Source organism: Scleropages formosus, chromosome 5, assembly GCF_900964775.1.
Source record: "Scleropages formosus chromosome 5, fSclFor1.1, whole genome shotgun sequence".
Lineage (NCBI taxonomy): Eukaryota > Metazoa > Chordata > Actinopteri > Osteoglossiformes > Osteoglossidae > Scleropages > Scleropages formosus.
Genome location: NC_041810.1, coordinates 6,233,614 through 6,477,313, shown reverse-complemented (window position 1 = coordinate 6,477,313; position 243,700 = coordinate 6,233,614). Strand labels below are relative to the sequence as shown.

General features: G+C 41.4%; 17 protein-coding genes and 1 non-coding gene across 24 annotated transcripts; 15 read left to right on the top strand and 3 right to left on the bottom strand.

The window, feature by feature from the left end:
* The first annotated feature begins 23,451 nt into the window (after window positions 1–23,451).
* LOC108930782 (brain-enriched guanylate kinase-associated protein-like) lies at window positions 23,452–61,213 on the top strand. 6 transcript variants are annotated; one of them, XM_029252561.1, is made up of 8 exons: window positions 23,822–23,903; window positions 24,011–24,039; window positions 43,846–44,066; window positions 48,532–48,693; window positions 51,037–51,103; window positions 57,637–57,744; window positions 59,064–59,147; window positions 59,864–61,213. In XM_029252561.1, exons 3-8 carry the CDS (start codon window positions 43,996–43,998, stop codon window positions 61,211–61,213), a joined length of 1,842 nt encoding a protein of 613 aa, XP_029108394.1. In that variant the 5' UTR covers window positions 23,822–23,903; window positions 24,011–24,039; window positions 43,846–43,995. The 6 variants fall into 6 exon arrangements, with proteins under 6 accessions (XP_029108389.1, XP_029108394.1, XP_029108392.1 ...); XM_029252559.1 differs by having other exon boundaries at window positions 23,870–23,907; XM_029252560.1 differs by lacking the exon at window positions 23,822–23,903 and having other exon boundaries at window positions 23,992–24,039.
* Window positions 61,214–71,419: 10,206 nt separating this feature from the next.
* LOC108930751 (mitochondrial basic amino acids transporter-like) lies at window positions 71,420–81,258 on the top strand. The gene is made up of 4 exons (XM_018746156.1): window positions 71,420–71,642; window positions 74,410–74,453; window positions 77,512–77,595; window positions 80,243–81,258. The coding sequence occupies exons 1-4, from the start codon at window positions 71,615–71,617 to the stop codon at window positions 80,996–80,998; spliced, it is 912 nt and encodes a 303-aa protein (XP_018601672.1). The 5' UTR covers window positions 71,420–71,614; the 3' UTR covers window positions 80,999–81,258.
* A 2,788-nt stretch (window positions 81,259–84,046) lies between these two features.
* LOC114910613 (U6atac minor spliceosomal RNA) lies at window positions 84,047–84,169 on the top strand. The gene has a single exon (XR_003797729.1). It is a non-coding gene; the product is annotated as a U6atac minor spliceosomal RNA (small nuclear RNA).
* Window positions 84,170–85,062: 893 nt separating this feature from the next.
* On the top strand, window positions 85,063–88,873 carry fkbp3 (FKBP prolyl isomerase 3). The gene is made up of 7 exons (XM_018746296.1): window positions 85,063–85,219; window positions 85,610–85,711; window positions 85,829–85,930; window positions 86,647–86,782; window positions 87,535–87,602; window positions 87,758–87,855; window positions 88,635–88,873. Exons 1-7 carry the CDS (start codon window positions 85,115–85,117, stop codon window positions 88,687–88,689), a joined length of 666 nt encoding a protein of 221 aa, XP_018601812.1. The 5' UTR covers window positions 85,063–85,114; the 3' UTR covers window positions 88,690–88,873.
* A 128-nt stretch (window positions 88,874–89,001) lies between these two features.
* On the bottom strand, window positions 89,002–93,561 carry LOC108930839 (ubiquitin-like protein FUBI). Its single transcript, XM_018746298.1, has 5 exons — window positions 93,442–93,561; window positions 92,253–92,333; window positions 91,901–92,045; window positions 89,725–89,780; window positions 89,002–89,341 (listed from the first exon to the last, which is right to left on the bottom strand). Exons 2-5 carry the CDS (start codon window positions 92,325–92,327, stop codon window positions 89,216–89,218), a joined length of 402 nt encoding a protein of 133 aa, XP_018601814.1. The 5' UTR covers window positions 92,328–92,333; window positions 93,442–93,561; the 3' UTR covers window positions 89,002–89,215.
* Window positions 93,562–94,822: 1,261 nt separating this feature from the next.
* Window positions 94,823–97,279, top strand: arf6a (ADP-ribosylation factor 6a). The gene is made up of 2 exons (XM_018746297.2): window positions 94,823–95,026; window positions 95,185–97,279. Exon 2 carries the CDS (start codon window positions 96,043–96,045, stop codon window positions 96,568–96,570), a length of 528 nt encoding a protein of 175 aa, XP_018601813.1. The 5' UTR covers window positions 94,823–95,026; window positions 95,185–96,042; the 3' UTR covers window positions 96,571–97,279.
* A 3,927-nt stretch (window positions 97,280–101,206) lies between these two features.
* LOC108930802 (N-alpha-acetyltransferase 30-like) lies at window positions 101,207–108,310 on the top strand. 2 transcript variants are annotated; one of them, XM_029252274.1, is made up of 5 exons: window positions 101,207–101,267; window positions 101,404–102,211; window positions 106,368–106,491; window positions 106,588–106,643; window positions 106,926–108,310. In XM_029252274.1, exons 2-5 carry the CDS (start codon window positions 101,426–101,428, stop codon window positions 107,061–107,063), a joined length of 1,104 nt encoding a protein of 367 aa, XP_029108107.1. In that variant the 5' UTR covers window positions 101,207–101,267; window positions 101,404–101,425; the 3' UTR covers window positions 107,064–108,310. The 2 variants fall into 2 exon arrangements, with proteins under 2 accessions (XP_029108107.1, XP_018601732.2); XM_018746216.2 differs by lacking the exon at window positions 101,207–101,267 and having other exon boundaries at window positions 101,281–102,211.
* Window positions 108,311–111,766: 3,456 nt separating this feature from the next.
* Window positions 111,767–112,114, top strand: LOC108930791 (histone H4). Its single transcript, XM_018746199.1, has one exon. The coding sequence runs from the start codon at window positions 111,770–111,772 to the stop codon at window positions 112,079–112,081; it is 312 nt and encodes a 103-aa protein (XP_018601715.1). The 5' UTR covers window positions 111,767–111,769; the 3' UTR covers window positions 112,082–112,114.
* A 742-nt stretch (window positions 112,115–112,856) lies between these two features.
* LOC108930803 (histone H2B-like) lies at window positions 112,857–113,497 on the top strand. The gene has a single exon (XM_018746217.1). The coding sequence runs from the start codon at window positions 112,892–112,894 to the stop codon at window positions 113,264–113,266; it is 375 nt and encodes a 124-aa protein (XP_018601733.1). The 5' UTR covers window positions 112,857–112,891; the 3' UTR covers window positions 113,267–113,497.
* A 3,839-nt stretch (window positions 113,498–117,336) lies between these two features.
* On the top strand, window positions 117,337–126,101 carry LOC108930781 (CLOCK-interacting pacemaker-like). The gene is made up of 4 exons (XM_029252302.1): window positions 117,337–117,614; window positions 119,471–119,621; window positions 122,556–122,710; window positions 124,349–126,101. Exons 2-4 carry the CDS (start codon window positions 119,504–119,506, stop codon window positions 125,171–125,173), a joined length of 1,098 nt encoding a protein of 365 aa, XP_029108135.1. The 5' UTR covers window positions 117,337–117,614; window positions 119,471–119,503; the 3' UTR covers window positions 125,174–126,101.
* Window positions 126,102–130,193: 4,092 nt separating this feature from the next.
* On the bottom strand, window positions 130,194–146,636 carry LOC108930744 (ectonucleoside triphosphate diphosphohydrolase 5-like). Its single transcript, XM_018746148.2, has 16 exons — window positions 146,615–146,636; window positions 145,441–145,515; window positions 144,020–144,327; window positions 143,591–143,670; window positions 143,127–143,270; window positions 142,810–142,885; window positions 142,029–142,064; window positions 140,341–140,429; window positions 140,132–140,211; window positions 138,971–139,032; window positions 136,851–136,952; window positions 135,398–135,541; window positions 134,990–135,046; window positions 132,610–132,725; window positions 132,230–132,337; window positions 130,194–131,230 (listed from the first exon to the last, which is right to left on the bottom strand). Exons 3-15 carry the CDS (start codon window positions 144,264–144,266, stop codon window positions 132,254–132,256), a joined length of 1,317 nt encoding a protein of 438 aa, XP_018601664.2. The 5' UTR covers window positions 144,267–144,327; window positions 145,441–145,515; window positions 146,615–146,636; the 3' UTR covers window positions 130,194–131,230; window positions 132,230–132,253.
* A 3,588-nt stretch (window positions 146,637–150,224) lies between these two features.
* On the top strand, window positions 150,225–151,694 carry LOC108930742 (40S ribosomal protein S29). Its single transcript, XM_018746146.1, has 3 exons — window positions 150,225–150,323; window positions 151,170–151,269; window positions 151,590–151,694. The coding sequence occupies exons 1-3, from the start codon at window positions 150,262–150,264 to the stop codon at window positions 151,596–151,598; spliced, it is 171 nt and encodes a 56-aa protein (XP_018601662.1). The 5' UTR covers window positions 150,225–150,261; the 3' UTR covers window positions 151,599–151,694.
* A 1,435-nt stretch (window positions 151,695–153,129) lies between these two features.
* wdr21 (WD repeat domain 21) lies at window positions 153,130–160,308 on the top strand. Its single transcript, XM_018746145.2, has 14 exons — window positions 153,130–153,170; window positions 153,479–153,592; window positions 154,911–155,005; window positions 155,127–155,284; window positions 155,475–155,557; window positions 156,000–156,102; window positions 156,244–156,387; window positions 156,647–156,696; window positions 156,855–156,934; window positions 157,293–157,385; window positions 157,471–157,568; window positions 159,224–159,400; window positions 159,648–159,762; window positions 159,888–160,308. The coding sequence occupies exons 2-14, from the start codon at window positions 153,492–153,494 to the stop codon at window positions 160,118–160,120; spliced, it is 1,530 nt and encodes a 509-aa protein (XP_018601661.2). The 5' UTR covers window positions 153,130–153,170; window positions 153,479–153,491; the 3' UTR covers window positions 160,121–160,308.
* Window positions 160,309–161,693: 1,385 nt separating this feature from the next.
* pigh (phosphatidylinositol glycan anchor biosynthesis, class H) lies at window positions 161,694–165,650 on the top strand. Its single transcript, XM_018746218.2, has 4 exons — window positions 161,694–162,060; window positions 162,169–162,378; window positions 163,581–163,664; window positions 164,517–165,650. Exons 1-4 carry the CDS (start codon window positions 161,884–161,886, stop codon window positions 164,586–164,588), a joined length of 543 nt encoding a protein of 180 aa, XP_018601734.2. The 5' UTR covers window positions 161,694–161,883; the 3' UTR covers window positions 164,589–165,650.
* Window positions 165,651–167,190: 1,540 nt separating this feature from the next.
* On the top strand, window positions 167,191–194,470 carry ino80 (INO80 complex ATPase subunit). The gene is made up of 36 exons (XM_018746334.2): window positions 167,191–167,349; window positions 170,306–170,489; window positions 170,661–170,818; window positions 170,937–171,004; window positions 172,415–172,555; window positions 172,906–173,026; window positions 173,118–173,320; window positions 173,429–173,482; window positions 173,883–174,086; window positions 174,622–174,817; window positions 176,089–176,156; window positions 176,375–176,584; window positions 177,826–177,906; window positions 178,163–178,258; window positions 180,257–180,316; window positions 180,396–180,538; window positions 180,690–180,774; window positions 180,976–181,093; window positions 181,223–181,308; window positions 182,409–182,576; window positions 183,743–183,876; window positions 184,352–184,419; window positions 184,527–184,620; window positions 184,714–184,897; window positions 185,037–185,177; window positions 185,744–185,969; window positions 186,994–187,121; window positions 187,550–187,644; window positions 187,991–188,063; window positions 188,332–188,490; window positions 188,893–188,995; window positions 189,123–189,211; window positions 189,309–189,470; window positions 190,335–190,494; window positions 191,601–191,816; window positions 191,982–194,470. Exons 2-36 carry the CDS (start codon window positions 170,347–170,349, stop codon window positions 192,110–192,112), a joined length of 4,566 nt encoding a protein of 1,521 aa, XP_018601850.2. The 5' UTR covers window positions 167,191–167,349; window positions 170,306–170,346; the 3' UTR covers window positions 192,113–194,470.
* A 254-nt stretch (window positions 194,471–194,724) lies between these two features.
* On the bottom strand, window positions 194,725–196,416 carry LOC108930795 (glutathione-specific gamma-glutamylcyclotransferase 1-like). The gene is made up of 3 exons (XM_018746205.2): window positions 195,829–196,416; window positions 195,646–195,681; window positions 194,725–195,412 (listed from the first exon to the last, which is right to left on the bottom strand). Exons 1-3 carry the CDS (start codon window positions 195,997–195,999, stop codon window positions 194,993–194,995), a joined length of 627 nt encoding a protein of 208 aa, XP_018601721.1. The 5' UTR covers window positions 196,000–196,416; the 3' UTR covers window positions 194,725–194,992.
* Window positions 196,417–221,199: 24,783 nt separating this feature from the next.
* LOC108930780 (lecithin retinol acyltransferase-like) lies at window positions 221,200–223,496 on the top strand. The gene is made up of 2 exons (XM_029251855.1): window positions 221,200–221,730; window positions 223,344–223,496. Exons 1-2 carry the CDS (start codon window positions 221,203–221,205, stop codon window positions 223,494–223,496), a joined length of 681 nt encoding a protein of 226 aa, XP_029107688.1. The 5' UTR covers window positions 221,200–221,202.
* Window positions 223,497–230,844: 7,348 nt separating this feature from the next.
* rbm46 (RNA binding motif protein 46) lies at window positions 230,845–236,390 on the top strand. The gene is made up of 5 exons (XM_018746170.2): window positions 230,845–230,995; window positions 231,459–231,615; window positions 232,647–233,114; window positions 233,414–234,172; window positions 235,329–236,390. The coding sequence occupies exons 2-5, from the start codon at window positions 231,471–231,473 to the stop codon at window positions 235,502–235,504; spliced, it is 1,548 nt and encodes a 515-aa protein (XP_018601686.2). The 5' UTR covers window positions 230,845–230,995; window positions 231,459–231,470; the 3' UTR covers window positions 235,505–236,390.
* The last annotated feature ends 7,310 nt before the right edge of the window (window positions 236,391–243,700 follow it).

The following is a 243,700-nucleotide window of genomic DNA, read 5'->3' as shown; positions in this document are numbered from 1 at the left end:
AATTCTATGCCAGGTGGTGTCAAGCTATTCTTTTGAGATTCAAAAAAATCTCCAAGTTACATGATTGCATCTGCACTCATGATTGGAAAATGGAGAAGCTCAGCTTACTTTAAGCAGCAGAATGGCATCCTGTCCAGGGTGTGCGCTGTCTCTCCCCTCTGCTTCTGGGATTGGCTCCTGACTCCTGCAACCCCATCTGGGACAAACAGGTCCTGGATGGATGGATGGATGGATGGACATTTTTCATTCCCCTTTTTCATCCTGTATTATTAAGGAGTCTCTGGCTTCAAGCCCATAGAGTTGGAAATGTTTCTCTAAAATAATGAAGCATTATAGAGTGCCTTTTTATGGACTGAAACAGTACAGGAAACGGTAAAAACGATTGCAAAAATATTCATTTTCCAAAACAAACAGGATTTTCCCAACCTTTACAATATGCGGGAGACTTTTTAGCAACGGTAGTCGTAAATATTTGCCTCTGTCCGAGACATTAGGTCGCCCCCATGCTTCATTCCTGCTTCGTATGTGCCGTGAAAAAAATGTGTAAACTCAGTAGAGCATACTGAACTACCTACAACACACTTCCTGTAAAACTTGAAAACTTGTTCAGTGTTTCCTGAGTCCAACTGTGGACTCTTGACTTGTCTGCCTATGTCTGTCTTCTTGTTGCTCATAGAGATTTCATACCTGGCGATGCCCTGAATGTTGAGAAAGGGTGCTGTAGGTGGCCTTTTTTCACCATTGTTTGAACCTCCATCACTGTGCCGTTTAGCCTGTGGGGCTTCGCTTAGAGTACTGCGTGTGATGCTGTTTTGTGTAAGGAGGCTTCACCTCCACCCCCATCCTCTATGTGACGTCTGGGTCCGGTCAAGCGTGTCATTGTACGGTATCCTGCATCCAAACATGGTCATCTTTCAAGCAGTTATTCCCCTGCAATGAATTTGTGCTTATTAATGCTGAACGTCGCAATTCCGTACTGGACAACATTCCCGCTTTTTGTATATTGCTGTTGTGGCACAAAAATGGAATTTGTAAATGAAAAGACAGCAGGAAGGTGCTCCGAGTGTGTTTCCACATGGCTTGGATTCACGCGAACACGCCCGCGCCATGTTCTTTGACATGTGCACTCAACTCTTCAGTAACATGACAAGTGTCCTTTAGTATCTAACATTAACTAAACAAATGTCATCTGATACCGTATATATTATATACTTTGTTTCATCTTGTGTTATATCTATTAAACGTTAAATTTCATATTTTGTACAAAATGGTCCCATATGTACAGAATAAAATGTTAATGGAAAAATCTAACTGGGAAAATTAAACCTTTTTTTTTTTTTTTTTTTTCCCCTCTACAGGGTGAACTCCAGACATTCATTAGTTTTTTTTTTTTTTTTGCTTTTGTCAAATTATGTGCAGTATATCAAGCAAATGAAACATCAGCCTGATAACTTCATCCCAACACATTTAAGGGTTTAGCTGACTTAGTCATGAAAACTGTTATGACTCATATGGTTTATAAGAGCTATTGGTAGGTTTCCTTGAGATTCACATGTCTGCAACTATGTCTCTTTCTCTTAATGTAATGAGCACATTGTATTTTTGCTGAGATGCACGTCGCTTTGGAGAAAAGCGTCTGCTAAATGAATACATGTAAATGTAGGGTAAGTACCTTGTTCAAGGGTACTACAGCCAGAGGTGGAGATGAAACCTGTGATTTTTGGATCCACAGGCAGTAGTTCTAACCGCTACGCTTCCAACAGTCCCAGCTGTATAGTTGTGATTTCTCACTAAACACTTTAACCAGTAATTGGTTTATGAAATTCCACCAGTCTGCCTAATGGTCTGTATATGCTGTATATGCTTAACTCTGCTATATTGGCTGGAAATGACACCCAGGGCTGGAGACTTTTAAGACTTCTCCACATGACGGCAGTTCTCTTTAGGAAGAATGTATTGAAATACACCCAGGTGTAAAGTACATATTTTAGATGGACATTTACAGGTGAGCATTACACAGCCATTCCCTAGAATTCACAGTATTTAATACTTAAAATCAGTACACCCCATGTAATCCCCTATATGTTTGGTTAAAAGCCTTAATGGAATGAATGTAAAATCAGATTAAATAAAATTAGGGGGATTGGAAAAACTGCCTTAAAACATGTAGCAAAAAACATGTTCTAATAATCTTTAAAAGGCTCTGCTGAAGGTTTAGATTTTACTTTCAATTTTGTGCTTTGTCAGATCATTTAAAAGACATATCATAGACAGGATTATTGAACCAATACTACCTGCTACCATAAATGAAACTGTATTATTCATTTGCTATTTAGCTGACACCTTTAACCAGTGATATACAACTGTTTACCATTTTATACAACAGGATGTTTATACTGGAGGACTTCAGAATAACACAGTGAAGAGGAGAGGGATTTGAACAGACAACCTTTAGGATACAATTCAACATCTGTAACTGTTACACCACTGAATGTCACATAATACGAAAACACAGGTACAAAGTAACACTGGTCAAATAACAATTGAAAAAGGCCAGTCACCTGAGATCATCCAAAGCCAAAGACAGTCAACTGCTACCAAACTTGGCCAATGAAATCAGCAGAAGTCACCTGAAAATACATTTTCAGTCACTCACCATAAATGTGACTGTGACTGACAGCTGACTGCAGCTGGTGAAATTCGCAGAAGATGTTATACTTCACAGTAATACTGACTTGATCAGACCAAAGATGATAGAAATTAAACCGATGAGACTGAGTACTTTAGTAACTGCCTGGCTGCATAAGCCATGGTTTTCGTGTCTAACTGCACCGGCTTCGTGAATTGGAAGAGCATCTTTTGCAACTTTTCTTGAATGTTGAGAGAGGGACTCAGCAGACTGGGTTTTCTTCTACCTCTGCCTGCTTGGTGGTCCCACACACAAGAGGTCCAAAATCAAAAGCAATGAAGGTTTTCGCTTCTGCCTCCAATGTGGTGAAATGCCCCCCCACTCAGGACTGCTGAATGAGGCCAGATGTTTAAAAAGAGTCTCAACTCACCTCTTTTGGACTCACTTCTCCTCCCGCTACTAAAAGTAGTCGAAAAAAAACGTGTACATGTGTTTTAGGATCCCAACACCTTCTATCCCCTTGGCCTGTGGAACGCGGTGAAGTGGCAACAGTGGACGAGTGGTACAGAAGGAGTGAGACCACGTGACCATCAGCGAATGTACATCTGCTAAGAGCAGCACCACTCATAAGGGTCAGATAAGAGCAGCTTTGGCTGTCCTTCACGACATCAAATCAAATCCACCCAACTGAGCCCTCAGATTCAATCTGGTCACGGACTGAGTTAGTCTGACATTCCATGCGTGTCTGTTTCTTTTCTTTTCTCCAAAGCAACGCACCTCTCAGAAAACAACACAGAAGTGCATCGTACCAACATTCTCCTTTGCATGGAAATGCTGGAAGGTTAATGACAAAGAATTACAGGTACTGTATGGATCCCAGATGATGGTCCCATGGATACAAGAACTGCCACAAGATGGTAGCAAAGGCTGTTGAATGGAAATCAGAGCAACTAGGGGAAGTGTAGCTGAAAAAGAAATACTGTAAAAGCTCCCATGATTTTCTTACGTGATGGAATCAGACTGCGGAAGTGAAAAAGTTGCAACACCGAGACATGATGACTTGGGCGCATGTTGAACCTGTGCTGACCTGGTGGGAAGGTTATGACATACAGCCATAACAAACTGGAGGTACAGCATGTTGCCACGATGAGAGTCCTAGACATCGACATGCAGCAATCCAAGAATATAGAGATGACCAATAGGAGGACCTTTACCACGCTAAATACTAGGTTTCCAGTTATTACAATGTTTTAAACATTAGGACTTCAGTGACACAACCTGCTTCTGTTCCTGCTGTTACGGTAGTGTAGTAATTCAGCGTAATATACACATGTATGCAGGACACAGTGATGAATAATAATTCATCTATCTTTCCTTTCCAAAGACACAGGATAGAGCTTACTTCGAAATCTGGCGTTCATTCTACAGTGTGAACTTATGTTCCATACTCTAAGAACCTAAAATAAACTGGTTTGGCTACAAATTCTTCTTTTTCTTATGCATTTATTTTCCTTTTTTTTTTTTTTTGTCATGCTGTCTACTGGCAGTCCTTTCAGAAAAACGTATTAAACAGTGAAAATGTAATTAAATGTATGATTTTGTTCTAGCTGTAGTTAGATTTATTCATTCAGCTGACACTTTTCTTCAAAGTGACTTAAATGTTAAGGTTACAATTTTTTATTCATTTATACAGCTGGGTAATTTTTACTGGAGCAATTTAGCGAAAATTTCTCGGTTCTGGCTCCGTTGTGGCGGAACGACCTCCCCCTCTCACTCAGAACTGCTGAAACGCTGTCTATATTCAAGAAAGGTCTCGAAACTCACCTTTTCTGGACTCACTTCGCCCAGGATCTCTCCGGCTCATATAAGGAATAAATGTTCATGGACCGTAACTTCATGATCATCAAAGATAAGCCTTTACACAGCTGATACTCCAGCATTGTATGTAAATGGTTGCGTACCTTAAAAAAAAAAAAATGAAGTAAGGTTATCAGGATTAGTCTATCCTGCGTTTTATGCACCTACTCGAGCGATGAACATCGATGCATCAAGTGGAAGGTAACAAACTAGGTTTACTTGAGATTCGCATGTCTACAGCCATGTCTCTTTCTCTTAATGTAATGAGCACATTGTATTTTTGCTGAGATGCACGTCGCTTTGGAGAAAAGCGTCTGCTAAATGAATACATGTAAATGTAGGGTAAGTACCTTGTTCAAGGGTACTACAGCCAGAGGTGGAGATGAAACCTGTGATTTTTGGATCCACAGGCAGTAGTTCTAACCGCTACGCTACCAACAGTCCCAACTGTATAGTTGTGATTTCTCACTAAAGAAATAAAACCTCTGTATTATCATTCTGTACTACATGGGGTGTGAGTTGGTGGGCAGGGAAAAGGGGTTAGCTGGATGGACAGCTCCCAGTGGATTGCCCCAACCCTACTGGAATAAAGATGAGCAGGTGCTATTAACGGAGAACGATGTTGTTCAGCAACAGGACGTCAGGGACTCGACTGTTCTGGGCAGTGTTTTGATGGGAGAAGAGGGGCTCCCTGGACCTGGATTGGTATTGTGTTTTTTATTTTTTTTTTTTTAAATTTTGGATTTATCTGCTTTTAGATTTGTGCTTGTGTCACTGAAGGGGCCGTGCCCCTATTTTAGTTTTTGTTCCATAAAATGATCACTTGTTTGGCGGGAAATCTAACTGTCCAGTGCCTTGATTATGGACATGTGGCTGCCTCTGCCTCACAACGGGCCACAGGGATCAGTCCTGGGGTAAAAGCTACACTGGGAGCCCTTTTCTTTCTTGGATTCCAAACAGGGATGAGACAGTAGCCTGGAACCCATTAAGATAAAAATAATAGCAGAGCTAAGAACAAAGCTATTGTTATATACATTCAAATGCTAATAGGTAAGAATTAACAGTTAAGGAGTAAGTTGTTGGACACTGTCTATAGTTGTGTTACCTTTTGGGTGAATTTCATGAGACCATTCAGCAGAAAATCCCACAGACGCTAAGGTTTCGAGATCAAATCAGAATTATTGCAAAACAGGTCAGGACTTGATATGGAAAGATGTTGCTTGTTGATCTTGAATTGCTTTATGCCAACAGCTTTAAAAAGTGCCAAATATCTTAGTATAAAATATTTGTATTTCTGTTAAAATTCATACATCATTTATATAATTTTAAAATGTTATACACTCAGAGTTTACTATTTCTGTTCCTATTTATTAATTTTTTTCTTTTTTTTTTTTGCAGCTGGATCAAGCAGATTTCATGACTCACGAGATTTGTATGTCTGTGGTAAAAAAAAACTGGTCACTTCATGCTCAAGATACAACTTTTTCTTAGAGCGCCAGGATAACTGTCATAGGTCTTTTTGAAAACCATCCCAAAATAGCGATATGAATGGTTCAAATGTGGCATTTAAGAAGGCGCATAAGTTTTGTGCACGAACCCCTTCAATACGTTTTATTATAAGACCAGCATCTGGATAAAAGAAATACTGTCTAATACAGTAGCCTTGTTGATTTCTAACTGGCCTTCATTAATCTGATATTTTGTCAAAATGACATGTATTCTACACATTTGAGGTACATTCTACTGAAATCATGACTTTTGGCAGGGAGGCTGAGTGCTTTCTCACTCGAGCTATTCTACTGGGCACCGAGAGCTGTCCCTCCGTGAGCGAGGAACATCCGCTAGTTGCCATGGAGACCCAACACTAGGGAGTTGAAGAGGCACCATTTTAAAAGACATAATTAATAACAAAACATTAGAAAACAAAACAACCTGTTGTTCACTTGCGAACCCTCGATACTTATTCCACCCAACAAGGGGTTTGCAGAAGCACACAAACCCACCAACTGTACCGTGTTATATTTTCATTGTCCTTCATCCGTTCGCTTTGTGTGTGTGTGTGTGTCTGATGGTCTGTGTCTTTGTGAGTGTGCTGGGGATGTGGGAGGAGCACTTGTTAATGTGTATGACTTGTGATTTAAGAAGATTGGAAGAGGGTTAAACCTATTTACTTGGATCATAATTAAGACGCACGGACATTCTGATGCTTTCATCTGTTTCTCTCCTACTGACAGTAACAATCTGTATAATGTGTATTCAGGTCAGAGCATCCTATTGCGGGCTAAAATGATTTCCCCCAAACAGGACATAATTTAGGCTGGCATATGCATGTATCTGCAACTCCGAATAAAGCCCTGCTATGGGGTTCCGCACAACTTTATGCTGGAACGACCAACTTGAGGAGAGGATGGGATGGCTCCTGTGCAGTCACACATAACCAAGGCCCGACCCTCTGACCTTTGTTCTCCAGGTCGTTTTTTTACATCGGACCGAAATGAGTGATTTAGTGGAAAAAAAAAAGATATCCTCCATGTCTGCGAGCATTGACAAGCTAGAAGCCATTAAGTGAATTGATTGCCAATTTCATGGCACATTGTTGCAGCCTCTTCTCCCATTTGTCACAATGGATTTATCACAGTACAGATGCTCTGTGAGGAAGGACTTTTCATCCTTTTGTTAGTGTTATTATGGAATTCCCCAAGAGGATGCTTTCATAACTGCCCCTGTTGTCAGAGCAAAGCAGCCTGATTTGAACCTTTGCAGATCCTCTGGGTGCTCTGGTTTCCTCCCACAGTCCAAAGACATGCTCTTCAGGTTCACCCCTAGTGTGTGAGTGACAGAGAGAGCGTGTGTGTGTTCCACTGACGTATGAATGAGTGACCCATTGTAAGTAGTGTATCTAGCACTGCAAATCACCACGGTGAATAAGGCGTGTGGGCTGATAACACTACTGAGAGTTCACTGGAAGTCGCTTCGGACAAAAGTGTCTGCTAACTAAATAAACGTAAATGTAGAGGATTAACAAGCTCTCTGTGCAGAAGCCTACAGAGAAGTGATTGGAGTACACGAGGCTCGTGCAGAGACCACCACCCATTATCAACATGCAATTTGTCGAGGGAGATCTCTTCCATTTTCATATAGTTTTTAGGTTTGCAGGTCCTTTCTTCTAAATGGTTGATGGGGGAATGCGGGCGCAGTGGCGTAGCGGCGCAGCGGGTTTGGCTGGGTCCTGCTCTCTGATGGGTCTGGGGTTTGCGTCCTGCTTGGGGTGCCTTCTGACGGAGTGGCGTCCCGTCCTGGGTGGGTCCCCTCCTGCTCCAGCCTTGCCCCCCTGTGCTGGAGGGTTAGGCTCTGGTTTGCTGTGACCCTGCTCAGGACAAGTGATTTCAGCCAACATGTTTGTCATTTGTCGTTATTATCATTCGCTGCGGAGTTGTGAAACACTTCGCTTTTCTTACGGGAAGCCACCAATGGAAAGGCCGTGAATGCAGAAGTTCTGTACGTATTTAATGTCACTATTTACATAAAATTACTGGCGCTTCATCAGTACCCTATTGAGCCTTACATCTGAACAACTGAGGTGCAGTGCTGCTCACTGTGCTGTTGTCGAGCTCAGGCTTTCTTCAGAAACACATTATTCGTACTGTTTCCACCATATGAACCAATGTTCATCAAACCAGTAGCTGCTTTCTGATCACCTTCCTAATAATTTTTATTGTATTTTTGCAGCTCCATATAAACATTTATAACACCATATTTATAAGAAAACTTACCTGCATCCAAAGCAAAGTTACATGTGTCCAAAGGGTCCAGAATATGTGTGGACATTTGTCTGTTAAATAGTAGATAAAAAACAGACAGAAAAGTATAATTTTCTCAATATGACTAAGTGCAGTACATTTACATTATATTTATTTGTTATAACTGCAGTATGGGCTTCTTTGTTAAAATTCACCTCATCTGGCCTTTTCTCCACAGGTAACATTATATGTTTGAAACAGGGTCTTCATTTTACATTTAAGTGGCCTTTCTGATACTGTTAAGTTTACTTAAGCTGAATTGAAGTTCAAATTCTTTAATTTCAGTTTTTCCTGAATATTTTTTTTTCTCACATTTGACAGATTTTATTCAGTATATTTTCAAAGGTGCTTATGCTTCAGAAACAAATAACTATAACTCAATAATTCTGAGATTTTGCTTTTTGTGCTAACAAGGGCTAACAAAACAGAATTCACATTTGAGCTTGAGGCTGTACAGCAGAATTCCTGTGCCACAAGCGAAGCTGGAGGCATAAATAAATGTTCCCGTCAACCTAGAATAATGTCCAAGAGCTACTCTCAGAGGTGTTTGGCTCAAAGCAGAGCAAAAATGTTCAAATCTTGGACTCCCATGTGTAAGTCCTTTAAATCACATTTAATGACTCATTGAGCTGTCTTTTTTACATTTCTCCAAAGAAAATATGAAAACTGCAGTTTTTTTTTTCTTTTTTTACTGTTGCTCAGTCTTGGACGTTTCACATATCCTTGTGGTATTTTCTAGTGTTCTCTAAGTTCCCAAGCTCAGCTCAGCTCTTAAATGATTAATTGGTTGCGTTTCACAGTCCAAATCACATTTAAGTAATTGTAAAAGTTTAAAACACATTTTCATCACATCTGTTCAAAGTTATTTGTTGTTTATTCACTGCAGAACAATGTCACATCATGGTATTTGGCCCTTTTCTACAGCTCTGATTATTTTATTTGAGCAAATGGAGATACCTTAGCAATTAAGGGGGTGGCTGGGCCTGCAATTTTCAGGTTACAAGTCGGATTTCTTAACCATTACATTCCTGGCTGCCCTGTAACCTGAAACCAGAGGAATGTTGTCTTAGATTCCCACACACAACAAGTGCCATTTATTCCTGCATTGCAAGGTCAAATCCTGTAAAACAAACTCTTAATTCAATATTTATGTTCCCTCTCATCGTTTATCTCATAAAAACGCTGTAATTAAACATTTTTGACACTGAATTTTTTAGGTCTTCAACCAAAATTTAATTACAGATAAAATGGTTCTGAGTGAACTGGTGGGGGTGGGGATGTTGATATCAGTTTGGAAAGTGTTAAAAAGGTGTTTTTAAGGCTCTTGGACATCCACTGAACCACAATGACAGCAGATGGAACAGCTGTGAATCTTCCCAGGGGTGCCTAGCCTACCTATCTCTAATGGCATAGTATAAAATGATACAAAAAGTCTGAGAACTACCAAAAAACATCTAGCGAACCGCAGGCTTCTCTTGCCTCAGCTAAGTTCAGCATTCATGACTCCACAGTCAGAAAGACACCGGGCAAAATGGGCTTCATGTGAGAGTAACAAGGTGGAAGTCAAGCTAACCAAGAACATACATGCTCGTCTCTCATTTACCAAGAAGAACCTGGGTGATCCCCAAGTCTTTTGGGAGAATATTCTGTGATCAGGTGAGTCAAAACAGGGGAAACATGGGTGTAATTATGTTTGTCATGACACAAACACAGCATACAGTAGTCAAAAATGATGGTGGTGGTAGGGTAATGGTGTGGGGATGCTTTGCTGCCTCAGGACTTGGACAACTTGCAATAATTGAAGAAACCATTAATTCTGTTCTGTCAGGAAGCTCTTGCTGAGGATATCTAGTCAATTATCTGTAGGAAAGTGGAAGCAAAGTTAGGTCTTGCAGCAGGACATGATCCAAAACACAAAAGTATGTCCACGTCAGAAGTGCTGAAATGAAGTGACATTCAATTTAACTGGCCTAGTCAATGTCCAGACATAACCTAGTAGAGATACTGTGGTAGACCCTGAAACAAGCTGTTCATGCTCAAAAACCTACCAATGGTCCTGATTTTAAGCATTTCTGCATGGAAGAGTGCGCAGTCATTACAGCTAAAGGTGGCACAACCATTTAAGTATAACGGTAATGACTTTTTAACACATTGCAACTTGGTGTTAGATAACTTTGTTCAATAAATAAATTGAGTAAAAAGGTCTTAGTTGCTCAGTCAAGTGCCCTTTATCCAGTGAAGACCTGAAATTCAGTGTAAATTTTTCAATCACAGAAGAAACCAGAAAGCAAGGCAAAAACTTTCTGTGGCTCTGTATTCATGCTTTTTATTATGTCTTTCTGTTTATTTTGTGTTTTTGGCTACTCTTAAATAAACCAGTGACCGTCAGCCTAACCCCTTCAAAAAAAAAAAAACAAAAGACTGATATCTGCCCTACCGGTGGGAAGCAGCTTTAAATGCACCACGAATTATTGTTACCCATCAGTTAGCACCTACTAAGGCTGTAGAATATTCTGCTGGGGTGTGAACATAACAAACAGCAGAGTAACATGCCTGCTGTGAAAACTAGCATATTGTCTGTATCTGTAGGAACGTGTATTAGTCTACAGTAGTATTTGTTTTTACGTTGGAGGACTGCTATGGACTGAGATACATTTCACCAGAGCTGGTTCTGCACATCACACAGCACTTTATAGAAAGTACAAAGGAATCTTTGTCTCCCAGCAATTCATTTTTAATGTGTTTTTTTCCCCCATTTATGAAGCTGCATGTCCACTGTTTACTTAACTGACAGAGCAGAATGGGAACATCCAGTATGTGCCTACTTATTGACTATTCCTCAGTAGAAATATACATCCATCGCGCACAAGGCTGTTACAGTTACTTTTATATCAAGGGCTTTTTCAGCACTTATCCCTGAAGCACAGTTCCAGTGCTGCCGTAGTACGGTGGGGGGTAGAGGGGCGTGGGCGGGTTGGGGCTGGGGGGGGGGGGGGACTGCCATGTTGCACATGAGCTGAACAGTGCAGGAGAAACCGAGATCTGTGTGGGAGGTTCGCAGTCGTGCAAGCTGCCCCTGTTATTTTCAGGTCTTCCTGCAAACACAAGTTACAAATACCAGAGGATTTATGGGAGGGAAGGGTTTTGATGGTCTATTTTTCTTAATCACTGATAAACCAAAAATACACACACACACACATTTTCAGAACCGTTTGTCCCATACAGGGTAGCAGGGAACCGGAGCCTACCCGGCAACACAGGGCGTAAGGCCGGAGGGGGAGGGGACACACCCAGGACGGGACGCCAGTCCGTCGCAAGGCACCCCAAGCGGGACTCGAACCCCAGACCCACTGGAGAGCAGGACCTGGTCCAACCCACTGCGCCCCCCATGAACCAAAAATATTTAAATAAAAAAAAATTATTTATAGATAAATAATATATCATGATGATATAGAAATATTTAAATAAATAAATAAATACATTTCTTTGAGATGTAAGTGGCTTTGGAGAAAAGCGTCTGCTAAATGAACAAATGTAAATGTAATTTGTAAGTATACAATAAGTGTTATGGTGTCTGTAGAATAAAGCCATGTTTTCCAGAGGTTACCCTCAACTCCCCAAGAATTTAATGGAGGATGTGAGTCACGGCAACGTTCTCAGCATCTCTGCAGCTTTGCAAATCAATTACGTCAGGATCTGCAGGTGGTTTTTGGAGCAAGTCCCAGGAAGCATGAATCAGTCTGAAATCCACAACTGGTTTTTGAGCTCGCAGTAGATATACAGATTAGGGTGGCCCTTGAGAGCTAATGGCCAGTCAAAACTTGGAATGGTTACGTAGTCCAGCCCCATTTGTTCCACTGAATGAAAAACCAACAACACGTTCTGTGTGGGTGGGAGAGTATTGTAGTGCTGACTGCTCCTCAATGCAGTAAATTCACACGTTGTACATACAGTACATGATCTCATTTCCAGTATATTCAACTGGACTAAATGTGTTTTTCAATGACATTGCAGAACAATACTAAACATTTTTTTTTTCTTTAATTGCTTGCTTCCCATACTCATCCTATAGTATAAAAAAATATTGTTTGTTTATCAAGGCTCGTTTTCTGTTTGATAATTTTGTCTTTCATTTTTTTCTTTTTTTTTTTTTTATGAAATACTTACAACGCACACACCAAGAGACTTTCCAGAACATCTCCATCTTGGCTTGGAGTATGATTGTTTGCTTCAGAACAACATCCCCCCCCCCCCCCCCCCAATTCTCTGATCTGCCTACGCAGCATCACATCATCAGTGCTATTATATAACCCAATTCTAGTCAGCGGGTGACAATTTTATTTAATCTGTTAAATTGTCCTAAAGCTTGATCTGAAAAAAACTCATTCCGTGGCGTTAAAGTTCGGCTTCCTACACGTGCCAAGAACTGGCTATCTGAGAATATCCAGTACCCTGTGAGTGCCATTCATTGCAGGATGCAGTTTTGCTATATCGAGTGTTAACGGTGATAAACGTCTTGCATCGTGGGCTATTATATACTTCATTGCTGTAAAGCACTGTAAAAGGGCAGGTACATTAAATACACACCATGCCAGGTTATACGTTTCAGTATCTTGCTAGATAGTACATAACACTGGTGCCTTACAGCGCCTGGGCTGTACGTTCAGACATACGTTAGAATCCGACTAAGTTTGTGTGGAGTTTCCTAGTTCTGTTTGCATTTCTTCCCACAGTCAAATAAAATTCATGGAAGAATGGAAAACCTCCACCATAGTCTCTCCTACCGTGGAAACCATGCAAGTGGTTGCAAGTGATTGCATGCAGTCAAATTGAACTTGATGGCACTAACATTTACATTTACATGTATTCATTTAGCAGACGCTTTTGTCCAAAGCGACGTACATCTCAGTGAAAATACAATTTGTGCATTACATTAGGAGAAAGAGACATAGCTGCAGATGTGTGACTCTTAAGTACAATTAGTTTCCTTCACCATATGAATCAATGTTCATCACACAAGTAGCTGCATAAAACTTCACCAGAATATCAACGATTCCTGATCACCTTCCTCCTTTTTTTTTTTTTTTTTGAGATACATAAAAACATTTACATTACATTGCAGGAGTGGCTCTGTAAAGGAATGATAAGAGCATGATCATGAACACTTATACCTTACCTAAACTTAAGAGACGATGGGCGAAGTGAGTCTGGAAGAGGTGAGTTTTAAGACCCTTTTTAAATGTGGACAGAGATTCAGCAGTTCTGAGTGGGAGGGGGAGGTCGTTCCACTACAATGGTTCCAGACCCGAGAACTTCTCTGCTTTCCCTTTCGTGCGTGGTACCACCAAGTGGGCAGATGTGGAGGAGCGTAGCAGCCTGGAGTATAGTTTAGTAGCACTTACCCTACCATTACCCCATATTACTATACACCAGCAGTAACAACTGGATGATCACAAAATACATCAGCGAGGTGGAAAGGTATGTTTGCATGGAACATTCTGGAGTCAGTATGAAGGAGTGTTATGAATAGTGTAGGACTATTGGATAGCAGAGAGGATTTTTGGTGGTGTCAGACAGTGCGAGACACTGTGGGCTTCCTTGAGTCAGTATAAATTGTGGGATGGTGTGAGGCTTTATGAAGCCTTTTGTGTTAGGGCAACACAATTTCACACCTTGGACAGAGCAGAACAGTCTTGAGTCACTCTGAGTAGTTGTTTGCAGGCACTGTAATAGAGTGCAGAGGACAGAACCATATAGGTATCCTAAGACTCTTCTTGTCCTTGATCTTTTGGGAAATGATCCTTATTACAAAACATCTTCATCCCAGTTTCAAGGTGGAATCTCTGATTAGTTCCCAGAGGAAACAGCGAACGTGTCTGGAAAATGTCCTTCAACACTAGGATGGAGAGGGTGTGGAGTGAGAGGTAGGGCCAGCATGGGCTTTGACATGTGACTCAGAGCGCAGCCTGACCTCTGCCCAGGACAAATCTGTCACATCGGCTCTGATGCGGCAGAGGATTGAAGCCCAGTTGACGTTCTCACTCCCCCTGAATGAGCAGGCCTTTATAGTGGACTGAGACTCTACAGCAGCAAGACATCTGGCCTCACCAAGTCATGAGGAAGACTGGAGAAGAGCAAAGTATTCAAGAGACTGCAAGGAGGGCCTACCTGGAGACAGACATCGACAGCGTGAGGAGGGAGAATGACTTGGAGACTAGATGTCCTCACGAGGGCAAGAGGGAGACTACACTAGAGGAGAAAAGAGATATGATGGTCAGTCCAAAGGCAGCCCATATGTCCCTGAAACAGGCGACCTCCCCAAGCTGTACCCTTGGATGGACTGACCCATACCCCAAGTATCCATACAGATCCATCTCACTGCCCCGGAGTATCAACACGGTAAGTGATCTCTCTCTATTCCTTCCGGCAGCTTCATTTCACATCTCATGTCCATCGCTGTAAAAAATATTTTGCTAAATTCCAGAAGTAAGACCAACTGTAGTACATGTGCTAGTTGTTGCAGCTTGTTAGCAATTACAATTTACTAAATATTTTAAAAACAAACTTAGCGTTTATGGTTCAAAGACTCGCTTTTTATGTGTCCATGTATGCATTATGTTGTTCTCTTGTAAAGGGTCGGCTAAACACCACTTTAAAGGAAAGTGTCTGCTAAATGAATAAATTTAAATATAAAAGTGAATCTATTATTCAGTCACTAACTACTGGTGCATATAAGAATAGTTTGGATGTTATTTTGCGCACATATTTTTCTCTGTTGCATTGGTTTCATCTTGAATCTGTTTACTATTTTGGTCTTCGTGTCATCTTAACCTCCTAGAACCATAGCTACAGCTGGCCAGCCGCAGATGAGATTTGCAATTTTTAGGTAATAAAGATCGCATTACAGTAATGCATTTACTGTGTGTTACTGTACTTATTTATTTAGTGGAGCAAAATTTGCCGCATTTCCACTTGCTGTCGTTAGTTGGAAGAAGAATGTCATGTGGTACTGTCATGGGGGGGGCATCTTTGTGGAGAGGTTTCTCATAACATTTTTCACATTTATTTCTGTATCTTTATCTAAAAAGACTGTATTACTGTACTTCCAGAAAGCCTGGGTGGCATGGTGCCACAGCAAGTAGTGCTGCTGTCTCACGGGATGGAGTGAGAGGGCGTGGGTTCGATCCCTGCTCTGCCTGTGTGGAGTTTGCATGTTCTACCCATGTCTGTCTGGGTTTCCTCTGGGTGCTCTGGTTTCCTCCCACAGTCCAAAGACATGCTGTTCAGGTTCACCCATAGTGTGTGAGTGACAGAGAGAATGTGTGTGTTCCACTGATGTATGGATGAGTGACCCATTGAAAGTAGTATATCTAGCAGTGTAAGTCACCGCGGTGAATAAGGAGTGTGGGCTGATAACACTACATAGAGCTCACTGGAAGTTGCTTTGGAGAAAAGCATCCGACAAATAAAAGTAAAACTCCCCAGTGAATAAGAAGAGCTCTAGGTTATACCTTTTGTTTGCAGATTGATAGTAACCAGAAGCAGAAAAAAAAAAAAAAAAAAGAAAACTATGTGATGAATCACTTGCTTTTGGTCAGTTTTACTGTGTCTTCAGTGGCAAAAAGAGACATGCAGATGGTCTTTAAGGTGAAACACTTTTTAATACTTTCTCAAAATCACTGTTCATTCTCTGCAACATTGTGCCGCTTGATATGCAGGAGAAATGTGACATTGTCTCCCTGTGTAAAGCAGAACAAGACATTAAATAGAAAGTTGTGGTGATGATGTTACATTTTACAGTTATCCATTTAGCAGACATTTTTCTCCAGAGCCACTTCCAGTGAACACTGTGTAGTAGTATCAGCCCACACCTTTTCACCCAAGGTGACTTACACTGCTAGATGCACTATAGTACACTATTTGCAGTGAGTCACTCATTCATACACCAGTGAGGAAGCGGCGAGTCAGAAACAAATGAGCACTGCTCAACATGTGGATACATTTATCTACTGTATTTATTCAGTTATGTGTTTATTGAATTAGTAGACATCTTTCTCTGAAGTACAACTGAGGATAAACTGAGAGCATATTTCACAAGAGACAAACAACTTTAGATTATTAGACACAATTCTCAAGGCGAGGTCTGGTTGTTTGATACCACCATTTTAGCAGACACACATTACAAGAGGAAGTGAAAATAGAAGTTATATAGCTGGTAGTAGTAAAGGGATGGCTGGAAGTGTAGTGCTTAGAGCTGCTGTCTTTGGACCTGAAGGCGTCAGGTTCAAATCCCACCTCCAGCTGTCGTAGCCTTGAGTAAGGTACTTACCTTAAAGTGCTCCAGTAAAATTACCCAGCTGTATAAATGAGTAAATTTCTGTAAGTATCATATTGTGGTTTTGGGGAAAAGTGTCAGTTACATGAATAGATTTTGCAGCCAGTGTGATAGGAAATAGTATTCATAGGACATGGACACAAACCTTAGGGTTAGTACGTGATTAGTTTTAATTGTGTTTCTAGCGTTTTGTCATAAGACGTAAACATTTGTCCACAATTAAAAAACATTCATTCTGAGCCAAAGTTCTGAAAAATAATAGCAATAATAATTATTAATAATTAGCCTGTAAGTGCAATATTAATCTTGGGTCACACTTATTAGTTGCATGTGACAGAGTTTACTGCTATGTCCTAATACTGCAGAATTAACTCTGAAATAACTCAGATGGTTTTCATAGCGTTTCAAAAACTCATATTCTACGTATATACCAGTGTATCCCTGTATGATATTTTGCATTTATGCATTTAAAAGATGCTTTTCTCCAAAACAGTATATATCTGAGAACAATACAGCAGAGCATTACACCAGCAGAAGGAGAGGTTTTCGACTCAAGTCTCATGCTGTATTTTGTGTGTCCATGTGACAAGTACATGTGCATCTAAATATCTCAATAACAGGTCAATAGAGATTAGGGGCCTGGCTGCACATCACCAAGGCAACACTGATGACACAACTTTTTCTTGAAATCCCAAAGGTTGCAGTGCTGACATGGATCACGTATCGGGCTTTATCACACTGAAATCCTTGTGTCTGTTGTAACTCACAAAAGCATTTTTTTGACTATTAGTATGACTGTTAAACTGCTGTATATTACATAGTATTCTTCAATGTTATACAAGAGCAATGCTTATGTAATAAGTGCAGCTCATTACATCCCATTCTAAATGTTACATTTTTATTACCTTTTACAACAATGGTTGAACTTACGACAAATTTGCATCAAAAGACCGAGAGCACAAACGATGAACTCAGTAAAAATGAAAAAAAAACATTGCACTACCACTCCAGGAATATTTCAGTGGGCTGTACAGTAACATATAACTTTAACTCTGTCCATCAATTATTTTTAAATGACAAATAAGACCTCGACAGCAAAAGATGAGATCAATGCTTCTTTAGGTTTACGAAATGTTGTGCATTTGTACAATTAAGCTATTGCTTTGCAGTCTCACCCAGGTTTGAATCACTGCGCCGTCTGTAATACCCTTCAGTAAGGTGTGCCCATCTGTATAAATGCCAGGCAACCCCCCCCACCTGTTTGCTTATCCCTGCTACAAGAATGCTTCAATAAATACATTGCGGTCATTAAAGAATTAGTGCTTTAACCGGACTTGCCATGTATTGAAGAATGTTAGGTCTCATTGTTCTGATTATCTGTTTCATCCGTACAGGACATGGCACTGTATTTCTTCACGTCTCAATCCGATCACACTAAAGAGATGATCTCGGTCTGTGCTTTGTTTCCCTTCCAATAGTTGTGAAAGTGAACAGATGCACAAATGAAAGATCTGTTAAAAAGAGAAGGAACATCCAAAGGCTGTAATTAACAAAGTGTAGGCAAGCCTTGCTGAATTGTGTGTGGTGTGCGTGGGCGGACGTGCGTGGGCAGGAGGGTGGGCGGCGAGAAGAGCGCATGTGTGTGACTGAGACGGTATTTGAGCGCGAACATGTTTATCGGCATGAAAACAAAGCGTTATCCGCAGCACCTCTCGAGAATAAATGTGTATGATTACATGGCAGAACAGCTGTTGACAAAGTGTGACAGGTGGGCTATGTAGCCATTAATAAAAACAAGCACTCAAAGGTACATAATGGGGTTATATAATAGATGTTGCGTAGACTGTTTTTAGGGTAAATATGTCACCAGAGTGCCCCTCGCTCCATAAAGGGCTCCACCAACTATTATAAACACACGACAGAGGACTTTCCTTCTGCAAAGTTTAAGCACCACACAGTATATGATGCAGCAACAGAACCCATCGAGCACCTGGACAAGCTGAACCCAAGAGGTCAATTGAATGACGGCAAATCACTGCAGCGTTGTGAGAGATGAAGGTATGGATGGGCAACCGTCTCACAAAACAAAGCAGGAAATATTCAGGACAGCTGTTAGAATTATTCCTGCCACGTTCGTTAATGTGTCCACATAAAGTGACTTCAGCAAAGTACATGACACTTTGCCTACTTTGCCAGTTCCAAACCCACCTACCACTGCACTATAATTAGATTCAATTAATGACCCCTAAGCTAAGCTAATTGCATACATTTAAGGGTCAGCTGAGAACAATGTGCTGTGTGAAAGCTACCCACAGTCAGAGACTGTAACCCACTGCAATATCTCTCTCCTACTCACATTACACCGAAATGGCATCGAGATCAGATTGCACCGCGATAAGATTCAATAAGAAACCGACTGCCTCTTCAAAGACCGAAAAGAAAAGTGCAGAGTACTTCTTCTAAGCACTACATCTGCAATTCTTGTACTTAGTATGTATGTATTCATTTAGATGACACTTTTCACCAATGCAACTTACAATGTTGAGCTCAGCGCAGTTATTTACCCCTTTATCTATGTCAGCAATTTTATTGGAACAATGTAGGGTGACTACCTTGCTCAAGGGTGTTGTAGTTGTAGTTGGAGGTGGGATTCAAACCTGCAACATTTTGGGTCCAGATCAGCAGTTCTAATCGCTACACTACCAGCTGTCAGTGGTAGATGGTATATAGTAGTATGAAGTATGGGTGCTACTCTGGTAGAATCACACTTAGACTGCTGTCTTGCCACTTGTGTACAAATATGATCTACATATGTTAATAAGCAGGGATAGAATATGTTGTCTGTAATGTCCTGGGACTGGACCCCTCTAACCCTTCCATTAGTACAAATGACCTTCCCATCACTTAGAATGCTGGGGAAATCTGGGGTCATCCACTTTGATTTGTGGTGGAGGATCTGTGGGTCGACAGGTGTCCCAAAGTGCATTGGAGATGGTCAGTTTAATAGGTGAAACATGAAAAGTTACAGAGTTTATTGTAATTATTGTCTTAAACAGACTAATGTACTTTAGACCTAGTTACTTAGAAGTTCACTTTCTGAGGTCATTTTCTATTGCTGTCTCAGCTCTTCTTGCTGCTTCTTTGACTGACCTTGATATTTTCTTGAATTCCCTCCATGTGGAAGACAGTGTACTGGTGGGCGACTTCATCTTACACGTTGATGTCATTCTTGCAAGTAGCTTACTGTCATTGCTACACTGCTTAGACATCTCTGTATCTCAGTGCCCTCTACTCACAAGGCAGACAATCATCTTGACCTTATTTTCCCCAGAAATGGTAGTCTTCCTGTCCTGGCCATGACTCCGCTTCATGTTTTTGACCATTTTTTAAGTCTCCATTCAGCCTTCCATCACCATATCTAACCCACCTTCTGCCTCTACACCCTCTGTCACGTTCTCTTGTAACTTAATATCTCATTCACACTCTTCACTTTCCTCAGATGTACTAACCTCCCTTCCATCCATTGCACATTTCTCAGAGCTGTCCACAGATGACACAGCCAGTGACTTCCTTTAATGCCTATCCTCCTCTTTGGACTCTCTCTGTCTTCTAACTTCCAGACCAGAGAGCCCAAGATCCACCCATGATTATCAGATCTACTCAGTGCCAAGAGAACCAAACTGCTGAACAGCAATGACGGAAATTAGAAAGTCTCACTGACTGAGCAATTTATACGGAGTTCCTTGTATCCCTGCACTCTGCCGTTCCTCAGCAAAAACTATTTTCTTCCAGAACAAACTACAGTCTAAAGACAACAATCCACACAAACTCTTCACAACTTTTTCTTTCCTTCTCTGCCCTTCTTCTTACAGCTCATGATTATGCCATGTTTTTCAAAGTCTATTCCATCTCCATCAAGTTCTCAGCATCCACCTACACCAACCACACTGGATCTCCCAACAAAACCTAATTTTTTTTTGCATTTCTGCTTCTATCAGAAGGTGAACTCTCCAACCTCTTGTTCTCACATTGAGCCAACCACCACCTGCAGGCCATTTCCTTGCTACTAATCTATTTTACCTTTATCTCTCAGACCAGTCTCAGGTGTGTTGGGAGCTTCCTAAGACTCTGGCAAAGGGTCCTCTGGTGAATATTTCTATACAAGACAGAAGAGTGTAATGATGGTACTCCTGGCTCTTGACAAAGTTCTCAGACAGTCCAGGGTGCAGCCTCTAGGGTAAAAAGCATCATGGTCTGGGTGGTCCCTGTGGCCTCTGTGGAAGTCAAGAATCATGGAACTTACTTTGAAATATTTTTTATTAATTTTGAGCTGCACTAAATGAAATTCATCTGAATAAAAAGAAAGACGCTTTGGCTCCAATAACTCCTATTCAGTCCCAGTTGTTGACTGATTCATTCCATAAACGTGCAAGATTCATTACGGCCACCTTGTTATTAATCACCAACACTCAGGAACTTCAGACATGAGCTATAAATATGGTGGAAGAAAATTGGAAGAAGGTTGTCCCACTCTATTTTTCTCTCTTTATTCTGTCTCAGTTAACTCAGCTGCCAGTTTGTAGTTTGGCGTATAAATAGAGCTCACGTTCAGTCTGTAGCAAGCAGGATTCTCAAAACGAGATCTATAGAGGAAAAATTTAACTACAAAATCTTCAAAGTTTTCAAAAATCCATAACTTGACCCTTTGTGACATGTGGAGCAAATATTCTCTGACAAGGAATCCATCTGCTGGGTCCTTATATTTTTCCACCTGAGGATATGACAGTGACAGAGGGGCATCTCAATAGCATTGAGAGTAAAGTTGCTCATTCTGAATTGACGTTGAATCCTATACCTGATTGTGAATCTTGAATCTAAGGTGTATTCATAACATGCTGGAGGGAGGGTTTTAGTTAGTGTATCCTAACTGGGGCGGGGGGGCGCGGTGGCATGGCGGCATGGCGGCATGGCAGGCTTGGCCGGGTCCCATCCTCTGGCGGGTCTGGGGTTTGAGTCCTGCTTGGGGTGCCTTGCGATGGACTGGCGTCCCATCTTGGTTGTGTCCCCTCCCCCTCCAGCCCCGTGCCCTGTGTTGCTGGCTTAGGCTCCGGTTCCAGTTCGCCGTGATCCCACTTGGGACAAGCAGTTTCAGACTGTCTGTGTGTGTGCGTGTGTGTGTGTGTGCATGTATCCTAACTGGCTCTTGGAATCAAATCACCTGGAGACGTGACAGGGCTTCTCGTGGTATCAGCTTCCATTCCTCCAGTCAGCACTGCCTATCCTGAATTCTGCCATGTTACCAGTTATGTGAAACGTAGGGTAAAAAGAAAGCAAATAGGTTGGCATAGAAGGTATAGGAAGATTTCACACCCTGTCTTGGAGGTATCTAATTCTGAAATAAGTCTGGAAGCATTTAAACAGGGTTCTTCACATTAATAGGTGTATGTATGGGTTTGTATTTGCTTTTTAAGCAAAGTAATGACATAATCTAATTGTGTATATTTCAGCATGATCAGTTTCCATGACAACCACACACAATCTTTTAACTTCTTTGCTACGCAGAAGGAGGTAAGCCGGAATACTGTTTGCCTAAACAGTTTCTAGGCATCTGTATGAACAATCAAATCCACAACTAAAATGAATAAAGTCAGTGCAGAACACCAAACAGGTGTTGGAACCCATTACACAAAAAAAATAAAACTTCCTTGTACAAAGCTTGTTTTGTTAAGTATATTATATTCGGATCAGCAATGCTCATCATATTCTTCGTAGCAAAAGTAAAATTGTCTTTACAAGGAAATGACTGATACTTCAGTACTAACTACACTATCTACAGCAGTACTAATTCATATTAACTGTTTGGAATTTTATTCCTATTCCTGTTACAGTACTAATTGCTCTTCTGAACCATTTATGATCAGGTGGTATGGTGGTGCAGCATGTAGAGCTGTGGAGCTGTAGAGCCTCAGAGCACCTGGGCTGTTCAGACGCAGGTCTGAATCCAGCTCGGTCTGTGTGGAGTTGGCGTTTTCTCTCTGTGTATGTGTGAGTTTCCTCTGAGTGCTCTGGTTTCCTCCCAAAGACATGCACCAAATGGTTGTTGACACTCAGTTGTTCAGAGAGAGTGAGGGAGGGTATACATGTGTGAGTATCCTGTGTTGGACGGCTGTCTTGTCCAGGCTGTAGCCCTCCTGTCTAAGTAATTCAGGGATGGGCTCCAGATCATCATAACCTTGACAAGGCCATGCAGTTACTGAAAGCAACTGTTCGTGACCTTTTTTTAATTAGTAGCATGCCATCTAAATGTATTTAGCATTATTCCATTAGGAAAGAAAATAAATCTGACAGAACTATACATTATATTCAGTTGTCGCTTGCATATCTAAGAGTTCAAGAGTTTACGTAAGTTGTAGGAAGAAAGTGATTGGCTGAAGTAGGTAAAAGACTTCACCTTCTGTTTTGCATGGGTAAATTTTACATGAAAACAGGTCGTTTTAGTCACTCATGCAATCATCTGGCATTTCTTGCGATCGTACTGAGGTGATCCTCCTGAGATGAATGTGTGAATTAAGACTCCACGCTGCTCTGGCTGCTCCTGCAGTCATTTACAGCCTTCCTCCTCTCCTGCTACCGCACTTTGCTGAGTGTGAGATATTGCTTGTGTCACAGGGAATGACTTCTTGCTCTTCAGAGGGGAACAAATGAGGCATCTTTGTTTCTGAATCCTCTGCAGCTTCCATGCAATATATTCCGTATCTCAGCAAGGGAGCGAGCATCAGTGGAGTCGTACAGCTACCGGGGGATCTTTCCGTTCCATCCGAAACGCTGGGGCTCTCTTTTGACTCACGACTGCAGCCACCAGATGGTCCTCGCAAAATGATCATTGCATTCAGATCCATCACCGTCTCCGTTTGGCACCACACACTTGATCTGAGTGAACATATGAATTCCTATTGCGTAATCCAAGCTTCGTGCATAATGCATGAGAAGGAGAGGAGTGTGAGGATCCTGTCTCACGTGTCTCTCTCTCTCTCGCTAAAGCAGAGCCCAGCTCAGAGCAGACACTTGCGGTGCCGTCTCCCGAAAGCCAAAACTCAACAGATCAGGTCACCTGTTACTCTCTCCCTCCTCCCCCCCTTCTGTCGCTTGGAGTGGCGGGAGAGCCTGGTCACTCATGGAAACCCATGGGCCCTGGGGTGTCGTGGTCTCCTGCAGCGTGCTGCGGTTTCCTTCTCCCGCTTCATCTGTCAGTTGTGCTCCCTGACTCAGAGCCGATGCAGATGTAGGTGTGTTCGCAGCCGGCGTGTGACGTGCTCCTCGAAGCTGGATCGCCGAGCCTCTGGGGGAAACCTTCTCATCCGTTCATTTTGTTTCCTTTCATTCCTTCAGGCCTGTGACAATGAGACGCACAACATAAGGTAAGCTCTCTCTGCTACTTTTCATTTGTGCTGCACCCCCCCCACCCACCCACCCACCCTCCCCCCCGCCCCCCTGCATCCATCCATTGCTCTCATTCTCTCGTGCCTCCCGCACTGCTGGGTGTTCCGTGCCTTTCCAAGCTGTTTAAGGCAGCCGGGATCGAGGGAAGCCTCTCGCAATGATGAGAGGGACCGAGGAAAAAAAAAAAAAGGAAATCGCTCACAAATTCTGTAACTGGCAGTGGCAAAAATGAGATTTTGGATTCATAAACGGTTAGTTTCGTAACGGTTCAAGAAAACCTCGTTCATGCATGTTTGTGTCTGTGTGTGCATGTTTGCATGTATGTGCGTGGAGTTTCCGTTTGACAAAGATTGCGTGTGCGTGTCTGCAGCATGTGGCTACAGTGAGACATGTATTACGGAAGCCTTTAAACAATGAAGCAACTACATTGTTAGTGATTCAGTGATACTGCAGGTTTTCAGTGCTTAAGCCATAATTAGAGAAAAATACACCGAAGCTGCTATTAATTATGTTTCCGAAAGCAAGCTGTTCAAGTACGAAAAATGTGCGGCCAGTGATGATCAGGAGTTATATAATGTTTTCTCTAAGGTTACTTTTAAGCTTATTTTTGCTTCTACATTAATGCAGCCCTCTTGTATGTTTGCTCCTTGGGTTTCCTATGGAATTTCAGCTGGCTCAAAGAGTGTTTTACATTTTGCTGTTGTTTATTCCATGTGACTGTGAGGGGGGAAAAAAAACAGTTCAGTGAAACAGAGTTCCGAACAGAAGCGCATCTCTGTGAACAGTTTTAAGCTTTTATATTGATCTTACCATATATTAAATAGATTTTGATTTATGTTGAACAAAATATGCGGACGCAAATTATTGCTGATTCGTAATTGTGTTTAATCCAGATGTTATATTCCTGCTGCATGATTTGTGCAGAATATGTTAAACTTCTGAAGATGCTTGAGGATGTGACAAATCACACAGCCTGTAGTGCCGTATTGTATGTGGTGCTGGCGTGCGTATGAATAGGCTCGTGCTGTAGGTATAGTCCATGAATGTGATAAAGTCTGTCAGTCATACACAGCGCATAATTAGGTGGAGCTTGTGACTCTCAAACGCATTCCCATGGTGGAGTCTAAATCTGTACATTTTCATTCTGCAGAAGTAGCTCTGGCTTCTGGGCATCATATTATAACTATTTATGACCTTATTATAAATATTGTAATATGGCATATTTTATATTTAATGTTAATTTGTCAATTATATATTAAGAAACATAAAATTATCTGTGGAACATACTCAGAAACAAAGATTAAAAAAACGTATGCTGTCAACTGTCATTGTTAATGGTGAAATATTGTAATATACAGTTGACAGCGATGATGCATCGCAGTGGTGGTTGATGCATAATCCTTCCCAAACAACTAGTAAGATAAGTAGAATAAATTTGAATACATTTTAAAAAATGGTTCACATTGTTGAAATTTGGTAACTTACCTAGTGATATAGTGGTTACATACAATGTAACCTAACACTTCTAACCGCTGACTTACTGTACATTACAGTGCGTTTACTTTTGCTGCTATACTTCTAATGTAATCAAAAATCGGGACAATCAATAATAAAGAATCACAATAAATAATCATGACTTCCAAAAATATGAGACCTTTCAAACAGGAATAGCAACACATTCCTTCACTCAAAAAGCACAGCAAAAATGCAAAGGACTTCAAAATATGAATGAAAAGATCTTGGATGGTATAGTGTAGTCTAGGGTGAAATATTAAAGATCTGTATGGATCCAGAGACATTTGTCATTGGAAGAACTTAGACATTTACAACAGCATGTTATTATTACACTGCAGGCAGTTTAGTCCAGTTATCTACTTTGTTTTAATTACATACAATTGGAATTAACAGAATTTCTGCATGAATGACTCCTAAAATGTGAACTGATCTTCATCTAACCCTAATAAATACAGTCTTATTTAACAAACACCGCACATGGTGTTTTAAATTGTCGTATCTTTACTGAACCTCAAGGGTAATTGGTGGGTAATATTCCAATCAACGAGTGATGGGTTCCAATCAATACAGGTGTGGGTTTGGCCTTCCCTTGCAAATAAAAAAAAACAGCACAATTTCGATTAACTGCTCTTCACAACAGAATTCTGTTGCAGAGCAAGACAGCGAGACAGATCAAAACAGATTTCGGAGGACTTCCGAAGTCTCGGAATTGTCACAAATGGGCTTTCAAACATTTAGGTCTCCATTGCTCCACAATTAGTAAATAAAGTTTACAAATGGAAAAAATTCCATTTGCCAAAGACTACAGCACGACCGGAATAATGTTGGGTGGACAGATTAGACAGAAGTTGAATTCTTTGGGAAATGTACGCAGTGTTATGTTTTGAGTAAAACTGGGGGTAGAGGGGCATGCGGGGGAAGTTGGGTCATGCAACAGGGCAATGATCCAAAACACAGGGGTAAAGGAGTAAACAACAGTGACTCAGACAGAAAATCTGTATTGCGCCAAGTCAGAATCCTGACCTGGGTCCCATTGAAATGGGACTCCATGGTGTGGTCTGAAAGAAGCCGTTCAAGCAAGATATCCCAAAAATATACATGAACTTAAACAGTTTTGTATGTTAGATGAGTCAAAACTTCTGCTAACTGCTTCACGGGTCTAATGAGCAGCTATAGAAAGTATTGAGGTAATTGGTAATCATGGAAGTTCCACTAGCTACTAAATATTAGGGTCCACATAATTTTTTTCCAGTGACCAAATGACTATATCATTTGCTCAAAGAAGATGTGGCAATGTAAAGTGTGTTTATTTGTTATGCGAGATTGTATTATTAATAAAAATGTATTATTATTATTATCATCATCATCATCATTATTATTATTAGTAGTGGTAGTAGTATTATATATATATATATATATATATATATATATATATATACATTAGTATTATGAGTGTGACTTAAATGAAAGTCTAATGAGATGCAGAGTCATTCATGTAGAAATGTAGATCATTCCAAAGGGCACATAAACTTTTTTCACAACTGTAGATTTCATTTTAGTACTGTCATTGGCTGCAGAGAACGGGGCCAACTGAATGTGATGCCATTGGAGTAAGAATGATGCTGTAATTGTATTTTTAATGGCACTGTAGTTTTTATATTATCTGAATAGCTATTAACAGGTAGAAATCACTTGCTTATACTGCAAGGTTGTTGAAGTGTGTGTGTGTGTGTGTGTGTGTGTGTGTGTGTGTGTGTGTGTGTGTGCGCTCCTGTGTACATGCAAACGGTAGTTACGAAAAAAGATGAACTTGCTTCTATAACAAAGACAGAAATATTTTCCTTTTCATGTAAAACAGATTAGGATTTGGCCCCTAATTAACCTGCTGTTTAAATACGTAAATAAATGGAATTAGTTGAGCACTTTACATTGTATTTCAACAATTTTCCCAGCTAAGTGAATGAATACACGAAGGCCTTGATTTACGGTGGGATTCTGTTCTGACTACGTATTTTGACCTTGTAAATTGACAATCCCGTTACACTATATTAACCATAAGGATATGCTATCAACTACTGATAGGTATGATTACTTTGTTGTGTAGCAGGGCTTTGTTATATTTTTCCCAAATGTAATGCAACATTCATGTTCAAATATTAGAAATACAGTACACTATTATATTGTCAGACTGGCCTATTTTCTTTGGCTTTTTTTTAGCACCACCCACTTTTTTTCTTTGTAGCCATTCTAATAGAAGAAACCTGAAGGGAATTGCGAGTTAAACGTTTTGTGAAGTGTCGTCGCTCTTTAGACTCTCACACATTAACTGAGACACTAAGTATTTATTAAGTGTATAATAATACCAGTTATAAATAGACATTACAACCGAACATCGGGACTTGAACATGATATAATAAATTTAATGACACAGTCATTAAGCCCTTGTGCTTGTAAGTCACATACGTCATAACCACCTGTAATAATGCTGAATCTGGTATTTCAGATGTGATCTACAGTTTATTTACCTTAATCAGAGTTTTAATTGTCTAAGATTTCTGAGAGGAAGTGGTTGCAGCTCATACCACTATGCTACCGGCTGACCGTTAATATTCATTTTAATATTAAACTATAAATTATAAACATCTATTAGGTCAGTTATGTAGATTAACAAAATTAATACTCGTTTAGTCATTCCAACAAGTCCGACTCTTTGTGACCTTATGGATTTTGCATGGTAGCCTTATCTGTCAGTAGTTGCTTGTCTAAATTCTTCCAATCGCAAACCCCTTACTTCTTTTGTCTTTTCTTTGTAGCTCCTTTCGTCCCCTTTTCTTTCTGCTATTTATTTTTCCCAGTTTTTCCAGTGAGTTCTGCATACACATTATATAGCCAAAGTATCTGAGTTTTAGTTTCATTATCAGTCTCTTAAGTCAGCATGTTTTCTTGAGTATTGGCTGACGTGTTCTTCTTGCTGTCCAAAGAACGCGCAACAATTTCCTTAAACACCACCGCTCAAAAATGTCAATTTTCTGGCACTCAGCCTTTCCAGTGGTCCAGCTGCTGCTGCCATTTGTTACCATGGGGAATACCATAGTCTGAACTATACAAACCATCTGATGAATACCTTTACACCTTCATAAGGAAGCCTTAAACTCCCTCATCAAATAAAAATAATTTAACTACATATTATCCATTTGCTTTGCAGAATGAAAGACAGAGGCCCTGATCTTGTGAACTTTATTTCTGCATGTCATAAACATCTGAGAGCTAAATTAAGCAAACGTAAGGGTATATGCTGTCTTGTACCAGTATCTGGTACAGGCTCTGTATCTAGGTGTCCCTGCATTGGATGAGTAGTTATTGATAACTAATAAATAAATAAAAATATAACATGGAACAAGGTACAAATAATAATCTTTTTTTTACAAATTTTAAAAATATATTGCTACTATATCGTATTAATGCGTAGATTTTTTTCATCTGGGAACTGATTTTTTTTCCGTGAGAAATAAGGGTTATTTGAAAATTGTAATTCGTAATTAATCCCTGTTCCACCTATAATACCCTTGAGCAAGGCGCTTACTCTGAACTACTCCAGCAAAAATAGCCCAAATGTATAAAGTAGTAAATAACTGTAAATAGCTTAAAACCGTTGCATTGTAGAAAAAGGGCCAACTAATTGAATTAATAAAAATAATGGTGTTGAATCTGCTACTTCATTTCTGATATTACGTTTATTTCAGTCAATGACTGTGACTGACTGGGATTGTAAGTGTGATAAAAAGTTGGCAGAAATTCCCACATGTAGCTTAATGTACAAGTTTCTGTACATCTTTAACTGGATCTGCGTTCTGTAATGTTTAACCGCTCCAATGAGCGTTCATTGCATGGTAACTTCTTTGTCTTGAGTGACTCCTCTGAACTAATAGGTGGGGACAGGGGTTGTGCTGCTGGAAATCACTTATGCAGGGGTGACAGTGTCATGTGCGACCATAGTGTCTGCTTCATTTTTCTCATGTAACGGGCAAAAAATGAAATTGAAATTAATTATAATATGATGTATGAAAAATGGGTATGTATTTTCAATGGCTATTGGAGAGATTCTTTTGTAATATGGGTACCTGTTATATGTGGGCTGAGTATATATAGTTGGTTTTGTCATTGAAGTATTGAAACTGACTGTGATAAAATCTGCTTGAAGGAATCTCTCCCTCCACTGGATGCCAATATTAAAAGACAATTAAAAGAGTGCAACCACCACCAATTAAATCTTTCTCGTACGCTGGCATTGTTTTCAGGGTGAAATAGGCATTAATTATTTTATGTAGCTAACAGCAAAATTGACAGCACTCAGGTGAAAAAAAGTTGGTAGCACATTGGTTAGAGCTCCTACTTTTGGACCCAAAGGTTGCTGGTGTGAAGCCCACCTCCACCTCTCATATTGTTGAGCAAGGTACTTAACCTTAATTGCTCTAGTAAGATTACCCAGTTGTATACATTGGTAAATAATTGTAAATAACTTAATATTGTGACTTGCTTTGGAGAAAACTGTCAGCTGAATGAATAAATATAAGAATTTCCTGGTGTGAGACACCAAGTTTATGTCTTTCTTAGAAAAAAGTTCTCATACAAACCATTGAAAAAAATAGAAAAATAGGGAAGTAAAATCACTGTGTAATGGACAAAAATGTCACTGGTCTGAAAAATAAGCCTGTTGCATGAAAAAGAATGTGTATTTTTATGACATTGCAGGGATTTTTCATCACTACGTGAGGCTTCAGTGTTGTTACAGTTGTTACATCACAGTGAAAATGTGTAAAGTTGGATTCCAAGTCATATTTACAAGAACGATCTAGCTGATACTCTGAAGTCATTGAAAGACAAGAGGAATTATAATTCCTTAAATACTGTTCATCATCGATCCATCGCTAATCTTAGAACTGCCTTTCACTTGAATATTATTTAATGCCTTTAAAAGTTATACCCCAAAAAAAGTTTTGTTTTTTTTCACATTTCTTCTTTAAGTATCAAAATTTTCACAAATTACATTTTTTGAGAAAAAAAAGTAGTCATACACTTTTGGATGCTGCAGTTACTCCTAGAAATATTAGTGAAAAAGTGTAGTGGTGAGAGTTGCTGCCTTTGGACCCAAAGGTCACAGGTTTGATCCCTGCCTCTGGCTATATGTAGTACCATTGAGCAAGGTACTTACCTTAAGTTTACTCCAGTGAAATTACCCAGCTGTAACCTTAGAGGGGGTATGGTGGTGCAGTGGGTTGGACTGGGTCCTCCTCTCTGGTGGGTTTGGGGTTCAAGTCCTGCTTGGGTCACTTTGTGACGGATGAGTGTCCTGTCCTGGGTGTGTCCCCTCTGCCTCCAGCCTTATGCCCTGTGATGCTGGGTAGGCTCTGGCTCCCTGTGACCCTGTATGGGACAAGTGGTTCTGAAAATGTGTGTGTGTGTGTGTGTGTGAGTGAGAGACACCTTAGAATTGTAAGTTGCTTTGGAGAAAAGCATCAGTTAAATGAATATATGTAAATGTAGTGTTAAGAGCATCAAAGAATAAACTTTCCTGTCCAGAATCCCTAGAGAAAACCACTCCTGAAGACATATCTTCATGGAGTGTCTTCAGCATTCTGATAGGCACCACAAACACAGTGTATTATGGATGCCTGTTGTCCAAAGAGATGTGCTTCCCACATGTTACCTTCAACATGTACTTACTCTTAGTGCACACACACCCTTATCTGGAAATACAGTATGAGATGGTGGAATGTGGACCATCTCATACTGTATATATACTGTACATATTGGATTTATACTGTAAAGCTAAATCTAAAAGATGCAAAAATGTAATCCAAAATCTAATCTCTTTAAGATTTACAGATGCATGAAGCAGTCAGCATAGGGAGAAAGAGCAGCTGTAAGGCAATGGTTGCAGGTTCAAGGCCCAGGACAGCTATTCATGTTCTTCTCTTCAGTAAAACACATCGCCTGAACTCCTTCGGTAGCCTTTGCACAGCAAAAAGCATCCCTGCATGGGCAATAGTTGTGCCTCTGCGTAATGCTTAAAAACAATGCTCACTGTTGCCTTATGCATTGCAGTATCTTTGGTTATGGTGTTCCACAAGATTTATGGCCTCTCTCCCCACTATCCCTGTAATAATGATGTGTAATTTTTAAATCTTTGCACACATTTATTTAGCTGAAACTTTTTCCCAAAGCAATTTACAATTATTCACCCATTTATACAGCTAGGTATTTTTTTACTGGAGCAATATAGGCAAATTTATAGGTTTCATTTTGGGGTGGTGCAATAAACTAGAACATTAAAACAAGGAGTCGTCAGCGAATTGAAGCTGATCTGAATCTTTTAACAACTGACAATGAAGAGCTTCTGCAGTTTAGCTTTTAATGGCCCTAAGGAAAGTCTGAAGCTCTCTTCTTTTGGAAGCGATATTAAAAATGGTGTTAAATGCAAATCATTTTGGGTACTTTTTGACTTTATTCGATAAATAATAAAGCAAACCGAAAGTTTCCAAACGCTGGCAAATGTTGCGGCTCTTGTTTCACATTAATACGAAATAAAAGAAGTCTTGTGATGGACTGGGGCGAAGTGAACGGTGCACCTCACTCATGTTTCTTGGATAGGCTCAGGACCACAGCGACCCTGTTTAAAATGAACAGCTGATGAAAATGGAATGAAGTTGATGGTATGCAGTGGTTGATACAGCTGGTTCCAAGTTTTTAATGAATTCTTTATAGCTTTACCTGAACTTAGCCTGTGAAGGGTTGTCTTTATTATTATTAATGAGTTTTTATTGATAGTGATGTATTAGCTGAATTTAGAAACAAGTTAAAAACAAACTGAGTTGTATTCATCAATTGATACAGTGTACAGATCTGGCTATACTGAGAGGAATAGAGGGCAGCATGGTGGTGCAGTGGGTACTGCTGCTGCCTACAGAACATGGGGTCTAATCCTGCTCAATATTTCGTCAAGATTGCATGTTGTACACATTGGCACATGTTGCTTCCAGGTGCTCCAGTTAGATCCCAGAGTCCAAAGACAGGTCTTTCAGTTAATTGGTGACTCTAATTTACCTTTAGTGTGGGAATGTATATATAGTTACCCTCCAGTAAACTAGTATCATGTATTTGGACCAACACAGTTAATGAAACTGAGTGAGTAAGTGAGAGGAGACGTGAATCCACTTGTAGTCACTTGTCCTCCATGAGAGTGAGAACCCAAGACATATTGTGGAGGAGGAGAGGCTTGTGGTTTCTTTGAATTTAGCCTCAGGATCATCGTAACTGACGTGTGTGCTCATATCAGCTAATTAACATTAACACAACATTCTGGTAAGACTGCACTGTAAAAGGATAGTGGAGCGAAGAAGATATGGAGAATAGCAAAACAATCAGTTTTCAGTTCTTAATTGTGAAAAAAAAAAAGAAATATCTACTTACATGCAATAACACACACACACATTTTCAGAACCGCTTGTCCCGTACGGGGTCACGGGGAACCGGAGCCTACCCGGCAACACAGGGCGTAAGGCCTGAGGGGGAAGGGGACACACCCAGGACGGGACGCCAGTCCGTCGCAAGGTACCCCAAGCGGGACTCGAACCCCAGACCCACCGGACAGCAGGACTGCGGTCCAACCCACTGCGCCACCGCACCCCACTGCCATGCAATAACAAAGTAAGAAAATTTTCAGTAAGCAAGTCCATTATGAATAGCTAACACAGAGAGGAGAGCTGTCCAAAATTACCTGTCCCGGGTAGAACTGCTGCAGGCTGACATCTCACCCCTAGCTAGAGTACCCTCGAGCAAGGTACTTAACCTCAATTGTTCCGGTGACGTTCCCCAGCTGTGTAAAGGTAAATAACTGTAAGTTTGTCAGATGTTCAGGTGTTTTCCAAGCTTGGCATACAGACTGCAAATGTTTCATCACCAGCTGAGGTGACATCATCATGACATCACCTCCACTGGTGATGAAACGAGGTGACATCATCATTCAGACTGAAAATGTTTCATCATCATGACGTCACCTCAACTGGCGATGAAATGTTTACAGTCTGAATGCCAAGCTCAGCAAACACCTGGACATCTGGATCAACAACCCGAGCTACGAGCACCATCAATCTTCTCTACCATTTCTAACTGTAAGTAGCTTAGCATTGGAAGTAACTTTAGAGAAAAGTGTCTGAGTAATGAATGTACCCTTTCCCTGGCTGAATATGGTTTGGTGGTCAAGACAGACTCTGTGTATAGTGTGTGGGAGTGTGAATTCAATTTACTGAACTAGGAAACTTACTGAATAAGAAAAGAAAATCAGTTTAATGTGCAGCAGTGTAACTGTGGTGCTCAAAGAGCCTGAAGAATTCATTACAATGCTTCACTGATGTATGATTTGACAGCAGATTGTTAACTGGTGCACACTGAAGATGTTTGGTACTACAAAAAATTTTTAGTCCTATAAACTGTCAAAAAAAAAGAAACAATGTCTTAACAGTCTCTTGAAAAAATTATATCTAGGGAAAAGCTTCTGAAAATTTCAACCCCCGACTTATTTATAACTGGGAAAATCTGGTATAAGTAGTTTGTTTTTTTTTTAAAGAGAAAGAGTTTTTCTCAAAAATGAGAGGAACATCATACATGTATTTTACCAGAGTAATTAGATCAACATTTGTCAATTTAGTTTGGGAATCTAAAAACACAAGCTGAGTAAAAGGCCAACAACTGCTCCTACTGTCAGTGTATGATGGAAATGAATTTAAGTGAAATTTCAATTTCAGAATCAGAATCAGAACGAGCTTTATTGCCAAGTATGTTCACACATACAAGGAATTTGTCTTGGTGGCAGAAACTTCCACAGCACAGACAGAATGACAGTGACAAGACACAGATGAGAAGATAGAATATGTGAATAAAGGATAAAAAATATAGAAAAATAAAAAGTACGCAATATACAAAAATAGTCATTAGACATTATATGGATGTACAGGTATGTTCTATACAAATGCAAGGGAGTGTGAGTAAGAGATATGATGTGATAAATAGTTATAAATATAAATAGCGTTTCAGGAGGAATATATATATGAAAAATATTTATATTACATTTAGCTGACACTTTTTTCCAAAGCAACTTGCAATGTTAAAGTTACAGTTTTCACAAGCTTACAATTATTTACCCATTTATACAGCTGGGTAATATTTCTTTTTTTTTTTTTTTTTTTTTTTTTTTTACTGGAATAATTTTCAGGTAAGTACCTTGTTCAAGGGTACTACAACCTTTAGATCCAAAGGGAGCAGCTGTAACCATTACACCACCAGCTGTCCTGCAAGCAATGTGACCACACACACACACACATTTTCAGAACCGCTTGTCCCATATGGGGTCACGGGGAACCGGAGCCTACCCGGCAACACAGGGCGTAAGGCCGGAGGGGGAGGGGACACACCCAGGACGGGACGCCAGTCCGCCGCAAGGCACCCCAAGTGGGACTCGAACCCCAGACCTACCAGAGAGCAGGACCCGGTCCAACCCACTGCGCCACCGCGCCCCCCGTGCAATGTGACCAATATCACTAATTCAATCAATAACTGCTGGTCCAGTGCAAGGTCGCCGTGGTCTGGTACGAATCTGAGAAGCAAAGGTTGTCTGGCAGGGTACACTCTGGCTGGGATGCCGATCACAAACTCACTTAAACATTCATACAGTATGGGCAATTTATAGGCAATATTTACCTTAAACATACGTCTTAGGGGGAGGATGTGGGGTGCAGTGGGTTTGACCGGGTCCTTCTCTCCCATGGGTCTGGGGTTCAAGTCCCGCTTGGGGTGCCCTGCGATGTCCTGGGTCTGTCCCTTCCCCCTCCGGCCTTATGCCTTGTGCTGCCGGATTAGGCTCCGGCTCCCTGTGACCCCGCATGGGATGAGTGGTTTTAGATGGTATGGTGTGTGTGTGTGTGTGCGTGTGCGCGCGTGTGCGCAAGTGGTATGTCTTAGGACTGTGAGTGGAAACTGGAGCAACCTGAAGAAACCAATGCTGACAATGGAAGACCATGCAAACTGAGCCATATTCATACCAATGTCCAAACACAGACTATGGGCCACTGTTGTTGCCCCCCTGCAACACTGCACCTCCCGATATGAACAGTATGACTTTTAAAACAACAAAACTGGCTTTTACAGAAGGAAAAATACAAACATGAAAAATGTTCAAAATGTGGACACAAAAAAGTGCACATTTAAAGCAAAGCACGGTGAAACAGGCAATCCTGACTTGAATCATTTACAAAACCGACGAAACGGTAATCTTTTTAATGCTTTTCTTCTTATCCTAGGGTATAATTTTGCAAAAATGTCTCCACTGTTAAAGTTATTTTACATTTATTTATTTAGCGGACGCTTTTCTCCAAAGCGACTTCTAATGAACTCTATGTAGTGTTATCAGCCCACACACCTTATTCACCGTGGTGACTTACACTGCTAGATACACTACTTTAAATGGGTCACTCACCCATACATCAGTGAAATACACACAGTCTCTGTGTCACTCACACACTTATTTTAATATCATTCCATTCCATTCCAATTTAATACTTACATTTTAATATCAGTATTATTTATAAAGAATATTCACAGCCATCATATGACTATATGTATGTTGCTCAACATACATGCATCATCATAGATATATATGTGTTCCGATTTTTGAAGTATTCCTGTTTTTGTATTCTCGATGAGTACAAATGTCTGGGCTTCTTATGACTGGTGTTTCTGGTTATTCATCAACTGTTGGTGTGGACTCTGTCTTGGATAGAGGAGTGGAGTCCCTGCTGTTCTGTTTGGCAAAGGAAAGTGGAACTGAGTTTGCTTTGTCTCCAGGCTGTTGCTTGTTGCAGCCTGAATTTCTTAACAACGGTGATGGTTCTTCCCATTGCTAGACTTTCATATCCCACTTATTACGGTCCCTCCTGACTTCTCTTGGCCATGTGCAGAATCTATTTTAATTGGCAATTTCCAGCCAGTGCTTCGGGCTCCTTGTAATGAGGCTGAGGGACTGGGCCTCAAAGGAACGCCCTGAACACCTCAAAATGTGTGACTTACGTCTAATTCCCTATATCTCAGTAATGAGGACACGTGTGTCATTGTTCTTACAGATACAAAGAAAGTAGGCAAGCTCGTGCTCTTCTAGCGACAACTAAATGCCTTTGTTCTTCCACCGAGTTTGGATAGTTATGTCGTTGCTTTTCTTGATTTTGAATTAGTACCATCTACATTAGGTCTTTTACTGCTGTGCTACTACATTTATATTTACATTGACATGTCTTCATTCATCAGACACTTTTCTCCAAAGCAACATACATCTCACAGAAAATACAATGTGTTTATTACATTAGCGGGAAGAGACACTTAGATGCAGACGTGTGATTCTTAAGTGCAGTTAGTTTGTTTCTTTCCACCATATGAACTGATGTTCATCACACAAGTAGCTGCATAAAACTTTACCCAAATATCCATGATTCCAAATCACCTTCCCGGTAATATCTTCTTTTAGATACATATAATTACATTACAGGAGTAGCTGTGTAAAGGTTTATCTGGGCATCATCTTAAAATTATGACACATGAACATCTACGCTTACATGAACTTAAGAGCTGATGGGTGAAGTGAGTCTGGGAGAGATGAGTTTTAAGACCCTTTTTAAATGTGGACAGAGATTCAGAAGTTCTGAGTGAGAGGGGGAGGTAGTTCCACCACAACGATCCCAGAACTGAGAACCTCCGTGCTTTGTTACATTTACAATTCATTTTACAAAAATGTACAAATTCATTACACTTACAATGAGTAATTTTGCTCTCTAGGTATCTATCAATCCAGTGCTCCAGAATGTCAGTCGAATAAATCTGTAGATTTTCATGAATAAGAAAGAAGGGGGTATTTGCTTTAGACAAATCAGAAACATGCATTTTAAGGTTAGTTCATTTTCATACATTTAATAAATGAGGCGTTAACTGCTTTCTACAATACAAATTTCAAAATTAATAAATGAAATCAATCAATAAAAATTAATGAACCTGTGTGCATTTCAAATGAAACCCAGACAAGCTGCTCTCTAGGATGAAGCTGCCTACACCGCCAACAGGGAAAATCTGTTCAAGGCTTTTAGGTTCAAGTTCAAGTTATTTTTAATCAAGTTCTCAGCATCAACCTGCTTGGTTCACGCTGGACTCCCCTGCGAAGCAATCTTTTCCAAATTCAAGTTGCTCTCCGTGTCAGAAATCTCTCATCTCATGATACTGCACAGAGCCACCACCTGCTCGCTTGACCCGATCCCATTGTCACTTATACAGAACATTTCCCCGCAACTCTCCACCTTCATCTCTAAGATCATCAACTCTTCGCTCCCCTCTGGCTGTTTCCCAGCTGCCCTCAAAACCGCTCTAATTTCACCTCTGTTAAAAAACTCCTCCCTGGACCCCAATCTGGTTGAAAAATACAGATCGGTCTCTCTCCTCTCCTTCCTGTCTAAAACCCTAGAGCGGGCAGCCTGTGATCAACTGTCTGATTTCCAAACCCGGAACCGTCTCCTCGATGGTTATCAGTCTGGTTTCAAAGTTGGTCACTCCACTGAAAAGGCCCTTCTGGCAGTGTCTGATGCTCTCCAAACCGCTAGAGCACCTCCCTCTCCTCGGTCCTCATCCTCCTTGATCTGTCTGCAGCATTCGACAAAGTCAACCACTGGATTCTACTATCCTCTCTTAACCAGCTTGGGATCAAAGGTGTGGCATTAAGATGGTTTGAGTCCTACGTATTTGAAAGATGATATCAAGTGGTCTGGCGGAGCTCTCGTTCTTCTCCTCTGCCTCTCTCAACTGGTGTCCCGCAGGGCTCGGTATTGGGTCCTCTTCTTTTCTCGATCTACACCTCCTCCCTTGGTCCAGTCATAGCCTCCCATGGATTCAAATACCACTGCTATGCTGATGATACCCAGCTCTTCCTCTCCTTTCCACCTGGTGCGTCAGACATCTCTGCATGTATTGCTGCCTGCCTGTCAGACATCTCTTCATGGATGTCTGATCACCACCTCCAACTCAACCTCTCCAAAACAGAGATTCTTTACCTCCCAGCTGGCCCGTCCTCCTGTCACAATCAATTGATCAAACTGGACAACTCACTCACCTTGCCTACCTCCTTGGCTAAGAGTCTGGGAGTAACGATTGACACAAGTCTGTCTTTCTCTCAGCCCATTGAAGCCACAATGAAGCTGCAGATACATCCTGCATAATATTCGTAGGATCCATCCCTACCTCACAATTGAGTCTGCCCAACTACTTGTCCAGGCCATGGTGACTTCCCGTCTGGACTACTACAACTCTCTCTTGTGTGATCTTCCTGCTACTGTCATCAAAGCTCTCCAGCTTCTACAACATGCTGTTGCATGAGTTGTGTTTGATTTGCCAAAGCGTTCCTACGTATCTCCTTTTCTCATTTCTCTGCACTGGCTTCCTATAGCTGTCCGAATCAAATTCAAGACCCTGGTTATTGTCTACAAATGCATCAATATAACTGCTACAGCTATTTACAGGTTTTGATCAACCGTTACACCCCAGCTAGACCCCGTCACTCATCTACTTCTGCTCGCTTGGTGGTGCCACGCACGAAAGGTAAAGCACGGAGGTTCTTGGTTCTGTCTCCATTGTGGTGGAATGACCTTCCCCTCTCACTCAGAACTGCGGAAACTCTGTCTACATTCAAGAAGGGTCTGAAAACTCACCTTTTCCGGACCCGTTTAGCCCAAGATCTCGCCAGCTCATGTACAGTGTAAATGTTCATACACCGTAACTTCATGAGCATCACCAGATAAACCCTTTTATCAGCCACTACTCTGGCATTGTATTTGCTTGCTTGTGTATCTTAATATTATCTAAAAAAAAAAAAAATGGTAGGAGGGTGTCAGGATTTGACTATCCTGTGTTTTACCTCGGTGCAGCAAGTGGTAGGTAACAAACTAGGTTTACCTGAGTCACATGTCTGCAGCTATGTCTCTTTCTTTTAATGTAATGCATAAATTGTACTTTTGCTGAGATGTACGTCGCTTTGGACAAAAGTGTCTGCTAAATGAATAAATGTTAATGTAAATGTAAATTTAATCATCATTCCTCCGTATTGCTTGTATACAGTTGAACAAAATGTCGTTTCTCTGGAGACCATGGTGCAACACACAACAGGAGTACAAGACAATAATACACAGGACAAAAGAAAAAAAGAGCTGTTCCGAAGGCAGGTTCATTTTGCTGTTGATATTGTAACGCTGAAATGCGTTTGTTTGCCAGTATGAGATAAGCAAGAAAGGAAGCAAACTTGTTTTTTTCTTTTCTCCCACAGTCAGTATAAACTGAAACAATAAAATTATTAGTTTTCCTTTGAACACCAACCTTTTGTGTGTGTCAGGTGACATCTGTTTTATTCCCTTAACATATACATTTATGTATTTACCCACACTTTTATTTTACTTTACTTTTAGTGATATTGAATTCTGATGATCAGGTAAATCTTACAATTATTCCATCAAGTTATTATTTTGTATACTGAACTGAAGGCATGAGGAGTCTGAGCCTGAGGCCTATTTCCATGCTAAAATTTTACTCAAAAACACAGCAGGGATTCCTCTGCAGAAGATATGGTTGTTATGATTTTTTCACTGAAGACTTTCTGCTCAGAGGACCCTGCTACAGGATATCGTCATGAGTCACTACTGCCTGGGGTTCTTCTTTGCACCCTGCCTACTGTACAGGGATTTCTCTGAAGTCAAGTAGGTTCTAGTATTTGAGGAGGGAAGATGCTGAAAGATCTAAAGAAAATTTGGGAGGGGGGTGGGGGGCTTGGGAGTGCCATTTTTCTGCATCTGCAATTTTGGACATTTCTGAGTTTCTCATTTGTGCTGGTTAAGTCAAAACTCATCCCATTTGAAAGTGACAAAATGTCATCAGCTAGGGTATATACCTGCTGAAGGGAAACCAGGTGGTAGATCCCAAAAAGTTTTCACCATTTAGAGAGACCATAATTTCTAGTTTTTTTTCCAGCTTAAGGATTCTATTGAGACTGCACAGCCTCAACACTATGGAGTCATCTGATGGTGCTGCCTAAGGGGAAGGAGACAGTGCGTCAGCAAGTAACATGATTGACACACTGTCCCTGGCAGAGATTAACTGTCAGTGTCTGTAGGGATCAGAGCTAAGGTGAGTCACATTTCCTGGCACACGAGTATTTACATTTATCTGACACTTTTCTCCTAAGCAACTTCTAATGTTAATGTACTTAGAACTATTTACACAGCTGGGTAATTTTACTGGAGCAATTTAGGGTAAGTACCTTGCTTAAGGGTACTACAGCTAGAGATGAGGCTTGAACCTGTGACCCTTTGAGTCAAAAGTTCCAGCACTAACCACTACACCACCAGCTATCCTCCCAGCACCAATGTCAAAGTCCTCACTCCTCTTACAGAGGCTCTAGTTAGATCTTAAATATTGTTAGTGTTGTTATGAGTGTGTATTAAAACCTTAGGTTAGTCCTTCTCCCTTGATTTCCCCCAATATTCCTGTACCCTACCAATAGTAACTCCAGTGGAATTCCTTTCTGGGTGTTTATCATCATCATAATCATCATCACCATTGTCATTATCATCATCATGAGTTGGGTAAAGTACCTTGCTTAAGAGTACAGATGATACATTGGTGGCACAAATGTACACTTATCACTCCTCTCCTACCTGGTGATAAAGGTGATGGTCACAAATGATGTAGCAATATTCATTACAATTGCCTTAGTGTTACGATGTAAACTTTGATGAAATATGGAAGTCACGTTTTTCATTGGCTGGTCTTCTATTTTCCATTACACACTGTGTTCATTAGAATGCTCATCTGACTTTCCACGTAAAGTTAGAGCATACAGTGTTGTTCACCTTAATAATCATTGTCAGATGGCAGCAGGGAGACTCAGGGTCAATATTTTTTCCTCATTTCACCTTGACATGGAACGTTATTATTTCACACTACTATCTATATGTGTGTATTAGTATTTTAAACAGATCAGAAGACAATGAGGGCCTTTTAAAGTGCAATGAACAATTATAACCTCTGACCAGTGACATCCTCAGAGTGAGATCTGCCAGAAGTTCAAAACCTCTGTATATCTGTAGAAAGACACAAACCTGTCACTCTTTAAGGACAAGATTGAAATGTATGAAATACAAATTATTGTGACTCTCCAAACGGCGACATTAAGAGCCTTGCTGTGAACACTTGAATTATGAATTTTGTAAGAGCGAAACATTTTTCCTTTTTTAAATTGTATTTTTTTCACTTAATTTTTTTTTTTTTTTCGAAAACTGTTTTTTGTGAACATCACCCGTGTTTGCACAAACAGACATTAGTTGCCTTGAAAAAAGACCAAAATAGAGTACTGGAATGAGACTGGATTAATTCAGCTTGCTTCCAGTGTTTGCCACTAGTGTCCTAAATGAGGATCAATAACAAGAGGACAAACGCTGCACATTTATGGGCAACAGTTGGCATTGGATAGGAGTTTGTCCAGACAATGTATTCTTATTTTCAACTATTTTAAATTACTTTTAATGTAGCTTGAAGTTAATAAAAAAAACCTAGAAGTCTTGCAGTATTTTTATTTATTACAGGTACATCTGAGACTTTTACTGGAACTCAGTGAATAAACTGTGTGCATTATTATTGTATTGTGTATATTATGCAGGGGGGCGTGGTGGCGCAGTGGGTCTGGGGTTCGAGTCCTGCTTGGGGTGCCTTGCGACAGACTGGCGTCCTGTCCTGGGTGGGTGTGGGTCCCCTCCCCCTCCAGCCTTACACCCTGTGTTGCCAGGTTAGGCTCTGGTTCCTTGTGTCCCCGAATGGGACAAGCAGTTCAGACTGTGTGTGTGTGTGTGTGTGTGTGTGTGTGTGTGTGTGTGTGTGTGTGTGTGTGTGTATATTTTATGTTTCTCTTACTTTTTTGTGATCAAAGGGATAAATGAGAGCGACGTATGAGGAATATGGCACCATGTTTAATGTATAAAGGGGAAAACAACACATTGTTAAAGAGATTGTGGAGATTACATATTTTCTATAATTTTAAAGTACAATTAATTTTGATGTTGCTTTGAGATCATAAAAGAGTACAGAAATTCTACATCCCGTCCATGATGCTCCCTACCTCACACACGGTGTTACCAGGACACACTCCGGTAACACTGAGACCCAAAATGAGATGAGCAGCTAATGAGGATAGAATAAATCAATGTCTTACCACTTCCTTTTTTTTGTTTTTATTTTAGATTTTATATTTTGCTTTTTCTGAAGTTTTCACAGATCCTAATAGATATGATGGAGTACAGGTGGTCCCCAACATATGATGGGATTACGTTCCAGTAAACCAATTGTAAATCGAAAATATCGTAAGTTGAAAATGCATTTAATTCACGTGACCTACCGAACATCATAGCCTAGCAGATGTGCGATGGCCATTACAGGCTGCTCAGCATCACAAGAAAGTATTGCATCGCATATCGCTTGCCCGGAAAAAAAAAAAAAAAGGAATTCAAAATTCAAAGTACAATTTCTAGCGAATGTGTATCGCCATCGCACCATCGTAAAGCAGAAAAATCCTAAATCGGACCATTGTCGCTCGGGGACCACCTGTAATCCGAATGGAGTTCAAGAATAGTTCAGACAAGCACACTGTTGTACCCTGGTCATACTGATTGGGCCACAAGAAAATTGACTGGAGGGCACAGTGCAGGCATTATATCATGGTAGATGAGGTCCTTCTTGATGCAAAAATCTCATGACTGTCATGTTTCTCAGTGTTTTCATACCTTCAGCAAAACTATTCATTGTGTAGAAAACACCTTGTGCTGTGGTTAAATTAATGTAAAGCTTCTACAGTCTTTTGCCAATTTATGCATGTTGCTGTTATCTTGCTGTTGCCGCAAAGCGCTTTGTTTCACTCGTACATCTATTAGAGCTCTTACTGATTATATTAGAGTCAAGAAAGCATAAGTGTTGAGGACATTAAGCGCTGGTGGTTGTCGTTTGACGGGCCCGTGAGTTTCTGCATGCTTGCATGCACAGCCAACATCTGGTTTCCAAGGTTCCTGAGATGTTTTGCGTTTCTGAAAGGCAGATACTATGAGTTACTTATTGGAGATGCCAAACATATTTTTCTACTTTGTTGGCAGGACAACCGCAGGTATACGACGGTCAGACACCGTACGGAGAACATAACCCCCTTAGAAAAAGGAACTGGGGTGGGGCATAGAACCCAGATTGGACTTCAGCCCCCTGCAAAGAAAATAATCACACATGAACTTAAGCAATAAAGGAAAAACATGAAAAAGATATATATTGGGAAAACAGCACTAAAAAATTCCAGAAACAGTGGCAAACATCAGAAAAAGAGGTAAGAACGATGTAAGCCATCTGTCTTCAGTATCATTCTGTCTGCCTTGTAACTAACGCGCTCCGCCATTGGAGACACCTCACATGTCATCCAAACAGAGCTCCGAAATCTTGTTCCATGTGTGACAATCAGCCGTTACTGTCTTGCCCTCACTTGTAGCTCTTTCCTATTTTATGTTTCACGTGTGGTGTGTTTTGAAAACTGCAGGCATCGGTTGCTTTTCATCGACACGTTGAGCTATTAAATTGCCAAACTACATACAGTTTGTGCTCTGAAAATGAACTAAAACCTTGAGCTTCACAATGTGTTTTGATCATTCTTTCAGGAGGAACCAAATACACCTTTCTCGAGCGTATAGTACAAATCGGCCGAAGATGTTTCTCGTCCTCCACGAGCGACGTGTTGTGTGGTTTTGCCAGGTTCCGAAAGGGAGACGCTCTTTTTAACCGATTCGTTCGCGATTTGCTGTTTTTAAGGGCCGACGTCACTCCTCCTGCGGCGTCCCTCTTGTGGTCCAATTACCTGCGCCATACTAGTCAAGCTGCCTTACGCAGATCTTTCGCACGCACTTGCAGTCACAGTGACACAAATATGCAGATAGGCGCGCATAATCGGACAGACGCGGAGTCGCGGAAATGCAAAGGCGCACCCACACACGCTCAAAAATAAGTGTGCGAGGGTCAGGCTGCATCGCTCTCTATTTATTTTTACATTATCAACCTTGGTTAACAGACAGTTCTCCATATTATTACATCTGCACTTCACCTTCAAAGGGAGTATTATATATATATATGTATAAATATATATATATATATATATATATATATATAAAATGTATATTTATGTATATTAAATTTACATTAATTACATTATTTGTATCATATTCAAATCATTGTGCGTACCCATATTTGTGTCGGATATCATACTTTACGGTCCCTGCGCTGGGGTCCATGCGATGCCTGAATGTTGAGCTAAGCATGAGGAGATGATGCATTTGTTTCCACACACCTTGTCTTCAAACCACCTGTCTCCGAATGAACGATGTTGGTGTCCGTTCCCAGCAGTCTGTACATATTACTGTTTGTTTGTTCATCTGATGGGACTGGGAACTCAGCAGCTCAGTCAGGTCACATGGTTAGAGTCATTTCGTAGGTATGTCACCAAAGATTTGCAGTTATGAGCTGAGGAGTCCAAATGTGCGCAACAAATTCTTGGTGTCTGTATAAGTGAATGTCGGTACTGTGCATACCATTATTCCTAATGGGAAAATGCGCTGAGGAACTGATGAAGTTGCGCATTAAAATGAATAAATCGCAAATGTAAAGGCATTGCGAACAATAAAATGATCACACCAGCATCCTTTTCATTAATATTTGTGATAATAAATATTGCACCGTACTTCCACTTATTATTCATTGCATTTCAGAGCAGTACATTTAATCACAGCCGTCGCTGCTCCTGCTGAATGGTGTCACACTTGTGTCCGTTAATAAAGTTTTTGTTCCAGAGATTTCTGCCACCGGAACCAACGCATTAGTGTATTGAAAAAAATGTCCATATAGAAGACAAGGGTTTGTTATGTGAGTTAAAAAGTATGTATTTTCAGTTATTGCTGTATCACATTTTTACTGTGTAGGATCTCATTCTGTAGAGATCAGCATAACAGAAAATAAATCTATTTTGATTGTGTCTTTGGGTTTTACCGAAGCACGGCAAACATTTTGGGTCACTGACATAGGCAACAGCTAGCAGTGGAAAACAAAATCTCGCAGATGGAACAGGGGGAGAAAAATAAACTTCTGAGGGTCCAAATACCAGTGGCTGCCCACCTCTCATGGAAATTCGACTCTAGTGACAGCGGAACGGTGTGAATATGTTTAGTATAAACACCGAAATGTCTGTCAAGGTAGAGCTAGAGTCTAAGGATTTTGAAACCAATGCCGACCACAGAACCTGGGGGTCGCTGTTGGCACTCGTTAAATCCAGGCAGAAGGTAAGCCGTTGAGGAGCCGACAGTACGCCGGTGCCACCTCAGGCCGCACCGGGGGGAGTGACGATCCGGGATGCCGAGACACCTCGCGCATGTAAAAATTCGGATCAGGTTTTACATCTAGTTTCAATGGCAGGAGCAGAAGGGGTGCGCCTCCATAATTTCGGGTCTCGCTGGTGAAACATTGATGGAGTCATAATTTTAGTATTATTTACAATGTAGTTACCATTAACACTACATCACTAAGTAACCAGTAAGTAGGGAAAAAAATGTACCTGGGGTCTGGAATGAGGATTCAAACAGACCAGTAATTTGCATTCATCTTTACTGATGACCTTTAAAATCCATTTATTAGATGTTATTACGAAGAACTAAGAAAAGCCCAGACTCTGCTGAGCAATGCAGAGACATTTTTAAATCAGTGTAAAAACCATCTAAAATACCATCGTCTATCTTTTAGTTTTTTACATATTTATGATCAACAGGGGATGCGACTCTGTGGCCTTTGGGCTGTTGCGCAGGGACAGGGTGAGGAGACAGTCTGGAAACAATAATGGCTATTATATTAAAGACAAAAAAGCAGAAAATATTCTAATTCATAAGAATAACAAAAAGACAGAACAGAATACGGGAGGATACTGTAGAGGAACCAGTTTTGCAGAGCTCAGCCATCTAAACATTATCTGCTCCATCCTATTTCTAAATCTATATCAGACAGCTTAATCATTTGTACATTTTAATTTAATTTACCCACAGGTATGAGTTATGCACCTGGTTCTCACCTATGCATACCACATTAGAGGAAACTGCAGGAAGGCTGCCTGCCAAGGCTGATGTGCCACGCTTAATGTTGTCAGTTTTATATGAGGAAGATGAACGTTCACCTGTCGTCTCTGAGCATAATAAAAGCTGTTGAGATGTGAAAGGGAGCATCCAGTGCGGAGCGGTTGGATCGTGCCAATATCAGCTCTCCTGCTGCAATGTCCATCCCTAATTGCCTGTGGATGCAGAATCTCTGGTGTCAATCTATGCCCCCCCCCCCTCCTTTTTTTAATCATCTTAATGTTTATTTGACTTGGGCCCTGAAGGCCATGGGAACAGTAGATGACCCAGGGATGCAAAGGTAGTACATGTTGTCTTTACTCTGGAGAACAATGTTGAAAAAAAGGACATTGTAACCAGTTGGGTTAAGAGTCGCAATCCTGATTCCGAAGATTATAACTGAAATTACATCAATAAAGTAATGCAAATTGTGTGCTGTGTTTTATTACTGTAAGTTCAGAATTTAAACAGCATTATTTAATGAGCTGGGTGGCATAGTAGTTAATGACTTGGCATTGCCTTACAGCTCCAAGGTTGAGAGTATAAATCTGGCCCCATATGAGTTATGAAATATTCAAGTGGAAAATGCAAGCAGTCTTCAAGGCCGATGGAAACACAGTGAGAGCCTAAGGCATAGTAGAGGCTCTCAGCTGCTTTCTGTTCATGCTTTTTCCTTCTTTGGCTTCCCACTTTACTGTACTCTTCAGCGTGAAGGGAAGGGGACACCTATGTATACTGAGCATCCAAGTACTCCTTGTACCCATGTTGGGTTTTTTTTTTTTTTTTTTTTTTTTTTTTTGATGTACTGGCATTTCTTCCCAAGATACTAACAGCGCTCATTCACTTTTGATAACCACTTGTCCGGGTCAGGGTCATAGCAACCCAGAGCCACTGGGTTCAACGGGGGGAAAACCCTAAATGGGATACCAGTCTATTGTAGGGTAGCCACACACACTCATTCATCCATTTACATGTGACGGACAATTTAGTGTCCATGTCATCTAAACTGCATGCTTTTGGAGTGTGGGAGGAAACCAGAGAACCCAGACAAAACCCATCCAAACGGGAGAACGTGCAAATGCTACGGAGATTGATCCAGTTTTGAACCTACATCCTGGAGCTACCTGCTGCACCATTGTGCCACCTGGTACCAAATTCATGATCAGATGAACTGACAGCTCTGAATTGCCCTTATTGTACATCATTGTTAGGAAATATATAATTGAGGTAGTGGTTGTCCTGCAGTGCGGCATGACGGTGGCCCCATAGTAATAATTTGACTTTCCGAAAAATAGCATTAATTAGTCTCCTGCTCTCATCGCCATGAACACATTCTCTCTCCGCGGATATGTTTTTAAAGGAGCATAACAACACACTGCTCCACCATACATAGAAGGATGTAGCTTGAAACCTCAGTTCCCTCTGTTCGGCAAAATCATCCATGCGGCAATTCTCACAAATAACTGGCAAGCTACAAAATATGTTCATAGGATTTTTAATCCCTTTTTTTTCTACAAGTGCTTGTGTGTGGAGACTCAAAATTAGGGCATGAGTTCCATGGCCATCATTCATCACTCTTAAAGCTATGGTGCTTTCGGTGCTTCTGCAACAAGATGACGGACCTGTGTACATCTCTACGTCTGTGGTCTGCAGTTTCCTGCAGGAGCAGAAGGAAGACCTGCGCAAGCGGCTGTCCTACACCACACACAAGCTGGAGCGGCTGGAGACAGAGTTTGATTCTACCAGGCAGTACCTGGAGACTGAGCTGCGGCGAGCTCAGGAGGAGCTGGAGAAGTTCATCGATAAATTACGCCGGTAAGCGCTGAACCTGCTCGTAATTTTTAACATCATCAGGAGGACCAGGAGGAGACTGCCTTAGCAGTGTCAATTGTCTTGGACTTGGCCCTCGGCTTCCTTTGTGCCTCTTACCCAGAAATGAGAGGACCCAGAAGGTCCTGACACAGGGGTTGACAATGTGACCTCTTATGCCATGAATGAGAAATATTAACAGAAATTAACCATATCGCAGAATATCAGTTGAGCGCCGTCATTATAAATGAAAACAGCAATTCTTTTTCTACATTTTACTTAAACGTAAAGGAAGCACCTTCTGATCTAACCACTCCCAGCCGAGCATCATAAAGATCCTTTTAATCTGTACATAATATTTTGACTTCGGTATTTTTTCTTCTTTCTGATCTGTTATGCCTGTCGTTCAAAATGTAAAGTTCTAATTTAAAAAGAAAATGTTGCAATTATTAAAGACACACCTTTTTCAGACTGAATATTTCTAGCGAAAATTAAATGGGAAAACCGCATTCCACCAGCCCTGACGTTACACTGTGTATGGCTCACACTGATTCAGACAGAATTCATGTTCTGCTTACAGAGGCATTGTGACCAAAATATCAGTCATGAAATATTCAGGTGGAAAATTCATGCAGCCTTCAAGGCCACAGAGACGGAAGGGGATCCTAAAGCATGGAGGCAGCTGTCTACTACTTCCCACTCATACTTCTCCTTTTCCTTCCCTTCTTTCACTCCCTTCGCTGAAGACTTCTACCCTTACGTAGAAAGGTCCACACATTCTGGCTACCAGTGTAATTGAAAAGATATTTTTAAGCAGAGGCTGAGCTGTTTTCATGGCAATGCAACTGGGAGCAGCAATGCGCTCATCATTAAAACTGGTCTCTCTCATGCGCAGCTGTGGCTTGCAGACTAGAGGTGGAATTCAGAGAATCAGTAGCCCTTGGGGATGAGTTTTCTTCCTGGCTTCTGTTAGTAAATCCTCTCTCACCGCGGTAACAGCTCCTAGACCTCTCCCAACGACCGAGACTCAGTGACACGCAGCACCAGTTTGTGCACGCAAAGCGGATACAGCATTCAGGATATGTTCGCTTTAGAAGTGCGAGAACGTGAAAGAGACAGTAATCAATAACTAGTAGTCATAATAAAGGCAAAAGGTCAAATTATGAGCCAAACTTTCATAGCCTGCACATATTGATTATCTTGTATTTTCTCAATAAGCATAAAAATATACCACCCTTATGTTACTTGGATGCATTCACGTGCCACATTAATCGTACCGGATGTCAAGTAATTAGCTACTTTTACTTTTGTGATTTATTACTGCTGTTGGTTTGCTTACCTGAAATGCATGTCCAAAGCACTTCCAGTTTTAACTGTTTATATAGGTCAATATATATTTTATTTGCATTCCTTCTGCTGCTGTTGTTCTGAGGAGTGCTACACAATATTTTATTGTACTGCATACAATGACAATAAAATGTCTTATCTTATCTTATCTATATGCAGTACTGTGCAAAAGTCTTAGGCACTTAGATGTTTCACAAAAATATTTGTTTTAGATGGTTATTTAATCTCTTCTGCATTAGTGTCAATGGGAAAGAGCATATTTTAGATTTCCAAGCATTCCTTTTGCAAAAAGTTGCAGTATTACTGTAAGGGTTGTATATGCCGTTAAAGAAAGAAAGTATACACACAGTCTGAAACCGCTTGTCTCAAGCAGGGTCGTGACAAACCAGAGCCTAACCCAGCAACAGGGCGCAAGGCTGGAGGGGGAGGGGACACACCCAGGACGGGACGCCAGTCCGTCGCAAGGCACCCCAAGCAGGACTCGAACCCCAGACCCGCCAGAGAGTGGGACCCGGGCCAAACCCGCTGCGACCCTACTCAGAACAAGTGGTTGTTAACGACTGATGGTTACTAAGCTTTGTAGGAAGTTTATTAAGGAGCATTATTTTTGGAATCATTCTCACTTTACAGCTTTTTTCCCTGACCAAGTGCCTAAAACTTTTACACAATACTGTATAAACTGGATAAATACAAGAATTTGTATCATGTCGGAGGAGGGCGTGGGGGTGCGGCGGGTTTGGCCCATGCCTGCTCTTTGGCGGGTCTGGGGTTCGAGTCCTGCTTGTGGTGCTTTGGGATGGACTGGTGTGCTGTCCTGGGTATGTCCCCTCACCCTCCAGCCTTGCGTCTTCTGTTATTTGTGTGTGTGTCGTGCCGGAACATTAACTAGCAAATCCATCTCCTTAAACACTATGCTACCATATTTCCATGTAGATATTTTTTATTATAAGGTATATATTCCATGTTTATTCTGAGTGACACTTGCCAGACTCTTTCTTCCAGCATACAAAGTAGCTATGCCGCACTGCAGAGGATCAACCAGGACCTGGAAGACAAGATCCAAAGGACGGTATGTACCCCTTTCACCATTTGTAGTAAGCTCTGGAATCCAGACTGGAAACCCACTGCACCTCACTAACAAGTGTTGCCTCTGGTCCCCCAGTCATGGGGAACAGTCATGTTTCACTTTTCAAACACCAGCAACCCAGCTTCAAAGTGCAATCCGTTTTCTTGCATATGACTCAAGCAGTGTGGGACTCCAGCATTACATACCAGTGCACATAGAATAACAGTCATTTCCTTGTGTGTTTGAAAACACAAACTATTTAATTTCATTCTCCTTTAGATATCAGTGTCCAGTGATGAGTCCAATACATCCCCACTTAGTTGCCGGTCCACAGCGACCTGTGCGGTCCGCTTGTATGTCGATGGAAGCGAACGGGTCCCTTCCTTTATAGATGCTCCTGTGTCTTTGCAGAGTAAACTGGCAGAAGACCAAATACCTTGTCTCAGTCTTTTATTCTGCTCTGCTGTGTCCATATTGTCCAGCTTCACAGTATAGTTTCTGTGAAGCATCAAGTATATTTAACAGCTGTACAGTGTTTCACTGTTGTTTTTTTAGGATGTTGAAAACCAGCAAAAATATGAAACCGTTACGTTTATTTGTTATCAAATTTATGTGTTATTGCCTGTCTGTGCTATAAGTCTATCAGCATTTTTTTTTTTATTAAGCTAGTGATGACTAAGGGGGGCGCAGTGGGTTTGACCGGGTCCTGCTCTCCGGTGGGTCTGGGGTTTGAGTCCTGCTTGGGGTGCCTTGCACTGGAGTGGCATCCTGTCCTGGGTGTGTCCCCTCCTCCTCCAGCCAGGCTCCGGCTCCCCGCGACCCCATATGGGACAAGCGGTTTCAGATGATGTGTAGTGATGACTACCACAAGCTTCAAAGCCAACTGAGGTTTCGCAAGTTATAATATCGCTTAATATTATTTCATCGACTTGCTAACAGTTTTATCCGAAATAATTTTTAATTTAGCTTTTCTTAATGGATATTATTGCAGCATTTTGCATTACATATTACGCTGAAGAGTGTCTCAGCCCCGGAACTGGAACCAACAACAGCCACGTAACAAACAGTGGCTCTAAACAAAGTCTGCCACATCCCCACTGAAATACACGAAAGACCTGCTCGGAAATAAACTCCCGAATCATGACTTTTACGCTCTGTAACAGTACTCAAGCCGTAAGGCCCCTCTTTTATGTTCCATGTAATCATAACAAATGCATTTCACTCAGCTGCTGTCTGGTCCTTTGACCAGGGAGATAATCGCAGTGTCACAATGTGCCTTAACCGTACAGCAGTGTGCAGTTGAGGGCACTTTCCAACACTTAAGCCTTGTGTTCTCAGGAGGCAGCGCTCTTATGACTGAGATAGCAGTTAAAAGTGTCTTGTTATCTTTCTGCAGCAACACTGAGGTTGGGTATATTCACAAGCTGTCATTTAAATGAGAAGCCACCAGCCACAGTAGTGGTTCACAGCACCCTGTCACTTTAATTTAATCTGTTGCTAATGGTCGGGTCTTATGATATAAAACACCCACACAGAGACAGCATGCTTCATGTTTCACACCCAGGCAAAAGCACACTTTCTCTAACAAGGTTAAAGAGCCCTGCATTTTTTCATCTCTAATTATAGGTGTTAAAAGGTTTTTTTTTTTTAAATTGACCTTCACATGCATGGAGCATGCTACTATTGGAGAACATATATTTGTTTACTATATTTTTGCAACATTTTTCATCCTTTATCTTTTTCTTTCTTGCATTTATATGTTTTATTCATACAGAACATGGTTTTCTTACACAGTCCGTATGTAGCTGTATAATCTGATTCTTGTAATTCTGCACTGGAAATAACTGCTATGGTTTTTTCATTAGCTTCCTCTGTCCCAACATGACATTACATTATACACACACATTTTCAGAACCGCTTGTCCCATACGGGGTTGCGGGGAACCGGAGCCTACCCGGTAACACAGGGCGTAAGGCCGGAGGGGACGCCAGTCCGTCGCAAGGCACCCCAAGAGGGACTCGAACCCCGGACCCACCGGAGAGCAAGACTGTGGTCCAACCCACTGCGCCACCGCACCCCCCTACATTATACTTCAAACATAATTATTTATGTATTAGCAGGTGGGAGTGTAAAATTTCTAAGAAGGAAAGAGACGGACTATCACTGTGGGGCAATGGAAAACAGTGCTGCCTCACAGGTCCTGGGTTGATCAAGTGCAGGTTCAATCCCAGTTTAATCTGTGTGGATTTTGCATGTCTTTCCTGTGTCTGTGTGGGTTTCCTCCCATAGTTCCAACACATATTCTTCATGCGAATTGATTATACTAAATAACCTGTACTGTGTGTATGGCTGTGGCCACCCTGTGATAGACTGGCATCCTGTCCGGGGTGTACCACTCCCAGTTTGGGCCTAGCTGTTGTGGGATAGCCTCAGGATCCCTATGACCCTGACAAAAATAAACAGTTGATGAATGTGAATTGAGAAGGTCTGTAAGTCTCACCCCCTACAAACAATTATGTGGTTTTAGGCAGATGATAGAGTTACACCTCCTGTTGTCGCTGTAATTATTACTCATTGGGCATGACAAAAACTAGAATTTGTGCTATTTTCCTGCGTAAGATAATATCAATTGTTTTTCCCAGGTAGTGACCCAGGCCCCCAGCAACATCCGAGGGACCTCAAATCAGGCTTATTCTTTTGTGCTCTGCTTGTGTAGATTAGTGCCATTTAATGTGTCATTCTCTCTTTTACTTTTAGAAATGTTATTGACTATTTATTTGACATGTCACATCCCCCGGTCCCCACTACAGCTTTTCTGGGTCTCTCTGCTGTATTGAACTCTTAGGAGCCAGACCTGGGGGTGGCATTTGGTGGCAAGTGCCTAGTGATCAGGCAATATCCTCCTGATACATGACTTATACTGTAGTTAGTTTTATACTGAAGAGACTGGGTTAATAAACTGCTTGATAAAATATCTCTCTCCATGTGTTGCCTATATTAAAAGGAAAGAGTGAAACCTCCACCTTTTGAACCCTTCTTGGGTATTAGTGGTTATTGTTTCCAGGGTAGAGGTTAATACACTAGATTTGGCCAGAAAATAGCAAGAATGACATCACTGAGGGACACACGTGTATCTGTCCCAAAAATATAACATACAAGCATCTAATACAAGTAATTGTACATAGAAAATGCAAGATGTCAAAGTAATAACTACAAAAGTCCAGTTGTACTGAATAATACATATTGATAAATTATACATTCTCATAAACCATTGTCATTTTTCATTGAATGGGATTCTATTACATGAGGGCTTAGCGTGGTAGATGACAGTGGGTCATGGGATAACTGTGTGAGAGACACTGCTATGAAATGTAGATCAGTTTGCTTTCCCAGACTACATTTGAAAGACTTCAGTGCCACTTCAGTTGAAAACATCTCAGTTATTTTGCTTATTTATGACAGTACAAGAGGTTTGCAGTGATGTTCTCTAAAATACTGAACATCAGGCTGCATAGGTCTGATAACTGAAATTACATGAAGTCAGAAAAGCCCAGAGCATATGAATTATGTCAAATCACAGGTTGTGCGCTACCTGCCACAGTTCTTGAAGTAAGCACCAAAAGATTTTTTTCCCCAAAAACAGCTTTGGAGTGGATTCTTTCTATACTGTTGCTCATGATCATTAACCCCTTGTCCAAATCAGGGTCACTGTAGTCCAGAGTCTATTCCAGAAGCACAGGGTAGATGGCTAAACAGGGCACACACTAGACAAGTCCATCAGTGGAGAGGCATACATTTATTCATTTAGCAGATTCTTTTCTCCGAAGCAACTTACAATGGTAGCCTCCCTATAATTACTAACCCATTTAGACAGCTAGATTATTTTTTTGAAGAAATTTAGGGTAAGCATCTTGCTCAAGGGCACTACAACCAGAGGTGGGGAGCAAACCTGCAACCTTTGGGTCCCAAGGCAGTAGCACTAACCACTATGCTACCAGCTGTCCCCACACACATACCCTAAAGGTCACTTTGAGTTACCAAAACATCTGAAACGCATGTCTTTGGACTACGTGAGGAATCCAGAGTACCAAACCCACACAGAAAAAAATGAGAGAACATGCAAACACCACACACAGTGAGCTGGATTTAAACCTATGTTTATTCTGGGAATGTGATGAGATACAAGTTTACTGGGCTGGGGTACATGCAACCATGCAAACACATTAACAAAATATTTGATTTCTTGCCATTTATTTTCTAAATCACAATCCACATTTCTTTTTTGACAAGGCTTTGGTATGTAGGATAGTTATTCTTATATAGCTGGCAAGAAAATGTATTTTAATGTTGTGGTCTACACCAGAAGTTAATTCTATAAATGCAGTATGTGGAGGACCGAAGTGTTAAAATTTGTTCTGTCTGAAAAATTGATATTTGACGTGAATGACAATTTTAAGGAATTACGAAATTTCACCCTTGTGACAGCTATTAGGAAGTGCTACGTGATCCTACCGACTGCCCTTTCGCCAGATATCTATATATAAGGCCATGGTGGCATTCGAAATGAAAAACTGTGGCTTTTGAGAACTGACAATCAAAGCAGATAGTTTCATGTGAAGGAAAAATCTAAATACAACATTCTGTTTAATTTAAGTGGTACTGGTAAGGGCCTTAAACCAGATGCTTGCACCATAATTCCAACTGAGTCTTATAGCCCAACAACTAGGATCAACATAGCAATCATATCATACCAAGAAGTGCAGAAGAGCACCATTGGTATCTGTCTGCTATTTGAAGGCAAAATGTTGGCAGTATTGCTGGCATCGGCGATTATGGGATGGATGGTGTAAATGAGTTAATAGTGTCCTATCTAGCTATTGCCTAAACACAATTCGTAGGGCTTTAAGCAATGTCCCTTACAATTTTTAACCGACTGTCAGCACAATGAACTATTTTCTGCAACACAATAAAAATTACATGACTGTAAAAGGAAACAGCATGAGAAAGAACAGCAAGATAAAGACAATGACGGTATGTGTGCATGTTGGAACCGTGTGCAAGCACACAAGAGCACCCAGCTTAGAGGGAACATTTTAAAGTGCTTAGAAATTGCCAACTAGAACTGTGAGTGATGCTCCAGACTTCTTCATGAACTGTCTCTTATGACTGTGTGTGACGTATGGAATATGAAGAGAAAGCACCTTACTTTAGTGGAGTACTGAGAAGGAGCTCACACTTTGTGCTATAGCCATCAACAGCAGAGTGGGCAGGGTTATGAAAAACTGAATTTTGGTATGGAGGATTGGAGGGGGAAGGATTTCCTCTGTTTTCCCACAGCTCTGCAGTCATCCTCCTTGTTACTCTGTACTTGTTTATATATATTATGGCTACTGTAATGTTGTATATTCACCAATATACACCATCATGTAATTGTCAGATTAATAACATTTGCACACCTTTAATGGATTTGCAGAAAAATTGTGACAAAATCTGAAAAAAGAAGAAAAAAAAGAATCTGAAAATCTGTGAGTTGTCATCCTGTTGCCATGGAGACGAGGAGAGCTGTTTTCCCTGTAATTAGGTTAAATCTGATTGGTTTAGTGGGCTCTTTTGAACTCCCTGCTTTAATCACAATGTGCCTCCACCGGGGTGCCATGAGCAGTGTCAACAAAGCAAACGCCATTATAGGACATAACACATCTTCATTTTTTTCATCTTGTGAAGTTATTGTCATGTGGGTAACTGCATGAATTACATTGGGGACAAAAAGACTTTAAACTATAATGCTCGGAAAGCCACCTGATCATAGCAGACATTATCTGAGTATAAGATAACTTTACCTCAGTATACTCAGAGTTCCTCTATGAATTAAAAGAATAACAATATGTCTCTTTGGCATTAACATTAGTATTGCCATGTATACAGTACCCAGTAGTCTCATAATAACTTGCACTGCAGTTACAACTATTATTCACAAAGCTCCCAGTCAGAAGTAAAGTGTTAGATTCAGGGGAAATAAATCCTTTATATAGCTACGTTTTTCAGTAACTTTTGACCTACCATGGTAACAGAAAGTCATCACCATGGACAGGGGGTGGAGGGGCTTGTAGTACAAGAGACAGCATGAAGAGAAGCGTGCAGTGAGGTTCATGGACAGGGTTCTACTGGCTACTTCTTGATTCGACATGAATTATGGCATTTTACAATGGTGCCCTGCAACCAGTTACAGAATGATAGCAAGTCCATTGTAGATATGCTTCCTTTGCAGGATGCAGATTTGCAACAAAAAGGCCCAATTAACCTGCCAAATCTTTCCAGCGAATACACAATAGCAGGATAATTCACAACGATGATTAAGATGTCGGGACTGCGCTGATTTTTTCTCTTCACCCTGCACATGAAATTGAGGGTTCCTGCTCAGGGTCCATGACCCAAATCGTATTATACATATTGATGTGTCTGTATCTTCTGTGTTAAAGTCTCTGTGGCCTTTGTACACTCATGGATATTGCCCTCTGCCTGTGTCGTCCCCCCAGTCTCAACACCATGATGAGGAGAAAAGAGCCCTCAGCAGAGAAATCATTGTCCTCAACAACCACCTCATAGAAGCCAAAATGACCATCCAAAAACTCCGTGAGGACAATGTAAGTCACATCATATGAAGACGTTCCATGTCCTCTATTTAAGGATTTAAGGTCAAACTGAAGCATTAGGTCAATAAAAGTTACCACGATATGGGTGCACTGCACCCTTTTGCACAAGACACAAAATTGCTCGGAAAGCTGTGCACTTTTTGTCACAAACAAATCTTATTGTCTATTGACTAAAGGCCATGAGTCTCTTCAGTCACTGGTGGCCATAAGTCTCAGGAGAAGTTGGTTCTTCTTGTCATATGTCCCTCATCAGTTCTTCCGCAGTTGATGCTGCTACTGATTTCAGGAAAAGCTCCCATTTCTTTTTTCATACCCTCTTTCCTCATTAGACAATCTGAACTCCCACGTTTACAGCAACTATGTTTTGGAAAAGTGTCTGTCCATTAAGCAAAGTTCAAGAGGAAAGAGCCTCGGCTTTGTTGATGTTTCGCCAGTTTAGTGTTGACACTCGGCTGGTAAGTGGCTGCATATTGTTGGCCAAGCCCTTTGCTCAGATGATGGGACACAGTGAACACACCGGCAGCTTAAGGCATGAGTCATATTCATGGTTCGCTGGTAAGCTGAGCACTTGAACTTTCAGACACAACCACTGGAAATTTTCTCAAGCAGATGAAGTTGTGACACAAACACTTGTTTATGTATTGGATGCATGCTGTAAAGCAATTTGATTTCAGATCAACTTCAAAAAACCTACAAACCTCCCCCTAATACATTCAAGTACAGGTGGTCCCTGATTTACGATGGGCTTACGTTCCGCGAAACCCATCATAAGTCGAAAGCATAGTGAGTCGAAAATACATTTAATACACCTAATACACACCTCTGCGTGACAGACTGGGAGATGCGGATCGCTGCTGCTGCCCAGAATCACGAGAGTATCGCTCCACATATGACTTGCCCAGGAAAAAAAAATCAAAATTCAAAGTACGGTTTCTACTAAATGTCTATTGCCAGCTCGTCATCGTAAAGTCAAAAAAATCGTAAGTCGATCCATCATAAATCGTAAATTGGAGACAACCTGTATTAATAGCCTGCATATCTGTGTGAGAGCACTACTGTGTCTTTTTCTTTTTTCTTTCAAAAAAATCTCAGATTCCTCATAGGTCATTTGTCTGTCATGCAGATTACATTTTCTTAATTAAACTAATTACAGAAAATGTCAGTCATGAAGAACCATTGTGATGAAGAGGATTGTATCTGCTCACTGAAAACATCATTCATGGCACACAGCTGGTCATGATGTAGAAATGGCAATGAGTAATTCTTCATAAGCCGATGGCAGCACCAATATTGACCTATGCTTTCTCTAGGACCTGTACAGGAAGGACTGTAACCTGGCCGCCCAGCTTCTCCAATGTAACAAGTCCCACTACCGAGCCCACGAACTGTCCGAGGTGATCCTCCGATGCTACGTTCATTAGGTTCTGAACACAAATCACAAAATTCTCCTAAATAATGGTAATAGAGAAGTCACTGTCAAAGTGAATTATGCCATTTGCTCTGAATAATTTAGCCGCCAAGCAAGTGGATACTGGAAAAAAATTTGATACCGAGCCACATGCATCTAATCTCCCATTGAGCTGTTACTCATACGAATTTATGTAGTCAGCGTGAAGTATCTATGCTTTTAGCAAGTCTCCCTTTACCATGAAGATGTTGACGGGATCTGGCTCTAACCATAACACAGACATCAAACTAGGACATATTACCCTTGCCCCAAGCGTATGTTTTTTTTTTTTTTTCGTCCCAAGCTACAAGCTGTTTTCTGTTCTTTGTTGAACACTTTCATTACTGAATCCAGGAACTGTTCCAGGAGTTGATCCTATGAAAAGGGAAATTTCACATAGCAACTAGGTGTGAATCATTTTAATCTCATTCAAAGGGTGAGAATTAAGGAACTTGACTTAAAGAGTTGTTACATACATCTCAAAAATATGCTAAAATCTGCAAAAATATTTAATAGTTAACAGATTTGTAACAAGTAACGAGAAACAGACACTAGCAGGAAACTAGTGGAGTTTGGGGTTTGTTAAGATATTTGGTATTGACTATTTAGTTGAGCATGCCTTCAAAGTTCTTTAATTTTTGTCTCCTTTTCACCCATGTCCAGCTACCGCCTGAGTTCCAGGAGCGGGTGAGTTTGCACATGGAGACCACACCTCGCTGCCACACTCCTTTCTCCGACTCTGTACCCACCTCGGTCATTGCCAAAGTGCTCGAGAAGCCAGAACCTGGGAGTAGTCTGGCCTCCCGCTCCGCAAGCCCAATGCCTCGAGACCCCGACTTTCTCCACAGCAGCCCAGGCAGTAGTGAGCACCTCCACTTGCGCATGGCGTACAGGTCAGACATGTACAGCAGCGATACAGCACTCTACTGCCCCGATGAAAGGCACCATGAACGACGCCAGAGTGTGGACTTGCATGGGCAGGAACCTAATCCATTTCAAGCCCAGAACTCCACTGACAGCAATCCTGAGGAGGATGGTCTCCACTCAAGCTTCTCTCAGGAGCAGTTTCTGGAGTTTGCGGGTTCGTTACCACCTTCCAGCTCCTACTCCAGCTTCAGTGGGGCTTCAGATGAGAAGACTCACCCCCCCAGTAGCAACCTGTCCTCGCCCCAACAAGCTCTGTACATGGACTGGCGGGATGGCAACTATGAGCACAAGAGCACTTCTCCTTTTGAAAAGGAAAGCCCTGGGTTCCCCAAGTCTCACAGTTTCCAGCAGATGGCACATGGCTATCAGAATGGCAACTCCCCTGTGCATTCGCAAAGCTCACCTGTGCATATGCGGGCTGCATCCACCTGCTTTGGTGAGCCCTTCCCGCCACGTCGCTTCCCATCCTCTTACAGCGTGGGCTCCTACAAGCTGTATGAGGATGGTGGATCACCGAAGAGGAGCGCAGTGCATGTCCCTATAGACGAATTGAGTGGACGCTGGCGGCAGCTGAGTGTAGAAGACCTCAATGCCTACTCTTACCCTAGCCCTGGACGAGTTTCACCCTACAGCTTCTCAGAGCAGCACTATGCGGTAAGACCTGGGAAGGTCAAGCTGGGCCCCCTCTATAGCAGTTTGCAGGAGAGTGGCAACATCTACAGCAGTGTCCCAGACCCTGACCTGGGGGCCTCCAGTCCAAGCCCTGAACACGACTCTGCTCTCCCACAACAGGAGCATGTGTATCGAGTCAAAGAGGACAACCTCTTCCACTCAGGAAGTACCAAGGACAAGGAGAGCATGGCTGGAAGCATGAAGGAATACGTGGATATCAGTCCCAACAGCTCCACTGAATCGCTAAACCAAAGGTCTCTGGAGGTGGCTGAAATGCAGCACTACCAGATGGAAAGGCAGAGCCCATCTCTTGCGGGCAAGGCTGTGTCACAGTATCAGCAGTTTGGGACCATGGGACTCTCCAGAAAGGACAGCCTGACCAAGGCACAACTCTATGGCACATTGCTAAACTAGAGGACTTGTTTTCTGTGGTGTTATGACTTCAGTCTCTTCCAGTTTGAACTTCAGAGCCAATAGAGTGACGATTGGCATTCTGATGGTTTCGCCACATTAAACTGAGATTCAGAAACAAGATTTTGGATTAAAGACCTTAAATGTACAGTTTAATAAGCACAGTTTGCAAAGCATAGAGTGATGATAATTTCTTAGGTATATTATGGAGTAGTTGAAAGAAAATTTGGCTTTTGCTCCAGAGTGAGTACAGATCTTCCTGTTTCAGGATTATTGCAATGCTAATAGATTTATTGATAGATATTTATTATGCTGGCAAGTTAGTGAGTAATTTAAGTCACCTCTTTGCCTAATCATTAATTTAAATACCATGTTTCTGAACCTTTCAACCGTCCCTTTCGATTATATTTAGTGAAACTGTTTTTTTTTTTGTTTTAATTTCAAGAGCAATAGCTACATATAAATTTTGCCGTGTTAAATATATTCCTAACTTTATTTACAACACCTGAACTAAAGGACATGTGGCTTCAAAAATTATTTGGACAATCAGTGCAGAAAGTTCGAATGATTAGTCGGATCAACTTAAAAGAAATGAAATAACCTTTTCCTGTATTAGTTTTTTTTTTGACTGCACTTCATTTGGACCCAAACAAAAATTGCTTTCATTTGTGAATGAACTTCATAAGACTTTCGTTTGCCTTAAAAGTGAACCGATTACCTATTTAAAGGGGTCATCATTTCTGCGTGTATCACAGGCAGAACTGAAAAAATATTCGTGTCTTGATTTTTCTTACTTTCAAAGGACATTTCAGTTAACATCCCTCTCCTACTCTGTGGGCTACAATTTTGTATTGGCAGTACCACTCCTAAGGAGTCACCTGGTGCTGGCAGGTACTTCACTGTTGCCTAAGTCTTACAAATGTAATCTATCCAAGGATTTTTTCTCAAAATTTCCAAGGTCTGTCTGGGAGTTGTCACACCTTCTGACTCTAAGCTGCCAACCTGAAAAGAACAGAGCTGCAAAAAAGGCACCTGCAAGTTATGTAACTGTTAACCACACATTTGAAATTAAGATTTTATGCTAAGATTTAAAAGTATTTTAACTGTAGGCAGTCAGAGCAAGGGTCTGGTCTCATGAGGGGCCTGGTATGAACAACACAAAATGACACTGGAGATTTCTTTCCGAGGTACATTCTGAAAGTATCTTCTCTTACTGTAAATATATATCGATCATGATATGAACTTAATGCCATGTATTTTTGCAACAGTGTTGATGATCCTTCCTTTCTGATCCCTGAATGTGCTCTTTTTGTCTCATTCTACCTCATATTTACTCACGCTCCTCTGGAACAACAGGGCACGTTAGGCTGACCTTTTATTGCATGTTTCCACATTTATATTGTGTGTTTCTTTACTTAATAAACAATAATAGCACAATTACTGTAACTTACATCTGACATAAGCAGTGTGTCTGTTGGATTTCTAACTTTAATATTATCCCCATCAGACATTGTAATGGCCAATTTGAGATGTTTGAAAGGGGTTTCTGTACTGGTGGTCAAGCTATAGAAAAGTACGGCTTAACTTGTAATCAAAGGCAAGTCTAAATTAAATCTAATTAAAGTAGAGACAACATGCAAAAACAATGTGTATTTAAAATATATTGTCACCACAAATGCATGAAAGCTGTGTCAAATTTGCCAATTTTTAATGTTGTCTAAGTATGCAGTGGTACTTGAAAGTTAGTGAACCCTTAAGCATTTTCTCTTTTTAAATATACATAAACATGATCAGATTTTCACGCAAGTCCTAAAACTAGGTGAAGGGAACCCAATTAAACAAATGAGAGAAAAACATTATACTTGTTCAAGTATTTATTGAGGAAAACGATCCAATGTTACATATCTGTGTGTGGAAAAAAGTGTGTGAACCTTTGCTTTAAAGAACTGGTGTGACCCTCTTGTGCACCAAAAACGTTTCCGGTAACTGTCGATCAGTCCTGCACATCTGCATGGAGGATTTTCAGCCCATTCCTTGTTACAGAACAGCTTCAACTCAGGGATGTTGGTGAGCTTCCATGCATGAACTGCCCGCTTCAGGTCTTTCCACAATATTTCTACAGGATTAAGGTCAGGGCTTTCGCTCGGGCATTCCAAAACATTAACTTTCTTCTGCTTTAACCATTCTTTGGTAGAACGACTTGTGTGTTTGCTGCATAACCCACTTTCTGTTGAGTTTCAGTTCACAGACGGATACCCTGACATTTTCATGTAGAATTTGCTGGTACAATTCAGAATTCATAGTTCCATCAATAAATGTAGCCATCCTGGTCCAGAAGCAGCAAAGCAGACTCAAACCATGATACTGCCACCACCACGTTTCACAGATGGGATAAGATTCTTAGGGTGGAATGCAGTGTTTGCCTTTCACTAAAAATAACGCTCCTTCTTCAAACCAAAACGTTCGGATTTGGTCTCACCCATCCACAGAGCATTCTTCTATTAGCCCCCTGGCTTATCCACATGGCTTTTAGCAAATTGTAAAAATGCACTAATTTTCTTTTCGGAAAGTAGTGGCTTTCTCCTTGCAACCCTGCCATGAACACCATTCTTCTTCAGTGTTCTCCTTTTGGTCGACTCCTGAACATTGACATTGAGCAATGTAAGAGAGGCCTTTAAGTTCTTTAAATGTAACCCTGGGTTTCTTTGTGACCTCCTGGACTATTACATGCCTTGCTCTTGGTGTGATCTTTGCTGGTTGACTACTCCTGGGAAGGATAAAAATTGTGTTTTTTCCATTTGTACACGATCTACCTGACAGTGGATTGTGGGGTCCAGTTTCTTTATAAACGGTTTTGTAACCTTTTCCAGCCTGGTGAGCATCAGCAACTCTTTTTCTGAGGTTCTCAGATATCTCCTTTGCTCAAGCCATGACACAGTTCCACAAACCTATGTTGTGAACAGCAAACTTTGATAGTGAATCCCCCAGTTTCTGTTCTTTAAAAAAGGCAGGGCCTCCCCCACTCACACCTGATTGTCATCCCATTGATTGAAATACCTGACTTTAATTTCCCCTTCAAATGAACTGATAATCGTAGCGGTTCACGTACACTTTTGCTGCACACAGGTATGCAATATTAGATCATTTTCCTCGATAAACACATGCACAAGCATTATTATTTGTCTCATTTGTTTATTTGGGTTCTCTTTATCTAATTTTTGGACTTGCCTAAAAATTTGATCATGTTTTAGGTCATATTTATGCAGAAACATAAAAAATTCTAAAGGGTTCACAAACTTTCAAGGCCACTGTATATGTGGCAGAGTCGATAAGTCCTAAGAATGGCCAAAGTGTGACGGTGCTGTGCTGCATGCACAAATGGCTCGCAACTACAGCAATGCCACATGGCAGTCAGTGTTTGATTGATTGTACCATGTACTGCGTAAAACCATATTGCTGCACAAATCTATTACAGTATGAATGTGACATGGCTGTAATGAGAAACCTCTTTTACTTTGAGTTTAATATGACTATTACTGATGCACATGCAAGTGACTTGAAAACAGAAGCTATAGAAATGGCTGATCATGTCACAAAGAGGTCATTTAAAGACGTCAGCCTGGGGATGAAAAGAAAAGACAAAAATCATCAGGAGGAAAACATTTGTAAAAAAAAAAAAGAAAAGCCTACAATGTTTTTTTTTCCCCCTGTATCTATTTCAAAATTACTTGATGTGTATATATTCCTTTTGTGATACAGACTTCCTTCCTTCAACAAAGGTGTCTTTTACAAGAATTCCTGGCTACAAACAGATGTAATTTGCACCCAAAAATTTACATCACTTAAAAATTACAGTAGTAAGAGAGTAATAGAATCCATCCATCTCTAATAACTGCCCATCAGTCTAAATGGAAAAAAATAAAAAGTGTTCAGATATGTTTTCCTGAAGATCTGCTTGTAAAGTGAATTCTGGAAAACAAAACTCTTCATTGCTATTAATCTGAAAGTGGAAAATACACAATGCATTCCTCAGCTACAAAACTGACAGATGCAGTCGAAGCAACGAATCATGTTGGAGGAAACTTGTCTGGTGTAGCACCACCAAGGTGTGCATTTTCAACTGAAATGTCTGTTTTCACAAGAAATGTCTGGTAAGTGAAGGTTCACAGCTTATTATTTGATTTTTTTAATATAAAGTGCATTTGTTCACAGCTCAGAATTCTCATGAATAGAGCTTTCGTTAAACTAGGAAAACATGTAATTCTTTTCTGAACCACGGAAGGTTCACTCATTTTTTCGGCAAAATGCAAATGTTTCATGCTAAATCCTTCTCTTGTTTTTTAAACATAAAGAAAATCCAATTCCAAACCAATTACTTATATCAGAACTGCACTGGACATCTTTAAATCGAATCAACCCCCTCAAGTTCAAAACTTGTTTGCATGTTCTTTAGGTTTTTAGATAAATTTTACATAAAACTGGTGTTCCAGTTTTTTAATACAGGCAAAGACACATTTCAGGTATTTTGGTTGCTATAAATTGCCCAAAGTGTGTAGCAGTCTTTCTGAAGTGCTTAGGTCTAAGGGTTTATTGTTCCATTATCAAAGGCAATGACAAACCATTACATTTACATTTATTTATTTAGCAGATGCTTTCCTCTAGAGAGACTTCCAGTCAACTCTATGTCAAAAGACAGAGGGGTAAGGAATATGGGCGCAAATAAGTTTCAAGAAGAGACAAAATGACTTACCAGCTATCAACAACGTATTGATCTGCCAAACTACAGCCAGATCAAATCTGGGAATTTATAACGCTATGCTCTTACGCACTGTGTTGCCGGGTAGGCTCCGGTTCCCCGCGACCCCGTATGGGACAAGCGGTTCTGAAAATGTGTGTGTGTGCTCTTCCCTAATTATTCTCATCAGCATTGCATGTAATTAATTTTTTGTGTATTCATCACAATAACATTTTCACAATATAAACTCACACACACCACCTGCTCCACACAGGGTTGCCGGGAGCCAGAGCCTCACCCGGCAACATAAGGCAAAGGGCTGGAGGGGGAGGGGACACACCCAGGATGGGACTCCAGTCTGTCGCAAGGCACCCCAAGCGGGACTCGAACCTCAGACCCCCCCCCCCCGAGAGCAGGACCCGGTCCAACCCACTGCACCATCTTACCACCCCACAATATAAACTGAAAATGGTAAATGGACAATGGTAAATGGCATGGGTTTATTTCCCCATGCAATAAATAAAATGGGCATATATCAACCATCAATAGTCTAAAAAGACTTCATTGTGCGCAAGTATCATTCATTATAACTTTATCTGAGGTTACAGGAACTAACCTATGAGTAAATCGAGGAAGTCTGTATTCAGCTTTCACTTCTGAACAAATTGAGTTACAAACAGACTTCTGGTCCCACTTGTGTTCGTAAGTTGAGGACACGGTGTATAGTATTATTTTAGTAAAAATTGGCTTTACTTATTTATTTTAAAGAGCTTTTTGGATATTAATTAAAGCCGGTGTTTATCTGAAGGCCTCCTTTATTGATGTAATGATTTCCCACATCTTTATAAGTAAAAGTTTATTAGCGCATCCAGACTAAATCCAATCAGACATCAGAGGCATCTTGGACATATCCCACATGAACAGATTTTCCTCCGCATGAAAAACATCTCTTTTTTTTTCAGTTGAACACACTTTCTCCCATGTGAAAAAGCAAAATGACACCAAAATGACCTCTTTGGACAGGGGTGCTGTCACTGTGATCTTGCCCAGGACAATGTGTTACACACACACACATACACATTTTCAGAACCGCTTGTCCCATACGGGGTTACGGAGCCTACTCGGTAACACAGGGCGTAAGGCCGGAGGGGGAGGGGACACACCCAGGATGGGACTCCAGTCTGTCGCAAGGCACCCCAAACGGGACTCGAACCGCAGATCCACTGAAGAGCAGGACCTGGTCCAACCCACTGTGCCACCACACCCCCCGGTGTGTTACATGAAAGGCTATTTCCTGAATGCTATGCCAGTTATGGCTTAAGGTACACCAGAGCTGCTGCTAGGTGGAATTCATTTAAGTTTAATCACTGTACAGAAAGCTGTGACTCACAGATGTTAATAAATTAGGGATAAGTGCCGAGATGTTTGATGTACTCGTGGAGATGCCGCAATGGAGTTCTGCTGGCACAATAAGGGCACCTGAGAGCACCAGACTTTGCTGTCATTCATTAAAGAATTGTGTCAGGAGGCAAGTGACTGCCTGTGCAGAAGACAGACCATAACCAATCATGTCTGTTTGTGCCAAAATCAGTGTGTGATGCAATTCACTGCAACTACACACAGCATTCAGTCTCTGTGTCTCTTGCATCGCAAGCATGAAACCGCAAAGCAGAGGCAGCAACTGGCAGACCAAACGGCTATTGTTCCAACTTAAAAAAAATCAAACACATTAAAAGACGGGTGTTATGCAAATCAGGGCTTTTACACCATCCTGATTCTGAAAGGTGAACTCTGTTTCCATAATCACTGGAAAGATCAAAATATTTACGGCGCAGGTGTGGTCTTTATGACGCACGGCAACATCCTTTCCTCGCACAGAATCAGCAAAAGCAGAAATAAAATGAGGATCATAATTAATTCATTGTTGCAGGAGGAAAGTAACTACCTCAGCTTCTAATCCTAATGATTCAGGTCTTACCAGGGTTACTGTCGCTAATTTTAGTAAATCTAGCAAACACTTCAAAGCGTCGACTTAATAAAGATAATTTACGTATCAGCTGACTAAGGGGTAAATATAGCGCAGTTCTACGAGTTATACTGTATTTTCAGTTACGGAGACTGGGATCTCCCTTACTGCAGGGTTATACTCGTTCACTTTATTTAATCGTTCGTCCTTGTCGGGGTTGTGGTGGTGTACAGTCTATCCCAGAATCACTGGGCAAGAAGCTAGGAGGGGTACATCTTCGACACATCAGCCCATCGCAGGGCAGCCACAAACACACATAGAAGTACTAACACAGACTAGGGAATTTAGAATCACCAGATAAGCTGAAACACATCTCTTTGGACTGTGGGAAGAAACCAGAGCACTGAAAAGAAACCCACGCAGACACCGCGAGAGCATTCAAACTCCACGCAAACTCAGCACAATTCCAACATGTGCCCAAACAGCCCAGCCCGGGTTCTCCTGCTGCGCCACCACGCTGCCTGCAGCGTTACAGTGTATACAGTACAGCTCCTGTATTCAAAACTGGTGAATGTTCTCCCAAGTACCATGAAAAGAGAGGTTATTATATACGTAAACCCAAGGAAACTGGCATTCAAAATGAAACACAAACCTAAGATTATCACAGAAAAAAAAAATGTGCCGCAAACCGGGGACCTGTAAGGCAAAGGAATTAACAGGGAGCAGAAACTGCTGAGCTGCTTATACCTTAGTGATAATGTAAAAGTACACTCCCCAGTGAAGCAGTAAAGGCAACTAATGGCCAGAGCTGTTTTATTTGGCATTTCGTATTGCTCCCACAATGAGTATCAAGGCTACCTCTGAAGTCTGAGACAGTAGCACGAATGAAAACCATGAAGGCTGTTGCTATGGTGACAGATGAAGGATCATGCAGCAGCTGTCTAAGAAAAAAGTTTGAAAAGGTGCCTTGAGAGTGGAGATCCGAAAGTATCATCATTATGCAATAGATGCGCCGGTTAATATGGGAGGTGTGCTTGGTGTTGCATTCACACACATGTTCCTTGTTATATCTGCACATAATAATATGAGCAGAAGTATAGATTAGTTTCCAGTCATTGGAACCATCAGAATTTTTTGCCTGGTTCTACCATTAGGTCAATCATCTATTTGAAAAGAATAGAGAATACACATGGCTGGTGAGCCCATTTATTGAACAGTAGTTAAAGGCCTGTCCACCACAGGTCAATCACATGCAGAAATTTTTACATTTAAATTTATTTAATTAGGAGACACTTTTCTCCAAAGCAACTTCCAGTGAACTCTATGTAGAATTATTAGCCCACACACCTTATTCACCATGATGACTTACACTGCTAGATACACTACTTACAATGGGTCACTCATCCATACATCAGTGGAACACACTCTCTCACTCACACTATGGGGGAACCTGACTTGCATGTCTTTGGAATGTGGAAGGAAACCAGAGCACCTGGAGGAAACCTGTGCCGCCCGAAGGCAATTTAGAGTGAGCAATTCACCTAAAAAATATTTCTGCACTGCGGTAGGAAACCACAGCACCCCCAGGAAATCCCTGTGAATGGGAGGAAACACTGCAAGCTGAGCCAGATTTGAACCTATGGCCAATGTCACATCCCAGGAGCTGTGAGACAACAGTGCACCTTAACCACGTCGTGTCACCCTTTAAATACACTCTCTAAAGTTAATCATATTCATAAAACAAATGCTTTAAAAAGTACAAAGAATGTCAGTTTCCGGCTGTATATTGTATACCATTCCACTTTACAGTAATTGTGATTGATACTAGAGCTGCTGCCCCTCTTTACTTATAGATACCAAAGTACAAATTTTAGGAAATTAAGTATAAAAAAAGGGTCCAGTTGAGGATGACCTCTTTGTTTTAGTTATTCACGGTCACGGTGCAGAGTAAGGTGACATCAGAAGCACCTGGGAATCTGTGAAAGTTTAAGTGACCTTTACAGTCAACATGTTTGACGATTTCTAGCAAAGAACAAATAGACACCAATCAAAGTTAATAATGATCCAATATAAACACGAAAAGACTCTCGTATAAACACTTAGCCCTCATATAATCAGGTCCTGTATAACTGTAGCAATGACTTCTGAAAATGCATGTCACAGAAATTTCATTATTCGGTACAACAGCATTTTTGCCGTTTACCCAGCCAGTTTACTTCCATGAGTGGGAAAAGAATTGATGTAAGAAAACCAGTTCTCTGCTCTTCTGTTATTCCAGCAGGATTTCAAAAGGAGCAATTCACTCCCAGTGAACCGAATCTGTATGCCAGCTATCTTTTTCTAAGAAAATAAACCTTAAATACTTTTTTTTTTTTTTTAAATTTTTAAAGAAAAAACTCATACCAGTAATGAGACCAACTGCTACTAAAATGAAGCAACAATGCAATAAAACAATTTTGGAAATGCATAATTCTTCACATAACTAATATTTTGTATTCTGATGCAAAGAAATGGTAGGAAATTATACATTTAAAAATTATACATATGAAGGTATTAAAAATTTGTCAACTTTGCTGTTATTGTTTATTCTGGAACACAATATTGTCCAGAACATGCTGTCACAACTCTGGTTACAGAGAACAGAGCGGGAAACCCTGATCCGAAGGATCATGTTTAAATTTTATAAACCCCCTGCTCCCGCTGCCCCCGCCGACCGCGCCGCCCCACCGGACACCATGTCCAGTCCTTCATTGCAAAAGAGCACTCAGGTGTTCCTATCAATCCAGCAGCTGCTGAGTCATTTGCCCTTGTTGTTTGCCTGGTATTACGTCCACCTAAATTTTCTTCTATTTACAGATTGTCCAGGTAGTTATACCCCAAGCAAAATGAGGAACAAAATAGTTCTATTTCAGTATTGTACAGCATGTCTTAATAATACAACAAAAACTTACAAAAATATTGAAAAACACAAACAAAAAACATCATGATGTGTTGCATAACCCAATGTGCAACAAAAGTAGTTACCAAAATTATCATTTCTACACAAAAATGAAGCATCGGAGACAACAACATACTTGATTTTACTATTATATAATTAGGTAGATGATGACTTCTAATTGTTTTCTCAAGGAGAAACGTGTGTAGACTGAACACTGGTAGATTTTTTTTAAAGGGTAGAAAACAATCAAAAATGTCCTGCTAATTTTAATTTAAAGTTCAGGGTTCAGTAGCAAAATTATTCCAGTACAGCAGTCCTGAGTTTATAATTGTAAGGCAACAACTGTAGCTCATTTTCTCCGGTACTTTGTACTTTCATTTTTACTGTGTTTTTTTCTTCATGTTGTTTTTGCTTTTGCCATGTGCCTCTGTAAACATCAGAGCAGGGGCGTAAAGGTCCATGGCCAAGCCACAAAAATGTAGGAGTTGTCTCTACGGGAATGAAGCCATTGGATTTTTTAGGCCACACCCCCTCCTAATAAGGGGGGGCCGTGGGGTCGGAGGGGGGGGCCTTAACGGATAATGCGGTACAGGATCCAGGGGCTCTCAAATATGATAAATGTCTGCAAATTAAATTGTTTATTTTTCTGTATTATGGCTGAAGTTGTAAGCCTTTAAAGAAAGTTTAAAATCACTTTTTGAAAAAGATTTAAAGACAAAAAAAGAAGTCTAACAGACAAATAAACAAGGCAGCTTGGAAACATAGATGGACTTTCTTGCAGGATGTATAGGAGGTAAGCAATATTTAACACTACAGAAATGGCTCACGCGTTTGATTTCTTTGCTGTAAGTAAGAACTCATTCATGATTATAAGCATAAATGCAAAGCGCTTTAAGTTAATGAAAAGAATGAGTTTAAATTTATCACTTTAAAATACAAGTGAAGATGTAGCACAAAGAAAGTATTTAAAAGTGTTTAGCAGGAGGACACAAAAATGTCTCAGCGACCTCCATTCTTCTACATTGTCAAAAGTCGACATTTAATAACATAACCTTGTTTCTCATGGTTGATATATCTATATTTTGCAAGAGGTTCTGGCAGCTTTGACCATTTAGTTTTGAACTAATTAGCTTGGCCAGGATTCAATTTGGAATGATTGTACTGATTCAGCTGAGTTGTTTTTAGCTCGGAACTGGCACACATCTACAGAGCTGGAAAGATACCCCCTGCGTAGTTTAAATGTGACTAATTTAAATAAATGGCTTGATAGTTTCCTTTTTGCAGTTAAATTAACATACTGATTCTAGTAATAGGAAGCTTGTCATTTCCATGGAACCTAGATGAAGAGCTGCTGGTCTAATAGTATCTTCAAGGTGCTTCTTTGAAGCTTAATTCAGCATCATGAAATGGTTAAACCACAAATTGTTTCACAGAACTCAAAATAATTTAAAACTGAAACTCTGAGTGTGGGACCCGATTCAGCACAACTGCAGCAAACATAGAGAGCAATCCGAATATGTGACACTGAGTTAATGCATCCTGGGACACAAAAATCAGACTTTGAGAAATCCTCTGTTTCTGATGCTTAATGGTGGATTGATGATTATAGAGTTTGTAATTCTATATAATTCATCCTTTTAGTTTTACTGATTTTGTGTTTCAATGGTATTAACCGCACTTTCATTCACAATTTGAATAATTGCAATATAATCCTGTCTGTATAGAAATAATCCTTGAAGAACTGGAGTGCTGATGGATATAGTGTGTTTAATTGCATTTGTCTGTATGTTCCTGTGAATATTTACCAAATTGAATTATAATCAATTTGCAATGATAACTAATGAAGAGAAATGTTATTTAGGAAAAATGAGTTTATTGCTGCGGTTTATACTTCTTCAAGTGATTCTGTCCAAGCTTAAGCTATTGGAACCAAGAGGCAAATTTTAACTAACTGACCTCATTTGTGTTATTTTTGAGATGTAACTTGTCCTTCTAATGTCAGTTACACAAAATGAAGAAAATGAAGCTTCCTGATAGAGACGGCGAGACATTTAGCAGGATCACTGCTGAAAAAAGCGAAAGAAAAATTCCATTAAGCTGATTCATGACGTGGTAACCCAGGATCCACAAGTGTGCGGTGAACGCTCTCAAAACTGGTATTTATGGTAGGGCTGCTGCCGGGAAGTTATTTATCTATCAATATTCTCAGTCAATATGCGGAAATTTATAACCTGAACTACTGAGTGCAAAATCTGGGCAACTGGACAATGGATGGTCTCTTGAAACATCATTTTACTTTTCCAGCATCCACATGGATCCTATGGATATTGATTTTAAAGTTCATACTTTGTTGACAAGTGCCCACATGCAGCTAATCATAAAGTTTACATCAAACTGAAAAGATTTTATCAAATGCCTTAGCAAATTTATCAATGTGTTGCAGCTCTTTGTAGAAAAGAAAAGTGCTTAAAAGGAATGATAGAATATCACTACTGATGCACATTTACATTTATTAATTTATATTTACATGTATTCATTTAGCAGACATCTTTTTTTGCCAAAACGACGTACATCTCATAGAAAATGCAATGTGTTCATTACATTAGCAAGAAGAGACACTTCGATGCAGACATGTGATTCTTAAGTGCAGTTAGTTTCTTTCCACCACATGATCCAATGTTCATCACACGAGTAGCTGCATAAAACTTTATCCGAATATCAATGATTCCTGATCACCTTCATAGTAATATTTTTTTTTAAGATACATATAAACATTTGCATTACATTACAGGAGTAGCTGCGTAAAGGATTGGTCCGGGCATGAGCTTAAAAACTGATCTGCACATGAGTGACCATGAGGTGCTGCATATGCCTGGCAGCCACTTCTGCCACATTGTAATCTTTGCCAATGAGATTCAGAAGTAATTTTTGGCACACCTAGTGCCAGTCTACAGCAATTTACTATTAGTCCAGTGCAAACCAGTGATGTCACCCCTGTTATTGCAGTGGTGTTGGTGTAGTGGTTACAGTTGCTGCCTTTCACTCAAGGGTTGCAGGTTTGAAGGCTAGCTGTAGGACCTTTGAGCAAGGCATTTACTGTAAAATTCTGCAGCCTTATTAATGGGCAAACACCTGTAAGTACCAAAAAATAATTAATTAAAACCTAAAATTAAAAATAAACTGGAAAATGTTTGTATATTCAAAAATTTGCAACTCAAAGAGGAGTTGCAAGAAGAGCCAGTGTATAACATAACTACTGTAGTGTAAGTGTTAGAAATAATTCTAATTTTAATACTTGTACCAGAGGCAATGCATGAATATATGGTATTTTTCAACAATTTAGTTTGTAAAACAATTATTTAAATATTGGTTACTGTGGACAGACAAACAGAAACAGTCGTATCAATATTTTTTGTGATAAAAACTTTTGAAATATCATTTAAAGTACTTCTGGACAGTAGAGAGACGTGTGAATTGAATTTTTTTCAGCATTAATTGGTTGCTTCTCACTTCCTCACTTTGCTTTTTCTCTGGTCCTTCTTTGTTTTGATTCACATTAGGTGTTGCTGGGGTCTTGGTAGGACACCCATTTGATACCGTAAAGGTAGGTTTCAACTAATTTTAAATATATGCATCTTACATATTTAGCTGGGTTTAAAATGTTTTAAAATTCTGTCACATTTTTATGTAATACACATTTTCTAAAGCAAAGAAGCTCTTACTTTAACCTGCTCATAAATACAAATACAGTGGTTCCTTAACTAAGAAACACAATTTTATCAGAAGTCTGTTTGTAACTTGATTTGTTTGTAACTCCTAAGTAACTTTCAAGCACTCAGTAGTATTCATTAAATGTGGAATAATTCACCTATTCCTCCAATTTTTAATGACTTAGGTTTTGTAAGAACTGAGAAAAAAACTAAAAATAAATTTTGAAAAAGTCTTCCCCCATCTTAGAAAAAACTAGGTTAAAATGACTGAAAATAAAAATTCACCCTCTCCACAAATTTCTAAACTAAAGTTCATTAAATCATTCAGAACTCACTGAGCCTCACCATAAACAAGTGCAGTGCTCTTCATTATGTTTTTGATTACTGGTCACAAACAATAGACCTAAACTTTAAATATTATTGAAGACAGTTGTATGGAGATGGTCTTAGTCTTCTGCTCTATTTGGTTGCTCCTTACCTCCAACTAATTGCAGTAATTTTAGAAAATTGGACCATGAAGAGATTTTTTTAAATATAATTAAAATAGAAATGAAATATAAAAATAAAATCTCTCTCTCACACACACACACACTTTCAGAACCACTTGTCCCATACGGGGTCATGGGGAACCGGAGCCTACCCGGTAACACAGGGCGTAAGGCCAGAGGGGGAGGGGACACACCCAGGACGGGACGCCAGTCCATCGCAAGGCACCCCAAGCAGGACTCAAACCCCAGACCCACCAGAGAGCAGGACCGTGGTCCAACCCACTGCACCACCACACCCCCCATAAAATAACACACACACACACACACACACACACACACACACACACACACACACACACACTTTCAGAACCACTTGTCCCTTGCAGGGTCACAGGGAACCAGAGCCTACCCAGTAACACAGGGCATAAGGCCGGAGGGGGAGGGGACACACCCAGGACAGGACACCAGTCCGCCACAAGGCACCCCAAGCAGGACTTGAACCCCAGACCCACCAGAGAGCAGGACTGCAGCCCAACCCACTGCACCACTGCGCCACCTAAAATAAAACATTCATTTAAAAAATAAATAACAAAATAATGAAATATAATATGTGTGTATTAATACAAAACAATGTATTATGTAATGAATTATTGAAAGTCAATGAATTAGCAAAAAGAGCCAGTGTATAACATAACTACTGTAGGGTTTGTCTTTGCAGTAACATGCAATCTTGGATGGTATCACATTTTAGAGGGCTTTTGGGGGCAGCTGGCAGTGTAATGGTTAGCACTGCTACCTTTAGACCTGAAGGTTGTGGGTTTGAATCTTACCTTTGACTGCAGTAGCCTTGATTGAGATACTTAGTCAAAATTGCCCTATAGTATAAATTGTTTTTTGGGTTTAAAATTGTTTTTTTTTTTTTACAAAGAAAAAAAAGAAACAGCTTAGCATTGTAAATCACTTTGGATAAAAGTGTGAGCTAAATGAACCAAATGACCAGATGTGCTTTGGTGTCCAGTGTGGAAATTGGCAGCTTCCAATGTTGTGTCTGCTCTGAGAGTCCTGGTAAAAGTTCAGGATGTGCCTGAAGAACAAATGTGTTGTGTGATATCACTGCACCTGAACCCATAAAGAATATAAATTATTACCATTTTTTTAATAAGCAAAGTAGGTGTCCCTGAAAATCTGCAAAATCATCCTTCTGTAAGGAGTGAGGGATGTTCTACAGTTTTATTCCCTGTCTATTCTCTTAAATTTTCCAGGACAACCCCCCTGACATTTTCCTAGTTAGTGAGAGTCTACTATGGGCACTTGTCCTGGCACCTAGTTTGATCAGATGAGATGTCTAGCTAGTGTCCTTATGCCAGAGTGGATAAAAAAGATACAAATTCAGAATTTTATGGATGCTTCTGTTGTTTGTGTTCATAAGCCAATGGTGGCATGGTGGTGTAGCAGGTAACCTTGCTCTCTCATAGTATCTGGGTGACGTGAGAGAAGTTGGGTTAGAACCATGCTCAGTCTGTATCAGGTCTGTGTGGGTTTCCTCTCACAGTCTTAAGACATGCAGTTCAGGCAAACTGGAGTCTCTAAGTGAGTGAACGAATGAGTAAGTGAGTGGCTACCATGTGATGGACTGGCTTCCCCTCCAGGGTGTACCCCCATCAGCCTTATGCCCAAGGTTTCTTATATGGGCTTTGGATCACCCCAACCCTGCTCAGGACAAGCAGTTACTGAAATTGGAAGGATGGATAGATGGATGAGTATGAAGCCAATGAAATGGACTATAGTGAGCACGATGTAGCTCATACTTCTTATTGTACTGAACTGTTTTTTTTTTTTAAAACCAGCAGCAATGTTACTTTGTGTGACAGAAAATTAGGACACCTCCCATGTACATTTTTAATACACACACTTTCTGAGCCGCTTGTCCCATACGGGGTCGTGGGGAACCAGAGCCTACCCAGCAATACAGGGCGTAAGGCTGGAGAGGGAGGGGACACACCCAGGACGGGACGCCAGTCCGTCGCAAGGCACCCCAAGCGGGACTCGAACCCCAGACCCACCAGAGAGCAGGACCTGGTACAACCCACTGCACCACCCACATTTTTAATATTTCAAGTTAAAACCACAATTTCACGTCACCTAAACAAATAAATAAAGTTGGACTTCTTTTATGGATATTTCTGTTTTTGGTTTGTTTACCCGGCAAATACAAGTATCTTTGACAATGCAAAATTGTGTCACGTGTTTTTCCGTAGGGTTTCTGAGAAAATTCAGAGCTAAGAATGGTATAGAAACATATTGACTGACTGGGCCCGACTGGACAGTGAAATACTTAAAAGCTCACATTCATTGTAGACATACTCTGCACTGAGTTCCCTTCATTATAAATCACTGCTGCTGCCCAGTTCTGGAATACTCTGATTGTACACTTGAGATGGATCAGCATGTTTCTGTCTTCCAGGTCAGACTTCAGGTGCAAAATGTGGACAAGCCCCTCTATCGTGGCACTTTCCACTGCTTCCAGTCTATTATAAGGCAGGAGTCGGTGAGTGAAGCCTCAGCTCAGCACCAGTACAATGTGGGTAGGCATCCCTGGCAAATGTGCCTTGCATATTGATTGCCTGGGAAATTAATTTTACGAGGGCTGACTATTGAAAGACTAAATGAATAAATATAGAGCAGCACGCTGGTACTGAATGAAGAAAGTGACATCTTTAACATGAGTTATTTTAAAGCAATTTTAAAGAAAAATTAGAAGTATGGATTCAGGAAAACCGAGGAAGCCCATGAAGTCCTGCTTTGGAAAGCCCAGGCTTCATTCTTGGAGCAGACAAAAAAAAAACCTCACACCAACTACTTTTTACGGATATGTCCTCCCATAAGACCAACCTTATTGTCAGTAGGAATACTAATTAAATTTATTATTATTTTTATTATTATTATTATTATTGTTGTTGTTGTTGTTGTTGTTGTATAGTCAAATATATGACAGGGTATAGTCAAACCAGTGATGCAGATGCCAAAGACAGTTTATACATATAATGCAATGAAACATCAGCCCTCATTTTATTCATGTCTGTGTGGTTCTATGACCTGAGTAAGATCAAGGACCTCATTCTGGATTACTGCAGTCTTCTTAGTTTGACAGTCACATCAAGAGGAGTAGCATGGAAGTAGAAGAGGCTGGAAAGGGGGATGCTGTTTGCACTTTCTGAGAGTATGCTTGTGAAGGTGGCAGAAGTTGAGTGGTTCTTGGTCTTGTGTTAGGCAACTACCCATCATAACCTTCATGGACAACTTGACAGTGCCAACATTGTTCATCCTAGGTGGATTTTGCAGGGCCTGGAGAGGCATATGACATGGGCTAGGATAAGTTTTAAGCCAACAAAGACCAGACAGCTAATGCTGAGAAAGTGGAAACCTTCTCATAAGTTCTGCTTTACCTTGGGGAACACATTGATTCTATCCATTTTTGATGAAGATCGTGAAGACCTTATGGAAATGATTCGAGACCGGCTTGAGGGATAGTGGAACGATTCAGGCAACTTTCAAAGAGTTGCATGGCTAGCAGCCACGGATAAATCAGGACTTCCAGATAAATTTAAAGTATGGGTGTATCACTACAGCATTCTTCCATGAGTCCTCTTTCTCCTTCTGGCTTACAAAGTCCAGAAATTGAAAGTTGTGGCATTCAAGAGAAAAATAAGCTTCTACCTCCCCAGGTGGCTTGGTGTACCTTGAAGCTCAAGCAGCATTGACTTGTACGGGCAGAATAACAAGCTAAAGTTACCCTTTAGGGGCCTAGAGGAGAAGTTTAGGATAACACAATTAAGGAAAGTGCTGCTGTATAGGGACTTGGGTAATTCTAAGGTTACTAGAGCAGGCATTGAGGTAAAGACAGGAAAGAAGTGGAACGCACTGGCTGCGGTGGGGCAGGTGGAGTCCCAGCTTCAGCTCAGCATGGTGGTGGACACAGTGTCTTTTGGAAGAGCAGGTTTGGGCAGTGTTCCATCACAGCGATATGACAAGGCCCAGGGGAAGGAGAGGTGCCAGCAGATACAGAAGGAGATGCAGGCAGCAATGGAGGAAGAACAGATGGTTAGGGTGGTCGGGATGCAGCAGCAGGGAGTATGAGAAGGTATGAACAAGCACTTGAACATAAGGCTTCATGGGCAGTGATCTGAAGAGCAGAGCTCCACTGTATTAAGTTTTGATTCAGGAAATTACAAAGTGTTGTCTATTCTATCTAACTTCTCTAATGGGTAAAATTGATTCTACATAATGCCTATTAGATTCCAAAAGAGCATCACTAGCCTGTCATCCGCAGCTGACCAGGAGCATTAAGTAAGGACTGCAATTGCTGGTGTAATGACCACTTGTTTAAGGCCATGGCACACTCATCAGTGTGGGAACAGCACACCGCAGAACCTGCCGACCAGCAAAGCAAGCCATAGTGTTGGTCAGGGAAGTTGAAAGAGCTGAATCACCAACCAGATCCAGTTCAGTGCTCCTGGTGACAATGCAAGACTGGAAACTGATCGGTGACTTCAGAAGGTAGCTGATGCTTCCAGCCACCATCATGGAAATACCTCTGTGGCCAGACATCTTTTCGCTGAAACTTCTTAGCCATCTTATTTGAGCTTATAATTGCTTGGGAAGGATGGATGGAAGAGGCTAATGGAAAAAAAGATGGCACAAATACAAGGAACTGCAAATGTCAGGATGGCATGGTGTGTCCCGGTTGAAACAGGCTTTGCAGGGAAGTCTTGTATTGTGCTTATAGTATAGCGGGTATCATAGGCAGTTAGAGGAGGGAGGCCATGAAAGTTGGTGCTTGGGATGCAGAGAGGGCATCTAGATGGCGGTGGAGATGTGATCCATGTGTTCACTGTAGTGCTACCTGGATGACCCTTACCCAGTTGCTTTATCAACCATGGTTGGATCGCCTGGGTGAGGGTGTGTGATGCTGAAAGACCTGAAACACGCAGTGACCAGTACAAAACAGGTTTGGTTTAAAATGAGGAATGTGATAGAGAAGACATCATGAAGCATAAACTTGACCATTTCTGAACATAAATATAGAGAGAGGACAATCAGCAGGGCAACCTACACATCTGAGTAATTCTAATGCATGAACTGACTTGCAAACTATGTACTTTCCTTCTTCCTACTCCTTTCCTTCTTCTCTGCAGATGTTGGGCTTATACAAGGGTCTCAGTTCACCCATGATGGGCTTGACCTTCATCAATGCCATCGTGTTTGGGGTGCAGGGACATACCTTGCGCCTGCTGGGCCGGGACACCCCCACAAATCAGTTCCTGGCAGGTACAGCGGCTGGCATGGTCCAGTGTGTGGTCTGCTGCCCTATGGAGTTGGTCAAGACTCGCATGCAGATGCAGGGTGCTGGACAGAGAAAAGTACAAACAAAACTGTACAAGAATTCCCTGGACTGCCTGATGTGCATCTATCGGCGGGAAGGGTTGCGTGGAATCAACCGGGGCATGATGATTACCGTGGTTCGTGAGACTCCTGGATTCGGTATCTACTTCCTCACCTATGATCTGTTGACACGGTGGATGGGCTGTGCTCCTAGTGAGTCCTACCTGGTACTTAAGCTTCTCCTGGCTGGTGGCCTGGCTGGCTCAGCATGTTGGATTTCCACTTACCCTGCAGATGTTGTCAAGTCCCGTCTCCAGGCAGACGGAGTGGGAGGGGTCAACAGGTACAGCAGCGTGACAGACTGCGTGCGACAATGCTGGCAAAAGGAGGGCTGGCGGGGCTTCACACGCGGCCTCAACTCCACACTGCTGCGGGCGTTCCCTGTCAACGCCGCCACCTTTGCTACCGTCACGCTCTTCCTAATGTACATGCAGGAAGATGAAGGCAAAAAAGACTGTGATCTTGCCCCAGGGGTTTTGCATCCACAGGCTGAGCCATCAGGCCTGTGACTCTGTCCATGAGTCTTGATCATCTTTCCAACTGACCCTAGCAGATAGCTCAGTTCAACTGGAGCCGGATATTAGGGTACGGTTATGACTAGACATTGGGCTACTGGTCTGGACGACAAACCTGTTTGTTATTACACTACGAGGAATCCTGGGCTGCAAATACCCAACAGTGCTGATTTCCCAGAGGATTCATTCGTGTATAATATATAACAGTTATGTTCATCATTAGACTGTTTTACATTTACTTGGCAGATGCTTTTTTCCCAAAGTACTTCCAATGAGCTCTGTGTAGTGTTACCAGCCCACACACCTTGTTCACCAAGGTGACTTACACTGCTAGATACACTACTTACACTGGCTCACTCATCCATACATCAGTGGAACACACAAACTCTCTCTCTCTCACACACTATGGGTGAACCTGAACATCATTTCTTTGGACTGTGGGAGGAAACCAGAGCACCCAGAGGAAACCCACACAGACACAGGGAGAACATGCAAACTTCACACAGACTGAGCAGGGATCAAGCCCACATCCTCTCACACCACCCAGACGCTGTGAGACAGCAGCGCTGCTCACTGTACCACTGTGTCACCTGAACGAAACCTTAACTTTCCAGTATTCTGTGCCACTTACCCTGCCCTGAGACCAAAGTTAAGAGTACAAGGCTACAAATTTGGGCTTCAAGCACTAGAAACAAGGCTCTTAAAAGGTCTTTTGGCCATCAGAACATTTGAGAAAACATGACTAAGCATTGGCAGCAAACACTTTGGCGTAGTAGTGCACCAAACAGCTATCAAGTCTATTTTATAGTGCATCCCTGATGAAAGCTGATACCGTGGCTGGTGTTTATATCTGGTCTATTTTCAGTATCCACCATGTAAATGGCTCATTAAAAATGTTTACCTCAATATTTATTCATTTATGTATGTTTGTTTCGGCTTGTTTACTTACATGCTTTTAATAAGGGTCTCATTTCTTTTTATTCACTGCAAAGTTACCATGTTGCGGCTTTCAATGCAAGGGTGACCTCTACAGGTAAAATTCTAAATTCTGGGGACAGCTTTATAAGTTTGTATAATACTTTACTCTAAAGTGACTTACAATTATTTACCCATTTATACAGCTGGGCAATTTCAGGTAAGTACCTTGCTCAAGGGTATGACAGCTGAAGGTGGGATTCAAACCTGGGACCTTTGGGTCCAAAGGCAGCAGCACTAATCACTACACCGCCAGCTTTAATGGGGAAACCCACTCGTTTATTTTTTGACCTCTTGTCATATCATATTTGAATGAGCCTATTCCACAAAAGTAGCGTAAGGAAGGAGAGGTTGAGACACCAAACACCTGTATGAGATACCAGATCATTGCAGGTCTCGCACACATAAAGACACACACTTCGAAGGAAGCTTAGGATACACAGAAAAAGCAACATCTTAAAACACACGGCTTTGAAATGTCTACAGCTACCAATAGGTTTCCAGATCAAATCCCAATATGAGGAAGGCAGTGAACCTTTATATGTCTCAGTTTTCCAAAAAGAATTGTGGGTAGGGCACAGTGCCTTACCTGTTGGTTAACACAAGTTAAAGTGCAAGTATATCACAAAACCATAGTAATCCCTGAAGAAACACTCCTTGTGGATCAAAGTGCATTAAAAAGCACCACAGTACAGTTTACTCTACAGGTGCTGTATCAAGAACATTTTTTAACAATTTGGTCAGCAGACAAGCAGTCTATGGGAGATTCAAATTGCTAGAGCTAACTCTTGCATATTTATATTCTCATTTATTTATTTAGCAGACACTTTTTTCCCCAAAGCAACTTCCAATGAACTCTATGTAGTGTTATCACCCCACACTCCTTATTCACTGTGGTGACTTACACTGCTAGATACACTACTTACAATGGGTCACTCATCCATACATCAGTGGAACATACGCTCTCTGTCACTCACACACTATGGGGGAACCTGAACAGCAAGCCTTTGGGGTGTGGGAGAAAACCCACGCAGACACGGGGAGAACATGCAAACTCCACACAGACTGAGCGGGGATCGAACCCATGTCCTTTCACATATCCTGTGTATTAATAATGAACAACTTCTGGAGAAGGTCAGGTTAGTACAGGACATGCCTGTCTTTCCATTCTGCAAAGGAAATAAGTTTTCCCTTTGTTTCTCCTGAATGGTGGCTCTGTTCTCAGTGGGGACACACCACGACAAGATGACACTCATGACGCAGAAGATCTGAAGGCTCAGATGAACTGAAGCAATTTGGGAGCTTGTGATGGGTATGAAAGCAAACCATATTTCTTATTCTTACATAAAGCAGAAATGAAAAGGATAAGAATAAAAGCGGCGTTATTGCTGCCTGCAAGTGACATGACATTTCTGAAAATTTGCTCTCAGCTTAAATTTAAGTCTTTAAACAAGGCTTCCAAACAATCTGTTGTTTGTCTCACTGGTACAGGGCTTTGGTGTTGGGGGGATTGTGCAAACTCTAATTTTATATATATTTATTATTAAAAAAATCTCCTTCGCACCCCCACATGGGGTGGTGTGCGTGTCTTCCTCAAGCCCAGGACCTCTACCAGAGGCCTTGGAGTTTGAGGGTTTTTCTTAGCTGTTCCTAGGACTGCACTCTTCTGAACAGAGACTTCACATGTTGTTTCTGGAAACTGCTGGAGCCACTCTCCCAGTTTGGGGGTCACAGCCCCCAAGTGCTCCTATTACCACTAGGATCACTCTGGACTTCACCTTCCACATCTGTTCCAGTTCTTCCTTTAGCTCTCAGTACTTCTTGGTGGCAGAGTGAGTAGCACTGCTATCTCACAGTACCTGTATGGTGCAAGAGTATGTGGGTTTAATCCCTGCTCAGTCTGTGTAGTGTTTGCATGGTCTGTCTGTGTGGGTTTTCTGCAGGTGCTCTGGTTTCCTCCCACAGTCTAAAGACATGCTGTTCAGGGTCACCTACAGTGGTCTTGTTCACCTATATCTGCTACAGCAGTTATTCTAAATGTAACAAGAGAGGTAAAAATAAAAAGGTGTGTTGTATGAAAGGAGAGAAGGTTAGCACTCCCCTTGACAAGGATGGAAGAGGTCCTAGTGGCCTTCAACACACATATGGTTAAGGCATTGCCACCTATTTTGTGGCATCTCTAACCAAATTCGAAGCCAGAAAAGGGATTGTTATGGGAAAGACTTTGTCTTGACAATGTATTTTATGTAACTGGGGGTGCAGTGGCGCAGTGGGTTGGACAACGGTCCTGCTTTCCGGTGGGTCTGGGGTTCAAGTCCTGCTTAGGGTGCCTTGCGACAGACTGGCGTCCCGTCCTGGGTGTGTCCCCTCCCCCTTGGCCTTACGCCCTGTGTTACCGGGTAGGCTCTGGTTCCCCGTGACCCTGTATGGGACAAGCGGTTCTGAAAATGTGTGTGTGTGTGCGTGTGTGTGTGTGTGTGTGTGTGTGTGTATTATCACGAGAAAGTTAGAGCATTACATGAGCATTTGCAACAGTTTATTTATTTTTCTTTACCCAAAATGAATTACAAAGCAGGTTGTAATAGTGCAAAAGGCTGTTACAAACTGATGTATCAAGTAATATGTTATATAACAAGAGGACTTAAGAACAGACATCCTGCTCCAACTGCGTTCCATTTGATGTTTCATAGTCAAAGCGACTGAAGAAGCGCGCGCTTGTGCTCCGCGGATGAAAGCACGTGTCGCGCGCTCCTCGACTCCGTGCGTCGTCATTCGCTAATAAAAACCCCCTTCGTTAACTGTTTTTCTCAAATCATTTCAACAGCACATAAAGACTATTGAGTAGAGCATAATAATAAGGCCATTGCGACTGGAAATTGATGTAATATTTTTTGGCTGTTGGAGTGTTTTGTAATTTATTTAGTGTTTATTTTTAGACATGATTTATTTTTGCTTCCGCTGGCTAGGTTTGCTTGTTCTGTATCAGAGTTTTTGTATTGTGACTTCTTGAACTGTTTATTAATAGCAACAATAATAATTTTTTTTCAAAAAAAAAAAAACACCCCTCCCTCAGTCAGTCAGTGTGTCGCACAGCGCGGCTCCTGCCGGGTAAAAGGTTGGCGCGTGACGCGCAAGATGGCTGCGGAACCGAGCAGGGAGTGGAGTGAGGAGCAGCTCAGGAGTGACGATCTGCCCAAAAAAGACATTATCAGATTCTTACAGGACAATGCGACTCAGTCGGTAGGGACGAAGCGCGAGCGAATGTTGCGTCGCTTTGCGGACTTTTGGGCGCGCGCGCGCGACACGAAGTGCGCACATCACACATGGCCCATGATGATACATGCCATGGCATGATGATATATGGCAGCGCGCTCTCGTCTCGCGCTGTGTGTGTGTGAGACAACAAATGTCTTCTCGACTATGGTGATGATAGTCTTAGCAATATTTTACTACTCTGGTATTGCGAATCAGCCAGATGATAATTATTCTTTGGCGCCGCTTACCGCATATACTTACAATAAGTACAGTTACATGATTGATAAGTTACATGATTGATACTAAGTTCTTTTTTTGTGAATAAGCCACGTTTTCACACTTTCTTCTTCTGATCTTGTCCCCCCTCCCCCCCAGTTCCTTGCTGAGCATAAACTTATGGGAAATATAAAGAATGTTGCAAAAACTGCGAAAAAGGAGGGCCTTGTTTTAGCCTACAACCAGTTGTTCGAGAGCAAGGTAGGTAGGTAGGTGGACACAGCTGCAGGTGACAAATATAATACTGTATTTATATACATATTTTAATTGGGGGTGGTCATGATTTCGTTTGTATGTCAATTCTTCTGGCCTGAGCAGCGGTTTAAAGGCACAGAGCCGGAGAAGGAGGCGACGGACGAGGTGAAAGAGGTGAAAAGTGACAGCAAACCCAAAGAAAGCAAGGCGGAACCCGTCGATGAGGTAATTCTGCTCCGCGCGTGAGTCCGTGTTCAAGCGCAAACCTTTCCCGTCATGGGTCTTCGGCCTTTGCAAAGGTGGCGGCGTGTCATAGATTAAAAACATTACAACACATGGGAAAGTTCAAAATGTACATTTTATTTAAAAATAAAATCCCAAAGGAAAGCGCAGAAGGAGCCTACATTTACCCTTATATATTTAGCAGACACTTTTCTCCAAGGTGACTTCCAATGAGCTCTATGTAGCGTTATCAGCCCACACACCTTATTCATTGTGGTGACTTACACTGCTAGATACACTACTTACACTGGGTCACTCATCCATACATCAGTGGAACACACACACACTCTCACTCACACACTATGAGTGAACCTAAACAGCATGTCTTTGGAGTGTGGGAGGAAACCAGAGCACCCAGAGGAAACCCACACAGACACAGGGAGAACATGCAAACTCCACACAGACTGAGCGGGGATTGAACCCACGTCCTCTCGCACCACCCAGCCGCTGTGAAATAGCAGTTTTACTCGCTGTGTCACCATACAACTGAGATAAAAGTGATAAGAGACACAAGTAGAAAATTTGGAAGTGGTATGGCTCCTCTGGACGTGTCTCCGCTAAAGAAGCCACTGGAGACAGTGCGCACCAGAGTGCGGTGTAGTGTTCATGTATTCCGCAACTCGTCTGTCTTTGTGGTCTTTGACAACGTCGTCTCACAGGGTCCTCCGAAATATACCAAGTCTGTCCTGAAGAAGGGAGACAAGGTAAACTTCCCCAAGAAAGGTGACACAGTGAGCTGCTGGTACACAGGCACCCTGGAGGACGGCACAGTGTTTGACACCAACATCCCCTCAAGTAAGAGACACCTTGGACAGATAGTTAAATTTTGAAAAATTGTTCTAGTATAATCTTGCGAAAGGAAGCAATTTCCAGCCTCTTCTGCCTATATGGACTGCAGGGTACAATCTATTGAAAAGTAAATAAAGTAATTTTTGGGTGAAAAGTGACAATAATAAAAATTCTGGCAGATATGATCACTTTCAAGTAAGTAGCTTATTGGTATTTGTGATAGCCAGGTTATTATTTTTTCCCTAATGGAGACCTGGGTTACTACTAATTAACTCAGTGTTGGGATGGAACAAAAATTTGAGTGCGCTGTTCTTGTGACACACCACTCTTAGTTGTAAAGCTTGCAGAATGGAAAGTATTTTTGTGTTTCTTTAAAATTTGGATATATAGTTATGGTCATTTTATTTTCACCCAATCCAAAAGCACATATGAATGATTCAAGAAGCTGACCAATAAAAGATGCGTTTAGAGGCGTTTATAATCTGTGTAGACTCTGGAAAAACCTGGATTGTTGGGTGCCGATTCTGTTTTTTCCTACAAAGAAAATGCTAAACTTTTTTTTTTTTTTGGTCAGTAAAACAAGAGGAATACTGTTTTTTCAGTTTTTTTTTTTTTTTTTTAAGATGTGGTTAAAAATCATTTGGGTGCCAAATTTAACCACAGCTGTATTTTGCCAATATAAATATACATAAATGATGTTTTACTGATATTTATCAAACACACTTTCCCCTCTGATCGTAATGCTGCATTTACTGTAGCGGCTCGCAAGAAGAAACAGAGCAAACCATTGAGTTTCAAGGTCGGAACGGGACGCGTCATTAGAGGGGTGAGATATTACATGTGCACTCAAGGACCATCTACCTTGAACTATTCATACATCTTTATTTTATCGCATACAGTTTTCCATTTTTGATCCACTATCTTCAGAGTAGTAGTCCTGTGCCATGCTGAGGTCACTAAGTCGACTCTTCTTCCCTGCAGTGGGATGAGGCTCTCCTGACCATGAGCAAGGGGGAAACGGCAAAGGTGGAGATTGAACCAGAGTGGGCATATGGGAAGAAGGGTCTGCCTGAGTCAAAGTATCCTTTATTCATTATCATCTAAAAATGAGATTTCAAAGTACAGGTATGTAAGTTACATAACTTATATCAACAGTAATATATTGGTTCATACCTAACCTGAAGATTACTGGTTCAGTTCTAGGAAAGGGCCTTCGTGTAATAACTTTGAACAAGGTACTTTACATACATGGTGGAAAGCATGTTAATTTTACAAAAATATCTACACGCTGCAGTTCGTAGGTTAAGATGAGGAATCGACGGAAAATTTGGGTTCAGAATGGCATGTACTCGAGTAGTATTTAGTACAAAACTTCAGAGGTTCAGTACTTGTGTGTAAAAATGTGCCCGATAATTATATGCTGAGTTTAACCTATATTAACATCTTATATTTGAATATGTATTTGTACAAAATATTCCTCCCAGAGCAAACAAGTATTTTTTCTAAAGAGGCAATGCCAGTCTTCACTGTTTTCTGTCTCCAAATAGGAAACTCCATAAATCTAAGGTACCCCTTCCATCCCCCATTGTAGGAAATCCTCTTTTACAAAATTTGTACCACTCATACTGGGTTATGTACCTGTTAGTCTGTAGGTGTACTAGATCCAGGGTGAACATAGCTGTCCATACAAACTGAAGGCACCCCCGCCGATCAGAAACTAGTCCCAGTCGATGAACACCAAGTACAGGCAGATCTGTGCCTATCCTTATTTACATACATTTTGGTGCTTTGTTTTAGTTTCATTACAGAATTTACCAAGTATATAGTTGTATTTCTACCTTAACATATGCTGCATCAGAATTCCACCAAATGCAAAACTCATTTTTGAGGTGGAACTTGTGTCCATTGACTAAGAACAAGCCAAAGGAGAAATTGAGCCAAGCCAGGAGTCAGACCTGTTCCTTGAGTGTGTGCCCGACCCACTTTGACTTCCATCCATGTTTGGAAAGCAGTGTTAATATATCCAGTATGCAAAAAAAACTGTACATTTTCAAATTTGCATGTTTGGTATGCTAAATAAACCTGTTTTGAATGCAATTACCTACTGACATTGAAACAAGCTTGTGGACTAGGTGAAGGAGTTTGTCCATAATTATTCCAAAAATACTTAATTTTGAATGAAAATCTGTGGAAATCTACCTTCTGTGACAATCACATCAGGAATTCAATCTACCAAAGTCACGGATAACCCTTCAAATCTGAAATTTATTTCAATGTTTTCAAAAGCAAATAAGTCAAATTGTTTAAATGTGAACTCGGATTCAGCACACTCAAAGAGGAAAGAGTGGGCTGCCTTCTCAGCAGAAGCCAGCCATCCAGAGAAAGGGGTGTAGTCTCTGCAAATATGCTTTACTTCCTCAAAATGGGAAAGTTTTGTATTTAGGAGTTTGCATTAGGACCCTTCTTCTTGCCAAAAGTGGGAACCACATTGACAAAGCGGCGGTTGTACTGAATACGTCGTTTGGCACGGCCTGTTTTCTTCTTTTTCTTTTCCTGTTTGTCCACCTAGAGTAAAAGAAATTGATCAAAGCTAAAATAAGCAATACATACTCAAACTCTACATTACTTGAAGCAGCACTACATACAGAGGTGCTTGAACATTTGTAAACCCTTCAGTTTTATTTCTGCACAAATATAACCTAAAATGTGATCAGATTTTCACACAAATCAGACATATACTTGTGTAACATTGGATCATTTCCCTCAAATAAATGAACAAGTATAATGGTTTTTGCCTCATTTATTTAATTGGGTTCTCTAGTTTTAGGACTTGTGAAAATCTGATCATGTTTAAGGTCATATTTATGCAGAAAGAGAAAATGCTAAAGAGTTCAAACTTTCAAGCACCACTGTACTGTTAAATTTCACACGATATAACTCAAACTTACCTTAGGTGTTTGACCTCGAACTTTACCAGCACGAGCAAGGGAGCCATGGACTTTACCTTTAAGCGGAAATAAGAGTCATTCAGCTGGAAAGTATTACTTTTGACAGGATTTAGGTCACCAAAAATGGAAACAACTCATACGCCAAATGCAGAGTGTAACCCAACCATAAGTACTGTTTACAATATACACAGCATTATGTTAGTGATTATGCAGCAATTTTGTATACAATTTTTCCTCCCAAACAAAAGCAACCAGATGTCAAGATCTGGTCAATGTTATTAGCACCCTTGCATTTTAGGTATATCGTGTACAGTATCTCCTGGGGGGAAAAAAGTGGGCAGTGAAACAACCTTGGTCTCTTAACTGGTTCATACAGAGCAGCACAGGGGAAATTTAAAAAAAGGGCATGTGGAAATGGTATACAAACTGAATAGTTGCCATGACAATTGACACCTTTTTGAACAAGTCAAATTTGTTTAAAAGAATTAGATTCTCACTGCAGTGACATTGGACTCATCTGCTATAAATGGACAGTACTAACATGACATGAATTAACCAATGAATAATGGATATATTTTTTTTTTTTTTTTTAAAAAGTAACCTATTCCCTGTTCCTTCTTAACAATGAAGGCAAGAGCTGTGAGACATGAGGAAAAACTCAAACATTAAAAAAAAGCACAAGACTATCTCCAGAGAACTTAGCATCCCTGATTCCATAGTTTGCTGTGTTATTGAAGGTTGGCAGGAACTGTTTTGGGGGAGGACATGAGACATTCAAAGAGCTTAAAACTGATCTGGAGTGATGGTTTCAACCCGTACAGTACTCCACACACTAAAACAAGAAGGGTGTTATGGGCAAAGACCAAGAGAAGCCCTACTGTTTAAAAACAAACAAGAAAGGCATGACTGATCTTTACCAAACCCACCTAAAGAAACAAACATCCTTCTGGGAAAATGTTCTGTGGCCTGGCTGAACAAAAATACAGCTCTTTTGCAATGCAGACCAGCCATTTGTTTATAGGCAACAAACTGAAGCTCAAGGTTAAAAACACCCTACCCACAGTTAAATATAATGGAGATTCCATAATGTTGTGGGGCTGCTTTGCTGTCTCTGGTAATGAAAGCCTTGAGCATATCAAGTAAGTTATAAAATCAAACAATTACCAAAGCCTTTTACATTTATTCATTTCGCAGACATTTCTCTCCAAAGCAACATGTATCTCAGAAAAAAAGTGTGCATTACCTTAGTAGAGAGACATAGCTGCAGATGTGTGACTTAAGTACAGTTAGTTTTCTTCACCATATACACTGACGTTCATCACACAAGTAGCTGCATAAAACTTTACCAGAATATCGCTGACTCCTGATCACCTTCCTAGTTCTTTTTTGGAGATACATATAAACATTTACGTTACATTGAAGGAGTGGCTCTGTAAAAGATTGATCCCACCATGATCATGAACATGTGTACATCACAGGCACGAACACACTTTAGAGCAACATGCTCTACCCAGTGTTCAAAACTTAGTGTGGGTCAAAGAGCACGAGTCCTCCAGCAGGACAAGGACCCAAAGCACACATCCAAAAGCACAAAATAATGGTTAGAAATGGACTAAGTTAAACTGACCAGCAATGATTCCTGACCTCAATCATTGAAAACCTTTGGAAAGAGCTGAAATCTCCAATTGGTAAAATAAATCCAGCAAGCATTCCAGAGCTACAACAAACTGCAACTGAAACAAAGAAACTACCAGCAGAAAGCTGTAAGAAGCATTGAGAGCTACAAAAATGTTTGGAAGCTGTCAATTTCCAAAACGTGTGTAATCAAATATTAGGGAAGGATGCCTTTATTACTACCCAGGGCATTTTTTTTTTTTTTTTTTTATTCTGTGAAAAATGTATATAAATTAAACTGATTTTTTGTTATATAATTTTGGATATCCTATTACAATATTCTGATGATTAAAGGTTGGTAAATTTCCAATTTTTTCTGAAGATTTTGTACGTGATATACCTAAAATACAAGGATTCCAATAATGGTGACCAGAACCGTATTATCTCAAACATGTCTCTTAGGAAGCTACAATGTGTCACATGTATTAATCTAAAAGCTTTAGCAAAATTTAACCTATAGAATTTCATTTAAGTGGGTGACAGTTTCTGAGTTTGCATTTACCTCCCAGCATTCTAGACACCACTTCCAGAGTGCAGTGCTCTGACACCCCGTACTGGGCCAGACAGGCATCATCCTCCAGTGGGGAGCCAGCCAAAAGCAGCACCTGATCTTCAAGAGCCACACCCTCTAGTGCCTGGACCCGGACCTGCAGGACAGCAGCACAAAATGCCGATCCATGGAAAAATGTATATACAGGGCATATACCGTATATAGGGCAGAACACAAGACAAGTTCTTGCCCCAAAAACTGAACAAGTTTAATTTCAAAAAAAAAAAAAAAAAAAAAAAAAATGCAGTAAAACCACTGTGTGGCCTGGGAATGGCTTTAGAGACTTCACTGATCCATGCTTTACCTTGATGTCCCTCACTGTCTCATGGCCTGTGACTTCCACAGTGTGCGTGTCCTGTGCACGTAAGAACAGCTGCATTTTGATCTGTGAACGACAGGAGGCAAGAGATGCGAGGCAGGGTACAACCATAATGCGATCACAGTCAGGGCAATCACACACATGAACGCACTACACGTAACATGCAGTCTCCAAGGCAGAAGCACCAAACGTCCTTAGACTATGAAAGGAAACCCACATGAACAGAGGAAGAACATACAAACCCCACAAAGATTCTTCATATTTCTGCTTGAAGTGGGTTGAACATTTCCTAAATTAATACTAGGCTAGGTGCCACAGAGGTCCAAATAGAAACAAAATTTCATTCTCTTCTATGCCCAACTTACCAATAAGGCAGAATGACAATTAAGTTGACCTTGACCTGAAAGCACCCAAACAGTAGAGGAGTGCAGGACCACCTTAATTCAACTCACATCCAGTGTTTACAACTCACGTTTGCTTTTCATGAGTGTTGGCAAGTTTACTGCCAATAAGATGTTACAATTGAGACCAAGTGGAGAAAGCAAAGCAGAAAGTGTCTAAGTGATAAAGTACATAAAACAGTATTCAGAACAAAATAAATAAATTTAAGACCATGTCATGTCATGTATTTTCACAAGACTTTCAAAGTAGCCTGAAGTTAACTTTTTTAATACAGATAAAATCTACATGATTTACAACGTAACCGATTCAGATAAAGAAGTTAAAACCTGTCAGGTCCCAGCTGCGGTCAGAAGCTAATACTTTTTTTGAACCAAGAAGATCAGCACTTGATTGAAATAAGCATTCATAAGACAGCCCCAAGTTGTACGAGTACTCTCTGTCCTGAGTCAGAGTCAGTATCGAATATTTAACGAACGATGCCACGCGTGGATACTATGTAATAAATAATAAAAGCTTTTCTTCTAAGTTTTATACAAGTTGCTACACCACACGCTACGCTATCTTACAAGATAGTGTTAGATTGCTAGATGTGAACATTAAAGCAACAGATCGAGGTGGCATGATGACGCTCCTCAGACGAGCTTAGCTACTAGTACGAACGCCGGGCCTTCCCTTCCGAATAACACTCTGTCCCTTACACGTACAATTATCCATTATGTACAGTTAAATTTTGCTCGTGGGAATCTTATCAAAGTCACCGGTAATGTCTTACCTTCACAATCGACTACTGGACACAAAAAAGACGTACTTGCCTCAATAAGATTCAACGCCGCTGAACACTACTCCACATACGCAACGAAAGGAGCACGTCATCCCGTCGTACGTAAACGTGCATCTCAAGGCATGATGGGAACACTGACGTAGGTGGAAGTTTCCAGAGTTCTCGCGTTGTCCGTTACCAGCTATACCCAATTATATCAATAAACAACATTTTAAACAGACAAACATATAATTCTAATTACATTCGTTTTCTCCTATTCAGTCAGGGTTTGCGACCAAATTCCAGACAAATTATACAGTTCAAATAACTGCATCTTGCTTTTTTGTTCCTTTAGTTGTGAAGCCTTAACATATTGTTTAAATTTAATATTCAGTTAGGTAACATGTCAAGGAAAAAAAAGTGCTAATAAAAGAAATCTTGACCATAGCAGAACGTAGTGTTATGTTAGGGCTGGAAACCATGAAAACATAAGGAGAGGCCCAGGGTGGTATCCAATTTATACTCATACTCATATTACCCTGATATCTGCCTTCTCAGGAACTTGATAAAGTGCAGCTATAGTTTCAGCTGATCAGGAAAACCTACATAAAGCAACGTGATCTGCTTTGAGATCTTGCACTTTGGTTGGCAAAGATGAAAAACTGTTTTTGTTGAGACTGGGTGAAAAGTGTTGATTCACTTTTCAGGTAATTTTGGTGGTTATTGTTTTTAGCAGTGACCACTCCATTGGGCATTTACTTTTCCTCTTTGCAATTTTTCCATGTTTGTCATATGCTGTCATGATTTTCCACATTCATCACCTTGCCACATTAGTAAATCTGTAGCAATTTGTGACCGCTGTACCAGAAATTCAGAGGGACCATTTCACCTGTTTCAGTCTCTATTAGTCATGTGCAATCTGTGAAATGTGTGAAAATCCCCTGAATCTGCCTTCCAAGATAGAATGCGATATAAGAATAAAGTGTAATAAGTGACAGATCTCATATTTTGCTTCATATGAATCCCTTCTTTTCTTTAAAGAAATGTGATTTTGTTCCTCTTGAGCCCAGGTTTATCATGTGGTGTTCATGTGTTGTTTCCAACATTTTTTCAACCCCTGTATAACGGCACATACAGCGTAGTGCCAGAGACAGAGACCGAGAGCCGACGATGAAACTATAGTGTATAGTAGCGGTTCATTAGGCCGACATCTTGCTTTTACTTGATATATAATTAACCAATGAAAAAGTTTGTACAACAGCCCAAATGGCTTCCGCTTCGAAGCCACATCACTTGCGCTTTTTTTTTTTACGCTTTGCAGTTGGGCTTTCAACTGATAGACCGAATCAGCATTTTCCACATATTAACTTGAAAACAACGTCGGCGTCTCTTCACCTCGAGTCTAATGACACAGACTGCCAACGTTTGCGTGAGCGCGCCGACAAGGAGAGGAAGTGGTGCGTGATCTGGGTCCGCACCTCTTCCGGTGTCGGGGAGCAACCGTGGGAGCAACGGAAGAGAGGCGCGCGCGCAAAGGAGAGGGAGCGCGAGAGAAGGGGAGGACGGCCGGGGGAGAGTGGGGTTGCCGCAGTTGCAGGTAACAAAAATTAAATATACACGTTCGGGAGCTAAAACAAGAATATATGAACACAGTCGGGTGGTACTGGTGACCGTTGTGATATGAAGGCGGGGGAGACGGTCTCTGAAAGTTCTGCTTCCGTTGCCCTTTTTCTGAAGCGCTCTTGTGTCGCGCAGGGAGAGGAGAAGAGGAAGGAAGCTCTCGGCGGAATCGGTGACATTCGGAGGTGCGGCGGCCCAGGCTGTTCCGTCCCCTCTACACACTTCACTTGGATTAATCCCCATCCCCCCGCGACGCTCGGGGTGCGACGAGTGCGTGCGGCTCAGGATCATAAAGCCGAGAGGAGATCGGCGGACCGGGCTGGAAGGAAGGAAGCGCACCGTCGGTTGCAGGCTTCTGGGGCCTGTGTCACTCACACAGTGTGTGTTCCGAGCACTGCTGTCTACAGTCCGTAGGATCTAATTGCCTTTTACTTTGAAAAGTACCGTTTAATGTTGTGCGATCCATCTGTTCAGCTAAAGACTGACTTGAACCCGCTATTTGGACTGCAGAGAGAGCTGACAGACTCTTGAGAAAAGACAGGCGGCAGTGAATGCGCTCACTAGGTGTGGCGGGTCGCCGGAGTTCCGTTCCTGCATCAGTCGCTCTTTACTCCGGGCCTCTTGTCGTGCTTTGCGCGTCACTCTGACATGGATGAATGTGACTCTAAATAAAACCCAGCTGTAGAGGGATCGTGTGGAGAAAATCGCTGTTAACGGAGTGCATGGTGGTGCCGGCTGTCCGAGGGCTGCGCCTCGTCGCGGATGATCTACGTGTGAATTCATCTTTCGGGAATCTTCTTAAAACACACATATACGGCATAATCCTGTACCGGTCGCGTTTCGCATTGCTTTTAAAGTCGCGTCCTTAATTCGGTCCATTCATTTTTCTTTTGGTCCGCGCTACTGTGTGGAAAGGGAAGCGCGCGAAGCACGCGGACTTGCGGCCGCCGGCGTTTCATCAGGGCGAGCAGATCTTTATGCGCAGGTGACAACATGGGGAAGATGCTTTCCAAGATCTTTGGCAATAAGGAGATGAGAATATTAATGCTGGGACTGGATGCTGCCGGGAAGACCACCATCCTGTACAAACTGAAGCTGGGGCAGTCGGTGACCACGATCCCCACTGTGGGCTTCAACGTGGAGACGGTCACCTACAAGAATGTAAAGTTCAACGTGTGGGATGTTGGAGGTCAAGACAAGATCCGCCCCCTGTGGCGGCACTACTACACGGGCACGCAGGGCCTCATCTTCGTGGTGGACTGCGCCGACCGGGACCGCATAGACGAGGCTCGACAGGAGCTGCACCGTATCATCAATGACAGAGAGATGCGGGATGCCATCATCTTGATCTTCGCTAACAAGCAAGACCTGCCTGACGCTATGAAGCCACATGAGATCCAGGAAAAGCTAGGCCTGACCCGCATCAGGGACCGCAACTGGTACGTGCAGCCCTCCTGCGCGACCACAGGTGATGGACTGTATGAGGGTCTAACCTGGCTTACCTCCAACTACAAATCATAATGCTTCTCACAATTTTAGAAAAACAAAGATAAGTCAGTACCAAGATTGGTATAAATAACATGGCTTCACAAAGAATAAATAATAAAGGTTTGATTCTCTTATTTTTCCATTATCAGTTGTCAGATTTTGTTTCTTAAAGCAAACAAGGTCTTTGCCTGTTTTTTTTCTTTTTTTTTTTTTTTTCCCCTCAAGTTTTCTTTGCTCTAGCTTTTGAATTTTCCTTGTGCATTTTACCGAATTGCTGTGACCTCAAGTTGCGTAAATACTTTTTTTTTTCCCCCCCCCCCCTCCCCCAAATGCTATAGAGTTGACTGCGGAATTGTCATTTTTAATGTGGAGGGGCTTGGTCAGAGGAGGATGGTGGCCTGTTCTGGTTGCTTCACATCTCCTATTTATACAGTGCTGCATAGCTGATTTCCTCACAGATAAGAAACAAGTCACAACATTGAGAAAAGTGGCTACATGATGTCTTATCAGACTTTTGTTTGTTACAGCAGTGCAAAGAAGGATAAAGATTGTTTGAAAACTGTCTTCTGCAATTAAAGCTCATTATTTACAGTACATTGGTACAGTGTTGTATATTGTACCAGGTACTGCAGAAATTAAAGAATCTAAAGTTTTAATCTTTGTCCATTATAAATTTTCAAGAAATTTCAGTTTTCAATATTTTTTTATGAAGGATATGGTGTTAAAATATTATACTTTCAGTGCCCCATTTTTTTTTTTGTTCAGGGTAGTGTTCCATTTCACTGCCACAACTGAGTATACAATGTAGTATAATTTTGTATGACGTTAATATGAAAATAAAATATTTTATATAACAATGAAATTCATCTGGAAACATTGGGATTGAAGCTTCATTGCCACTAATGGATGGTGTCTCTACTTACATTTGATCACTGCAGCGTTATTGATTGGAATCTGGAACTGCCAAATACCACCACCCAGCCTAATCACCAAAATATGTCCCATTTATATTTTGATTGCAAGTTCATTTATACGAAGCAGCACAGACAACAAATATTCAGCAGTTGTACCTACAGCTGGGTGTTTCCTGGAGGAATTGCACTGAAACATGGTTTTCAAAAATGCATGAAAAGAATCCATCTTGGAGATTATATTTCTAGCTTTCTGGACGTAATCACTGTGCAGATCCTGTTTGTCTATATCAAGGTCATCAGCTCCTTAAACTAGAGAGCAACAAAGCGCAATTATTGTTGCATCTCTTAAATATTTTTAAAGTGACAAATGATATGCATTGGTAGACATAGACATTACTGTAGAGCAATTCAGTTAAATTACTTTTTTAAAGCACATGGCAGCAGGACTAATTCATGGCATGTGAACCAGCAGCATTTAGGATGTAAGTTCATGAGTTTAAGCACCATTCTAAGCTACCTCTTTTTTACCTAATGTACACACCACAGAGTTAATTAGTGGCCTTCAATGCAATGTGTTGGCGTTTGCACAAAAAATCAGTTTTGTTAGTGATGTGCCTTCGCCCACATATAAAAAAAAATGTATTTTCTCAGAATAAAACAAAAAATGAACAGATTCAAAATTTAGGTTTGCTGTGAAGATGAAAATGCGTGCATAGCTGGTAGGTAGTGGGGCATCTTGTTAAGTCTGTATTTTGTATGACGGAAACAAACCAGTTAACCATCCAATAGTTTGGATGTCTGAAATAGCTGATATTGTGGAGTCTGGCAACATATTCCAGGGTTAAAGAGTAATATTTTTTTTTAAATATTGAAAGGTATGAACATGTATCAAATCTCCAAATTTCAGCCATTGGAGGATGGTAAATTAGTGACTGCTCGCTTTGTATAGTGAACACAAGGGCGTAGGTATTTTATTGCAGATATGATGTGATCACATGAGACTCGCAGCCAAAGTGCAGTCCCCACCCTTGCACGGTAAAGTGAGTCACCAGATAAGTACTTCACCAAAATTTAGGCTAGTAAGGCCTGCAATTGAAAGTATTGCTGATGTGGGGACCTGCATAAATGTATGTCTTTAAAAAAGTTACTAGATTATTTCCCTGCAGTAGATTTGCTATCCCTTGGAATGGCAAAATCTTTAACTCCCTTAAACCCATTTAATTTGCTCTACTCTGAAGAGGATTAGACAAATTCAGGTTGACACTATGGCCTGAAAGCAGAAAGTTAACAAAGAAAGAGGTTGTATTTAGAGCGGACTATATACCTAAATATGGCAGGGTTTTTATATATGTTGTTTCCCTTGCGCTGACCCTCAGTTTATTATTTATTCATTTAGCTCATGCTGTTTTCCAAAACAAATTACAATGTTAAGCTATTTACAGTTATCTAGCCATTTTATATGCACGAGTAAGTTTTAGAGGGGCCATCCATGGTAAGTTCCTGACTTGAGGGTTCTGCAACAGGAGGTTGAATTCAAACCAAGATCCTTCAAGTGCAAGGCAGCAGGGCTAACCACTATACTTCCTGCTGGCCCTGGTTGCCTTTTTTTATCACGAAACTGCCACATAGGTCCACGTTGCAAGAAATTTGTAAACTGAGAAGAATCTCTCTGGCCTGGTGAGGTGATGTGGTCCATCTGGTTTAAACCTGACTAGTTTCAGTAGCACTACCTGATCTGGACATTGCTTGCAAGTACTGCTTACTGCAGATAAATTGACACTTTCTCGGGGAAATACACACAGCAGACTTCCCTAGATCTTTGTAAAATGTTCAAACTTTTTTTTCTTCCAAGAAAGATTTTGTCATGTGTATGTGTCTGTGTGTCAGACTCTGGGGTCTGTTGCATCTTTAGCAGAATTGTGCAAAGCACATTTATGGAACAAGAGTGCCAGCATAACTGGTAAAACTACCACTGTGCTGAATTTATAAGCCAGTTGTGTAGACAAAAGCTATATATTTCCTCAAGATTTATAGCGATGTTCATTGAACAACCCTGGGCGATTGTACGCTTGCATCTCAACTTACAAACACTTCTGGGACCTGTTCATAACTTGAATTGTTCATAAGTCCACTCACTACATCACAATCGCATGACTCGCGGGACTTTTACTATATTATCCTTTATTAATATGTAGAACTGATTATCATTTGGGACACAGTAAAACTGACCACAAAAAAGTGGCCAGTAATCACATGAAAATGTTTGTCAATATCTGGTCATTTTCAGATTCCAGTAAAAAATGTACAACCTGTTTATTCACTGTACAAGTTTTCTATATAGCTGTAAAAAATTAAAGTACACTGGATAAAATTCCTGCTGCAACCACCCTTCTGAGTGTGATGGCGTCTCTTGCCAGAAAGCAGAAACAGAATTTTTCGCTGTACAACAGAGGAATCTTACAAAAAATAATAGTGTTATGTAAAAACTGAGACTAGAAAAAGCACATAACTTCCAAAATTGAAAAATCTAGTCATAAACCAGGTACAAGTGTAAATGTAAAGTATCAGTTAAGATGACGAGCCAGAGTGTAGTTTTTCTAATGGGTTTTCTTCCACCTTGTCAATAAAGGAAGGTAACAGTGCATAGTTCTTAATTCTGCAGTAGAGCTACAAAATTGTAGCCAGTTCAGTAAATATTAAACACCGATTTAGTCAATGCTGCTGAATAAAAAAATTACGCCGGATTGGGGTTGGATAAACCTTTCCTGCAAATGCTGTCATTAAACTTCAGGAGTCATTTTTTTTTGTCCTTTCACATCTTTTGTGCTAAAATTACATTTTACTTTTAGCAGAGGTTTTTCTCCAAAGCAACTCCCAATGAACTCAGCGCACACACCTTATTCACCGCGGTGACTTACACTGCTAGATACACTACTTACACTGGGTCACTCATCCATACATCAGTGGAACACACTCCCTCTGTGTCAGTCACACACTATGGGTGAACCTGAACAGCATGTCTTTGGAGTGTGGGAGGAAACCAGAGCACCCGAAGACTTCCACTGCTAGATACACTACTTACAATGGCTCACTCACATACACTATGGGTTATTTTAGAGTCACCAGTCCACCTGAACATGTGGTCTGTGAACCGTGGGAGGAAATCCATGCAACGCAAAGAGAACTTCACACCGACCAAGCGAGAATCGAACCCGTGTCCTCTCGCACCACCCAGGCTGTGAGACAGAAGTGCTGCCCATGTAAATGTTAAGATTCCTGCAATTATTGTATTGTTTTTTTCATGGTGGTGCATCTGGTAAGAAAGACTTGGACAGTACCTTTGATCTTATCTTTTTATTGTGTAAATTTCATATTCATAAGGCAAGATACATTAAGTTTAGGCCTAACTTAATATATTGTTCTTCGCTGACGTATAATTTCTTCATCTTGATCTTCCTTCTCTCCAAAAACCTCTTCTCATTAATGAAGCCATTAGTCTAGAGAACGTCGCAAACTATTGATTTGTTTTTGGATAAATTGTAAACATCCTCTTATTTATGCATTTGCTTTTCTGATGGGTTTGTTTACTTCTTAAATGTTCACTTCGTATCCCCCTTGTTGGTTGTCGTTATTACGCTGTTTTTGCGTTTCTGAAATCGCGCTTTACCTGTGTTTGTTCACAAGAGTGAAAAAAAAATTAACTGTCGTAAAATATCGACCCCATCCCTGCTCCTACAGTGACTTTCATTACGACACCACTTTCCGGCAGCCAGAGCAGGAAGAGAACAGACGGCCGACGACGAGAGAAGGACCAAGGTAGTGAAGAGATTTTTTTTTTTTTTTTAATTTTTTTTTTTTTTTAAATTTTAACGTTACTATTGGTTTCACTGACGCTATGTCTGAAGGCTCCCCTCGCTGCAAAGGTTACCGTTTGTTCTTTCTCCTTTCATAGCATTTTCCCTGAATGAAGTGGGATGGCAGAAGTGCCGCCCGGGCCCGACAGCGCACTGCCTTCACCCCAGGCCGAAATTCTCCCCTTTGCCGGGAGCGGGTACATCGGTTGCGGCGAAGCTGAGGATCGCGGCTGCGGATGTGGAAATTATAAGACGACGTCTGCGGGTGCAAGACAAGCACAGGTGCATGATGGGAAAGGCGCGAGCACAACGACTCGGAACCATCTGTTCTCCTCGCAGCCCTCGGCCGCCCTCCACTTCCACACGCAGCCGCAGTTCCAGCAAGTGAACGGCTTGAAGAGCCCCGCGGAGGGCGGCGACCGCGGTCGAGTGCGGTTGTCAGCGGCCGAGCGCGGCGACGAGTGGGCCGAGGCCCCGGCCCCGGCGGACAGCAACGCGCTGAGCGACAGAAGAAAGGACGAGAAGAAGAATGAGGAGCGCAGGTCGTGTGCGAAGGCGAGCCTCTTGGAGCGATCGAGGAACAGAAACAACGTGCTGAGGACGAATGGCAGCCCCGAGCTGCGCAGGACTGTGGGCGGGACGGCGGCGGGGAAGCGGCTGGAGTCGGACTCGCTGGGCGAGCGGATGATGATGATGATGGAGCTGGAGAGGCTCCACCTGAGCGGTGTCCCCGAGCGGCCCGAGCGACCCGATCATCAGGGCGCCGAGTTCATCCAGTACGTCCGATACGAGTCGGAGCTGCAGATGCCCGATATCATGAGGTTGATCACGAAGGACTTGTCGGAGCCCTACTCCATTTACACCTACAGATACTTCATACACAACTGGCCGCAGCTCTGCTTTCTGGTACGTAGGCACGCACGTGCAGCCGGGTTGCGATCACGGTGAACGCCGGTGTATTTCCGTACGCTGCGATGCTGGTTGTGCGGAACCGGCACTTCATCATGGTTTCCTCCCAAGTACCACATGACATGATGAGCCTCCTCCTTCGGCGGACACTTTTTTTTTTCCCCCCCTTTCCTCCAAAGCAACACACGACTCGGGGGAATCAAAAGTGCATTGCAGTGCAACAGTTGCAGTGGGTTTGGCCAGTGCCTGCTGTGGGGCAAGTCCTGCCTGCGGTGCCTTGCGTTCCATCTTGGGTGTGTACCCTTGCCCTTCGGCATTGCGCCCTGTGTTGCCCCGGCTCGGACAAGTGGTTTTAGACATCGCTTGCTTTTTCTCCAAAGTCACTTCCAATGAGCTCTGTGTAGCGTTATCAGCTCACACACCTCATTCACCGTGGTGACTTACACTGCTAGATACACTACTTACACTGGGTCACTCATCCATACATCAGTGCAACACATTCTGTCACTCGCACACTATGGGTGGACCTGAACAGCATGTCTTTGGACGGTGGGAGGAAACCAGAGCACCTGGCGGAAACCCACACAGACACAGGGAGAACATGCAAACTCTACACAGACTCAGTGGGGATCAAACCCATGTCCTGTCGCACCACTCAGGCGCTGTGAGACAGCAGCGCTACTTACTGTGCCACCCAACCAATATACAGCCCAGCAATTTTACTGGAGCAATGTAGAGCAAGTACCTGTCTCAAGGGTACTACAGCCAGAGGTGAGATTCAAACCTGCAACCTTTGGGTCCAGAGGGAGCAGCTCTAACCATTGCACTTCCAGCTGCCCCTATATATATAAATAATTGCATGGGTAGCTGTATACAGAATTGACAGAGTTCTACATCTTGAAACAGATATTAGTAACATTATGTGAGTAGCAGCATATTGATAAGAAATGGAAATTGTTACACCTGATGTAATGCAGATTTATGGAGTTGATAGAATAAGAAAACTCAATTTTGGTCTGATAGAGATGTTTTGAGGCACTCCTTGAAAGTTAGGTGGGAGTCAGCAGTTCTGAGTGAGAGAGGGAGATCATTCCAACACATTGGAACCGGAGCTGAGAACCTCCGGGCTTTTTATTTTGGACCTCTTGTCCTTGGGACCACCAAGAGGCTCAAGGTCAACCAGCATAGCAGTTGTGGGGGGCATAACAAGTGTTCAGGTCCTCTAGGTAATATGAAGCTACACACGAACATTTATTTAGCTGATGCTGTTCTCCAAGGTGGGGCACGGTGGTGCAGAGGGTTTGGCTGAGTCCTGCTCTCTGGTGGGTCTGGGGTTCAAGGGGTTCAAGTCCTGCTTGGGGTGCCTTGTGACAGACTGGCGTCCCATCCTGGGTGTGTCCCCCCCCCCCCCCCCCCCCGGCCTTGTGCCCTGTATTGCTGGGTTAGGTTCCAGTTTGCTGCGACCCTGCTTGGGACGAGCAGTTTGTGGGCGTGTTCTCCGAAGTGACTTACACTGTTAAGATACTTAGAATTCTTTGCTCCTTTACACCACTGGATAATTTTTACTGAAGCAGTGTATGGAAGGTACCTTGTTCAAGGGTGCTGTGGCAGGTGGTAGGATTTGAACCTGGATCCTTTGTTTGCAAGTCAAGCTGTAACCATTATGCCACCACCTGTCTTTACACAACATAAACCTTTGCGACATATTGATTGAACTTTTATGGAAGTGTTTTGTGTTGTGCAGTTTTTCCATAGTACATTGTCAGGTTTTATTGGAGTGACAACTGATTTATATAAATATGCAGCCTGAATGTTGCGGTTTGGGTATGAGGAATAAGGTTATTTAGGTTGCTCCTGAATAACATTCTGTACTAGCTGATGTTATCACCAATATTGATTAATATTGGCTGTTTACCAATTGTTGGAACAATGTCAGAGTGATGTAGAGTCACCAGTTCAGCTAAAATATCTCTTGATTGTCTGAGGAAACCATGACACCAGGAGGAAAGCCATGCAAACATGAGGAAAACGTGAACCAGGTTTGAACCCACATGTGAACGTACAGACCAGAGATTTGTGTGAAGTGCTGCAGTACTGAGCCTCCCTGTTGTATAACGATTGTAAGTTTACCTGTGGTTGTACAGATGGTCCCTGCTGCCACGGGACCCTTGGATACCTACCTACTTGTCCTGCTCACAAGGGGTCAAAAATGAAGAGTCCTTCAGTTCATCATGGACTGGATGGTGTAGAACCCTCTTCCTCTGAACTGATTCATTTCTACTAGTATTCAAGAAGTGGTTCAAAACAAATCTATTTCAGATTTCTGATTCCAGGAAATGGAATCGGAAGGGTTCGAGGCTGAGGAAGGTGTACCCTGGACATTATGCAGGTCCATCTCAGGGTAGTGATACACGCGCTCCGTCGCTCATCCATTCACACGCTACAGGCATTTTGGTCATTGATATCCTGAAAGGTATGTATGGACTGTGGAAGGAAACCCACGTAAATATGAGAACACTCCTCATAGACTAAGCTAGGTTCAGATGTACCCTACATCAATTTTAGTATCATCTGTTATTACATTGATTCCGCAACATACAAACATGCTTGGGGCCAGAAGTCTGTAGTTCAGGGTTCAAGTTTTCAATTTTTTTTTTTTCTTTTTCCTTCTTTCCAAGGTCATGTTCCTCCTCCTCTCTCTACAAAACTCTCTCGTACGAACCAGTGCAAATACTTGTTAAAACAGTATATAATGCAGCGATCATACATCTGGAGCTGCAGTTAATGGTCTGTTTTTTTTCTAGCTCTAAAATGTCAATAATTGTGTTTATCGAAGTCTGAATAGGGTAAATCAGAATTATATTGGATGGTTGACTTACCTGTTTGGTCTACCAATATATCCAACACTGATTTAGAGAACCATTTTTGGAGCTCTGTCTAAATGTTGGGGAAGTTCTGTGTTTAGAGCAGTGTGAGACCAGAATGATCCCCAGGTGTATCTTAAAATACACTAAACCAGCAACTCGGGGCAGAAGCTGTTTTGTTAGAAATCAGCTACGTGTGGAGTTTAGCGCATCATCATATGGTTATACTGTCTGTAGCATCGTTGTCAAGGTGTGTGGGATTATAATGGGCAATAATGCTATTACCCTGTTGTATGAGAAAATTGTTTATTTCTTCAAGCCATTGTAGTGATTTCTTTCATTACACAGAACCGTGATGTGTGATTTCATTAGACAGAGGGTGATTTGTAGGTGTATGTATGTAGGCCTTCAGCTCATTGGTTAAAACAAAAAATGTCTCATTACCAGGAATGGTATTTTGAAATTTGTTTTTAATTTTTTTCCCTTAAAATTGGTAATACAACATTGATTGAACATTTACAAAGAATATGTTTAATGGCTCTGTTGTTTAGCTGATGCTCTTCTCTAAAGCAACTTACAATGTTCAGCTAATTATTTTCGTAATTTTTTTGGAGCAATGTACGGTAAGTACCTTGCTCAACGGTAAAAAAAAAAAAAAAAAAAAAAGTATTGTTTCTGCAAAACTTTTTTGAATTTCACGTATGAATACAAAGCTTTCGAAAATCACGTTTGTGTCACAGAAGCTTTTCTGGATCCCGTGCATGATTGTAGTACCAAACATGCCTCTATATGAAAAGCTCCACCATTCAGCATCTGATTTTTTTTTTTTTTTCCCTTGTTTTCAGCCTACATTTATAACATTTAGAATAGAGGTACTAGCAATGAATTTTCTTTTTATTTAATCACTTTTTTTTTTTCCTTTGGCCCTAAATTATAAATAAATGCTGAAATTAATTTGTTTTATAGTTGCTTATTTTCAAGAGTTGTTGAGTCTTTAGGGTGGTTATTGCAAAAAAAAAAAAAACAAAATTTTTGCGATACAGCTAGCGTACTGAGTATGCCTTGACGAAAGAATATACCATAGCAGTATATACGTACACTTATTTCATTAAAGATCTTTCCAGTGTTATGACTTCCCTCTTGGTTTTCTTGCAACATGCATTTATTTAAAAATGCTCACCAACTGCACCTGTTTTTTTGCCTTTGCTGTTCACGTTTTTCTATTGGTATAACATGTTTGCAATATGTTTACCTATATTTAATGCACGATTGGTTTCTCTGTCCCTTAGGCAATGGTGCGGAAGGAGTGTGTGGGTGCTATCGTGTGCAAGTTGGACATGCACAAGAAAATGTTCCGCAGAGGCTACATCGCCATGCTGGCTGTAGACTCAAAGTACCGCAGGAAAAGCATCGGTTAGTCCATTCAGTCTGTGGAGTGATTCCTGGCAGTGCCCAGCTAGATGCACACTCCACAAGTGTCTAAATGTGTGCTCTGCTCATTTCTTTCAGGTACCAATTTGGTGAAGAACGCCATCTACGCTATGGTAGACGGGGACTGCGATGAGGTACAGCTCTTCCCAACACGTGGTCTTGGTGTACTGCTTCATGCTACAGTAGAGCTCACAAGGTGTTACTGTCTTACATGGGATTGTAAAGGTGTTGCAGTTAGCTGCTTGTCAAAGTGTTAGCAGAGGAAATATAATTTAATAATGTGACTGGTATGTATGCTGGCATCTCATCATGTTTTGTGAGTTTTCCATTAGATGAAGGTTTTTTTTTTACTTTTGGGATCTTTTGGGATGCTTGAACTGGCCTTTTCCCCCCCCACATTCTTTCCTCTGCCTTAGGTGGTGCTGGAAACAGAAATCACCAACAAATGTGCCCTGAAGTTGTATGAGAACCTGGGCTTTGTGAGGGACAAACGGCTCTTCCGCTACTACTTAAATGGGGTGGATGCGCTTCGGCTCAAACTATGGCTGCGTTAATCCCGTCCGTCCCACTCCTTCCACCATCGCCGATCCTCTCTCTTTACCCTTCGCCGTGGGAATCCTTTGCCAGCCTGAAGGAACAATATTCCTCATCTCAACCATCCACAAATGGAAAGTGACAAACAAAACAATGAGTTCAAAGTGTGTATGTTGAGTTCACCGAGTGCTAACATGTAAGGCGAAGTTTGCTGCCAGCTCGCTCAAAGGTCAGAAATTCAGAGACGACAAGCCGCTGTGGTTATGCTGCACAATCTATGTAGATATTCACACTAGTGCAGTAAGCTATGAAAAACCAGGCAAGAGCAAGACAAACAAAGGCCGTATTTCACGTCTGGTTTATACAGTCTGTGATAAAAGTAAGAAACTACACAACAAAGATCATGCAAAAAATTATACTTTATTTTTATTGTATTTTTCAATTTTATCCCTTAAGTTGAAGTGTGTGTTAGGAAAGTAAGTATCGCATGTGTGTTTACCAAGATGTGGGCTGGGCATTGGTTTCAGTGAAGTGTATATTTTTCTTGTTGTGTTTTCCAATCTTATTCTAGACTGGTGCTTTGTCCTGCCCAATATCCTTCTGCCCACTCTGGTTCATACGCAATGAGTAAATGCACCTGAATTCTCCTGCGTGTGCAATATTGCAGATGTGATTCAAGCAGAGGCGGTCACTGCTTGGTCAGTCGTTCAAAGGGCAAATTACAGAAATATTCCAACATAATCTGGTGCCAGGCAACAAAATTATTTTGTAAAAGCCTGATGTGAGAGAATGTTAGATTTTTGCGTTTTTTTCCCCTATTTAACTTTGGTTCGCTGTCAGTATTTCTATTTATTTCTTTTGTAACTGCAGTTTGTTTCAACTTGGTGCCGAAATGGACACAAGTGAAGCATAGGAGTCATGCAGAAACTATTTGTAGGTGGATCTAATTCTCTTGGGACAAAGGGGGGGGGGGGGTCCAGGACTTTGTTTCTAATAATTATGATTTTCAGTTTTTACCATTTGCTACCTCCTCATCTGGACTTGTTTCCACGAGAGCAAGAACACAGCTTAAGAGAAAAGGTGCAGCCTTTACCTCCCCACCCTCTTTACCTTTTTAAATGTTCCTGCTCACCGCCATTGCTACTCCGGTGTACCCAGTCCGTTTCTGGTGAACTGTTGCGGAAGCAGGAAAATGTACCTTGAACAATTTTTAGGTATTAAAGCTGAGAAGGAGAATAAAAACCATGCCTTTAATTTCATTCAGATCCTGGCAAATAAAAGCATATGCATATGTGTGACTGCTTTTGTTTTTTTTTTTTTGTGCTTTGATTTAAAATGTTTACATAATGCACAATGATACCCACTAGTTCATTAGTTCTGTTTTGAGGTTTAGGGGAAAAATGCTACCACCTAATTATCAAATAGTACTCAAAAATTGACCCAAGCAGACATAGTGAGGTTAGTTTATTGTTGTCATATACACATCTTACCATTTACCTGAGTGTTAGACAAATTCAGCCCAGTATGTTGGTACTTAGTAAAAACAACAAGGTATCTAAATCCTACACAAGGCCTGATTAAAAAGCAGAAATGTTTAAGCCTAAGAAAATCTTCAAGATGCCTTGATTTTGTGAGTTTCTATGTGCAGATGGGTTAGTCATGTGTAATGTGGTGCACAGAGGCTGTACGGCTCCTTTACAAATGGTGGAGCAGAAACAATTTCTGAAAGAAGATTTGATGACCGTCATCATTACCGAGGAGAGTATGGCTTTAAGGAACTTGTCAAAAATGTTTATTTACACAGTTGTGTATTTTCTAAGCTATGATGCTACATGGCACCCTTCACGTAATTTGTTTCAGCACAGGCTGCACATTTTTGGACCATTATAGTGTGGACAAAATGACTCTACCATAAGAAAAATAATGTTAATGTTACAAGTAGAGCACAGATTTTGCCTACAGCTCAGAGCTTCCATAACTCGATGGAAGGTTGCAAGAGCTCGGTGAGGCCCAAACAACAGTGTGAAGAATTGGTGCCAACCAAAAGGAGTAAGGATGGCTAAGAGCACCCTAGATTTCAGGGATGCTGGTGTTTGCCAAATAACATTTTGCAATTCTGTATTGAGTAAAAGCAAGCTGTGCCCAGATGGTTAAGAAATTCATCCACCCAGGGAAATACGTGTACATAAAATTTGGTAATGGCGCTGACCTTCCTATGGTCAACGCAGAACCGAACTGAGCCATTCGCTTTTGGCACGGGCCCTATCAGACTACTCCATTCACGTTTCTGTTCCTCTATGACTCCCACGTGCATCATTTTGTCTAGCTCGCGGTGACTCCCTGGAACTAAATTAGCTGGACCTCTGCATGGTGTTTATGAGGTGGGTACATCTGACGAGGGGTGAGTAGTTTGGAATGAGGTGTTGGGAGAAAAACAAGGATCTTATCTCAGCTCAAACTGTCTCAGACCAGTATTTCTGTTATAGGAGGAGGGTTGCAGTTCATGAAGTAAATGTTTCCTAGCAAGGGGGGCTGTGGTGGCGCAGTGGGTTGGACCGGGTCCTGCTCTCCGGTGGGTCTGGAGTTCGAGTCCCGCCTGGGGTGCCTTGTGATGGACTGGCGTCCCGTCCTGGGTGCGTCCCCTTCCACCCCAGCCCTTTGCCCTGTGTTGCCGGGTTAGGCTCCAGCTCCCCGTGACCCTGTATGGGCCAAGCCGTTTCAGATGGTGTACATGAGTGAGATGTGTTTCCTAGCAGTTTTTCCCATGTAGTTTCACACAGAGGTCTACAATATATTTTACTTCATTTTGTGACGATGGAAGCCCTCCACCGAATTCTCCATCATGACATCCAGTATACCTCTACCTCGACACCTACAGAAAAGCTCAAACGGAAAACACCATGGAGGCTTCTGGGACCTTGTAAGCATCAAGCAAAAGGGGTTGCAAAATCTCTTCTCAGGTCCGTGTGCCATAACCGTGAAACTTGCTGACACCGCATCACTATCAGTGTTCTGTAATGTCTTATTGAAGCTATCGGGACGGCATAGTGGCACAGCAAGTAGTGTTGCCACCTCACAGCACCTGAGTGGCGAAAGAGAACTTGGTTGTTGAGTCTGTCTGGAGTTTGCATGTTCTCCCTATGTCCGAGTGGATTTCGGCCGGGTGCTCTGATTTCCTCCCAAAGTCCGAAGACGTTCAGGTGAACCGGTGTCTCTCAATTGCCCTTGATGTATGAGTGGGTGAGCGATTGTGCATGTGTGTGGATACCCTGTGATGGACTGGTGTCCCATCCAGGGTGTACCCACCTCTGCACTGCACCTAGTGCATCTGGCAGGGAACTTGCTCAGGACAAAGCACTTACAAAAAACTGGATGGATGAATATAGCATTCAGCCAGCTTGTCTGTTTGTGGGTTAAATTGCACAATTTCTTCAAAACACAAGACATGAAGGACATCGCTTATCAGTGGGGATTTGCTTTGGAAACCCCATGCTGAAAAATACTCAAAACTGCTTATCCACGTTGGTTTGGTGCAGATGCTCCATAACGACACTGCTTCTGGATTATTTAACTGATTAATTACTAATGTAAAAGCACATTTCTGACAAAAAAAAAAAAAATAAAAAAAATAATGATATTCAGTTTCCCCTTTGTTTACCGGACTCGCGTTTGCTGGATGGCGATGGCGAGGGTAGCACTGATGCCTCCACAGGTTTGAATCTGGCTCAGGCTGTTTGCATTTGGGATCTTATCCGTAATCCAAAGACGTGTGGAAGAAGGCAACAGTAAATCACTTTCTTATCCTCCTTTACCATGAAAACCACGTGAGTGCTTTGAATCCTACCAAAAGGCACTTACCCTTGCTAAATGTCAGTAATGTCACTTTATATTAATGAGGTTCATGGTGAGGTTGGCCCAGAATAGACAAGCACCATTATCACACACCTCAGTCACCGAACACGGGCCCTTTTCAATCTCTTCATCTTTGTTGCACAGGTACAACTTTTATCAGTCATCCCACACGAATCGGGGACAGCTTCTACCTAGAAGCCATAAGGCCACTTAAAACCTACCCACACTTACAGCTGCTCAAAAAAGTGTTTTTTACCCAAGGTGTGTTCTGCATATATCATCCAATGTTGTACATAATGTTGCAGTATTAAATTTTTTGTCTAACTGCTATACTTACTGTCTATGTATTTATTGCCTGGTTTGTCTTTAGAATTGCAGTCTGAGATGCACAAACAGCTTTCATTGTGCAATATACACTTGTACTATGTACATGACAATAAACATTAAGTATTAATTTGTAAATATGTATATACAGACATACATACATACATATACAGTAGCACTATATTTCTGGCTATATATGTTATGGCTATAGGCCCTGTGTGTGTGTGTAGTAATACATACCACCTCCTCAATTAATTCTTGTAATCAACTAACTGACAGAGGTCCTAGAGGAAGAATATTGTTCTGGGAAAACGGAGAGTAAGGTACAACGACAGATAAAGAACAAAAATGTACATAAAGCAGACGGTATCTTCGTTTCGTAGACACTGCAATCCTGTGAGGTCGTTGTAAGTAGCTTGGCGCCCTTTCTACGCGCTCACCTAGTTCGTATGATCTGGTCTCAATCAGGTCGTCTTCGTTGAAACAAATATGAGGACAGCCGGGTGGCTTCTTTAGTTTATGTTGTGCTGCGCAAGAGAAAGCTGAAGCGATGTCTGGAAGAGGCAAGGGCGGCAAAGGTCTTGGAAAGGGAGGCGCGAAACGCCATAGGAAGGTTTTGCGTGACAACATCCAGGGTATTACAAAACCCGCTATCCGTCGCCTGGCTCGTCGCGGTGGTGTCAAGCGTATTTCTGGGTTGATCTACGAAGAAACCCGTGGCGTGTTGAAAGTGTTTCTAGAAAACGTTATTCGTGATGCTGTCACATACACGGAACATGCGAAGAGAAAGACGGTCACCGCAATGGATGTTGTTTACGCTCTGAAGCGCCAAGGTCGCACGCTGTACGGCTTTGGCGGCTAAACTTCTGTAACTGCCTGAGAAGAACTATTTCCCCCCCCCCAAAGGCTCTTTTAAGAGCCACACACTTAAACAAAGAAAGAGTAATAAATTTCCCACGTATCCGTTTTATGGAGATTCTCAAAGACCACAAACTTATTCTACCACAAGACTCGTCTCAACATAATAGTTAAAACAAGAGTTAAAATTTTTGTATAGGAGCACATGTTAATAGTTAGATAAACGCACTTCCGAAGTTAATCATCACGTCAGAGCAGTAATTTCTCTAAAATGAGTTATCATCCAGTAGTCCTCATTCAAAAATTCTGACGGCTAACATCTCAGTTTATGACAACACACTAATTTCTATATCTAAAGTGTCAGGTCTGTTAGAATGTGTGTATAAATCGTTTTTAATAATCTTCAATGAAGTAACCTTTCACTGACTTTTTAAAGCAGTGGAATTACTGTAAAAGGCATCTATTGGTAGTAATCTATTAAATACTACTCAAATTGATTACCTTCATAGGCAATTATGTCACACGGTAACAGTACTGTAATACTTCAACTTCTTTTATTCGGTTATACAACCGGCAACATTTTTTTAGACCCCGGTAAAAAAACTGATTTGAACAAAAGCACAATTCCACAAATGCATTGTTTGTACTGTTGAACGCGCCAAAATAGAGAGACCAATAGAATTTGAACGTCATAAGGCGGGCTTTCAGCGTCCAATGAAATCCGTGCTTCCTTCGACGAGCATATTTACATATTACATGTTATATAAGGCGACGTGTTGGGCGAGTAGGTTGTTTTTCTGTAGAAGTTTCAGCCATGCCTGAAACAGCGAAGACAGCACCCAAGAAGGGCTCGAAGAAAGCCGTGACAAAGACGGCAGGCAAAGGAGGAAAAAAGCGCAAGAGGTCTAGGAAAGAGAGTTATGCTATCTACGTCTACAAGGTACTAAAGCAGGTTCATCCTGATACTGGGATTTCTTCCAAAGCAATGGGAATCATGAACTCGTTCGTGAACGACATCTTTGAGCGCATCGCTGGAGAAGCTTCTCGTTTGGCCCATTACAACAAACGCTCGACTATCACTTCCCGGGAGATTCAGACTGCTGTGCGCCTTCTGCTGCCTGGTGAACTAGCTAAGCACGCGGTGTCCGAGGGTACAAAGGCCGTCACCAAGTACACGAGCTCCAAGTAAACCAGTGACCCAAACAAGTCCCAAAGGCTCTTTTAAGAGCCACCCATTTCTTCCTCTAAGGGGGCAAAAGTGCTTTATAGACCACTAATACCTTTCATTCTTATTATACTGAAATGTTTGATACTTAATGTTCCACGTGCTTTACTTGTTTGATATATTATGTCACCATTGCATTTCTCTTTGTGAAGTTTTCCTGTTTATGCTTTTCTCCAAATAAATGTTACTCTTATGCTCGCCTACCTCTCAGCGTTTTACCTACTTACTTGGGTCTCCTAACGAAATCTCTCGATTGATTGAACTGCAACACTTTAAGAATTAAATTTAAGATGATGCCATCAAGCATATACATGACTCAATGTAACAAGCTTTCAAAATGTCTTGAGCTGTTTCAGTGGCTTGTGCTAAGAATTGATCTAGACAATAGGTAAGCAAAATATTCAATGCATTAACTGCATAAATTTACGACGTTACAGTACGGGAATTTGAACTTTCAGTTAAAAGTAAATATCTGAAAACTAGTACGTTAGCATATGCGTACCTGCAAAGGCTTGCAGGATAGGCGTTCTTTGTGTTGATTGGAGAACGACATGACATTGTCGTAGCCAATAAAAGAGCAGCTTTATATCAGTTGTACTCGATTGTTGTGTGAGGGTAAATTCAAAATGAGGATACGAGGATAAACTGGCGGAAAAGCAAGAGTTACGCTGGGGCGGAGGTGGGTCCAGTCCATCGCAAGCTCGGCACACACTGTTTCACACACTTTTTTAGTGGATAACTTAGTTTCACCAATTTTTACACCAACCTTGTTCAGCACTCAGTGCACCGATGAGAGAAGCGCTATGTAAAAAGTTTAAACCAACCGAATTGCCTGCATTAATGTTTCTTATGTTATTAATATGTTCTACATTCTTACCGCGTTGAATAGCTGGGGGTTTTGCGCTCCGACGCATCTCACGCTGCTTCGGCTCGTGTTGCCGAATAGTTCGGAAGCGGGTCCTATACGGACATCTAGTGGCGATATTTTATACTGCAGCTGCACAGCGCAGCCGCTTTTCTACATAATGAATGAATGAGCTTTATTGCCAAATATGTTTACACATACAAGAAATTTGTCTTAGTGACAGAAATTTCCACAGCACAGACAGAATGACAGTGACAAGACACAGATGAAAGAATGGGCTAATAAAAGATAAAAAGAAGAAAATCTACAAAGTGCACAATATACAAAATAGACACTAGACATGTTTGTCCATGTATGTTATATACAATGCAAGGGAAAGTAAATAAGAGATGTGAAAAATAAATTTAAATATAAATAGCGTTGTTTATTGCACCAGTTTACTCCTAGAGGGCATTTAACTGTTCATGATGTAATTTTTTTTTTTTTTTTATCAAACCCCCGCAAATTTCCGCGTGGCATTACCGTGATCAGGATGTGAGGGACTCGTTTGTGAAGCTGCTCAAATCCTCCTCCAGGTGGCTTGAGAGGAGGAGGCCTGTCCAAGTGATCCCGATTCCTCTTTTTTGTAACATTCGAAAACACGGCAGTAGTGTGTTTGTGTGTGTGATGCTGTTCTAGTTTGGCTTTAGTTATGTTTATGTAATTTTTTTAAAATATATTTTAAGAACTTCGAGCAGTAAGTTTCAGACAATGAAAACATTTACCGAAGTAATACTTTTGTAGTTAATGTAGTGGAGTATTAAGTGCTTAAGTTCTTTCTGTAGTCATTTGACAGCAAGCATTCATAGCAGACTAGTTTCTTCCACAAAGTGTATTTTTATACATTTTATAATAAATGGGCAGTAATACATTTTATTACAGAGGCCAGAGCTGTGCCTCGAAAAGCTTCGTAGGAAACCAAAGAAATGCATTTTCCCCTAAACATTTCTTTAAGAACACTAACTACTTGAATGAAGTGTTGCGCAATTTTTTTAATTATTTTTTTTTTAAATTCCAAAACATTTTCCTTATGTATTGTCTTGGTGTAAAAGAAATACGGAGCACATAGGAAATACACACGTCGGAGGTGCGACGCAAGTTGTGACGTCATAAGGGTTTCCCTTCAGTTGTGTTCGTCTCTGACAGCATTGTTTGCTTGTTATACAAAGACCACTAAATGTGCACCAGTTTGTCTGTCTCTTGACCCTGCCTTTTTCAAGAACTTCCATGAATTGTGTTATGTGCCGGAGTGTTTTCATTCAACTCTGCACCTCCCTCCTTAGTCCTGCCTTTGGTTATCCGTGCAGGACAGGTGATGTACGTACAGTTCATACAGGACTTTTCAGTAAAAACAATGACTCATTTACATGGAAGGGAATACCTGTGAATCATTTACATTTAAGTGGTTTTTCTTATTGGTGCTGAAGAGATGGTAGCATGGACACTAGAATTTTTCTGTAGAATTTGCATGTGAAACTAAGAGGATGGAAAACTTACATTTATTTATTTAGCAGATGCTCTTCTCCAAAGCGACTTCCAATGAACTCTATGTAGTGTTATCAGCCCACACACCTTATTCACCGTTTTGACTTACACTGCTAGATACACTACATACAATGGGTCACTCATCCACACATCAGTGGAACACACACACTCTCTGTCACTCACATACTATGGGGGAACCTGAGCAGCATGCCTTTGGAGTGTGGGAGGAAACCAGAGCACCCAGAGGAAACCCATGCAGACACAGGGAAAACATGCAAACTCCACACATACTGAGTGGGGATCAAACCCATGTCCTCTCACACCACCCAGGTGCTGTGAGACAGCAGTGCTACTAGCTATGTCACCATGCCCCCCTATATCCTTTATATTAACAATATTAATTAAATATTTATATAATTATATATTACAATATATTAAGTATTTTTGAAACTTTGCCTCATGCTGTAACCTGTCTGAGCACATCCATTCAGTTTCTGTAACTGCTTGTCTTGGGCATGGTCACAGTGAACAGGAACCTATCCCAGAAGCTCTGGGCACAAGGTGGGGAGAGGGGTACACCCTGGACAGGATGCCAGTCCGTCACAGGGTGGCCACTCACTCACTCACTCACCCATTCACACATTACTGACAATTTAGTGTCATCAGTCTGCCTGAAGTGCATGTCTTTGGATTGTGGGAAGAAACCAGAGCACCCGGCTGAAATCCACAGAAACACAAGGAGAATATGCAAACTTCACAGAGGCTAAGCTAGGGCCGAACCCACGTTCTCTCACACCACCGTACCGCTGCCACTTGAATCCACCGCAACCTTTTTGGTACGACAGAAATGTGAACCTTTATAAACTTAATGTTACCAAAAATTACAGTGAAGAGCATGATTTACCTGCCTTTTTTGTTAGAACTCAAGACTCATCTAGTGTAGTATTTATGGAATCAGTTTGTTTTGGCCTGCATAATACTGTCTTGTAATGTATGCTTTTGTTACCTAATATATATCGGAATAACTGACAATCCATAGCAACTGCATTTTGGCAAAAAAACAAAAAAAGACTGCAGTTTGAACAAGATGCTACGAAGAGTGAGACTGAGCTGAAGCCATATCATCATGCAGTGATGGCAGATGCAGGGACATCACTGAGGATCATGTCTAGGGGGTGCTTCTGTTGTACTCTCGAGGAGGACAGAGGTCCTTAACTATGTAACCAGATTTTTTTACGGTAAACGTAAATTTTAAATAAAACAGATGACAGAAAAGAAAAATAACAGCGATCGGTTGTAATTAAGCCTCCATCTTTGCCTTATGTTTTTTTTTTCCCCAGACAAACACGTCGGTGTTTTGATTTAATTATGCGCGGCGCGCTTCTCCACCACATCTGCACTTCCAAGCTCCCTACAATAAATGAGAGCGCAGCGACACCGAGCAGCTGCTCGACTCCTCCGGCGCTCACGTTTCTCGGCTCGCGCCCACGTCGCGAGCCAAGGCGGAAACGCGCCAAAAAAAAATAAACAAAGGCGGGGCTACGCGTACGTCAGGCTGACGCTTCCGCTCGAGGCGCGTGCGGCCACGCCCCCGCGCTGGAAACGACGGGAGAAAGCATCGATACGGCAACGGGAAGCGGTGCGATATTGTCCCCCCCGGAAGCGCCGCCCACCGAAACGAGCGGCGCCGTTAGCTGGATCGCGTGCTTGAGCGTTGGGGATGTGGGGCGAATAACGTGACGGGGGCGAACGAGCCGTGAAGACACGCCCCCTGTGCACGTGAGCGCGCGCTGACTCAGGGCTCCGTCCGCTGTCACCTGCTCCGCGCCATGTGTCTTGTGTCGTGTGCCGTGTGTGCGACTCGAGCTGCGTGAGCGACCCGACCGACCGACCGACCGACCGACGCGTCTCTGCTTCGCTACGGTCAGTTTGTGCTCGTTTTCCCGCCCGGCTGCAGTTACACGATACATGATGATGATGATGATGATCATGTCGTTCACGTTTCGTTTTCCTGAACTTGAAGTGTCTGTGTTTGCAGTTAACTGTGTAAAATAATTTGTAAACTCTGCAACGCCGTGAGAGCAACACGATCATCGATCGGATCGACGACGATGATCCAAGAGTCAGACGAGAAGGTTATTAAACGCGACCCGATTTGGATTCACTGTGTCCGAACGCGAGCGACTGCGTTAGAGACGGAGCCGAGACAGTAAAACAGGCCCCTTGTTGTAGCCGACTGAGTGCGCGTTCAAAGTGCCGCTCCGATCCGCTCCTCCCGCGGGACTCGAGCCCTCTGCTACACCTCCATGGCTGCCGCGTTCACTGCGTTTCTCTCTTCTCTGCCCGTCTTTACTCGTTCCTAACTGTTTTACCGCCGTCAGACGAGTACGAGCTGTCGGCGGCATCCGCTGTGTTTACCGCATTTACTCTGCTGTGGACGTTTCAAGGTGCGAAGCGCCCTTTGCCGCGGCGCTGCGGTTCTTACCCTGATTGATATAGTAAAAAAAAAAATGGAGTAAAGCAGGACTGTGTGTGGCTTTGAGCATAAAGCTATTACGAAAAAAAGTGCCCTGGAAGGAAAATGACGAAATGTGTGTGTGTGTGTTCCTGGCGGTGGATGGTTTAACTTTAAGTAAGAAGCCGGTGTCCGGTGTCCGGTGTGTTTCGCACTCGGTCAGTGTCACCCTTCAGACCGCTCTTTATTCGCGCTTCCTTTCCCTACAGGCCAGGCTCTCTGTTCAGTTAAAGAATGTTGTTGTGCGAGAAGAAAATCGGATCGGCAGCTCGCGGCTCCCTTTGAACGCGTCGCGCGCGCACCTGTCAATGTTACATTGCGGGAATTTTGCACTTTTCTCCAAAGCCACTGGCAGCGTTAGTCTGTCTGCAATTATTTACCTATAGATCTGGGTAACCTTTGCTGGAGGTAACTTAGGGTAGGTACTACAGCAGGAGGTGGGATTCGAACCTGGGACCGTTGGGTCTAAAGGCGGCAGTGCTAACTACTACACTACCAGCTCTGCTGCTGTAGGAATCACTGGAGCTCAGGATTGTGGTTGAACCCTTCGTTCAACTCCTTGTCCATCCATCCGTCTCGCTCTTAGAGGCCAACTCGTCCGCCCCAGTTAGTTCCTGCCGTGACCGAACGCACATTTTGAGCCTCGTGGGCTCTGTCCTCCGCAGAGCTGTGTAAATAATTGCAGTTAATATGGTTATCATTTATTTCTGCCACCAATAAGTGAGAGAATAAGCGCTTATTCAGGTCCTTGGGGTACAGCTGGTAGTGTAGTGGTTAGTGCTCCTGTCTTTAGACCCGGAGGTCACAGGTTCCCATCTCACCTCTGGCTGTACATGGGTAACTAATTGTAATCTGAACATTAATAGTCACTTTGGAGGACATTGTCAGCTGAATAAGTAAAGGTTGTGGGGAATAAACTGCTCTGTTGGGGTAGGAAGGGCAGATGGTGTTTCTCTGGCATTATTTCCATTTATTACAGACTGCTTCAGCCGCTCTGTGTCTCAATCACAGTTTCCCCACATTGCAAACTCCTCATTTTATAGCTGTTACGAATACAGGTGTGGTGTCCGCAGCAATAATGGCTTCAATCTAGAGTTATTCCGAAATCTTACGATTGTTATTCTTTGAAGGGGAAAATGCCCCTTGGTTTGCTCCCTGGTGTAGAAAGGATGGAAAACCTCAGGATTAATTTTGGACTGTCGTTAAACTTCAGATTCCGTGGTGCAGCGTTGATCGTAACTGTTCGGCCTTTTTCCCCACGCAGATCTCTGAGCATCTTGGGCTCTGAAGAGCAGCAATGAGAAGCAAGACCAAACCAGGAAGCCACAGCAGGTTCTCTGCTGATGCGGTCAAACAGAAAAACATGCAGCAGGAGAACTTCGCTCTGGAATCTGAGAGGGATTCCGGATACTCAGGTCTGTTGCCGCGCAGATGATTCTTCACCACGCTTCACGATGGCGTCGCTTCGTCGCTGTCGTATATTTGCTTAGTCTTCAGTGTTCGGTCGCTGACACGGAAGAATTTGCCCAGAACCTACTTTGGTTATCAGAATCAAAGTGATACTAAATTAAATGGTGCAACGCAATCAGCTAGAACCTTCCAGAACGTTGAATTCTGGTTTGATGGAAACATCCGTGTCGGGCCTCCGTTCCTCAGAACGCATTTCGTCTTTCGGTAGCGCTGCCCTTACGCTGCCTCCCAGGTGGCCTCTGCAAGGTTTTGCTTTCTCCACGGGACGGTTATCTGGGTTATTTCTGCAGTGTCGCTGTGTCTCCTCTTCCTTCCTCGGTTTCCAGGGAAACAGGTTGTAGACGGTCACTTTGTCTTGTTGCACTTGCTGTTGTAAGTGGGAAGAGAAAAAAAAAAAACACTGTTTCACACCTTCGGCAGCTGAAAACAATGTCTTTTGTTTTCCTCTCTTTTTATTTGTATGTATCCGTTAGTATCAACAGCTAATAGGAATGAAGAGCTGGGGGGGAAAAAAGAGATCAAACAAAAAGTTAGTGTTTGTTACACAGTTCTCCAAAACACCTATTTTCAGATGTTCCAAGTTCGATATTCCATTTTTTCCACGGTAGCAAAAAAATTAATCGCTGCCATCATAACAGTAACAATAAGCAGAACAGGTAAAATAAAAGTATTATGAAAGAAAGCCGGGAAGGTAAACGCTGCTTGTCGAAAACTTCTTTGAATTCGTTTCGGCCAAATGTGTTGTTTCACATATTCCAGTCTAGGCAAAATCATACGGCTCAAATGCAGCAAGGAGACACGGATGTTCGTTTACCGGTCAGTTTTTGTCCGTTTATTGTTACTTTTAGTTTGATACATTGTATCGCGTTTCCTTTCCGTTTCGTTTGTCAGCCTGGACTGAAGTATTGACTGAAATTCAAAGCCTTACGGCATCGGTACCCACACGTTACATGTGCTGGTTGAACAACCATCCAGGTCTGTGGATCCTCATGCCCTTTAATCTATAAAGGTAATAAGATAGTTTGTTTGATAAAGATTCATGGGTTGCCTGGAGAGGGGTCCGATTCCCTGGCAACCTCTCGTCTCCGCGCTTTTGTACCGAGGCGGGTTTCGGCTTTTGCCCCCCACGCATGTTATGCCGAGGTCGTTTCCTGTACAGCAGCTTTCAACGTTTGCGTTAAAGCATCGGAGAGGCCGTATACAGCACACGGTTTTCCCAGTACAGGAGCTGTTTGGAAGCTGGATCACTCCTGTCTGGACTGATGTAGAAGTTCATTTATAGGTTTGGGCTCGGAACTTTGACTACTGTTCAAATGCTTGGGTGGCACAGCGAGTAGCACTGCTGTCTCATAGTGTCTGGGTGGTGTGAGAGGACGTGGGTTCGATCCCCGCTCAGTCTGTCTTGAGTTTGCATGATCTCTCTGTGTCTGTTTGGGTCTCCTCTGGGTGCTCTGGTTTCCTCCCACACTCCAAGGACAGACATGCTGTTCAGGGTCACCCATAGTGTGTGAGTGACACGGAGAGAGTGCGCGTGTTCCACTGATGTATGGATGAGTGACCCAGTGTAAGTAGTGTATCTAGCAGTGTAAGTCACCACGGTGAATAAGGTGTGTGGGCTCATAACACTACATAGAGTTCACTGGAGAAAAGTGTCTGTTAAATAAATTACATGTAAATGCACAAACTGAAGTTGTCAGGTACCATTAATCATTTACCGTGTGTGTGTTGAAGCAGCATAAACGCTTGTGGTACTGGTGTTCAGGGTGATGGTAGGTGTGTTTTGTGTAAAGTTACCCCGACTGCATAACCCCTCTGGGAGGTCACCCCCTCGAGCCACGTGTGTAAGTGTGACCTGCCTTGTCACCGATTTCTGCAACCTACTTATCATCCCTCGGTCGAGTCCGGAAAGGAGCGCCGCCACAAAGATGTTGGACACAAGGGGTTTAAATCAAATACTGATCAAGTGATCATTTTAATTCTGGTTTCAAGTTCAGTTCAGGTATTGGTGATACTGGGCTTGTGAAGAGCAGGTAGAGGAGTAAAAACTAAAGAGAAAACGTGGCATTTAAAGAAGAAAAGTGGTATTTCAGCAAGTGCGCTGATTTTTAAAGCTTGAAGGGCTGACGTGTTACGAAAATGTCTCTCTGCGTTTCCACGGCCCTGCCTGTATTTAGCTGATGCTTTCCATCCAAAGTTTGTGCAGACGTAGAATAACCAGAAGTGCGTTTCTCCAAGATTCAGAGATACAGAAAAAAAAAAAAAAATCTCAAGGTACATTTTGCAAGTAGCTGCGTATAGAATTATTCTGGAGTCGAATCGCAGAACTGATGACGAGCCCTTGGGCCCAAAGTCGCTCCCAAATATTTTCTACGTTAGTAAGTAGAGGAGCCGCAGTGTGTGCGAAAGAGCTGATTTTCAGGCTTTCTTTCTGGCCGAAATGCGTTGGCCATTGAAACGTAATGATTCACACGTGTCTCTGCCTTGTTTCTCTTCAGATGCTTTAAACGTTCGGCGTTTTCCCCCGTAGGCTAACATTTTATTCCTTAAGACTGTTTTGTTTCATGCAAAGTCACGTTCTTGAGGTTACAGCTTTAAAGTAGCCTTAGTTGGTTGAATTTTTCTTTTTTTTTTTTAGTATTGTTTATGCTTTAGTTAAACTGAATGGCTTCTTTCTTTATATGAAAGTATCTCCTCTTGTCGTCCGTGTTATTTTGTATTCGTAGTGAGATGTTTACGATCGTCAGTGGTTTCGCCTCAAATTTGAAAAGCGAAAATGCCATGCATTGATTGATCAGTCCTAACGATCATCTTCTCTCCACAGTTTCACACGAGGAAAAAATGTGTGTTATCTTCACGTGGATCTTGCATGACTTTTGCAGACGCTGGCTCGGAGTACCTGAGCATCACGGACCAGGCCGACGCGACCGAGCAAGACCGAGGCTCGAGACCGCACATCCCCCAGAAGGCCCCGGCGGGGGCTGCCTATCCGAGTCTTTCCTCCATGATCCTCATGAATAATGTTCTCCTCAAACCGGTATGCCATGTTGCGCCGCTCTTCTCACGAGTGCCCGCGAACTGGGCTGTGGCTCTTAGTCCTACTGCAGCTTATTGATTTGTCGCAGTTCGTGCCTCTCTTCTGGCTACATGTGTCATGGCATTCAGAGCTTACGAATGTTTCTAACGTCTGAATGTACGTCGTAGGCTCCCCCGCTAGTCGGTCTCCTAACGCGAGGCTTCTCGCACGTCCGGCTCGCAGCTTTCAGTGAGGTTTATGAAGAGCCCCGGGTCACAGCAACGTACAGGCAGACGTAGTAGACGGAGAAATGGCCAATACGTCCACATACGCGGAGCGATCGGATACGTCCCCGATATCCCACGTCTTCTCGGGAGCATAGGAGGAGGTATTCGGAGAAGAACGTTCCTCGTCTGAGACGCTGAGCATCAAGTATTTCCAGATACGATTGCATTTCAGTAGATCCTTGGCAATGAGGGGTGTAAAGGGATGTGTAATGGTCTCTAAAAGCGCTGATGAATCACCAGGGGGTCCCGTGTAACTGCGCCTGAAGCTGCGTGTGAGGTCTTTATCCACCTCTCATTCCGTTGTAATTTCACTCGCTCGGCCAGAATACGATTAGGTTTATTCCCCAGTTTGTAGGAACATCGTTTCATAAAGAGCGGTAGCTTTTTTTTTTTGCATGATTTGTATAGTACAGGGTGGCTACCGATTTACCTTTTAATTTCGCCGACTCCTCCAATTCAGAGATTCTGTATTTAGTCCAGAAGAAGCAAGTTTCGAGGCTATTGGTGCGATCGGTTTGACGAGTTTCGTTCCCAAAACCACCATGTGCTGAAAAGTTTCTCTCATTGGCCTTTGACAGCATCCAGCTGAGTTTCCGTGTCGCTTAGCTCGCGTATCTTAGTTTGCGTACCGTTCAGTTGACCAAACCTCTCATTCGTAACGCTCGGAGGGGCTGCTTGACCAGATATCGTCTCTCTCGTCCATCCGACCAAATGTACCCCCCGCAGGTGAACCGGCTCCATTCTGGCATTCGTTGGAAGTTTTTGACCAACGAGACGAGATCGGGGCTTCGTCAAAAACTTCCATTGCATCCATGACATGATTAGGCATCATTTGTCATGATTGTGGGGTGAATTTGGGATGGGTTTGAAACAAATTGAATTTTTGACATGTACATGTATTCCTTTATCAGACGCTTTTCTCTAAAGCAACGTACATCTCGTAGAAAATACAACGTGTTCATTACATGAGCAGGAAGAGACGCTTAGATACAGACGTGTGATTCTTAAGTGAAGTTAGTTTCTTTCCACCATACGAACCAACGTTCATCACATGAGTAGCTGCATAAAACTTTATCAGGATATCGACGATTCCTGATCACCTTCCTAAATATATACGTATATACTTTTAACATTTACATTACACGAGTAGCTGCGTGAATGTTTATCCGTTATTCAACAGCTACGAGGGAGGAAAAAAATGTTTTTCTGCATAAGAAAAAATGAAATAAGTAATTTAATTATCTGGTATTTACATATACAGTCCATATTCAGGAATGAATTAGGGCCACATAATGAGGGGTAAGTGTACATTTATTCTCCCTGTATTAGTGTGAGTTTAATGGTGGTGATGATGATGATCTGTGTTTTGCAGCCCAGTGAAGACAGCATTCCAGTGAAGTCTTCAAGTTTCTGCCCCGGGGTCGAAATGTTTCAGCACCCCCAGATGGTCGTCCTGCAGCCGCTAGCTTCGAAAGATGGCGGCGGCGGCAGCAGCATTGCACAGAGGGGCAAAGTCTCGAAGCAGCGCCTGCACAATAAGTATCTGCCCATCCTTAAATCTTACCCTAGAATTGCTCCTCACCCGGGTAGGAGCTTGCCGAGCTTCTCCGAGTTCAACGGCTTGGTGCCCGGCCATCGGCCCCCCCACCAAAGAGCGATGCACCAACCCTGCAGAGCCAGAGTCTCCGCAACTAACTTGCCCAGTCCCCCGTCCGTCTCCCCGTCTTGCTGCTCTCCGCAGACGAGCTGCGCGGGGAGCCTTTCCGCAAACGCTCAGGTGGAGCAGCCGGTAGACGGCATGGAGCCCGCCGTTCCCGTCCCCGCATCCGGCGCCCCCGCGGCCGGCCGTACGGAGCCCGGCGCCCTTTCCGCCCGCCCTTATTCCGCGTCGCGAGAGGCCGACTGCCCCGGTAGCCCCTCCGAGTGCCGCACCAAACGGAAGCGCTTCCGCAACACCTACAACATCCTCAGTATGTCGGGCCTACTGGACATCACCCTGCGCACCAAGGAGCTGATCCGGCAGAACCGGCGCACCCAGGGAGACCTGGAACAGCTGCGCAGACACGCCAGCCTCCTGGTCGAGGCAGCCGGGAGCAGCGACCCCCAGGTGTGGGCCCGGCTGCAGCTGATCATCCTGGAGACGAGCGCCGGTGGATTTCTGGAGAAGGAGGAAGTACTTTGTAATAGCGTGGGATGACCGCGAGAGGCGTGCGGGCGGGAAGACGGACGAAAGGAGGCGATGTGCGACCCGTACCCCGGTCCCATTCCGTCTAGCGATGTTGGGAAACGCTGCGCGATACGGCCGACCGCGGGACAAATACGCTGGCACCATATTGTTGTCGGGCGACAACTGTGGTGTCCGGCGGACAAAACTGTAAAACGGGCACGGAAATTTTCACACGAGACTTCGGCAAAGGATTACACCCACCTACAGAGGCCAGTGTTTGAGCAAAAAAAGATTATGTGCCTCCGTTTTGTTCCAAGCTGCTTGATGTTAGAAGCTGGCATTTTTTTTAATTTTTTTTTTTTTTTAAAAATTTCTTTCTAATGAGGGTGTGCTGAAGATTGTCATAGGACTAGCAGTGAAAATCACATTGAGCTGTTGCGCAATTCGCTGCCCTGCCGTAAGCTGGCTGCTCTCAGATCGGCGGCGAAGCCGCCCCCGTGTTCACTTCCTTTATTTCCGCGCATTGTTTGCATATCTTTATCTGCGGCGGAAAGACGTGTTTATGTTTCATACGTACGCTTTGCTCTGGGTAAATCCAGCGTGCAGCATGAAAGGCTTGTTCAAAGTTTCCAGCATCTCCTCTCCAGCAGCTGGTACGTGATACAGACTTCATCTCGCTGACCTCTGCGATATCCTTATGTGCGTCCATGTGTGGCCGTGCATTACTGTACGTGTGTGGATTTAATACCCTATTAATTCTATTGGCAATATTAATAACGTCATACCAAGTCGACTCTTGTACATTCTCTGAAGTGGTAACTTAAGGCCTCCATAGATCAAGCCGTTGGGGATTAAGATGCACGACACGTAACTCGCAGCGTGAAGTAGCTGAACTGCAAATCTGAGGTGATGTGTTTTATATATATATACACACACACACACACACACACACACACACACACACGTGTTGTCTGAAGCCGCTCGTCCCAAGCGGGGTCGCGGCAAGCTGGAGCCTCACCCGGCAACACAAAGCACAAGGCTGGAGGGGGCGGGGACGCACCCAGCATGGGACGCACCCAGGATGGGACGCCAGTCCAGTGCAAGGCACCCCAAGCGGGACTTGAACCCCAGACCCGCCAGAGAGCGGGATGCCACCAAGCCTGCTGTGCCACCGCACCCCCCCAATAAAATACATATTTAGTCAAAACCAGTGTTTATTTTCTAACGTGAAGGGATTGTAACCCTAAAGGTAGGATTTCGAGGAGATGGTACTGTGTGTATATATAAGAGATCAAAGGTAAGAATCAGTACATGTGCAGAAATGACTGAAATATTGATACTGGTCATTTATTTCTGCACGCACGCAGTTTTTGTTCTGTTGCTCTTTGTGTATTGCACATAATCCTGGCGATGTGCCGCATTGCGCGTAGCTTCGAAGATGATGAAAACACAAGATGCAACGCTGATCTGAAATTTTTATCTTACCCTTTGAGTAGCAAAAATAGTTCCATATTACAAAAGGGTGCTACCTGTATCAAAAATTTTAAAGAAACTTTTTTGTTTTTCAATGACGCTTTAAGCATTGAAACGAACAGCACCCTGTGAGTGCATTATCCTGTGTCATTACAGAATCAGAAATCGGTGACTATGGTATGCGTTGAACTATTATAAGGAAATACTGCAACAAGCCTTCTGTGCTTTTCAAGCTGGTACATTTAAACAGTAAAAAATGTCTGTTTATATTAATCATCAACTTTGAAGTCCTTTGCTTTGTGTCTCCTAGAGCCTGATGCTGGCCTCACTCTTTGCTCATGTGGATTCATTAAATGCAGGTTATGAAATAAACAGTTGTCGTTTGGATGGATAATGATTTTTATGCTGCTCTTGCTGTTCTATTAGCACACCCAGATTTCCTTATTTGTTTAGCAGACACTTTTCTCCAAAGCGACTTCCAATTAACTCTATGTAGTGTTATGAGCCCACAAACCTTATTCACCAAGGTGATTTACACTGCTAGATACGCTACTTACAATGGGTCACTCATCCATACATCAGTGGAACACACACACTCTCTCTGTCACTCACACACTATGGGGGAACCTGAACAGCATCTCTTTGGAGTGTGGGAGGAAACCAGAGCGCCGAAAGACTTCCACTGCTAGATACCCCACTTACACTGGGTCACTCATCCATACATCAGTGCAACACACACACTCTCTCTGTCACTCACACACTATAGGTGAACCTGAACAGCATCTCTTTGGAGTGTGGGAGGAAACCAGAGCGCCCGAAGACTTACACTGCTAGATACACTACTTACACTGGGTCACTCATCCATACATCATCAGGCCCTCTTAACACCTTCACTTCTACTGCCACCACTTCCATCAACAACCTTCAACTTTACCGTTGCTACAGTTGCCGATGCTCTCAGCGACGCTCCGCAGCCCTCGACTCGTTCACATTCCTTCCCACACGTTGCTGTCTCCGTTTTCCATTCACCAGCCTCGTTACTCACCACTTTGGTAGACCTGGGAGATGTTTGTTATTCCCTATATGCCATTAAATTTTTCTGCTGAATGTGTGAGAATGAACTGCAGGTCGACTCTGCCCCTACAAGAATGTAATTAGTGTAATTTGTGTAATACGTGTCCTAAGATCTGTGTAGTCTCATAAACACAAACCCCACATCACCATATTTTTACGGTGCTCTTAAACAGCCACGTTTCCTAATTTAATTAGCAAGCACCTGTTCCAACCAGCTGACGCGAGACTCGCATGTTTGTTTCCCTGCAGATACACACCCTTCTGACCACATGTTGCCGGAACCACAAATTGCCCCACGGCACCATCGACACAACCGTGCTATTAGGGAAGAAGGTCATCTGCGAGAACATGCCAATGTGTGAAACCCAGAGACTGGCAGAGTATCCAACGTGATACTCAAATGAAAGTACTGGTACTTTCAACAAAAAGCAAAGTACTCATCCAAAATTTTGCTCAGTACAAGTGAAGTAAAAGTATCGGGACACAAAACAACCGAAGTTACTTTGACTCAAATGAATCTTTGTAATGTTAAGGACCCCCTAGCGATCCTTGCTAAAACGCAAATGGAATGACACACAGCGAATACTTTCACACGTTTTCACACATATTCCGAATACTTTCAGAAGAAACGTAATGGCCGAGCCTTTCGTGGGGAATGTAAAAGTGGTAGCATGAAACTAGTATATAACCTTTCTAATTTGTGATAATCGTAGTGTGGTTTAACCCTCTCGGGGCAAAATTAATACCGGTCCAGCGGTATCTAACTGCAGAAAATCATGGAAAAATATTCACATGGTACTTATTGAATAAATTCCATTTGACGCCAATCTGCAACGGCTGCATGGAAAGGGTTAAATTAGATTAACTACTTAGCTAGTCATAGCTATTTTAAAGCCAGGGTGTCTTGCTCATGTACATTAAAAGCCAGTTGCCAGAAATAAAAGGTTTTTTCCCCCCAATGTGTGTCTTGCTAAATTAGATCATCAGCTCGAGCAGATCGAAGTTCTTCCAGGCACACAATGTAACCGCGACGACCTGCCTGCTATAAAAGTGAGTCTGATGTTCTGTTCAGTTTTGTACGAAACAGTAACGATCTCCAGAACATTATATTAACATGAGAAAAGCCGAAAAAAATTTTTCATTTTTTAATTTTTTTCTGCACTGTATCTCACTTGTTCTTGCTGACCATGATTTCATGGTTACAGTAAAACTGTTTCATGTTTCCTATTAAAGATTTTTAATCAGACAAAAAAAAAAAACTGTCACAACTGTAAACTATGGTTAGATGCTGTAAAAAATTAATATTGTACACCTGCTGCTGCATTTTTAAGGACATCGTTGACTTACTGTACTTTTGTACACAGTACATTTTAAAGGGTTTGGAATTTGAGTAGTTTTGACTGACAATTAGTCTCATAACACTAACTTGTGTTTTCACCAAAAGTGTACATTAAATTTTATTTCTCTGTATTTCAGGGTGCAGGTGACAGCATAGTGGTTACCACTTCGATTCTCACCTACTGCGGTAATACACCCTTAAACAAGGCACTAACCCTAACTTGTTCCACTAAAAATTACCCAGCTTTTACAACGGGCAAATAGTTGCAGGTAGCTTAATGTTGTAAGTGACTTTGGAGAAAAGCATCAGGTAAATGAATAAATATGAAAACTTTAATATTTGCTATGAATGGTAAAATCACCACAAAAACAGTAATGTGGTTATTATATCCATCAGACATTGTAACTGTGCCTTTAGGGACAGAAATTTATACAGAAAATTCTTGGTTTAGTCACTGTCTTTACTGACCTAATTAAACAAAGACAAGCTTAACAGTATTTTCAAAAAATTCAAAACACATTCTATTACAAAGGGGAGTGTGTTAGTCTGCATTTTATTTTATGAAAATACTAACAACACATAAAATGTTTGTGGACATTAGCAAGATTTCAGGACTGTCAGCCTTCAAGGATTAAATTTCTATTATATTAGGTAAATGAACTGTAACCTGGAAAAAACAAAACAAAAATTAAACCGTATCTTCCTGACGACAACATTATTCTTGATCATACAATCATACCATCACCACGCAGGCAGTACACATTACCGCACTGGTTGCTAACATATACAATTTTCATTAAAACTATGTGTATACAGGCAGACCCCGGATTACAGACGAGTTCCGTTCCTAAGTCTGTCGAGTCAAATTTGCACGCAAGTCGGCTAATTGTAGATTTCATCGGGACAGAGCCTTTTAGATGCTCCACCGTTTTCGCTTCGTCCTTTAAAATTGTCCCGACCGTTGACCGACTGTAGCCGAACGCTTTTCCAATGTTCGCTGGCGTTTCACCTTTTTCCGACCTCTTTAGTTTCAGCTGTGATCGTTCTCCTTTTCTTTGATGCATCACCATCACTTGTATCACATTTACTCTTTGGTGCCATGGTTACGAGAGTAAAATGACAAAAAAATTAAAGCCAAACAGTAACACTTAACAGTAACGTGGTCCGACTGAAAAGAAGAAAGTCTTTGTCCTACCTCGGGCTCACATGCCAACGAACCGCTGTAGACGTGCGATGTTTTGAAGTACGTCGTAAAGTTGCTTCCGTTTGTCATTATCGATCAATGTATCTTAACTCAAATTTTTAAAATAACAGGTTTTATGGGAGGTTGTTCGTAACTACGGGTTGTACGTAAGCCGGATGTTTGTAACCTGGGGACCGCCTGTATTTTATCGATTTAGTCCAATATATTGTCACACATATTACAATCTTCTGCATGTTGATATAAATTACTTTGGCAAAAAACAAAATATGTATGTCTACACAACCATGGCATGGCTCTCTAAACATGACGCACACATTGCAGTTGTGTCTATGTGTTATATGAGACTGTTTGCATATATAGTTGTAACTACCTTATGGGGCTCATGTTGTAAGGAAGATACTTAGATGACCAGAATGAACCGTTTCCTATTCCTATCACACACAAACTCAAAAAACAGTAACTTCTCTGAAATATCTACCAAAGAAATAGCTGAAATGCATAATAGAAGTGCCAACATTTATTTATTATTAAATAAATAGTATTTGTATTTATATTAGTTGGATCAACCCAATTTCCGTGTCTTTCAGCACAGTAACACGTCTGAAGTGCAGTGTATATTGCGCTGGCTGCTGAATGCAGTTACCAGTGTAATTAAAATTATCTTTACCAACTTTACAGTCATACGCCATACGTGTCGTTTGCTTTGATGACGTAGAAAAAGTTTAACGCGAGCAGCCGATATTGCCATCTTTATCAACTGTATGTGCGTTGTGTGTGTTGTTTACTGACCTGAGATGGAGTTTTGCAAATGTTCACAGATGCAAAGAGAGGCAAGTGCCAATTTATGTAAAACGTTCCATAGTACAAGTTTGCAGTAAACCGGAAATATTTCGTATAGAAATCATCGAGAAGTAGATTATGTGCTTTTAGATGTCCAAAGAGGCGTGCAGGCAAAGTGCTGTTCATGAGACAGTTCCAACCCGGGTCCTACAGCGGCCTGTTAAAAACAGAAGTGGCGAGATGAACAAAATGAAATCAAAATAAGACACTGCTTCCTGAGTATATTCAGAAATATTCCAGAGTAACAGTATTTGAATGTAACCATATGTAAACTAGAAAAATGTAAAATTTTGTAGGTTTCCCTTTTCAATACTTTTTTTTTTTTTTTTTTTAAAACATTCTTCTAAATCTCCTCCCCCCCCCCCCCCATTTTCCGTCGACATTCTCTGAAAAAAAGCCAGCAAAGCCCAAGTTTTACAAGGAGGCTCTGAAATATCCGTCATCACTCCAAGAAACATGTGGTGTTCGGTGCCTCACTTTAACCAGCACTTGGGGAAATGTTTTCACAGTCTGAATAGAGCTATAAAACCCCAGAGGTCAGGAAGACCATGCTGGTGGGAAACAAGCAGCATCCAAAAAAGTGACCAGAGCTATAAATGAGACTTGGCCATGTCTGTGTAATAGCTAGGCTGGAAGAGCATGCATTTTTTCCACCATTGTTGGTGCGGCAGAGGCACGATCTCGGGCTTAAGCCTTGAAGGGATAATATAGCTAAAGACAACAAAAAAGCAGCGTTACCATGGGGTGCATGCAATTTCCAGCCAGAGGCATGTTTAAGTTCAGCACACAGTACTCCGTTTTCTTTTGTTAAATAAGGGAGAACTACCATTTAAGGAAGGATGCATTGTTCTTTTTACCATGCTGCATCTAACCCTAAATTACAGAGTAAGTATGCAATCATCATACCTAATACCACAGCTGGGTTGGTCCCCCCTAAAGTCCCCCAGTAAATCAAAGAGGGGTTTAAAAAAAATAAATAGATAAAAAAAAAAAATAATTTCACGTTTGGAATTTAGGACACAACTGGGTGTATCATTATTGATGAAAAATCACACTATACACTCGGAACACTTTTCACACTTGGCAATCCATGACGTGTTGCCTAAAGGCAACTTGAGGTGAGCACTTGAGGAAGAATCCCAAGTCCCTTTCTGACCTCCAGCCAGGGTTCCAGCAGCCTTCAGTGAATTCTCAGCTTCTGTAAGTGCTCAAACATGGCCCCCAGGGCCCAGCTGGTCTCCACACTGTTCACCTTTTTTGTGAGCTGCACAGTTGGAAGACAGTATGGCCACAATGAGCATCAACTGCTTTAAGGGACCCTTTTACATTTACCAAAGTGACTTACGATGTTACACTTATTACAGTCATATAGCTGGGTAATTTTTACTGGAGAGATTTAGGGCGAGTACTTTTCTCAAAGGTACTACAGCTGGAGGTGGGGATCAAACCTGCAAGCGTTGGATCCAAAGGCAGTAACCCCAAACACCCGTCCCTAATTTGAAGCAACTCCTCATACCGCACCATGGCCTGGCTCACCTGCAGCAGCGTACTGTCCTTGAAGCCAAAGCCCTCCTTCAGCAGGGCTGTGATGTAGGTGAGGTCCATACACAGAAAGGGGTTGAGGGGATGATACTTGGACATTCTGTTGCACACTAAAGAGAAGAGAAAGTGGGACATTTTTTTTTTTTTTTTTTTTTTTTGGTCTTAGCTGAGCCCACATGACATGCAAAGTAACACTTTTATACCTCTGGACATATTACTGGGAAAACTCAGATTAACTATCCGAAATCCATTTCCCTAACCCTTATGCTTCTCATGTCTAACAAAAGCACTTGTCTCACATAGGAAGAAAAAAAGAAGACTGTCTGCAGAAACCCACAAGAAATTCACCAGCATCCTTCTCCTCTGAAGGACTCTTTCATAAGATGATTCACGCTTTAGATATGTGACTTCAGACTAGTGAGCTCATTGTGGTGGCCAGAAACTCTTTTCAGCAATTTGTTGTTTTTTTTTTAAATCATATAGCCAACCTTTTATTTTTAATCTGTATCTCACTGTCTACTTGCACAATTGTACTTGTCTGGGTGTGGTATTCACCTATTTCAGAGCTGTTCCACTATCACTACCTTGTTATATAGTTGCATGCAAAAGTTTGAGCACGCCTGGTCCAAAGACAATTTAAAGAAAGGGGGGGGGGGGGGGGGGGGGGGGGGGGAGGAGTCCTACAGGAACAAACAAACATTTTTGTGAATTTCAGTGCACAAATTTACCAGATTGGAAAATTATATATATTACATACAGTATATCTATATTAATATGTATATATACACACACTCGCCGGCCACTTTATTAGGTACACCTGTTCAACTGCTCGTGAACGCAAATATTTAATCAGCCCATAACATGGCCTCAATGCATTTAGGCATGTAGACATGATCAAGACGATCTGCTGAAGTTCAAACTGAGCATCTGAATGGGGAAGAAAGGTGATTTAAGTGACTTTGAACGTGGCATGGTTGCTGGTGCCAGACGGGCCGGTGTGAGTATTTCAGAAACTGCTGATCTACTAGGATTTTCACGCACAACCATCTATAGGGTTTACAGAGAATGATCAGAAAAAGAAAAATATCCAGTGAGCGGCAGTTCTGTGGGCAAAAATGCATTGTTAATGCCAGAGGTCAGAGGAGAATGGCTAGACTGGTTTGAGCTAATAGAAAGGCAACGGTAACGCAAATAACAACTCGTTACAACCGAGGTATGCAGAAGAGCATCTCTGAACGCACAACACGTTGAACCTTGAAGCAGATGGGCTACAGCAGCAGCAGACCACACCGGGTGCCACTCCTGTCAGCTAAGAACAGGAAACTGAGGCTACAATTCACACGGGATCACCAAAATTGGACAATAGAAGATTAGAAAAACGTTGCCTGGTCTGATGAGCCTCGATTTCTGCTGCAACATTCAGATGGTAGGGTCAGAATTTGGTGTGAAAGAATGGATCCATCCTGCCTTGTATCAACAGTTCAGGCTGGTGGTGGTGGTGTAATGGTGTGGGAGGTATTTTCTTGGCACACTTTGGGTCCCGTAGTACCAACTGAACATCGTTTAAACACCACAGCATACCTGAGTATTGCTGCTGACCACATCCATCCCTTTATGACCACAGTGTACCCATCTTCTGATGGTTACTTCCAGCACGATAACGCGCCATGTCACAAAGCTCGAATCATCTCAAACTGGTTTCTTGAACATGACAATGAGTTCACTATACTCAAATGGCCTCCACAGTCACCACATCTCAATCCAATAGAGCACCTTTAGGATGTGGAAGAACGGGAGAGTCATATCATGGATGTGCAGACTTTGGACCAAAGTCTCTGAGGAATGTTTCCAGCACCTTGTTGAATCTATGCCACAAAGAATTAAGGCAGTTCTGAAGGCAAAGGGAGTCCGACCCAGTACTAGCAAGGTCTACCTAATAAAGTGGCCAGTGAGTGTACGTATGCATTATAATATAGGGTAAGTACCTTTACAATAAAATGTTATATAACAACATTTCGCATGTGCAAAAGTTTGACCACCTGTCACAACATTTCCTGCCACCAACTAGCAGCATTTTTGCTTTAGGACTTTTGTTCCCACTCTTCCTTCCAATGCTTCCAATTCAGAAATATTCTTAGAATTTGCAGATTTTCAGTAACATTCCAGTTTATAACTTTGAGCATTTTCAAGAGCACAGCTCAAGGCAGGGTCCCTTCTGGGGCATGAAGTTAATACTACGAGTCTTCAGCCATTATTCTACCTGCTTAAGAAACCAGCTGACTGTTGACGCATCCTAGAGAACTGCTGGAAAGAACATTTGATCCAAAAAGACTGACATTTTCAAAACTGCATTCGCACAAGTGAGACTCCTCACCTTCTTTGGCTTTCTTTTTAAACTCTTTGACCTCCACAGCACCACCTCGGCTGCCATCTGAAACACAGCAACAGCATATTACAGAATCGCATTGCTGTTCAGCAGCGAGTGTGTGAAAATGTGACTTTTCAGCACGAACACGCGACTGAGCAGACAGAGCCTTGTATACTTCAATTTACGTAAAGCATCCGAGAAGTTGTTACAGGAAAGAAGAGCAACGCACCGGCACGGAAAGATGTCAATGTGCGATTAAGAGGATCGTCTCAGCCTGAGATTACAGACACGCGACTGGCTCTACAAGCAACGAACAAACACTATTTCACAGTTTCTGTGTCTGTGGTTTCAGCATGCAGCAGCAAGAGCTCTTATGAGAGCAGGAAGTCTTCTCCAGCATGTGGTTTTGCTCACCAATGAGGCCTGAATCCACAGCCCGGTCAAAGTAATAAGAGAAGGCATAAAAAATGCTGTTCCCTTTAATTTCATATGGCTGGTGCACAACGTCTTTGATGACTTTCAGGACCTCCTGGTAGCAAAGTTTGTAGCCACTATATCCTGCAACAAAATCAAACGTACAAAAAATTATTTAAAAAAAAAAAATTCAAAAAAAAAAATTCACGTGTGATATCCAGACAGCATGCAAAAGAATGAGTGTAAAGGTATTTTATTCTCTAATCTTTTGAACACAAAATCTTTCATCGATATTAGTGCAGTGGAGCTATTGTAAATTTTCTTATTAGGATGTTTCTGCTAATTTTCTTGATGGGGGGGAAAAAAAGCAACATTTTTTGTGCATTTTCCAGGGGGGACATGTTTCCTACTGTAATTATGTTGACGTTTCAGTATTGACATGTTTGTTACACATAAAATTTTTTCTTGGCGACAAAAAAAAAATTTCAAAATTTATAATTTGTATTATAAATTTATAACAAAATTATAAATTAAATTTTCAACATGAAAAAAAACTGTGCAACAGAAATCTTAGTTTATTATAAATTTAGAAATTTGAATTTAAAATTAGATATATAATTAATTTGCCCTCTGTAACAACATTATGACACAATGCCCAGATGGAGCGGGTGGCCACTGACACTTAGACCCCCCGAAAAGGCCGATTTTTCTCCCTTTCTTTGTGCCGGGGACTTTTTGTTTCTCTCATCATCAGCCTCTTACTATCTTGTTTGTATTTATTCTTCAGTGCTCTATGAAAATAAAGGGAATAGAATTATTTCCTGTTAAAGAGCTGCAACTGCAGAGCAACATCAACTGTCTTATGAAAGCAAGACATCGCTGTCACTGACAGCACATCAGTCCCGTGGGGCGAAGTGCCCACGATGCTCACTGCACAAACGTGGAATCTCTCATCTTTAAGGCACACGACTACATGACTGTGGCGTACACACTTTTCTTTACTTGTAGCGTTAACTCTCAATTCCACTTCCCCTAAATACAGGGTTTGCACACCACTGCCATTTAGAAAGTGTGTCTAATTAAGGATTCTAGACACATTATGTAGCTGAAAGTTATTTATTTGCATAGGTCAGCAGAACTTTCTTTTTCTAATCCCATAAAGTGTATCTTAAAGTGTGGTTTCTAGATTTTTGGGGAACCAATGTATTGTTATTTTAGGTTGCAGGAGGTAGTGTCCTTGGAGGGGGGGGTAGGGGGGATTGTAAAAGCTAAATATTTCCATACGACCTGACTGAATTTAAAACAGTTTCAGGGCAGGTAGCGTGTTCATGCTCATTTTGGACAATCACACAGAATTCAAACAAGACTCCCCTACCCACAAAGGTGGAAAGGTATGAAATTCTACTATTTTGAGGTACGGATTTAAAATCTTTGCTAGATCAACAGTTCTTACCGTCCGAGTTTCCACTGACAGTGTAGGTAAGCCCACCGAAGGTCCAGTCCCCTCGAAACTGCTTGGGCAGGCATGAGCTTTTGAAAACTTTTCCTATTGTTTCTGGGGAGCAAAATAGAATCCATCAAGGCTATACACACCTTAGATCTCAAGGTTTGTCAACAGGAAAGGTCTGGTGCAATTACTGGGTTCAGAAAAAGGATTTTTTTTTTTTTTTTTTTTTAATAAATCTACCTACCAATTGATGACACTAAAAGATGTGGCAAGATGGTAATGTATGCAAAGATCGAGGCACTGGTAGATCCTACTGCCTGAAACTGCTTTCCAGAAACCATTGTGAGCTACCTGAACTTTAGGGCTTCTTGACCATTCTACACAGTTCCATTATCCAAGATCTCTGGAATCTGAGCAACTATTTAGATTTCACAATTATAGAATCTGCTTTTAATCCACCACAGATGTTTTGCAATTCTTTAATTGGAGGGTGGGGGGGGAAAAAAAAAAAAAAAAAAATTAATTATAATTTCATCATATAGAAATGTGCTGGGTTATCCTATTACTCACCTGGAAGCAGGGGTAGAGGACTAGCTGCCTGATTACACATAATCCCTTACTAGCAAGATTTCCACACTATAATGTTGTGCAATAATGTAATGGCATATATATGGAATACACACACACACACACACACACACACACAGTTTCAGAACCGCTTGTCCCATACGGGGTCACGGGGAACCGGAGCCTAACCCGGCAACTCAGGGCGTAAGGCTGGAGGGGGAGGGGACACACCCAGGACGGGACGCCAGTCCGTCGCAAGGCACCCCAAGCGGGACTCGAACCCCAGACCCACCGGAGAGCAGGACTGTGGTCCAACCCACTGCGCCACCGCACCCCCGATATATGGAATACATTTGCCAAATAATTCATTATGGACGTAGCTAACATTTTACAAGCTAAATGTTAATAAATTAATTAAAAATTTTAAATTAAAAGTATTACGTAATTTTTTTTCCCCGTTTGTCACCTGGTTTTTATTTTTATACTGGCCGGTTGGTTTACTTACAGCTTAATAATTACATAGCTATCGTCGTAATTTAACGTATAGCCAATGTTTTATTTTTATTATGCCTCCGATCCATTACGTTCAGCACTCTGAGTCACTACATGACAAGAGCACTCGATAAAAATACATTGAGCAGAATAGAATTTTATAGTTTATGGAAGATTAGCTCATTGCCCAGTATACACACTTGTGCAATATAATTATATATCATGTAAAAGTCTATAGATGTTCGCTATAGTCTGCTAATTCAAAAAAAGTATTTTTAAAGCCCATTGGAAATTTGGATTTTGCATATCTCCCGACTCCATTAACACATAAACACAGAGTCTCAGACTGGATTGATTTTGAGGAATTAGTCCAACTAGAGAATGAGGTTCCTACCTTTATTCTAAATTTATTTTAAAAAAGTGGCGCAGACATAAATTTCAGGATAGAGCGGGAAGTGATCCACGGGGCGACCATGAAAGGCGCAAAGGCCTCTTCAAGAGCTTGGAGTTTTTAAGAGTAGAATGTGTTCTCAGAAGGGTCTCTGAGAACAGTGTACAGGCAAACACTGCGATGTCTTCATTCTCTCCGTTAAGACCCATAGCTACAAAACATATGTGTGAAATAGGCGGGTTTAAGTGCACTGAGCAAGACGAGTGCAAGTACACAGCCATATAATATTACAGAGTAATAAATGAAACTGCATTGTTATGTTGTATTATGACAACTAATGGTAACTATTAAAAGTAATTGTGTCCATTTTAATGGTGATTTTTTTTGCATAAATGGGTGCCAGTTCTGGAGCCCAGGAGCACATAAAAGTTTTACCATTGAATCTAATAGTCATTATGACCTTGGCTTAGGAGAATTCACCTTACAAAGGGTGTTTTTTTTTTTTTTTTTTTTTTTTTTTTTCGGGATCACATGACCCTCGACAGGCAGGGAAACACTCTACGGTGGTTTCAACTTAGCAAATGTTAGTTCTCTCTTCATATGCTTCAAATTTGCTTCCAAATTATTTCAAACGCTGTGTACAAATGCAGATTACAACAGACACTGATAAACATACCTTCATTTCCCAAGGCCCCCAGGGAAGCCAGCCGAGCGACTTTAAGTCCATTTCCCAGGTAGCTAAGTGGAACAGGGTTAGTAACAAATGAACCAAAGGGCCAGTTATCAGTATATGAAATAAACACAAATGTGCACTATTTTGCTCTCATGAGTTGATCGGGCACATTTTTATCAAGCGACCATTTAGTGACTGTATGAGAGCAGTAAAACAGCTGAAATCTTAAATGAACCAGAAAAAATAAAAGGTGATGCAATTATGGGACACACACACAGGTTTTCACAACACTGACAAAATGTTCATCACACCTAAATGAGGGTTTCTCAGCCTTTTCCCCCACTAAAGTCCTCCTGGGACATCCAAGGACAACATAAGAGCTTTAATAAATAGCAGCACTATGTGTGAAATCTTACAGCCTAGTCACTTACAAACATATTAGTTAATACTGCAAAACTGGTTACATTTTCAAAAAAATTACTCTCAGCTGACAGTGGAATTCTGGGTCACTGTGCACACAATCCAGTTCCAGTTGCAATGGTCATTTCCATACTTTAATTTATTTAATAAAAATAAATAAATAAACACAAATCCCAGAGAGCTTTGAACAGCACGGTCCATAGGATGGCTGGTGTATTATTATAGAATTAAAAAATAAAATTAAATAAAGTTGTATCTCTTGTGTCAAAGATACAGAAACCACAAAATACTGGTCCAACAAGAGTGAATGACAAAAACCAAATGTGACAAGTAACTGGCTAACTGACAGTTTCTTCTGCCAACTTGCTCAAGAGTTACAACTTTAATTTTATTTTTTAATTGCCCAAGTGCAAAAACAGGGTTTATGTGACTTATGTGACTCAATGATAAGCACCTCCTTATAATTATATTTGTTCATCACTTTTTATACGCTGTTTGAACGTCACTTGGGGGACAAGATCTTAAACTTCGAGCTACGTTTTTTCATTGAAAAGGTGCGTTTCTCTAAAGCAGATCACTAGCCTGTACCTGGGTATATTTTAGCTTACCATCAGTAAAGGTGAAATAATTTTCAACTAACAAATTCATCATACTTGAAGAAAAAGAACACGTACTCTTGCTCAAGGAAGCAATGCCATTAGCTGCCAAAGAAAAAGTCCCTCATCAACTATCATAGTGGTTTACCTGCGAGTGTAGAGCTTGTAAGTGGTATTGAACATGTTGAATGTAGCAACGTGGTCAGCAGGAGCTGTCTGAATGGTTTTCTACAAACATAGAAATTAATAAATTAAATTAATAAATAGGAAGGAAAAAAAAAAAAAAAAAAACTAATCTGCTACTGATACAATAATAAAAGCAAAAGTGGCAGCAAAATAAAGGAACATTTCACTTACCTCCGATTTAGGAAGGAAAGTAATTTGGGTTGAACCTCCCCCTAAATCCAGGATGCCTACAGTCCTCCTCGTGTTGGCATACAGGTGGCCTAAAATGCAAACACTAAGAGTCAGCTCAAAAAAGAAAGAAAAAAAAAAAAAAAAGACGTATAACAATGAAATGGCTGGCTGTACACTAGATACTTTAACTCGCCAAAAACGTTCAATTTAGAGATAATAAGTAAAAGCAGTACACATTTTAGCAGAGAACCTCCTGGATTACAATCAGAAGGAAGGGACGTCCTCCAACTACCGCAAGATTAGCAGCTCCCCACTTTCTGTACTTTACATGCTCATTGTTGGCAACTCACCACTTTTCATACTGCAGTGGTTAAAGTAACAGATTCATCTCGGGCAGCACGGTGGCACAGCGAGTAGCGCTGCTGTCTCACAGCGCCTGAGTGGTGTGAGAGGATGTGGGTTTGATTCCTCCTCACTATGTGTAGAGTTTGCATGTTCTCCCCATGTCTGCATGGTTGTGCTCTGGTTTCCTCCCAAAGACAAGCTGTTCAGGTTCACTCATGGTATGTAAGTGACAGAGAGTATGTGTGTTTCACTAATGTATAGATGAGTGATCCATTGTAAGTAGTGTATCTAGCAGTGTAAACTACTACAGCAAATAAGGTGTGTGGGCTGATAGCAACACTACATAGAGTTCATTGGAAGTCGCTTTGGACAAAAGTGTCTACTAACTAAATAAATGTAAATCTAGGAGAAGAATTCTCAAACTAATCATATAAGGGATCCAGGCAGCATCTAACTCTACAAAATCGATGCCGCAGTGATTTTATTATAGTTAGTAAACACCAAGTGGAATAAATTGCTCTCGAAATGAAGCATTACCCCTGTCCAGTAGATCTAGGAATGGCCCTATACAAAAGTAAAAACTTTAAATGAAAGAAGTAATAGTTGTTCTACTGAACTTGCCATCAGTAGCGTGAAGATTCAAATATCAGAAGAGAAATTGCTCTCGTGCTTTTAAGAAAGGTGCTATAAGATATTTAGTTATGTAAATTCTTGTTTTTAACAAAATCTACTAGAAGGATCAACAAGCATACTACTGAGGGGGTTGGTCACATTTTATAAGTATAAAAGAGTAAACCATACTTTAAAACTCTGACAATCTACAACAAAACTGATAATACAAGCCAGAAATTAATATTTTGCATTAGGTTAAATACTATCCTTACTCTTAAACTGGTGCTCTAAATAAAATTCGATAACTATTATCAAATATAAATTCAAAACAAAGCATTATGGGGCAGCAGGTGGCATAGTGGTTACGACTGGACTCCTAATCTGAAGGTCCCAAGTTCAAATCCTCACTCAGTAGCACCGAGTAAAGCGATTATCCTGAACTGCTCCAGTTAAAATACTGTGCTGTACAAGTTGAGGCATCACTGAAAAGTTCTTTGTCTAAAACTGAGTCACCCTGAACAAGAGCATAAACTAAAGGAAGATAAATATTTACATTTAGCTGATGCCTTTCTTCACAGCAACTTACAATTATTTACCCATTTACACAGCTGGGTAATTTTACTGGAGCAATTTAGGGTAAGTACCATGATCAAGAGTGGTACAGCAGCAGGTGAGATTCGAACAGGCAGCAGCTCTAACCACTACGTGATCAGCTCCAAAATGTACTTTACCTGTCAGAAAGTTTACTGTGACCCAGGCGAGTATTCCTGTTAAAAAGGAAAAGAAGAAAGTCACAAAAAAACACTTTAGGCAGCACTAAAAATTAAACGATGATTGAATAAAATACAAATAAATGACTAATTAATGTGTCATGTGTATGTGTATGTGTGTGACTAATTAAACGGTCACTTGCACTGGAGGAATATGACCTAATGACAAATTGAACCCATTTCACAAAAAGGGATGAAGGAGGAATGAGGAGCAACACCGAAAATGACTCATTGCAGCAAAGGCGATTGATCAATATGCATCTACTATATGGGGTCCGAAAACCGGAACCGTTGCTTCACGTAACGTGTCACGCTTGCTTAGAGTGAAGTTGTTTTCATGTAAACAAGGAGGGCGGCATGCATGCGGGCTGTGGATATGTCCTCAGTGCAGAAAATGGGTGGAAATGCTGACAAACTGATGCAACTGCACGTTGAGGTGATGCACATTCTTGGAGACTGACTCAAGGTGCGAGCGTGACGCAACATCAATAGCATTTCGCTTCTCGGTCCTCGCGGAGCTTCGTTTTTCCTTCCACAACCAACACATATCCCCTTCCATTAGGTACCGGGGTAGGCAAGCCTGGTCCTGGAGAGCATCTGCTCTAGCTCTTCGACAAGCGTCCGCCTCAGTTATCACACACTGGCAGGAAAACTGCCTCCTCCAGAAAGAGCTCATTGAGGATCACACATAAGATCATGATGGGAGCTTTAGATACAGGATCAAGCTTGGTTAGATGTGTACCTTCGCTTGTCCCTTCCAGGATTCCAACACTATCGCTTGGCACGAAGAAAGGGGAATCATCAAACACTTCTTGGACCTAATGGGGAAAAAAATGCTAGTTACAAAAAAAAAAAAAAAACTTACATTCTTTTATGAATAATTAATACTTACAACAAAACTGTAGAAACATCTGGTTATCTTAGATGACCGCAACGTACGGTGACACTCACGGTGTCTAATGGAACCGTGAACCGAAACACGGCGACGAGATGCGAGAAATGCAGACGGCGCTGGAGCAGAGCTGTACGTAAGAGTCGGAGGCTCTTCTCCATCCTTACCTTAGTAAGTAAAACATGAGCCTTGTCCTGCGGGAGCAGTCGGAGTCCCGCAGTCGCCCTCAGGACCACTGGAGTTGACGGCCACATCACACGAGGTACGGTGTTCCTGGCTAACTTGAGCATCTGCCCCACTATGTCTGCAGCCTGCGAAGTGCAAAGTGAGTGGAAGCACAGGAGGTCTACACCGCTCGACCACATTTCAGTTTCACATTGCCCTAAGCGAGTCTCTCCACGTGTGCTGTCATGGTCTTCAAGATAGAAATGAAATACACACACACACACACATTTTCAGAACCGCTTGTCCCTCACGGGTGTGTCCCCTCCCCCTCCGGCCTTACGCCCTGTGTTGCCGGGTCGGGCTCCGGTTCCCCGTATGGGACAAGCGGTTCAGAAATGAAATATATAAAAAAAAAAAAAAAGTCAGAGGTTTAAAAGTAACGCCTTGCAAAAAGTAAAGGACCTACCTTTATGGGCATGTTTACATATGCAGATAAGCCAGGTTTCACCGAGTGGAACATTTCATTATCCAAAATTGGTAGTTCATCTTAAAGACATGAAAAATGCAAAGAATTTGGGTGTGAGACACTGCGTGAACTTCTGAACATTCGCACCATAAGCTTATCCGGTAAACGATAACAACAAGCAGTTTTACTATAAATAAAAGCGTAGCACATGACAAACTGAATAAATAAGTAAACATCCCTTACTTTTAATCTTCCTAGTTTAAAAAAAAAAAAAAAAGAAGCACTGTTTTCTATTATTTCGAAAATAAAAAAGCCAAACCTAGACTTACTGCTGCTCTTGCACGGAAGTGAATAGTGATTTTTACCACAGCTGCAAACGTTACACTGTGCTGTCATGCCAAGCCTTGGCGATAAGCAAGGGGCACACACCTGGGTGTTTCTGGATGAAGGTGTAGACATGAATGCGGGTCCCCGTGCTGCCAGCATCGAACATGATCCCATAGAAAATGTGGCTGCTGTTGGCTGGACGGAGCATGCTTGGCAGGATGCTCCTCCTGGGAGCAGGAAAATCAAAGTTGTACAACTTCGCTTTGGCAAAGAAAGCGCACGGGAAAGCCCACGGGAAAGCCCACAAGGTCATCATGGAAAGGAGCAAGAACTTCGAAGCCATCTTCATCTGGAGAAAGACCTCTGAGATGCTAGAGGTTCAGGTTCCTCGGTAAGGTGGCAGCAGTACGCTGAGAGGGAGAGGGAGATTATAGAGTAAAGCACCCTTCAGACAGTCCAGTCAATATTTATTGCATACATGGTGGGAGGAGCTTCCGAAGAGCCACACCCATAACACTCATTCACCAATCCCGTGAAGCACCAGCTAAACCGCTCTCGATCATCCTATTTTAAAGCCGCATATAAAACGTCCTTCTAAAAGTTGCCTTTTTTATGGTCTGGCAGCCAAAAAGATACAGTTAGGTGATAAATGCTATATTGCCACATACATGTTGTCTTATAAAAATAGACTGTTCTATTTTTAGCACAGAGTCTATTTCTAAAGAAAGCAGCGATTTCTTTAACTGTGTTCAGTTCATTTTAAATCAGGGAAAACAAAAAACCAGATAATTTCATAACTAAAAGAGCTGCTCAGGGCATCAAAGTTTTGAATTTTGTGCTGCCGGACTGTTCACAAGTTTGTCTTTTCGCTATAACACCCGTGTGAGGTCTTTCTCCTGCGAGTGTAGAGCTCCAGGAGCCCCAGTGCCTGTCCTGGAGAGTCCTGTTCAAGCCGTGGTGCGGTCACGGTGCGGTCTGGCCGCCGGGCAGTTAGGCAATGCGCTAGTTAACTCATGTTAAGACAAATGAGTCAATGACAGAGACCACAAGTCCAGTCAGCTCCAGCAAGACTGCTTGCCTGACACTTTTCCCGCACTTCGCCTAGTGGTATGGCACAGTGAGTTGGGCTGCTGTCTCACAGTGCCTGGGTGGTGTGAGAGGACATGGGTTCAATGCCCACTCAGTCTGTGTGGAATTTGCATGTTCTCTGTGTGGGTTTGCTCTGGTTTCCTCCCACAGTCCAAAGACATGCTGTTCAGGTTCACCCATAGTGTGAGAGTGACAGAGAGTGTGCGTGTGTTCCACTGATGTATGGATGAGTGACCCATTATAAGTAGTGTATATAGCAGTGTAAGTTACCACAGTGAATAAGGTATGTGGGCTGATAACACTACATAGTGCTTGTTGGAAGTCACACTGGAGAAAAACATCAGCTAAATAAATATTTATTTATATATTAATATTTATAAGATGAAATGGCAAAAAACTCTCTTTTCTACAACCCGCTCTTAATTTTTCCTTACCGTTTCTCATTTTCTTAACGCCTTCCTCAAGAGAGCAGCAGTGCCATGTCCCAGGATCAGTCTCTACATGCAAACCTGGATGAGTAACTTGAATTTAGAAACAGCTAACCCCACTCACACCCTGCAAAACAAGGTAAGTCAACCTCAGGTCTGTGGGCATGTCTTTGCACAGTCCAGAGTGGACAGAAAGCCCACTGACGGAGGCACCGCTACACACCCTGTATTCCTTGTTTTGAAGCTTTGTATATAATAATAGGAGTGTCATACTGTACGCGGCTTAAAAAGTTAGTAACGACCATAATAACCTATTTGTTTTGATGCTGGTAGTAGCCAAGTACCTGGTGGTGACATGGGAACCACCACCACCACCACCACCACCACCCACACAAAATGCTGGATCTCACCCCTAACCAAGGCCCACAGCAGCACCAGTGAGCTATGTTGCTGGGCGCCAATGACTGCATACCATTACCGGAAGGATGAGGGACCTTGGACCTGAATTTAGCTGCCATAGACTACACCTGTACAGGTCTTTGCTGTATTAGACATATCATCATATTGGTATACCTAGGAAAGGTGAGCAGCAACTGGTTAATTTTTCTCCATTTCTTCACTGTTGGGAGTTTTTTTTATTTTTTTATTTTTGCTTTTGTTTTCCCCTCCTCAACTGCCCTATATTAAACCATAACTTGATTTTCACATCTTGTAACACTGGACCATTCCCATTACCTTTGGCTCCTAGTGTTATCAGATATTTTTTTCAAGTTTACTTTTTAATTGTATTTTGATTTTAAATTCCAGGCCCATTCTACTTTCAAAAAAATATGTCTGCGGCAAAGCAAAAACAACCCGTGTTTCCACATTCAGATGTTTGCTGGCAGTAAGACACAGGCAAACAGAATATGGCTGTGGGACCGCTTTCGTTCTACTCGCCTCCATGGTGTTTAGGGATTTTTACCTGGCAAGCCTGCATGCTGATGACTGATGACAGACACCATACACAAAATATAGTGTACAGAAATTCTGTGGCTGCAGTCTTAGAAATAAAACGACCACAGCTTGAAAGGGACTTCATGAAGAACTTGATGAAGGACCACAGATGTCCACTGTTAACAATCACACTGTCATATTTAAATTTTTGGTATTTCAGCTGAAGTTTTTAAACTGTATCTACCTACGGAGGGGTGTGGTGGTGCAGCGGGTTTGGCCGGGTCCTGCTCTCTGGCGGGCCTGGGGTTCGAGTCCTGCTTGGGGTGCCTTGCGACGGACTGGCGTCCCGTCCTGGGTGTGTTCCCTCCCCCTCCAGCCTTGCGCCCTGTGTTGCCGGGTTAGGCTCTGGTTTGCCACGACCCTGCTCAGGACAAGCGTTTTCAGACAGTGTGTGTGTGTGTGTGTGTGTGTATGTGTGTGTGTGTGTGTGTCTCTACCTACAGTTATTTATAACCATAAACAATTAGGTTAACATTGTAAGTCACTTTGGAGAAAAGCATCAGATAAGGGAATACATGTCAATAAATGTATGTCATGTATCACTTACATGTTACCATTTGCTTATTTATTACCGCAAAACTTTGAGAGAATTTTGGCTCCATTAAAATATGGCGCCAATTATGCTGGTTAAATTATGAAATACTTTTGTGTTTAGAGATCCAAAGAAAAGAAAATAAGACATTTACACCAAGTTACTCGTTTGTGGGCAGCACTATTCAAAAGATACTTTGTCACCATATACAATTAAATTGTGTGGCAGCCCTCAGAACAGCAGCAGCAGAAAGAAGACGCAAGATAAATCAATAAATAAGAATTACATTAAAACGTTTAGGCGCACACACACAGAATCTATAACACTAACCATAAACTGAGTTATTTAGATCACAGCAAAGCTCATATAATAACCTGCAGCTCCCAGTAGGCACATGGTGGGAACCATGATTTAATATTAATTTCACCATTTTTGCACCCTGTTTGTGGCACGCGCACATTCGGATCTTACCGTTGGTATTTCTTCCATATTTACAGTAAACCTTCTGTCACACACACACGATTGTTACTGTATTCGTGCTTCCAAAAACGTTTATCTTGCACGTGCAAACGATACGTTTTGTACAAATACTGCTGTGAGGATAGTGATTATAAAATAATAAAGGAATAACTGTTTTATACTCACCTTGGGAATCCCGAGCGTAAAGAATTCTTGAAACGTTTATATTATTATACCTAAGACTTCATTATTTCACAAAAAACCCCACTATTATTTATTTTCAGTGTATCGCTCAATTTTCGGATGAAGGGATAAATAAATATACATACACCACAGTATATCATCAGAGCCACTATGTAATGACTTTACGTGTCATAAGACATAAAGTAAAACGCCTAATAGACATCAGCGAGCACTGGATTCAAAATACATTATTATATAATACATGATTTACATCGTATTGTGCTCTCGCAAAAAAAAAAAAAAATATATATACTGTTGGAACAGAACCAAACAAACAACTTGGCCAGTTAGTAAACGTCATGATCGTTTCACAACTCTGCCATGACCCGCGATGTAGAATAAATTCACACTAATGATCCAGTCGAGTGAATGCATTTCAAGCCTGTGCCTTATTAATCTGTAGCGCGCGCTCATACTGGCAGTTCGCGCTTATAGACGAAGCTCGATCGTTTCGCGACATTCGCTCTCGGTTCGTCGGCGGCGGCGAACGGCGAACGGCTCCTCGACCCCCCGCAGCGCCGCACAGCCGCGGCCTCTTCTTCTCTCGCCGGTCGGGGAGCGAACAGTCGAGCGCACTGCTGCCACCTAGTGTTGCACTGCCGGAAGTGTTTCAAATGACAAAGCTCGTCTTTACCACGTTACTTCCCGTTACTGTTGTCCATTGATCTGTTCTTACCTCTTAATTTATGTTACCTCTTTAAAACATTGCATATACATATACTATGTTTATATATTGTAACGTCCCCACTAGAAACTGGCTCAGGAGTCAGGGTAAAAGGAATAAGCTCTTTATTCAAGATTTTTTTTTAATTCGGATCATAATGGATCACCCAGCCCACCCAAAGCTGCCTGGTTCCAAAGACCGTCTAACTCGACGGGAACAAATTTCTCCATTCATTATTTATGGTAATTAAAACCTTTATTCAATAAATAAATGTATCCTAAATACTGCCATGCCAGTAATAAAATTTAAAACAAAATAATGCAATCAACAAGACCAACTAAAATAAAGACCGCACGGCAGAACCTTTAAAACACTAAAAACATACCCCAAGGCTTAAAACGAAAATAATAAATTAAATAATTAAAAAGGAAAATTACTTACCCGGTAACATTCACCGCTCAAGAGGGGCGGTCCCTCCACCTGTTGCCAGGGTGTTACCGTACACCTTACCTACCGCCTTTGGGTGAGTCCCTGTACACAACACGTCTTCCCTATTGATATTTTAGTGGGATGGGTGAATGATGAAATACATTTACGGAACTAGGACACGACATATACCCACACAACAAAACTAATCTATACGTAATGAATGAATGAATAAATGAATGAATGAATGAATGAATGAATAAATAAATAAATAAATAAATAAATAAATAAATAAATAAATGAAATGAAATGAAATGAAATGAAATGAAATGAAATGAAATGAAATGCCGGGGGGCGCAGTCTTAATAAAGACGCTCTGTACACTACAAAATGATACAGAACACTCGAGAATCCCCTCCCCCCCCCCGGGTCACTCCCAGCCCCCCTGCTGTGCCCCATGGTTAAAAGGCAACCCCCGGAACTCCCCAGAATTCCCCTCTTGAACACTGAACATAAATAGAACGACAACTAATCAGCAGAACACACGCGCAACTACGTACAAGACCACCAATATCAATTATTTACACTAAGTTGGTATAACTCCCCTAAGCGCCGTTACAATACTTAATATAATTTAATATGATATTATTTAAAATATTGTATTATAAAATTATCATAATATCACAATAAAAATTACACATTATTATTAACATTTACATCTCGCTGACACTTTTCTCCCAAGCAATTTGCAATGTTCAGTTCCCTACAATTATTTACCCATTTATTATACAGCTGATCAGTTGTACTGGAGTATATGTACCTTGTTCACTGGTACTGCAGCAGTTGTCATCCGCAGATCTTCAAACTATGGATCCAAAGGCAGCAGTTCTAACCACTACACTACCAGCTACTCCATACTAAGGCATGTTTTATTAATAACTTTATACTTGTACAAACATTATAAGTAAAGGTAAATTAAACACACAGTACAAAACCAGTGTAAATAGCAGCAACCAAAAAGAATGGATGCACAGAAAATAACACAAAAACAAACAGTGAAAGAAACAAACAAACGCAAGCGAACGCGTGTACATAAATAAAAAAAAGGGGATGTGTTTACAACAATGCATCCAAAAATGTAATTTGTATTGCTCTTCTCTGTTAGACTTAGAAGAAAGAAACATTTCTTGGGAGAAGAAGAGAGAGCTTGTTGTAAATCAGCGGGAAAAAATTTCTAGTGAGGCTCAGATTTAATACATCTTACCGTCTGAATACAAAATTCGCCCAACAAACGTAAGAGATCAAAGGAATTGTCTCAATCCCTGTTAACAGAAGTTTCCAGCACGAAAAGGCAGAAAAGCGGCCGTTTGCACTTGAGCGCCGCGATCCTCCAGCGTCGCTGCAAAGCGCTACGAGACAGGCACACATGTTCACCGGAAGTGCTAGGAGGTGACGCGCCGGCGCGCGGCGAGTACTTCCTTTCTGAGCGCGAAGCTGCGGAGACAAGATGGGCCACCAACAACTCTATTGGAGTCACCCGAGAAAATTCGGTCAGGGATCGCGATCCTGGTCAGTTACTGCATATATTGTCGCCATTAACGATGAAACGAGCTCGCTAACACTTATTTTCGCTGCTGTACTTTAGATATCAGACACGTACGCTGTGTTAGACACGCGGACTCACTCACTGTGCGATCGTCGGGGATCCGAGATGGATTCTTCCCGGAATTAAATGTGTAATCAACTGCTTTGCGTATTCTAATGTATTGGTTACGTTATTCAAAGTAATTAGTGAATTGTAATATATTAAACGGTGTCCTTTATTCGCTCGTGTCTCCTGTGAGAGGAACTGGCGTTCCGAGCCTGCCTGGTGACACACACTTGTGACTTGTCGCGAGGCTCCGAAGTGGCGCTGGGAGCCCATCGCGCATGCGTGTCGGAGGCTCGTTAAACTGTGATGAAAAGGTCTTTCATTCATTCATTGGGCCAGCAGGTGGCATAATAGTTGGAGATGCTGCGTTGCACTCAGAGCAGGAAACTTCAAATCTCCCTTCCTTCTTTAGTATTTTTGATCACGGTATTTACCCATAATCCCTATGGATAATAATAGCAATGAAATATGTGAATGTATATACTTATTAATTTGTTGGTTAGCTGATGCTTTTGTCCAGTGTGACAATGAAATGAGAAGGCATTTGAACCATAAGCATTCCAGTGGTCCTAAGATATTTTCTAACTACACTTGTATCTTATTTCTCATGTAATTTTTTCCTTAAGATTTATACATTTTCCAGTTTGTTGCGATGAAGAAAAGGGCATTATACCTGTGTATGTCAATCTTCCAAAATCTGAAGCTGTCACTAATTTTGATGCTCTGTAGGTACATTAATCTAGTCTTTCATTCTGTTTTCACAGCCGCGTGTGCTCAAACAGACATGGATTGATCCGCAAGTATGGCTTGAACATGTGTCGCCAGTGCTTTAGACAGTATGCAAAAGATATTGGATTTGTTAAGGTAATTCCCCTTAATCTTTTTGTTCTAATGTTTATTGAACGGGGAATAAGAATTTTTTACTTGTAAAATGTATCATGAGACTTGGATGATGCATTTGTTAATTTGATAAGGTGAATATTTAAAATTTTACAAGCTTCATACAATAGAATTTTTTACTTTCAAAGCAAAATGTTTAGAATCTCAGGCAGACCACTTCTTGCAATTAAAAATGAAAGCCTTTAGTCCAGCACTTTAACTGTTACAGCAGAAGACCGGCTCTAGGTAAATATGAGTAAGTGGGGGGCTGTCTGACATGTAACAATTTCTATTTCTGAATACAGCTTGATTGAATGAGATTGCGACACTGAGATTAAGCCACGGATCTTCTGCAAAGGACCTGCAAGAGATGCCATTGCTGTTAGAAATAAACTCTTTTGTAATCTGAATCTGATTGTTGTGGTTTTCTACTTCATTTCAAGTTAGTGTTACTCTGCAAATGCATACATTTGCATTCATTCAAGTAGGTAAGGTTATTTTCTCTTGAAATATTACACAAAATTACAGTCTTACTGCCATTTTATTTTTAAGCATAGCACCTAAGGAATTTGTCAAATCTTAGTTCTTATGACATTGTAATAACAAGTTTACACAAAGTAAACATTTTTGTTATCTTTTTAATACTAATGGTAATAATTTATCTATCAGATGCTTTTCTCCAAAGCGACTTCCAATGAACTCTATGTAGTGATATCAGCCCGCACACCGTATTCACAAATTACATGTTCAAGTTATGAAACTTCACCTTGCGAAGAGTACCTGACGATGATGGGACTGTTCCAAGTGGGTTCAAATCTGGCACAGTGTGGAGTTTCCACATTTTCTCCATGTGTTTCTGTGGGTTTCCTCATAGAGTCTAAATACATAATTTTTCAAGTGAAATGCAATGTCTAAGTTCCCCATAGTGTTAAATTTGCGCTGTATTGTTTAACTCTGTGTGACTGCCCTGCGATGACTTTGTTCTACGTTGTTACCATGACTTGTACCCCATTGTTCCAGGATAGACTCTGAACCACCTTGACCCTGACCAAGCAATTTGCAATGCTGAGTGATCAAGCATTTTGAACTGAACAAAAATTTGCAATTCTTTTCAAAAATTTGCTATGTACACTTTTACACAACGCACAAAGCCCTTCCACTTACCATCACATAGCTGCTTAAATTCATTAAATAGGAGTGGCTAAGCACAAGAACGCTGTATATTTTTCTCTTTATTCATCTACTTACTTGATCTTTATTCCTTTTCACTCACCTTCTTGTGTGTGCCCATACTGTGTAATTTCTCCTTGTTACTTTTTACCCCACTTTACCCAACAATTGTAGAAATTAACTTAAGCAACTGAGTAACTGTTTATTGCCCACCACTGATTTTGTTTTCATCAGTTATGCTTGTAATGTTTTGACAATTATATATTTTTTAAAAAATCTGACATTTGGTGTATTTGGACTTGAAACCACGTTATAACGTTATTTTGTTTGATTTCTAATTCCATAAAACTCACGACCATCAGCAAAATTGTTTTGACTGCATAAGCAAGCTTCCAGTAAAACATTCCTGAAATTTATCACTGACATTATGTGTATTTTTCCCTTTTATCGCATTACTTTTATTTAAAAACCTATATGAGTTCTACTTGCTGTGACTTGAGGCGTTTGAAAAAAGGAAAAAAAAAATGTGTTTTTATAGCTGTTTAGCAGTGACGGAAATGCACTACAGCCAATCGTGTAGTCGGTCATGACCAATAAGCACTTAGAGGCGGGATTAATTTAGACTCACCAATCATTTCGTACAAGACTCCGTTTATGACCAATCGAAATTTACAGGAGGGATCTGTTCTGATCACATGGATAGAACGTTACTTCAGGTAAAATAAGGACCGACATGATTAGGTTGACACAGTATTTAAAAAAAAAAAAAAAAACTGTCCAATACGTATTTCTGTGTTTTGAAACATTCCGATAGATGTTGTGTAATGAAAGACTAACTTTCTGTTATTAATATCGCGTCCACTTAATATGTGCTTGCTTACGGTGACTGGGTCTGGGGTGCCTGCTGCTCTGCTCTGTAAACCACGTTAGCCGTGAAGCTAATCATGTCGGAAATACTAAAAACAGTTTCGTTTTCTTGACACGTGACGTGTGGCGTGCGCGGTTGCATGTTGTTCATCTCCAGCTGAACGGCCCGGATGAAGACAGGGAGCTGCGGTCAGTGGCCCGGCCATCGGAGGAGCCACAGGGAGCAGCGGGAGCAGAGGGAGCGACGTGGGCGCCCAGCTGTGGAACAAAGGTACGGAGCGGCGCGAGGCGTGTCAGCCAGATCTCGAGCGGGCAGATTAAAGAGCACCGCCACTCTTTAATCTGCCCGCTCCACTCGTCATTCATCTTATGAACCCTACAATTTACCACACACTGGCTGACATAATAATAATAATAATAATAATAATAATTAAAAACTTTGAGTCGTGCATGTGTTCTGTGTGACACTGTCACTGCTAGCTCACCGTACTGTACAATTTTCTAACTTTGTTACATGATTCTCTGTCTCTTTATCTGTCTATTCTTTCTGTGTTTTCTACGCATCTTAAGTTATGGCTCAATTATTCCAATAATTACGCACAAAACGCCCAAAGATACGAATTATGTCTCTTAATTTAATATCATATTATTTCATGGCATCTCCTGGACTCCTAAAGCACGAAAGTTGTACCAGGTCTATTAGCATAAGTAACAAAGTTAAGTAATGTATAGTTTAAAATTTCTTGGACTCATCAAAAGCTTCCAGTCTAGTATATTTAGACATAAATTATATTGGCTGTATTCCAACTGGAAAAGGCATGGAATATATGCCTGTATGTTTGTTTATTGCACACTTCTCACTGTAAATGTGCTTTATTGTCTATATAATCAGTAAAAGTGTTTTGAGAGATATTCTTTGATTTCCTCCTGTAAAAGACTGACACAGCTGTAATAAATTTAAAAAAAAAAACTCAAAGACTTTTTTAAATTAACTTTGATCTACATTAAAACTAATTTAAGATGTCAAGACCTATGAATATATGGTTTCCATAAATTCTCATTTGATGCCAACACATAAACGTGCATTCTTGTTATTGATCGGCCACCAAACGTCCATCTTGTTATTGATCACCATCACACAAGAACACTAGATACATTGTGAAAGTGAGTTAAATTGATCTGGACCCATATGATATTCTTACTCTGTTTGACCTTTTCTGTTACCTGATTGTTTTTTTTCTCTTTCTCATGACTATTTAAGATGCTCTTAAACATTAATTTTAAAGGTCCACTTCTACAATATTCACACATTTTAAAACATATATTCATTCAGCTGATGCTTTTCTCCAAAGTGTTAAGCTACTTACAATCATTTACCCACTTATACAGCTGGGTTATACACATACATATACATGGTGGTACATTTTTCCTTTTGAACAAAAAACAATATTTTATGTGGTGCGATATGACTGATGATCAAGGTTTTTCAGCCACCCGTAGTCTCTCGTTACATTTACTAATTTGGCATCGTACTATATCTTTTTGAAAGATGTAGAGTTTAGTGTTCAAAAGGTCTCGCTTCTTTGCAGGCGTGACACTTTGGCAGCAGGTCCTTCTCCAAGACTTGAAACCCAAATCATGGATCCCAGCAGTTCATCCTCAAGGAATCAAACAGATGTTCCAGGTCAGCAATCTCACCTGATGAAGAATTGCTTGTGTGTCTGAGATTAATAAAAATTTATATTAGCGCAGGGTGGTATGCAGTCCTCTTTTCCCAGAAATGCATTGGGTACAATTCCTTTCAGAACTGCCCGGGTTCTACTTTGATCCAGAGAAGAACCGCTATTTTCGCCTGCTGCCGGGACACAACAATTGCAACCCCCTAACCAAAGAGGGGCTGCAGAGCAAAGAGAGGGAGGGCCGCAGGATCCGGCTGCTTGAGGAGGATGAGCGCCCTTGGAAGGTTTGTGCATATGCACTTGACCCGCTACTGACGTCTGGTTGCTTAACAGCTCTTCTGCTCCTTACTGTTGTTTTTACGTATGTATGTGTGTATATGTAAATATCTTTGCATACGTACAAATGGATCATAAAGATGATGTGTAGTGTCTGTATGATATATTGCTACATGGTATTTGATCTTCCCTGTCCAGAAGTCTCCGAGAGCAGGCTTAAATTGTGCCCTGCTGTTGCAGAAGAGGCATCAGGGACTTGTTCCTGGGAACTCTTACTGCAGGTACAAACACACACACACATTTTCAGAACCGCTTATCCCATACAGGGTCACGGGGAACCGGAGCCTACCCGGCAACACAGGGCGTAAGGCCAGAGGGGGAGGGGACACACCCAGGACGGGACGCCAGTAACTGCAAGTTTAATAATAATAGTAATATGTGTTAAATATATAGGGGCAGCTGGCAGCATACTGCCTTCGAACCCAAAGCTCGCAGGTTCGAGCCTCACCTCTGGCTGTAGTACCCTTGAGCAAGATACTTACTCTAAATTGCTCCAGTAAAAAATTACCCAGCTGTATAAATGGGCAAATAATTGTAAGTCGATTAACATCGTAAGTCAGTCTGGAGAAAAGTGTAAGATAAATGAGTAAAACAAAATATAACCAGTGTAGTCGATATAGTAGTTGTAATAATGATAGTAATGAAATTGTAATAATACATTAGGCTTGTACACGAGCTGAAGGTGAGCGGCATGAGGCGCCACAAGCTGGAGGTGCAGAGCTCCGATTCCAGCAGCCCTAATACAGATAATTTCCGCCTCATTGTGGTGAGTTACTGCCTCTTTATCATCCCAGTAGTAGTTTTGAATGCTGTGGGTAAAATGCATAACATTGTAATCCTAATGAAAATAAAGAGTATTAGTATGGTTGACTATATTAACGAAGCACCGTTTGATCATTCTCCTTAGGCGGACTCTGCCTGTGAGAGGGTTTTCACCGTGAATGACGTGGAGCACGGTGGCTGCAAGTATGGCATCATGAATTTCCGTGGATGTAGCAAGGGCTCGTTGTCTGTGGAGATGTGCGACAACTTGTACTTTACAAACCGCAAGGTATGGAGCCAACAGCCTCTGGTCGGCTGTGGCTGATCGGACATCTGCTGAGCGCGGTTGATGTATGGCAGTGGTTCACAGTCCACTCCTCGGGAAGCGGTAGCCATTCCACTCGCTGTTTTTATGTTCCGCCACAAGCACACCTGACTGATCTAATAAATAATTTGTCATTGATTTATTGGTGGTTGAGGGGGAAATTGAGGAAGGTATAAGGTGTAAAGATGTTGATGGGATAACATCATGATCTTCCGTGTCTCAGGTGAACTCAATCTGCTGGGCTTCGGTGACGCATTCCGACTCGCATGTGCTGTATCCTTTTGCTCTGAAGAAACCATTGTCATATGTCAGCGATGGTCTTCTTCGCAGTAATCAAACAAATGCCAGTGCATGTGTCCAATAAGAAAAAGTGCCTTGATGATGAACTCCAAAAATGATGAAAAGGTTGTGGCCTTGACCAGATTCTTCAGGCTTTGCCTGGTTGGTATTGCCCAGACTCCGGGCTGCGTCAGCTTGTTACCGGCCTCCCTGTTCAGCAACTCTAATCCAGGTTACTGAAGCCACCTTATGTATAGCACTGCAAGTCAACAGAAGTCATTAGATGACTTCTGAAGTCAAATTTGTCTTGTCCTATCAACAAAAGGATGGCCTTCTCGTAATTGCTGTAAAACTCATCATAGTCTGTGCCATTCCGCTCTGCACAGATGAGGAATCGCTGTAAGGTCTCTGTCCATGTGGGAGGGACCAAACTGCAACACATTGTGTGCAGCACAGCTCACCCTCAACATAGCTGAAGAAAAGCTGTTGCTCATCTTGAATTAACCTTGTTTTCAAAGGCTCTTGCTGTGCCGCAGTGTGATTTTTCTAACAAAGAGCTGTAATGGAAACGCTTGCACCATTTGTTGCAGACCAGCCAGGAATGCTGTGCAGTTTTAAGATCTCGACGGCATGGTCGTGCGCCTGGTGCCTCAACCCACAGGCAGACAAGAACTTCAGCACAGGTGAGCACGAGTGGTTCACGAGTGGCGCTCGCAAACGGACAGTTGTGTGGGTGTGAGGCTCCTGACGAGCTGTGCGACGTTGCAGGGCTCTCGCGACGCGTCATCATTACAGACGCCGTGACAGGCAGGAGACAAACCTACAGAATTGGCAGCGATGTGCTGGCGCAGCAGTTTGCCCTGCGGGTGAGTTATGTCATGTAGTGAGTTCTCATATAGTCCCAAGTGGCTGCTCTCTGCTGTATAATGTTCTGGGGCAATTTGAATGAACTCGGCTCCCCTCCTGGGACTTGGTGGATAGTTTTCAGGCCAGTCTGTCTTTGGTCATCATACAACCTGCCCTGCCGGTTATGTACACTTTGGCTGATGCTGAATATGCTGCCTCCTTGAGTTGTGAATGTTTGAGTTATGAATTTTTCAAGATAGAAACATTTTCCAGATAATGCATTTTTAATTGGGGACAGCTGATAGCGTAGTGGTTAGAGCTACTGCTTTTGAACCCAGAGGTTGCAGGTTTGATCCTCACCTCCAGCTGTAGTACCCCTGAGCAAGGTACCTACCCTAAAATTGCACCAGTAAAATAACCCAGCTGTACAAATGGGTAAATAATTATACGTGGACTAACATCGTAAGTCGCTTTGGAGAAAAGCTTCAGCTACATGAATAAATGCAAATTTAATTGCATTTAATCGTTTTCCAAAGCGTGTGTGTATATTGCGGCTCGAAAGTTACCTGCAGTACCTTATCCAGTTGCTAGCTGGCAGTAAAACACCCCCAAACAGAATGGAAACGGTGCAAGACGGCCTTCAGCCAACTGAATTCCCTGTGGCTTGTATGATGTGTTTGTTGGCGATGAGGACCACAGTACACTTGTATCTCGTGAGATAGGCACATTTCTCAGTGGTTTATTGTGATTCCAATTTCTGCCATTAGATGGAAGGAAAATGTTCTCAGATACAGTAGAAACTCGCGTGGTTTGGGACCAATTTTGTTTCACATCCATCTAACAGTTTATGGTGTGTATAGCTATTAGAATTTAATACAAATAGTAAAATAAATCTTTACAGTGTATCTTTTACAGCTGTACAATAATCATTTAGATACACCCATTGAGGTTACGAGAATTTGACTTTAGCAGGAGTTTAATTTAATACCCCTGCTTTGAGTTAGAAGGCATGTCTTCAAGTTTGCAAGGACCCAGTCTGGATTTTAAACACCTACCATCAACTGAGCATTTAGCAGACATTTTTGTTTTTCTCTCTCTCAAAAGCCACTGACAGTGTTAACTCGTATTTAGCTGACACTTTTAATCAAGGTGACTTAGAAGGCAACATACAGTGTAGTCATTCACCCATTTCTACAGCAGAGCAGTGTTACACAGATGCACCCATGTGCACACGTTCCTTTACCTTTTCTGACGTTTCCTTTTTCTTTCCGCATTAAAGGTTCACTTAATATATAGACACTGAATATCATACACATGCAGTATTTATGGGCGTTTGTTTGTGGTAGTTTACATGTACGGAATCACCTGAAAGAACACAGGCAGAGAGCCAAAGAGTACTACTGCTATTATTAATAATAATAATAATAATAATAATAATAATAATAATAATAATAATGTAATTAATGAAGGGTACATGCTTGTAAATTGAGGTACAAATGTACGTGTTTCTGGAATAAATTGGTCAACAACTGACATTTAAATACGAGCTTGAGTTGACTATTTTGGTTTAATATAAACTTTATTGTACTTAATACAAAGGTTAAAATAAGTAATGACTTTTTTCACACATTGCATAATGGAGGCTGTGTTGCAGACTCTCCCTTTGTTCCGTTAGGCACCCGTCTTGTACAACGGCTGTCGCTCAGGCGAAATTTTCAGCATTGATTTGAGACAGCGTGCGCGTCGGGGAAACGGCTGGAAGGCCTGTCGCTTTTACCAGGAGTCGGCGATCACCTCTGTTCGCATCCTACAGGATGAAAACTACCTCCTTGCTGCAGACATGCTGGGAACGGTCTGTACTTTTCTGTAAACTGCTTTTCCAGAAAATTTGGATCATTTGACTTTGTCAGATTGCGTAACTCTTTGGGTTTTCCAACACTTTTTAGAACAAGTTAATTCCTTGTATTCATGATTCTACCTTGACTGCATGTATATATTAAATCGGTATTTTCTGCCGTATTTCCTGGTGTTTTAAGACTTGATTCACAGGCTTTTTTGTGTTTTGTTCAATATCAGAAATGTCCTCTCTTTATGATCAGATCAAGCTGTGGGACCTGCGTGTGACCAGGGCAGTACAGCAATATGAAGGGCACCACAATGAACATGCCTATCTGCCGCTGCATGTCAGTGAACCGGAAGGGCTGGTGCTAGCAGGTACATTTTCTTTAGTGCAGAGATCAGAGTTTCCCAGTGTATTTCCCAGTATGGCATACTCCTTGTTACCCAAACTCGGAGGCATATAGCATGTGTGTAACAGCTCTGCATGGTGCCTTTCACAGTGGGCCAGGACTGCTACACTCGGCTGTGGAGCCTGGGTGACGGAAGCCTCCTGCGAACTATCCCATCCCCCCACCCAGCAGGCAAGGACTCGATCCCCAGCGTGGTGTTCTCTTCGCAGCTGGGTGGGCGCAGGGGCCTACCTGGCCTCCTCATGGCTGTCCGTCATGACCTCTACTACTTCCCCTACAACTCTGATTACAGGGACAGAGGGGTACCTGAGGGAGACCAATAACCAAGCGCTGTAACCCAGTTGATGACACCTACTTGAAAGAGTGGTGTCCTGATGAGGCCATTGCCCTTGAGGCTCTCAGTCAACCTGCTGTGCTGCATTTGTATATCATCATCATTTCCTTAAAAGGCCTATTTTAATGACTTCAGTAAGTGCAATTTGAAGCCTTTGAACCGACTGCTAAAATAACTTGTTTTATGGAATAAAACAGATCTGTTTGCAGGTCTTTATTTTCTTTCAGATTTCAGAAATAAAAATGTATGAAAGCATTTATTAAAACACATTTTTGTGTACATTGTGAAAGTGTTCACCCATTATTGAATAGTTATGAGTGTATATAAAGTTAGGAGTCCTTGCTGAGCTCTTCAGTTCCCTTTGGCGTTTGATTTTTGCGCAGTGAGCTTCCACATTGAGTGAGTGATACACACCACTGCCATGTCATTTGAAATCCATTTTTATGGCAAATGTAAGGATGCATCAAATGCACAGAACTTGTTTCTGGTGGCTGTCTATGCGCTGCATTAAGGATGAGCACATAGTTCACGCCACAGCCTGGAGGCTTCAGTCCTACAACTAGAGTACAGACTTCTTCTGACTGCAAACAGCCTCACACTCTGCTCGCCAACGGAAACAAAGCAGCCAAGAGTATGCCTGTGGACCCGAAGGTCACAAGTTTGAATCCCACCTCCAGCTGTAGTACCCTTGAGCAAAGGTACTAACCCTGAATGGCTGCAGTAAAATTACCTAGCTGTATAAATAGGTAAGTACTTGTAAGTAGCTTAACATTGTAAGTCAGTTAACTGAATCAATGAAATGACTAGAAATCCAAATGCAATTAAAGAAAAAAACTTAAATTCAAGAGTTCTGTCACTGAGAATTCACTCCCAAACCAGGGCAGCAGTGCAGATTATTTGAATCTTGCTTTGAAATGAGAAGAGTTCAGCAATGCCCTTCTTTACCCTTTCTTTTACTACTGATTGTATTCTATTCTTTATATTAATTGTGTGTATTTGTAGTGATTTATTCTAAATCTCTTCTTATTCTATTATTGTCACCAATGTCATTCTTACTTTGAAGCATTTTGAGAAGCTGCTTTTAAAGGTGCTGTGTATAGTATAATACACAATAATAGTAACTAATAATATTTTAAATATAATATTTAATATTGTTAAATAATATTGCAGCATAATGGATTAATGTGGAGTGGTACTAAGATTTCATGTCTTTGCTGCACTGTTTTATGGGAGAGTGCTATTGTAGAGCCATATCTTTATTTTATTTTTCATTAACACAGCAACAGTACAAACGAAAATAAAAAAGAAAAATAAGAACGAAAAATACAAGTACAGATTACAATTTTGATTTAGTATTCAAGTATTTACAGTGTAACAGCTTTAATAATTGCGTTTTATTAATAGAATCTTGGATGGTAAAAAATGCACTGTTTGACTTGAGCTGAGAGTGCTGTAAAGTAGGCTTTCTATTGGCTGAATTAGCGTTTATGTGTAGAAAATTTGCTTTATAATTAGCCATAACTCTTCATCGAGGAATGTTCCGCCCTATTTCCCAACATGCACCGCGGTTGGGAAATGAAAACGAGGCTCAACGTAACAGAATGGAGGCGAGCTCCTTATCAGAGTGTCGTTAGCCTGACGTGCCCGGTATTGTCTTTTGAGAAATGTAATGCGCTCATATTGTCCGAACCGTTTTGCTGTCACTTTTTACGGACTTGCCTTGTTAGGAGGTCTCGATAAATGAATTAAAGAATGTCAGAGGAAAAGTTCACCGACATAAACGGGAAGCCGATTTCGCTGGAGTGCCGCTCGCACTCGAGCTTCTGCAGGGAGTTCGTGGTGAGCGCGCCGAAGGTCTCCTTGCGCGCGGTGATGGTTTGCACATGCGCCGTGTGGCTCTCTGCGTACGCCGCGTTCTTCGTCACCAAGGTAACCGGCTTTCGCTGTTTCTGACTGCTCAGCCATGTGTTGTAACTTGCTGCTGCACACGGAGGACGTTTCCTTCATTCATTGATTGATTTATCGATCGATTGCTAGAACACAGCCGTCCTGTCGAGTGCCATTGTCACGACCCTGGTTGGAATGATGGTCCACATCCACTTGATCAAAATCGACCACGAGAGGCTGCTCATCGTGGGGTCTCTGGGCGTGCAGGTCTCCTCATGCTTCGCTTCGGGCAGGGAGAGCGCCACCTTCATCGAGATGAGCAGCATTAAGGACATTGTCATCAACGAGGCCATTCACATGGTGAGGATCAGTGCGGTAAAAAGGTGGTATATACAGTAATGCGATAACCGTGCTGGACTTTCTCAGGAATAACTTGTATTTGCACCTCTTTTGCTCAGTAACAGAAAATGACACTTGTAGTAAGTGTGAAATGTTTAATGTAAGATGGAAAAAAAAAAAAAAAATTACATGGATAAATATATTTCTAAGACAGCACTTTGTGACTCTATCCTTTAATTTCTTACAGCCATTAAACTGTATAGAGAATCCACACACCTTTGGGGTCATGCCTACTTTTTGTTTATTGTTTACATGCTTTTACAAACTTATTTACACTGGGAATCTGCAAAGTACAGAGACACTGTGTTCCTCCATAACAAAACCAGATACTGTATATACTGTACCTCTACCACACTGCCAAACTCAGCCAGTCACAACCACTACGTTAAGTTCAAGTTCAGGTTGTTTTTATTGTCATTCCTCTATATAGCTTGTATACAGTGGAACGAAATCTCCGTTTCTCCAGAGACCATGGTGCAACACAAGAGTACAAGACAGTAAATAAATACACAGGACAGGACGTGGGTGCGGACATGGGCTGTGAACTGTAGGCAGTTTATAGTGTATGGGTTCGCTGTGCCAGGTGAGCATTGGGAGGCAGCAGGGTGTTATCTGACTGCCTCAGGGAAGAAGCTGTTGCGGAACCACTACGGTAAATCTAGTATTGTAACTAAAATATTATTACATTTACTTATTTAGCTGATGCTTTTCTCCAAAGCGATATACAAAGTTAAGCTACTTACAATCATTTACCCATTTATAGAGCTGGGTAATTTTACTACAGCAATTTAGGGTAAGTACCTCGGTCAAGGGTCCTACAGCTGGAGGTGGGATTCAAACCTGTGACCTTTGGGCAAAGGCAGCAGCTCTATGCACTACACTACCTGCTGTTAATAATAATAATAATTAATAATATGGATTACTGATGTCATCATTGCCATTTCTGTCATTAGGCTCCATAATGAGTGTTGGGTGGTACATATTTTTGACAATATTTACTTATTGTCCAAATGGCACTGCACTGTCAGTACAGCTTCTTTTTTTACTTGTTTACCCTCACAACTGTTTTTGCACTGTGTATTCATATATTGTTCTTATTTAGATATTGTTCTTGCATTTTTCTTTGGAATTAATACAGTTTCTATCTGTATGTCTGTCTTCAGCAACGAGTGATTTACTACCTCTGCATTCTCTTAAAAGAACCTTCAGATCCAAATGGAGTGTCTGGTGTTGTCCCTCTCTTTCAGGTAAAGTATTATTTTACAAAGTCATTATTACCATGGGTCCAGTGCTAATTAACTTTTTGCCATTGCTTACTTTTCCGAGAAGCTTTTATTTTTCATAAATGGGAGCTGCCATACAATTCAAACATTGTGTCAAAGCTTCATCCGATTTCCCACGAAATAGGAATTGCAAATAGTAAAGGCTGCCCTAAGTTTGTCATAACCCTGCTATACGTGTGCCTTTTTTGATTTACAATTGGTCATAAAAACCCGGTTTGCAATTTGGAGCTGTCGTGTTGCTGACTTTTACATGACATTAATTTATTTACCAAATTTCTTTTCTTTAAAGCAAAGTACAAAAAAAAATTCCTGAAAGTACTAATTTAATCCAAAAACCCCATTTTCCCCTTTACATTGTATCTCTGTTTACATGCATGTTTTTCCTGATGCTTAGTACACAAATAGCTGCATATTGAATTAGAATAGAACACAATTATAGAATTGATGACGAGCCTCTGGTCCATCCCGTGTTACGTTTGACTCACTAACTTTTTGAGTATCCGTCATACTCTTAGTTCCAATAAAGATGTGTGTACAGGAATCACTGTCTAATCTATACAGTCTCTATATACTGTAGTAACATGTGATTAGAGCATTGTCTGCTTATAGAGTGATTATTTCTTATAGCTTATATATATCCCTTATAAAATCTGCAGGCACATGTGAAAGTTTTTGTGAGTTAAAATGAAATTTTCCACTTACAAAAAATTGGGTGTTATAATACGGAAACTGTAAAATGAGTTACTGTGATTTACCTTGATGTAGGACACGTTTATTGTCTGTTTATTTGTATCATTCTTTCTCCCCCTCACACAGAGTTCTAAGCCAAGATTAAATTGCTTGGTCAAGATATACAAAAGTTGCCAAGAGATTCTTGGGCAGTGTTAAATACAGAGAAATAAGGACAAGATTCAAGAAAAATGTTTTATATTTTGCACGAATGCATGGACACGTTTTGACATATAACCACCTTCAGCAAGAAAAGAAAGAAGAAAAATGCTCTATACTGTAATGTGTCTTTGCAGAATATGCTGTTTTTGTGTGCCTGTGAGAACTTTAATACCTGCTACTAACGTGGATTTCACTACTTGAAGTTAAACTAAACATCTGTTTGAGCTGAAGATGTCATCAATGTTTATTTCACTCTTAAAAATGTCAGTATAGCTGTGAAATAATGTATTTTATAATGTACTGTAGATAACAAATCCTGTAATATTCTTTACTACCTTTCATTATTTAAGTCAGTGGCTGATATGCAATTTTTTTCCAGTAAAATCCTTCAAAAAACAAAATAACAGGCTCCGGTGGAAGGAAATATTACTTTCTTTGAGATGAATGACTCTGAATTTCTGTCTGTAGTGTTACTTTTAGCGGCTAGTAATCTTATTTTAAAAGAAAGGGAATGGCAGCAGGGATTCCTTTCAATTGAGGAGAGAAAGATAGTGTCCTACTTCTCCTGAAGAGGGTTGCAGCATCACAAAAGTGACATTTTTCAAATGTGTTACCAAAACACAATGGGTAACTAAGCGATCAGTGTCTTGCTTGGTGCAAGTTTCATGACACCAGTTGGATGTTACTTGAATTTTCAGTCACACAGTGAATAAAGAATAGTATTTATGAATGCTAGTTGGTAAAATGGATAAAAAAAATTCTGAAGTCTGTGCACTTCAGGTATAATGTACTTTTCTGGTTATCTGAGTTTTCTCCATCAAAATAAATCTCCTAAACGTCTGTCAGAGTAGGTCATTATTTAGAAATGCAGTTCAATGCGATTATTTTCACTTTTATCACTTTTTTGAAATTTCTGTTCTGCACAAGCTCCTTGGAAAGAAACGGTTGCTCCGTTGATATTTTACTTGGGTTTCATTAAAAATTCACTTGACCCTTGTGTCATGTTACAAAACTTTGCTCCTCTTAAAATGTTTATGGAATAAAAAAAAAAAAAAAAAACATAATGCACGTTGGTGCAGCCGCCTCACACCACCCTGTGGTGCACAAAACCATGGGTTCAAAGTCCAGTCCGAATGTGTGTGGAGTTTGCACGTTCTCACCACAGTTTCCTCCCACAGTCCAAAGACACAGCTCAACTGAATTGGTGTCTCTAAATTGCCCTTCATGTGTGAATGGGTCTGACTACCCTGTGATGGATGAGCATCCCATCCAGGGTGAACCCCCCCCCTGCCCAAGAACTACATCCCTGCCTGGACATATGAGTTATTGAAATTGGATGTATAGATGATTTATTTATTTTTGCAAAGTGATTCAAATGTCCCATTAACTGTGTATTTTTGTACTGTAAATAAATACTGTAAAATTTAAAATAAAACTATGTTACTGAATTATGTCTAGACCCTCAATGTTGCTGCATCTTCCAAAATCTTCTAACTATCCGTCATCTTAGCCAGTCAAAAATATGCATAATTTTATTTTTAAAGACTAATAAACATCAATCAGCATTGTTTGGAAGTAGATGAATATTGTTAAATATGAAAAAGCCATTACTGTATGTGTGACTTTTTCTTCTAGGACCTCTTTGAACCTTGACAATTTAAATAAATCTAGAGTTATTTGTCTAAGCTGACAATATACTAAGTGTAAACAGTATATAGTGTAATATATATTTATATATATCAGTGTAAAGTATCATACAGATTTAATTTGAAATTTGTCCATTAATGACATACCATAATAATGTATTTCAGTTCATTCCTGTTATTTTCTCCAAAAAAAAAAAATACATTACTAAAAATCATATAATAAGAGTGTTTGTGGGAGTTCTTAATAAACTTGAATGGATTTGGACCTCGGAATTCTGAAACATGAGCCATGTTTACTGAGAGAAAACCTCCCCTAACGTGTACTTGCTTTCGTGATGCTCAAGAAGAGGATCGTTTTGTAGAGAAAAAAAAACTGCTTTTGTCTGAAATTAGAGACTGATAAAAAAGATTGGTGACTGGTGACTCAACATCAACACACAGAACAGCTCTGACTCAAGTTTAGCCCCTGACTCTGTTCAAATTTGGACCAGCACGTGCAGTTAATAAAAGATGACGATTCGGTGCTTTCATCGAGTACTTCTCTAATTCAGTGTTCTTCTAAATTCGGAACATCGCTATGTTTACTGTTGGACCCAATAAAAATGAAATCCATATTCATAATACAGGGAACTTCCGTTTGTGACTGACGAAAGCTCGCGATATGTACATCGGCGATCTCGTCACTTACAACGTCATACGTAGTTCGGCAATCATCGGGATTTACAGACTAAAGCAATTGAAGTAAGATAGCATAAATTGAATACATATTGTAATTAACCTAAATTAATAAGTATCTGCGTTTACCCATTTAATTTAAGCTTTAGGTTTTTTCTTTAATTTCTGTGGTGTCATTTTAAATAAACACTGAATAAAAAGCACATTTTTAATCACACAGCTCTCTCGATATTTGATTAGTCTTCCTGTTCCCCACTTTCTCCTCGCTATGGCGCCGTATCCCTGCTCTCTCAGTTACTGAAAGTGGCCGCCTCTCAGCTGCTGCCGGCTCAGCGCTCACAGCCTCACTCGTTGCCCAGAACCGCCATCTTGGAGACAGAGAGCAGCGAGCTGGCAGCGGCTGAGAGACCGAGAGAAAAGGGGATACGGGGGCCGAGGTGAGCGAGTGCTTTTGAGTACCATGGCAGGGGAGCCATGGGGAACATGGCCGGGAGGGAGAGAAAGTATTAGAATGCGGGGATCGGGTGGTAGAGGCGGCCTTCTCTCTCGGCTGACTAACGTCAGAGGGACGAGAAATTTAGGTCTGGATCTTGGGCCTCGGTGAAAAAGCAAAAACACGACACGTTCACAGTCTTTTGGCGGATAGCGAACTTATACATTCATTTACCTGCAATGGTGGTGGCCTTAAAGTGACAGAACCAATTTGAATATTCAAATACCAGAAAAGTAGAAGTTTTAAAATACTCTGCGATTATAGGTTCCCAAAACAAAGGGCCTAAGGATCAGTCCAAAGACCAACGAAAGACACCCAGTAAACCAGCATATCATAAGCAGCCAGTGACAGACACAGTGGCTCCATTGCCATTTAATTTACTCCGCGTTCTTTGCTACTCAGGCTACTGCCTTACGATAGCTGAAATAGCTACCAGTCGAAGCCCACAACAGCATTGTTCCAACTTAGCCTGCTTGTTTAGCCTGACTCACTCAAACACTCGATTAGTTTCCCCCCCCGTAGAACAAAAGCTTGTTGGTTAGTTATGGTCAAGAAATTAATTTCTACATTCATTGTACAATTACGTTCCAACCTCTCACGCAAACACGGTCGTCACCCTGGTGAATTACACACGTGTGAAAGGTTCAGTCCCATAATTGTTATGGTTTAGGGTCACACGCCGGTGTCGGTTTTTTTTAATGTTATTTCAGTAGTTCGGATCCACACACTTCTAACTTAAGAATTTTCTACAAGCGCGTTATAGGGGAACCTTTCGGCCGGGATGGTGTGCGGAGCTGGGTCACGATTGGACGATCGAGCGTTACGTGGGAAACGTTACCGTTGACTCAAGTGTCCGGGAAAGTCGGAAGAGTTTATTAAGTGATGTGATCTAATTTGCATATCGGGATCTCGAGCTGGGTCGCGATTCGAGGATTCAGCTTTACGTGGGGAAAGTTGCGTTAAAAAAAAGCGTTACCTCAGAGCCCGGTGTACGTGCTTTATGAGGCGTTATAATTTAGTTTTCATATTTCCAATTCCTTTTCCAAAATTTGGGACTACTATACAAATTCCTAATGGTGAAACTGGAAAAAAAAAACAATAATAAGAATAAATAATAATCTGGAATTGAGCCCCGCTCATGACGAGTAACCACACTGGTTCTTCTTGTCAACGCTGCCCTCATCGGAATCGTCCTTTTTAGCCCTAAGTTTTGACGTGTCCAGTGAACATGCATAATTAAAATTATTTAAAATGACATGAAAATCACCCATTATGAGTATAAATCGCAGATTAACTGTAACGGTGACACAGGGCAGGTTATTTTTCTAAACCTTAAATTCGCCGATGCCCTTTTCGTCCAGTTCAGTCGAGTGTTCGGTAAGCAACTTTTCACTCGTCTATTTTTAGTTTCACTTTCAAAAATGTCCTTTTTTATGTTCTAAAAATTAAAGTTAAGGTTCTGTTCATTTTTTTTGGCGGGTAAATTGCATATTTATCAACGACTTTGTTTTGATCCCAGTTTGTGCTTTTTCAAATTTTCCAAATTGTCATATGACAGGAATTTATTTAATTAGTTTTCCCAGCTATTATTATATTATATTATATTATATCTTTGTACTGGCCCCCATTGGCCTTGTACTTAGTGATTCCAGGATAGGTTCCGGACCCCACAACCTTATGGGCGGCATGGTGTCACAGCAAGTAGCTCTTCTGTCACACAGCATCTGGGTGATGCGAGAGGACGTAGGTTCGATTCCCGCTTAGTCTCTGTAGAGTTTGCATGTTCTCCCCGTGTCTGCGTAGGTTTCCTCTGGGTGCTCTGGTTTCCTCCCACACTCCAAAGACATGCTGTTGAGCTTTACCCATAATGTGTGAGTGACAGGGAGAGTGTGTGTGTTCCACTGATGTATGGATGAGTGACCCATTGTAAGTAGTGTATGCAGCAGTGTAAGTCACCATGGTGAATAAGGTGTGTGGGCTGATAACACTACATAGAGTTCATTGGAAGTTGCTTTGCAGAAAAGTGTTTGCTAATTAAATAAATGTAATATAAACCTGATCAGGACCAGCGGTTAATGAAAGTTCATGGATGGATTTTAATTTCTTTAACACTGACACTTATTAGCACATAACTTCACATGATGCAGTCTGAAGGGTCTGGGTTCGAAGCATGGCCTGCAGTTCAGTTAAGATGACTTTGAAAGCTGCAAAAATATTGTTTTTGATCAAGCTTTGGGAAAACACTTTGGAGGCTGAAAAATGGCGTGCCAACAAATTGAGTCAGCCGTCACTGAAAAAAGCTGTGCTAAGAATCATTCATTTCTTTAAAATTCATATTGATGTTGAGCTATTTTTAGATTACTGTTTCCACTTCTCAGGAGTTCATGTCTAGAATGAAGAAAATGCTGTGAGATCTTGAAAAGGTAGTAAGCCAAGCATTGTCATATGCAACACTTCCGCAGTTTAATCATGTGTTTTCATGGCTGTGTTTTTTTAAAATATGTCTTGTTCGCCATATCATTAGATTTTAATGTGTTCATTTAGTAGATGCTGTTCTCTAAAGCAATGTACATTTTGGTGTAAAAATGCATTTCACAACATATAAGTAATATCCAGCAATAATATAGTAATGTAGTATCAATAGAGTTTAATATGTAGTTAATATTGTAAAGAACTTATATGCAACACATGGTATTTTTATTGTAACATTTCTTTCCATGTACATCATATTCTCAGATTTGTGTTTTGTTCACTGATTCAACACTGTTGACATTACAGATTCCTAAAGTATGAAGTTTTATGGTGAACTTTGCAGTGCTGGTTTCTAGGTTTGCACTGGAGAAAGCTTCCCCACGTATTTGATAATCAATTTTATTCTCTGTCATGATGTTCCCCCGCAGTTTCTACTTGTGCCCAGGGCTGGGCTCCTGTCTCACTCCTCATGGCCTTGGAACAGCCTGTGGTGGAGGAGGCCATCCACTCCAAGCTGGCCAGGCCACTTCACCTACAGTACTTGGAGAGATCATTGAAGCTAGATGCTTTTCTTCGCCAGACTGCCACTATCTTTAACAGGGACATCTCCAGGTAAATGGATGCTTATTAGCTGGCAGGCACCCATATATTAGCATATGAGATCTTTCATTTTTCTAACAACAGTGTGTTTGGTTACCTTGCCGTGCACTGATGTCCCCAGTTGTTCATCCATATGGGGGGAAAAAATAAAGTTACTTCTCTTTCTTGTGGTCTGTTCCTCAGCGATGACAGTGACAATGATTTGGAAGAAGTGGACCTTTCTAGTCCCCATACTCCAGTGTTGGGTGTGAAGGAAGAGACTTTGTCTAGAGATGGTGGGGGCGAGACAGGACCAGGCCGACTTGTAGAGAACAGTGGTCTCAATGGCCTTCTCCTGCAAGGTGAGCAGGAGGTCTCTGGTTCGGTTTGTCCCCTTCAAATGTAACCTTTTTTCTTTCTTCTCTTTCCTCTACCTACACAGTACACATTATATTTTTGTTTTCTAATGTTTCTCATCAGAATCAAGAGCTGACAAGGCAAATCTATACAATTTCTCCAAGATGAAGAAAAGTAGAAAGTGGCTCAAGGTATTTACAGTTCTCTTCCTCCTTTCCCATGCTCTCATAATATTTGATTACATTTATGCGGTGGGCAGATGCTTTTCTCCAAAGTGATAAATAACTCAGAACAAGCAAAAATGCATTTCAGAACGCACAGAGGGCTAAGTTACATACACAGTTATGTCAGGTCTTCAACTTGTACAGCTGGGGCGGAAAGTCTATTCATTACTTGTGTTTCTATATAAACCCAAAGTCACTCTTACCAGTACGTCACAGTCACTGAGAGCTCAATAATACACATGGCTGGACCACCATCCTGCCCCGAAGATAATACAACTAAACATCAGTATATGAAATTTAAGATGTGTGTGTCTTTAAAAATTTGTAACTCAAGTGTTTGTATAACACAACCCAGTGTTCATTGTTTACTGGGTAACAGGTTGTATAATGGATGAGGGTATGGACTTGAAGGTTCTCCACTGCCAGTAGGGCCTAGTTGCAGTAACACTGTAAAAGATACCATAACCTCTTTTAGTCCAGTAAAAATGTAAATATATATAGTGGCTCCTCTAGTTATGAGCGTAATTGGGATCGGCAGTTGGTTCGTTACTCAAAATTTGTTAACTGAATGCAACACGAAGTGGGCCAGAGGCTCATCATTAATTCCACCTTTTTTGTTTCTGTTCCAATTCTGTATGCAGCTACTTATGTGCACTGTAAAAAACTGAAGTATTGGATTACGTACTTGAAGAATCACATCTCTGCATATGTAACTTTTTCTTGGTAAAATGCAATTGTTTACTTTGAGTTGTATGTTCCTTTATGGAAAAGTGTCTGATAGATGAGTAAATGTAAAAGTAAGCAGTGAAAACTCTTTTCGGATGGGGACAGAGCAGCACTGTCCCCTTCTTTCGCTGTCCCACTGAGCAGCTCAAGGAGACCGAGCTGGCAGAGACTTAGGGTTCCAGGTTCTCCGGCTGGGTATTTCTGACCCGTTATAAATAAGAAAGCACACTAAAAAACTGTACTCAGAGCTAGAGGAGGGTGTTGATAAACTTAAGGTAGCACTTAATATTGGCAGTTGCTGTCTGTTGGCAAATTGGGTGAAGTTTTGGTGTAATTTTGAATTGGTATGCTAGCTCTATTTATGAAAAATAAATAAGTACTTCTTTAACCTAAGAAAGTTACTGAAAAGTTTGTAAGTCTGCGACCCACTGTGTTTAAATATATTGTACAGTATAAATGCAGAGCTGTATTGCTGGGTAGAATGAAAACATGCTTTAGAGGAAAAAATAAGCATATGATTGTTTGTTAATAGTGTTGTTAATACTAATTTAAGATATAAGCTTTTTAAGATATTTTTGGATATTTGTTTAAAGTCTCAGCCCCTGATGTTTCTGGATCACAGCTTGATTGATGGTATGTTGCCAACTGCAGGGTATTTTGCTGAGCGACGACACCTCGGACTCTGACTCGGACGACTCAGACTTTTCCCTGTCTCGGGAGGAGCTGCATGACATGTTGCGACTACACAAATTCACCAGGCAGCACCAGTGCAGGTTCCACACTGACCGTGAGGTGTGTGTGTGTGTGTGTGTGTGTGTGTGTGTGTGTATCCCTGTCTCTACTCCAGGTCAAGGTGTCACACTCAGCTCCTGGGGGGCATTTGTTCATTGTCATGTTTCATGCTTTTTAAGCTCTCAGACAGGGCCATCAGGCTGTTTTCCTGCAGAACACGTTTGTCGGCTTTTTTTTTCCCTCCAGCCTCCTCTCCTAATGACCTTTACTGCGACTTTAATGTTACCTTTTATTTGACCATACAGTACTTTGATACAAAGCCATGTTTGTAAATGAAACACATAAAATAGTAATAATGTAAATAATTGCAATGAGATCTAGCTTGACTCAGTGTATTTGTGTGGTTTCAGCTGCAACAGTACCAGTACTACAGTACTGGACTGCTCTCTACCCATGATCCCTTCTATGACCAACAGCGCCATCTGCTGGGTCAAAAGAAAAAGAAAATCAAAGAAGACAAGAAGCTCAAGGGTAAATAGGGGTGAAACTCTGGGATACCTGGTGATCAGTGAGTGAAATGCAGGCTGTTAATTCTCTGGTCGTCTCATCTTGTTCTTCATAGCCAAATTAAAGAAGGTAAAGAAGAGGAAAAAGAAGGGTGAGGACTTTTCTGTCGATGGGCGCCCTTATGTCACCAAAATCTTTGCCAAGTTTTCCCATGATGCCCCTCTGCCAGTATCAAAGAAGAAGCATCTCACAATTGAGCAGCTTAATGCTCGTCGACGGAAAGTTTGGCTCACCATTGCCAAAAAGGAAAACCCCAAGGTATAGTGTGTGATTCCTTAGTTCACGTCTGACATTTCTTTATTTTAAGAAGAGTGTAAGAATAAGATGCTTATTTTTTGTAACTTTTTCATTTCTTTCACATTCCAGGCATATAAACAAAAAGCTTCTGGTCGGAATTTTGTTCTGTCCAATGCTAAAAAGGTAGCACTCTTTTTATTTATAACTGCTAATGGTGCATCAAGCATGCTTCAGTAGAAAGTTTTTAATATTACTAGCAGAAAAAATGTCAGCAGGATCATTTCAGGATACACTTTCAGGTTGTTGAGTTAACATGGTCAGGTGTTCTGTCTGAAATAGGATTTTTCTGTAGAATTGGATACATTAATGCAGTTTCAAAACAAGCATTGAGTGAATTATCGTGGAGTAAAAAACCAAGAGAACACCATATTCTCATTCTAGAAAAATGATTTTAGATTTTGTACGTAAAACATTGTGTATACATTTAGTGTGAATGTAGGATAAAATGCAGTTGTGGAATAAACAGAAGTTTGAGAACACCATTTTAAAAACTAGTATCATCTGTGTGTACGCACATGTGTAGCTGGCCCAGCAGTGCATGCGGGAGGTCCGGCGGGCTGCCATCCAGGCCCAGAAGAACTGCAAGGAGACACTGCCTCGGGCACGGCGCCTCACCAGGGAGATGCTGCTGTACTGGAAGAAGTATGACAAAGTGGAGAAGGAGCACCGCAAGAGAGCTGAGAAGGAGGCACTGGAGCAGCGCAAACTAGATGAAGAGATGAGGGAGGTGGGGAGCATCGCTGTTCTCAGCACATTCTGTGGATGATCAAAACTGTATGGCTACCAGGCTTGTCTGGACACTCAGTTATTGATTTATTTAGCTGGTCCTTTTCTCCAGAGCAACTTACAATGTTAAGTTACTCATACTGATCTGCCCATTTATGTAGCTGAGCACTGTAATTGTCATTTGAGCAATCGAGGGAAAGTATTATTCTCAAGGTACAGCAGCAGGAAGTGGGGTTGGAACCTGGATCCTTTGAGTTTGAGGCGGCAGCAAAGAGAAATTGTAGCACAACTGTTATACTGTACAGTGGTTGAGCCATACATATGTGCTGCATATCACCCCATTACCTGCGAATGACCTGTCATTGATGGGGTAGATGGTACATGTGATTTAAAATAGTTAAAAACCTACTCAGAGCTCACTATATGACAACCTAATACACACGGAGCACACTGCTCGCACTGCTCACACTGCCTGGTGCACACACATCTTCCTCATGCTGGCAGGCAGCTCTTCACTCTGTCCTCTTACTTTCCAGGCCAAGAGACAGCAGCGGAAGCTCAACTTCTTGATCACTCAGACAGAGCTATATGCCCACTTCATGGGTGGCAAGCACCGGGCCGGAGCCGACGCAGTTCAGGAGGAGATCTTGAAGAAGCTGGAGGAAAATGCTACGCACCGTCAGATTGACATTGGGGGAGGTGTGATGGTCAACGTTGGTCAGGAGGAATACGGTAAGTTTGTTTTTTAGTGTGAAAGAATCGTCAGTCATACGTCCTGTTTCTCACACAGAAATACGTCAAAATGGCAATCTCTGTAAGTGACAAGATCGTGTCTTTTGTTAAGATGTATTTCATGATTTTACCTTACACAGAGCTGGTTAAGACAAAGACTACTATTATCATTTTAAAAACTTTACACTGCCTTTTATTAAAGAATGTGAATACTGTGAAAATACTACATTTCTTCATTATAGATTTACAGCTACATCTACATTATAGATTTTCATGACGCATGTACATGGTACTTGTATCTATGACAATAAACTTGAACTATTATGTACAGTTCATCTGCACATGACCAGTCCTCGGGGGACCTGATATTGGAATAACTAGAGTTTATTTTTATAATTTAAAAAATGTGAAGGAAAGTGCTTAATTGATAAATGAAACCCATATTAAGTAATCATTTAATTTATATATTTAAAGTGATTTTCAAGCATATAACTAAATACACTACAGGAAATTATTATTTTGGGGGTGCGGTGGCGCAGTGGGTTGGACCGCAGTCCTGCTCTCCGGTGGGTCTGGGGTTCGAGTCCCGCTTGGGGTGCCTTGTGGCGGACTGGCGTCCCGTCCTGGGTGCGTCCCCTTCCCCCTCCGGCCTTACGCCCTGTGTTGCCGGGTTGGCTCCGGTTCCCCGTGACCCCGTAAGGGACAAGCGGTTCTGAAAATGTGTGAAAATATTATGTTACCAAATTTAAAATAAAACATCTCATTTACATGCAACAATATTACTATAACACACACACACACACACACACACACACACACACACATTTTCAGAACCGCTTGTCCCTTACGGGGTCACGGGGAACCGGAGCCTACCCGGCAACACAGGGCGTAAGGCCGGAGGGGGAAGGGGACGCACCCAGGACGGGACGCCAGTCCGTCACAAGGCACCCCAAGCGGGACTCGAACCCCAGACCCACCGGAGAGTAGGACTGCGGTCCAACCCACTGCGCCACCGCACCCCCTTATTACTATAACGTCAGAATTAAAAAAAAAAAAGTACGTTGCTTTGGAGAAAAACACCAGCTAAATGAATAAATGTTTTAAAGATAATTATATATATGATACATTGCAATGACTGTTCATGACTGGACCCCATCCCCAGGCCCATTGTTATTTATTAAGCTCTTGACCCTGTTTATTCACTTAGGAATCAGTAAACAACCTATCCTGTTTGTGTCGTTTCACACTTTTTCAATGTTCTTGCATTACAGACAGCGAATACTACAAATCTGAGGCACTGAGGAACGCAGAAGAGGCCTATCAGATACACCAGGCTAGAGTACGTCCGCACCCTTACTTTACCACCAAGCCTACTTCCTGCTTTCTGGACCCAAGTTAGCCATGTATCCAAGCAGTAAAAGAAAGCGAACGTCGGTAGTTTGTCTTGAATCCACCCCAGTTGTTACAACAACAGTCTAATAGCACAGTCATTTTCACTGTGGTGCTTCTGTGGTCAACATGTCTATTCTGCACAATGACAGTGCTTCTTCCCCGCAGACCAGGCTCTTTGATGAGGAGGCAAAAGTGAGCCGTTTTGCTTCCCTGCGGGTGGCATCTGACTCGGGCTCGGGGTTTGGCGAGAGCTATAGTCTGTCCAACCCTTCCATTCGTGCCGGTGAGGACATTCCCCAACCCACCATCTTCAATGGGAAGCTCAAAGGCTACCAGCTTAAAGGCATGAATTGGCTGGCTAACCTCTATGAGCAGGTGAGCCAACATTAACACACAGAAGCACTTGAACACACTTTAATGATTTGTTCTCTTAGAATCTTGTGAAGTGGCTGGATGAAAGATACCCGTTCTAGTTGTTATTCTTCCTGTCACTTGTTTGTAATGTTATTTCTGTTTTTTTTTTCTTTTTTTTTTTTTTAATTAACAACAGAATACCAGAACATGGTGGACTGGGGAGAAAAGATAGCCGAAACGGTGCTGTTTTTGAAATGAATATGAATATGTACAAATATGAGATTACATTATAAAAGGAAAAGGGAAATCATAACACAATGTGAAACAAAACAAGTGAATAGAGATACAAGTACATACGTAAACCAAAGGTCACAAGTTTGATTCCCTCCTTCAGCTGTAGTACCCTTGAGCAAGGTACTTACCCTAAATTGTTCCAGTAAAATTACCCAGCTGTATAAATGGGTAAATAATTGCAAGCTGCTTTGGAGAAAAGTGTCAGCTAAATGAATAAATGTAAATGTAAATATGTAGCTTACAAATTTTAGCAGAGGTTGTGAGTTAGCGACATTTAAATATCTCCATAAAAAACTTTACAAAATGACAGTAAATTGGAACAATATCTAACGTAATTTAGCCAAAATTCTGAGCAGAAGGACTTTAACTGGAGAACAGACAGTAGCAAAGGGCCAACAGGTAGAACAGTACAAAGTGTCATTGTCTTTGGATCCGAATATTGCCTGTTTGAATCCAACCTGCTGCTGCAGGGCCCTTGAGTAAGGTTCTACCAGTACAAAGTACCCAGGTGTCTAAATGGGTAAACTGTTGTTGGTAGCCGAATGCTGTAAGTGTCTTTGGAACAAGTCTGCGATAAACAAACAAATATAAATGCAGTAGGTATTTGTATTTGGCTTTTCCCCCATGGTTACACTGAAAATCATGGTATAGAGGTAAACATGCCCCAGGGTATTGAACCACATGTGAGCTGTGACCAGAGCAAGCAAGAGAATTAATGTACAGTGCAGAGATGTGGGTAAATTAAATACCGGCTACCTGTGGGTATCTGCACTTCAGGAGTGGTGTCATCCTGGAGCTGAACACACACAATTAATACACATTCAAGTGGTACAAGAAGAGGCCAGGACTCAATGATAACAGCTCCAGAATGCAGTCATTCCTCCTGCCCACTCTCACACATGACTGTGCCATGTTTGGGCTTCGGTTGCTATGCCTAGGTCTAATGTAAAACCTCTCACCTTCTGTAGGGCATCAATGGCATTCTGGCCGACGAGATGGGACTGGGAAAGACCGTTCAGAGCATCGCCCTGCTTGCGCATCTTGCCGAGGTATCTGATCACCACTGAGATGCAATTCAGTTTCTCTCTCACTGTTTATCTTAGCTTGTAGTTAAAAGAGAGAATATGAAAATGTGTACTTTATCAAGGCATACTGTGAATTCCAGCATTCTTCAGATTTCTTCTTGGATTTATTCTTACAGCAGTAAAAGTATGTAATTTAACAGCACAATGGCAAGGCACTGCCTGCGATTATATTATTGTTTGTGCTTACTTTTTTGTTTGCCGTTTGCTCTGTTTTCTCTAGCGTGACAACATCTGGGGTCCGTTCCTCATCATATCCCCTGCCTCCACGCTCAACAACTGGCACCAAGAATTCACGAGATTCGTTCCCAAATTCAAGGTAATCTCCGTGCACCAGAGACCCGCCGCTGCTGTTTCCGGAACAAATTCTTGCTGTTTTAAAAACCCACCTCCCTATATAGTTAGTTTTACTACATGTGAAAACTACTTTTTGAGAAGATGTTTTTTAAATCTGCTGCTTTCCTAGGAAAAACATACACATGCAAGTCAGACAGCATTTTGCCTCATATTCTGACTGGATAATTCAGTGATAGTCAGTTTTTAAACTTGTTTTAAGGTTCATATGGGTATTGACTTGCATGCTGATGAGTGCTGCTACACTGGCTCCTTTATTTTATGGACGAATGTTTGTATTTTCCAGTTTATTTACCGATTTTCTAACATTTCAGTCTTACCGAGTGTAAGCCACATGCAATTCTGTATCCCACTGTTATTTAGTTGTGAAACACAGAAACATACATTGTTCATGCTTTGTGTCTGGTATTGGTGGACATAGGAAGTGACATGGTTAACATCAACATTGAATAGGCTTTTGCGGAGATTATGGTTTTATTGTAATTAAATTACCGTGATTGCCGGACTATAAGCCGCTACTTTTATCACACGCTTTGAACCCTGCGGCTTAAACAACGATGCGGTTAATCTATATATTTTTACGGGCTAACCGCCTATAGCGGGCGCTCTAGCAGGAAGCGCAAGAGCGTGACAGACAGGCAGGAGAAATAATGCGCCGAGGAAGTCGCTAGTTTGATTGACACACGTTAATTGTGTTTTGAACAGTCATTTTGCGCGTCATTCTGAGGCTATTCAATTCCGACACTGAAGACGACGAATTCAGTGGTTTTAGTGAGGAAGATGAAGAGAGCGATCAATGACTTTTTTAAAAGGCTAACGATCAACAGCTGGTAGGCTTGTTATTTTTTTTAACCGGCATGTTACTATAATGTAATTTCACTGCTGCGTTACTGCCGTGTTAAGGCACTGTTCGGAAAAAAGCCGGTATGGTTATCTCATTTTACTGCTGTGTTTAGTAATTAAACATTTAAAAAAATCTTTCTATGTACCATCTTTCTGTGTACCGTAAAGATATCGTGGTTCAGTATGAACCTGCGGCTGATAGGCAGGCGCGGCTTATAGTCAGGTGCGGCTTATGTGTGTAATTTTTCTTAAATTTTATGAAATTTGGGTGGTGAGGCTTATAGTCAGGTGCGCTCTATAGCGCGGAAAGTACGGTAGTGTTAATTTAATGTAGCTCAAAATTGAAGAAAAATAAAGTTAACTTTTACGTATAGCTACATATATCCAAACATTTTTTCCTTCCTAAAAAGTCTGTCAGTCTTTGAAGTCACAACAAGTAAAAGCTGAATAATATCCCTCCACATATTAACAGGTTAGGTTGTGTAAAACCCTTACAGAAAGCTATAATAAATAAATACTCTGTAACACCCCATCCTTTCATGAGTGCAAATTGTCATTCATTCATTTGATAAATGTAAAGTGTTTCTTGTCTTAATATTGATCACCAGCATTTGGAACACTTGTATACTACAGAAGTAAGTTGAATGAAGGACCACAGTTCTGTTGTGCTTCTGTACTGTCACAGAGTTTCACTGCAGCTTGGTGTGACAACTATTGTTGTTTAGAAAAGGACAGTGAAAATGCAATTAGCAATCAATAAATAAACTGGATAATGTTTATCTTCCAAAATTTGTAACTTGAATGTTCGAAAACACAAGGAGCTAGTGTGGTGGTGGTTTTTTTTTTTTTTTGAAAAAAAAAAAAAACTGAAAGAGTAGTCTGTTTATGCTCTCTTACAGTTAAATATATCTGTAAGTACTCAGCTGCTTTTTTGTAAGTAGGCAATTGTAGTTTTTTCTGTTTCTAAAAAAAAAAAAAAAAAAAAGATACAATTTGTGAGCTTTCCTTTCTTTCCACTTTGGATCAAGAATTATGGTGTATTGATCCAGGACTCACAGGCTCTGTACTTCACTTCATGCTTCTCCTGTGTTGCTGACTGCTGTTCTGTTCCTCCCCTCAGGTGCTGCCGTACTGGGGGAACCCTCATGACCGCAAAGTAATTCGGAAGTTCTGGAGCCAGGTACTGCACCTTCTCATTTTGATTACTTCTCGGTGGTCTGTTGGTAGTCTTGCTTATGGTGTGCTGCTGTTGCCTGCAGAAAACCCTCTACACTCAGGATGCCCCCTTCCATGTGGTCATCACCAGTTATCAGCTTGTTGTGCAGGATGTCAAGTACTTCCAGAGGGTCAAATGGCAATATATGGTCCTGGATGAAGCTCAGGCTCTGAAGAGCAGCACCAGGTAGAACCGAGTCATTTGCTAAGCCATTTAAAAGTAGTAAAATACCCTGCATGTGGAGTGAAGTTGAATAAGGTTATCTGTAACAGACTGGGGGCACATTCCCTCATTCTGCTCTTTGAGCTTGAGCCCTGTCTCTCCTATGTGTTGGCAGTGTACGCTGGAAAATCCTCTTACAGTTCCAGTGCAGAAACAGATTGCTGCTGACCGGAACGCCCATCCAGAACACAATGGCTGAGGTGCGACACGCTAGCAAACTCAGTAAACTGCGGAGTTGCTTTAAATCATCTAAGTTATATGATTGCAGTAGAGTTTAGCTTGGACAAATCAAGCGGGAGGTGGTTTAAGTTTGTAGTGCATTATCCACTATGTTTTGTCTCTCAACAAGAACATATATAGCAGGAATAACAGTCTTGTTCTGATCTTGGTTATTTTTTCAGCTTTGGGCTCTGCTGCATTTCATTATGCCCACTCTTTTTGATTCTCATGAGGAATTCAATGAATGGTTCTCTAAAGATATTGAGAGCCACGCTGAGAACAAATCAGCCATCGATGAGAGTAAGTGTAAAATGAGTTCTGTTATTTCACAAAATAAAGGAAGCAAAAAGTGGTTTGCTGTAATTTAATGGCATCAGAAGTGGTCCCAGTTTCAATTCACCTTCTCTTTCTGATGTTTTCCCATGTTAGACCAGCTGTCCCGGCTGCACATGATTCTGAAACCCTTCATGTTGCGACGGATAAAGAAGGATGTGGAAAATGAACTCTCCGATAAGGTGCTTCTAATACCTTCTTTTTGCCTATTGGACATTGCATTTTTGGTTTACACTTGTAATAGTGAAAAATCGTGTCACTGATTTGTTTATAAATTTAGTTTTTTCCCCACCGAATTAGACACTAAAACTGGACAGTCATTATCTTATATAAATAATCTAACACCCATGTTTCCACATCCAGACGTTATTTGGCAGTGAAGAGCAGCCAGGGTAGCAGTGTGCGACCGCATTAATTCAGCTAGCTTCCACAGTGTTTACAGATCCCGTCTGCTGTTACTGAATGTTGGCAATCAGTAACGAGATGAGAAATATTGAACATGTTTATGAAATATATCATAAAACTATCTGGATTAAATGTGTATATCTGGGGACAATATGTTTATTTTCAGATATTTTAAATTTATTTTAATATCGCTCAGTTATATATAAAAAATATTAATTCTTAATTATACTAACACATTTTTACTACAGCTATATCCAAGACTTTTACAAGAACCTCTCCAGCAAACTAGTCAAGGGACATCTGTATTATTACACTTTTATTGTTTATCAATAATAAAACAAACTGAATTTTTAGTAATTATAGATTTATCTGGGTTTTTTGAGAGCACACCCCTGAATAAATCAAGGGACATCAGTATTAAGCTTCTATTGATTATGGCCTACCAGTTAGATAAACAAGTTATGGATGACTTCCAGTCCCATTTCAGTAAGTTGAGGACTGAGTAATGTTACATTTTTTTTGTCCTCCACACTCTCTCCACAAGCACATATGGTCCTTTCTATAATTCCGGGGCTATGGATACTGTACTACAAACTCTTTGTCAATTTGCAGTGTAGTTTTTTCCAGAACAGTAATGTTGGATTAGTCAATTGTAAATATAGAAACATCAAATTCTCTAAAAGATTGTTTTGAGCGAAGTTTTAGATGCAAGAGAAACAGACAAGTGCTGTGGAGCGTTGAGTTGTGGATTCCAGAAAGGATCTTGCCATTCATCATTACTCCACCTCTGGAAGAGTAAACCAGAATTTCTAAGTCGTATTTCCAGACTGGATAAGGATTTTGCAAAGTGTGGTGATTCGGTGTGTGTGTTCTGCAGATCGAGATCCTGTCCTACTGCCAGCTCACAACCCGGCAACGGCTGCTATACCAGGCGCTAAAAAACAAGATCTCTATAGAAGACCTTTTGCAGAGCTCCATGGGCACAGCTCAGCAGGCCCAGAGCACCACCAGCAGCCTCATGAACCTCGTAATGCAGTTCCGTAAGGTATGGTGCAGAGGTGTGCAGTTTGTTGAAATAAAGAAGTCAAACAATATTTGGGAAGAAACGCCTGCTAATGACTGAACTGCAGAAGGGCCACCTGTGGTGTTAGGAATTCATTAAGATAACACTTTTCTCCAAAGCAGCTTACAATGTTAAGCTGCTTTACAATGATTTACCTATTTCATTCATCCTATCATTCTGATTCTGATTCTGTTTATTCAGCTGGATAATTGTTATTGTGTGAATTCCGCATAAGTACCTTGTTCAAATGGACTACAACAGGAGGTGGAATTTGAACTCAGGTCTGTTGAATGCAAGGCAACAGTCCTAATCACTACACCATCTGCTGGCCCTACATATACATAGTTATGTACTTTTTCTAATATCAAGACTTCATATGAAACACAGATGTTACACAACCTATAGAATTTTTCTGAACATGTTACTAGACTTTAATTTTCTTTAATAATTTTTGACTCATACGATGAATGATTAAAGCAATGGTATTGTTTCAAATAACTTTATTATGCACTTGAAAAACTTGAGAAAAGATTGAAAAAGGCCACCATAGTTCTTCAGCAGGTCATGCCAGAGCCTCATAGCTCCAGTTCTGCAGGTATGAATGTGGCTTTGACTCCAGCTCATTCTGTGTGGAGTTTGCATGTTCTCCCCATGATCACGTGGGTTTCCTCCCACAGTCCAAAGATGTGTTTCAGGTGAACTGGTGACTCCAAATTCCCCTCAGAGTGTGTGCGTGCTTGTGATGAATTGGTCACCAACAGATTGATTAGAAAGCTGTGGAAATTATGTATTTTTATTCTGAGTAATTGTAAATGGGTTTTAATTTTAAAGTAGTGCGAAATTCAACAACAAAATAAAAGTAAATTGTGATAGACTAGTGTTCCACCCAAGCAGCACCCTGACTCATGACATAAGCTTCCAGGATTTGTTCTAGACCACTGCAAACCTGTGTTAGACAAAGGGTCCTTGAGAAAGGATGGATGAATAATTTCTCGTGTAACTGTTGTAGTCTTAACTGCATCATACTCTACAAAAACCTTGAAGGCAGAAATGGATTGATGAATTGCTTGATTGAGTATCCCCTTGAAAATTTAATGGTCAAGTCATACAGTACAATGCTCATCAATTTTGCTTGTTCCTTTTGGCAGGTCTGTAACCATCCAGACTTGTTTGAGCGGCAGGAGACACGCTCACCCTTCCACATGTCTTTGAAGCCATTTATCATGTCCAAGTTCTTCTATCGCCATGGCTTGGTTACAAGCTTCAGCCACTGGCGCAGCAGGTCAGTTTCCACACCAGTGTAAATTACTTCATTCACAGTCCATTTTCCCAAGCTCCAGTGGGGATACAGCAGAGTGAAAATGAACTGTTTCCATTTTCAGACAGTTGGCAGTAAAATGCACTGTGGGGGCCATTGCATTGCTTACAGCTGAAGTCTGGACTCCCTCTGTGTCAGACATGACAATAGGAAATGTTTGTGCTTGTTTATGAAATGAATTAGTCATTCTGTTTCAGGTGTGTTGACTGTTTTTATTTTCAGTCATTTTAGTTTTTAATTTTAATGTAATATTAATAAAAATAATGTTTTAAGCTATTTATATTTGCTGTTGCTATGTTTAGTATTTTTTGAGGTTCTGTAACTGTACTGTTTCTGTTTACATAATTCCTGTCCGATAAATGCAGGAGGACAATTTAATAGTTCTTGACATATGTTGTTTCTGCGTTTTCTAATTTTAAATGTTTGACTGTAATCAAAGGTTGCTCCAGGTGCTGCTGTCTCCATTCTCACCCCATCACATCCAGCAATCTCTGTTCCACAGGAAAGGTGAGTTTGTCCCACCAGTACATTCTTGTGTTTGACTGAAGAAAAAAAAAATATATAAAAATTAATAATAATAATAAATTTTAAAACGTCTCATGTTTATCCCTCAGGTGATGATGAGCGCAGCTGCTTCTCCTTCCTACGTTTCATAGATATGTCTCCAGCAGAGCTGTCCAACATGATGCTTCAGGGAATGTTAGTGAGGTAGGCTGAGGTGATGACATGCTGCTGTACATGTAGGCTTTCCTCATTGGTTTCAGTGTCTCACATCATTCTCATCCCCTTGCAAACCTCTAGGTGGTTAGCACTATTTCTTTCCTTGAAGTCCTCTTATCGGCTCTACCTGCGGCGCCTCTGGGCAGCTAAGGAGGAGGGGGACAGTTTGGGGCAGAATTCTAACTATCTTGCCAACAAGGACTTGATCCTGTTAATTGATAGCCCTACTTCCTTCCAAAGTATACAAAGTAGCCCCATCCTACAGGTGAGTCCCAGAACAGAACCTCCCTCGATGTGGAGAGTCACAGCTGTTGCCTTACGTGGGTTTAGTGTCCATAAACTAATGCTAAGATGGCAGGGATGCTGGTGGATGTTTGAACAACATTGTATCTGTGCTGTCCCAGGATCTGGTGTTCACCAGCTTCCAACCCTGGGTGGCGAGTCACACGGATGTCCTCATACATGGGAGGCAAATGAGCCACTCAGTTCAAAGGCCATGCCAACCCACACAGCTTCCCAAGTTCCTCTTTGCTGCAGCTCCTAGGGTAAACACTTTCACAGTAACATAATTTTAAAGTTTATTCTTGTGTTATTTGTTTGGAGAGCACAGTTTTTTGAAAGAACATGCCATCACAATTTAATGCATGACTAAATAGTTTGATTTATTTGCACCCATTATTATGACTTGGTAGTAGCTCACTAAATGCAAAATAGGAGGTAAACTAATAAGGCCCTCCCTGATGTTGAAACCTATAACCTTTTGGTAGCCATGTCCAGTTCTGTGATAGATGTTCTGCTTAAATCCACATCAGAGCCCTATTCAGACCAAGGAATTTTTACAAGTCTTTGTTTTAGCTCCAAAGGAGCAAATATCCTATTGTATGTAAACTAGGTAAATAATTGAGTACCTCAACACTGTATGTTGCTTTGGAGAAAAGTATTAGCTAATAATCAAATGTAAATCTTTACGTAAGTAAAATATTAAAATGATCCAATGTTGATCTAAATGCATGGCTATGAGGAGTTGAGAGTAAATTAGTGATAAATCTTCACTTTTCCCCCTTGATGTGGTACATGCTGATGCTGACCCTCTCCCATTTTTGTTGCCCAGGTGACCACAGTCCCCATGGAATGTTACTGTAATGACCGCAGCGCAGAGTATGAATGGCGAGTGACCAGAGCTGGAGGGAGCCTGGCGGCCAAGCAGTGTATCCTGTATGGGGCCCCAGATCTAGCTGCTGCCTGGACCAGCCGCTTTTGCGCCTTTTTCCCAGACCACCCTGGTGGTGTCATGGCCATCCACCCACCTCTTGGCTGGTCTTTCATCAGGATACCTGGTAAGATACTGTTCACTTCCAATAGATTCTCTCTGCTGGATGCTGTCCGAACCAGGTCCAAGGGCTCAGGAACAGTTTAACGGACCTGCTGCCAGCAGAACCAGCTGACTGTGTGCTCCTTGCTTCATATGTGGACAGCTGGTAGCATAGTGTTTAGAGCTGCTACCTATGTACCTAAAGGTCGTAGGTTTGATTCCCACCTCCCGCTGTAGTACCCTTGAGCAAGGTACTTACCCTAAATTGCTCCAGTATAATTACCCAGTTTAACAAATGGGTAAATATTTATAGGTTGACTAACGTTTTTAAGTGGCTTTGGAGAAACGCGTCAGCTAAATGAGTACATGTACTGTACGTGTTTGACTGGGTTAAAGAAAGTTCTGGCAAAGGCTTTAAAATTTTGTGTTGTTTTCCTGTTTTTATGGTGATCCCTTTTGTAAAAGCAGATCATGAGCAAAACCACAAAACATGTTGGCAGGGACCCAGAAAGGAATGACTCTCACTTTTCAGTGGATGTTCATGCTCTTGCTTGATGTCATTATATCTGATGATAGATAGATGACATTATACTCATCCCTCATTATCTGTAGCTAATCAGTTCCTCAAAATCCTCATAATGGATATAATTATTAACATAGTTTAAATGGGAAATATTCTAGTTTGTTCCAAAGCCATAAGAAAAAAAGTCACAATAACACAGAATACTTTACAAGTATAACCCAATACAGAAATATAACAAATTCATGACTTCTCTCAAATTGATCAAAGTATAATGATAAAGGTGTTAATTTTATTGCAGACCGTAACAGATCTCTTGGATATCACAGATTTTGTCAGGCAGTCAGTGTTCTCCAAATGGTGGCCCATATCTTAGGGATGCTTCCAAAGGCTCACTAAACTCTCTGATCAGAAATCTCTGAAGAAAATGTTTTTGTGTCATGTTTATTTTTCTCGCAAAGATCCAGCAATAGACAGCTGACCCAAGAGCACTCATCGCCTAATTTTAAAGCCTTCTCCCTATTTTCAGACAAGGAGGCACTGATCACAGACAGTGGCAAGCTGCACACTTTGGACCTGCTGCTGACACGTTTGAAGTCGCAGGGCCACCGAGTGCTCATCTATTCCCAGATGACCCGCATGATTGACCTGCTGGAAGTAAGTGGGCTAATATGTACATATACACAGGGCAGCAGGTAGTGTAGTGGTTACAGCTGCTGTTTTCCACTTCAAGAACAGGAGTTTGAATCCCACTGCTTGCTGTGGTACTCATGAGCAAGGTATTTATCCTGAATTGCACCAGTAAAATTACCCATAATATAAAGGGGCAAATCATTTTAAGTAGGTTTGCATTCTAAGCTGCTTTGGAGAAAAGCATCTGCTAAATAAAAAAATAACAATTTCCCCTCCTTTGATGTGATCTCTTTTGCTTTGTAAGTTGTCTTAGACATAATAATAATGTGAATTTCCCTATGGGTATTAATAAAGTATTATCCTATACCGTCCTAATACTAATAGGTGTCTCTAATTGGATGCACCTTCTCTGTGGGGTCAGCACTGTATCAGCTTTTCTTTCTCTGTTGCAGGAATACATGGTGTACAAAAAACACACCTATATGAGGCTGGATGGGTCATCTAAGATTTCTGAGCGTCGGGACATGGTGGCTGATTTCCAGAGTCGGTGAGTAACAAGTCAGCCAGGTTGATTATCCAGGGGACCATTACATTCAGTCATGCCCGTTATTCATCCAGGAAATCAGAGCAAGGCATGCACATCTCTGTCTTTAGTTATCTTTATTATTTTCACTGAGTTGTCGTAAGTCCTTCCTCCCGGTTGTTTCACACTCTGCTGTTGTCATGCCATTTCCAATTCAGATTTGCAAATTATCTTATGTATCATTTACTGATAGCTAATTTCTTTTCCTTTGGATTAGGTTCATATTACATATATACCAGACTTATAGTTACAGACCTTATGAAAATGAATTACTTCATCCCTTCTTACTGTCTATGTTTCTTGTACCCAGGACGGATATTTTTGTCTTCCTGCTGAGCACACGGGCTGGAGGCCTTGGCATCAACTTGACTGCTGCTGACACTGTAAGTCCAGCTGGTTTTCAGCATAGCAGTGACACTAGCCTCTAGATGTAAATGCAATTTTTGGCAATGCCTCTGGATTTGTTGCTAAGGCTACTTGAAGCCAAACAATACATAAAATTCCTTAGCGGTACATAATCAATGTATGTTTGCAGCAGAGGACCAGCAGTTGATCTGGAGCTCCTGGAGTGTCTTGGTAATCAGAAATGAGACGTTTTCTGGGTTGAGACATGCGTTGGTGCAGTGTCAGAGGCAAACTTCTCCGTTGTAGGTGATATTCTATGACAGCGACTGGAATCCCACAGTAGACCAGCAGGCTATGGACCGTGCACACCGACTGGGCCAGACGAAGCAGGTGACCGTGTACCGCCTCATCTGCCAGGGCACCATCGAGGAGCGCATCCTGCAACGAGCCAAGGAGAAGAGTGAGGTAAGCAGTTGGAAAGACAAACCTGTACACGCATTATGCCCCATGGGGAAAAGCTCATTTTCAATCCTCAGGAGTTTAGTCAAACCCAGTGAAATGTAGAACTTGGCTTTTTACTCTGGAATTGTAGGTAAACTTAAAATTCCAAGGTGAGCACTATTTGGAATGAAATTTCAGCAAAGCGGAGCGATGAAATCCAGGGATAACCAAGGGTTGTTAGCTCTCAGCCATGTTATGTCCACTTAGCACTTGTGTGGCACATTGAAATTTAGTACTGTGGTAGGATAAAGAAATAGGACTAGCCTCATTTAATTTGAATCATATTAGAATTTCTGCTAAATCTATGTTTCAGCATGCAAATGCACAATTTTTGTCATTTTAGCCAACAGTTTCTTTCTTCCCCAGATCCAGAGGATGGTGATCTCTGGTGGAAACTTCAAGCCTGACACCCTGAAGCCCAAGGAGGTGGTGAGCTTGCTGCTGGATGATGAGGAGCTGGAGAAGAAGTGTGAGTCTGGGGTTACCTATGGCTGGAACTCAAATTTCTGAAGCCATGATCTGAGGGATATGTCAGTGGTTGGTCGTGACCTATGGTGATTGGATACAAAGTAGTGATATACTCCCATTCTTTGCAGTACGACAGAGACAGGAGGAGAAGAGGCAACAGGAGGAGAGCAGTAAGGTGAAGGACCGAAAGAGGAAGCGAGAAAAGTATGCTGAGAAGGTAACTTTGACAATGGGAAATTCAGATCTGGGAATGTGAGTGGCACATGGCTGAACTTTGTAGTAGTGAAAACCTGGATCTGTCTTGTGTTCTGCAGAGAAAGAGGGATGACGAGCAGGATGTGAAAAGGAGGAAGGATGGTGTAAACATTGTCACACCCTTTGCTCCATCGGCAGACAACTCCAATCTGTCAGCGGATGGAGAGGACTCCTTCATCAGCGTGGACATGGACTCAGCTATGCCCAGCCCTTTCAGCGAGGTGAAGAGCAGACAGTGGGCACTGTATATAAGGGTGACTGAGAGATCCGTAAAGTAACGATAACACTAACATCTAATCTAAACAAAAAAAGATAACTATGTACAATGTAATACAATTTATTCTTATACAGCCCTCTCTCATGAATGCACAATTTCAGATTATAGATAAATAACAAATCAGACAAATGGCTGATAGACATATGCACAGTCTTGTAAGATTTAAAAAAGAAGACATACTTGAATAAATATATAAAACACACACAGTCTGAAACTGCTTGTCCCGAGCGGGGTCAGAGCGAACTGGAGCCTAACCTGGCAACACAGGGCGCAAGGCTGGAGGGGGAGGGGACACACCCAGGACGGGACGCCAGTCCATCGCAAGGCACCCCAAGCAGGACTCAAACCACAGACCCACCAGAGAGCAGGACCCGGCCAAAGCCGCTGCGCCACCGCGCCGCCCTCAATGTATAAAATATTCACCACCAATGTACTTTAAGGTGAGACACTGATAAAGTGTTGATGAAGTGGTGATGAAGAGGCTACGGTCAGTCGGAACATAAATCAAACTGATCTAGGCTGACTGAAAGCCCAGTCCCTCTCTGGTTCTACTAGAACACAGTTTAAGTGAGTGACCATCGTATATTCCATCATAACGAAAGATCTCTCGAGTTGTCAGTGGTCATTCCCCCCACATCACTCACTGAGATCAGCTGAATTCTGGAAGTCTTGTGAGGGATCTGAACCCATGCTCTTATACTGCCAGGTGACAGCTCTAACTGCTATGCCACCTGCAACCCTACAGTTTGAATGACTGGAACTTCCTTCTGCCCTTTTTAAGCCACCATTGTGTCTCCGTCTCTTCCAGATCTCCCTCAGCAGTGAGCTGCAGCTTGGCTCTATCCCTCCAGATGAAAGTAGCAGTGACATGCTGGTCATTGTGGATGACCCTGTGTCATCTGCCCCGCAGTCTCGTGCTACCAACTCCCCTGCTTCTGTGGCTGGCTCCGTCTCTGACAACATGAATGGTAGGTGATCATCTGGAGTTCTGGGTTTCTATCTTGATGGGTTAATTGGTGTATTTCTCCCTATCACACCGCATTTTGTAAACAGTTAAATATTATATATTACATATACACTGACTTCTCAGCTTGTGAACACGACTGGCACTAGAAATCCATTACAAGTCTTCGTTCAATTCTAATAGTTGACTGAATCATCTCATGAACATCTTGTTGATCACCAGCACTCAGAAACACCAAACAGGAGCTTTAATCTTGAGAAAAGTGTGGTAGTAAAATGGTGGCATTAAGTAAATAGGCTTTTTGATACATATGTTTTTTGTTTTAATATCAAAAGCTGTGTTGTTGCTGCTGGTATGCTATGCTACGCTACGCAACTCGTAGTGTACTGGTTAGAGCTGCTGACCCAAAAGTCGCAGGTTAAAATTCCAGCTATGGTACCCTTGAGCAAGGTACTTCCCCTGAACTGTTGCAGTAAAAATGACCCAGCTGTATAAATGGGGAAATCACTCTAAGTACTTTAATATTTTAAGTTAATTTGGAAAAAAGCATTTGCTAAATGAATAAATGTGATTTAACATATAAAGTGAAGAAAGTGAAGTTAAACAGGAAAATTTTGTAACTCTGCTGTTCTTAACACATGGAGCCTGTGTAATGTCAATTTTTTATTCATCTGTGTTATTTACAGTTTTATTCTTTACCCTTTAATGAAGTTGTACATCTCAAACAATTCAGGTTAGATGCATGTTATGGTGGTCGGAGGTCCAATGTCCTAACCACTAATTTTGCTCAGCTGGACATTGCTAAGATGTATTATGCAGACTATTTAGGTATATAAAATGTAAAATGTGACTTTTTATAGTTTTCAAAAACAGAGTAACTCATACTTGGGAAATTTAAATTAAGAGAAGGAGGAGAATTTCAAATGAAAATTTCAATTTCATATTTGTTTACATTGTATTTTTAAAATATGTAGTATAATGTCTGAGTCAGGTGTGGTGAAACACCTGGAGACAGGTGAGGGACACCCATACGTGATGTGTCTGTGGTTGTGAGTCTGTCCTCTCGGAGTTTCCATTCTTCTTTGATGTACTCTCCATTGTCCCTCCTAGGAGTTTCTGTCCAGGACACCTCCAGCCCAGGGCGGGGACGGGCAGGTCGTAGCCGTGGGCGGCCGAAGGGGTCCGGAGGAGGTGGGAAATCAGCTGGGAAGGGGCGTGGTCGCAAATCTACTGCAGGAAGCGCAGCTGCCATGGCAGGAGCCATGGCGGGGGCTGCGGCAGCATCGGCAGCAGCTTATGCAGCTTACGGATACAGCGTCTCAAAAGGTACAAGGCACCACACTTCAGTAATACAAGTGATCACTTACAGTAGTTTCTCACTCTGTGCAGCAAGCTATCTTGAGACCTTTATGCTAACGAGTAGTGAAATAATCACAGAGCTTCACCGTAGCAGCAAAGTGAATGTGCTAGTGATGTTCCATCTCTCTTCAGGGATCACAACAGCCAGCAACCTCCAGCCCTCGCTGGGGCGTCCTTCAGCTGCCTCGCCTTTCTTAGCCAGCGGCACATCGTCGCCTCTGAGCTCTGCCCAGAATAAGGGTGGGGCTTTCTCCAAACGCTAACCCTTTGCACTTGCAAAATCAAGCTGGCATCCTACTCTCCCCGTGTTTGATTAAAAGACGAGAAATCTTGCACTCTCCTGCTCCGCTTGCAGGAGCAGATCTTAAGGAAACTATAGTAAGGTCAGCCCCTCAAAACCTTCATCTGATGGAGGACCAGTGAATTTCCTGCTCGCAGAGGCAGCGCTCCACTTACAACTCAGCCGGTCCCCTCTCTGACATTTAGAGATCATGCAGAGTGATTTTTAAAGATTTTAGGTTATTTCAATTTTCCCTGAAATAAAACAGTCTTCATGGTTTTTTAATACAAGTCTTGCGGTTGCTTTGAATGTTACATGTAACTTGACATGCAGAAAACATCTGTCCAGTCTATCACAAGATGTCAGTTGTGTCATGTAACGCTCTTTGCTTTCTTGTACAGGTTGGCAGTTAGAGATTTATTTTAAAAAGTCATTTGATTGCACTTCCCATTTCTAATTCAATTTGAAAAAAAATATTTTTCTTTCCAGATTTATAAATAATGTGGAAATGTTTTTTCACTGTATTTGCTCTTTCATACAGTGAAGTCTGTGCCGAAGTCTGTGCCAAAATCTGCCCTTTTCACTTCCCAGAAGTAAAGATTTAGGTGGATGTCTTATAGCCTAATACCTTATCAATTCATACTTGACCTTGGGGTAGTATAGAAACTCATAAATATCATCAGTTTAAGGGCTAAATAAAATGAACGATTCTAGTGGAATCTTCATGTGTCCTTGTAGGTACAGGTTTTATGTACAAGTATATAAAATCTGCTGTATTATATATACATATGTAAAACTACCTACAAGGATATATGGTCACACACATTTTGACATTTTCCCTCCATCCGAGCCGCTTCAACTGTAAGTACAGTACAGCCCTGTTTAGCGAATGGCATATGGCATTACTGTTGATCTGTTTAGTATTTTATGTTTTGTATGATTGCTGTACAAATATGTTGTTCTCTGTAAAAATTAAACATTAATCTATTTACAGAAAAGAAAAGCATCTGGTGTCCACTGTACAAAGTCCCAGCTGAAAACACAGCAAATATAAATAGGAATGTTTTTATTTGTATCATACTGAAAAACCCAAAAGATTTGCATGTCTGAAAAGTGACATGTGAATTGTAATGAACATGTTGACATTGTAAATCATCAGTTCTTCCGTTGTGATTTCTATTAAAGATAAAAAGGCTGTATATATATTTTTTCTTTTTTAATCGGACTAGTTGAGCAGTACAGATATCTTCTTCTCAGGTATGGCCATTGGGCCTCTTTCTCAAGCTGGTTTGAGCATTATCTGTGAGGCTTTTAAGGAGAAAAAAAAAATGTTTTCTGCTTAAGAAAGCCAGAAAAAAAAGTCTGAAGTTATTAACATATCATGCTAATTCATCACAAAGGTATGTGTATAACTTCTGTTCCTAAGTGATGTCTTTATCACAAGAGCAGTGTCACATTTTTTTAAGCCCTTAACCTGTTTGATGCGCATGGGTCCTACTGTGATTTTTCATACCAATATGCTCCAAGAATTTGGGAAAGGTATTTGGTTCAGTAGAATCCCTGAACTGCAAAGCACTATTTAAAGAAAATTTCCATTCTATCTGGAATAAATGTGAAATACGTAAGTGTATATATATTTTTTTCCCAAAAAAATCCCTTATAAAATAACTATCTGTGGTTTTATTCATTTAACTTGTTTTGTGAAACCCAGCTAGTCAATAAATTGAGGTTGGTTTCCTTGAAGTAGTACAGAAGCTTACTTATGAAAAAAGGCCAGCGCTCAGTCCAGCAGTGCTCAAGGGGTACAACCCTTAAAGGTGGTAAATTTCTAAAGAACTCGACTTACATGTTTTCAGTCTGAATAGTACAGAACCCCCATGTTGTTTCTCACTGTCTAAAGAATGACAACCTAGAGTCACAGCTGTTCTGGACCACAGCAAGAAGCCAGTGTCATTTTGGTTCCCATTTAAGACTTTGAGCAGGACACATTTATTTTCTTTCACTGGTTTTCTAAAAAAATATGGGGAAGAATACTTAAAATGTTGACTTATCTATGATGGATTTTGTATTAAAGCTCATATTTTTCTAGTCAATTTTGTACTCAGTATAAGGAGACTGCACTGAAAACTTGTCAATGGTTAATACCTGGAGAAAATCACTTGCTTTAAACAATTTTGTGAAATACAGTTTGACAGACATGTGGTTTAGGTCTTCAATGAGCAAAACTGGAAAGTCAACTACATTAAAAAGCATAATTAAGGGTATGAGCCACCAGCAGCTATAAGATGTGGTTTAATACTTTTTTCCCTTTGCCTCTGTAAATATTGTTTTTTGATTGATTATGTATATAAAGTGGTTCTTCAATTGAGCAAGTGTATTGATTTCTGTTTAACTGAAATTAAGATTGCATAACACTTCTAAACTGGCCTACTCAATACAAGATGTATTGGTAGCAATGCTGTGCACCTACACAGATTTCACAAACATGGTCTAGTGTTGTAATCAGTTCAACGTTGTCCACATGTGAAACAATTTCCAGCAGACATTGAGTTTCATACTAATATACAAAAAAAAAAAAAGGACAAAAGCAGCATGTTCAGTAAAGCACACTTTATTTCCACAAATAGATGCGTGCACATGCTGATGCCATGAAACACCATTTATGAACTCCACAACTGTTGCATATAAAGCATCAAGAACGTGCACTTTAACACCACTTTTTAGTGTTTCGTGTGACTAAACAGCAGTTCACGTCATAATACAATCCAGACCGTTCCATCAATGCACACGTACACCAAACACAGCTACTGCAGACAATGGAGGAATTGACATTTTGACGCAGTGGGGAGGGTAGGGCAGCATTTCACAGCTGCACTGCCCTGCCTGGAGGGTCACAGGACTGCTCAGTGCCCAGGAGGTAGGGCACTAGAGCAAGGGTGCAAGCCTCAATGGAGAAGAGGTGGGTATCCTCCACCTCTGGGCACTGCCGCCTCATGAACTGCGCCAGGCGGAGCAGGTACTCCATGTTGTGGCCGGATTTGCCTTGGCAAATGGCAATCTGAGCAGCGATCTCCTCGGCACTGGCCGGTCCCAGGTAGGTGGGGTTGTCGGCGGTTGCGATGTACACCACTGCCAAGTGCTGGGCCTGGCTCTCCCCACGTGGCACAAATCCCACAGCCTTGGTGACATAGCCACCCAGCACTGCTTCTCTCACATGCAGGTACTTCAGTGACTCCTCAATCAGCGAGCCAGTCACTTCATAGGCCACGCCCCATGTGCACGCCTGCAAGTATGAGGGAGAGAGCTAGAGCGATCAGGACACAATAGCACATTCTGGCCAACTGAAGGAACTACAGCAAGCCCTTCGAACATGTTCATTTAACTTTAACTGAAATACAGCTTTGCAAAGCAAGTGGGGGTGGGAAGGAAAAAGAAAAATTGTGTAGCTGAAATCAGGGTCACTTCACAGCGGAAAGACCGCTGACGTCACTGCGGAGGCGTCTGCGTAACACTTACGTCATCATCTTCCACCAGCGTCACCACTCGGCCGGGCTGCGGAGAGCAGAGGAAAGGAAAACGGAACATGATTTATCCATTTTGTCACAGGATTTTATAACAGCAGTGAACACGGTAAACGTCACGGGAAATACCACGCACGTGTACCATGATTAGAGTAGGAAAGATGCTAAAATAACGTACCATTTCATCGTTTCCGCGGTGAAAGTTGTCCCCATGCCAGAACCGTCTCTTGTAACCCTGGATAAAGCCAACTTTGCGCCTCTTGAATTTAAAGTCGGGCTTCCAGACGAGGGAACCGTAGCCAAAAATCCACAGACTGTTCTTCTCGGACAGGATGTCTTGAGGCTTCATCGTGACAGGGCTCCCAGAGGTGCGATGGCACGATTCCGCGACTGACCTGACGAGGCGATCGATTCAAGGTGTCGAGTATTTCCTTCGATCGAGCAGTAGCGCTATGGGGCGGCTCGCGGTGTGTGAGCCGAACTGCTTAGCAGTTTTCGTGATGCAAGTCTGCCTTGTTCGATGCATGCCGATGCAATGGTGTTATCGCATTTTCCGCCTAAAAAATCATCTTGTCACTAAATTTCGGCAGAAACTAAACCGAAAACACTGTAGTCAGGCCCGTCGAATGCTTCATCCTATGTCTGAGACTATTCTATATACTATTCTTAGGTAAATTAACCTGCCAAATCGGATAACTATACTCAGTGACTACTACCTCCTCCCTTACACCGCCCGTCCGGTCTTAGTCTGTATTATTCTGTTTCTGACAGTTAGCTTATATACTCTCCAGTACGTTTTTATTTTTTTTTTCTACCGGTCTGCGATCTCATTGGTCGTTTAACCCAATCATGTTATAGTGGGTGGGACTTAAAAACTAAACATCCAATGAAAGCCTTCTGCCAAAAATAAAAAGGCATGTCAAAAATATTTTACATTTCTATTTGTGCAAACGGACACGCGCAACCCGAACACCGTCTGAAATTACTGGTACGTGGAACTGTCAATCAAAGCATCCAAATGTGCGATTGGCTTTGTTTCCTATCGCTTCGGAAACGATTTGCATTTGTCCTTGGCTGATGCAAGAAGACGCAGTGTTTCCAGCATACTGTTTTCTTCTAGGCAACGAGATGGAGTATTGCGTCAGGCTGGCGGAAAATTAATAAGATTTGGAAAAGATTTGTAAGGTGTAAGATGTGTGAAATATAAGAAAATAAAAACTTATGTGGTAATTACACTTCTGCCATATTTTTATGTATTCAGACACTTTAAAAGGTTCTACAATCAATGTGATTCATTAAAATATATTTTCGATTTTAAAACTTTATTCAGTCAGATTTTACCATCCTCTTTTTATTTAAATGAAAAAGTTCTTTAAATCCAAAAGGGTTAGAGTTAGTTTGGTAAAATCTGAGCAACAATTAAGTGATCTATGCATTGTATAACTGGGTAGAATAATTAAAATACGTATATCTCATGTACATTATATTTGTCTAGAGTGGTTTCTTTTGGGGGGGCGCGGTGGCTTGGACCGGGTCCTGCTCTCCGGTGGGTCTGGGGTTCGAGTCCCGCCTAGGGTGCCTTGCGACGGACTGGCGTCCCGTCCTGGGCGTGTCCCCTCGCCCTCCAGCCTTGCACCCTGTGTTGCCGAGTAGGCTCCGGCTCCCCGCGACCCCGTCTGGGAGAAGCGGTTCGGATGCTGTGTGTGTGTTTTCTTTAGGCAGTAATATATTTACTAAGGAGGTGTCATTTATTTATGTATTTATTTGTCTGGAGCCTAAATGTACTTAGAAGACACGACATTTGCCTGGACACCAGTCATATTATTTTATTCTGGCTCAACTGTCACGTCTTGCATAAATTTGGACAGTGTGTCACTGGCGCAAATTACTGCTCTTACGGCCACACAGCCTTCTTGTATGCAGATTAATTCCAGATCTTTGTTTTTATAAAGACTAAATTGTTTTCCTGTCTGTAAAATGCCTTTCCATATTGTGCTGTTATACCAAGACGTTCAGATTATTAATTTATGTGTAATATTCCTGCCATTTGAGGAAACGCAGGTGTGACACGGACCGGTTCTGTTTCGACCGCTCTGACGTCATAAGCAACGGAACGAAAAGCGCGGGAAACACATGGCTCGTCACTGCGCTCTGTTATAGACTCTTTTAGTCACCACAGGAAGGCAAAACGTTTAAGAAATTGCTCTAATTTGTCCACACGCCCTTTATTTTTCATTTAATCCAAGCAGGCAAACCACTATAATTGGGGCCTTTATTCTATACCACATAGGCCTTCATCCTCATTTCAGAAGGTTTAGTCTCTTCTGTTGCAACATAGTCATCTGCATCATTTCATTCTTGTTACCACAAGTTGTACATGCAGTAGCTATCTGACATCTTTCCTCCTTTTCCCAACTTTTAATTTGTAAGTAATTCTGGTGAGAAGTATGTAAGGTATGCATACATTATAGTTATCTGACACTTTTCTCCACAGCAACTTACAGTGTTAAGGGCACAAGTATTACATGCTTATAATTATTTACAGAGCTGGGTAATTTTTAGGGTAAGTACCTTGCTCAAGTGTACTACAGTCAGAGGTGGGGATCAAACCTGTAACCTTTGGGTCCAAAGGCAGTAGCACTACCCACTACACTACCAGCTGCCCTATGTATGGGTGTATAGGGCATATGTATCATATGTATGTTTACTGTGCATACTGCACAGTGTGTGTATAAAATGTACACAGACACACACTATGTGCACAGTGCACATACAGTACTGTGCGGAAGTCTTTGGCAACCAAGAAAATTGTTTAAAAAATATTTATTTGGATAGCATTTCTTTGCTTGCGAAAATGCCATATAACATTTGAATAAACACTGATACAATAAAAAGTTATACTTTTTTCCCAAAAACTCATAAAGATGGCTATCAGTCTGGTTAGTCATTACTTTTTTTATCCGTCTGGATCTGAAAGTCCCACAGGATCTCCACTCTCTGGGTCACCTCCCATTTGGTCTTGACAGTGTCCATACTACATTGTATATTCCTTGCAGATGTTCCTGTATACAGTCCCTGGCATGTGGTTGTGCTTCTCAGCATATACTGTTCCCATTAGCCTCGAAGAGCTTACTACAAGGTGCTGGATTGTCTCGGACTTGCTTGCCTGCACCTTGGGTCTTGTTTCATATGGTACACTTGTTTGGATTGATCTGATGCTGAATGCTAGTTCTTGTGCTGCCATGATTACACCCTCTGCGCTGTCCTCCAGTCCTGCCCTTTCTCCATTTTAGCCACCTGTACTGTCTATTGGTGGTACAGTTTAAGGAAGGGCTTATCCTGCCATGCCAGCTCCCCTACTTCTCAGTTATCCACATACCCCACCTGTGTGATTCATTCTTTGAGCAGCAAATCCTTGAGCGTCACTGCTTGGATATACACCTGTTCTGTGTCCCAGTTGTACACCTTCTTGGCTCCTCCTCCCATAGTTTTGACAGGTATACAGTCTCTAGCTGTTGGATGTCGGGTGAAGTTCAACTCAGATTCTGAGGAGTTTTGACATCTTGATGTTAGCAGCGTCCATTTCTTCTCTTGGCCATCTTATTGTGGAGGCTGGGTATTTGATGACTGGCAGGGCATACAGTAGGGGTTGATAGCTTTGACCTTGTTCTTCACATTCGTCTGACTCTTTAGGACTTCAAGTTTCAAGTTTATTGTCATAGATACAAGTACCATGTGCATGTATCATGAAAATCTTCCTGAATGCTTCTCCACAGACTATGGGCAAGGACAATAGAAATACTGCACAAACAAAGCAATGACAAACAAAACAATGTCAATGACAGTAATTAACAATAGCAGCAATGACAGCAATAACAATAAATAATGGTAACAGTAGTAACAATTATGCCATTTGACAGTCAGAGAACTCAGAACGGGTGAATGAGAATGAGAATGCTTAAAGTGGCAGTATAACTTACCAATGTGCTTGAGCAGTCCAACTCTAGTTACTAAAGGTGGCACATTGGTTAGTGTTGTATAGTCTTACAGCAGTGGGGTAAAAGCTGTTCCTGTACTTAGCTGTGCGGGTTCGAATAGACCTAAGCCGTTTTGCAGATGGCAGGGAAGAGGAAAGTGCCCGTGCGGGGTGACTATGATCTCTCATGATGCACATCGTCTTTCTGAGGCAGCGTGTGGCGTAGGTGTCCTCGACTGCTGGTAGCCGTGTGCCGATGATTTCCTGAGCTGTTTTGACCACCCTCTGTAGGGCTTTCTCGTCCTGTACGGAGCAGCTGCCATCCCAGGATGTAATACACCCTGTGAGGACGGACTCCACAGCACACCTGTAGAAAGTGGTGAGGACTGTAGTGGACATCCTGGCTTTCTTCAGACGCCTGAGGAAGTGGAGGCATTGATGGGCCTTTTTGATGCTCTGCTGTGTGCTCAGTCCATGTGAGTTTGGCAGTGAGGGTGACCCAGAGGAATTTGAAGCCGTTGACCCTCTCTACAACGTCCCCTCCTACGTAGATGGGTGCATGAACTGTATCCTGTTTCCTGAAGTCGATCACCAGCTCCTTAGTTTTACATTTAGAGACAGGTTGTTGTCCTGGCACCACTCTGCCAGGAGCCTCACCTCCTCTCCGTAGGCCGTCTCATCATTGTTGGCGATCAGACCCACAACGGCGGTATCGTCAGCAAACTTTATGATGGCGTTGGAGCTGTGACTGGCCACACAGTCATGTGTGAACACGGAATACAGCATCGGGTTCAGGACGCTTCCCTGTGGAGTGCCAGTGTTGAGGATCAGTGGGGAGGAGGTATTACTGCCAATCCACACACGCTGGGGTCTGTCGGTGAGGAAATCCAGGATCCAGTTGCACAATGCTGCACTCGGTCCCAGCCCTAGTAGTTTCTGGATCAGCTTGGTTGAGATGACGGTGTTAAATGGTGAGCTATAGTCTACAAACAATAGCCTTGCATAGCAGTTTTTATTATCCAGGTGAGACAGAATGGTGTGAAGTGTGTGTGATATCGCGTCTTCAGTGGATCTGTTGTGGCGGTAGGCAAACTGCAGCGGGTCCAGAGCTTCTGGGATGGTGTCCTTAATGTGTCCCAGCACCAGCCTCTTGCGATAGTCATTAAGGCAGCTCACTTTGTTCTTCTTAGGAACGGGGATGATGGTGGTGTTTTTGAAACAACTGGGTACAGCTGAGCTTTTTAAGGAGGTGTTAAATATGTCCGTGAAGACAGTAGCCAGTTGCTCGCTGCATGTTTTTAAAACTCGCCCTGAAATTCCGTCCGGTCCAGCAGCTTTGCGGATGTTGACTCGGCTAAAAGTTTTTCTCACCTGTGCCACGGAGACGGTGAGACCGGCGTTATCGTCATGTACTGTGGGGATGCGCAGTGGGGGGTCGTCGTTCTCGAACTCGACGCGGACATAAAACGCGTTCGGTTCGTCAGGGAGGGAGAGACGCAGCGGCACCTTTCAATGTCCGCATCTGTGGTTTACAATCTGTTAATGTTTGGATTCCCCGCCACAGCCTACGACGTGCATCTTGAGTGCAGTTAAGCTGCGATTCCACCTTCCTGCTATATTCCCGTTTCGAGCTGGCGATGGCTTTGCGAAGCTCGTACTTGCTCTTCTTGTTCGCGCACGGATCTTATTTCGGATTTCGGCAGTTATCCACGGTTTTTGGTTGGGGAATGAGCGGACCGTTTTATGTGGTATGCAGACATTAACGCAGTACCCGATGACGTCCGTGACCGCTGCGGCATACTCGTCCAGATTGAAGGATGAGTTTCTGAACGTGTCCCAGTCCACGGAGTCGAAGCGGTCCAGGAGCCTTTTCCTCCGCTTCTGGTGTCCAGCGCTGCACGGTGCGTGTCACAGGTTCCTCTCGCTTGAGTTTCTGCTTGTAGAACGGGAGTAGCAGAATCGAGGCGTGATCTGACTGCCCGAGGTGTGGACGCAGCAGGAAGCGGTACGCACCTTTTTGTGAAGTGTAGCAGTGGTCGAAGATGTTTGAGCCTCTGGTGGGACAGGAGATGTGCTGATGGTGCTTTGGGTACACATTCCTGAAGTCGACTTGGTTAAAGTCCCCAGAGATAATGAACAATCCATCTGGGTGCTTGTTCTCGTACTTAGTGACGACGTGGTACAGTTCGTTCAGCTCACTGTGTGTGTTCCCTTGGGGTGGGATGTAAACTGCGGCCATGAGCACAGCCGAGAACTCCCTGGGCAGGTAGAACGGTCAGCATTTGATCAGGAGGTATTCAAGGGCAGGAAGGAGTGCGGTGGTGCAGTGGGTTAGAGTGGGTCCTGCTCTCCAGTAGGCCTGGGGTTCGAGTCCTGCTTGGGGTGCCTTGTGACAGACTGGCATCCCGTCCTGGGTGTGTCCCCTTCTCCTCCAGCCTTACGCCCTGTGTTGCTGGGTGGGCTCTGGTTCCCTGTGACCCCCGTAGGGGATGAGTGGTTCAGAAAATGTGTGTGTGTGTGTGTATTCAAGGTCTGGAGTGCAGTTCTGTGCAGTCACTTCCACATTCATGCACCATGTGTTGTTAATAAGAAAGCATACGCCCCCTCCTTTCTTTTTCCCCGATGAACCAGTTCAATCTGCACGGTAGATTGAGAAGCCCTCGGGCTGGACCGCGTGGTCCGGTGTGCTGGCGGTTAGCCACGTCTCCGTAAAGCAGAAAACACAGCAGTTCTGTAAATCTCTTCGGAATTTAAGTCGCCCTCTGAGATCGTCCAATTTGTTGTCCAGAGACTGAATGTTGGACAGGAAAATGCTGGGCATCGGAGGTCATAGCCCGCGGCGTTTCGCTCTCACCTGTATGCTGGCCCTGCGGCCCTGTTTCCTAGATCGTGTCTTCTGCATGGTCTCAGGTGGGACGCGGTCATGATGTTGTTCGCGGCAAAGCGAAGGTAGCGAGTTCAGCTCTCTAACGCTAAGAATTGCGTTTAATCGCACTGTTTCACGCATTGCAGATGTGTTTGGCGGTCATAAGTAATAAGAGAATAAGCTGGCTGGAAGGATAGTGACACAAGCAAAATAATATACACTAAACTAACAAGTCTACGAGAAACAATCAACGTGTCGCCTCGCGCCGGCGCCATGTTCACGCCACTCTTGCCTTACTTTTTAGAAGTTCTTGGACGTTGCTATCCTTTTTGGTTTTTGCCTCACGGTCCTCATGTGATTGGTGGATCCCCAAGTACTCGTAGCTGTCCCATGTGTCTTTTGTGGGCCTTGTAGTTCAGCTGCTATTCTGATCACTTTCCCTTTTACTACTCATTCATTCTGTCGCACTTCTCTACTCAGTGACATTGTGATGCCCTTGCTGTAGATCCTGTTCAAGCTGAGCAGGGAGCTGATGTTGCTTTCGGCCTTAACGTAAGCTCAGGTACAAGAGGTGGCTGATAGTACATTCATTTCTAAAGTAGTATTTGTAACCACTCTTAGTGATGATCACTGGCGTAGTACTAGATTACCCAACCCCCCCCCCCCCTTTTTGTAGCCCTCAACTGGTTTAAGACTTTTCATTCCTGAATCAAGTAGGTTGCTCAACCAAGACAGCGGTATATTCAGGAAAATTCAGTCCAGTACACAATAGTAATTAGTGCAAATCAGAACGAGAAGTGTGATAGCTCTGCAATATTCTTGATACAAAACCCGTGTGGACAATCTACTGGACATTAATATACATTATGGGGTTCAGGCCTAGGCAGAACAGCACTGGAAATAGTGCATTTCCTAAGTATATGTCAGATGCCCTGTTTTTAGCCACTAGTTTGTAGTGTAAAGGTGCTATGAAATGTAAAATTGATTAGTGGTAGACAGATGTGGGGGAAACGGTGGCACTGCGGGTTTGGCTGGGTCCTGCTCTCTGGTGGGGCTGGGGTTTGAGTCCTGCTTGGGGTGCCTTGTGAGGGACTTGTGTCCTGTCCTGGGTGTGTCCCCCCCCCCCCCCTCCAGCCCTACGCTCTGTGTTGCCGGGTTAGGCTCCAGCTTTCCGCAACCCTGCTTGGGACAAGCGGTTTCTGTGTGTGTAGACAGTTGTTAAGAGTATGAAACCACATGACCAGATGTTAAATCAATCACAAGCCATAAAAAAATGAATACCCTGCAGCCTGTATGATGAAAGACAGCATTCATCTCATGTTTCCTTCAATGTTTTTAGAAGGTGAACTAATTTGCGAATTGACACTGATATGTGATTCTTAAGTAAACCTAGTTTGTTTCTTTCCACCTGATGCACCAATGTTCATTGCTCGAGTAGGTGCATAAAACTTAGGATATGCAAATCCCGATAACCTTCTTACAATTTTTTTTTTTTTAAGGTACACAAACATTCACATACAATACAGGAGTAGCTGTGTAAAGACTTATCTGGGGATGATCATAAAGTTATGATGCATGAACATTTACACCATACATGAGCTGGAGAGATCTTGGGCAAAGTGATTCTGAAAACGTGAGTTTTCAGACCCTTCTTGAATATAGAGAGTTTCAGCAGTTCTGAGTGAGAGGGGGAGGTCATTCCACCAAAACGGAGCCAGAACCGAGAACCTCCATGCTTTACTTTTTGTGCGTGGGACCACCAAGCGAACAGAAGTAGACGAATGAAGGGGTCTGGTTGGGGTGTACCGGTTGCTACAGCTAATTTCTGCAGATTAGTCAGCTGCACATTCATGGTGGGAATCTCCCGTTCTACCACATCTCGAAGGTGTTTTGCTAGATTCAGATCCAGTGACTGGGAAGGCCGCTGAAGAACAATGCAATCATTGTCATGTTCGTACAACCAGTTTGAGATGACTTTTGTTTTGTGACATGGTGCATTACCATGCTGGAAGTAGCCATTAGAAGATGTGTAAATTGTGCCCATAAAGGGACGCACATGGTCAGCAACAGTACTCAGAAAGGCTGTGTATTGATTGGCATTAACCTTTATATGTGGCAAAAACTTTGTGCATCGCATGATCCGTCTCTCCAACTGTTTGTAAAATTCAGTTTTATTTTTGCTGATTTGCACGTCACTTTAGAGAAACGCTTCTGCCAGGTCAGTAAATGCACATTTAATGCACGCTTATATAATGCAATGCAATACAATTCCATTCATGGACTAAAAAGTCTTAGTGCAATAAGAACTGGGACAGCTGGTAGAGCTGCTACCTTTAGACCCAAAAGGTCATAGGTTTGAGTCTCACCTCCAGCAAGTTATTTACTTTCATTTGCTCCAGTAAAATTACCCACCTGTGTAAATAGGTAAATAATTGTAAAGTACCTTAACATTTATAAATCGCTTTGGAAAAGCCTTAGCTAAATGAGTAACTATAAGAAGGAAGATAAATCCTACCATCTAGTGTTCGGAAGGAACACACGCACCCGGAACCATTGAACGACTGAAGATTTTTCTGCACGGTAACAGTTTTCTGTGGCACTGTGTACGCATCTTTCACTTAGAATTTTTAGAACTGATTCTGGATGAATAGATCTGTTGTTTTTGGTAATAACAACGCTTTATAGCGCGCGCTACCTCGGTGGACTCGTAGACACAGCATGTTTGCATCGTTATTTGTTTACCGTGGACATAGTCGGACAGCCTACAACATGAACAGCGTCACCACGTCGCTTGTGGCTGCTGGGAGATTGAGCCAAAATGGCGGACACGGCCGCCGCAGTTTCAACACGAAGTAGACTGTTAGGGTTTGCGTCAGAATTTTTGGGGAGACACTGCGGGTAACTTTGGAAACATCCAGAGTTTCCCACTTTCGATGGCCTCATTTGACATTATAATCGTATAATAAGCCATTATTAAGTTAAATGCTCTTAATTTCACCTTGGTATTTCTAGCTACCCCCCACCACCACCGAAGATGCATCTGCTCTAGTCACAAACACAGGCATTTAATGCACAAAACTATAAGTTCTACACTTTTCTTCTTCATGCAGATGCCATGGTATCTCACTGCAATTAACAAATAGGGGAGACGTGTTGCGAAAAGGGAATCACCCAAAAACGGTAGGTAAGGTGTACAGTACGGTAACACTCTGGCAACAGGCCGGGGGACCGCCCCTCTTGAGCGGTATATGTTACCGGGTAATTAAGTTTCCTTGAATTATTTATTAAGTATGGTTTTAAGCCTCGGGGTATGTCCTTTAGCGTCTTAAAGGTTCTGCCATGCGGTTCTTATATTAGTTGGTCTTTATTGATTTTAGTATTTATTTTAAATTGTGTTGTTTGCATGGCAGTTTTTAGGATTAATTTATTTATTGAATAAAGATTTTAATCAATGGAAATGATGAATGGAGAAATTTATTCCTGTTGAGTAAGACAGTGTGTGGAGCCAGACACCCTTGGATGGGTTGGTGATTCATTCTGATTCGTAAGAGGGGGGAGAGAAAAAAAAAAAAAAATTCTCACTGCAGTAAAGTGAGCAACCAGGATGTAAAAACAAGGTAGTCTCTGCTGAGGTCTGTTTCAGATTTCATCCATCGATGAGCATTTGCATAAGTGTGATTATAAACCATATTTCACAAGATTGCGCTGTCCAAAGTGACTTGCGGTGTTGGATAATCAACTTTACAGTGATTGTACCCATTTACATAGCAGGGTATTCTTATTGGACTGTAAAAGGAGGAGTGGGATTTGAACCCAGTACCTTCAGATTGTGAGGCAACAGCCATAACAAGGACAGTAGTGTCTTTCAGTGACTTCAGATCATTGACAGATTTCCTTTTGTCTTTTTTTTAATATGGTTTGGCGGAATGAGTGTGTCATTGGTTGAGCCAGTAGGTGGCATTGGGGGGTATGAAGTCCGAAGTTCTCCAGTTCGAATCCCAGTCCTGCTGTCCTACCCTTGGTCAAGGTACTTACCTGGAATTGATACAGTAAGGATACCAGTTCAGTTTCCTTCTGCTTCTCTTGGACAAGGTTGTGGTGGCAGCAAGCTGAGCATGGAGCCCCAAACCTTCCTTTCCCCAGCAACAGTCTTCAGCTCCTCCAGAGGGTTCAATAGTCATTCCCATGCAAGTCAAAAGATATAATCTCTTCAGCATGTCCTCAGTCTGCCCAGGGTCTCCTCTCGGTGGTGCTTGCCTGGTACACCTCCAACGGGACCCGATCAGGAGGTATTGTTACGACAAGCCCGAACCACCCCGACTGACTCCTCTAGGTCTGGAGAAGCAGGGATGCTGTTCATGGCTCACGCAGACAGCCAAGCTTCTCACGCTGTCATAGAGAGTGAACCCAGCGATCCTACAGAGAAACCTTTTTTTTTGGCCACTTGTTTCTGTAATCTTGCCCTCCCACACACCTAGCGAGAGCAGCACACGCATTTCTAGGAGACAGTCATGACCTCAGACTTGGAGGTGCTGATTTACAGACCAGTGGCTTTGCAATCCTTTGGCACTATAGCAGAGCAGCTGGTGCATGAAATCAGGGACCCGAAGGAGTACCTCCTCCCTGTTGTTATCTGTGATTTTTCCAGAGTCACCATCTCTGAAGTACCATGTCCTCCCTCAGTACTTATTTACAGTATCAGTTATTTACTGTAATTCCTTACACTTAATCCATTGATGGGTGGTTTTGGTGGTTCTAGAGTGAGTCATAATGAAGGAACTACAGTATGTTGAGTGTGAGTACCGAACCCTCCCAAAACGGACAAACCACGCAGACAGCGGAGAGCTTCCAGGAAAACCACTTAAAAAGGGCAAATTAAGGTAAATGACGAAAGGACATTAGTTATGCTGGACATGCATTCCATGCTGGAGATTCCCATTTTTTTATGGGCATAGGTTCTTCGGTATCACTGGTTGTTAAGTTCTACACTTTTTTTTTTTTTCTTACATTTACATTTATTCATTTTATCAGACACTTTTCTCCAAAGCGACACCAATCTCATAGAAAATACAGTGTGTTCATTACATTAACAGAAAGAAACACTTGGATACAGATGTGTGATTCTTAAGTGCAATTAGTTTCTTTCCACCATATGAATCAATGTTCATCACACGAGTAGCTGCATAAAACTTCATCAGAATATCGATGATTCCTGATCACTTCCTAGTAATTTTTTTTGAGATACATATAAACATTTACATTACATTGCAGGAGTAGCTGTGTAAAGGATTGATCTGGACATCATCATGAACATTTACACATTATGGGCATGAACATTTATACCTTCTAACTGGCACCCAAAAGAATCCAGCTTTGTTATTTCGGTGCACATACGTATATATCACATTTATTCAACTAGCGATTGTTGTTTTCCAAAATTACGTGCAAATCAGAGTAAACAAATGTGCATTTGACAACAGGCAAAGAGCTTGAGATGCAGACGCACAATCGCAGTCGAATCACGATCAGTTTGTCCAGTACTGTTTTTGCTTTGTACTCATTGCACCAGGGTCTGTCTATGGGACTGATAAGAAATACAAAGGTGATCATGGACAGATGGTGTCATGTAAGTTTATAGAAAATGCTCTTAGTTTATATTCGCCACTTGTTAGCCTTGCAGCGAAGGCCCACAGGGACTACTTGCAAAGGCCTAACTTTGCAGTACTTTACAGCGTTGACCTAACATAGTACCATGTCCTGCCAGTGAACCTGTGGCTGCGTGTTTGAACCCCTAGTGAACCCTGTTCTCCCTGAACTTGCTGAACAGTTGCTCTCTGCTCGGGATGGGACCAGATGAAAACAAGACGAGATGCAAACAAAAATCTATATATCATCCCGGTTCAATAAACTAGTCACGTTCCGAAGCACTGGATATGACCCCAAAATATTTACTTTACCACTTGAAGCAGCGATTAAGAGTGCTTCTGCTGATGGGAAAGGGGACCATCTTTCTGGGGTCCTTTGAGGTGACAACAACAGTGTTTGTATTCTTAGTTTCTTGTAGATTTTCATGATACTAGTAACCTACATAGGGGTTTTTTACACAATATATGTTGTTGTACTGTGTCAGGTCCAGGGAGTGACCAGGCAGGCAACGAGTGTGGGAGGATTTGTGCCTTTTTTTTTTTTTTTCCTCTCTCTCCATATTTGAGTAAAATATAACAAAAATGAGAATAATGACAACAGAGAGCCTCAACAGAAGACAAGGAAGTAATAACAAAGGCTGAGCTAAAATAAAGACAACGAGACCCATTATTTCAAATCTTCCCCTCTCTGCCCCACGGCTTCCCAGCGTCTGGCCTTTCACTGAGTCCATCGGATGACTGGTCACACCTCGGCTCTTTATGAAATTTAATAACCCATTAATGACAATATAGCTGCCAGCCTTTTGCCTTAGCATTTGTGTACAGAATATTTGATATTGTGTGTTGTTATGTAGATTTTTTTTTTTTATTTTTCGTGACTGGGGCAGTTACTTTAGTATACAGGTGGTCCCCAATTTCCGATGGGGTTACGTTTCGCGAAACCCATGGCAAGTTGAAAAAATCGTAAGTTGAAAATGCATTTAATACACCTAATACACACCTCTGCATGACAGACTGGGAGATGCGGATCGCTGCCACTGCCCAGCATCACGAGAGAGTATCGCTCTGCCTATCTCTCACCCGACAAAAAAAATCAAAATTCAAAATTTGAAGTAAGGTTTCTACTGAATCAGCTCACCATTGTAAAGTTGAAAAATCATAAGTTGAACCATCGTAAATCAAGGACCATCTATATAGTCAACGGTCTTATTTGGCTTATGCCTTTTTGCAACGCTCTATAAAAATGAATTGAATTAAATTGAATGCAGGTACTAGTCCTAAAAAAAAAGTAAAAACAAAAAGTTACTGATTCCGATGGGTGAATCTTGTCTATGTGTGGACTTTTGTGTTGTAAAGGGCTGAGTGTTGAAGCCGATTGGTGCCAAATGGAGGCACCCTTCTGGTGACTACAAGGTAACATGCCAAACACTTGAAGTGCTCCAGTAAAAATTACCCAGCTGTGTAAATGGGTAAATAATTGTAAGCTTGTAATAATTGTAACTTCAACATTATAAGTTGCTTTGGAGAAAAGCATCACCTAAATGAATAAATGTAAATACAAGATAGGACACCATGGTAAAGCGAAAAAAGAAAACTCCATTTCCGATATTCTTCTTAATGTTTTTGATCCCCAGGGACCTTGAGAGTGTGTTTTGTGGTTGGCCGTTCACCATAAATAAAGGAAGGCTTTGGAGTTGTTCTCAAGGGAAGCTGCTCCAGCTGCTGCAGGGATGGGTAGGTCTTCCAAAAAGTCCAGCGGTCAGTAGTGTCTTCAGGACCAACTAAGCGTTCGTCAACTTCAACAGCTTGCAACAGAAACTCTCCAAGTGTCACGTCTGAAAATGCGAATCCTGCCGTGTTGTGGATCCACCGTGCAGTCAGCAGAGCTGAACAGGACACCGAAGGCGTGTGTCATTTCGATGCTTGAGATTGTAGCCTCGGTCCATTAGTTTGTGTACGGCTTGGGGTTCAAGCTACGGTCACAGACTGTGAACTGTCTTCGCCGAGCACCGTATGACCTCTACGGCTTTGCACTGTTATCTGCTTTTTCCTTTAAGGGCAGTAAAAATGCACAATGCTTTCATGTCACGTGTGCCAAAAAGAATGACTCTTGCCTTTTTCTCCTTTGGAATAGAATTTTTTTCATTTTCGTTTAATTGTGGCGCCTCAGTTTAATCGAGAGAATCTCTGAAGGTGAACTGTATTCTGAAAAGAATGGAATAAATTTAGCTTTTAAATGTAGAGCAATAATTGTGCCTGTGTTTAGAAAACGGTTCTGAGGCTAATTCATCATAATCAGGAACGGATACAGAGCCAAAAGCCATATTAGCGCCGCAGTGGTTGTGTTACATTAAGAAATGGGGACACAAATGATGTGTCCTGTCTGCGATGACTTGGGCTTCATCCCTGTTTTGCATCAGGGGCAACAGACTCGAGTGCACTCTGCACAGAAAGTGTGTTCACCCAGATTTGTTTCTTTTTTCTCGTTTCCTGTTTGAAAAAAGGAAAAAAAAAATAAAAAAGCTCATATTATTTTTGTGGCCTGTCTAGGCGGGTTTCCCCTTATAAGTGGGTGGCCAGTGACATCTTGCATACTGTATCGTTTATATTTGAAAATTGAGCTTAAAATGCAAATGTATTGTTATTAAAATCTCCCTTCTAATATAATACAGATCAAAGCTGTTAAGTCTGAAATCTATACAGAAATATTAATTTGTCGACTGACTTTGTAATAAATATATTTTAAAATTGTGTTATTCTATGCAGGTTAGTCAAAAAGTATTTGCAGTAATCTATTTTTAAATTAATACAGATTATCGTGGATGCTTTACCCTTGTGCGTTGAGACACATAAATGCACCATCTTTTGGCATTATTTTAGGGATGTTCCAATAAACTGAAGGCCGGCCAGTCGTATGGCTCTAGCTTCAAATCCTGTCTCCTGGTGTTGTACCCTGATTAAGGTACTTACCATAAATGAATGCGGTAAATGTTACGCAGCTGTGTAAATAACTGTAAGTAGCTTAGTATACAAACATATCCCTGGAAATCATTTTGGAGACAAGTATCAGTGAAATGAAACAATAACTGAACCATTTCTTCCCCTGTAGTCCCTGGATTAACAGGAATAGTGGGAGGTTTCCCTGGAGTGAAAGTCTTCATTTACCTTCCTCTCGGCAGCACGTGCACTGCTTGCAGTGCGTCCATTCTCTTGCCCGATCCGTGTCTTTTGCCTTTTCTTCCCTGTAGATCACAGTTCTGAAACCATTCTTCCTCCTGCATCCAAAGTCGAAGCTTAAGGTAACAAATAGTACCATCTTTTTCTAAACATAAACCACATTCGCAGAGCATTTATATACAGTGTTTTTCCAGGTGATGTGTGTTTTTCAGCAGCTTTCTTTGTTCAGCTCTCCTGGAAGGCTCTAGTTTTTACCCCTGGTGAGTAATTTACCCAGGTGCTAACACGAACTTACATGTGACCTCCAGAACCAGGATTTGACACCATAGTGCTGGTCCTTCAAAGTGCATGTGAGACATCATGAACCCAGTCCTTTGAAGAGCTGTCACCCTAAATCAGCTCTCCCTGTGACACTTACGGAAGCTTGTTTGATCGCCTACACTAACTTGTGATGGTTAATTACCAAATTATGTTGTTCTTTTCAGAGGTGTTTTTGGGTGGGTTTCCCCGTCACCTTTGGGTTTGCTTACAACGAAGAAACTTCTTTTTGTTGTCCGTTACATTTCTAAAGCGTTGCTAAATTATCTTTTCAGAATCACATTACCTCATGCTGCTCTATGGATGAACATACGACGACTAAACGTCCAGAAATAACTGTTCGTTTTAGAACGTTGCGTGGTGTTCGGTGAACACTTCCCTCAAGGTACTTTCTGATCTGATGGGCCTTCATCTTCAGGATGTTGTGTGTTTCTAAGGGGTACTCTTCTGCTCGGGTTGACGTTCATCTTGATGGAGAATTCATGGAGGAGCACAAGGAGATAGATGCTTCCCTACAGGACAGACATTGTAAACCTCAGAAGGCAGAGAGCGACACTGAGATATAGTGTTTATGAGGACGGCAGGTTGCCTAGCAGTTAAAGACATGGATTTGTCACCTGAAGGGTGCTTGGTCAGGTGTGAACCCTTGCTCTCGCTGTAGTACCCTTTGGAAAGATCCTCACCCTGAGTTGATACAGTAAAAATACCAAGCTCTATGAATGGGTAAATCAGTGTAAGTAGCTTAATGCGGCAGTGCTTTAGAGCAATTGGTACTCATCCAAAATTTGTACAGTATGTTTAACCAGCTGTATAAATGGGTCAGTTGTAAGTTGCTTTATAAAAAAGCATCAGTTGAACAACATATTAAGTGTTCATCTGTATGCAAGTTTGTTCATTTGAACACATCTGTGAGTTCAGTGTATCTATAATATTCACCTTAATAAGCTGGTACTGTGGTAGTTAGAGCTGCTGCCTTTTGACCCAAAGGTCGCAGGTTTAATCTCCACCTCCAGCTGTAGTACCCTTGAGCAAGGTACTTACCCCAAAAATTGCTCCAGTAAAATTACCCAGCTGTAGAAATGGGTGAATGATTGTACGTATGTAATAATTGTGACCATAACATTGTAAGTCGCTTGGGAGAAAAGCGTCAGCTAAGTGAATAAATGTAATTTACGTTACCTAAATGGGGGGGAAGGACTTTAATTCCTTACCAATCCACAAAACACACAATTTGTCAACAGTTCCTCACAATATGGAGTGTAATTTTAGAATGTGAAAAACTCACTACAAAAATTCACTTAAAGGGAATTTTTGCGCTAAGTGTAGGAATATGGTGCACTCTTTTTTTTTTTTTCTTTTTTTTTTTTTAATTGATGTGGTGGAATGTGGGTCTGGTTTCTGTTATCCTGGTTCCGGCCCACAATGGGATTTGGGGAGTCAGAAGTTTCAGCAAGCAGATAATATGGTTGAAAACAAGATTTGTGTTTTCTTCTAGAAGAGTAGTTTCATTCTGGAGCAGTCGGCTGCTGAACATACACAAATCAAACATCCGGAAGATCCGTGCTGCTCACACATAACGTGTTCCACACCTCACTTAACATTTATTGTACAAACTGCAAAGAAGCAAAGTCACTGTTATTAAGAGAGAGCTAAAAGCCAGTAGTTTGACTGTGGGAGTTTTGTTTTATGCTTTAATGCCTTTGCCAATGTGAGCTAAGAGAAATAACATTAGAAAGAAGGCAAACTTTCTTGCTGAAATAAAAACAACCACTTTGTGTATCGCAGATGCTAATATATAACAGTGAAGCTGTTTTTTTTTCCGGTTAAAGTCCCTTAGATGCACAAGTTGTTCAAAAAGTGTTCCTTAAATTTGTGCAATACTGTAAAGCCCTGTTCTCATTGTTGAAAACCTAGAGTGAATTCCCAGAATGTTTTAAGTGGGGTCAAAAAAAGTGAACTGACTTTAAAAAAAAAAAAAAAAAGAAAAGAAAAAGACACTATAATGAAGTATATGATATAAAACCCTGCAACGGACTGACATCTCATCCAAGGCGTGTTCCTTCTCAGCTTCGCACCCAATGCCCCTGCGATAGATTTCCGATCACTGTCATCCTGCCAGGGGGCATGGCGGTGCAGCGGGTTTGGCCGCGTCCTGCTCTCTGGCGCGTCTGGTGCTCGAGTCCTGCTTGGGGTGCCCTGTGACAGACTGGTGCTCTGTCCTGGGTGTGTCCCCTCCCCCTCCGGTTTGCCGCAACCCTGCTTGGGACAACCAGCTTCAGACCGTGTGTGTGTGAGATCCTGCTCAGCAAAAGCAATTTTTGAAATTGGATGGATGGATATAAATGAGGCTGTTCAGTATTGGGCTCTTGTATATAAACAGGGTGTCTCAAAAAATGTCAACACACTTTTAATAGAAGAAATCTGCCAACACTTAATTGTGGAAATGCCTAAATGTTAACTGTGAACAATTTGACCACTGGGCCAAATTCAGCTTTTGTCTGAAATACTTTTTTCTTTCACCATAGAATATCTACCTCCAATACATTTTATCCATGATGCTTTTTTGTAGTGTGAATACTTTTCAAAACACTCCATATGAACTTTTATGATTTCAGTTTAATGTTGCAAGATGGAATTACCGCACTAATTTACCACGTTCCATTTTAAACCTTTTCTTATACATTTTTAATCTGTTTAATTTACTCAAAGGGGCTTGTGGTCATATTAAAAGAACTGTTTACTTTGTGTAAAGTATGCGGACATTTTTGGCAAGGTGACTTTTGTTTTCTATCTGGTAATGTAGAAACTTGCCAATAAATGAAAGAATCTGAGATGAGAAGTTGAAGCAAATTAAGAAAAAGAAAAAAAAAAAAAAAACCATAACCTGAGTCACTGCATTTATGTGATGCTTTTCTCCAAAGCGACTTATTACGTTACTCTACCGCCAACTTTTTACTATCGTCCATGTACCCTAGCAGCATTTATACAGCTAGGCAATTTTGCTGCAGCAATTTATGGTAAGTACCTTGCTCCAGGGTACAACAGCAGTAGGTAAGATTCAAACCGCCACTTCCAGATTGCAATGCAGCAGTCCCGACCGCTTCACTATCAGCTACCGTTAGAAGTTCCAGCTCCGATATTTGCTGTTAAGCAAATTTCATGCACAGTGAAATAAAAGGACAAATATTGAAACAAATATTATCTTATTTACATAAGATATCTAAGAATAGATGATAAGATAATAGATGGTAATATATAAGAAGAGATAATTTAGATAATGTGGGCTGATAACGCTACATAGTATCCATTGTAAGTCGCTTTGGCGAAAAGCATCTGCTAAGTGAATAAATGTAAATGTAAATTTATTCATTTAGCTCACACCTTTATCTGAGGTGGTTTACCATACCAGGACACAGTACACGAATGCTTTTCAGAGTACAGCACTGCAATTAGATGACCATTTTCGGTGGAGTGAAGTGTAATTGTTACAGGAGATCGCCTGAGTAGACAGCATAAATGGGTCTGACAGAAATGGCCCCCTGTGATGCTTTAGATTTGCCAAGTGGGCCACACAGCAACAGTCTCGAGGACTTCGCCTTCGCCCCAAGTGCTGACGAAGGGGACACGGGGAATGCCGGGAAGCCTGCGATCCAACCGTCAGCACAGGAAACGACCTGCAGTCCTCTGGCCGCAAAAAGGATGCATCACAGGACATATTACTGTAACTTTTCCCTCGGTTTGAGTTCCCCGCTTTACTGGCACTTTGGGTTGTTGCTTTTGCTCTCGCTGCTCTCCAGTGAGTAGCTTCTGTGTTACGGAATTGGTGATATTACAATACAATACAATGCAATGTATTCTTACATAGTCCTCTATCCTGAAGGCAGATTTAAAGCACATCCACAAGGTTACATGTAAAACAAATGACAAACCATCACACATTAGATGTTTTCTAAAGATGTTATATCTTAAAATTGAAAGAACAGCTATGATAAGGACAAAAGCAAACAAAGAAATGAATAAATACTTAACTCCATAAATATAAGAAATAGTCATCCTCGATGTTCTTCATGGTTACAAATTGGCCAGTTGACAACAGAAGAAACTCCAGACTTGACACCAAAACTGAAGAAAATAAAAAAACCCCACTTACTACTGTGGTTGGCTTCTATATTGTTGAACGACTGATATGTCTGTATTGATCACTTGTTATAATAGAAAATGTCACATAGATTTTTTTTTTAAAATTTGTATAAATATTGCCTTCAGGTGTGATTGCTTGTCATCTACTTTTTTTTTTTTTTACCCCTACCTGAAGAAGCATTTTACTGCCAAGGTCGTTGAGGAGTATTTTGAACACCTCATACAAAAGGACAAAAACAGCAGACCTTCAGTCGCACCGTAGGCCGGTGGTGCAATGAGCCATTGCTGCCCCAGTATTAAAGCTCTTTTTTCATCCTGTAAAAATTTACAATTTAAAATTTACAATTATTTATTTAGCAGATGCTTTTCTCCAAAGTAACTTCCAACAAACTCTATGTTGTGTTACTAGCCCACACACCTTATTCATCATGGTGACTTACACTGCTATATACACTACTTACACTGGGTCACTCATCCATATATCAGTGGAACACACACTCTCTCTGTCAATCACGCACTATGGGTTAACCTGAACAGCATGTCTTTGGACTGTAGGAGGAAACCAGAGCACCCAAAGACTTCTACTGCTAGATACACTACTTACAATGGGTCACTCATCCATACATCAGTAGAACACACACTCTCTCTGTCACTCACACACCATATCCACCACAAAATCACACAGAAATTAAAAGGATTGTGCGTCTACCTTATCAGCATTTCGGGGACTGTTGCTCAAGTTCCATACATCAGTCAAGGTTACATCTGAACCGCTGCAAATATTGCCGCAGTCTTTGGACTTCCACTTTTTTAAACTGATGCCCAAATGTTAAAATCCATAGAGAAGAACTTAACGTAATTTCCACACACTTTGCTGTTCATTTGAAATGGCTGATTTTACCCCAGGTACGAGCTGCCCGGAATCCATGGCCTTAGCGTCGTCCCGCACAACTCTTTGTGCGGGGGAGGGGTGGCGTCTCTCCGCAGTGACCCTCAGGTGAGACCCGCCAGTCGGAGCAGGATGGTGGAAGGGGGGCTGGGGTTACCCTCAGGGTTTAAACGCCAGTGAAACCCAAAGCAGATCAAAGTGCTGCCCTTTGAGAGACTGAGTGGAATTCCGGAATGTTTCTGGGCCCCTCCTGTTCTGCATAAAATCCCTTTTGAATCCAGTTCATTCATTTGCACTCTCGGTGCTGTACATATATGTTTTCGCTTGTACACACACCTCCTATTGCAGCCTTCCACTCAACATCTCATTGTTTTGCCGAGATAAAATGATGTAACGGATTACACGTTGTACATGTGAAAAAATTTCGGCGAATTATGTCGTTTTTTTCACATGTGCAGTGTAACCTATGACCTCTATGTGTTGCAGGGCAAGACATATGGACAGATGCTGTCGGACTATAAAATCAAAGGTTTACCACATCTGAAGTCCCTCATGGATTAAGTGGAACCGCCTGTGGAATGACATTTTGATGATGAGCCGACAAAACTGCGCCTTAGGTTTGCGTAGCATTGCAGTCACCACTAATGCAGAATTATAATTCCTTTGAATGGCCTGGACAAACCGACATTGTTACACCACTGATACATCATATGTGTTCTTAATGATGTGCTATGATTTCAGTTAAGTGTACGTGATAGAATTCATACTGCTGCATAATGTAGGTTTAAACTGATTCATTGAAATGCACAAATGTAAAAACAAATGCATTAAGCAATATGAATTTCAGTGTTATGGATTATTTTAATGATTAAAGGTTGCTTTTATAAATGCAATTGGAATAATCTAACCGTATTAAATCTTGGAGATTTTATTATTTCTTGTCCTATGTGACTGATTACGTTATTTTAACTTTTTCCTGATATGCTATGCAATAGTATTAGACAAAGCAGGTCTTTTACTCTTGAATCACATGTCCTTTCCTAACCTGCTTACGTTCTTATTTTACCCTTGACTTTAAACACCAATGATGTTTGACATTTTTCCTTTAAATGAGCCTGGGGTTTTTGTGCTCGGTGCTTTTTTCCCATGAAATTTAGTTCTACGAGAAATTTGAGAACACATGGGGCAAAGTCTTTTTTAAGATGTCTTAAAGTCCTGCATGTTTTCCGTTTATATGTCTCTTTGTAAAATTTATTTGTTTAATTTATTTCTCCATTTTCTGTCATATTCCTAACTAGGGCGGCACGGTGTCACAGCAAGTAGTGCTGCTGTCTCACAGTTCCTGGGTGGTGCAAGAAGATGTGGGCTCGATCCCCACTCAGTCTGTGCGTAGTTTGCATGTTCTCCCTGTGTCTGTGTGGGTTTCCTACGGGTGCTCTGGTTTCCTCCCACTGTCCAAAAACATTTTCTTCAGGTTCACCCACAGTGTGTGAGTGACAGAGAGAGCGTGTGTTCCACTGATGTATGGATGAGTGACCCAGTGTAAGTAGTGTATCTAGCAGTGTAAGTTACCGTGGTGAATAAGGTGTGTATGCTCATAACCCTACATAGAGTTTGTTGGAAGTTGCTTTGGAGAAAAGTGTCTGCTCAGTAAACAAGTGTAACTGTTTTCAATTTGTGTTCTTGGGAGACATAAATATGGGGCAAAATGTGGTAATTACTAGGCTTACAGGGACAGTTTCTTCTACAGAATGGGTAGCCACAGAAAACCAAGAAGTCGGGAGATTGTATTTGACAGCTTGGGCAAAACATTGAAATGATCTGTCACAGAAACTGAGTAGTAATTTTTCTGGTGTGTTTTTATGGGAGAGTTAAGGGGTATTTTGATGCACAGAAAGATGATACAAATGTAGCTCACTTGTTCATTGTTCTGGATACTTGGTGCATTTTTGCTTATCGGATGCATGTTAAAATGTCTCAAAAACATATTTGCATTTGAAAGTCTGAAAAGTTGTTGAATAGAGAGCAGGGCAGCGTGAGCAATGACACCACTGCAGGATTGTGAAAGTGCTGAACAGTCAACATCAAAATTCAGGGGAAACAGTTCCCAGTCACCCTGCAACACTCATGTATATATATATATAAAAAAAAAACTTATGAAACTCCTCCATAAGGCTGTGGTGAAGAGAAACACATGCATGGTTGTAAAAAAAAGAGAGACAAAAAGATGTTCTTTAAGACCTATGTGGGGTACTTTATTGAGTCACATTTAGAACACCCTCTTTCTCCAAACATTACCGTAAAACCCTTGAAGTTTGCAGGCATCTCTCATCAGGGCCTGCAAATTCCATTGACACAGGATGTAGGAGAGCAAAAGGTGGAGGCATGGCAGGGAGCCACGAGAAGGTGCCGGAACCAAGAGGGGAAGGACGTGTTTGCACCGCAGACCCAGCCGACTGAGTGCTTTGCCACGAGAAAAATGAATATTCTCTTGAACGGAGAGCAGTAAATCGTGGGTAAATTTTCGGCGTTCCACAGCGCGAAACAAAAAAATATCGTTAACTGACGGGACGCAATAACGCTGCAAAACTTTCGTTTTACGAGTTTGGGAACGGAGAACAAGAAAAACGCAGAGACGCGTCTCCTTGCACGGTTTCGCCGTAAATCAAAATGACGCGGTGGAAGAAAGAAAAAGAAATGCCTTATTATTAGGATGTCAGCGACAATTCATTCATCAAGACACCCTCGTAGCCATCCATCGCCAAGGGCCCTCCAGGCATTTCTGCGCAGCTCCTTTGGTTGGATAGCGAAGGCGACCAGCAGCCTGAGACTGAACAAAGATAAACAGCCTGCCATCAATCATCTCCCTAAAGGCTTCCAACAAGTGGGGACCCGCAGGTCACTTGGTAATCCCCGAAGCTGCCAGAGAGCATTAACCCCATGCCGGGAGCCATTGTTGCTGTGGACCAGGTTGGGGTCCCCTTGTCATCACCCGTGCTCCATATGCACGTACCAAGTCGGGGCGACAGCAGGGGTGCGGCTATATGATCGGTTTCTCTAAGCTCTTAATCTCGTCCCTTTCCGCTCGGCAGGGGTTGGTCGGCCCTCTCGAGCCGCCGAAGCCTTCAGCGAATCGCCCTCAACGCGCAGAAGAAGCTCAGAGACCCTGCATGACGTGACACAAGCTGAGCCGTGAACCTGTTTCCAGCCTCGATCTCAAATGTGGCCGTTTTTCACAAAAGACGCTTTTCATCCAAAACAAACAGATTCCGTTTTATTTCTATGTTACTTGTAAATGTCACGCGTCCTTCGTTTGGTTTTTTTCCAAACCACTAAGGGCAGCAGGTTTCGCCGTGGTTTGGAGCGTCACGTTGCAAATCAAGGCCCCCGGGGTCGAGTACCCGCTCCTGCTGTAACATCATAATAAAGTACTCACCATTCATTTCTCCAGTAGACATTACCCAGCTACATAAAATGGGTAAATAATAAGTACCGCAGTAAACAGACCTGACATCGCAAGTCACCTTAGGAAAAAGACTCTGCCAGATAATAATAACAGTTACGGAATTCACATATATTTGTATTTCTGCGGTATCCGGCTACAAAGCAGGTCTTTCTTTACATGTAGCAGTTTAAGAAAATTGTCCAATTAAGGTTTTCTGCAAATCGGTCTTCCAGCGTGAGGCTTTATAAATGGGTGACTTGTGCTTGCCTCCACAGTTAATTATTGACATATGGTAAAGGTACCCCTGTCTGCCCTGGAAACCCCCATAATGAGCTCCAGCGCTTTTACTTTCCACTTTCATGTCTGAGTCTGGCTGCCCAACATTTCAACTGGCTCCTTTTCAACAGCGCAAAAGCACCATAGTTTGTAACCTGTACGTCGGAGCGTCGGACGCCCCGTCCACTATAGCACCATCGACCAGGGAATTTTTACCCCAGTTCATACAGCACAAACACCCTACTTTATAAATAGATACATTGTTGCAAAGTTGTCTATCTAGCATTATAAGATGCTTTAGACAAAGGGCTTTGGCTGAATAAAGGTTAATCATAATAAAAATGGTAATGAGGTTGCATACATGCTACTCAGCCATGCTTGAGTCATATTTGGTGGTTTTTATGAGAAAGGGTGTTGAAAAGTGTTAGGTCATGGCAGAAGTGTGTCATACTGCCCCAGCAGGCACCGCGGAGTCCCATGCAACATCGGTCCAAAGCAAAATATAACCTGGCATAATGCAACCCGGGGTTTGTCAGGGACAAAGTTGCACTTTTCTGCAGAATTCACATTAAAAATCCTCAAAGTCTTGATGCACTTAGAGGAGGATTAAATGGCCAAATAGTCATAGTGAGTTTTAACCTCACTTTCTCCCCCCTTCTTCTTCTTCTTCTCATGATCTCAGCCCAGCGAGCCAATGGAAGCTCCAACTTGAAGAGAAAGTTCATGATGTCACCCTGTCTCCTCCTCTCACGCACCAGGATAAAGATCTGAATGAAGCCAAGGTCCCCCTTCCAGACACACACACATTCATATCCCCAACATGCTGGAGCTGCTGACGTTCCTCCTGGAGAAGATCTCCTCTTTCGTCACTCTCAGCCTCTTCAGCTTCCTGTCCTCAGGCCAGAGCAGATGCCCCCCTCGCTGTTATGAGAGCTCGAGCTTCCAGAGGGGGGACCTCCTGGAGGTGCCCCGCACCCTCTTCACCCACTTCGGCATCTACCTGGGGGACAACAAGGTGGCCCACCTGATGCCCGACATCATGCCCGTGGTGACCAGCGACAGGAGCCTCATCGACAGCATGGTGACCAACCGCAGGCTGCTCCTGGGCGTCCTCTGCAAGCGCGCGTCCGTGCGCGTGGACACCGTCGAGGACTTCGCCTACGGCTCGCCCGTGCTGCGCGGCGGCGCGGAGCGCGCGCGCAAGAGCCGCGCGCTGGAGCGCGAGGAGGCGGCGCAGCGCGCCGAGGAGCTCGTGGGCAACGTCCCGTACAGCCTGCTGTGGTACAACTGCGAGCACTTCGCCACCTACTGCAGATACGGCGCGGCGTCGAGCTTCCAGACGGACAGGGTAATAAAAAAAAAAAAAAAGAAAAATAGATGAAAAAAAAAAATAGATATATTATAAAGAAGGTGATCAGGTGTGATGAACATCGGTTCATAATTATATATCATGGTGGAAAGAAACAAATTAACTGCACTTAGAATCACACCTCTGCATCTAAGTGTCTCTTCCAGATAATGAACACACTGCATTTTCTATGAGATCATGTACGTCGCTTTGGAGAAAAGCGTCTGATAAATGAATACATGTTGTAACTGTAAATGTGTTTAACTCGGATAATCGTCACAACCGCAGTCATACGGGCAGCTGGCGGAGTAACACTATGAAGCGGGTCGTCGCCCTGCGATCCCAAGGTTCCCGCCTCGAATTCCACGCCTCGTGCGATTCTTACCCTCCATCACCTCGAATCGCTTCGAGTAAAAACGACCCAGCCGCTGAAAAGGGTAAATCGCTGTGCAATTGACTGGGAAAAGGCGCCTGTTAAGTAGGAATAATCCATCCATCTATTTAAACTGCTTTTCAGGGGAGGGTCGCGGTGGTCCGGAGCCTATCCAGAAGCATAGGGTGTGAGGCAGGGTGGGGCTCCAGAAACCCTCATCGGAGGGCAATAATAATAGTAATAATAGTCACGATGATAATACTACTACTGCCACCACTATTAATAATGTTTTATTTCATTGTATGTTCAAAGGGGCAAAAACTGGCTGTTTCATTTTCCAATATTGTTTAACGTTTAAATTGTTTAATTAAAAATGTTTTGAAACACATTCTGGCACTAAATCATGACAACAGCATATTTTAATACTGTATCTGCTTAATGAACAGAAAATGTCCTAGGGATGCTGATAAAATAAACTAGCCATTAATTAGTATATATAGTGTATATGTATAGTATATATACAGTACAGAGCCATATTTGTACATCCTACTGCAGTACTTGTATTACAGTGTGATTGTTCTTGCAACTTTCTACTCCTTTATGGCAATAACTGCATGAAATCTCCTCAAATGTGACCTGTTCTGCTAAAGCTTTGGGTGACGAACAGTCCTGGTGAAAGACTAGCTGTTATAAAGCATGATTGTCTTATCGATGCAGTAAAAAGATTGTTTCTCTAAAAGGAACGAGATATAGAATTCATCCATGGAAAGTCATCACCATAGTTCAGTTTCATAGTTCGAAGAAAGACGGAACTCTTGACAATCAGTCAGGAACTGCTGATTATATTACATCATTTGCTTTTTGTCATTTTTACACAGCAACATTCAGTCAAATGTTTCAAACAATTTGTGTTACTTTTCATTATTTAGCTCAGGCCTATCGGCGATGTTACTTGTTTGCACTCTCCATGGTACTGATATCTTTGCTATTATCCCTCAACAAAAAAAAAGATTTTAAAATACGCTATGTCGATAATGATATATAAAGTCTGAATTTTCTTGGGATATTCAGACAGTCTGAACCAAGACTTTTGAAAGCTTACTGAACTATGTATGAGCCTTTCCCTTTGAATTATGGTCTCAATGATAAAATTTTGATAAAAATGTTTCAGTTATGCACATTTTGAATGGAGGCTATCATCGGTGTTGAATAGATATAACTGTGGCTTCTTTCCCTATAGTTCTGTGAATGCCTGAAGTCGGTCATCAGAGACCAGAGGAGCCTCCTCTTCTCTCTTCTCCTGGGAATGATGTTTACCATCTACCATGGATTGACACCCACAGCTACACTGCCTGCTGTGATCATCCCATTTATTCTCTGGATGGTAGAATAAGAGACATTAGTCGACAAAACTGGCAAAAATCACCTGTATGTATATGTGTGTGTGTGTGTGTGTGAGAGAGAGAGAAATTTGTGTAGAATACAGTATTAATATGTTAATATTAACTGAGAAGTGTTATATATGTCAGAACATGCTGTTTTTGTGCAATTTAACTTACTGTGTAAGTCCAAATTGCTTCTTTAACAGTTTATGTGAATTTAACTATGCACTGTGTGTACTTTTGATTGAAATGCAGCCAGCAGTCCACTTAAACACTTCACCACCTTTTTCCCTCCTTTGCCCTCCTCCTCCTCCTCTTCCTCTTCCACCTCTCTTACCGAGGACGATTTTGCCTTGCTCTTTTGACAAAAAGTCAACTCCATCGCTGAAAACCTCTCAGCATCAACCTGTCCCATCCATGCTGAGACTCCCAGTCATTCAGTGCATTTGAATCCCTATCAAAAGCTGAAATCTCCAACCTTCTGCTCTCACACAGAGCCGCCACCTGCTCTCTTGATCCCATCCCTTCGCTGCTCTTACACGTCATTTCCCCAAACATATTTCTTTCAGCTCTCCTATCATTAACTCCTCACTTTCTTCTGATTGCTTCCCATCTACCTTCAAAACTGCTCACAACTCAATCACAGTTAAAGAAACTCTCCGGACTCAAACACATGCCCACACACCTCTTTTCTATCTTTAACATCCAACCAATTACCAGTTATTTGTATTTCTCGCCTAGAATTATTTCCTTGATGGTTATCAGTCCACGGAGACTGTCCTCCTGGTTGCACCCGATTCTCTCCAGTCGGCCAGACCGGCCTCTCCCTACCTTGGCCGTCATTCTAATAGACCTGTCTGCAGCATTTCTAATTGTCAACCACCAGATTCCTCTTGCCTCTTTGACATCTTGCAATCAAAGAAAGATCTTTGAAATTGTTTGAGTTTTACCAGTCATTGAGATCTTGTCAGGTGGATCAGTGTGGCTCCCTGTCTTCTCCTCACTCTCCCTCAGCCAGAGTTCCCCGGGGCTCTGTACTGGTCTCTCAGACACAAAACTCAAATTTCTGCTTCTCAATACATCAAAGCCATAACCTGGTCCTGCAGATACATCCTGCAGGATCCACTCTTACCTCACAACACACTGTACACAATTTCTGATACAGTCCATTGTGATATCCCACCAGGACTCTCTTCTCCCTGGTCTTCTGGCATCTGCTATCAAACGACTCCAGCTGATCCAGAATGCTGCTGGACAACTTGAATTTGAGCTACCAAAGCTTTTCCACGTATCTCCCCTCCTCATTTCTCTCCGTTGACTAGCTGTAGCTGCATGCGTTAAGTTTATACCCTAGAAGACCATCAAAGGATCTACGCCCTAGTACCAACAGGAGCTGATCTTTCACCACACCCAGAATGCTGTGATCCTCCACCTCTGGCCTCTTGGTAGCCTCAGTCACAGCAAAAAAGGTCCAAAATCAAAAGCACAGAGGTTCTTGGTTCTGCCTCCAGTGTGATGGAATGAGCTCCCACTGTTACTTCTAACTGCTGAAACCCACAGATGATTCAGGAGCCTCAAAACACATAGTTTTTGGACCCACTTCTGCCCTAATCAACTATTCGATCCTGCTCTATCTTTCACTGCATTGTATGTTAAAATAAAATGAATATGTATAATATGTATGTTTTAAAAATTACTCCCTAACAATTCTATATACAGCTATTTGTGTAAAGTATGCTGGCAAAACTGTTTTGGATCCAGTTGACTGTACTTCTTGAAAAGCATAAGAGCAACTTTATCTCCATCTTTTGGTACAGTGCACTGTTTACTCTGAGTTATACATTGATGTAGGTAAAAGTGTATGCAAGTTAACAAATGTAATCATTTGTCTCTTTTAATTTACACTTTCATTCATTATTGTTTATTTTTTCAAAAACTAACAATTACATTATTAGTCCCATATTTTATTGTATATCAAGGAATGTTACATTTGATATATATCAAGGAAAATAATTTATCTGTGAAATATATGCATGTTTATTATTATTTGTTCAAGTGCCTCTTTTTAATTGTAAATAGTTCATTGCTGATTCCTAAATTTTTATAATGGTTAAAAGAAAAAATAAACCAAAACTTTACAATTCTGATACTTTTGTCTTGCTTTAAGCAATGGTCTTCAAATGTGCAAAGCTGGCTAATTTTCCAAAATCACAGCAGGTCATAATAAAGCTTAAACGCAAAGTGCTGCACAATTTTAGTGAAGTATGTTAAGACCGACAGAATTCTTCATCATCCCAAACTCTCTTTAGAAATTAGCTTCTATAGTGCTGCGTCTGTAAAAGACAATGCAACTAAATTATTCCACTACTCTGCTTTATCAGTATTCTTTTTAAATGCAAAACTAAATTATGCACAATTGTGAGGTTACCGTTTTTGTTGATATTCGACATCACCTCTCATAGGGTGATAGAGGGAAAGAGGTGTGAAATCATCAAACTGAAGAGCACAGTACATTTAGCATTAACAATAACAAAAATTATCATTTTGACTTAATAGCCCTAATAGTCTCCTCCAAGGCATTCGCATAATTAACCAAATCAGTATTAGTGACGCTCATGAAGAAGATGAGCTAAGTCAACAGGGCCTGATGTTTCTGGTGGCATTATCTTGTGCCACTGTGTTGATAATAAACCCATTAACTTTTAAAACACCCTGGGAGGAGCTTTGAAACTGAAATCTTGGGGGGTCCTTAAATTTACATTTATTTATTCAGCAGACACTTTTCTCCAAAGAGACTTCCAATGAACTCTATGTAGTGTTATCAGCCCACACACCTTATTCACCGTGGTGACTTACACTGCTAGATACACTACTTGCACTGGGTCACTCATCCATACATCAATGGAACACACACACTCTCTCTGTCACTCACACGCTATGGGGGAACCTGAATAGCACATCATTGGACTCTGGGAGGAAACCAGAGCACCCAGAGGAAATCCACGCAGACACGGGGAGAGAACATGCAAACGCCACTAAACGGGGATCAAACCCATGTCCTCTCGCACCACCCAGGTGCTGTGAGACAGCAGAGCTACTCAATTTAAACTAAAACAATGCTCCTCGCTTAAAAGGGTCTTAAACCTGCAGAGTGAGCAACATCTGCAGCCATCTTCCATTACATTAAAACCACTAATTTTGTGTCTTGTTTCCAAGCGTGTTGCTGGGCTATACACACCAAAAACAAAATAAAATCCTCTGAGCAGTTAGCAGTTCACAAAAGAAGACTTAGAACGCAGGCCTTGAAACTAATGTGTCTCCCTGAAAAACACCCCTTTGTCTTCAGCTCAGCAGGGAAACTTGGCACATTCATATTCTAATGGTCCAGTTTGTCTGAATAGGTCTTATTTGCAAGAGGCACCAAGAGAAAATCTACATTTACAAAGAAAGAAACAATAGGGAGAGGAAATTAATCACAAGTCATTGCTCAGATAATTACACGGCTGTTCAGGGAGATAAGAAATGACAAATTATAACGGTTCCTTATTTATGTTTTATATGTGGATAGTAGGTACGGAAGCCACCCATAAAGGTGCTGCGTTGTAAGTGGATCACTGTCCAGTAGAGAGAGCCATTAGCTCACCCCTGACAAATATTGTAGTTATATATTTATTATAACAATAATATAACAATACAAATATATATTTATTTAATTTATTTATATATAGAAAAATTACAGTGCTGTTGCTGGAATACTTTGTTAAACAGGATTATTCCTAATGTTGTGTGATAGGTTTTCCAGTGTCGACCTGCATTTACAGCTTCATTGTTCCTTTCTATTTTTTTATCTGAATGAAATATACATTTACATTTGTTCATTTTGCAGACGCTTTTGTCCAAAGTGACGTACATCTCAGCAAAAGTACAATTTATGCATTACATTAAGAGAAGGAGACATAGCTGCAGACATGAAAGTCTCAAGCAAACCTAGTTTGTTCCCTGCTACTTGCTGCACCGAGGTTCATCGTTTCGGTAGGTGCATAAGACACAGGATAGACAAATCCCGATACCCACACCAAGGTTTTTTTTTTTTATTTATTAAATATTATAAGATACACAAATGAGCAGTACAATACCAGAGTAATGGCTGAATAAATGCTGTATCTGGGGATGCTTCTGGAATTACGATGCGTGAACAGTTACACCATAGACGAGCTGGAGAGATCTTTAATATACAAATTTTGGCTACTTTTTGAAGAAATATTTCACATCTTACAGGCCTAAAAATCCATTTTTATTTAGCTGTGACTCACACACTTCTCAATAGTGAAAACTTTTTAAAAAAATCTTATTGCAGTATGAACCCCCCCCAAACTTTATTTAATACCATAAGCATTACAACACACCAAAATTCAAAATCACAAAGACACAAAAACACATAGATAATATCATTAAAACCTTTCTCATCACAGAGATTATTCACTCATCTAAACACAAACTCATCTTTCCAAATTCAAAGTGAAAAAAAAAACACCAATTTAAAAACAAGTAGAAATATTCACCTTAAGAACAGGACTTTTAAACTCTTGACCTTTAAGCTTTTAAGAAAAACGGTAAAAAAAAAAAAAAAAGTACACACACACACGGTCTGAAGCTGCTTGTCCCAGAGGATTGCAGTGAACTGGAACTGAGTCCAGCAGCACAGAGTGCAGGGCTGGAGCAGGAGGGGACACACCCAGGATGGGATGCCAGTCCATTGCAAGGCACCTCAAGCAGGACTTGAGCCCCACACCCCTGAGAGGGCAGGCCCCGACAAAGCTTGCTGCGCCCCCCCAAAAGAAAAATACCCAGGCATTTATCTTAAACTCTGATATTACTCTGTCATTTCCAGTTTTAAAATGCATCAACATTCACACAACATACATACAACACACATTCAAAACATTGTAACAGCTGGTATTGTAGTGGCACGAGCTGCTGCCTTTGGATCCAAAGGTCACAGGTTCAATCACCACTTCTGGCTATAATACCCTTGAGCAAGGTACTTACCCCAAAATTGCTCCAGTAAAATTACCCAGCTGTATAAATGAGTAAATAATTGTAAATACCTCAACAGTGTAAGTTGCTTTGGATGAAAGTATCAACTACATGAATAAGTGTAATATATACAGTAATTATAGGACAGCTGCTACCTCTAGACCTAAAAGTCACAGGTTTGAGTCTCACTTCAGGCTGTAGTACCCTTGAGCAAGGTAACTACTCTTAAGATTTCTTCAGTAGATTTACTTAGCTGTATGGTAAATAATTGTAAATACCTCAACAGTGTAAGTTGCTTTGGAGAAAAGTGTCAGCTAAAATAGTAAATATAAAACATTATTCAATCTAAAATGGCATAAAGGTTTGCCCAAACTGAATTCTCCCTCCTTCTATTGCAATATGAATATGATGAAAATATTAAAAACAGCACAATCACAGCAGATGATGTTGAGCCATCTGGTCACAGTAGAGCAGCGTATGAATACCAGTCAGATACAAGGTTGAAATCAAGAACACAACCAAAACCTGAGAACGGTTCATAAGGCAGTGTTAGGGATGCCTCTTCAGTTAATGCATTCCAATATTAAGCAAAGACCCAGTACTTTCTAGCAGGCCCTGAGTGAACCGGTGAACTTGAATGCCCTCCAAGACATGGGTTCTAAAGTCACCATCATGTTGAGATGAATACAAAATCAGTGCTGCATTGGCTGAGAAAGTGGCCAAGATGAACTCTGGGTGTGAAGGAAGTTTATCTGAGCAGTACCAAGCTTTCATTTAACTTGGGTGATGATCCATTGATGGTCATTCAACTTGCCCTCCCCCCCCCATCTCAAATTCTTGGCCATTAAAAGGCTGAAAGCTGCAAAAAATGTAAAGAATCTGCAAAGTGGAAAACATTTTATAACAACAGCTGTCACTTCACAAAGTCTGTTCGATAATCCATGGTTGTGAAATTGTAAGCGCCCATCACGGAAAGCTCAGAAGAGACAATAAACTACAAAGAAAGCCACCAAGAACTTCTGATGGATGACATATGCAGAATTATTGTTATCTCCAGGACATTATTGTCATGCCAGCTTCCTCAGATATTTGTCAGACACAGCTAACAAGGTCTTTTAAGAAAAGATGTCCTTCAGCTGGAGTACAGAGATATGAACTGAAAGCTGTTCAGTTCTGTGACATGTTTAAAAGAAAAAACCTTTGCATCAATAATTATTTCTCCCTCCAAAATATCAGGTAACTTTCAAAAATCAGTCAACACAAAACCAGCTGCAGTAGCATGTCTTGAAAACCACAGCTATTGTTCTTGATTGCTTTCACGTTGAAAGGAGATATCAGCAGATGACTAAGTATCTGTAACTGACACTAAAACACTAAAAAATACACTTTACCATAGGAAATTGTACTATGGTCATAGTAAAGACAGAACAGGAAACTACACTTCCATGAATCTCAAACAATTAGGAAGAAGCTAGTGGTACACGACGATTGGATGATTGAAAGGTTCGCCCCGCCTTGGTGCAGATGCTGACTTCTGATTGGTGCAAGGGTGGTGCAGCCAATTATGATCGACTTTCTGATTTTCTTGTGAGTTGTGATTGGTGCACGCTGGCTAAAGCAGATATGAATTGGCTGTTATTTCCTATTATGTCGTTTTAATGTTGTCTTTAACTTTAAGTCGTTTTAATTGGATAATGCTACCTGTTAGAAACATTGTTCTCTCTACTAATTTTCTATACAACTGCCCGTGATAGTTTAAACTGTGGGATTAGACAAACTAATACGTGCTTGTACTTCGAAAACTCTGTCTGTGTCAGTCAGGCAGTACTAGTATTATGTATTGCAATTGAATTGGTTGTTTCGATGCCCAACTTGAAACACAAGAAAGACGATAACAATACAAAACGGCATCGATGTGCGACCAATACGACAACAACAGTACAATACAAACAATAGTGCGAATACAATTTACAATACACGAGAGCCATAATGATCAAATTTAGTGCAAAGACAACCCTGCACATGACTCGAAGTGGCTTAGAATGAATGGACGCAGGTGTCGAGGACCCGGACAGCTTACAAAAACAAGCTGCGAAGACGCAGGAATCACGTGTCTGTATCTATTATCTCTCCTTCTGAGGCACTTCAATACTTCTCTTTGGGTGCAATGCGTCTGCCACGTGAATTAATAAAAAAATAAATGAATGTCAATCAAGGAAAGTCGTGCAGTACTCGTCAATCATTGGCTAATTGAAATGTAGTTCCCGCCTCAGTGAAGAATCTGAATTCTGATTGGCGTACGGGTGGCGCCGTGCAAGAGGATCGATGCGTCTGCGAGAAGCGGACTGCAAACAGCTTCGAGCTTAATTATAAAGAAGAAGAAGGAAACTGCTCAAACTGAAAATAACAATAACTCGAAACACTTATATGTTTCTTCGAAGCGTCGTACAATAAGTTTCTGGAACTGTATAAGGTAATTTAATTAAAAAATTAAGAGCACGACCACTCACACTCAGGTAGAATGAAGAATTCAGTTCGTCGTCGACGGAAACGAATCATCGTAACTCTCTGGCTGGGATGTTATTTTGCTACCTAGTTTTTTAAAACTGAGGTGACCTTTTATTCACAGAAATTAGCGCAATTAATTGATACAAACTTCATACTAGAAGAAACGAACAAACTTTAATTGTTCTTTTCCGGAGAAAGTTAGAGCAAACTCCTCTTAGAAACACGTCAGCATCATGATCACGACGAAATTTTCGTTTTTCTTGAGAAGTTTCTAGTCCTTTCTGTCGTCCTCATTATCTTTATACGGAGGCATCTTCAGTACAGGTTGATTTCTGCTTCATTTTTTGTTTATAACTACCTGTATTGCCAAGAATGATATTCACTAGTTTTGCCCTAGTATGTTCGTAACCAGTGATGTTTCCTACCAGCCCAACAGGTTAATGACTGAGGGAAGCTTGAACATGGTGCCCACAACAAATGGTTGTGTGGAGAGCCCAAATGAAGCAGCTCTACTGGCACTGATGGAGAAAACGGGCTACAACATGGTGCAAGAAAATGGGCAGCGCAAATTTGGTCCCCCCCCAGGTAGGGCTCTAGTTACTAGCTGGACAGTGTAATTTATTTACGTTACAATATAATGCATCACGCACACATACACACTGACTGAAGCCGCTTGTCCCGAACGGGGTTGCGGTGAGTCGAAGCCTAACTGGGCAGTGCAGGGCTGGAGGGGGAGGGGAGACACCCAGGACGGGATGCCGGTCTCTCACAAGGCACCCCAAGTGGGGCTTGAACCCCAGACCTGGATCCGGCCAAGCCCACTGCGCCACCACCCCCCCCCCCGCGCATCAAACACAAGCGCGTATTTTGTCTTTGACGTAATGGAGCGGAGGGTTAGTAGAAGGGGTGTGCCCTTTCCGTGTTTAAACTAGCCTCATGTTTCCCCCATATATGTGACACCAGTGAGCACTACTAATATTTTTAGTCCTTCGTATTCCTGACATGTTGATACTTAAATAACAGAAGCATTGAGCTGTCAACAACATGCATGACCAAACTAATTGGTGGGAGGTTTGTTCATGCATGTTGTTGACCGCTCATTCCAATGTATCATATAAATGATTTAAAAAAATTAAAATGTAATTTTTTTTTCTTTAATAGATTTTCATATTTTTGTGTTGTGTGTTGAGAGATACATGCTTTCAAATCTCTTGAAATAGTGACATTATTTTAACAAATCATATTTCGTTTTGCCCAATCTCCTACCACTAAGGAAAAAATTTACAGATGTTCTTAATGAGAGGTAGGAGGCTGGCACAAAGAGTATGATGATTCCTTCCAGGTTTGCATTTCCAAAAAAAAAAAAAAATTGGAGTGAATATTTAATTGATTTAAAAAAAAATAAATTGGGTTTAATTTCTCCGATTAACCTACTGCTTTTCATTAGTTCATTCACACACAAATTTTAATGTGTGAGTGAATGAGTAATATTGTGATGCACTGAATTGTTCGGTCATTCCAATATCCTGTCACCTGAGGTCTGGCCCTGTGTAGGTGAATGGTATTATGAAAGTTGCTATATTAGTGTAACTCTTCTTAATTCCTCACGATTTCAGGTTGGGAAGGACCCCCACCACCACGTGGTTGTGAAGTGTTTGTAGGGAAAATCCCCCGGAACATGTATGAGGATGAACTTGTACCCTTGTTTGAGCGGGCAGGCCGAATCTATGAGTTCAGGCTGATGATGGAGTTCAGTGGTGAGAACCGAGGTTACGCTTTTGTCATGTACACCACCAAAGAAGGAGCACAGAGGGCCATCCACCTTCTGGACAACTATGAAATCCGCCCGGGGAAATTCATTGGTGTCTGCGTCAGCCTTGACAATTGTAGGCTCTTCATTGGCTCAATCCCCAAGGAGAAGAAGAAAGAGGAGATCCTAGAGGAGATGAAGAAAGTGACAGAAGGCGTGGTAGATGTCATAGTTTACCCAAGTGCCACAGACAAAACCAAAAACCGGGGTTTTGCTTTTGTGGAATATGCATCTCACAAAGCTGCTGCAATGGCTAGGAGGAAACTTATTCCAGGTACTTACTAGAAGAATATGAAATTCAGGGATACACAAACTGAGGTTTTTTTTTTTTCTTTTTTTGCAAAGAAAGTATACTTATTGATGCTTCAATATTTCCAACATTTTAATTCACATGGCCAACTTAATAGCAAATCCAGTTAAATGTTCTAAAAGATATAATCATCATCTTGCTACCAGGTGTTTATATCCATGCACTGAACTGTGGCTAACATGGCTCTTGGTTACATTTTGTTGTAAATATTAAAAACTAATTTATTTACGATTCTGTTCTTCGCACTCTGTTGTTTTTGTCAGGAACCTACCAACTGTGGGGTCACACCATCCAGGTGGACTGGGCTGAACCAGAGAAGGATGTTGATGATGAGACTATGCTGCGGGTCAGGGTGCTTTATGTCCGGAACCTCATGTTCTCCACAACTGAGGAGACCATCAAGAATGAGTTCAATAAGTTCAAGCCTGGAGCTGTGGAACGAGTGAAGAAGCTCACTGATTACGCCTTTGTGCACTTCTACAGTCGTGAGGATGCTGCCTTGGCCCTTCGCATCATGAATGGAAAAGTCATTGATGGGTCCACCATTGAGGTGACCTTGGCAAAGCCTATCAACAAGGACAGCAGCCGTCGGTCCAGTAGCAGAGTGCAAATAGGGTCCTGCGGAGATGGCTTTATCACCCAGAGCAAAGACAAGAGCTACAAAATTACCCCAACAGTGCACTTCAGCATACCAGGCAGGCTCAGCAGCCCATATATCAAGGATGTAGAACGGAGCACGTATCCCTTCTACCCGGGCTCCAGCCTTGTTCCGGTCGGTGTCTCTTCTCTGAAGCCCAGCCAGTTCTGCTCTGCTGTCACTTACCTTGAGTACTATTGCCACAAGAAGTGCTGGTCCCTGCCTGAGTACTTCCTTTACTCCACCACCAGCCATGATGGAAAGCTGCTGCTAATCTACAAAGTAGTCATCTCCAGCACCCAAAGCAGCTTCATGCCAGATAAACTCTGTACTGTCCTTGAAGATGCCAAAGAACTGGCTGCACAGAATACACTGAGGAATTTAGGTTAGTGTTCTATGCTTTGCAAAATTGCCATCACAAAATCAATGATCACATAAAATGTTATGTCATGTGTAGGGTGACACTTTCCTAACTCTTTTTTAGGCCCAGTGATTTGCGCTACATTTATAAGAATTCTGAAGCAATTCTGTTAAGTCATCTGTTAATGTAATTGTGTGCATTGTCCATAACATTTTTGAAACATACTATATAATATACAAAAAAGTTTTTGAGCTTTAAAAATGGGCAGAAATATTATGATTATATTGTATTAGATGCAACATTTTATTTTTAGTGTAACTAAACATCACTTTGTAGAGGCAGATAAGACCATATATTGGCATGATATCCCCCAGCAGTAGGTGTCATATGTTTGATTGTTCTGAATTTTTCTGCAGAAACTTTTTTTTTTTCTAGTGAAGCCAAATCAAGGTTATTGTGATGACTTGTGATTTGGGAGACTTAACAGACAGCACTGAATGATAAAGGGTTTAGACAGCTCTTTGGAATATGTGGCATAAGACAGGTTTTATATGAACTAGTCCCTAGATTTTGACCCAATTCCTGCAGAAATACAGGAAACATATTGGATGTATTATGACGATGACATGATAAAGCAAAAAGTACCTCATAATGATCAATAATGTGATAATAATATGGGTTAGGTAACCCTAACCCTTGAAGACAGTATATATAAAAAAGACTATTTCCTGAGTACACAATTTAAAATCAGAATGAGTTTTATTGGCCAGCTTGCTGACGCACACAAGGAATTTGCTGTGGTTCTGGGTGCCTCCAGTATTTACAGACAAACACAGCTGACATGGAATTACAGAATAAATAAATTATTACAACTCATAGTGCTGTTTATTGATTGTAGAAATTATAAAAGTTCTGTTAGCAAGTGTGTCGGTAGGATTTTTCATTTTTATTGCGTTCATGCCACCTTCATTTCAGTGTCTCGGCAGTGACACTGAATCTAGTCAGTACCTCGGTTGTAAAGATTATGGTAAAAATTGTCTACTGAGTACAGATGAGTTGATTTAAAAAAAAAAAAAAAAAAAAAGGGAAGAAAATCCTTTCCACTGATTTCTTGACATTTTAAATTTCTAAATGAGAAAGTAAAAAATCCATTTCAGTCTTTGTTTGTGTTTTTGTGTAGACTGCATGCTCCATGGCTCAGGGCCCCCTTCCAGTCTGTCTCCACTGGGCACCAGTCTGATGTCGTATGGGTGTCGAAACATCCCTTATCCAGGGTACCCAGTGTCACCAGCTATGCCCTTGTCCAGTGGCAATGGACTAAGGCTTTACATTCCTAACCAGTCCAGCTTCTATTAATCCAGGCAAGGCCAAAAATCCTCATAAGTAATACACTGCTAATTTTTCATGGCTGTGTTTTATGTGTAATTGTATGGGTTATGTATGGTTGTATTTATGATTTGATGTTGTTTACATTGAATATTTTTGTATACCATTTTTATTTTTGAAATTAATATTTACAAAATATCACTGACTTAACTTGACACTTAATGTGGCTTTTGCAGTCATGTACATATACAAAATTGTTACATGTATGGCACAATGTTTCTATTGGGTTAAGCTGTAAGGTTAGAAATTATAGCAAAGTTTTGCATTTATTGAAGTAGTAACCACGAAAAATATAAATTAGTTCTGTTTTAGTATACAATTATTTCTTTTTAGTTCTGTCTTTATCTGTGTATTCATGTGTGGATTTTATTGAAGTGTTTTGCTGCAACATGCACATAATGCTCAGGCTGCTACATTGGCTTTAAACTGTTGAACAAATACTCTTTTATGCATGTTGAAACACAAATCAGGTGTAAAATTGTGTTAAAAAAAATCCATATATAAATAAAATGCAACAAAGGTGTTATTTAAGCCACAGATTGAATAGCACATAAATTTTATAGTTATTTAAAAAATCTTTTACGTTTTATGTTGTGTACTGTAGATTGGACAATGCTAATAATGGATCTCATTCTTATTTTCATTTGTTTTTGTATTTTTTGTTTATAGTTGTTTTTTTTTTTCTTTTTCCTGTATTTTCATTTAGTCTTAATTTCCCTTCTTGGTTGCAGCAGCTTCAAGGTGATAAACCAATACAGTCAATAATTAGAGAACAGTTTGTAGTCTTCGGTGTCACAACAACAGTGTTTTTTATTTGTAGCCAGAAGTTTATAGCTGTTCCATTATTAAAATTCAGTGTTCTAATCTAGAGTGTATTGGTGTTATTTACAAATTTAAAGTAATTTTGACCTGGTTATGTCATGGGTTGATATGACTTTATTTTTGTAATATCAGTTTGAATGAAATGAAAGTTCTGTTATGTAAGGCTTCTGTGAATTTCTTGACATTGTATTTGTACTGAGATAATCAGTACATTTTTTTCCATCAAATGTTAATTTTACATACCAAATAAGTTCATCTCACAGTTGTACATCTTTTTTTTTTTCTTGCTGATACAGTGACCAGTATTCTTGAGTGAATTTTTTTGGATGCATAGAAAAATGTAAACTGTTAATGTGCTGTAAATGTATTTTTCAGTTGGAAAGACATTTTAAAAATATAAACAACTCACATTTTCAGAAATGTATGTTAATGTTGGTTGTGCCCTAAAGTGTGCTTTAACTTCAACAGAGTTGCTTATTTTTGTGTTACTTGTATTCTATATTAAATAAAGGTTTCCCTCTGAAGATGCTTCATTGTAGAATTTCTTGTTTGGAGAAAAGGGGGATAGCTGGTAGCGTAGTGGTTAGTTACTGTCTTTGCACCCAAAGGTTGCAGGTTAGATCCCCACCTCCAGCTGTAGTACCCTTGAGCAAGGTACTTACTCTAAATTGCTCCAGTAAAATTACCCACCAGTATAAATGGGTAAGTAATTGTAATTAGCTATGGAGAAAAGCATCAGCCAAATAAGTGTAAATGTTAAAAAAAAAAAAAAAAAAAAAGGCCAGTGAAGCAAATGGATGATTTCATAAATGGTTTGTGATAGTGATGCAGAAACTTTTATGGCATTTCTTGGTCTATAAACCTCTGTTTTAAATGTAATTTATTGTCTACACTTTCATCATGTCATTTTAACTTTAATTTTTAATACTTTGGTCCATTAGGAAAGTATGAAAGTTTGTGGGTTTTCAACTTTTTTTCTGGATATTACAGCAAATGTGTAATGGGTCTACAAAAAAATGTTGAATAAGGCCATGTACAGTGCATTCAAAAAGTATTCACATCCTTTCACTTTTTTTTTTCTCATTTTTATGTTGCAGTCTTATGCCAAAACATTTAAATGATTTTTTTTTCCCCCATTTTAATCTATACTCAATACCCCATAATAACAAAGCAAAACCAGGATTTTTGAAAAGTGTGCAAATTGGTTAAAAATATAATAAAAAAAACTGAAAGAAAAACTGAAATATCGCATTGAAATAAGTACTCAGACCCTTTGTTGTATCACACTTGAAATTTAGCTCAGGTGCATCCCTTTTTTTATTGGTCATCTTTGAGGTGTTTATACAGCATGTACATCAGATATAGCTTTTAAAATTTCACTTCTAATTGTGGCAGGTAGTAAGCTTGACTTTTCACACATGAGCTTGACGAACTGAGGTACAGGCCTACAAAGTACGCTTTAAAATCTGTCTGAAGTGACACAGTGAATATGAGGACATTGTAATGGGTTGAATATTAACCATGTGAAGAAAATTTAATGAGCAGGTTCCCACCCCATTGGAGATGCTGGCTTGAGGGAAGGCAAGAATATGAGTTGGTTTTTGAGTGTATTCAAGAAATCAGTAAAATGCAGGCTCTGGTGGAATGGCGTAGAGCTGCACTGTATGGGAAATCTATAGAATTTATGAGTTATTGTAGTGGCCTAATATGAAACGAAAAACTATTCAATCTCCCAAGCAGGAATTAAATAATGAAAGCAATAATTAATACTGAGCACAAGAAATGCCAATGCAGTGTCTATTTTTGCTGAGGAAAGCACAAAGCTAAATTTAATTAAATCTGGTCCTGGGTTCTTTTGTCACCTCTTGAAAAGAATCAAGTCTGACCTTCATTTGATCTATATGCCACTGGTTCTTTACATGACTTAAATATATAAATGTATGTGCTGTGGCAATATATTTCCTTTTCAAAATCAGTTTATGAGTTTCAAATCTAATCACTTGCATCAGAACTTAAGCAGTATTTGTCAGGAATTGCTCTTCTATATGCTCAAGAAACCTTAAAGATTTGAATCTTTGGAAAAAAACCACACAAACAACCAATATGTAACTTCATGCTAAAATGAGCTAATTTAATTCAAGTAATAATAATGATAATAATAATAATAATAATAATAATAATAATAATATATGGATTAGTATCTGGTATATGGATTAATATACCAGTATTAATAGAAGTATTAATACCTGGAATATGGATAAGTCAGTATCCAACATACCATAATGACGAGGTCCAATTGGTGAGAGGAGTAGTCTTCCCAGTCCTTCTTCGGGAGTTCCAGCAAAAACTGGCAGCCCTAGCGCAGCACCGGCGAGTCGCCTGGCCTTCCTCCTGCACTCCTTCTCCCTCCTGGAGAAGCCGAGTTCCGTCTCCTCGGGGCCAGGACAGCGAGAATATCTTCGTCCGTGGACGCCACAGCAGTCCTGCACGGGTGGGACGCACCAGCATCGGCTGCAACTAAAGCGTCCATTAGATCGGCCCCTGCCGATGAAACTGTCCTCAGGCCATCCCTTGCTGCATCGCACTTTACATGTACAAATTTCACACTGCAAGTTACCTTTTAACATTGTAATTTACACATTTAACATTGTAAGTTGCCTTGGACAAAGGTGTCTGCTGAGTAAAGTAAAACAATGAGCACTTCATACTGACAACTGCTTGACATACAGGAGGGTTGTGGTGGTCTGCTGCGGTCTGCTATCTCCAAAGTAAAAGGCATGGTATACCCTGGTAAGGACAGCAGTGCGTCGCAGGGCGATCACACACTGCAGGCAATTTATAGTCACCGATTCATCATAAGGAAACCATCCCACCTTAAGTAAACCCACACAAACACGGGCACAACATGTAAGATACACACAAAGTGAATGGGAATTGAACCTACATCCACTCAAACAGCAAACCCTATCTTCTTTTTTTTTTTTTTTTTTTTTTCAACTGCACAACGTCCAGTAGAACAAATGTTTAAATAAATCAACTAATACATGATAAGTAGGGCACTTGGATATCAAGAACATATCAGACTTGCGTTATTAAGAGTTCTTGCCATGTTCTGGCACTATTGCCTGCTTGAAGTGTCACATGGTGCAACAATAATTTCTCAACTCATTCAGAACAATACATTCTGATGAGCCTTAATTCAATGTATTGTATTCCTGTACTAAAAAGTGTATATTCATCAAAGAAGAAAAATGTTTCCTAATTCACTCTTTTGTTTTGCAGATATGCAGTATTTCACTTTGAGAGTTGCTGGTTGCACCATAATGTTATTGCGCAGTTTCTTATGCTCCATCCTTGCAAAATTATTAGAATTTTTGCTGCTGAAGGTGAACATTTTATTTTCCTGCAGACACCTGTGATAAATACTAATCAGTACATTATTGTCTGCATTAAAATTCTAGTTGTAAAAGAAAAAAGAGGAGTGTATTCTTCTGTAATGAGATATTAATTGTGAGAGGAACTTTGTTGAATTTCTTTAGGAATGAATTCATTTTGTGTTGTAACAATGTGTGCAGCATGCGATAACGCACACATCAATAATAAAATTTTAACGTAACACCGTACGTGCTCTTTGCCATGTATCCATTTGCAAACCTTTGGAATATTGTTTTCCGAACCGGTAAACAAAACTTTTCCAAACAAAAAAGTTGGAGATTTGTTGAATGTAACATTTCAATGTAACACATGATCCATGGGGAGTTTGTACATTTATACCAGTTCTCCTACAACCATTGGAAAGGATGCCCCCATTTATTTTTGCCATTCATGAAAGCGTACGAAGGGGGCACGGTGGCGCAGTGGGTTGGACCTGGTCCTGCTCTCCGGTAGGTCTGGGGTTCGAGTCCTGCTTGGGGTGCCTTGCGGCGGACTGGCGTCCAGTCCCGTCCTGGGTGTGTCCCCTCCCCCTCCGGCCTTACGCCCTGTGTTACCCGGTAGGCTCTGGTTCCCCGCGACCCCGTATGGGACAAGCGGTTCCGAAAATGTGTGTGTGTGAATGTAATGCCAAGATAAGGTAAATACACCCAGTCTACAGGGTATGTCACTTCATTACCTTGTTAGTCCTAATTTGAATGCCCTTAGTTGAGAGGAACTCCAGCATTTAGAAAACTACTGAGCCACATAAAGTAAGGAAAAAAGAAATTCTGTCATCATTCGAAAAAGAAGGCAATCCTTGGGTGCTTTGAAAAACAGCACAGTTATCTGCAATAACAGTGAAGTGTATAATAATAGAGAGGATCCTCTTAGAGGAAATCTTATTAAATTCATACAAAGTGTTTCTCCTCTAACGTCCTTTTGGGTGCTTGTTTTTCAACTGCTAGTCGCTTGCAATTCTCAGCTCTACGGGAATGAGAAATGTATAGAATGACATCCTTTATTAGTGAATAGTACATTTTACATACATTTATTGCTTTAGCTGACACTTCTCTCCAAAGTGACTTATAATGTGAAGGTTGCACTTACTACAAGCTTGCAATTTCTTACCCGTTTATACAGCTGGGTCATTTTACCAGAGCAATTCAGGGTAAGTACCTTGCTCAAAGGTACTACAGCTGGAGGTGGGAATCAAACCTGCAATTTCCGGCTCCAGAGGTAGCACCGTTAACCTGTACGCTACCAGCTGTCCCTCTAAGCATCAGCTACTACTCATCCGGAGCACTTTCTACCAGTCAGTATACAGCTTGTAAGGAGACCAGGACTTGCCCAGACCTCTGTGGCTGATCTTCACCAATTTCAGTTCTGTGATGTTCCTCTGTTGTTCTTCTAGTGTTCATGGCTCAGCTTTGGGCAAACGTGTCTCAGAAAACACGTTTTTGGACAACACTGCAAATCAAAGTATAACGTGTTTTGGTAAACCGATCATCCGCCCTCACGCACAAAGTTTGCATTCTCGGTGTAATACGTTTGATTTTACGGGGAATTTCTATTGCCCGTTTTACGCAGCCTGTCCTGCTCAACGCTTAACATTTTCCGCGAGATGTACTTCGCTTTGGAGAAAAGCATCTGCCAAATGAATTATTGTACGTGTAAATAACACAACTGACTTTGAACTACAGGTGAAACAGCAAAATTCTGTTTGCATAACTGCACGTTTCTGGGTTTCTCAATAACAAACAAATTTTATTATGTAACGGATGCTTTTTTTTCCCTGAAGCCTCCTACAGATTTTAGCTACTTGCAAGGATTAACTAGAGCAGGCAGAGAGACTCAAACCTGGTTCCTTCTAGTACAGGGCTCTAATACGCTACTTGCTGAACCCAAAATTATGCTTTTTTTTAGTAGTTTTTGCACATCCACATTTTTGTAATGTACACACGGAAACTAGTGATACAAATGAACGGAATAAACCGAAGAGTGAAAGGTGTCAAAAAGCAAAGTCCCGGCAATCCCGAAGAGGCGGTGTATTATTTTTTTATGTATTTATTTATTTATTTAAAATCAATTTCGTGTAATAGTAATAAAGGACAATTTTTGCAACAACGCTTAAAATTGTTTATCTGGTGGCTCACACTATTAGAAAAGCAAATAAGCAAATTGATGTTCCATTAAGAACTATTCCACCCTTTTTGAAATAGAGATGTGCATTCATCATTTGAAATTGTTCTCTGCCAAAAAAAGCTCCTTACCGCACACAGCAGAGGTTCTGCTCAGAACGGAAAGGCTTTTTCAAAGCCAGTATTATTTATTCATGTCCCCGACACTTTCATCTACCAGGCCTTGCTGGACATTTTGTACAGAGATTCGAGATCTCCTGTGGACACAGTTTAGGGAAAACAAAATTTCCTTGCAGCCAAGTGCTTCATCAATGTTCCCGAGTAAATTGGTTGTAAACCAAGGTCAAGCATTCTTAATGGCTGCTCACCAAACCCTTCTGGTATCGAAAAGTCTAAGCTGTTCCTCCTCCGAGCAACAAGACCTGCTTTTACAGTGTACGCTGAGAATAATAAAGAGAATTAATTTGTCTTCTTAGGGAACGCTAATGGAATCCTCTCCCCTGGGTGGTGGAATCGACCGACGCATCTATTGCTCTCCAGTCGAATGAGGGATGGAGGTAGGAGTGACCTTTGAAAGGCCATGAGAACTTATAAGTACAAGCCATATTTGTGTAAACGCAGTCGCAACAACCAAATAATCCATCAAAAACGTAAAACTAAACAAAACTAATGCAATAAAAGTATATGCAATGTAATAAAAGTTTGTGCAATGTAATACAAGTATAATTTTTATTTTGGGTTAGGGTTATGTTTGATTTTATTACTCTGAATTTATTCAGTGTTTGAGTGAACTTTTTGAATTTTAAAAATTTTAGTGACGAGAATTTGACTGTATGAGGAGTTTCATTTAAAACTCGGATCTGAGCTGTTGATACGTTTCTATCCATGTACAAAGTCCTAATTTGAATTTTGCACCACCCAACTCCTGAGTGACTGGAGACATTTACGTTTATTAATTTAGCTAACACTTTTTTGACATTATTAATACATTATACAAGGGGGGGCGCGGTGGCGCAGTGGGTTGGACCACGGTCCTGCTCTCTGGTGGGTCTGGGGTTCGAGTCCCGCTTGGGGTGCCTTGCGATGGACTGGCGTCCCATCCTGGGTGTGTCCCCTCCTCCTCTGGCCTTACGCCCTGTGTTACCGGGTAGGCTCCGGTTCCCCGTGACCCCGTATGGGACAAGCGGTTCTGAAAATGTGTGTGTGTGTAATACATTATACATTATTTAGCTAACACCCTGAACCAAGGTGACTTACAGCGGTAGACTTGCTGCGCTAACCTTCCATTGATACACCGGAGCAAAGAAAACACACGCACACACGCACACGCACACACACACACACACACACACACACACACACACAACAAAAGAGCAATTTATTGTTACCAGTTCATCTAAATCACATCTCTTTGGAACAAATCCCACATGAACACTATGAGAGAACATGTAAACCCTACACGGGTAGAGCAGGAGTTGAACGCAAATTGAATCGTACAGCCCAAGTGATGCAAGGCACCATGTTTACTTGTTCAATGATTCCACATAATTTACACTTTCACACTTTTTTCATTGGTCTTTATTGTTTTTTTTTTTTGCATTAGAAGTTGAATTAATAAATAAACATCGAGTATTATGTGTATTTATGCTCTTTTTGTGTTTGTCGAGTGTATGCAACAGCTACGACAGAGCTGAACCAGTGCAGGTGGACAAACACTGCTGTAAAGTAGTCAATGAAGTGGAAGTGTCTTGTGTGTTATGATAATTAATGTTAGCTATTGAGATAACTGTGT

Bases quoted from the DNA above. Each gene is read 5' to 3' on its own strand.
- LOC108930802 (XM_029252274.1), top strand. From the start codon at position 101,426: ATGGCAGAAGTGCCGCCCGGGCCCGACAGCGCACTGCCTTCACCCCAG. The intron at 102,212-106,367 runs GTACGTAGGCAC...TCTGTCCCTTAG, and splicing joins GGCCGCAGCTCTGCTTTCTG to GCAATGGTGCGGAAGGAGTG. The intron at 106,492-106,587 runs GTTAGTCCATTC...CATTTCTTTCAG, and splicing joins GTACCGCAGGAAAAGCATCG to GTACCAATTTGGTGAAGAAC.
- LOC108930803 (XM_018746217.1), top strand. From the start codon at position 112,892: ATGCCTGAAACAGCGAAGACAGCACCCAAGAAGGGCTCGAAGAAAGCC.
- LOC108930744 (XM_018746148.2), bottom strand. From the start codon at position 144,266: ATGAAGATGGCTTCGAAGTTCTTGCTCCTTTCCATGATGACCTTGTGG. The intron at 143,671-144,019 runs GTGTGTGCCCCT...CATGTCTTTAAG, and splicing joins CTTCATCCAGAAACACCCAG to ATGAACTACCAATTTTGGAT. The intron at 143,271-143,590 runs GTAGGTCCTTTA...TGCACTTCGCAG, and splicing joins ATGTAAACATGCCCATAAAG to GCTGCAGACATAGTGGGGCA.
- fkbp3 (XM_018746296.1), top strand. From the start codon at position 85,115: ATGGCTGCGGAACCGAGCAGGGAGTGGAGTGAGGAGCAGCTCAGGAGT. The intron at 85,220-85,609 runs GTAGGGACGAAG...CCTCCCCCCCAG, and splicing joins AGGACAATGCGACTCAGTCG to TTCCTTGCTGAGCATAAACT. The intron at 87,603-87,757 runs GTGAGATATTAC...TCTTCCCTGCAG, and splicing joins CGGGACGCGTCATTAGAGGG to TGGGATGAGGCTCTCCTGAC.
- wdr21 (XM_018746145.2), top strand. From the start codon at position 153,492: ATGAAGACAGGGAGCTGCGGTCAGTGGCCCGGCCATCGGAGGAGCCAC. The intron at 155,558-155,999 runs GTACAAACACAC...ATAATACATTAG, and splicing joins CCTGGGAACTCTTACTGCAG to GCTTGTACACGAGCTGAAGG. The intron at 157,569-159,223 runs GTGAGTTATGTC...TTGTTCCGTTAG, and splicing joins CGCAGCAGTTTGCCCTGCGG to GCACCCGTCTTGTACAACGG.
- pigh (XM_018746218.2), top strand. From the start codon at position 161,884: ATGTCAGAGGAAAAGTTCACCGACATAAACGGGAAGCCGATTTCGCTG. The intron at 162,379-163,580 runs GTGAGGATCAGT...GTCTGTCTTCAG, and splicing joins TCAACGAGGCCATTCACATG to CAACGAGTGATTTACTACCT. The intron at 163,665-164,516 runs GTAAAGTATTAT...CCCCTCACACAG, and splicing joins GTGTTGTCCCTCTCTTTCAG to AGTTCTAAGCCAAGATTAAA.
- LOC108930781 (XM_029252302.1), top strand. From the start codon at position 119,504: ATGAGAAGCAAGACCAAACCAGGAAGCCACAGCAGGTTCTCTGCTGAT. The intron at 119,622-122,555 runs GTCTGTTGCCGC...TGACTTTTGCAG, and splicing joins GAGGGATTCCGGATACTCAG to ACGCTGGCTCGGAGTACCTG. The intron at 122,711-124,348 runs GTATGCCATGTT...TGTGTTTTGCAG, and splicing joins ATAATGTTCTCCTCAAACCG to CCCAGTGAAGACAGCATTCC.
- rbm46 (XM_018746170.2), top strand. From the start codon at position 231,471: ATGACTGAGGGAAGCTTGAACATGGTGCCCACAACAAATGGTTGTGTG. The intron at 231,616-232,646 runs GTAGGGCTCTAG...TCACGATTTCAG, and splicing joins CAAATTTGGTCCCCCCCCAG to GTTGGGAAGGACCCCCACCA. The intron at 234,173-235,328 runs GTTAGTGTTCTA...GTTTTTGTGTAG, and splicing joins GAATACACTGAGGAATTTAG to ACTGCATGCTCCATGGCTCA.
- LOC108930839 (XM_018746298.1), bottom strand. From the start codon at position 92,327: ATGCAGCTGTTCTTACGTGCACAGGACACGCACACTGTGGAAGTCACA. The intron at 92,046-92,252 runs GTAAAGCATGGA...GCTGTCCTGCAG, and splicing joins AGACAGTGAGGGACATCAAG to GTCCGGGTCCAGGCACTAGA. The intron at 89,342-89,724 runs GTAAGTTTGAGT...CTTTTACTCTAG, and splicing joins TTCGAGGTCAAACACCTAAG to GTGGACAAACAGGAAAAGAA.
- LOC108930782 (XM_029252556.1), top strand. From the start codon at position 23,498: ATGATCATTGCATTCAGATCCATCACCGTCTCCGTTTGGCACCACACA. The intron at 24,040-48,531 runs GTAAGCTCTCTC...TGTGGTCTGCAG, and splicing joins AATGAGACGCACAACATAAG to TTTCCTGCAGGAGCAGAAGG. The intron at 51,104-57,636 runs GTATGTACCCCT...TCGTCCCCCCAG, and splicing joins AAGACAAGATCCAAAGGACG to TCTCAACACCATGATGAGGA.
- LOC108930795 (XM_018746205.2), bottom strand. From the start codon at position 195,999: ATGAAGCCTCAAGACATCCTGTCCGAGAAGAACAGTCTGTGGATTTTT. The intron at 195,682-195,828 runs GTACGTTATTTT...TGCTCTCCGCAG, and splicing joins ACCGCGGAAACGATGAAATG to CCCGGCCGAGTGGTGACGCT. The intron at 195,413-195,645 runs GTAAGTGTTACG...TCATACTTGCAG, and splicing joins CGCTGGTGGAAGATGATGAC to GCGTGCACATGGGGCGTGGC.
- LOC108930780 (XM_029251855.1), top strand. From the start codon at position 221,203: ATGCTGGAGCTGCTGACGTTCCTCCTGGAGAAGATCTCCTCTTTCGTC. The intron at 221,731-223,343 runs GTAATAAAAAAA...CTTTCCCTATAG, and splicing joins CGAGCTTCCAGACGGACAGG to TTCTGTGAATGCCTGAAGTC.
- arf6a (XM_018746297.2), top strand. From the start codon at position 96,043: ATGGGGAAGATGCTTTCCAAGATCTTTGGCAATAAGGAGATGAGAATA.
- LOC108930742 (XM_018746146.1), top strand. From the start codon at position 150,262: ATGGGCCACCAACAACTCTATTGGAGTCACCCGAGAAAATTCGGTCAG. The intron at 150,324-151,169 runs GTCAGTTACTGC...CTGTTTTCACAG, and splicing joins GGTCAGGGATCGCGATCCTG to CCGCGTGTGCTCAAACAGAC.
- LOC108930751 (XM_018746156.1), top strand. From the start codon at position 71,615: ATGGACTTTCTTGCAGGATGTATAGGAG. The intron at 74,454-77,511 runs GTAGGTTTCAAC...TCTGTCTTCCAG, and splicing joins ACCCATTTGATACCGTAAAG to GTCAGACTTCAGGTGCAAAA. The intron at 77,596-80,242 runs GTGAGTGAAGCC...TCTTCTCTGCAG, and splicing joins CTATTATAAGGCAGGAGTCG to ATGTTGGGCTTATACAAGGG.
- LOC108930791 (XM_018746199.1), top strand. From the start codon at position 111,770: ATGTCTGGAAGAGGCAAGGGCGGCAAAGGTCTTGGAAAGGGAGGCGCG.
- ino80 (XM_018746334.2), top strand. From the start codon at position 170,347: ATGGCCTTGGAACAGCCTGTGGTGGAGGAGGCCATCCACTCCAAGCTG. The intron at 178,259-180,256 runs GTAATCTCCGTG...TCCTCCCCTCAG, and splicing joins GATTCGTTCCCAAATTCAAG to GTGCTGCCGTACTGGGGGAA. The intron at 183,877-184,351 runs GTCAGTTTCCAC...CTGTAATCAAAG, and splicing joins TTCAGCCACTGGCGCAGCAG to GTTGCTCCAGGTGCTGCTGT.